General features: G+C 44.8%; 1 protein-coding gene across 6 annotated transcripts; it reads left to right on the plus strand.

Moving 5' to 3' along the window:
- Window positions 1-31,303: 31,303 nt before the first annotated feature.
- On the plus strand, window positions 31,304-169,965 carry LOC120980116 (dipeptidase 2-like). 6 transcript variants are annotated; one of them, XM_040408991.1, is made up of 11 exons: window positions 31,304-31,426; window positions 110,452-110,594; window positions 113,703-113,829; window positions 128,119-128,248; window positions 130,027-130,168; window positions 146,992-147,061; window positions 148,497-148,673; window positions 155,965-156,049; window positions 162,614-162,689; window positions 164,717-164,852; window positions 168,538-169,965. In XM_040408991.1, exons 2-11 carry the CDS (start codon window positions 110,473-110,475, stop codon window positions 168,718-168,720), a joined length of 1,248 nt encoding a protein of 415 aa, XP_040264925.1. In that variant the 5' UTR covers window positions 31,304-31,426; window positions 110,452-110,472; the 3' UTR covers window positions 168,721-169,965. The 6 variants fall into 6 exon arrangements, with proteins under 6 accessions (XP_040264925.1, XP_040264928.1, XP_040264924.1 ...); XM_040408994.1 differs by lacking the exon at window positions 31,304-31,426 and adding an exon at window positions 50,278-50,372; XM_040408990.1 differs by lacking the exon at window positions 31,304-31,426 and adding an exon at window positions 50,363-50,395.
- Window positions 169,966-288,358: the final 118,393 nt, after the last annotated feature.

The raw sequence follows: 288,358 nt of genomic DNA on the forward strand, positions 1-288,358 counted from the left end.
GAAGAGCCGCAGGTTGGCCATCCCTGGCCTAGATAAACGTGCAAGCAGAGGATCTGTGCATTAGCTAGTATAATGTGAGAAGCCCTGACCAGCCTAATTGACTCACCACCCCTTAACTGCAACACTAGTACTACACATGTATATTTGGCTACTTGTCTTATCTGCAATCTACAATATATAGGACAAACATTGGGTCCTTTAAAAGTGCAGGAAGGAATATGGACAATCGCAATACATTAGTAAGAGCCTTGTGTTAACTTCCCCTTTGAGAGATGTCCATATGGGAGATTTTACTAGTCTCTTTCCAGGGAATAGAGAGCGCATTTAGACCGTATTGAGGGGGTGATTATATTAGGAAATTATTAAATCGAGAAACCTATTATATTTTCCTATTACAGACTAGATACCCGGTAAGATGTTGTGCATTTTTATTAAAATAAATAAAATAAGAATCAGTATATATTAGTGCATATTCATGTATCTGAATATCCAACAGTGTTTAATTTATTCTTTGCTGAATGGGTTAATTCCTGGTTCCTATTGGTGAACCTTCTTTTCCTGGGGATTAGACCACATGATGTTAACACCTGAGGGTGTGTCGCCTCTTTAAACAGGGAAGAGGTTTCATTTTATTTGATGTCAGGAATAAGGACCAGGCTTAGTCCGAAACGCGTTGACCGATTGTGCGGGGGAATGTCCTACTGTGTTAAACTTGAACTGTTTTAACCACCTCCGGACCGCTGTACGCACAGACGCGTCCTGGAGGTGGTTGATTCATTCCTCCTGGACGCGCCGGCGCGTCCTCTCGCGAGACGCGAGATTTCCTGTGAACGCGCGCACACAGGCGCGCGCGCTCACAGGAACGGAAGGTAAGAGAGTTGATCTCCAGCCTGCCAGCGGCGATCGTTCGCTGGCAGGCTGGAGATGTGTTTTTTTTAACCCCTAACAGGTATATTAGACGCTGTTTTGATAACAGCGTCTAATATACCTGCTACCTGGTCCTCTGGTGGTCCCATTTGTTTGGATCGACCACCAGAGGACACAGGTAGCTCAGTAAAGTCCCACCAAGCACCACTACACTACACTACACCCCCCCCCGTCACTTATTAACCCCTTATTAGCCCCTGATCACCCCTAATCACCCCTGATCACCCCATATAGACTCCCTGATCACCCCCCTGTCATTGATTACCCCCCTGTCATTGATCAACCCCCTGTAAAGCTCCATTCAGATGTCCGCATGATTTTTACGGATCCACTGATAGATGGATCGGATCCGCAAAACGCATCCGGACGTCTGAATGAAGCCTTACAGGGGCATGATCAATGACTGTGGTTATCACCCCATATAGACTCCCTGATCACCCCCCTGTCATTGATCACCCCCCTGTCATTGATTACCCCCCTGTAAAGCTCCATTCAGACGTCCGCATGATTTTTACGGATCCACTGATAGATGGATCGGATCCGCAAAACGCATCCGGACGTCTGAATGAAGCCTTACAGGGGCATGATCAATGACTGTGGTGATCACCCCATATAGACTCCCTGATCACCCCCCTGTAAAGCTCCATTCAGATGTCCGCATGATTTTTACGGATCCACTGATAGATGGATCGGATCCGCAAAACGCATCCGGACGTCTGAATGAAGCCTTACAGGGGCATGATCAATGACTGTGGTGATCACCCCATATAGACTCCCTGATCACCCCCCTGTCATTGATTACCCCCCTGTCATTGATCACCCCCCTGTAAAGCTCCATTCAGACGTCCGCATGATTTTTACGGATCCACTGATAGATGGATCGGATCCGCAAAACGCATCCGGACGTCTGAATGAAGCCTTACAGGGGCATGATCAATGACTGTGGTGATCACCCCATATAGACTCCCTGATCACCCCCCTGTCATTGATTACCCCCCTGTAAAGCTCCATTCAGACGTCCGCATGATTTTTACGGATCCACTGATAGATGGATCGGATCCGCAAAACGCATCCGGACGTCTGAATGAAGCCTTACAGGGGCATGATCAATGACTGTGGTTATCACCCCATATAGACTCCCTGATCACCCCCCTGTCATTGATTACCCCCCTGTAAAGCTCCATTCAGACGTCCGCATGATTTTTACGGATCCACTGATAGATGGATCGGATCCGCAAAACGCATCCGGACGTCTGAATGAAGCCTTACAGGGGCATGATCAATGACTGTGGTGATCACCCCATATAGACTCCCTGATCACCCCCCTGTCATTGATTACCCCCCTGTCATTGATCACCCCCCTGTAAAGCTCCATTCAGACGTCCGCATGATTTTTACGGATCCACTGATAGATGGATCGGATCCGCAAAACGCATCCGGACGTCTGAATGAAGCCTTACACGGGCGTGATAAATGACTGTGGTTATCACCCCATATAGACTCCCTGATCACCCCCCTGTCATTGATCACCCCCCCTGTCATTGATCACCCCCCCCCCCCTGTCATTGATCACCCCCCCCCCCTGTCATTGATCACCCCCCCACCTGTCATTGATCACCCCCCCACCTGTCATTGATCACCCCCCTGTCATTGATCACCCCCCTGTCATTGATCACCCCCCTGTCATTGATCACCCCCCTGTCATTGATCACCCCCCTGTCATTGATCACCCTCTGTAAGGCTCCATTCAGACATTTTTTTGGCCCAAGTTAGCGGAATTATTATTTTTTTTTCTTACAAAGTCTCATATTCCACTAACTTGTGACAAAAAATTAAATCTCACATGAACTCACCATACCCCTCACGGAATCCAAATGCGTAAAATTTTTTAGACATTTATATTCCAGACTTCTTCTCACGCTTTAGGGCCCCTAGAATGCCAGGGCAGTATAAATACCCCACATGTGACCCCATTTCGGAAAGAAGACACCCCCAGGTATTCCGTGAGGGGCATATTGAGTCCATGAAAGATTGAAATTTTTGTCCCAAGTTAGCGGAACGGGAGACTTTGTGAGAAAAAAATAAAAAATATCAATTTCCGCTAACTTGTGCCAAAAAAAAAAAATTTCGATGAACTCGCCATGCCCCTCATTGAATACCTTGGGGTGTCTTCTTTCCAAAATGGGGTCACATGTGGGGTATTTATACTGCCCTGGCATTCTAGGGGCCCCAAAGCGTGAGAAGAAGTCTGGTATCCAAATGTCTAAAAATGCCCTCCTAAAAGGAATTTGGGCCCCTTTGCGCATCTAGGCTGCAAAAAAGTGTCACACATCTGGTATCGCCGTACTCAGGAGAAGTTGGGGAATGTGTTTTGGGGTGTCATTTTACATATACCCATGCTGGGTGAGATAAATATCTTGGTCAAATGCCAACTTTGTATAAAAAAATGGGAAAAGTTGTCTTTTGCCAAGATATTTCTCTCACCCAGCATGGGTATATATAAAAAGACACCCCAAAACACATTCCCCAACTTCTCCCGAGTACGGAGATACCAGATGTGTGACACTTTTTTGCAGCCTAGGTGGGCAAAGGGGCCCATATTCCAAAGAGCACCTTTAGGATTTCACTGGTCATTTACCTACTTACCACACATTAGGGCCCCTGGAAAATGCCAGGGCAGTATAACTACCCCACAAGTGACCCCATTTTGGAAAGAAGACACCCCAAGGTATTCCGTGAGGGGCATGGCGAGTTCCTAGAATTTTTTATTTTTTGTCACAAGTTAGTGGAAAATGATGATTTTTTTTTTTTTTTTTTTTTTCATACAAAGTCTCATATTCCACTAACTTGTGACAAAAAATAAAAACTTCCATGAACTCACTATGCCCATCAGCGAATACCTTGGGGTCTATTCTTTCCAAAATGGGGTCACTTGTGGGGTAGGTATAATGCCCTGGTATTTTAGGGGCCCAAATGTGTGGTAAGGAGTTTGAAATCAAATTCTGTAAAAAATGACGAGTGAAATCCGAAAGGTGCTCTTTGGAATATGGGCCCCTTTGCCCACCTAGGCTGCAAAAAAGTGTCACACATCTGGTATCTCCGTACTCAGGAGAAGGTGGGGAATGTGTTTTGGGGTGTCATTTTACATATACCCATGCTGGGTGAGATAAATATCTTGGTCAAATGCCAACTTTGTATAAAAAAATGGGAAAAGTTGTCTTTTGCCAAGATATTTCTCTCACCCAGCATGGGTATATGTAAAAAGACACCCCAAAACACATTCCCCAACTTCTCCTGAGTACGGAGATACCACATGTGTGGCACTTTTTTGCAGCCTAGGTGGGCAAAGGGGCCCATATTCCAAAGAGCACCTTTTGGATTTCACTGGTCATTTACCTACTTACCACACATTAGGGCCCCTGGAAAATGCCAGGGCAGTATAACTACCCCACAAGTGACCCCATTTTGGAAAGAAGACACCCCAAGGTATTCCGTGAGGGGCATGGCGAGTTCCTAGAATTTTTTATTTTTTGTCACAAGTTAGTGGAAAATGATGATTTTTTTTATATATATTTTTTTTTCATACAAAGTCTCATATTCCACTAACTTGTGACAAAAAATAAAAACTTCCATGAACTCACTATGCCCATCAGCGAATACCTTGGGGTCTCTTCTTTCCAAAATGGGGTCACTTGTGGGGTAGTTATACTGCCCTGGCATTCTAGGGGCCCAAATGTGTGGTAAGGAGTTTGAAATCAAATTCTGTAAAAAATGACGAGTGAAATCCGAAAGGTGCTCTTTGGAATATGGGCCCCTTTGCCCACCTAGGCTGCAAAAAAGTGTCACACATCTGGTATCTCCGTATTCAGGAGAAGTTGGGGAATGTGTTTTGGGGTGTCATTTTACATATACCCATGCTGGGTGAGAGAAATATCTTGGCAAAAGACAACTTTTCCCATTTTTTTATACAAAGTTGGCATTTGACCAAGATATTTATCTCACCCAGCATGGGTATATGTAAAATGACACCCCAAAACACATTCCCCAACTTCTACTGAATACGGAGATACCAGATGTGTGACACTTTTTTGCAGCCTGGGTGGGCAAAGGGGCCCACATTCCAAAGAGCACCTTTCGGATTTCACTGGTCAGTTTTTACAGAATTTGATTTCAAACTCCTTACCACACATTTGGGCCCCTAGAATGCCAGGGCAGTATAACTACCCCACAAGTGACCCCATTTTGGAAAGAAGAGACCCCAAGGTATTTCGTGATGGGCATAGTGAGTTCATGGAAGTTTTTATTTTTTGTCACAAGTTAGTGGAATATGAGACTTTGTAAGAAAAAAAAAAAAAAAAAAAAAAATCATCATTTTCCGCTAACTTGTGACAAAAAATAAAAAGTTCTATGAACTCACTATGCCCATCAGCGAATACCTTAGGGTGTGTACTTTCCGAAATGGGGTCATTTGTGGGGTGTTTGTACTGTCTGGGCATTGTAGAACCTCAGGAAACATGACAGGTGCTCAGAAAGTCAGAGCTGCTTCAAAAAGCGGAAATTCACATTTTTGTACCATAGTTTGTAAACGCTATAACTTTTACCCAAACCATTTTTTTTTTACCCAAACATTTTTTTTTTATCAAAGACATGTAGAACAATAAATTTAGAGCAAAATTTATATATGGATGTCATTTTTTTTGCAAAATTTTACAACTGAAAGTGAAAAATGTCATTTTTTTGCAAAAAAATCGTTAAATTTCGATTAATAACAAAAAAAGTAAAAATGTCAGCAGCAATGAAATACCACCAAATGAAAGCTCTATTAGTGAGAAGAAAAGGAGGTAAAATTCATTTGGGTGGTAAGTTGCATGACCGAGCAATAAATGGTGAAAGTAGTGTAGGTCAGAAGTGTAAAAAGTGGCCTGGTCTTTCAGGGTGTTTAAGCACTGGGGGCTGAGGTGGTTAATGGATGAAAATAAAGAAATATATTTTTTATTGCTAACCTTCAGGGCTGGAATCACATTGGTTTTCCCTTTATTCTATGTGTGGTCTGACTTGTATAGAGGCTTCAATGTCATGAGCATCTGTGCCTCTTGAGGCGTCTCCAGAATTCGGGTCCTCTTGTTCTCAGCTTGCGTCTGCTGTGAATTATGTGAGCTGCAAGAGGGGAGTCGAGGATTCCTGTTCTTGAGCCATTTATGTCATATCCTGTGTATAATTCCATAAATGTCGAGATGAGAACATGTCCCCAGGTCTTTTCCTGATTTCCTTTGATTAATGAAGTTGTTGTTGGAGGAGGAGACGGGTATCTTACCTAAAAACACGCCAGCACTGCAGGAGTGTATAGACACCGCCAAGAAATTCTCCTCCTCACCTGACTTTGTAAAAAAGGAAGCCATATTAAACCAGGGCATAGAGAGATTCACAGGGTATCTCAAAGAAAGAAAGCACCATCAGTTTATTAGAGATACCAAGGACCAGGACGGCAAGGTCTTTGACTATATCAAACCAAAGTCAAAGAATCAAGATAGTGGAACTGACCAGTCTTCAACAGAATCTGACACAGAGCCAGAGTCCACCACGGACATTGGATCCTGCGTGAAAAGAGGTGTAGGTAGAGGCAGAAGTAGATGATCAAACAGGAGCAGAGGATGTGGCAGAAGTGACAGAGGACAAAGAAGTGGGGGGGGGGGGGGGGGGGGTTTAGGACCAGTGTTGCCAACAATAGACTATCAGCTCAGGAACAGAAAGGACCCTTAGTATACAATAATTATACTGATCCACTTCAGATTATTAATATTTCGAAACGTCTGTTAACAATATCTGAGATGGAAGTACCCCGCAGGTGTTTATCTTTTATTCCTGACTGTAAATTCAACCCATTTAATTGGGTGAAAGATATCTATCTGTTTATTAGAAAACTCAAAAGGAGGACATTTTTTCCTCACGCACGATAAAGAACAGTGCGCACAATTGGGCATTGAAAGAAGAAGATGAATTAGAGGATGTGAAGCTACTCGCTGACCTCTTTGATGAGGGTCATAGAGACGCAGGCACGGGTCCTTTCACTGAACTTAGGTCCAAGTCCAAAAAGAATCCACCTCCCTCTGGTTATTCTGCCCTAGATGCCTTCCTCACGGCCACAACAGATAGGCTCAAGTCACTAAGATTGCATAACCAACCTACATCTAACCTCTCTCCTGGGGAATATACTGCTCTAGAGACACTACAGAATGACACAAGCATTATAATTAAACCCTCCGATAAAGGGGGTAATGTAGTAGTGTTGGACAGTGAGATATATAAGGAAATGTGTATGCGTATCCTAAGCGACGCCGCATGTTATGGGACACTTGAGTCCAACCCCATGGTACAGTACAAATGTGAACTGACTGGTCTCCTCAATTCGGCTATGAGACCACGGCTGATCAGCAAAGCCGATTTTGCATTTTTGTTACCTGAGCATTCAATCTTGCCAACCTTCTACAGTTTGCCCAAGATACACAAGGGCACCAACCCCTTGAAGGGTAGACCTATTGTGTCAGGGGTTGGTAGGCTTACGGAGAACATCAGTGTATATGTGGACAAAATACTGTGTAACTTTGTGGTCAGTTTACCATTCTTTGTAAGAGATACAATGAATGTGCTTAGACGTCTGAATGACGTAAACTGTGAGGAAGGCACACTTTTGGCGAGTCTGGATGTGGAAGCTCTGTACAGCTCAATCCCACATGATATGGAATGTGAGGCTGTCAGGGCTTTCCTCAAGGAAAGAGGCTTGCATCTCACGCAACACAATGAATTTGTGGTACAACTGTTGCAATTCATTCTGGATCTTTCTGTTTGACCGGCAGATCTACCACCAGCTTAGGGGAGTGGCAATGGGGAGCCCTTGTGCCCCAACTTTCGCCAATCTCTACCTGGGTTGGTGGGAACGAGAAGTGGTCTTCAGTGAAGCCATGGAATGATTGACCTCATCCATTTTATTATGGATGAGTTACATCAATGATGTGTTTATCCTCTGGAAGGGGACGAAGACCATGTTCAGCGAGTTTGTCTCAGCATTGAACATCAATGGTCTAGGTCTATTTTTCGCTAGCGAGATCAGTGACACCTGTTTGACCTTTCTAGATATTTCTGTGAGTATTGATTCATCACACAAATTGGTAACCAATATGTACAGAAAACCCACGGCTACCAATACGCTACTCGCTTGGGATAGTGGACATCCTTATGCCCTTAAAAAAGGAATTTCTAAAGGTCAGTACCTGAGAGCAAGGAGAAACTGCTCCGAATGATCTAACTTTAAATATGCAGCAGATGATCTCCACAGGAGGTTCTCACAGCGAGGATATCCACCATCGTGCCTCAAGAAAGCCTACCAGCATGCAACAGGGAAAATATTTTGCACCCCAAAAATCGGGATGAGGTAGATAATGCAAAGGTTTCGCATGATTGGCACTTTCGACCTGGCGCACAAAGAGGTGCGCCAGATTTTAACCCCTTCCCACATTATCACGTATATGTACGTGAGCGAATGCGGCTCCTTGCCGCATCCTCACGTGCATGTACATGATGGTATCGGGGATCCGCAGCACTGGCCCGGTTGTTACTGATAGCCGGGCCCCTGCTGCATCCGCCGGCATCGATGTGTGCGGTGATGCCAGCGGATTAACCCTTTCACATGAGGCGGTCAGCGCTGACCGTGGCACGTGCGGCTTATACAGAGTGAGGGGGCTCCCTCTGACTCCATCGCCCCCCTGCTCTGTGCTGGCAGGGGGTCAATGGTTGCCATGGCAGCCCCGATGCCTTACACAGGCATCGGAGCTGCCAGCCTACGGAAGCCCAGGAGATCCAGCCTGAGCGCTGGGTCTCCTAGGGCAACGGTCATCGTCTCACTGTGTGAGACGCTGACAGTTCAATTCAGTACAATACAGAATTGAAACCGGGATCAAACCCTGAAAAGATTAAGTCCCACAGTGGGACAAATATAAAAAGTAAAATAAAGTGAAAAAAAGGGATTTTTTTTTATAATAAAAAAATGAAAGTTTCAAGCGTCCTTTTTCTAAAATAAAGTAAAAAAAATTGTAAAAAATAGGAAAAAATAAAAAGTTTACATATTACGTATTGTCGCGTCTGTATAGACCGGCTCTATAAAAATATTAAATGATCTAACCCCTCAGGTGAACACTGTCAAAAAAGTAAAATAAAAACTGTGCTAAAAAAACATTTTTTTGTCTCCTTACATCACTAAAAGTGCAACACCAAGTGATCAAAATGGCGTATGCCCCCCAAAATAGTACCAATCTAACCGTCATCTCATCCTGCAAAAAATGAGAACCTACCTAAGACAATCACCCAAAAAATTAAAATACTATGGCTCTCAGAATATGGAGACGTTAAAACATGATTTTCTTTGTTTCAAAAATGCTGTTATTGTGTAAAACTTTAATAAATAAAAAAAAGTATACATATTAGGTATCGTAGCATCCGTAATCACCTGCTGTATAAAAATATAACATGACCTAACCCGTAAAAAAAAAAAAAAAAAAAGTGTATTCAGGGGGGTGTGGCCAGCTATGCAGGAGTGAGGACGTGTGTGCTACAAGCTCCTTCACAGCATCGGAGAAAAAACACCTCCAGCTACCCACCATCAATGGGCAAGGTGACCAAAAAGCCCCCCCTGACATCCTCACAAGGGGACTTACCAAGGCTCTTTGCCAGACAGCCTGTGACTTTGGGCCCCGACATGGTTGAGCGCGCCGAGCGCTTCCAAGATGGCGCCGCCTGCCCTGACGCGAATCCGCCTGCAACAACTTTAGCGGCACCAGGATCTCCCCACCACTCACCGGATCGGCGCAGATCCCGGTCCGCATCAGTGCCGACCCTGCGCAGCGATCCTGGTCAAGCCCAGACGCCCCATAGCCTGGAAAAAGGAGGCCCTGGACCGCGCCCTGAGCTCCCACCTCTGGCTCAGAGAGAAAGCCTGACAGCCGCCGCGTTGTCCCCGCGCCCTCCACCAACTCAGGTCAGTGCAGAGGACTTTCCCCCGTTACAGAGAGCTCCTCAGACAGCCTCTCACCCCATTACCCGGGGACATGGAACCTCCAGCCCATCAGCGGCCTCACTGTGCCCGGGGACAGGATCTCCTACTGGGTCCCCCTGGTTATGTGCTCCAGCCAGCCACATGGGACATTCCCTGATACAGGGTGAACCTTCTTACCGGGAGCAGCCCGGAGAGGCTGACAGGGAGGCCCCGAACTCACCGCGGATAATGGCCTCTCCCCCGTACCTGTTGCGGGAACCCCTCTCGCCCCACTCTCCTGGGCCATCCCTGGCGGCATCCCCGCACTGGTCCACAGGCTCATCATGGGACGGATCCCATGCACGCCACGATGGCGCTGCTTCACCAGGCACACAGACCCCGGCCGCCTTGGCACCGATAGCCCCCCAGGGCTTCTCACAATCATTCCAGAGACCCTCGTCCCCTGGTCCTCAGTTTGATGAGGACTCTCGGCCACCCACTATGGCGGACCTACGCAACCTGATGTGTTCGCTACCCACCAAGGCGGACCTCCCCAGCTTTGCAGCTAACATCTTACAAGAATGTAAAAGAGAATTCACACAAGTACGCTCGGAGATGGCCCTGATTGAAACAAAGGTGGACGCCGTTCAACAGGACCATGCTTCCTTGTCTGCAGATGTGCAAGCCTTGAAAGACAAAATACAGTCCCACGACGCGCAACTGCACACCTTGCAATATCACCTGGATGATGTTGAAAATAGAAGCCGTCACAACAATATTCGGATCAGAGGCCTTCCTGAGTCGATAACGCAGGCGGTACTTTTACCCACCATTGTGAAAATCTTCAATGATCTCCTGGGACGTCCACCAAGCTCCAACATCGAAATCGACAGAGCTCACAGGGCATTGAGGCCCCCCAACCCTGATCCCTCGAAGCCAAGGGACGTCATTTGCAGAGTCCACTTCTATGCTATCAAGGATCAGATCCTGCTCAAAGTCCGACAGATGTCGTCCCTGTCCTATGAAGGTGCCCCCTTTATTTTACTACAGGACCTATCCCGCCATACCCTAGCCCAGCGTGCTGCCCTGCGTCCACTCTTGAACCTCCTCAAAGAGCGCAATATTCCTTACCGCTGGGGCTTCCCTTTTGCTCTACTTGCAGGCCCCAAGGAACAAGTTGTCACCCTCCGGGACCCTACAGATCTTCCCCACTTTCTGCAGCAGCTGAACTTTCCACCGGTGGACTTGGGGCCCTAGCCGTCTCTTCTTCCGCCTGTTCCTGAGTCGTCGGGACGACGTCGTCCATCACCTGCTGACGGCGCTTCTAGATCCTCTGCACCGTCCTCAAGAGGACGACGCCAGAAAAGACCAGGCAGCCTGAGACACAGATCCCCACCCCACCTCACCACCTGAGGGGCTCCCTGCGTAACCTGCCTGGGACTACTAAGGCCTCTATATACTAAATGTTACATGTTGGTTCTTAGATACTTGCCTATCCTCTTTCCCTGCCTTCATGCTCTCAAACTGCTGGTGATCATAATTTTCTATCTGAATCTGCCGGTGTTGTGGTCGGTCAGCTCTTGTCTGTCTGCCACTTTCTCCCCCAAATAATTAGAGACTCTCCATGGGGGTGACGTAGCCCCGAATGATAGCCTCTTGGACCTTTTTGTCATTCAAACCACTTTACCTTTCTTTATCTGTCTTTCCCTATCCTTTTCTAACTCTTAATCGTTTCTTCTCTTTGTTTTTGTCGGTTGTCTCCCCTCTCCTCCCTTGTGTTTTTTTTTCTCCTCTCCCCACAGCAATGGGGTCATTGAAGATCGCATCATTCAACGCGAAGGGTCTCAACACTCCCAAAAAAAGGGCCCAGGTACTTCACCATTTTCATCGCCAAAAGGTACATGTTGTTTGCTTCCAGGAAACACACTTTAAGGAGGGTAGCGCCCCGAGCACACGACATCGACGCTACACAACCTGGCACTTTGCAAACAATCCGGTAAACAAGACAAAAGGAGTCGCCATAGCGATCCACAAGTCTTTACCTCATCAAGTGCTGGGATGTACTGCCAATCCAGATGCAAGATACCTGGTCCTTGCACTACTTATTGGGGGACAAGAACTAACCTTCCTTAACGTGTATGCTCCCAACCAAAATCAAGCTCCCTTCATCGTAAACCTAATTGACAAAATCATACCGTTGCTCCGGGGGACTGTTATACTATGTGGTGACTTCAACCTGACTCTTGACCCCACACTTGACAATTCGACCGGACGTGCTTCCCTCACATACTCCACTATTAAAAGGATCAAACGGCCGCTGCTTCAACTACAATTACGTGACCCCTGGCGTCTCCAACACCCAGCTGACAAAGATTACACCTTTTACTCTGCCCCTCATGACTCATATAGCCGCATTAACCATATTCTTATTCAGCAACCGGCCCTTTCCTGGCTTGATTCCACACAAATAGGAAACATCCTATGGTCGGAATACGCTCCCATATACTGTTCCCTGAATCTGCCCTTTCTTACCAGACTGGAGTGGACGTGGCGGTTGAATGAAAACCTCCTTCTTGACGCGGGATGTGCTGCTGACCTCACAAGCAGTATAACGAACTTCTTGACGGATCACAAGGAGAATACTACCCCATTACCGATCCAATGGGAGGCCTTGAAATGTGTTCTTCGAGGTGTTCTCATTAAACATGGCTCCCGTCTCAAGAAGGAGAAAGCCCACTCTCTTAAACTTGCTCTACAAAAAGTCACTTCCCTGGAACTTGCCCACAAACGAGCACTTACCCTGCAAACTCTCCATGATCTCCAGAATGCACGCATGGAAGCTAAACGCCTTCTAGAAGCATCCTATAAACGTATGATACAAATATGCAGGAGTAAATTCTACGAATATGGAAACAAAAGTGGCAGTATGTTGGCAAGGGCTCTAAGGGGAAGACTGGCATCCTCCCACATTCCCGCTATCAAAAACTCCCAAGACCGTATGGTACATACCACCACGGACATCGCGGCCGCTTTCCACTCCTTCTACTTGAAGCTCTACAACCTACCCCAAACATCCCCTCAAGCAGTGAGTAAATCTCCCGACCCTCCTCTCCTACTTCCCAAATTATCCACGCTTGACTCTTCCACTCTGGAGACCCCATTCACGGACACTGAACTTCAAATAGTTCTTAAGTCGCTCCCGGGTGGTAAGAGCCCTGGCCCCGATGGGTTTACAGCTAGGTTCTACAAATCCTTCACTTCCACCCTCTCCCCTATCCTGCTCCAGGTCTTCTATGGAGTGTCTCCTGGGCTCCCCTTCCCGGCGCAGACCACTGAGGCTCATATCAGTGTTATCCAGAAATCGGGAAAGGACCCGCACCTGTGTGCCAGCTACCGTCCTATCTCTCTTTTGAATGTAGATCTTAAGATTTTTGCCAAATTAATGGCAAATAGATTGAATACTTATCTACCTTCACTGATCTGCAATGACCAGGTCGGATTTGTGCCGGGGAGGGAGGCTCGGGATAACACCAGATTCCCTCCAGGCCGCTCACCCAGACCCTTTCTTCAGGGCACAAGAATCCGCCCGATCAGGTTCTACCATGTCCTTTTCGGTCCCACACTGAAACCTCTGTCCCAAATACTAGAAACTCCATTAACTCGTAATTCCTTCGAGTATCTGCAGCTTCAGCACTTTTATACCTCTATAAGCAAAACCCACACTCTAGCCCGAAAACTCACTGAGTTTGAGCAGATGTGTGTTTCCCCCTCAGCGGTCTTACACCCCATATCTTCTGTGTACAAGCTGCTGATACACCAGCGATCCTCATGCCTTCCTCCATATTGTCAAGCCTGGGAGCGGGATCTGGGAAACCACTATACCCCAGCCCAGTGGAACAGATGCTTCCTTCTATCGCACAAATCAACAATTTCGGCCAAAGCTCAAGAAACGAGCTACAAAATTGTATCTAGATGGTACATAGTACCAGCGTTACTCCACAAATGGTTCCCGACAGTATCGGACCGTTGCTGGATGTGTCTCACGGAGGAGGGCACGATGATCCACGTGTGGTGGAATTGTAGCGGCTTACGGCCTTTCTGGGACTTTGTTCACAAAACAATCAAGGAAGTCACAGGTGTCCCCATTCAAAATTCTCCAGAAGCCCTCTTGCTGTTCGACTGTGTCCTGAATGTCCCAGCATATAAGAAATCCCTCCTAAAATACATGGTACAGGCAGCGAAGGCGGTGATTCCCAGGCATTGGAAATCCACCTCTCCCCCTTCGCCTGAGGAGTGGTTTGATGAAATCGCCCTGTATCAGAGACTAGAAGACCTCATTAGTATTACACCCGCTGACACCTTACGATATGTGAAGACATGGAGCCCCTGGGAAGCCTTTCGCTCCTCAGCCTCATTTCGGGATGCGCAGGTCTAACCTCTTCAAAAGAAACTGCAACCCCTTTCCCTTCTCCCTCCTCCCTCCTTCCCTCCCCCTGCCCCCTTGTCTAATGTCTCGTCTGTTTGTCTACTATCATAATCTACATGTCCACTTGGGCATTTCTACCTCATATTGTTCCGTGGTTTATATTGTCTTATGTCGGGTTCTATATACCCATTACAGTTCTATAGACCTCATACTTGAAATGTTCATATTACGTGAATTTGCAACTGTTATTATATTGTTATATTGCAAAAACTCAATAAAACCTAAATGAAGAAAAAAAAGTGTAAAAAAAAAAGCTATTTTTGTCATCTTACATCACAAAAAGTGTAATACCAAGCGATCAAAAAGTTATACACACTCCAAAATTGTATCAATAAAACCGTCATCTCATCTCGCAAAAAATGAGACCCTACATAAGACAGTCGGTCGCCCAAAAAAAAAAAAAAACTATGGCTTTCAGAATATGGGGACACTAAAAGATTATTTTTTTCAAAAATGCTTTATTATGTAAAACTGAAACAAACAACCAAAAAAAGTCATATTTGGTATTTTCGCATCCGTAACAACCTTCTCTACAAAAAAAACACATGATCTAACCTGTCAGATGAACATTGTAAATAACAAAAAATGGTGCCAAAACAGCAATTTTTTGTTACCTTGCCTCACGAAAAGGGTAATATAGAGCAACCAAAAATCATATGTACCCTAAAATAGTACTAACAAAACTGCCACCATATCCCGTATTTTCCAAAATGGGGTCATTTTCTGGAGTTTCTACTCTAGGGGTGCATCAGGGGGTCTTCAAATGTGACATGGCCCTCCAAAAACCATATGGCATTCCTTTCCTTCTGCACCCTGCCATGTGCCCGTACAGCAGTTTACGATCACAATCGGGGTGTTTCTGTAATCTGCAGAATCAGTGTAATAAATATTGAGTTTTGTTTGGCTGTTAACCCTTGCTTTGTTACTGGAAAAAATGGATTAAAATAGAAAATCTGCCAAAAAAGTGAAATTCTAAAATTTTATCTCCATTTCCCTTTAATTCTTGTGGAACACCTAAAGGGTTAATAAAGTTTGTAAAATCAGTTTTGAATACCGTGAGGGGTGTAGTTTCTAAAATGGGGTCATTTTTGGGTGGTTTCTATTATGTAAGCCCCACAAAGAGACTTCAGACCTGAATTTTCTGAAAAATTTAAAGATTTGCTTCTAAACTTCTAAGCCCAAAACATAAAATGGCATTCACAAAATGATCCAAACATGAAGTAGACATATGGGGAATGTAAAGTAATAACTATTTTTGGAGGTATTACTGTCTATTATAAAAGTAGAGAAATTGAAATTTGCTAATTTTTTCCAAATTTTTGGTAAATTTGGTATTATTTTTATAAATACAAATTAAATGTTTTGACTCAATTTTACCACTGTCATGAAGTACAATATGTGACGAGAAAACAATCTCAGAATGGCCTGGAAAAGTAAAAGCGTTTGAAAGTTATTACCACATAAAATGACACATGTCAGATTTGCTAAAAATGGCCTGGTCCTGAAGGTAAAAACTAAGGTAAAAACTAGCTTGGTCTTGAAGGGGTTAACGGACTGTTTTACAGGGAATTTTACAATCAGATCCGGATGTGGGGCACCTTGTCGGTGATGGCCCCTCAATCACATACCGACGTGGTTGCAATATCCGTGATAAATTAGTACACAGTCTCTATGTGACACCTAGAAGTGAGACCTGGCTTACTGACAATAAGCCTAAAGGTACTTTTAAACGTGGTGGTTGCGTGGCTTGCCCTGCGTTCAGAAGAGGCGATGCTGTGACGTGTTCTGTTACTGGACGCAGTTACAGCATCCGCTCGTTCATTAATTGCAAAAAAATGTGAGTTGTCTACGTTGCCACTTGTGTTTGTAAAAAAAAATACGTGGGCAAAACGAAGCGTGAATTCAGGAGGCGGATTGGGGAACACCTCCGGGATATCACTAAATCATCTGACACTCCTATTCCAATACACGTACACCAACAGCATCCAGGCACTGTAAACTTTGTCACCTTTCGAGGCATTGAACATGTGAGACTGTCCCCCAGAGGAGTGGATATTGATAGTTTATTACTGCGCAAGGAAACCCAATGGATTTTCATGCTGCGGACTATAAAACCGCAGGGACTGAATGATTATATCTCCTATATTTGTTTCCTTTAAAACAGCCCCTCTAATCTTTTTAGAAAGTATTATAGTAAATTGCCAACATGCTACACTATATTTTTAGTCCATTGCAAATATATCCATGTAACTAGTGTTCTTCACGTGCGCTGCCCTTGCGCACACGGGTTACAGTAAGCGCTTATCCACTGCGCTACTGTGGCCATACGGGTCTCTTTTTAATACATTTTAGTAGCCTAATAGCGAGCATAGCTTGACCTCCGGACACCTATATCTAGGGCTAGGCTTGTCAAAAGAATATTAGGACCTGATCCCGAAGGGTCTGGGTCCAGGGTCGAGGACTATAGGCAGCGGCTGATCGTACATGTTGTAGCCACTGATATTAGTCCTCAATTGTATGCTAGTAGTACCTTGCCATTTGGTCTGCAATTGCATACCCTGGCAACTTAGTTTATTCCTCCAGCATTTGTATTAGCCTACACCTGAGCATTTTAGGCAAATGTCAATTGGGCATTGGTGTTTGGACTAGTATTGCGGAGAGCAGGATTTAAATATATAACCGTTCAGCCATATAGCCCACAGTACACTAATTGCATACTATCCCCAGGTCTTTGCAATAGTTTGCACATTAATTATCAGCTAAGTCCTTATCCACTATCAGGACTCAGCTTTATAAGATTGTGCTGTTTGGGGTGGCAACCAATAGGTATCTAGGTCATGTAAGGGGTTGTTCTCTCAAGCAGGGTGGCGGTGACAGATTTGTTTGCAGACAACAGGATTAAAGTCCAAATTGATGCTTTATTTTATGACACTCCGGCAGTTTACAGGCAAACCCAGTTATAATTCACTAAGTACGATGAAGTTCCAGCACCACAAAACAAAAGCCAAACAAAATAAACTCCTGCCCGTCTGGGCTCTAACTAATACAGGTTAGTTAGCTTAGCTAGCTCACCTATTGAACGCAGGTAACACACAGAGAATCCGGCGTCTCTAGCCAGCAAGGCAGCCAGCTTCCTAGACTTCTGCCAGGCATACCTCTCCCAGTCTGACAGCCTGGGATGTGCTTTTATTTCCCCCTAATGATCCCAGCTGGCTAGGGGAAATCCTGCCCTGGAATAGGGGTGGACTGGGGAGGTCCCATTACCAAACCTACCTTCCCAGTCCAAATCAAATCCAGACCTTGAACTTTAAAAAAAAACTGTCTCAGCAAGCTACACCTTGCTGAAACCACTTTAGCTTTTCTGGATTTTACTTACCTCACCCAGTTGAGGAACCTGGGTGAGATATACACCCCTTCCAAGACTTTTCCATACACTTTACCACAGTCATTATACTTTATCCTGACCAGGTCCTGGTTGACCCAACTCCTTGCCTGAATCGTCATTAAATGGATTTTTTATAATTAATAATAAAGGGATTTTAAGTCAGGCAGTTAACTCTTCTTATATTACAAATCGCAATATTCAGTATTGATTCTTTAGTAAACTTCTTTTCCTGTGGCTGTCTTAGGCCTCATGCAACATCCGTGTGGCGGATCCGTCCACACCGTAAAAAAATGGAACATGTTCGCATGTTCCATGATGCGGGGAGCACGCGGCCGGTGCCCGCATGTTGTAGACCCGCTGTTTGTGGGTCGCAATACGGCCCGTGTGCATAAAGGCCTTAGGCTGAGTTCACATAATGTTTTTGCCCTCTGTTTAATGTATACAAAAACATATACGTTAAATGGATGCCTCTGACGGATGCCATACAGTGCAGTCTGTCACCATAGAGTTCCATTGTAAAAAAAAAAGCATACGTTAACATACACATATTTTTACCAAACTCTGCAGGATGGAAAAGCGTAGTGTGCTATGCTTTTGTATTCCTTTTTTCCCCCCAATGTATACGGGTGGAAAAAACGTGATGTGAACCCGGCCTTACACAGTGTTTTAGTGTTTAAAAGGCTTCTGTCAGCAGATTTGTACCTATGAAAATGGCTGACCTGTTACATGTGCACTTGGCAGCTGAAGACATCTGTGTTGGTCCCATGTTCATATGTGTCCGCATTGCTGAGAAAAATTATGTTTTAATATATGCAAATGAGGCTCTAGGAGCAACGGGGGCGTTACCATTACACCTAGAGGATCTGCTGTCTCTGCAACTGCTGCATCCTCTGCATTTTGATTCACAGTGCCAGGCATGATGACATTTTTACAGTCTGGCCCGGGGGGGGAAGGGGGTAAAATGTTTGCAAGACACTGTAGATCCCTATGATGTTATTAGTGTTGGTCTTTAGATCCACCCCCTTCACACATGTTGGGAGTGTACGGGTGCATCTCAATAAATTAGAATATCATGGGAAAGTTAATTTATTTCAGTAATTCAATTCAAAAAGTGAAAAAGTATGTTTATTTATTTTAATGTTGATAATTATGGCTTACGGCTGATGAAAACCCAAGAGTCAGTATCCTAAAAAATTTGAATATTACATAAGATCAATTAAAAATTATTTTTAACACTGAAAAGTCTGTACAGTATATGCAGTCAATACTTGGTCGGGGCTCCTTTTGCATGAATTACTCCATCAATGTGGCCTGGCATGGAGGCGATCAGCCTGTGGCACTGCTGAGGTGTCATGGAAGCCCAGGTTGCTTTGATAACAGCCTTCAGTTCGTCTGCGTTGTTAGTAGGGTTGTCCCGATACCGATACTAGTATCGGTATCGGGACCGATTCCGAGTTTTCTCGGCGGTACTCAGCCGCCGATACCCCGCCCCGATACATAAATAGAATACTTTTTTTTTTTTTTTACATCAAGCGGGCTGGTGAGCGGTGCATAGAGGGGGCAGTGAACGGCAGCTGAGAAGGGGTGGAGAGAGCCGGCAACGATAATTATTGCTGGTATGTGACTGGGTATTACTTACTGCATGGGTGTCATGCGGCCCGCAATGAATATTTTTGCGGCCCGGCAAAGATGCAGCATCGGGAGAGAGGAGGGGCTGGAGTCCGTAACTAGGGGCGGGGCCCGGTGCAGTCACTGTACTCTTACACCGGGCCCCGCCGCTCACCAAAGTATTTATAAACGTGAATCCTTATCCTGTTATTAAGTTGAACTAACGCTGCCCTCTCCCATGTTCCCATGTTCCCCTGTATCCCCCTGTAAGCTTCAATAGCAGGCAGAGCAGACGGCAGCAGTAACGTCACTCACTGACGTAGAGCGCCTGCTCCGCCCACTTTATGAATGAAGCAGGCGGAGCAGACGCGCGACGTCAGTGAGTGACGTTACTGGTGCCGTCCGCTCTGCCTGCTATGGAAGCTTAAGTAAGTGCTGTGGGGATACAGGGGGATACAGGGGAACATGGGAGAGGGCAGCGTTAGTTCAACTTAATAACAGGATAAGGATTCACGTTTATAAATACTTCGGTGAGCGGCGGGGCCCGGTGTATTGGGGGACACTGTTATGAGGGGGATCTGTGGATGACATATAGCAGTGTCATCCACAGATCCTCCCCATAACAGCACCATCCACAGATCCCCCACCAAATAACAATGCCATCCTCAGATCCCCCCACCCCATAACAATGCCATCCACAGATATCCCACCCCATAGCAGTACCATCCACAGATCCCCATAACAGTGCCATCCACAAATCCCCATAACAGTGCCATCCACAGATCCCCCATAACAGTGCCATCCACAGATCCCCCATAACAGTGCCATCCACAGATCCCCCATAACAGTGCCATCCACAGATCCCCATAACAGTGCCATCCACAGATCCCCCATAACAGCACCATCCACAGATCCCCATAACAGTGCCATCCACAGATCCCCCATAACAGTGCCATCCACAGATCCCCCATAACAGTGCCATCCACAGATCCCCCATAACAGTGCCATCCACAGATCCCCCATAACAGTGCCATCCACAGATCCCCATAACAGTGCCATCCACAGATCCCCATAACAGTGCCATCCACAGATCCCCCATAACAGCACCATCCACAGATCCCCCATAACAGCACCATCCACAGATCCCCATAACAGTGCCATCCACAGATCCCCCATAACAGTGCCATCCACAGATCCCCCATAACAGTGCCATCCACAGATCCCCCATAACAGTGCCATCCACAGATCCCCCATAACAGTGCCATCCACAGATCCCCCATAACAGCGCCATCCACAGATCCCCCATAACAGTGCCATCCACAGATCCCCCATAACAGTGCCATCCACAGATCCCCCATAACAGTGCCATCCACAGATCCCCCATAACAGTGCAATCCACAGATCCCCCACATGACAGTGCGTCATCCACAGATCCACAGATCCCCCAAAACGGTCACATGACATTTAAAAAAAGTATCGGTATTCGGTATCGGTGACTACTTGAAAAAAAGTATCGGTACTTGTACTCGGTCCTAAAAAAGTGGTATCGGGACAACCCTAGTTGTTAGGTCTGGTGTCTCGCATCTTCCTCTTGACAGTATCTCATAGATTCTCTATGGGGTTTAGGCCAAGCAAGTTTGCTTGCCAATCAAGCACAGTAATACCGTATTAGTACTTTTGGCAGTGTGGGCAGGTGCAAAGTCCTGCTGGAAAATGAAATCAGTATCTTCATAAAGCTTGTCAGCATAGGGAAGCATAAAGTGCTCTAAAGTTTACTGGTAGATGGCTGCGCTGACTTTCGACTTGATATAACACAGTGGACCAACACGAGCAGCTGACATTGCTCCCAACCTATCACTGGCTGTGGAAACTTCACTCTGGACCTCAATCAGCTTGGATTGTGTGCCTCTCCACTCTTTCTCCAGACTCTGGGACCTTGATTTCCAAATGAAATGCAAACTTTACTATTATCTGAAAATAAGACTTTGGACCACTAAGCAACAGCCCTGTCCTTTTTCTCCTTATGCCGGGTAAGACGCTTTTGACATTGTCTCTGGATCATGAGTGGCTTGACACAAGGAATGTGACAGTTGTAGCCCATGTCCTGGATATGTCTGTGTGTGTTGGCTCTTGAAACACTGACTCCAGCCACAGTCCACTCCTTGTGAATGTCCCCCAAATTCTTGAATGGCCTTTTTTTTGGCAATCCTTTCAAGGCTGGGGTTATCCCTGTTGCTTGTGCACCTTTTTCTACCACACTTTTTCCTTCCACTCAACTTTCTATTAATATGCTTAGATACAGCACTCTGTGAACAGCCAGCTTCTTTAGGCTTCTTTAGCAATGACCTTTTGTGGCTTACCTTCCTTGTAGAGGGTGTCAGTGACTGTCTTCTGGACATGTCATGGTCTTACCTTCTTGCTGTTCTCCTTCGTTTGACATGTGCTGGCGGCCATCTTGGTTTCTTGCAGCCTTCCACCCTGCGGCTCCTCCTTCCCACTGGGAGGAGCTGGATGCCTAGCTCATATATATGGGAGGTCTGTGGCTTCAGTTCCTTGCTTGGTCCTCCTGTGTTCACATGCTTCTAAGACTGCTGCTGCTTCTGGTTCCTGATCCTGGTTTCGTCTGACTACCCTGCTGGTTCCTGATCCTGGCTTCGTCTGACTACCCTGCTGGTTCCTGATCCTGGCTTCGTCTGACTACCCTTCTGGTTCCTGATCTCTGGCCTCTCAAAGACTCTGCTTCGGTTTCACCATTCGTTTGGACTTTTGCTTTACAGCTTTATTTTCAATAAAGCCTTCTTATTTTCACTTATCTCTTGTTGTACGTCTGGTTCATGGTTCCGTGACATTAGGACCAAGCCATGAGTTCTGACGGTACAGGGCCATCCTCGCTACCCATCCTGGTTGCCAGACTTGATCAGCAGGATCACCTGTTGGGTCGGTTCGCTGTGGCGTTGCAAACCCTGCTTGAACGCACGGCTCATTTCGCTCCCGTTGCCGATGGGTCGGTTGTCGCTCCTACTGACGCTCCGGTTGTTGCGCCAGAGTCTACCCCGACACCTGTTGTTGCGCCTGCGGTGTTTCGGGGTATGACCGGTTCTGCCCCTCTTCCACAGCGCTTTGGGGGAGAGCCAACTCAGTGCCGAGGTTTCCTTAACCAGGTGGGCATTTATTTCGAGTTGCTGCCACATGCCTTTCCTACTGAGAGATCAAAGGTGGGCTTCTTGATCTCGCTGCTCTCGGACAAGGCCTTGGCCTGGGCCAGCCCTTTATGGGAGAACAACAATCCGGTGGTTGCCGAGTTTTCCGGTTTTGTTGCTTCTCTTCGGAAGGTATTCGATGTGCCGGCTCGTGCTGCCTCTGCTGCGAAGCTCCTTATGTCCATCAGACAGGGTTCACGATCCGTAGCTGAATACGCCATTGAGTTTCGTACCCTGGCAGCAGAGGTGGGCTGGAATAATGAGGCTCTGGTCGCTGCTTTCTCTCATGGCCTCTCGGATGCCTTGAAGGATGAGGTTGCAGCTAAGGACCTACCAGTGGAGCTCGAGTCTCTTATTTCTTTCCTGATTTTGATTGACACCAGACTCAGGGAGAGACCTTCCTTTAAGGAGAGCCTGCGGAGGTCTTCTAACAGATTGGCGCCTACGTTTGCTGTCCCACCCGTGCCTCCCTCTCCTCCCACGCCTCCTGGGGATGACTTGTCTGGGGGTGAACCCATGCAGCTGGGGTTTGCTCGCCTGTCCGAGGGGGAGAGGGTACTCCGGAGACGCGAGGGTCGATGCATGTACTGTGGTCTCGGTGGGCATTTTCGGTTGGCATGTCCGAACCGTCCGGGAAACGCTCGCACCTGAGATCCTGTCGGGGGCAGATCTTGGGTGGAGTCTCCTCGTCCCCGGTTTCCCGTGTTGACAAACCACTGATCACTGTTGTCCTCTCCTGGGTCGGGGGCTCGGTGACGACCCAGGCGTTGGTGGACTCGGGTGCTGGTGGTTTGTTCATTGATAGTGTGTTCGCTGCCGCCAATTCCATTCCTCTGCAGGCTCGAGGTTCCCCACTGGCTCTTGAGGCGATAGACGGCAGACCCCTTCTGTCGTCACACGTGACTCATGAGACCCTTCCAGTGGGGATAGCCATTGGTGCCGTTCACAGAGAGTCGGTCTGTCTCCAGGTTATTTCGTCTCCACACTACTCGGTGGTCTTGGGGTACCCCTGGCTCCAGAAGCATAATCCGACTTTCGATTGGAGATCGGCCGAGATCCTCTCGTGGTCACCGCAGTGTGGGACTAGTTGCATCCATGGGTCTGTCAAGTTGCTGTGTACTTCCTCGGACTCTCTGTTGCCTCCTGAATACGAGGAGTACCGGGATGTATTCGATAAGGTGCGCGCGGTTGCCCTACCTCCGCACCGCCCATACGATTGTGCCATAGAGTTACAACCTGGTGCCGTTCCTCCTCGTGGCAAGGTCTATCCACTGTCGGTAGCGGAGAATGAGGCCATGGAGGAGTACGTGAGGGAGGCGCTTTCACGCGGACACATTCGCAAACCCTCGTCCCCGGCAGGGGCTGGATTTTTCTTTGTGAAAAAGAAGGGTGGTGAGTTGAGGCCTTGCATCGATTACAGGGGTCTCAATCGCATCACGATCAAGAACGCTTACCCGATACCCTTGATTTCCAAGCTGTTCGATCGCCTTAAAGGGGCCACGGTCTTTACCAAACTCGACCTGAGGGCGGCATATAACCTGGTAAGGATCAAGGCGGGCGATGAGTGGAAGACCGCGTTTAACACCAGGACCGGTCATTATGAATCCTTGGTTATGCCCTTTGGGTTGTGCAATGCGCCCGCAGTCTTTCAGGAATTCATCAACGATGTTTTCCGTGACCTGTTGCAGCAGTGTGTGGTGGTCTATTTGGATGACATCTTGGTATATTCTGAATCCATGGAGGCCCACATTCTGGATGTCAGACGAGTGTTGCAACGGTTACGAGAGAACAAGCTGTTCGGTAAGCTTGAGAAATGCGAATTTCACCGATCCCAGGTAACCTTCTTAGGTTACATCATTTCCGCTGAGGGGTTCTCCATGGATCCTGAGAAGGTTTCGGCTGTCTTACAGTGGCCCCAGCCCAGTGGTCTTCGTTCCCTGCAGCGCTTTTTGGGCTTCGCCAATTATTATCGGAAGTTCATCAGGGACTTTTCCATGCTGGCCAAGCCTCTCACGGATCTGACCAGGAAGGGCAGTAATTCCCAGGTCTGGCCGCTCGAGGCCATCCGAGCTTTTGAGGCCCTAAAGTCCGCTTTTGTGTCGGCTCCGATTCTGTCGCATCCCAACCCTGGGTTGCCCTTTGTCCTCGAGGTGGACGCGTCTGAGACGGGAGTAGGAGCCCTTCTGTCTCAGCGTAGAACACCAGAGGGTCCTCTGCTTCCTTGTGGGTTTTACTCCCGGAAACTGTCTTCCGCGGAGTGCAACTATCAGATTGGTGACAGGGAGTTATTGGCCATCGTGCAGGCCCTTAAAGAATGGAGGCACTTGCTCGAGGGTTCGGTGGTTCCGGTTCTCATCCTGACGGACCATAAGAATCTGACCTACCTTTCTGAGGCTAAGAGATTGACACCACGTCAGGCCAGATGGGCTCTGTTCTTGTCACGTTTTAATTACGTGGTCTCCTACCTACCCGGTTCCAAGAACATCAGGGCGGATGCCCTATCACGGCAGTACTCCGAGCTGTCCAGGGAGGAGTCGATTCCGACTTCGGTCATACCTCCGAATCAGATCCTGGCCGCCATTCGCACCAGCCTGACCTCTCCCCTGGGTGAGCAGATTTTGGCGGCTCAATCTGGTGCTTCCTCTGGGAGACCCAACGGCAGATGTTTTGTGCCTGAGGAGTTGCGCACTCGGTTGTTGCAAACCTACCATAACTCCAAGACCGCGGGGCATCCTGGAAAGAATCAGCTGTCCTGGGCTGTTTCACGTCTGTTCTGGTGGCCTTCCCTACGTTCCGACATCGCCGCATATGTAGCGGCATGCTCCGTTTGTGCCCAGAGTAAGTCCCCTCGGCACCTTCCGTTGGGCCTTCTGCAACCCATAGCCACCGGGGAGCGCCCATGGTCACACCTGGGGATGGATTTCATTGTGGACCTCCCTGCATCTCGAGGCCATACGGTCATTCTCATGATTGTGGATCGGTTTTCCAAAATGTGCCACTGTGTTCCTCTCAAGAAGTTACCCTCTGCACAAGAGTTGGCCACGATTTTTGCCAGGGAGGTCTTCCGGTTGCACGGTTTGCCCAAGGAGATTGTGTCGGATCGGGGGAGTCAGTTTGTGTCCAGGTTCTGGCGCGCCTTTTGCTCCCAGTTGGGGATTCATCTCTCCTTCTCCTCGGCCTACCACCCTCAGTCCAATGGGGCCGCAGAACGATCCAATCAGGCCTTGGAGCAATTCCTTCGTTGCTATGTCTCCGATCACCAAGACAATTGGGTTGACCTTCTGCCTTGGGCTGAGTTTGCCAGGAACACGGCGGTGAACTCTTCCTCTGGGACGTCTCCCTTCATGGCCAATTATGGGTTCCAACCTGCCGTGTTACCGGAGGTATTCTCTCCCCAGGATATTCCGGCGGTGGAGGATCACCTTTCCGTCCTACGTGCTTCTTGGGTACAGATCCAGAAGTCCCTTGAGGCCTCTGCACAGCGCCAGAGACTCCAGGCTGATCGCAGACGAGCGCCTGCTCCTTCCTACCAGGTCGGAGACCGTGTATGGTTGTCCACCCGCAACCTCAACCTTCGAGTGCCCACTCCCAAGCTGGCGCCTCGCTTTGTTGGTCCCTTCCGAGTGCTTCGCAGGGTAAACCCGGTAGCCTATGCCCTTGCGCTTCCTCCTGGCATGCGGATCTCTAACGTGTTTCATGTCTCCCTGTTGAAGCCACTGGTGTGTAATCGTTTCACTTCCTCGGTTCCTCGGCCTCGTCCGGTCCGAGTGGGCAATCATGAGGAGTATGAGGTGAGCAATATCCTGGACTCACGCCTGGTCCGCGGTCGGGTGCAGTTTTTGGTCCATTGGCGTGGTTATGGTCCAGAGGAGCGTTCCTGGGTTCCCTCCGCAGATGTCCATGCTCCTGCCTTGCTCCGAGCCTTCCACGCACGCTTCCCTCAGAAACCGTTTTTTGCTCCGCGGAGGAGGGGCCCTTGAGGGGGAGGTACTGTCATGGTCTTACCTTCTTGCTGTTCTCCTTCGTTTGACATGTGCTGGCGGCCATCTTGGTTTCTGGGTTTCTTGCAGCCTTCCACCCTGCGGCTCCTCCTTCCCACTGGGAGGAGCTGGATGCCTAGCTCATATATATAGGAGGTCTGTGGCTTCAGTTCCTTGCTTGGTCCTCCTGTGTTCACATGCTTCTAAGACTGCTGCTGCTTCTGGTTCCTGATCCTGGTTTCGTCTGACTACCCTGCTGGTTCCTGATCCTGGCTTCGTCTGACTACCCTGCTGGTTCCTGATCCTGGCTTCGTCTGACTACCCTTCTGGTTCCTGATCTCTGGCCTCTCAAAGACTCTGCTTCGGTTTCACCATTCGTTTGGACTTTTGCTTTACAGCTTTATTTTCAATAAAGCCTTCTTATTTTCACTTATCTCTTGTTGTACGTCTGGTTCATGGTTCCGTGACAGGACAACTGTCAAGTCAGCAGTCTTCCCCATGATTGTGTAGCCTAATGAACCAGACCGAAGGACAGTTTAAAGGCTTAGGAGGTGTTTTGAATGATGACGTTTTCACAATATGCTAATTTTCTGAGATACTGACTTTTCATTAGCTGTAAGCCATAATCACCTACCTTAAAAGAAATAGACACTTGAAATAGTGTGTAATGGATATTACATATATTTGAGTTTCACTTTTTGAATTGAATTATTGAAATAAATTCACCTTTTCATGATATTCTAATTTATTGAGATGCAACTGTATGTCCCGAGAAGGCTCTCGGTGAGTACAGAGATGGAGCAGTTCTAGACTGTGTGATATCATGTCACAAAAGCTATTGAAAAAGGTTTATTGCCATTGTTTACTTAAAGGGGTTATCTGGGAATATAATATTGATGGACTTACCTCAGGATAGGTTATCAATATCAGATCTAGGCCAGTGATGTCATCGGTCACGTGGCCTAGGCTCATCTCATATTTATTCAAGTGAATGGTGCTTAGCTGCAATACCAAGCACAGCCGCTGTACAATGGATGGAGCTGGGTTTGATAAGCTGTGAAAAGACCGCAGCGTTCACGGGAGCTCAAGTGACCTCAGTGGCCTCAGCTGATCGGCTGGGGTGCCGGGAGTTGTACCCCACCTACCTGATATTGGCGACCTTTCCTGAGGATAGGCCATTAATATCAAATTCCTGGATAACCCCTTTAACTCATTAAGAATCAAAATGAGGATTGCTACATCCGTATGTCCTGGATTTCAACTGCAATCCCCATTTTCCCCAGCTATCAGTTTTCTGGCCTATCTCACTAAATGATAAAAAAAAAAAATGTTAAACTTAAATATAATTGGTATCCCTGTGGCTGAAAATGTCCAAAAGATTAAAGTATAAAAATAATTATTCTGCGTTGGTAACACGTAATGAAAAAAATGCCAGATTTGCAGTTTTTTTTAGTAATCTTGACCCCCTTGAATAACAAGTGACCAAAAGGTAGTATGTACCCTAAAATGGTGCTAATAAAAACTACAGTTCACCAAGCAGTACAAACATACAAACAAACCCTCACACAGCACTGTAGATGAAAATATTAAAAAAGATTGGTGTGATATGATATGTGATGTGTTGAAGGGTAGGATATGATAGGTGTGATGTGTGATAATGGGGGGATATGACAATGCAAAAAAAAAAATGTTTTTTACTTAACCCATTTTCACCTTAAGGACCAGGCCATTTTTTGCAAATCTGACCAGTGTCACTTTATGTGGTGATAACTTTAAAACGCTTTGACTTATCCAGGCCATTCTAAGACCGTTTTTTCATCACATATTGTACTTCATGACACTGGTAAAATGGAGTCCAAAAAATTCATTTTTATTTATAAAAAAAATACCAAATTTACCAAAAATGTTGAAAAATTTGCAGATTTCCAAGTTTCAATTTCTCTACTTCTATAATACATAGTAATACCTACAAAAATAGTTATTACTTTACATTCCCCATATGTCTACTTCATGTTTGGATCATTTGGGGAATGAAATTTTATTTTTTGGGGATGTTACAAGGCTTAGAAGTTTAGAAGCAAATCTTGAAATTTTTCAGAAATTTTCAAAAACCCACTTTTTAAGGACCAGTTCAGGTCTGAAGTCTTTTTGTGAGGCTTACATAATAGAAACCACCCAAAAATAGCCCCATTCTAGAAACTACACCCCTCAAGGTATTCAAAACTGATTTTACAAACTTTGTTAACCCTTTAGGTGTTCCACAAGAATTTATGGAAAATAGAGATAAAATTTCAAAATTTCACTTTTTTGGCAGATTTTCCATTTTGATAATTTTTTTCCAGTTACAAAGCAAGGGTTAACAGCCAAGCAAAACTCAATATTTATGGCCCTGATTCTGTAGTTTACAGAAACACCCCATATGTGGTCATAAAATGCTGTACGAGCACACAGCAGGGCACAGAAGGAAAGGAATGCCATACGGTTTTTGGAAGGCAGATTATGCTGGACTGTTTTTTTGACACCATGTCCCATTTGGAGTAGAAACCTTGTGAGTCAAGGCAACAAGAAATAGCTGTTTTGGCACTTTTCTTTTGTTATTTACAACATTCATCTGACAGGTTAGATCATGTGGTATTTTTATAGAGCAGGTTGTCACGGATACGGCGATACCTAATATGTAAACTATTTTTTATTTATGTAAGTTTTACACAATGATTTCATTGTTTAAACAAAAAAAATAATGTTTTAGTGTCTCCATAGTCTGAGAGCCATAATTTTTTCAGTTTTTGGGCGATTATCTTGGGTAGGCTATGATTTTTGCGGGATGAGATGATGGTTTGATTGGCACTATTTTGGGGTGCGTATGACTTTTTGATTGCTTGCTATTACACTTTTAGTGATGTAAGGTGACCAAAAATTGCTTCTTTTACACTGTTTTTTTTTTTTTTTTTACGGTGTTCACCTGAGGGGTTAGTTCATGTGATATGATTATAGAGTCCGTCAATATGGATGCGGCGATACCTAATATGTCTACTTTTTTTATTTATGTAAGTTTTACACAATGATTTCATTTTTGAAACAAAAAAATCATGTTTTAGTGTTTCCATGGTCTGAGAGACATAGTGTTTTCAGTTTTTAGGTGATTATCTTGGGTAGGGTATGATTTATGCTGGATGAGATGACAGTTTGATTGGCACTATTTTGGGGTGCGTATGACTTTTTGATCGCTTGCTATTACACTTTTTGTGATGTAAGGTGACAAAAAATTTTTTTACGGTGTTCACCTGAGGGGTTATGTCATGTGATATTTTTATAGAGCTGGTTGATACGGACGCGGCGATACCTAATATGTATACTTTTTTTTAATTTACTTACACAATAACAGCTTTTTTAAAACAAAAAAAATGATGTTTTAGTGTCTCCATATTCTGAGCCATAGTTTTTATTTTTTGGGCGATTGTCTTAGGTAGGGGCTCATTTTTTGAGGGATGAGGTGATGGTTAGATTGGTACTATTTTGGTGGGCATCTTGGGAACCTAGAGAAAATATTAACGCACCTCTTCTTCTGAAAAATTATTGTCCAGGACCAGGCCTGAGGAGAGGGGTGTAAGATGGGGGGTACTGTTAGCCCAGCGGTCCGTACCGGCGCTGCTGCCCCTAACTGTGGGCAGGGGCGCCGGGCTCTTTCTTTCCCTTCTGCGTGCCGTGCTGACAAACGCAGGCAGCAGGTAGCTTAACTATGCTATCTGTGCTCCATGCCAGAGTTTCCTTCCTGCTGGAGACTTGCACTGGTGTTTGAGCTTGCGTGGGTGTGTCTCTCTTCACCTATGAGGCAACACATACACGTCCTCTGTCTTACCACCCTATGGCTGGATTGCAGCAGGTATTTAAAGGGATTCTGTCACCTCTTTTTACCCTATAGATATGCGGACATGCATGGCTAGATCGCCGCTAGCATGTCCGCAATATACCTGTCCCATATCTCTGAGTGGTTTTATTGAGTGTAAAAAATTATTTTATATATTTGTAAATCAGCCTGGTAAAGAGCCCAAGGGGCTGTACTAACCGTTCTGGAGCCCAGCCACGCCCCCTGAGAAGGAGCCCAGCACCGCCTGTATCCAGCAATCTCCTCCTTGCTCACGAAGTCAGATCGCCGTAATCTCGCAGAGCACGAGCTTGCGCATGCGCAGTTTCTTCCCTGAGGCTGATACCAGCACAGCGAAGGAACACTATGCCGCTACTGCGCATGCACGAGCTCGTGCATTGCGAGATTACGGTGACCTGACTTCGTGAACAAGGAGGAGATTCGGAGGACGCAGGACGGTGCTGGGCTCCTTCACAGGGAACATGGCTGGGCTCCAGAACGGTTACTACAGCCCCTTGGGCTCCTTACCAGGCTGATTTACATATATATATAAAATCATTTTTTACACTCAATAAAACCACTCAGAGATATGGGACAGGTATATTGCAGACATGCTAGTGGCGATCTAGCCGTGCATGTCCGCATCTCTATAGGGTAAAAAGATATAGAGTCAGTCAGTGGCACAGTGGGTCCACACCCGCTTGCATAACAGCCAACCCCTTTAAAGGGTTAAGAAACCCTTTACGGTCTCTCTACTTGCAGATCTGCTGGTAAATAGGAACTACACAAGCTGCATACACTAGATAAAGGATTATCTGTAAGGATAAGCTGGTTGTTTTTCACGTTTCATTCCATTCCCAGAATCGGCTCGTTTATAGGATGAGTGACTGAAAAGCACAAACATCAGAATTTGGAAATAGCCTTTCAGTTTGGTTTTATCCAAATCACAGGTAAGCCAATTTAATTGAATGCAACTTTTTGTGTAATAAGTAACTCATGCTGCAAGATTTTTTTTTACTGTTGACTAAAAAAGTACAAACCTGTGTTACAATGACATTGCGCTAGTGCCACTGTACTCTGCGCTCCGGCGCTGGCTTGTTGTGGGGGTGATTTTGGGCCATTGTTTCTATGGTGGTTCATGTTGCCACTACTGTGTGCGTCCTGGGCGTGAATTAGTGGCAATGTCCTTGTATATCTCCTCAGTTCAGTATTGCGCCTAATAGTCACCTACCTGTAATTTATGACGAGGTGCGCACCTGGAGTAAAAACTACTGGAGTTGTTTTTACTCCTCTTTTCTGCCTGTTGTCAGGATAAAACTATAGTTAGCTAGCTGCCACCACTAGTGGTGAGGAAAGCATAAAAACACCCCTGTGACAAAATATTGTCACATGGGGGTTTTGAAAGTGCATAAAAAGCAAAAATGTTAGTAAATGACCCCCAGTGTTCCTTGATCCTTTGTCTGCATCTGTTTGACTAATGTATATTTATACTTGTAATGTATATTTATAATATAATTTATAATGTATATGTGTAATGTATATATGCATGATATTATGTATTTATAATATATATGTATATGTGCAGGGGCGTAACTACCATAGCGGCAGACCATGCGACTGCTATGGGGCCCAGGGCAAGAGGGGGTCCAGTTGGGATCATCCCCTCTTCTACTGAGGGTGAAAACTTGGTCAGGACCCTACCCTCTACCCCATGGGTCATTGAAACTGAGTTTAGGCGGAAACCCTTCTGTTCTGTGGGGGGGGCCTGGTTTGATCCTTGCTGGTGAATGCTCTGTACTCACTGCTTCCTGGTCCTCGGCTGTCGGCTGTGCAGTGGCTGCGCACAGCGTGAGGGCGCTCTATGACCTCACGCTGTGCGCGCCGGTTCACAGCAAAGCCGACAACAGGAAAAAGACAGAGAGCGGGCGGTGAGGAGCGGTGGTGTACAGGAGCAGGAGAGGTAAGTGGTTTATTTATTTTCTTAAACATAGGGCGCTGGTGCCAAAAATGAGAGGCAATAGGGGGCTACAGAGGGCTCCTATGAGGCAATGGGGGCAATATGAGAAGCAATGGGGGGCTACAGAGGGCTCATATGAGGCCATGGGGGCAATATGAGAGGCAGTGGGGGGCTACAGAGGGCTCACATGAGGCCATGGGGCAATATGAGAGGCAATGGGGGCTACAGAAGGCTCATATGAGGCAATATGAGAGGCAATGGGGGGCTACAGAGGGCTCATATGAGGCAATGGGGCTACAGAAGGCTGATATGATGCAATGGGGGCTGCTTGGGGCTAATATGAGAAGCAGTGGGGGCTGCTTGGGGCTGATATGAGGTCTGATTGGGCGTCATTCACATTGGGGTCTGAGCTGAGGCCTTGTTGGGGTCTTATTAACATTGAGGGTCTGATTGGGGCTCTTAGCTGAGGTCTGATCTGAGGTCTAATGAAAAATATTTTTTTATTATTGTCCTCCTCTAAAACCTAGGTGCGTCTTATGGGCGGGTGCGTCTTATAGGGCGGAAAATACGGTATATATTTATAATGTATATGTATATTTTTTTTCCATTTTAATCTTTATTAGTAAAAAAAATATACAAACCATTCAAAATTACATTATGAAATTATTATTATTTTCAATTCCCCATAATCACCCATTTCCCAGCCCACCCTACCCTTGCGATGCGTCTCAAAGACCCTCCATGATCCCACTCAGACAACAATAGTAGAAACATACAATTGGGGGCGAGGAGGATTATGGCTTCCAAGACTCCCATATCTTAGTCCACTTCTCCTGACTGTTTCTTTGCCTATATACTGTAGGACATTCTCATAGTTTTTAACCCTATTAACCAAATTTATCTTGTGAGAACCAAACTCGAGTGATCAGAAGTCTAGCTAAGGACAATATTCTATTCAAAAGAATCTTCCTATACTGGCAATTTACCTTAGAGAGATCACACAATATGCAACATTCAACCATAAATGGAAACGGGAGTCTCAATTTCTGATTAATAAAGTTATTAATCGCCAACCAGTATTCTTTTAATTCTGGACAGGACCAGAACATGTGTAGATGGTCAGCCCCAAAGAGGCCACACCGTGGAAACTTAGAACTATCTCTTAACCCACATTTATTGAGCCATAAAGGTGTGAGATATAATCTATGTAGAATATTAAATTGTATCACTACCTGATTAAAGTTATGTGATATTAAACTCAAATTCGCTAATATATTTCCCCATCCCTTTTAATTGGATGCTTGGGCAATCAACTCCCCAGGACCTTTGTCCTCGTGATTGTGTTTTATTTTTTAGTGCCTTGAGTAAAAATGTATACAAATGTGCAACCTTAACTTTGTGATCTAAATTCCCTAAAAAATCATTTAAGGAGGTAGAAATATCTATCTCCAACAGTGATTTATTTTTTACACTAGAAAGTGCCGAACATAGTTGAAAATATTTAAACCAGGACAGACCAACTATAGTCTCAGTTTGTGCTAACACTGAGAACGGAAGTATCTCTCCATTCTTCACTACTTGTGCTACATATAAAATATTATTTTTTTGCCAATACTGGTCCCCGGCTATTTTATCTAAAGCCTGTAATTGAAAATTATACCAGAGGTGAGTACACTGAAGTGATCCTGTTATTCCCAGCCATCTTCTAATAGTGTCCCATGCCTTAGATAGTAATATTTAAGCCTCTCTATACTCAAGTTGCATATTAATCAATTGCCCCGATTCCAATAATGTGAATATGTTGCTATACGGGGATCTCCTCACCAGAGTGGTACACAATACACTTTTTTTCCATTCACAGTATAGCCACAGTTGCCCAGCTATAAAATAGCCCTTAAACTAGGAAAGATTCAAACCTCCCTGATCCAAGGGCTTGTATAGATATTCCAGCTTAAGCCTTACCCTATTTCTTCCCCACAACAAATCATTAATAATTCTCTTGATAAGCTTAGAAAACGTATCATCTATCCAAATAGGTGAATTCCTAAGGATATAGAGGATCTAGGGCAAAATCACCATCTTGAATTAACTATATGGATGAGTCTTGGAAGAGTTGTATTAGTATGATCTATAAAAAAATAAGCCATCATCCCCATATAAGGAAATGCGGTCCTCCACCCCCCATGCTCCAAACCCTTCAATCTTGGAATCTTGCCTAACAGCCAGGGCTAAGGGCTCAATAAAAATATCGAATAACAATGGGGAGAGAGAACAGCCCTGGCGAGTACCCCTATTCAAAGCAAAGCTCATTGTCAAACTCCCATTACAGGGAGTGCAGAATTATTAGGCAAATGAGTATTTTGACCACATCATCCTCTTTATGCATGTTGTCTTACTCCAAGCTGTATAGGCTCGAAAGCCTACTACCAATTAAGCATATTAGGTGATGTGCATCTCTGTAATGAGAAGGGGTGTGGTCTAATGACATCAACACCCAGTCCCTCCATCTTCAGCTGGGGACTGAATCCTATGTCTTTCACTCTATCTATCTATCTATCTATCTATCTATCTATCTATCTATCTGTGCACTAGAGGTTTGGCTTAACACCAATTCAATTCAATAGACACTCAGAGCACTGTGAAAAAAAGGTGGAAACTGCAAAACTTCAGCAGTTTCTTAGAAAACATCTCCTTGGGTTTGTACAATATACACTGCGTGCAGAATTATTAGGCAAATGAGTATTTTGACCACATCATCCTCTTTATGCATGTTGTCTTACTCCAAGCTGTATAGGCTCGAAAGCCTACTACCAATTAAGCATATTAGGTGATGTGCATCTCTGTAATGAGAAGGGGTGTGGTCTAATGACATCAACACCCTATATTAGGTGTGCATAATTATTAGGCAACTTCTTTTCCAATGGCAAAATGGGTCAAAAGAAGGACTTGACAGGCTCAGAAAAGTCAAAAATAGTGAGATATCTTGCAGAGGGATGCAGCACTCTTAAAATTGCAAAGCTTCTGAAGCGTGATCATCGAACAATCAAGCGTTTCATTCAAAATAGTCAACAGGGTCGCAAGCAGCGTGTGGAAAAACCAAGGCACAAAATAACTGCCCATGAACTGAGAAAAGTCAAGCGTGCAGCTGCCAAGATGCCACTTGCCACCAGTTTGGCCATATTTCAGAGCTGCAACATCACTGGAGTGCCCAAAAGCACAAGGTGTGCAATACTCAGAGACATGGCCAAGGTAAGAAAGGCTGAAAGACGACCACCACTGAACAAGACACACAAGCTGAAACGTCAAGACTGGGCCAAGAAATATCTCAAGACTGATTTTTCTAAGGTTTTATGGACTGATGAAATGAGAGTGAGTCTTGATGGGCCAGATGGATGGGCCCGTGGCTGGATTGGTAAAGGGCAGAGAGCTCCAGTCCGACTCAGACGCCAGCAAGGTGGAGGTGGAGTACTGGTTTGGGCTGGTATCATCAAAGATGAGCTTGTGGGGCCTTTTCGGGTTGAGGATGGAGTCAAGCTCAACTCCCAGTCCTACTGCCAGTTTCTGGAAGACACCTTCTTCAAGCAGTGGTACAGGAAGAAGTCTGCATCCTTAAAGAAAAACATGATTTTCATGCAGGACAATGTTCCATCACACGCGTCCAAGTACTCCACAGCGTGGCTGGCAAGAAAGGGTATAAAAGAAGAAAATCTAATGACATGGCCTCCTTGTTCACCTGATTTGAACCCCATTGAGAACCTGTGGTCCATCATCAAATGTGAGATTTACAAGGAGGGAAAACAGTACACCTCTCTGAACAGTGTCTGGGAGGCTGTGGTTGCTGCTGCACGCAATGTTGATGGTGAACGGATCAAAACACTGACAGAATCCATGGATGGCAGGCTTTTGAGTGTCCTTGCAAAGAAAGGTGGCTATATTGGTCACTGATTTTGTTTTTGTTTTGTTTTTGAATGTCAGAAATGTATATTTGTGAATGTTGAGATGTTATATTGGTTTCACTGGTAAAAATAAATAATTGAAATGGGTATATATTTGTTTTTTGTTAAGTTGCCTAATAATTATGCACAGTAATAGTCACCTGCACACACAGATATCCCCCTAAAATAGCTAAAACTAAAAACAAACTAAAAACTATTTCCAAAAATATTCAGCTTTGATATTAATGAGTTTTTTGGGTTCATTGAGAACATGGTTGTTGTTCAATAATAAAATTAATCCTCAAAAATACAACCTGCCTAATAATTCTGCACTCCCTGTAATGTTTAATCTTGCCAGAGGAGATCTATACAACAATTTGATCATATCTATAAATCTGTCTCCAAACCCCATCCTACCCAAAACCTTCCAAAGGAATCTCCACCCTGTCAAAAGCCCTGGAAGCATCCAAGGACAGGATGGAGCGAGAGACCCTCCTGGGAGACTGAATGTTAGTAAACAGCCAATGGAGATTATAATGGGTACCCTTATTTGGAATAAACCCATTCTGGTCTGGATGTATAATTGAAGAAATGACCTAGAAAGTCTTGTAGTGAGAATCCTTGAAAGAAGCTGCACATCGGTATTCAGTAGGGCTATAGGTCTATATGACCCCAAATCCAAAGGATCCTTACCTTTGTTTAATATTAATATTATTACAGCTTCTGTCATTGATTCCGGTAAAGTCCCATCTTTTAATTAATCAACAAATACCTTCAGTAGACTAGGGAGAATAACCTCCCTATATCTACGATAGAATTAATCTGGAAATTCATCTGACCCAGGAAAGGAATTACCGGAGCATGCTTAAATTGCAGCCTCTACTTCTTGTAGGGAAAAATCTACCTCAGGCGATTCCCTCTGAATGTCTGTATAAACTGGAAAAGAAATAGCATCCAGATATACTGTAAATCCATAATTTCATCCGTAATATTGGTATCTGCTTTATATAAATCTGAAAAATGATTCAGAAAAATCCCCTTTATAGACTCTTGATCATTAACAATTCTACCATCTATTAGGTGGATGCTACCTATCTGTTTTTTATCATCTTGATTGGAAATCAACCTCGACGAGAGTTTTCCCGGGCGACCTGATAAAGTATTTCTGACCCTTGAAAAATAGCCTCTGCTGGGCCTTATCAAGCAAAAAAAATTGGAGTATGCTTAACTTGCATTCTGCATAGATTTTCTATTTACTTCTATCTTGTTACTAGAAAAGTCATTCATGGCTGATGTCTCTGCTTCTTTTAGAGCCTTCTCCTTAATACTATACCCTTTCCTTAAATTAAAGATGTTACTAACGAAAACCCCCCTCATAAAGGCCTTGAATGCATCCCATACTAGTTGGGTCTTAGAAGAAAAATGGATTGCGCTGCAGGAGAGTATGCTAGAAATAATCAAAGTCACAAAGTAATTTGTATTTTCTTCCTATGTAAATCTTCGGTCATATGGATTCATCCATGTACATCAAACACAAACTGGAATGTAGAGTTCTGAAATAGAATAGAAACCGCACGATGGTGTAGTAACTTCTAAAAGAGTGCAACCTAGATACAGGTTATACTCACAAAACTCAGATGGTAATAAGCGTAGAGGACCGGCTCAGCGCTGTCAAGGACCCAGGAGCTGCACACCTCAGATGCGGTTCACCAGACCAGACGGACGGATAGAATCTTGAATCGTTTCCACAAGCACAGGCCGGATCTCCAAGTGAGAACCACTTAGGCAGAATGTCAGACTTTACACTCCTCAAAGTCTCGGAAGAAAGATATCAACCAATGGTGAAGTACATACCACAAGGTTGAATAAAAAATGGATTTATTATACTCACAAACACCGCAAGTTTTGGAGCAAATTTAAAACAAGTAACATGTACTTGTTTTAAATTTGCTCCAAAACTTGCGGTGTTTGTGAGTATAATAAATCCATTTTTTATTCAACCTTGTGGTATGTACTTCACCATTGGTTGATATCTTTCTTCCGAGACTTTGAGGAGTGTAAAGTCTGACATTCTGCCTAAGTGGTTCTCACTTGGAGATCCGGCCTGTGCTTGTGGAAACGATTCAAGATTCTATCCGTCCGTCTGGTCTGGTGAACCGCATCTGAGGTGTGCAGCTCCTGGGTCCTTGACAGCGCTGAGCCGGTCCTCTACGCTTATTACCATCTGAGTTTTGTGAGTATAACCTGTATCTAGGTTGCACTCTTTTAGAAGTTACTACACCATCGTGCGGTTTCTATTCTATTTCAGAACTCTACATTCCAGTTTGTGTTTGATGTACATGGATGAATCCATATGACCAAAGATTTACATAGGAAGAAAATACAAATAACTTTGTGACTTTGATTATTTCTAGCATACTCTCCTGCAGCGCAATCCATTTTTCTTCTATTTTATTGTGTGGACTTTTGCTCACTTGTGTCCAGGATTTTGCAGCGCTAGAGGGTCAAATATTTGAACAGAAACTGTACCTTATTTTCTCTAGTTGGGTCTTAGCTGAATTATAATTAATCTCCCAAAACCGCACAATTTCCTGTTGAATTAGTAACATAGTAACATAGTACATAAGGCCGAAAAAAGACATTTGTCCATCCAGTTCGGCCTGTCATCCTACAAGTTGATCCAGAGGAAGGCAAAAAAAACCCTGTGAGGTAGAAGCCAATTTTCCTCACTTTAGGGGAATAAAAAATTCCTTCCCGACTCCAATCAGGCAATCAGAATAACTCCCTGGATCAACGACCCCTCTCTAGTAGCTATAGCCTGTAATATTATTACACTCCAGAAATACATCCAGGCCCCTCTTGAATTCCTTTATTGTACTCACCATCACCACCTCCTCAGGCAGAGAGTTCCATAGTCTCACTGCTCTTACCGTAAAGAACCCTTTTCTATGTTTGTGTACAAACCTTCTTTCCTCCAAACGCAGAGGATGTCCCCTTGTCACAGTCACAGTCCTGGGGATAAATAGATGATGGGATAGATCTCTGTACTGCCCCCTGATATATTTATACATAGTAATTAGATCTCCCCTCAGTCGTCTTTTTTCTAACGTGAATAACCCTAATTTTGATAATCTTTCAGGGTACTGTAGTTGCCCCATTCCAGTTATTACTTTAGTTGCCCTCCTCTGGACCCTCTCCAGCTCTGCTATGTCTGCCTTGTTTACAGGAGCCCAGAACTGTACACAGTACTCCATGTGTGGTCTGACCAGTGATTTGTAAAGTAGTAGGAATATGTTCTCATCACGGGCATCTATGCCCCTTTTGATGCAACCCATTATCTTATTGGCCTTGGCAGCCGCTGCCTGACACTGTTTTTTGCAGCTTAGTTTGCTGTTTATTAAAATTCCTAGATCCTTTTCCATGTCAGTGTTACCGAGTGTTTTACCATTTAGTATGTACGGGTGACTTGCATTATTCCTTCCCATGTGCATAACTTTACATTTCTCAGTGTTAAACCTCATCTGCCACTTATCTGCCCAAGCCTCCAATCTATCCAGATCCCTCTGTAGCAGTATACTGTCCTCTTCAGTGTTAATTACTTTACACAGTTTAGTGTCATCTGCGAAAATTGATATTTTACTATGCAAGCCTTCTACAAGATCATTAATAAATATATTGAAGAGAATAGGGCCCAATACTGACCCCTGAGGTACTCCACTAGTGACAGTGACCCAATCTGAGTATGTACCATGATTATCCATTACCGACATCCAGTAGGGATTTAATCTAAATGGGGGGTCTTACCATATCTTTGTCATCAGCCATGCATAACTCAAGGGAAAGAGGTATGTGGTCCGAGAGAGACCTGGCCTCATATTTCATCTGTTTTGCATATCTCATATATTTTTTATTTATTAAGGCCAGATCTATCCTGGACATAGATTTTCCAGATTTGCTTACGCAAGAGTAGGCTCTTCTTCCTTGCCCTAAGCATCCCCAAAAGTCCCCAAAGCCGGATTCCGGACAGAATCGGGCTAAGGGTGACCCCCGGAGAAAAGTATGGCAGTTCCTCCATAGAGATCCTATCTGTAGTAGGATTAATGACACAATTAAAGTCCCCAATAACTAACGAGAGACATTCAGGCCATTGCTCCATAAAAGTAAGCAAAGAGTTAAGTACATATAGGGAGAAGGGAGGTGGAATATAGACAAAGGCCAAAATACATAATTTTCCAGCAAGTTTACCATATAAAAAACATATCTCCCCTGCCTGTCAACAGAGGATGCCTCACAGACATAATCAATCGCCCTATGTATAAAAACTGTAAAAGTAGAATGATAAGTCTGGGTAGCCCATCCCATGTTGACACACTGAGAAGTCTCCTCAGTAAGATGGGTTTCCACCAAACAGACAATAGCTGGAAGATATCTCTGTACCAGATCAAAAATAGCTTGTCTCTTTAATTTATCACCCAGACCCCGAACGTTCCAAGTTAAGATTCTAACATTAAATCAACCAAAAGAGTCCCAAACCCTGAAAGCTTCCAATAGCCCCAACCCCTCTCTCCTTAGCCTATGAGCATCACAAGCCCCCCCCCATACCCTCTTTCCCCCCCACTCTCCCCAAAAAGTAAATTTAACCCCCCCAAATCCACCGCCACATTCTGCAACAGATCTCTCACCTAAGACCATCCCTCCCCCTCTCACTATCACCCAGCCCCACCACTGCTACCAATCAGTAAAAAAAGGAAAGTGAAGCCAATCAAATATTATTCCGGTCAAGCCAATTCATAACAAAGTCAGAAGAATCAAAAAAATTAGTTTCATTATTAAAGATCATCCGAAGTTTAACTGGATAAGCAAATGAATACTTAATATACTTTTCCTGTAAATGTTTTTTTAACCGCAGTAAAAGTACGCCTCTTTTCTTGAATCTCCTTGGAAAAGTCCGGAAAAAATGCCAATCTGTTCCCATTATATAAAATAGGAAAGCACTCCCTTGCTCTTCTCAATAACATTTTATTTTCCAAACTTCTCCAAGATCAACATTTGTCTCATTTGAGCAGGATTTTTTTCCTCAGGTAACCCCAGAATTCTCACGTTACATCTCCTTGACCTGTCCTTCAGATCTACAACTTTTTTTTTGAGCAGGTTAAAGTCTGTCTTTAGGGTAGAAATTTCAGTTTTTGATTTTTTAAGTTCATTCTGTAAAGCGCCCATGGACTTTTCTATGTTGTTAACTCTATCACGAATCTTCGATACATCATCCCTAATCAGGACTATATCAGACTGGATTGCCCCGAGCTGCCTTGAAATGCCCTGTATTAATTCCCCTTTTTTTTTTTTTTACTGACAGCAATATTTCTTTTATAGGGGAAGATTCAACATTTTTGTTCTGCTCTGGTATTGATCTTTGGAGAATTCAGAAACTGATCAATTTTTGCTGATTCCAAAGGTCTCTGGGCTGATTTTGCCACGGAAAAATCCGCTGAACGCCTATTTTGCTTAGGGCCCATTTCTTATATTTTTTTCCTTTTTTTTTCCTCCCCCTCTCTTTCATCTTTTACTTTTTCTCCTCTTTTTTCCCCCCTGTTTTCCCTTTTTTTTGGTCTTCTTCTCCCTTTTTCTTACTTTTTTTTCTCCGCTTTTTCCCTTTTTTCTTTCTTTCTCCTCCCTCCTCTTTCCCCCCTTTTCTTCAATTTCACTTTTTCCCTCTTTTTAAATAGTGTACTTATATGTCAATCTGTTTTAGAGGATACTACTTATATGTTAGTTTGTTAGAGAAGAATCCTTTAGCACCCCACAAAAAAACAAAAAAAAACAAAAGACAAGTCCAAAAAGGAAAAATCTCACCAATCAGCAGGATTCTTCAGCTCAGGAAGACGCAGCACAGAAAGCAGAGGAGAGGAGCAGGTATAGTAATCCACGTAGGAGGCAAGGGGGGTCGGAGGAGCAACAGCCGGAGCACAAGCCGTGGTACAATCTATAGGATCCGGGAGACAGAAATGGGCAAAGGGCAGGAGACCAGAGAAATCCCTAGGAAGGTCAGGTCCAGTCGGGCAAACCTTCATACAGGGTAGGCAGCAGGCGATAAGGAGACCTCGTTGTGATTGCGGGCAGCCAAACATTCATCAGATCCGTATTCAACGGGCAGGCAGGTGGCCTCCGCAGCGATCCGCCACGGTTAGACAGGAGAACTAGCAGAACAGGTCTTTAAGTGAATCCAGAGCCCGGGCGCAGCTCCAAACACCGGACACGCGAGGAATGGGAGGTGCTGTGGAACGTGGCAGGAGGAGAGGAGGAGGGCGTGAAGCACCCTATCTACGTCATCACGTCCCCGATGTATATGTATATTTGACTAATGTATATTTCCAGAACTATTTCCTTGTGTAACAGCAACCTCTGTGCAGCACTGTTCCCCCACTCATCACCGTGGTCCCGGGCGCCATGCTCATCTGTGATCTCTACTTCCAGCCTCTGTTGCAGCTCTGGACTCTGCCTGTGCAGTTGGCATTACCTATGTGGATTCCGCTCCACAACTTCCATTTAACCTGGACACTGCTTGTACTCGGCTGCTGATGTGGTAGTACGCATCACTCCCTTGGTGGGGTTGAGTCATGTCATGTGATCTCATTAAGCTACCTTGGTTCTCCTGCAGGTATTTAAGTGGCTCAGCCCTTTTTCCAGACGCCTCAGAGTCAAGTTCCAAATCTTGTGCTAAAGAGCTTGCGTACCACTCGTGTTCTTGACTTCATACTTCGTTCCTGGAATCCGTTTATCCTCTGATCCCTGCCTTCTTGCATCGCCTCTCCCGTTGCCGACCCAGATTGTCTGACCTTGTTCCTGTGCCGCCTACCCTGACCCATTGCTTGTTCTGACTACGTCTCTGCCTCTTCCTTCGGTTCCTGTCTTGTTGCTCCTGGTGTCTGACCACATCTGTACTATCAGTTCCTTTGCAGGTACCTTCTGGTCTGCCTGGACCAGCTGCTACTGACTGGTTTATGCTCTGGAGTAGCCCCTGGCAATTGCCGATGGTCAAGCCTATCCTCACCATCTGAGGCTCTAGTGAAATCCGGGTATCTGCTTAGTTACTCCCCTCCAAAGTATTTCTAGTCAGTGGCACAGTGGGTTCACAGCCGCTGATCTGTGACACCTGTTGGATTTTTGCGCGTTCTCTCTGTGTCTGAATTCTGTGAAGTTTGTTGACCTTCTGACTTTATCTGTTGTGCTGGTTCTGTTCACTGTGCTCTTGAGTCTGTTCTGTGTGTGGACTGTATTCTCTGTTCTAGTTCTGTTTGCCAATGATTTCCCAGTTCTAGGTCTTGTCTGATCTGTCTTACTAAGTTCCTGCTTCTGGACCTGTTGTGTCTGAACTATTTCCTAGTGTCCTGTCCCTGAACTGTGTCCTGATGTCTGTTCCATGGATTTTGCATGTTCTGTGTCTGTTTGTCCGAAGTCTGGTTCTGTTCGTGTTTTGCCTTGGATTCACTTGTGTTCTGCCTGTCAGTCCTTGCCTGGTTCTGTTTACGATCTTGCCTGTGCTTTTCATGTCTTGCACTGGTGGTTCTGACCTGTTGTGTCAGATGCCAACTACACCGGGACTGTTCGAAGAGGTAGCGGCGTGGTGGCTCCCCTGCAGCGAAGACCAGACCCTTGTATAGAGGGTAGTCTAGTTTTACATTTGCAGCAGAGCTGTCCACCAGGCAGTTCTGGCAGGGAACAGCCTGCCAGAGTTCTCTGGAACCGGCTTCGCCAGAAGTTATCGCAGTGCCACCGGCCCAATTTACTGTAATGGGGTCCGGTGGAGATCCGGCTGCTACCCAGCAAATATGCCGGTATTTGGCTAGACAAATATGCCGGTATTTGGCTACCCAGCAAATATGCAACTGTTTTTATCCGGCTGCTTCCCGGCGTTTTGTGCCAGAACAGCCTGCTGTAGAGCACAGCTGCACCTGTGAAAGAAGCATTAAAGTGTAACTGCTTTATTTTCTGTTAATTTTACCTTTCTGATGTCTGTATTCAGCCCTTAGCAACCCTATTTCATTGTTCCCCTATTTCAGCATCTTCCTAAGATGGCCTCTGCAGCTGCTCCCTCATTCTCCTCCACACTGACAGGGAGGGGCTGCTTTAGCTGCTCATATCTCTGGTTTGGTACGAGCTAGAGACAGCTTTGTATTTATACAGCAGGGTGTACTATACCATTAGGATATAAAAAAAATAAAACGGAAGTTACAATTTAAAGGGTAAAAACCAGGATAACGCCCTCAGATCTAGCCGGTTTCACGATTTGCTGGAAAACTAGAACATTTGCAGGGTTTACACAAAGTGGAGCTTTACCAGATTCGTCAACACAGGTACTCGATACACAACACAGACTCCCAGCAATCATGCAGCAATAGAGAGGAATAAAACAACTGTAAAATTTAGAAATTTGAACAAAAGTTTTGAAAAAGTTCTGATTCTATCAAACCCAAATTTTGTGTGAGTCCATAAGGGAAAATCAAAAGAGAGGGAGAGGGGCTTCTCCAGGTGATCAGAGCACTTTTAACTGGGTTCGAATTTATACAGAATCAAACTTGATTTTTGATTGAATTGGAACCAAATCAAATTTTAAGGCGGGGCCCTGTGTACAGCGCAGACAGTGTGCTGCTACAAGTCTAACTTAGAATTAATAGTCAACCTGAATCTACAGTATATTATTTTCTGTTTCTTCCTTTCTTACCTTCTTTCTTGATCTAGTCTGGAATCTTGGTGGCACCTTGCCCGTGTACAGAACAGGAAATAGCCGCCTATTATTCCCTCTCCCCCTTCTATCTTGTGTTTTCTTTTGCCTTTACTCTTAGTACAGACTGTACTGTATAGGACATGCACTGGCATGATACGGGGTCATTCATTTAGAAAAATAAAGTCAATTCAGATATTTACTTTCGCACCTGCAATGAGCCGGGGCATGGTACGGTGGCCAATTATGCAGTGGGTCAGGATATGTGTATAAAAGTCTATGATTTCTTCGTGACGCCAATTGCAGTTTGCGCAGGGTACTGTTGCAGGGCCCTTTAAGATGATATAACTCACGTACCAGGTGAGGAATGCCAGAGTGGGGTAATGTCTTTGTGTAGTGTCAAAGGTGTCTCTTACCTTGGTACAGCTGGACTCCTGGATCCTGGCTCACTTGCAATAAATTGAGTGTTGTTAGTAGGAGTAATTGAGGAACTTTGGTAGCAGTAAATGAGATCCAGACTGGTAACATAATCCAACTTGTCTTTACAGAATGGCAGCATAAATCCACATGAGATACAGCATTAGTCTTTAGGTCCCAGCAGGTATTTGGCAATGTATGGCAGGGATCAATATCTCTTCTGTTTCTATACTAAGTGCCTGGAAAATATGGCAGAAATCTGTTTTCTGCTCTATCTTCTGCTTGGTGTGGGCCTGACTAGCTGAGGAGGAATTTGGCTTCTCCTGGTCTCTGGATAAGTTACTCACAGTACTGCTCGCAGGGAATGTTTCGTCCTGGAGATCTGTATTTCTGGAGGTGCTGCTTGCTTGTCAACCAGCCGAGGCTGAAGGCTCAGTCTGGGGATGGGTGATCTTTGGTCTCAGCCGAGACAGATCCTGGGTTGGGATCCCTATTTCTGGGAGCTCCTACCAGCACAGCCTTCCCCAAGCAGGGGGGGCTGGTACACTAACTGAAACTTCCTTTCCTCCCCATGAGACAGGACATGGGCCAGCCCACTTCTGCTCACAGAGGGGGGCTAAACTGGAATGTACTATTCCAGCCTAGAAACATTAAACTGAACTAAGGCCTGCTGAATACATTGCTGCCACCTGCTGGTGTACATAAAAATTACAGCAAATATACATAACAGGCTGAGAATAATGCACATTGTTGGGAAAGTGATATAAATTACACAGGATGACATTATACATACACTTAACAGGATGTAGCGGGGAGAAAGAGTTTAGTAACATAACTCTGGGATGTTACACACCTATTGTGTGAAAAGAAATTACATCACTATTATGCTCAGCAGGAGCAGGAACATTGCATGTGCTGCCTGTGCAGCTGCACAGGGCCCTAAAAATGGAGGGGGGCAATTCTGGGAAGGAGGTTTTAAAACAAGTGCCCTGCTGTCAGGGTAATATCTGCAGCTCAGGGTGCTCTATGCACTGACATGAACACACACACAGAACACATCATGTGAAGCACTTTTGGAAACTTTGACCTCGCTTCCAGCCAAGATTGATATATCACTTGACCGCTTTCGCATTGACAAAACTGAACTGAATTCAGTATGGTAAAAATCCCTTATAAATAGAGGCCACAAGAAGACCAGCACAGCATGGCATAAACCTCTTTTGGCCCAAAGCCTAGGCAGTCTACAATGGTGGACACGACGATGCCAGGGTATAACATTAGCTAGCATCTGGTAATGCAAGGATCTGTATAGAATACTGGTTGAAAGAGGCAGGCAGCCTACCCTGTGGACTGCAAGGACAGCACCTGCCTCCACTCTATGTTCAGATCTGGCGCGGTGAGGTTGTCAAACAAACTAAGGGCTCTTTCACACTTGCGTTGTCCGGATCCGGCGTGCACTCCATTTGCCGGAGGTGCCCGCCGGATCCGGAAAAACGCAAGTGAACTGAAAGCATTTGAAGACGGATACGTCTTCAAAATGCGTTCAGTGTTACTATGGCACCCATGACGCTATTAAAGTCCTGGCTGCCATAGTAGGAGCGGGGGAGCAGTATACTTACAGTCCGGCTCCCCGGGCGCTCCAGAATGATGTCAGAGTGCCCCATGCGCATGGATCACGTGATCACATGGATCACGTCATCCATGCGCATGGGACGCTCTAACGTCACTCTGGAGCGCCCGGGGAGCCGCACGGACGGTAAGTACACTGCTCCCCAGCTCCCCACTACACTTTACCATGGCTTCCAGGACTTTAGCGTCCAGGACTTTACCATGGCAGCCATGGTAACCACTCTGAAAAAGCTAAACGTCGGATCCGGCAATGCGCCGAAACGACGTTTAGCTTAAGGCCGGATCCGGATCAATGCCTTTCAATGGGCATTAATTCCGGATCCGGCCTTGCGGCAAGTGTTCAGGATTTTTGACCGGAGCAAAAAGCGCAGCATGCTGCGGTATTTTCTCTGGCCAAAAAACGTTCCGTTCCGGAACTGAAGACATCCTGATGCATCCTGAACGGATTTCTCTCCATTCAGAATGCATTAGGATAAAACTGATCAGGATTCTTCCGGCATAGAGCCCCGACGACGGAACTCTATGCCGGAAGAAAAGAACGCAAGTGTGAAAGGGCCCTAAGATATATAATAGATATGGTTTTTTTTTTGTTTGTTTTTTTGTTTTTTTAACAGACACTGGCATACTGCACCCCTGCAAAGTGTACGGGCAGTCTAGTGGCTCAGTGGTTAACACTGTTTTCTTGCATCACAGGTACAGTTGCAAGAAAAAGTATGTGAACCCTTTGGAATGATATGGATTTCTGCACAAATTGGACTCATAAAATGTGATCTGATCTTCATCTAAGTCACAACAATAGACAATCACAGTCTGCTTAAACTAATAACACACAGAATTAAATGTTACCATGTTTTTATTGAACACACCATGTAAACATTCACAGTGCAGGTGGAAAAAGTATGTGAACCCTTGGATTTAATAACTGGTTGAACCTCCTTTGGCAGCAATAACTTCAACCAAACGTTTCCTGTAGTTGCAGATCAGACGTGCACAACGGTCAGGAGTAATTATTCACCATTCCTCTTTACAGAACTGTTTCAGTTCAGCAATATTCTTGGGATGTCTGGTGTGAATCGCTTTCTTGAGGTCATGCCACAGCATCTCAATGGGGTTGAGGTCAGGACTTTGACTGGGCCACTCCAGAAGGCGTATTTTCTTCTGTTTAAGCCATTCTGTTTTTGATTTACTTCTATGCTTTTGGTTGTTGTCCTGTTGCAACACCCATCTTCTGTTGAGCTTCAGCTGGTGGACAGATGGCCTTCATTGCCTCGTGGCCCTCCCTAGAGCAGAGCAAAAGGGGACCCACCGCAAGATCAATGAATGAATTAATCAGGAACTCCCATAGAAATTAATGGAATGGCCGCACACATGCATGACTGAACACTCTGTTCTTTTCAGGGGGCTGCAGGGGTATGGGGCCCCCATTCTCCCAATCTGATAGTTATCCCCTATCCTGTGGATTCTGTGCCTTCTGATGCACCATCACGTGAGCAACCACCATAGCACTGTGTGAAAGCTAAACAACCATGTGCTCCTCTGCACCCTCACAACAACTTAAAGGGGCTTTCCCATGAAAAATATTCTACAGTTCAACCAGCATCTGGATCTAAATACTTTTGTAATTGAATATATAAAAAAAATTTAGCATAGCCACTGAGTTATTCACTAAAATGTATCTATATAGCGCCACCTGCTGTTTGTTCTTTTTCTTATTTCTTTGTCCGCCTCCCTGAGATGGCCGCACATGCTCAGTTTAATCTTTTAGCCGCTTCCTGTGCTGTGATAGGTGGATCATGGACACGCCTCCTGAGCTGTGATAGGAAGAGCATGGACACGTCCCTTGAGCTTTCAGCTTCATATAAATCTAGCAGAGCAATGAATGTGGAGATCTCTGGATCCATGTGGGGTACAGGGCTGGTTCTGGCTTTGTTAGAAAGAGATTGTCATGTGCTGTATGCCTTAGTTTTACATTAATCATGGGATAACCGTTTAAGGTCACTTTTAGTTTTCAGGTTGCATCATCCTCGCATCCAATTGTTGCCATTGGTGCTTTGACCACTGTAACAATTGTGCAGATGCTGCTGCAAGGAAGAGGTCTACTCTTCCTCCGACTAGCCCTTGATGAGTCCAGAGATCTCTACATCAGTTTATCTCCAGCCATTGATCTAAATCTAAAGTTCACTTGGACAAAGCCTGTATTACACTGCCTGATTTTTTTTTATAGATAATCGCTATCATGCGTTCACATGAATGCTCTTTAGCGATGATCTGGCAGTGTAATATTACCGCTGATTGCTCGTTCATCAGGTAATCCAAATCTTTAGACATATTTGCCGGTGGCAGATCATGGTGTCTAAAAAGGATCTGCCGCCGGCAAACCACTATACACCATGGGGACGAGCGATGGCATAGCGATCGCTCCTCCCCATGCTGCGGAGGAGATCGCTGCATGTAATAGCAGTGGTGTCCTCCTCTAGAGAGCAAGTGATTGCTGGGAGAGAACTTCCTTCACACCTCTGAGGACACAGACATTGCCTCTTGGCCCTCCCAATTTCCCAGGCCTTTTTGTTATTTATAGGGGTTGGCCTGAATTAGAAGTGAATGGGATTCTATGAAGAATAGCAACCAACATTTTCAACCAAGCACATCCCTGTTCAATCAAGGGCTTTTCACACCAGTGTTTCCTCAGTGTCACTTCATCACGTATGTCTAAATCAGGCATGCTCAACCTGCGGCCCTCCAGCTGTTGTAAAACTACAGCTCCCACAATGCTCTGCTGTAGGCCGATAGCTGTAGGCTGTTCAGGCATGCTGGGAGTTGTAGTTTTGCAACAGTTGGAGGGCCGCAGGTTGAGCAAGCCTGGTCTAAATGCTGTGGTGTCTGTATCACACACATCCTCTGCTTCTAGTCAGGCAGAGGTACAGGAGAAGCTGATGCTAGATAGAGATATTGTTTAGAGAAAGTGATGACGAGGAGAAAAGAAGAAATGCTGTTGCATGCACTCGAAAAGTGCAGAGAGAAGGTTGTGACTGGGAGCGAGAGATAACAATTGCCTTAATAGGATGAACCAAATTCTAGAAACACAGGAAACAGACACAAGCGCGCTCCCTCGTGTAGTGTTCTCTGGTGATATGTCCGAAACACATGATAAGATTTACTACTACTACCATGTTCTTTGGTGCCCTCTGAAGCCCACAATTCCGCATCAGGGTTACCCACCTCTATACAAGCACCAGGTTGTATGTCTTGGTTACTCTTGGTAAGACCTGCTGAAGGCTTCAGTGTAGAATGAAGACCCAGCCATAGACATAAGTTAATTGTAATTTTCTTTTTCATAGCGAGCCCCTATAGGTGTCAGATGTCACTGTATGGAAAACTGTACGTTAAACAGAAGCTATACACATAATGTGAACAGAGCCTTAGCCTGTAGGGAGGCCCTTAGCAAGATGTGAATAATGTGAATCAATTGTCCAAGTTATTTTTTTGTTTTTTGTATGTTTCTAACTAAGCAAATGTAAGGGGTTCACAAGTCACTTACTTCATCTGCAGTGGCCCCCTTCATGTGCAGTCCCCGATTCACGGGCAGCATTCGTGTGGTTGCCGCAGATGGAGGCAGACTCATTCAACTTGAATGGATCCGTGATCCGTCCGCACCGCAAAAATTTTTTTCAAATTTTTGCAGTGTGGAGGCACGGAGATAAACCTCACGGAAGCACTCCGTAGTTCAAGTGAATGGGTCTGCAGCCGTGATACGGTGTGCACACAGCAGTTGCCCGTATATTGCGGACCAGCTGTTTGTAGGCCGCAATACGGGCACGGCCGGGCTACGGCCGTGTGCATGTGGCCTAAAGGATATAGAGCCAGTAAAACAATCCATGCACTAATTGAGAGGCTGTGGACATAAGTGTTCTCAATGTGCAGATCCAATAATTCTCGTTTGTTAAAGCTATGGGCACCTTTTGGGTTCATTTGCTTTATGATTGCATTGTGTTTATTACAAATGTTCAACTGTTTGTCCTCTGCAGCTTTCAGGTTTCACTGGTCCATAGCCTCCATGATGGCCTGATCCATAGCATCCATGATGGCCTGATCCATAGCCTCCATGATGGCCTGGTCCATAGCTTCCATGATGGCCTGGTCCATAGCCTCCATGATGGCCTGATCCATAGCCTCCATGATGGCCTGATCCATAGCCTCCATGATGGCCTGATCCATAGCCTCCATGATGGCCTGGTCCATAGCCTCCATGATGGCCTGGTCCATAGCCTCCATGATGGCCTGATCCATGATCAAAATTTAGCATTATTGAGTGTATCTGAGTTCTCAGGAGACTAATGATAAGGGCTATAGATCTTGTTTTTATATGGATTTCAGTGGGAAGGAGAAAGAACAGTTTGTACAATCAGTTAAACACGAAGGCTGCAGAGCATGGACGGTTGAAAATTGTTCAGACTAACATGCAATGCAATCATACAAAAATGCTTCCAAAGGTGTCTATTCCCTTTAAGTCAAGATAATTTTTTTGCTAACTCAGGGGTAGGCAACCTTCAGCATTCCAGCTGTTGTGAAACTACAACTACCAGCATGAATACTTGCTCCGCTCTTCCCATAGAAGTGAATTGAGCATGCTGGGAATTGTAGTTTCACAACAGCTGGAGTGCCGAAGGTTGCTGACCCCTGTGCTAACTACTGTACATTTTTGTGATTTGTTCAGTAAGGGTCGCTTCTATATTGTCCTTGTCTTTCAAGTGAAATAGTAAATAGTGTCTAAAAGTAGTGGAAATGTTTGCTTGTTTGTCCTCCTCCTCAGCATTGCCGTAGTACTTCCAACGTAAAGCAGTCCACATGTGAAGTCCATCAGGTACATTACAAATTTGGACTTGCAATTCATAAAGGTTTTTATTTTATGTGTTTCGCCTGTATTATTACACGTGAAATCATAATTGTGGTGTGTGATAATTTTGCAACATTTACATCTGGTTTTACTGCACTTGTTTGATCCTAATAGGTCAACTCTTAAAAATGTCCATCAAGTGGACAGAATTTTCCTGACCATGTTGTCCAAATTACTGTATCTGGTGACAGTGTTCTGACTTTTTTGAGGCAGAGTGAATTACATTTTTGGGATAACCCCTCATCCAAATATGTAGAATTCCATGTTATTCTCCTGAACTGACTGAAAGGTACTTTTTCAGAACTTTTTTGTAGCAAAGTGGCCTCCAATTTCTTGTAATATTTATTAGGCCTCATGCTGTCACGAGGGTGTCGAGGACCACGCCTGACTCCGTTATACCCGGGGTCAGGAAGTCGCAGCGGTTGGCTGCACGCTCTATTTAAGATAGGGCTGTTTTCCTTATGGTAGCTTTCTGGGTTTGCTTAGCAAACCCTTTTGGCTCACTCAGGGATCCGTAGCTCCTTCTCCTCAGCTGTTCCTTGTCCAGCACTCCCAGACCTCCTTATATTTCTCTCTCACACTTCTCTGGTTGCCAGAGATAGAGCTTCCTGCCTGGACATCTATTCTGACCTTCTGGAGCTGTGTTGCTGCGTTCGCTGGTAGTTGGTCCAGTACGCTACCCTCCAGATCCCTGTTGGACCTTTTTGGTTTATTGTGGTCGCCCACCTGGGTGTATGTGTTTGTATGTTTTGTCAGGGCAGTCAGGTGCCAGCCGCAAGGTGAGTTAGGGGTCACCACCTTTCCCTCTCCCTTGGGCAGGGCTTTCCCTTTTTTCCTCCCTGTGCGTGACGTCGGTCATTACATTATCTCTGGCCATTATTTTGTGTAGGTAAAAAAATAAATAATTTTTTTTTACCTACTTAGAATCCAGTATGGATCAAATTGCTGCTCTGTCCAAACAATTTCATGGCCTGTCTTTGGAGGTGGTAGGATTGAAGGCGTCGGTCCTCCAGCAACAGCAGCAATTACAACTGACTGCAAGCCCAGCGGTTGCTACTGGTAACCAGGTTGTTGCGGAACCCAAGGTCCCTCTCCCTGACAGATTTTCTGGGGGAAGGGACAAGTTTTTGACATTCCGTGAGGCCTGTAAGTTATATTTTAAACTGCGCCCTTACTCCTCTGGTAATGAAGATCAGCGGGTGGGGGTTGTTATTTCCCTGCTGCAGGGGGATCCGCAGTCCTGGGCGTTCTCTTTACCTACTGATTCCCAGGCTCTTCGGTCAGTGGATGAGTTTTTCGGGGCCTTGGGTCTCATATATAATGACCCTGACCGAGTCGCCCTGGCTGAATCAAGATTACGGAGACTCTTACAAGGAGAGCGGCCGGTAGAGGAGTATTGCTCTGAATTCCGTAGGTGGGCTACGGATACCCAATGGAACGACCCGGCTCTCAGGAGTCAGTTCTGCTCTGGGTTATCCGAAAGGGTTAAGGATGCGCTTGCATTATATGAGACCCCCTTTTCCCTTGATGCGGTTATGTCCCTTTCTATCCGAATAGATAGACGCCTTAGGGTCAGGTTGAAAAAACCGGAGCAATTGGTAACCCCTCCCAAGCAGCAGTTAGTCTGTACGGACTTAGACGAGCCTATGCAGCTAGGAGGAACTACTCGTCAGGTCCGTCCTCCTGAGGCTCGCCGTAGGCGTGGGGTTTGTTTTTTTTGTGGGGAGAGGGGTCATTTCATTAATGTCTGTCCTTCTTTCCTCAGAAACAAAAGACCGTCGGAAAAACTACTAACCCCCGGCTGTGTGGAGGATGTCAGCCGGGGGGTATACGTTTCCTCCATACGTACATCGCAATTTGTGTTGCCAGCGGTTATTATTTTTGGTGATAAGACGGAGACTATTTCTTTCTTTCTAGACAGTGGAGCAGGGGTAAATTTGATAGATGCCCATTTTGCCCGCACTTTGGGTTTGTCTCTCTGTACTTTACAGAGACCCATTCCCATATTCGCTATTGATTCTGCTCCCCTGTCTCAGAGAAACCTCACGCACATTGTTCATAATTTACACCTTCGGGTAGGGGACCACCATAACGAGATGCTTTCAGGTTATGTTCTGGAGTGAGCAGTGCAGAGAAAATTGCTTAAGTAGCAATTGCTTAGTCGCCTCCATAACTACCCTACCTACATTTATTTCGGACTTTGAGGATGTTTTTTCTGAAAAGGGTTGTCAGAAGTTACCACCTCATCGTCCTTATGATTGCCCGGTTAACCTTATTCCCGGCGCAAAATTACCCAAGACCAGGTTATATAATCCTTCGGGTCCAGAGAGACAAGCCATGAAAGATTATATCTCCGAGAGCTTGGCTAAGGGACACATCAGACCCTCTTCTTCACCCGTGGCTGCAGGGTTTTTCTTCGTTAAAAAGAAAGATGGGGGCCTGCGTCCTTGCTTAGATTTTCGCGAATTAAATCAAATAACCATCCGAGATCCATACCCTCTTCCTCTCATTCCTGACCTGTTTAATCAGATTGCGGGTGCTAGGTGGTTCTCCAAACTTGATCTTAGGGGTGCCTACAATCTGATTCGTATTAAGGAGGGGGATGAGTGGAAGACAGCGTTTAACACCCCTGAGGGGCATTATGAAAATCTAGTTATGCCTTTCGGTCTGACCAATGCTCCTGCCGTCTTTCAACATTTCGTTAATGACATTTTTAGTCATCTAATCGGCAGGTTTGTGGTAATATACCTAGATGATATTTTAATTTATTCGTCTGATCTGAAAACACATGAGGTGCATGTCAGACAAGTACTGCAGGTCCTACGGACGAATGAATTATATGCTAAAATTGAAAAATGTGTCTTCGCCGTTCAGGAGATACAATTCCTGGGTTATTTTTTATCTGCGTCAGGTTTCCGTATGGATCCTAGGAAGGTCCAGGCAATTTTAGATTGGGATCTTCCTGAGAACCTCAAAGCACTACAACGGTTCTTGGGCTTCGCAAATTTCTATAGGAAATTCATTAAAAATTATTCACTTATTGTAAAACCGCTTACTGACATGACTAGGAAGGGGACTGATTTTTCTAAATGGTCTGACGCCGCTAAAGTTGCTTTTTCCTCTCTAAAAGAGAGGTTTACCTCAGCACCTGTACTGGTCCAACCTGATGTCTCTCAGCCTTTTATTGTTGAAGTCGATGCGTCAGAGGTGGGAGTGGGGGCGGTGCTGTCTCAGGGTCCGTCTCCTGGCAAATGGCGTCCTTGTGCTTTCTTTTCTAAAAAACTATCTGCAGCAGAAAAGAACTACGATATTGGCAATAGGGAACTATTAGCTATTAAACTTGCGTTTGAGGAGTGGCGTCATTTCTTAGAGGGGGCAGTCCACCCCGTCACTGTGATTATGGACCACAAAAATCTTCTGTACCTCGAATCAGCTAAGCGTCTCACCCCTAGACAGGCTAGGTGGTCGCTATTTTTTACCAGGTTTAACTTTGTGATTACCTATCGTCCTGGGGCAAAGAACACCAAGGCTGATGCACTATCTCGTTGTTTTCCTGGAGGGGGTAATGTGAGTGATCCGGTACCCATTCTTCAAAGAGGAGTGGTTGTTTCTGCGGTACACTCTGTTTTGGAGGGGAAGGTGTTAGAGGCCCAGGGGGACGCCCCGGTCTCTTGCCCCTCAGAGAAATTATTTGTACCGTTGAACTTACGTTTCGAATTATTAAAGGAACATCATAATTCGGCACTTGCTGGGCACCCGGGTAGTAAAGCAACCTTGGAACTATTGTCTCGTCGTTTTTGGTGGCCAAGGTTGCGTCAGGATGTATTGGATTTTGTGTCTTCTTGTTCTACCTGTGCGCGCGCAAAAGTTTCACATACACGTCCTGCAGGGTCTCTGTTACCACTCGTCATTCCCAATAGACCGTGGACACATCTGTCAATGGATTTTATCACTGACTTACCTTTGTCTGCGGGTAAAACAGTTATTTTGGTAGTAGTGGACAGGTTTAGCAAAATGGTACACTTCATTGCGTTACCCGCACTACCTAATGCTAAGACTCTGCTCAGGTATTCGTCAGTGAAATCGTGAAGCTTCACGGGGTCCCCTCCGATGTTGTTTCGGATCGGGGTACCCAGTTTATTTCTAAATTTTGGAAAGCTTTTTGTTCCCGTTTGGGGGAACACTTGTCCTTTTCCTCTGCTTTCCATCCTCAGTCGAATGGACAGACTGAGCGTACCAACCAAAACCTTGAGACATATCTAAGATGTTTTGTGTCTGAAAACCAAGAGTTGTGGTCATCATATTTACCGTTAGCTGAGTTTGCCATAAATAATCGTCGTCAGGAATCCACTGGCAAGTCACCATTTCTTGGTGCATATGGTTTTCATCCCCAATTCTGTACTTTCAAAGAGGGGGGGTCTTCTGGGGTTCCCGAAGAGGAACGGTTTTCGTCATCTCTTTCATCGGTATGGCAGAAGGTGCAAGCTAACTTGAAAAATATGGGAGGTAAATACAAATGCATGGCTGATAAGAGACGGTCGCCAGGTCCGGACCTAGGAGTGAAGGACTATGTGTGGTTGTCTACTAGGAATATTAAATTGAAGGTTCCCTCTTGGAAACTGGGTCCTAGGTTTATTGGCCCTTACAAAATTGTAGCCATCATCAACCCCGTGGCTTTTCGCCTGGAGTTACCTCAGACTTTTAAAATTCATAATGTTTTTCATAAGTCGTTACTCAAAAAATATGTTCCACCTCTAGAACCATCACCGCTGCCACCCCCTCCTGTTGTCGTGGATGGTAACCTAGAATTTCAGATATCCAAAATTGTTAATTCTTGTCGGGTCCGTCGCTCTCTTCAATATCTGGTGCATTGGAGAGGTTACGGTCCCGAGGAAAGAATGTGGGTTCCTGCGTCTGAGGTAAACGCCGATAGGTTAGTTCGGGTTTTTCATGCCTCTCATCCTGAGAGACCTGGTCCTGAGTGTCCGGAGGCCCCTCGTAGAGAGGGGGGTACTGTCACGAGGGTGTCGAGGACCACGCCTGACTCCGTTATACCCGGGGTCAGGAAGTCGCAGCGGTTGGCTGCACGCTCTATTTAAGATAGGGCTGTTTTCCTTATGGTAGCTTTCTGGGTTTGCTTAGCAAACCCTTTTGGCTCACTCAGGGATCCGTAGCTCCTTCTCCTCAGCTGTTCCTTGTCCAGCACTCCCAGACCTCCTTATATTTCTCTCTCACACTTCTCTGGTTGCCAGAGATAGAGCTTCCTGCCTGGACATCTATTCTGACCTTCTGGAGCTGTGTTGCTGCGTTCGCTGGTAGTTGGTCCAGTACGCTACCCTCCAGATCCCTGTTGGACCTTTTTGGTTTATTGTGGTCGCCCACCTGGGTGTATGTGTTTGTATGTTTTGTCTGTCCTCTCCCTGGTGTTTCCCTCTTAGTGATAGTGGTGTGGACTAGCGATCCCACCGGCCTGTTCACTATCCAGGGCTCATATTAGGGAAAGCCAGGGTTTAGGCACGTGATCGCCGCACGGGTGAGGAACCCGTCTAGGGACGTCAGGGCAGTCAGGTGCCAGCCGCAAGGTGAGTTAGGGGTCACCACCTTTCCCTCTCCCTTGGGCAGGGCTTTCCCTGTTTTCCTCCCTGTGCGTGACGTCGGTCATTACACATGCACACGGCCATTGTTTTGGTCCGCATCGGAGCTGCAGTTTTGGCAGCTCGGATGCGGACCTATTCACTTCAATGGGGCTGCAAAAGATGGGGACAGCACTCAGTGTGCTGTCCGCATCCGTTGCTCCGTTCCGTGGTTTGCGGACAAGAATAGGCAGTTATATTAAAGGCTGTCTGTGCCGTTCCGCAAATTGCGGAACCCACACGGACGCCATCCGTGTTTTGCGGATCCGCGGTTTGCGGACCGCAAAACACACAATTGTCGTGTGCACGAGGCCTCACTGTGATTTTCTGTATTTGTTGGCCCTAAGGAGAATGTATAAGTATCTGTTTCGTTGTGGGTGAAGTGACGGTTCTTAGGTATTCTACAATTTTTTTTGCTCGTTCTGCCCTGCCTTTATGCATAAAAATCATCTATGTGTGTACAGTACATCAAAATCTGAGAGAAAAATGGCCATTCACTATTTAGATTTCTTCAAAGAGCCCCATGAATAAGTATGTGCCGCTGGGTGCAATTTGCCCCATCATGGTCTAGATATGTTGGATTAGAATGTGAAGAAATTATATTCCGGAATGAATCTAATCCATAAAGTACAGATATTTGTCATAGTTATTCGGAAATCCATTCAGAAGGTTTCAAGGTGTTTATGAGATCTGCAGAATCTCTGACGTTAGAGGGGAGGTTACTCACCAATTTGTGGTAGTGTACTGTATGTTTACATAGTGTGGTAAGTTGTTTTTTAGGGAATCTGTGCCGGAAATAATGGGTCTATCTGGTAAGTTACTGATATTGTTAGGAACTTTAGGTTATGGAATGAGTTTTTTTTTTGTTGTTGTTAGGTTCTCAGGGAAAGCTTCATTTGACGAGAATGTGAACTTTTTGCTTGTATTCAGGTCTGAAAATAAGGTTTTATGGTATTCATGGTCAGAGAGGTTTTTTATGGCCTCCTGGATGTAAACAGCTGTCCTGAACAACTACTCCTCACCCTTGTCTGCTGCTTGTCTTTGTATGTTAGATTGCTTGTTATGTGGTTGTAACGGTGCCCATATACCTTCAGTGGCTGTCAGCCAAAAGCTTGCACAGTTGACAGTTTTCAGTGAGGTGAGAGGAAGAAGCCACCTTTAGACACCTTTGAGCGTTGAAAAATGGCACATCTAGTGCTTGTCTTCTCCAACATCAGCTGTCTGTCAGCCAGCCCCACCAAAAAAGTTCAGCTGGCAATAATGTAATATGTATGGGGGCTTCACATATTTTGAAGCTTCTAAAGTCTATTATGACTAGAAATAGGAATTCCTCTACATGGTTTCCTACTGTGTTAGAAACAAATGATGATCTGCTGGGATTTGTTCTTCAGGAAATCCCAGATGTCAATTTAAAGTCATGTGGGATAACAGACAGACCGTTACTAAGGACTTGTATTTCAGAGGTATGTGTGGTATGTAGGTTGAGAGGTTGAAGATCCCTATCTTTATTACATTTTTTCACTCCCTCTGTTAGTTTCATCGTTTGGGCAGATATTATGGCATGATGTTATTGTTGGGCCTCTGAACATGTACTCCCATCGCACGTCATGTTTCCATTAAGCATGCTGGCAATGTAGGGGCCATCAAGTTCCAGGGTATTGAAGTTGTTAACAGGACCTTGAGAGGTGGCGATCATGATAAGAAATTGTTACAAAAGGAGGCAGAGTGGACATTCAGGCTGCGCACTGTGTGTCCTGAAGGCTTAAATGAACATATATCATATGTCTGTTTCTTGTAACTACACATTGGTCCCCATTTTTTTACAATACCCTGGCTATAAATATACTACTGTTCGAACACACTGTATTGCCCTCCCCTCCCTAGGTGTGTCTCAAGTGGACGTAGTTATTTATCACTCTTTAGTCTATATGTACGGTGAATATAGCCCTTATGGGGTTAATATATCCTATAGGGTTTTTTGATATATGTATATACAGCCGCCGGTATGTGTCATCTATATTTTTTTATGTGCGGTATTCTATGTATATAGCGCTATTCTCCTTTGTCCCATCTGTCTTTTTTCCTGACATTCCTAATCGCCGATTGTTCCCTGCATCATATCTATGAGTGTGTTGACACTCAGCGCAGGATCGCGGCATGGAGAGGGGCGGGTCTCACACACACCCCCCATCTCGTAACTCGCCAGCTGCCGCTTGATCCGCCCAGCAATGGGAGGGGTATCTCCCTATTTAAACTGCAGAGAGCGGCGGCCGTATTACGGCCATCATAGCGCTGAAGCTGTCGCCTCACCACCCGAGGCGTACAGTATGTTTGTCCTGTACTTGACCTAGCTCCTGATGAGCCTCTATATGGCGAACCGTTGAGCTCTACTATTAGGTTTAGGGTGCGGACATAGCGCATCCATATGTGGATTAGTCAGGACTTAGTCAGGACTTGCTGGATTAGTCAGGACTTTTTACTGACTGCTACAGGGGGACCATTTAGGGATCAACAATTAACCCGGGGTTCAGTCAATGAGGATTACCCATGTTAGGCTGATAGTTCCCTTCCCCCTGGCAATGTATAGTTCTAGACATGGTATACCCTTATTTTTTTGATATAGCGCACGTTAGCCTGTGATTATAGCACGTTACAGTAGTTGTTTCACAGGAGCTATATCCACGTTAGGGTACCATTTCTCACCCAGCATTTGTATACATGTTTGGTCACTAGTCGATGCAGCAAGTGCTTCCTCACCTTACGTACATAGTCTTATGTACTGGTGGGGTCTGACTGCATCTTACAAATGCCCAGTGACCACATACATTTTTTTGTTTGTATGTTTATTTAGGGACCTGCACACCTCTCCCTATTTTAGTGTACATCCAATAAATTATTTAAGTTTTATCTTATTCACAACGTTTCTTCTAGCTGTGACTCCTCTGAACATGTAGCTTGTGATTTCTTTTTCTTTCCTTTTCTTTTTTTTTCGCATTTACATTTTTTATAGAATTTTTTAGGAAATATAAAATTACAAACAGTATAGTAAGATTGCGATGGTCCGTCACATAAGGACCAAGCATTTAAACCTTGTAAAGTGAGAACAATAAAGGTGCAAAAGAAGAAAATGAACATCTCTCCATATCTATAAAGGTATCATATTCTTGCGAGTGTCCCAAAGTTGCCGGCATTTCAGGTAATTAGTCATCGCGGCCCACTGAAGTGCCCCCAAATATTCGAGTATAGAGTTCGGAACCTGAAGGCGGCGTAGAGCTTTTCCAGTGGAGTGCAATCAAACATTTAGCTGCAGTTAGCATGTGGAGGAGCAGCCTGGCGCCCCAAACTCTAATTGATGGCGGGACTACATTCAAGATGAGTGTTAGAGGGTCCCTAGGGATATGGATATCCAAAATGATTTGTATGAATCGTGTAATTCGTGTCCAGTACGACTTTATAATTGGGCAAGACCAGAAGATATGGAACAGAGAGGCTTTCAGTTGGGAGCACCGCCAGCAAAGGAGTCTATAGCGTGTAACACTTCCGGTGTATGGTACCAGAACGTTAGAATCTTCAGTTGGTTCTCCCTGTACGCCACTGAAGAGGAGCTAGAGTGTACTCTGTTCCATATGGTCCGCCAGGTTTCCGGAGGGAGCTCCCTCTGTAACCAGTCTTCCCATCTCCTCATGTATGTAGGTTTAAAACGTGCCGGGTAGTCTGAAACAGATAGGACCTGGTATATTATTATTGGCAAGTCTTTGGCGCTGTATTGTCGAAGCTCCAAATACTTTATTCTGCTTGTCATCTCGATGTAAAAGCATATTGTCATTGTATGATACATATGGTATATCATTATTCTTGCTCAATAAAAAGAAATTTGAAAGATAGGACCTGGGATATGTCTTTGGCCTTTGGAGGAAGGGCTCCAGGTGCAGACCCATTCAAACGGGGGAGGGCTGGGACCTCCAATGCCCCCAGCACCTTCTTACAATAGTGGAGTATTTTGTGATGTTGAAACCGCAGTGTGTCTGGTAGGGAAAAGTTAGCCTGCAGCTCCTCAAATGTCAAAAACCTAGCGGAGAGAGGGTCTTTCAGGTCGACAATTCTGTAGAGCCCTGCAGCCCTCCACGGTCCAACCATCGCAACCCCCGAACTCTCCAGTAGATGGGGGTGAAAAGGAAAGTAGTAAGAGGGGAGCACAGGGTGGCTAAGTTATATCTAATCCTGTTCTGGAACCAGACCTCCCTTGTGAACAGCATGGGGCCCAATACCTTAGAGGTGGAGATAGCAGGAGGGGAACCCCAGATCATGGTACCCGGGTGGATCGGTGCCAGCCACAGCCGCTCAACTTCAGTCCATTGATTATATGAATGAAGCGTAGACCAGGAGGTGATATGCCTCAGGTGCGTTGCCAGATAATGCGAGGCTATGTTAGGAAGGACCATACTCCATTAGAAGCAGGGGCCACCAAAATCCAGTTGGAGAACCTATGGCGTTTATAATTCCATACAAAATTGGTAAAAGCAGACTGTATAGAGCGCAGGACTGCAGCAGGCACCCTCACCGGGAGGGTCATGAACAAGTACAGAAACTTAGGGAATATGGACATTTTTATGGCCACTATACGAACTAGGAGGGAAAACGGGACTGTTTTCCATTTAGTAAAAAGGGCATTTATTTCCATTAGTAGCGACGAGAAATTAGATTTATAGAGAGAAGAGTAACTGGGTGTGAGTTAGATCCCTAAATATTTAATAGAGTGGGTACGCCTTGTGTAATCAAACCTGCTATGAAGAAGGCTCAGTCTGTCAGGGGAGAGATTGGTAAGGCTACTTTCACACTTGCGGCAGAGTGATCCGGCAAGCAGTTTTGTCGCCGGAACTGCCTGCCAGATCCGGTAAAACGTATGCCAACTGATGGCATTAGTAAGACTGATCAGGATCCTGATCAGTCTTACTAATGCCTGATCAGTCAGAAAAATGCATTGAAATGCCGGATCTGTCTTTCCGGTGTCATCCGGCAAAACGGATCCGGCATTCATTTTTTTCACCTTTTTTTCGGTCTGCGCATGCGCACGCATTCCAGTATTTTGAATGCCAGATCCAGCACTAATACATTCCTATGGAAAAAAAATGCCGGATTCGGCATTCAGGCAAGTCTTCAGTTTTTTCTGCCGGAGATAAAACCATAGCATGCTGCGATTTTATCTTTTGCCTGATTAGTCAAAATTACTGAACTGAAGACATCCTGATGCATCCTGAACGGATTACTCTCCATTCAGAATGCATGGGGATAATCCTGATCAGTTCTTTTCCGGCATTGAGCCCTTTTGACAGAACGCTAGTGTGAAAGTACCCTATGGCTTCGGACTTATAACGTGCTATCTGGCTATAAGATTAATACTTCTATCGTATCGGTCCAACACCGCATGAAGGTTAGGGAGGGAGATAAAAAGATTGGTAAGGGTCAGTAAGACGTCATCAGCGAAGAGGGAGATAGAAAATGACTTATCTCTGACCGGTATACCTTGGATGTTGGGGCTATCATGTATTAGGTTTGATGCTGAGAACGTATAAGAGGGGGGAGAGGGGGCACCCTTGTCTTGTCCCGTTGTAGATTGGGAGAGAGGGGGAATGGGCATGCGGCAACCAAATTACCGCTTTTGGGGAGGAGTACAGGCCCATCAGGGCAGCCATGAATGGGCCCTTAAATCCAAAATGATGCAGCGTTCGGAACATAAAGTTCCAGTTCAGGCGGTCAAATGCCTTTTCTGCATCTAAGATGAGCAGTAGTGCCTTCATCCCTCCCTCGTCAGCTATATCTATCAGGTCAATGGCCCGTCTGGTGTGTCACCTGCCTGGCGGAAGCGAACAAAGCCAACCTGGTCTTTATGGACCAAGTGGGGAAGCCAGCAATTCAGCCGGTTTGCTAGCAATTTTGAAAATATCTTCAGGTCTGAGTTCAATAAGCTAATGGGTCTGTAGCTGGAGCAATCTGCGGGGTCCTTACCAGGTTTGGGAATCACCGTTATATAGGAACCCAGCATGGTGTTGAGTATTTTTTCACCCTTTAGAAATCTGTTAAATAGTTTGGCCATATGAGGTATTAATAAGTCTCCAAACATCTTAAAATATTTATAAGAAAGTCTGTCGTGGCCAGGTGACATCCCACTGGGTAAATCAGATATAGTCTCCTTAATCTCCTCAATGGTGATAGCTTGGTTAAGATGAATCAGGGCCTCTGTAGTTAGAGTAGGTAGATGACATTCAGACCGAAACTAATAGTGCGTTTCGGGTTGTTTCATCTGCAGGGAGAGTAGAAGGAAGGCAGTATATAGCTGAGTAATATGTGTGGAACAGGTTAGCTATCTATGATCTCGAATAGTGTGCGGGGTAGTAGCGGCAGTGCGTTCTTTAAGTTGTCGAGCCAGAAGGGTGTGTGGTTTATTCCCATAGGCAAAGAAGCACTGTCTAGTGAAACAAATCAGCATTCGGTTGATGACAAAGCCAGGGACCTGAGGGTCTGCAGATCAACTATTTGTCTCAGTGTTCGTGTCGTGGGGTGAGAAGCCAGAGACTGTTCTGCAGCTCGAAGAGAACGCAAACATTCTCGGTATTGCACCTCTCTGTCTTTTTTCAATCGAGAAGAAAGTAAAATGCATTCTCCCCGAAATACCGCTTTGTGCGCTTCCCACAGGTTTCCCGCTGAGGGTGCAGTTGGGCCAATGGACGCGTGAACCAGGGATCTTAGGGCCATGACATTGCCAAATAAATAGTCTATCCTGGTATAAGTAACATGAGGAGGAGAGTAAAAAGTGTATTGGTGTGCAGTAGGGTTATCTACTCTCCAGAGGTCGTAAAGAGAGTGTGTGCGAATGAGCCTTCGGAAGCCTCTGGAGAGACGTTTACATTGGCTAGATGGGGATGTCGGGGGTGGTGAGTCTGTCAAAACAGTCTGAGAAGGAGACATTAAAGTCTCCCCCATCAGCTGTACCGAGCCTCGAACAGTAGAGAGGGTGGAGAGAAGAGAAGAAAGGAAAGTGAGTTGACCAGAGTTAGGAGCATAGACTGTGCAGAGCTGCAGACTCACCCCATGTAAGGTGCCCTGAAGGATGAGGAACCATCCCAGGGGGTCAGCGTGCACTTGGATGGGGCAAGATCTGGATATCAGTATAGCGACTCCCGCCGACTTGGAGCTAGCAGAAGCCGAATATGTTCTGGCGGACCAGTGCTTGGCGAATGCAAAAGAGCCATCGGAGGTCAGGTGTGTCTGCTGTAATAAAACAATGTCAGCTTTGGATCTATGGATTTTCCTCAGGTAATATGTCTCTTAAGGTTGGAGTTGAGACCCTTTACATTTAAGGACATAATCTTAGCCATGGGGAAGAAGTGAAGAGGGGCCACACTGGTTATAGCTAAAGGAGGCAAAAAAGTGGGCCCTAAGATCATGTGCCAGGCTACTCCTCACAATATCCCTTGGAGCACAACGTTGGTAGGGGACAGTCACAAAGAAGAAACATGGAGAGAGAGGTAGAGGTGGAGAAGCTATGTAGAGACTATTGAGAATAGTATGAAAACAATGAAAACAACAATTCAAGAAAATAATTTGCGACAATAAAGGCATAGTACAAATAAAACCCTTATGTCCGTGGACTTCAGCTGGGAAGAGGCGGACAGAGCCACAAGTACAGCCAACCGAAGGTTGCTGAGCCAAGTACAATGAATCCACCGGGGGAAGAGTAGCTTGGACCGCTCAGCCACGACTTAAAGAGTTTTTGTCACCAGAATTAACCCTATTAAACTAGCTGACATTAGCGATGTGCTAATGTCAGCTGAACCTAACTAGTCTATTCCTACTTTATCTATGCCCCCGTTACTCCAGGAATATAACTTTTATAATATGCTAATTAGCCTGTAGGAGCAGGGGGGGGGGGCGTTGCTCCTGCTCCTAGAGGCTCCGTTCTCCCACCTCTGGCCATGCCCTGCTACACTAGATTGACAGGGCCAGGCATCGTTGGTCTCCTACTGCCGGCCCTGTCTGCTGTGTGAATCTTGCGCCTGCGCCGTCCCGTTCAGTATTCGGTGCAGGCGCAGTGAGTGAAGGGCGCTCGCCGGCTGCCAGCTTCCTCACTGCGCCTGCACCGAATACTGAACGGCACGAGATTTCCCCGGCGCACAGGGCCGGCAGTTGGAGGTGAAGGCTGTCTGGCCCTGTCAATCTAGTGTAGCAGGGCGTGGCCAGAGGTGGGAGACCGGAGCCTCTAGGAGCAGGGGCAACGCCCCCCCTGCACCTAGAGGCTAATTAGCATATCACAAAAGTTATACTTCTGGAGTTACAGGGCATAGATAAAAGTAGGAATAGGCTAGTTAAAGGGGTTATCCCACTTAGCAGTTTCATACTTACCTGCTGCCACCGCGCGTTCACTTCCTGGATTCTGGCTGGGGGCGGGCTTCATCTTGATTGAAGTCTTCTCCCGGCCGGGCCGCGCGCTGGACTGAACGCGCACGCTGCCGCGCATGCGCAATGTGACTTATTTCTGGCCAGTATAGTACAGAGCCGGCGTGCGCGTTCGCAGCTCTGTACTATTCTGGCCGGGAAGAAGTCACCGTCGCGCATGCGCGGCAGCGTGCGCGTTCAGGACAGCGAGTGGCCCGGCCGGGAGAAAAGAAGAAGTCTTCTGGGCAAGCGCGACCATCGGGATTTTGCGGAAGAGCGGTGGTCGTAACCAGGGGAGACCGAGTCACAACAATGAGGTAAGTGGGGATGAATTTTCTCCTAATCGGTGGGAATTTGTTAATAAAGTATATTTACAAAAATGATCACTGTCAAATCATTAACAGATTTAACAGTGATCATTATGATGGGATAACCCCTTTAAGTTCAGCTGACATTAGCTAATATACCTTTTTTTCATTTATTTCACTTTAACACAATAATTGCATATTTGAAACAAAAAAGTTTTTTTTTATTTTATGTAGGGGCTAATTTTTTGCGGGATGAGGTGATGGTTTTATTGGTACCATTCTGTGGGACATAAGCCTTTTTGATCGCTTGGCGTTGCACTTTTTGTGATGTAAAGTGACAAAAATTGCTTTTTTTGACACAGTTAACCTTCAGGTGTTGCTATTGTGTTCATTTAACTTTCCCTATTTATAGTTGTTTTTCCCACAATGCTGTGCGGTTTATAGCTTCAGTTGGACCTGTGGATAGCTGATGTTTGGATCTCGGCTGAGCTCCTGGTGCTGCCATAGCTTCTTGGAAGTCAAGTGTTACCTTTCCCTTTGTATTTTGGCTTTTCTGTGTGTTGCATTTCTTTGTTGTTTTGTATTAGACCTTAGGGAGACTCCTGTTCATCCTTCCTATTGGAGAAACAGGATGTCTCTTTCCTGTCATTAGTACCAGGGTCCTTTAGGGTTAGATAGGACTTTAGGTATTCCTGTGTATGAACTCACCTACCTCTGGGGTCTGTTCATACTGGTAGTCAGTCAGAGCTTTGATTAGGGTTTTTCACTAGGAGGTGTCCATCTTCCTTCCCTAGTTTTCAGGCCTTATTTCCTTTTCCCTTTCCCTCCTATGTTTGGTGTGGGGTTTCCCTCCCACACTAGAGCATGACAGAGGTCTTCTGGAGGTAGGAGTCCAGCGTATGGGGTGAGAGGTTCCTGCAGCCACGGGCACCGCTTTAGTGACCTTCCGCACTTTTCTTCCCCCCATATCGCCGCGGGGTGATAGCTTATTCAGCTGGTCTGGAGCCTGGGAACAGCAGAGCTCAGCTCTCACGCTGGCTTCTGACCCCCCCCCCCCCCCCCCCCCCTCTCTTACATTTTTTAATCACTTTAGTCTAGAAAAAACTAGGAGAAAACTAATAGGTGATTGTTTTCTTCAGGCTGGCCAGTCTCATGTATACTAGAGTCATGGATTGTTGTGTTAGTAGCCCCTTAAAAAAAGAGCTGTTAAGAAAATGGAAACACCTCCTGATTCTCAAGTGGGAGTTGGGAACTCCCAATAAACATTAGCTTGTTGTCCTGTCCCCCTAAAAATGTCTGGTCCGTCCAACAATGGAACCCAGAGACTGGGGAACAAAACAGCTGGATACAATAGATTGAGGTTCAAAACTTCTGTACACCAAAGACGGTGGCAAAAAAAAAACAAGTTTGAACTGGAATACAGGCACTGACATTATAATGACTGTGGCCTCTGATGCCTGGTGCACAATTGCACCTAACTGGGAGATGGTTTGCTTCCAGTGAACTCTGTATTGATGAGCCCAGCACTAGACCAGTTGCAGTCTGGTCCGGTGGAGGTATAGGAGGCCCAGTGTTTGCCCTCCTTATGTGTGGAAATCTTTGATGAATCAATGTTAGGTTTGTTTTTCGTCTATCCCGTGTCTCAACAGTGCAGTCTGTCTGGCCCCGTAAAGCAAGTGCCAGCAGGCAGCAGCAAGTACCGTAAATAATTCACTCTTTATTTCTCACCTCAGAAGTTCAGCGTCATTCATGTAAGCTGCAAGCTAAAGGCAAAGTGAGCCTTAGTAAATATATACGCTGGGTGGGGGGTGTTGATTTGGTATATCAGCCTGCTAAAGTGATAGAGGGGCTGTGTGCATGTGTGCTACCTTGCTTAAGTGAGATGGGTGTCCTTCAGGATTTTGGTGATTGGGTTCCACTTATGTCCCCATTCATTGTCTATGGGACTGACAGAAATGGCCACATACTGTCTCCATCAGTCCAATAGACAATGAGTGGAATGGTAGGGCATGGTGAACATAGCTTCTTTCTAAAGGGGATTGATGGTTGTCCCAGCGGTGGATCTATCAAACATTTGTTGTTTATCCTGTTGTTGTTTTTGGGTCAACAACTTGAGGAGTTAAAAATTGATGTGAGCATGGACTAGCTCATGTCTAGATAGAGGTTTATCAATTTAGTTATGTAAGTGTTGCATAGTTTTTATAGCCATATTTGTATTATTTTACTGAGTTACCTGTCAAAAGTACGGTATGTAAAAAACAGTACCATTCTAGAAATCTTTTACCTATTCATCAAAGCATATGCACTCCCTTCTCTAGCAGAGACGTAACACCAGACGAGAAAGGGATACGTTTACTATATGCAATACAAACATCAAGTCATCTTTAGTGTAGTGCGTTAGCTCAGTATTTCTTATATAACTGGAAAATGACCCACTTAAAGGGGTTTGTCCCACCATTACGTGTCATATTCATTGTATAGATCATAAAAAATGAAGCATATTTACCATTTACATGCTGTTAGACATTTAGTCCAGTAAAGAATTATGATATTTACTTACATAGTGTGGCGCCACCTGGTGTTCATATTATATAGCAATAGGCACGTCCATCTACTTAGCTGAGTGCTGCTGGTCACACATGCTCAGTCCCCACAGCATAGTGATCCTCTGTTCAGTGCACCGCTGCCAATAGATTTAGCTTTCTGCAGGGAAGGAATCAATTTCTATTGACTGCTTTGCAATTTACCAGAGAATCACTATGCAGAGACCCGGCTGTGGGGAGAGCGACTGTGCATGCCTAACCAGCAGAACACGGCATGGTAGATGGAGGAGCACATTGCTATACACTTTGAACACCAGGTGGCGCTACACTATAAAAGTAAATGTCATAATTCTACACTGGAAAAACTAGAAAAGACGGCTGGCACTCGCTACGTGGTTGCACATCAAACAACAGTTTATTAATAATTACCCGCTAGTTCAATCATATACATTAGCAGAAATATATACACTTTAACATTAAAATACCTATGTTAAAAGAACCCCTAAAAAATAAATAATAAAAATTCAATGGCACTGGACTGATAGTGTCATGAACCGCACCAAAATGAAATTGTTTGAGACAGTGTAATGTTTCTTTGTCAATTGGCAATAGGTGTCCAATCCGGTGTACTGTCTCTGTAATTGAGGAAATATAGCCAAGTCCGCAAGTTGTTTTAGTTGTTGGGGGATATCAACTCCCTCTCTAGATTTATCATCAATAATTCTTGTATTGCTGGATAATGCAGCCTTCAGTAGTTGGATATATGGTAAATTCACATAGAAATAATATCTTACCAACATACACGCCACTCTGGCCGTCTGATTCAGCCGCGTTGTTCCACTGCTCGCTCTCGGCGTCTCCGCTCTCTGGCGTCTGTCACGTGGTACCCCAGAGATATCGCGGGACTTGGGAGTTTGAGTATGATAGTCTTAGTCCGATACTCCTGTGAGAGCTGTAGGTCGGATGAAGAAATGGAGCGCTCCACTTTGTAAAAAATACTTCAACTTTCATCCATCGTCTCCAGAAACTTGATTTTGACAGGGATATAACGCTAAACGCGTTTCGAGGACTTCAGTCCTCTTCCTCAGTAGCTATATCCCTGTTCTTGAGTCCCCTCCTTTTATACCCTCATGGGTAATCTATAAAAACTGGGCTGGAATCACTTCTTCTTAGCATGCGATTTTTGGTGCGTTTTTGGTGCGGTTTAAAAAACGCATCTGCGTTTATTATGGCATTGAGACCGCCACCTCTCAATTAGTATTAGTATGTCCAGACCATGATCCAAATCATATGTGTCATGTCATAAAATCAATAAACAACAATATATAAAATTTAATATAAAATACCATAAGATAAGCCAGGAGATCAGTAATATATAAATAGATAAGAACCAAATAATGCTATAATTAATAAAGACTACTATATATCCAAGGGCCTCATCCTCTACATATTATACTGATATCTGTCCTCCAATCGTGGTGTTTGTACTGGAGGAGGTTGTAGGTAGCGGCGTGCCTGTCGGCAAGGGGGGACCCCTGCACCGATAAACGGCCAAGCATGGGATCCCCTGTTGACAGAGAGGCACACCGCCTAATCTATAGGAAGCCAAAGATTTCCAGTTCGGCATTTAAGCCAACTGGCATCAGGCTCCCAAAGTTGTAGATTTGCTTGGTTTCTGCCCTAGACATCCGCTCGATATGGTTTCCACCTCTCCAGTGTCTATCGATTTTTTCTAAAGCTACAAAGGACAGACCTGTAGGGTCTTGTCCATGAGCCTCTTTAAAGTGCCTTGAGAGTGAGTGTTTCTCATAACCTTTTTTGATATTGGAAATATGTTCCGATATCCTCACTCACAAGGTCCTTTTAGTCCGTCCAATGTATTGTCTTGAGCACGGGCATTGTACTAAATAAATAACACTCGCAGAATTGCATGTGAGAAATTGATCAATCTCCCACACAAAAGCATTTTGTGTGGAAGACACCCTCTTAGTATTCCTTGGAATTTTTGTGATTTTGCAGCAAATACAATGTCCACATTTAAAAAAGCCTTTCAAATTAGTGAGTCTACCAGTATTTGATGTCACTATCTTTTTAGTTTTAATCGATGGGGCTACTTTTATCCCTAAATTGGCCGCCCTTGTATATATGATTTGTGGTCTGGCTGGTATTAGCCTGCCCATTATTTTATCCTGTAGTAAATGGTGCCAATGCCGTTTAATTATTTCTTCCACCTTCCTTCTCTGTGTCGTATAAGGAAGGATAATCCTGAACTGGGAGTCTGTGTCACTTTGTTCAGCTGTTTTTACAGTTAATAATGAGTTCCTCGGTAATTCTCTCACTTTTTCCAGTGATCCTTCTAATATATTAGTCGGGTACTGTTTGGCCAGGAATTTATCTCTCAGGTGCATTGCTTCTAATTCAAACTGCGCCTCTTCCGTACAGTTCCGTTTTAATCTGCGGAACTGTCCGAAGGGTACATTCAATAACCAATTTGGCAAATGGCAACTCGAATGCAAAATAAATGCATTCCGGGCTGAAGGCTTTTGATATGTCTTACATATATATTTATTTGCTGCTCTCATAATCGACAAATCTAAAAATTCTATTTCTGTCGTATTGGTGCTCTGAGTAAAAACCAAATTCAAGTTATTTGCATTAAGATCTATTATAAAATTATTAAGACTGTCTTGATCTCCTTTCCAAATTACGAGAACGTCGTCAATATAACGACGCCAGAGCACCAGGTTGCCCCCTCTATGTTGATCAATAGTTACCCGTTCCCATTGTGCTAGGAACAGGTTTGCATAGCTGGGGGCAAACCTGGTGCCCATGGCTGTTCCTCTAATCTGTAAGTAAAAACATCCCTCAAAATAAAAATAATTATGTTGCAAGATGTGTTTAATACCTTCTAAAATGAAATCTGATTGTTGTTTCTTTATTGTCTTGTCGCTTTCCAGATGGGCTCTAATGGCTCTTATTCCAGCTTCATGGTCTATTACCGTGTAGAGGGACTTGATATCGAGTGTAGTCATAATCCAGTCCTCTCCCACGTTTAATCCTTCTAATACCTGGATAATTTGTGTGGTATCTCTCAGGTATGATATAGTTGTTTTTACCATGGGTTGTAACCAGGTATCTATATATCTTGATAGATTTGATGTTAGAGAGCCAATGCCCGATACTATAGGGCGGCCCGGAGGACTCTCCATGTCCTTATGTACCTTAGGAAGGCAGTAAAAGACCGGGAGTCTTCCGGGCGTCCCCATAATATACTCTGATTCTTTTTGGGACAAAATACCAATCTGGACCCCTTTCTGACAATATTCTTCTAATTTCTCACTAAATTTCGTTGTAGGATCTGTGTCCAATTTTTTATATGTCAGTTTATCAGATAATTGTCTGTCACATTCCTGTATATATTTTGCGGTATCCAAAATCACGATCGCCCCCCCTTTATCTGCGGGGCGAATCGTGATTTTCTAATTTTTTTGTAATTCTTTAATTGCGGACACTTCTCCATTTGTTAAATTTTTTCTATATACTTGTTTCTCTTTTATTTTTCTGAGATCGGCTTCAACATTTTTCTGGAAGCTACCCATTTCTGGGCCAATTTCATTTCTGGGAAACTTTTTTGACTTTTTCTTTAAGTTCGTATGTTTAAACCTATCTTCTGTTTGTATAGTTGTAGAAATAGGATTTTTGATAAAATATTTTTTTAGGCATATATTCCTCATAAATTTTTGGATCCCGATGTAGGTGTCAAATTTATTTAGTTGTGCGCTAGGTGCAAATTTTAATCCTTTATTTAGAAGAGAACTCTGTGCTGGTGTAAGTGTCATATTGCTCAAATTAATAATGTTGTCCTGTTCAGTGCTATGTGAGTTTACCTGTGAGTCCTTCTTTTTCCTCCCCCTTCGTGTCTTATTGTTTCTGATTGGTGATTGTGATACGTTTGTTGATTTTCCCTCTGAGTGTATGTCGGTGGTGTTCTCTGGTGATCTCTTTGTCCTGGTGGTCGTGTTTGGTGTGGTGTATAATAGGACTCTTCCTGTCTGTGATGGTTGTGATGCCTCAAATTGTATTGGTGTTTCTGTGGTGTTTGTGCCCTCCTGTTGTGCTCCGGTGTCCGTAGGTGTCTGGATTTTACTCTTGGTGAGTGGTGAGGTGGAGTCCCATCTAAAAAAGGCTGCTGCGCCAATGTTTCAAACCTATTTCTAGTTGGTATTGTAGGTTTAATTTGTTCTACAGGGGGTCTATCTCTATTGTCCAATTTGTTATGGTCTTTATATACTGTTTTGGGGACAGAATTGTGTTTTTTACTCTTTTTTATAATAATTTTGGATTCTATTTTATCCAAATTTTTACATATTCTGTCTTGCCATAGATTCATAATGCTATCTTTAGGTAGTGAATCTATTTTTATTTTCATCCTATTGATTTCATCAGTAATATTTCCCAACATTTGTACTCTCCTTTTTATAATTAATTCAACTAATGCCCTTGATTGTATATGTAGGTACAATCAAACACCACGATTGGAGGACAGATATCAGTATAATATGTAGAGGATGAGGCCCTTGGATATATAGTAGTCTTTATTAATTATAGCATTATTTGGTTCTTATCTATTTATATATTACTGATCTCCTGGCTTATCTTATGGTATTTTATATTAAATTTTATATATTGTTGTTTATTGATTTTATGACATGACACATATGATTTGGATCATGGTCTGGACATACTAATACTAATTGAGAGGTGGCGGTCTCAATGCCATAATAAACGCAGATGCGTTTTTTAAACCGCACCAAAAACGCACCAAAAATCGCATGCTAAGAAGAAGTGATTCCAGCCCAGTTTTTATAGATTACCCATGAGGGTATAAAAGGAGGGGACTCAAGAACAGGGATATAGCTACTGAGGAAGAGGACTGAAGTCCTCGAAACGCGTTTAGCGTTATATCCCTGTCAAAATCAAGTTTCTGGAGACGATGGATGAAAGTTGAAGTATTTTTTACAAAGTGGAGCGCTCCATTTCTTCATCCGACCTACAGCTCTCACAGGAGTATCGGACTAAGACTATCATACTCAAACTCCCAAGTCCCGCGATATCTCTGGGGTACCACGTGACAGACGCCAGAGAGCGGAGACGCCGAGAGCGAGCAGTGGAACAACGCGGCTGAATCAGACGGCCAGAGTGGCGTGTATGTTGGTAAGATATTATTTCTATGTGAATTTACCATATATCCAACTACTGAAGGCTGCATTATCCAGCAATACAAGAATTATTGATGATAAATCTAGAGAGGGAGTTGATATCCCCCAACAACTAAAACAACTTGCGGACTTGGCTATATTTCCTCAATTACAGAGACAGTACACCGGATTGGACACCTATTGCCAATTGACAAAGAAACATTACACTGTCTCAAACAATTTCATTTTGGTGCGGTTCATGACACTATCAGTCCAGTGCCATTGAATTTTTATTATTTATTTTTTAGGGGTTCTTTTAACATAGGTATTTTAATGTTAAAGTGTATATATTTCTGCTAATGTATATGATTGAACTAGCGGGTAATTATTAATAAACTGTTGTTTGATGTGCAACCACGTAGCGAGTGCCAGCCGTCTTTTCTAGTTTATGCATATTTCTTGTACTGACTGAGTGAGCAGTCCATCGGCTAGAGCACCCCTACCATACTGAGGAGGGTGGTGAGCTATCCACATATTTTCTATATTTCTATTTTTCTTATCACTCATTTGTGGATTTAGCTCCCACCATACTCAGAATGGATATGTGGAACCACATCGAACTAAAAAAACAAAAAGTGGACACTTTTCTATTCGAAGTTTCACCTATGGATAATACAGAGACCAAATCCGTACATGATATATTTAGAGAATTGGAACATTTGGTTATTAAACAACTGAAACATAACTGGGAGATTAGATCCTTACGTCAATATCTAGACCAAGATAGGATCCCAAAAGGCCTGCAATTGCTGAAAACTCCAGCACAGGATTTATATGGAGAGGAGTTTAACCTTGAATGGGATAAACTCCTACATATACAATCAAGGGCATTAGTTGAATTAATTATAAAAAGGAGAGTACAAATGTTGGGAAATATTACTGATGAAATCAATAGGATGAAAATAAAAATAGATTCACTACCTAAAGATAGCATTATGAATCTATGGCAAGACAGAATATGTAAAAATTTGGATAAAATAGAATCCGAAATTATTATAAAAAAGAGTAAAAAACACAATTCTGTCCCCAAAACAGTATATAAAGACCATAACAAATTGGACAATAGAGATAGACCCCCTGTAGAACAAATTAAACCTACAATACCAACTAGAAATAGGTTTGAAACATTGGCGCAGCAGCCTTTTTTAGATGGGACTCCACCTCACCACTCACCAAGAGTAAAATCCAGACACCTACGGACACCGGAGCACAACAGGAGGGCACAAACACCACAGAAACACCAATACAATTTGAGGCATCACAACCATCACAGACAGGAAGAGTCCTATTATACACCACACCAAACACGACCACCAGGACAAAGAGATCACCAGAGAACACCACCGACATACACTCAGAGGGAAAATCAACAAACGTATCACAATCACCAATCAGAAACAATAAGACACGAAGGGGGAGGAAAAAGAAGGACTCACAGGTAAACTCACATAGCACTGAACAGGACAACATTATTAATTTGAGCAATATGACACTTACACCAGCACAGAGTTCTCTTCTAAATAAAGGATTAAAATTTGCACCTAGCGCACAACTAAATAAATTTGACACCTACATCGGGATCCAAAAATTTATGAGGAATATATGCCTAAAAAAATATTTTATCAAAAATCCTATTTCTACAACTATACAAACAGAAGATAGGTTTAAACATACGAACTTAAAGAAAAAGTCAAAAAAGTTTCCCAGAAATGAAATTGGCCCAGAAATGGGTAGCTTCCAGAAAAATGTTGAAGCCGATCTCAGAAAAATAAAAGAGAAACAAGTATATAGAAAAAATTTAACAAATGGAGAAGTGTCCACAATTAAAGAATTACAAAAAAATGAGAAAATCACGATTCGCCCCGCAGATAAAGGGGGGGCGATCGTGATTTTGGATACCGCAAAATATATACAGGAATGTGACAGACAATTATCTGATAAACTGACATATAAAAAATTGGACACAGATCCTACAACGAAATTTAGTGAGAAATTAGAAGAATATTGTCAGAAAGGGGTCCAGATTGGTATTTTGTCCCAAAAAGAATCAGAGTATATTATGGGGACGCCCGGAAGACTCCCGGTCTTTTACTGCCTTCCTAAGGTACATAAGGACATGGAGAGTCCTCCGGGCCGCCCCATAGTATCGGGCATTGGCTCTCTAACATCAAATCTATCAAGATATATAGATACCTGGTTACAACCCATGGTAAAAACAACTATATCATACCTGAGAGATACCACACAAATTATCCAGGTATTAGAAGGATTAAACGTGGGAGAGGACTGGATTAGGACTACACTCGATATCAAGTCCCTCTACACGGTAATAGACCATGAAGCTGGAATAAGAGCCATTAGAGCCCATCTGGAAAGCGACAAGACAATGAAGAAACAACAATCAGATTTCATTTTAGAAGGTATTAAACACATCTTGCAACATAATTATTTTTATTTTGAGGGATGTTTTTACTTACAGATTAGAGGAACAGCCATGGGCACCAGGTTTGCCCCCAGCTATGCAAACCTGTTCCTAGCACAATGGGAACGGGTAACTATTGATCAACATAGAGGGGGCAACCTGGTGCTCTGGCGTCGTTATATTGACGACGTTCTCGTAATTTGGAAAGGAGATCAAGACAGTCTTAATAATTTTATAATAGATCTTAATGCAAATAACTTGAATTTGGTTTTTACTCAGAGCACCAATACGACAGAAATAGAATTTTTAGATTTGTCGATTATGAGATCAGCAAATAAATATATATGTAAGACATATCAAAAGCCTTCAGCCCGGAATGCATTTATTTTGCATTCGAGTTGCCATTTGCCAAATTGGTTATTGAATGTACCCTTCGGACAGTTCCGCAGATTAAAACGGAACTGTACGGAAGAGGCGCAGTTTGAATTAGAAGCAATGCACCTGAGAGATAAATTCCTGGCCAAACAGTACCCGACTAATATATTAGAAGGATCACTGGAAAAAGTGAGAGAATTACCGAGGAACTCATTATTAACTGTAAAAACAGCTGAACAAAGTGACACAGACTCCCAGTTCAGGATTATCCTTCCTTATACGACACAGAGAAGGAAGGTGGAAGAAATAATTAAACGGCATTGGCACCATTTACTACAGGATAAAATAATGGGCAGGCTAATACCAGCCAGACCACAAATCATATATACAAGGGCGGCCAATTTAGGGATAAAAGTAGCCCCATCGATTAAAACTAAAAAGATAGTGACATCAAATACTGGTAGACTCACTAATTTGAAAGGCTTTTTTAAATGTGGACATTGTATTTGCTGCAAAATCACAAAAATTCCAAGGAATACTAAGAGGGTGTCTTCCACACAAAATGCTTTTGTGTGGGAGATTGATCAATTTCTCACATGCAATTCTGCGAGTGTTATTTATTTAGTACAATGCCCGTGCTCAAGACAATACATTGGACGGACTAAAAGGACCTTGTGAGTGAGGATATCGGAACATATTTCCAATATCAAAAAAGGTTATGAGAAACACTCACTCTCAAGGCACTTTAAAGAGGCTCATGGACAAGACCCTACAGGTCTGTCCTTTGTAGCTTTAGAAAAAATCGATAGACACTGGAGAGGTGGAAACCATATCGAGCGGATGTCTAGGGCAGAAACCAAGCAAATCTACAACTTTGGGAGCCTGATGCCAGTTGGCTTAAATGCCGAACTGGAAATCTTTGGCTTCCTATAGATTAGGCGGTGTGCCTCTCTGTCAACAGGGGATCCCATGCTTGGCCGTTTATCGGTGCAGGGGTCCCCCCTTGCCGACAGGCACGCCGCTATCTACAACCTCCTCCAGTACAAACACCACGATTGGAGGACAGATATCAGTATAATATGTAGAGGATGAGGCCCTTGGATATATAGTAGTCTTTATTAATTATAGCATTATTTGGTTCTTATCTATTTATATATTACTGATCTCCTGGCTTATCTTATGGTATTTTATATTAAATTTTATATATTGTTGTTTATTGATTTTATGACATGACACATATGATTTGGATCATGGTCTGGACATACTAATACTAATTGAGAGGTGGCGGTCTCAATGCCATAATAAACGCAGATGCGTTTTTTAAACCGCACCAAAAACGCACCAAAAATCGCATGCTAAGAAGAAGTGATTCCAGCCCAGTTTTTATAGATTACCCATGAGGGTATAAAAGGAGGGGACTCAAGAACAGGGATATAGCTACTGAGGAAGAGGACTGAAGTCCTCGAAACGCGTTTAGCGTTATATCCCTGTCAAAATCAAGTTTCTGGAGACGATGGATGAAAGTTGAAGTATTTTTTACAAAGTGGAGTGCTCCATTTCTTCATCCGACCTACAGCTCTCACAGGAGTATCGGACTAAGACTATCATACTCAAACTCCCAAGTCCCGCGATATCTCTGGGGTACCACGTGACAGACGCCAGAGAGCGGAGACGCCGAGAGCGAGCAGTGGAACAACGCGGCTGAATCAGACGGCCAGAGTGGCGTGTATGTTGGTAAGATATTATTTCTATGTGAATTTACCATATATCCAACTACTGAAGGCTGCATTATCCAGCAATACAAGAATTATTGATGATAAATCTAGAGAGGGAGTTGATATCCCCCAACAACTAAAACAACTTGCGGACTTGGCTATATTTCCTCAATTACAGAGACAGTACACCGGATTGGACACCTATTGCCAATTGACAAAGAAACATTACACTGTCTCAAACAATTTCATTTTGGTGCGGTTCATGACACTATCAGTCCAGTGCCATTGAATTTTTATTATTTATTTTTTAGGGGTTCTTTTAACATAGGTATTTTAATGTTAAAGTGTATATATTTCTGCTAATGTATATGATTGAACTAGCGGGTAATTATTAATAAACTGTTGTTTGATGTGCAACCACGTAGCGAGTGCCAGCCGTCTTTTCTAGTTTATGCATATTTCTTGTACTGACTGAGTGAGCAGTCCATCGGCTAGAGCACCCCTACCATACTGAGGAGGGTGGTGAGCTATCCACATATTTTCTATAATTCTACACTGGATTTAAAAAACAAAACAAAAACCGCATAAATGGCAAATTCCCATAGGAATAAATGGAGGGCGGCGGCGCATGCGTGGTGCACCCTCTGTCCCCTTGCGGGCTCCATTCTAAGTAGAGGTATCCTAGTGATATATCCCTAATGTCTAAGATGGGAATATCCCTTTCACCCTGTAGAACAAAAACTGCGGACATTTTTTAATAAAGACAAATTAAAAAAGTGGAGACTTGATGAATCGTATACCGCACGAACCGGCTGCTTGCCCTTACGGCGTCTTGTTACTTGGATTTTAACTGAGAGCATAAGATGAAGATTTCATATTGGTGAGTGCCGCTATCGCTGTACATTTTCTCCATTATACATTAGACTTTATATTGCTGAGAACCACCAAAATAATTATCTGGACTCTCTGTGGTTTCCTATACTTCATTCACGGCAGTGACCCGATCCAGCAGCGTCAGTCAGTTTGTGCTTCTTTTTATTACCAAATTGAAAAAGTAAATGTTTAGCCCAAATTAGTAGTATGCTATCCTAAAGAATTGGCCCACAAAGGTGTGCATTGCCTTTAAACCTTCTATTGTAATCGTTCTTCTGTCTGTACTAGTTTAAGGGTCTATTTTGACGTCCGTAGTTCAGGGTCCGCATCCGTTCCACAATTTTGCGGAAAGGGTGCGGACCCATATATTTCAACGTTACGCGCCCCCCGCAAAAAAGATAGAGCATGTCCTATTCTTGCCTGCAATCGCGGTCAAGAATAGGTATTTCTATCACAGGGCCGGCCATGTGCGGTCCGCAAAACACTTGCGGACGTGTAAATGGACCCTAAAATAGAGGATACAACATTGTGGCCCTCAGTCCAAAAGCAGCTGACATCCTGTAGTAATATCATCTTCTACTCTGGTTGTAAATTGAGTATAAATCACACCCCAACAGAGTCCGCACAGACAACTTGCTGCCACCACCTGCTAAGGTCTATGTCTAAGGCCTCGTGCACATGACCGTATGTATTTGGTGGTCCCCAAAACACTGATCCGCAAAAAATATGGATGGCGTCCGTGTGACATCCGTATTGCATCCGTTTTTTGGGGGATCCATTGTTTACATCACATTTTATGCCTCTGTTTGACGTATACGTTACAAAAAATTGTATAAGTTTTTTCTTACAATGGAACTCTATGGTGATCGAATGGCACTGTATGGCATCATTCTGAGGCGTCTGTTTAACGTATACGTTTTTTGTATACGTTAAAAGGATGGGAAAAACGTGATGTGAACCCACCCTAACAATGCCTATTCTTGTCCGCAAAACGGACAAGAATAGGACATGCTCTATCTTTTTTGCGGAACAGCTATGCAGGCATATGGAAACAGAATTTTTTTGTGGACCCTTTGAAGTGAATGGTTCCGCATACAGGCCAGAAAAAAAAAAGGAACGGACCCGGAAACAAAATACGTTTTGTGTGCATGAGCCATAATGGGCACAGATGATAAAAATGACGGACGGGCCTTTTAAATAATAAAAACAAAAGGATATTGGGGGAGATTTATCAAACTAATGTAAAGTAGAACTAACTTAGTTGCCCATAGCAACCAATCAGATTCTACCTTTCATTTTTTTAGAGCTCCTTTGGAAAATGAAAGGTAGAATCAGATTGGTTGCTATGGGCAACTAAGCCAATTCTACTTTACACCAGTTTGATAAATCTCTCCCATCTTGTCTTCTGGCAAAAAACATATTGGGAGAGATTTATCCAAACTGGTGCAAAGGAAGACAGGCTCACTTGTCCATAGCAACCAATCAGATTCCACCTTTCATTTTTCACAGCTCCTTTGGAAAATGAAAGGATCAATCTGATTGGTTGCTATGGGCTGCACCAGGAAATCTACTGTTAAACCAGGCGCGATGTCTTGTAGGCCTAGCTCAGCTGAATGTAAGGATGCCTTTCACTTAGTGACCCATAGCTTCATTGTGGAGAAAGTGTATTTTTTATCCAAATGCAAATGAGCAGTTAAGTGCACCATGGGCGGGTCCAAGCCACTGTGTGCATCCTGCTCCTCCTGCTTCCTCAGCCAGCCCTTTCCCCTCCTTCATTGACAGGGCCTGGCTAGATCACTGTGCAGGAACCTAGCCCCGTCAATGGAGGATAGGGAGGGTCTGGCAGAAGAGGCAACTGGAGCAAGGATGGACAGAGGGGCTTGGACCCGCCCTGGGTGCACTTAACCGCTCATTTGCATATGCATTAAAAATACATTTTTAAAAAAAAGCTATGGATCACTAAATAAAAAAGGGATCACTGCATTCATCTGAGCTAGCCCTGCAAGACATTGTGCCTGGTTTAACAGTAAATTTCCCGGTGACAGACTCCCTTTAAAAGTTTTAGTCACACCATGGAAACATGTAACTAGAGGACAAAATTTTTTACTATTCATTCCTTACGGCTTCTAAAGTGTCAGGTTTTATAATATTTGACAAAGGTTTATAGGGTTAACAATTCTAAATATTTTCCTACCATGGGGTGTGTATTTCTTCCTGAAGCATCAAGGCTTTTACTTTAGAAAGAGCTTCTCAATGTGCAGTCCAGCCTCTGTGCAATGCAATTGTTTTTACCGGAAAAGGAGGAACAGATGGATTCTGCAACCAGTCTGGCAGTATAGTTCCCTGCCCCCGTACAGAGAGAGTCCCATTCTGACGTGTAGCCAGGTACAGCTTTTTATGCCTGTTTGATTGATTTGATAAATGCTCTCTTCTCTGCCTCTATAAAGTGTGATTTTAGGCTAGTGTGAATGTGTGTCCCAGTGTTACAGGACTTTGTGCACACTATTTGTGCCCTTTTATGCTTCTGAAAGAGTGCTTGGGACATTCTGACAGTTGCATCTATCATTAGTCGCTGAGTATACATTAGCCATTCAGGAAAATTAAATAAAAAAAGAAAAACAGATCTGTCTTTTGTCCACTGTACTCTATAGACAGTGATTTTCTTCAGAGCTAAATTAGGACAAATTCTTTTTTTTTTGTTAAAAGCGACATTGTGTAGTCTGGCAATAGCTAATAGCATCAGGCATGATGGAGAAGAGACCTTAAACGCCTGCCTGTCGGATCTGCCCAATTTAAAACAATGCTTTATTTATTTATTTATTTTTTAAATAATATTGTATTGTAAATATTTATGTTCATTCTATCATGCTGTCAATCAGCTTCTTGCCATTATTGCATCAGTTTTCTTTTAAAATCTCTTCCTATTGTAGCAGAAGGAACCATAGAATACAATACAGGGCTCATGCACACGACCATGTGTATATTGCGGTCCGCAAAACACGGATCTGCAAAAAATATGGATGACGACCGTGTGCATTCTGTATTTTGCGGAACGGAACAGCTGGCCCCTAATAGCACAGTCCCGTCCTTGTCCGTTATGCAGACATGTTCTATTTTTTTGAAGAATGGACATAACGGAAATGGAATGCCCACGGAGTAACTATGGTCCGCAAAAAAAACAAAAACGGAATGGACACGGAAAGAAAATACGATCTTGTGCATGAGCCCTTATAATGCACAGTTGACATAATAAAGTTGACAGAGGGCGTTAAAAAAAAAAAAAAAAAGGGAATGCCAGGGTACAGATATTACAGGCATGACAGTGTGACACTTGTAGTTACCGGCTTCTGATTGTCAAGACATAGCAGCATATTTCAGCCTCTAGCATTATTTCTTTTTTAGGAAAATTGTAAATTAAGGCATAGATTGCTTTCCTATTTTTCTTCTCTACTTTTAGTATACCTTCATGTTAATATAGAATAGCAGCATTTAAGCATTTTGTGTTTTAATAAAGAATATAGAATATATAGAATAATTATTACTATATAATAGACATTAAACCATTAAACCATAACTACAGTGCAGTAGTTAAATGTTTATACAAATTCCGGTAACCGTCATACTCTACAATTAAAAAAATAGCTTGATTTCAAGAATGCTTCATGCGAATAATTGGAAATTGACAACCACGTTCTGAATAAGTAAGCAGGATAGAGAGATAAGATTAAAATAGAAAGGGGAAGCAGCAGAGTGTGATTAGAGAAGTTCAAAAACTCACACTCGGAAAATTCACACAGTGAAGGTCTATATAGCTATCTCTATGCTCTTTGCAATGGGCAGGACATTGCTCCAGTCCTTACCCACTGCTGTGCACTACAACTCCTCTCAGCTCACTTTGTTCTCTACACAATGGCCCAGATATACTGTATGAATCCTATAGATAGCATAAGCTTAGACCGACTGTCTAGACCTGCACCCTACTGTATCTATCAAAGGGGCTCAGGCTGGATGATAAATGTGTCGCAGGGATAGACACTTTTCTCTGACTTTATTCTAACCGTTGGTTTTGTTTACTGTGAGTTTTAAGGCAAAATTGCGCCAAAATGTTGGCACAATGTGGTGCACTTTTGACGCCATCCCTTTCCCGTAGAGATCTGCCCGCTTTCTGCTAACCCCTACCCCCTAATTAAGCATGTTGGAACGTGTAGAAACCCTAGATGCGCTAATTTGTGCCACTTTTTTGGGCAGATTTTTGGTGCAGACATAAACTTGGGCCAATGTCTGTTTGCCTGCTGCACTGTGCTGAAGGGGCAGAATTGGGGGTCAGTGGTGGCCTCAGTGCTCATCAAGATATGGCCTATCTGACTATAGTGAGAACACCACTTCAGGTTTTTATACAGTTTTTGAGCCAAATCCAGAAGTAAATGCAGCAAGATCCTTTCATATTATTTTTGATTCCACTCATGGCTTTGTCCCAAAACTACACATGACGATGTGCTGCCAAAAAATTTGGATTTTCGGTGTCATGTGAAAGAGTCGGACTAACTCACTCGTTTGTCAGTTGATGGGCAGCTCCTTTACTTGGGCCAGCTAATGGGTACGAGCGTTCGTAGGAACGTTCATTCCCAATAATTGTCGCAATCCTCGGCTTGTTTGAAGGCCCCTTAAGCTCCGCACCCCAGTATTGCCAATATTAAATTGATGAGAAATGTAAAAGCTGTTGCAGGATAGATGATAATTATTTGACTGATACTGAGGATACTAGACCTACCTAAGTCCCCCTGTTCCTTTGATTAATAGGGGTCCCGGGCTCTGGATAAAATGGTAAAAAAATTTTTTATTGTACAGCACTCTACACTTAGAACCATCCAGAGAGAGTATTACCTTAAGATAGTATTTAATAATCCACCTCTACATACATAATAAATAAAAATCTGAAAATTAAAATCACGCCTTATAATAAGCAAAATGACATAAAAAAATATGTACAGTATATGGAAAAAATAAATATGAAAATTTTTAGAATAAGAAAATGTAACATATAGTGGCAATATTTGAATAGGAGCTGCATGTAAATCCACTATCATATGTTGATGCCATCAATAACCAACATTTCTACAGCTACAAAAAACTGAAAATTGCCACGATAGGTATCACATTTACATATGCTGATAATGAGTTATAAATGGTAACACATTTGCATATGGTGCTATTTGGTTATAAATAATAACGTCCTTTGTTTCTAATTGCACCGACAATAATTCTATTGGTTATAGAGGGAATCAACATATGATAGCGGATTTACATACGGCTCCTATTGAAATATTGCCACTGTATGTTACATTTTCTTATTCTAAAATCTCTTTTAATATTTTACATTTATTTTTCCATATACATATTTTATGTCATTTTGCTTATTATAAGGTGTGATTTTAATTATGTTCTAGAACAGATTTTTATTTACTATGTATGTAGAGGTAGATTATTAAATACTATCTTAAGGTACCTGTAATACCCTCTCTGGATGGTTCTAAGTGTAGAGTGCCTGTCCTGGGTATGTACATTAATTGATCACTTTGACGGGATGAGTCAAATTGACAAGTGACAAGAGAGTGAGCCGCTATATTATCTTGACTTGTACTCTTTTTTTTATTACTGCAAGTTATAAACCAGTAGGGCAGATATACTAAGACTGACATTACAAATGCTAGTCCTAGAATAAAGTCCAGTGGTGCATCTCCAGGCAGTCTCTGTGCCAGGAAATTCATGTCATAGCTAGTGTAGATTTCAACTATCATTCACGCCAGTTTCCGATAGTAAATCCGTTGGGCTATGGAAGGCGACGCCCCTTGCCTACGCCCCTCCCACTTTTCTAGAAAAGTAGCAAGAGAAGTGAACAGTTGCAAATTATGGCACAAATATGGCATGCACCATAATAAAAACGTTTTTCTTTTACGCCACAATAGTAACATAAAACATTTGATGTGTCCCTCATGGAATCGAATTTTTGGGGCAAATGTGAAAAGCTGCAGTGGGAAAAAATACTAAAAGTCAGTGATTGTATTAAGTTCCATCTCACGTCTTTTCATGTGTGAACCCTGTGTGAGTTACAACAGGGTATGAAAATGTAATTAACAGCAGGTCAGACATTTCCTGGTGCTGAAAAAAACATTGTTATGGGAATAACATTCAGTATTGTAGGAAACATACTATAAAACAATCACCGCTACATTGTAAAACATACTTATTAATACTTCTAAATTACATTTTTAGCTTTACTTTTTCTGTTGAACTTCCCCTCATCTCTGCGCAGAGTCACACTGTGCGTGGGCAGAATATAGACACTTGATTTCAGTTTAGTGGTTTCCTACTATTCCCACAGCACTTTGCATGATTCTCTGCTCTACAGCGTTATTGTGTCCTTCCTCTATTGTTTATAGTCCTTACGTATTGAAAAATATAGTGTGGTACTGTGTTAGCCAGAAATATCTATGTGATGTTAAATACTTTTGTGTTAAAAAGGGCAACAGTATTATAGCAGTGATACCTTTATTGGCTAACCAGAATATTTCTGTTTGCAGGACAGAGACACCTTCTTCAGGTCATATACAAATGAATAACGCTACTTTCACACTAGCATTTTTACTGGATCCGGCAGGGTTCAGCAAAAACGCTTCCGTTACTGATAATACAACCATCTGCATCCGTTATGAACGGATCCATTTGTATTATCTTTAACATAGCCATGACGAATCCGTCATGAACTACAGTACAGACCAAAAGTTTGGACACACCTTCTCATTCAAAGAGTTTTCTTTATTTTCATGACTATGAAAATTGTAGATTCACACTGAAGGCATCAAAACTATGAATTAACACATGTGGAATTATATACATAACAAACAAGTGTGAAACAACTGAAAAAATGTCATATTCTAGGTTCTTCAAAGTAGCCACCTTTTGCTTTGATTACTGCTTTGCACACTCTTGGCATTCTCTTGGTGAGCTTCAAGAGGTAGTCCCCTGAAATGGTCTTCCAACAGTCTTGAAGGAGTTCCCAGAGATGCTTAGCACTTGTTGGCCCTTTTGCCTTCACTCTGCGGTCCAGCTCACCCCAAACCATCTCGATTGGGTTCAGGTCCGGTGACTGTAGAGGCCAGGTCATCTGACAGTTAGGCTACTTTCACACTAGCATTTTAGTTTTCCGGTATCAAAGTGTTTTTTTTTCCGGTATTGAGCCCCTATGACGGATCTCGATACCGGAAAACTAAAATGCTAGTGTGAAAGTAGCCTAACTGTGAGAATAGCACATTTAAAAGGGGTTCTCTCACTTCGGCAAATGGTATTTATCATGTAGAGAAAGTTAATACAAGGCACTTACTAATGTATTGTGATTCTCCATGGTGGCTTATGTGAGCTCCCATGGTCCCGACCACCAGAGGCCGGAACTTTTTCCTATAGTGTGCAGGCACGTCCACCACTGCTGGATTGCAGGGTGGTCATAACCCCTGGAAACAAGCAGTGTATAATGCGATGAACAAGGAGGCAATATGGAGAATCACAATACATTAGTAAGTGCTTTGTATTAACTTTTTCTACATGATAAATGTCACTTACTGAAGTGAGACAACCCCGCAAGATATTACAGGCATTTGTACATGGGGTGATATCAGGGGTGTCGTTAGGTCAAAACATTCGGGGCTGGAGCACCAGATGTTTTGTCCAGTGCCCTAAATGCAGGATCGGCGGGGGCCCGCGGCGCCGCCTCCTAGCTAATTTATTCACTTCACTTGCCTCTGTGTAATCTCACACAGGGGCACTGGCAGAGACATCGTCGAGCGAAGTGCGCATGCGCCGTCTTCCAGCACACTTCGTTCGACGATGCCTCTGCCAGTGCGCCTGTGCGAGATTACACAGAGGCAAGTGAAGTGAATAAATTAGCCAGGAGGCGGCGCTGGGCGGGGAGGGGATCTGTGGATGACATTTATGGGGATCTGTGGTGGATGACACTTAGGGGGATCTGTGGATGACACTTATGGAGGATCTGTGGATGACACTGATGGGGATCTGTGGATGACACTGATGGGCATCTGTGGATGACACTGATGGGGATCTGTGGATGACACTGATGGTGATCTGTGGATGACACTGATGGTGATCTGTGGATGACACTTATGGGGATCTGTGGATGACACTTATGGGGATCTGTGGATGATACTTATGGGGGATCTGTGGATGACACTTATGGGGGATCTGTGGATGACACTTATGGGGGATCTGTGGATGACATTTATGGGGGATCTGTGGATGACACTAATGGGGATCTGTGGATGACACTTATGGGGGATCTGTGGATGACACTGATGGGGATCTGTGGATGACACTCATGGGAATCTGTGGATGACACTGATGGGAATCTGTGGATGACACTGATGGGAATCTGTGGATGACACTGATGGGAATCTGTGGATGACACTGATGGGAATCTGTGGATGACACTTATGGGGATCTGTGGATGGCACTTATGGGGATCTGTGGATGGCACTGTTATGGATGATCTGTGGGGTTGCCCAGACGGCTAGGCCCTTCACTGTAGTTATTAACCCCATTCAGCAGTCCCCCATTCACTGAAGGGGGGACTGCTGAAAGGGGTTAATAACTACTGTGAAGCCCCCCCCCCGGTGGTGATGAGGACGTGGCTTCATGGGGTGGGGGCGTGGCTTCACATGGGCTTGTGCCCCGGATCTTTTCAGACTCTAGCAACGCCCCTGGGTGATATAGCATTAAGATAATATAGACTTACAGAGCAATAAAACTAAAATTACATATGGACAGGCAATAGGGGTTAAGCACAAGCAACCACCGGTGTCTATCGGCTGAAAATATCAGTCCATCTTACCTGTGGCTTTGGCACTTTATACACTCTTGAAAAGACCCCAGAAATTTCCCGGGAAAGAGGTCAAGATTTTCCTGTGAAGTCCTGAAACAACCACCATATGAGGCTTTGTGAAGGGTTGACCATTTTGCCTTGGGGCGGGGGCGGAGGGGGGGACAACTTCTTTAACCTGAGGGAGTGACCTGGGTACAAGATTCTATCCAGGAGTCTGACATAATCTTTGCCCAGTTTGTGAAAAGGTTCTGTAATCCCACCGGAGCCTGGTGTCCTAAATTTGATGTTTCCCTGTTCCAAATTTCTAGTGATTGGAATACCTGAACACTTAGAACTTACTCTTCTCTATCTGTTCCTTCTGAGCCCCTCCTAGGTAATCTTTGGACGGTGCAGTTTCTAGGTGAAATTTCTCTCAGGGCGAGTGTAAAAAAAACTCCCCCCCCCTCCCGTCAAAACTGCTCGATGAAATCATATCAGAAGAGTACTTGCAACCGTCTCACCATATATATATATATTTTTATGCTTAAAGGGAACCTGTCACCGGGATTTTGTGTATAGAGCTGAGGACATGGGTTGCTAGATGGCCGCTAGCACATCCGCAATACCCAGTCCTCGTAGCTCTGTGTGCTTTTATTGTGTAAAAAAAACGATTTGATACATATGCAAATTAACCTGAGATGAGTCCTGTCCCTGACTCATCTCATATACAGGACACATCTCAGGTTAATTTGCATATGTATCAAATAGTTTTATTTTACACAATAAAAGCACACAGAGCTTTGGGGACTGGGTATTACGGATGTGCTAGCGGCCATCTAGAAACCCATGTCTGACTCCTCAGCTCTATACACAAAATCCCGGTGACAGGTTCCCTTTAACACAAGATTTATTGAGAGCAAAAGAAAATCATAAATTACTGCTAAAACTGCTAAAAGTCGCAGGCAGAGTGGTACAGGAGAACTGCAGTATAAAGGAAGTCATGAAATACAATCATTAATAATGTGCAAAACTAAAAAACTGTCATGTTAGCATTTAATAACTAACTAAAACCCAATCACAGCAGGTCTCAACTAGCATACGCAAGTAAATGTACAAAAACCAAGTAACATATAAAACCAGATTCAAAGCATAGATGGCAAGGCGGATTACTGTATACTGTACATAAAATGTATGGAGGTTACACCATGCCAGACAATATAACCTCTGTGCCATGCTGTACAATAAACAGTATAACCCCTGCACAGTGTAGAGGTATACTGTATATTGTGTGGCACATTGTAGAGCTATACTGTATATTGTGTAGCACAGTGTAGAGGTATACTGTATATTGTGTGGCACAGTGTAGAGGTATACTGTATATTGTGTAGCACAGTGTAGAGGTATACTGTATATTGTGTGGCACAGTGTAGAGGTATACTGTATATTGTGTGGCACAGTGTAGAGGTATACTGTATATTGTGTGGCACAGTGTAGAGGTATAATGTATATTGTGGGGCACAGTGTATGCTATATGTGTATAACATAAACATACTCCACATGAAAACTTACAGTTACTTGGCTTGGCCCTTGGGGATCTCGGACACCACTTCAACACTTGGCTGGGGGGCTCGGCGGAGCTGATGTTGTGCTTTATCCTAATGAGAAGGATTTCATAATAAGGATTTGGAGAAGGGGCAGAGGGATAGCAGAGCAGGGAGAGGCTGGTGCTGCTACTAGGGGGTCATACCATGGGGGAGTAATAAAGCCCACCATAATGCCCCCCCAGTAGTAATAATTCTCCTTATAATGTGCAAAACATACCCCCTTGTAATGCCCCCAGTTGAGCTAATGTTCCCATAATGTGCCAATATAAAATACCCCTTCTCAGTGCCCCCGTAGATGACCAAATAGTACTCCTCTCCCCCTTCCCCATAGTATCCACTATAATGTGTCCCAGTATAAAATGCCCCTATACAGAGCCCCCCATATAAAATACCCCTTCTTTTTAGCTTCTGTAGATGCCCCTATAGTGCCACCCAATAATGTGCCAGTAATAAGTGCCCCAATAGATGCCCCCCAATCATGTGCCAGTAAGATGTGCCTCCATAGATGCCCCCTAATCATGTGCCATTAAGATGTGCCCCAATCATGTGCCAGTAATAAGAGCTCCCATAGATTCCCCAAATCATGTGCCAGTAATAAGAGCCCCCCACCATCATGTGCCAGTAGCCAGAGTGCCCCCCCCTATCATGTGCCAGTAGCCCCCCTATCATGTGCCAGTAGCCCCCCTATCAAGTGCCAGTAGCCCCCCTATCAAGTGCCAGTAGCCCCCCCTTATGTGCCAGTAGCCTCCTATCATGTGCCAGTAGCCCCCCTTATGTGCCAGAAGCCCCCCTTATGTGCCAGCAGCCCCCCTTATGTCTGTGCAAGCAGCCCCCTTATGTCTGTGCCAGTAGCCCCCCTTATGTGCCAGCAGCCCCCCTTATGTCTGTGCCAGCAGCCCCCCTTATGTCTGTGCCAGTAGCCCCCCTTTATGTGCAAGTAGCCCCCCTTTATGTGCAAGTAGCCCCTCTTTATGTGCCAGTAGCCCCCCTTATATGCCAGTAGCCCCCCTTATGTGCCAGCAGCCCCCCTTATGTCTGTGCCAGCAGCCCCCCTTATGTCTGTGCCAGCAGCCCCCCTTATGTCTGTGCCAGCAGCCCCCCTTATGTCTGTGCCAGGCTCCAGCAGCCCCCCTTATGTGCCAGCAGCCCCCCTTATGTCTGTGCCAGCAGCCCCCCTTATGTGCCAGTATTGTAATTTCTACATATAAAAAAAAAATAAACTTATACTTGCCTCCTCCAGGATGCGATGCAGGCCTCTTCCGGCCTGTGTCCCTCGCTGGCTCAGGCGGCGTGATGACGTAATCGCGCCGCCTGCACCGGCCTCTTATTGGCTGCCAGCCTAGTGCTGGCAGCCTATCAGAGGAACAGAAGGGGACACACCTTGCCCTGCCGCATTACAGACATTTGTATCGCCGTCCTGAGGACGGCGATACAGATGAGATGACTCTGGAGATGAGTGAGCGCTTCCACAATGGAAGCGCAGTGCTCATCTGCCGCCCCCCTTCTGACAGCGCCCCGGGCGGCCGCCCGGCCCGTCCGGTCCAAGAAACGGCCCTGTCTTTGGAATGAAAATGACAAGAATGAAACTAGACCTAGAGGTATATTGTGGAAAGGAGACCCCTCTGTAACAACGATTGATTCTAAATAGAATTAATTTGGTGAGGAAAAAAATGGCGCTAACAGAATGTCCCTCTGCACAGAGTGTCTATGGGGATCACATGAACTGAGAGGGACATTCAGGGCCCATTTACATGAAAGAATGTTTTCATTCCGGCACATCCCGCAATTTGCAGATCCCATGCGGACCCATTATTACAATGGGACTGTGAGACACGGACAGCACACAGTGTGCAGTCCACATCCGCACATCTATTTCGCGGCCCTGAAAAAGATTGAAAACGTCCCACCCTTTTCCATATTGTGGACAAGAATGGGCATTACCATACAGGGCAGGAAGTTCTGAACCACAAATGCAGAATGTACACAGCGGATCCTTGTCTTATGGATCCGCAACTTGTGGTCCGCAAAATCGGATATGGTTCTATGAATGGACCCCCAATTTTAGTGACTAAGTGAGACTTAGCAATCAATATGACACTAGAAAACTGAAGACAAAGAAGCTTTTCTCTCCGCCATAGACAAGGAATTACTATTAGTGTTGATCAAGCATGCTCGGCCGAACACCAGTTCAGCTCGAGCATCGCGATGCTTGGCTGAATATCGCGTGTGCTCGAGTCAGTGTATTTAAATCTAATTTAGCCTCTATTTCTGAAAAGTTTCTGGTGGGATTTGAACTCTAACCCCTTATATACTTATGTCCATATATGGAGTCAGTGCTTTGGAACACCCAGTGTATTTAAATCTAATTTAGCCTCTATTTCTGAAAAGTTTATTTTTTATTTTTATTTTTTTAAGTAACTGGCCATGCAGCTCTATAGTGTAGTGGTTAAGATTCTTGGCTGTAATGTTGTGAGTTTGAATCCCGCCAGAAACTTTTCAGAAATAGAGGCTAATTTAGATTAAAATACATTGGGTGTCCCCAAGCACTGACTCCATATATGGACATAGCTATATATGGAGTCAGAGCAGGGACTCCTAAGCCAAACTAGAGTCCCGACACCCTCCCCTCTTCAGAGCAGGGGGTGCCTGGTTTAATGCTCGGGTTCTCCCATTGACTTCCATTGTAGAGCACTTTGGTGCTTGACCAACTACTGTGTTTCAGAAGAAAACAATCTTTCTGACCATAGGGATAACCTGACCGGCAGAAAAAAGTCTTCCCAGGCCGGCCACTGGAATATTACCCCACTGAACTGAGACTGCAGGATCTGTAAGACACCGCTATATTCTAGCTCCCACATAATGTTACCAGTCTGGCTGGAACCACACTCCTGCCATACTTTTTTCCCCCCTCCATTTTGGATTTATGGGTGCAACCATTTCAAGGTGAGCTAACACAGCTTTTAATAATGAAGGTAAATTAAGGTACGCCATCATGAAACAAAGATCTTGCAAATCTTGCAAATCCTCCTGATCACAGAGACAGAGGCCACATCCAGGTGAGATGAGGCAGGAGATAAGGCAAAGGAGTTGTAGATAAGCAAAGTCTTATAGATATACAGTATAAGCAGAAAGGACCAGAGAGTAAAAGCTTTTGACCGCTGAGAAGTAAACCATTCCACAATCTCTGCACTTTAGACCTTTAGCTGGGAGGCAATGGTGCCTACAGGGGCGTACATAAAAATCACTGGGCCCCATCGCAGGAATCTAAATTGGGCCCCCATTCCCCTTTTATAGCCCCTCCTTTTGTTCCATGAACTATTCTTGCTGCTGCGTTTTATAATTTATGCCATCAGGGCCGGATTGGGATTACAAAACAGCCCTGGCACACAAAAGAGGTATAATAGATGCAGATGTATATTATATACAGCAGTGTACAGTTATGTGAGGTACGCGGTATAATATATGCAGTGTGTACAGGTATATAGTATATTCCCTAGTGTTCTGATATGTGAGGTACAGGGTATAATATATGCAGTGTGTACAGGTATATAGTATATACAGCAGTGTACTGATATGTGAGGTACGGGGTATAATATATGCAGTGTATACAGGTATACAGTAGTGTAATATGTGAGGTACGAGGTATAATAGATGCAGTGTGTACAGGTATATAGTAAATACAGCAGTGTAATATGTGAGGTACGGGGTATAATATATGCAATGTATACAGGTATACAGTATATACAGTAGTGTAATATGTGAGGTACGAGGTATAATAGATGCAGTGTGTACAGGTATATAGTAAATACAGCAGTGTATTGACACCTCGTACCTCACATATCAGTACACTGCTGTATATACTATATATCTGTAGACACTGCATCTATTATACCTTGTACCTCACATATCAGTGCACTGCGGTATATACTATATATCTGTACATATTGCATGTATAATACTGTGTAATATATGCAATGTGTATATATATATATATTAGGGATCGACCGATTATCGGTTTTACCGATATTATCGGCCGATATTCAGTATTTTGACCGTTATCGGTATCGGCATCTATTTTGCCGATATTCCGATAACGTATGGGGAACACAGATCGCGCTGCTGACAGCGCTCTCCGCGTTCCCTCAGCAGCACAGGGGAGAAGGAAGCAGTGTCTCCCTCCCCCTGTGCTGCCGCTGCAGCCAGTGAGAGGAAGGAGGACAAGAGAAGGGGAGGGGCTGTGGCCGCTGCGCCACCAATGAAGAGAAATCTCTCATTAATTCATATACAGGAGGCGGGAGCTGGCTGCAGAATCACATAGCCGGCTCCCGACCTCTATGAGCGGTAGCTGCGATCTGCGGTAGTTAACCCCTTAGGTGCCGCGGATCGCAGCTACCGCTCATAGAGGTCGGGAGCCGGCTATGTGATTCTGCAGCCAGCTCCCGCCTCCTGTATATGAATTAATGAGAGACTTCTCTTCATTGGTGGCGCAGTGCGCCCCCCCAAGCCACCCAGTATTAATCATTGGTGGCGCAGTGCGCCCCCCCCAAGTATTAATCATTGGTGGCGCAGTGCGCCCCCACCCCAGTATTAAAAACATTAGTGGCGCAGTGCGCTTTCCCCCCAGTATTAATCATTGGTGGCAGTGGCCACAGGATCCCCTCTCCCCTCCTCCTCCGATCGGAGCCCCAGCGGTGTAATCCTGGGGCTCCGATCAGTTACCATGGCAGCCAGGTTGCTATTGAAGCCCTGGCTGCCATGGTAAGCTCCATGCTGCTGTGTGCACAAAGCACAGAGCAGCAGGAACAGTGTGAGAGCCTATTCACCCTGATAGAGATCTATCAGGGTGAATAGGACAAGGGTTCTAGTCCCTAAGGGGGCTAAAAGTTAGTAAAGAAAAAAAAAAACAAAACACCAAAATATTAAGTATAAATGAAAGAAAGATTTTTAAAAAAATTAAATAAATACACGTTAACAATAAACATATTAATTTTCAGCAGATTTGTGTAGGATTTTTTTTTTTTAAGAATGAAAATTACCAGAATATCGGTATAAATTATCGGCTATCGGCCTGAAAGTTCACAAATTATCGGTATCGGCCCTAAAAATCAATATCGGTCGATCCCTAATATATATATACACTCAATTTCACATGCTGTTGTGCAAATGGGATAGACAACAGGTGGAAATTATAGGGAATTAGCAAGACACCCCCAATAAAGGAGTGGTTCTGCAGGTGGTGACCACAGATCACTTCTCAGTTCCTATGCTTCCTGGCTGATGTTTTGGTCACTTTTGAATGCTGACGGTGCTTTCACTCTAGTGGTAGCATGAGACGGAGTCTACAACCCACACAAGTGGCTCAGGTAGTGCAGCTTATCCAGGATGGCACATCAATGCGAGCTGTGGCAAGAAGGTTTGCTGTGTCTGTCAGCGTAGTGTCCAGAGCATGGAGGCGCTACCAGGAGACAGGCCAGTACATCAGGAGACGTGGAGGAGGCCGTAGGAGGGCAACAACCCAGCAGCAGGACCGCTACCTCCGCCTTTGTGCAAGGAGGAACAGGAGGAGCACTGCCAGAGCCCTGCAAAATGACCTCCAGCAGGCCACAAATGTGCATGTGTCTGCTCAAACGGTCAGAAACAGACTCCATGAGGGTGATATGAGGGCCCGACGTCCACAGGTGGGGGTTGTGCTTACAGCCCAACACCGTGCAGGACGTTTGGCATTTTCCAGAGAACACCAATATTGGCAAATTCGCCACTGGCGCCCTGTGCTCTTCACAGATGAAAGCAGGTTCACACTGAGCACATGTGACAGACGTGACAGAGTCTTGAGACGCCGTGGAGAACGTTCTGTTGCCTGCAACATCCTCCAGCATGACCGGTTTGGCATTGGGTCAGTAATGGTGTGGGTGGCATTTCTTTGGAGGGCCGCACAGCCCTCCATGTGCTCGCCAGAGGTAGCCTGACTGCCATTACGTACCGAGATGAGATCCTCAGACCCCTTGTGAGACCATATGCTGGTGCGGTTGGCCCTGGGTTCCTCCTAATGCAAGACAATGCTAGACCTCATGTGGCTGGAGTGTGTCAGAAGTTCCTGCAAGACGAAGGCATTGATGCTATGGACTGGCCCGCCTGTTCCCCAGACCTGAATCCAATTGAGCACATCTGGGACATCATGTGTCGCTCTATCCACCAACGTCACGTTGCACCACAGACTGTCCAGGAGTTGGCAGATGCTTTAGTCCAGGTCTGGAAAGAGATCCCTCAGGAGACCGTCCGCCACCTCATCAGGAGCATGCACAGGCGTTGTAGGGAGGTCATACAGGCATGTGGAGGCCACACACACTACTGAGCCTCATTTTGACTTGTTTTAAGGACATTACATCAAAGTTGGATCAGCCTGTAGTGTGTTTTTCCACTTTAATTTTGAGGGTGACTCCAAATCCAGACCTCCATGGGTTGAAAAATTTGATTTCCATTTTTTTATTTTTGTGTGATTTTGTTGTCAGCACATTCAACTATGTAAAGAACCAAGTACTTCAGAAGAATATTTAATTAATTCAGATCTAGGATGTGTTATTTTTGTGTTCCCTTTATTTTTTTGAGCAGTGTATATATATATATATATATATATACACACACACAGAGCAGTGTATTGATGTGAGACATAGAAAGTATAATACTGTAGATGCAGTGTTTACAGAAATATGTGGTCAGTTATACATTATGGTCACTGTGTGTGTGAGGTACATGAGGTAGTGGTCACTGTAACTGTCTGAAGTATTATACATGAGTGAGCAATGAGTAAAAACAGGGCATGGAGGGGGGGGGGGGTAAATGATGAAAAGTGGAGGACCTCCTCTTACCGCTCCATTCCAGTCTGTATGGATCAATGCAGAGCTGCTTGTGAACTTCTAATACTTGCTGTTAGGGGTTGAAGGACCTGTGATGATGTCATCACAGGTCCTGGCAGATATACCTTTGAAACCTAGGAACTACACCATTTTTGGTGTAGTTCCTTTGCGCTAGATTCTGCAGGACCTGTGATGTTGAAGATGATGTCATCACAGGTCCTGGCAGATGCACTGTTCTAACTTGGGAACTACACTTTACACTGTGCAGTTCCCTTACAGGACCTCTGATGACATCATCAAAGGTCCTTTAGCTTTAGAAAGATAAACAGGAGCAATTAGGGGGCGGGGCCTCTCCTCCACTTCGGGCCCCTCTTTCTCACGGGCCCCATAGCAGCTGCGTGGTCTGCCTATATGGTATGGTAGGTACCCCACTCGGTGCAGACATCTCCTACATTGTCCACAGTTGGTGCAGACATCTCCTACATTGTCCACAGTTTGTGCAGACATCTCCTACATTGTCCACACTTGGTGCAGACATCTCCTACATTATCCACACTTGGTGCAGACATCTCTTACATTGTCCACAGTTGGTGCACAAACTAACATTTATGGCTTTATGGGATTCTTTGCAGAGTTCTGTAATGGTAACATAATTCGCTCACACATACATAAAAGCTACATATGAGCCATTCCAAGACCCAGGATCCTTAGAGCTGCTGTGATTCTGCTGCTGCAGTAATATCTCACACTGTGCAGAGCCACAGATGTAGCTGAGCTAAAAGCAACTCTGACAACACATGGCACAGAGTTATTTATTACCATTTTGATAAACTATTGAAATAAATTGAAAGAGTTAATTCATCTCTTAACCATTTTTTACTTAACATGTTAGGGTACTTTCACACTTCCGTCGCCGGAACTGCCTGCCAGATCCGGAAATCCGTGTGCAAACGGATAGCATTTGTTAGACGGATCCGGATGCGGATCCGTCTAACAAATGCATTAAAACACGTGATCTGTCTCTCCGGTGTCATCCGGAAAAATGGATCCAGTATTTTTTTTTGCATTTTTAAAGGTCTGCGCATGCGTAGATCGGAAAACCGGATCTGTTTTCCCGGAACACTTGGAAGCACTTCATTAGTACCGGAGGACCAGGAATCGGTGAAGGCTCTGAACTCACCGCCTCCTAGTCCTTGGCTGTCGGCTGTGCAGGGCTGCGAACAGCGCGAGGGCGCACTGTGACCTCACCCTGTGCGCAATATGAGAGGCAGTGGGGGCTGATATAAGGCATATGGCTTTTATCTGAGGCCTGATTGGGGGTCAATCACATTGGGGTCTGAGCTGAGGTCTTGTTGGGGTCTAATTAACATTGGGGGTCTGATTGGGGCTGTTAGCTGAGGTCTGATTAACATTGGGGTCTGATTGGTGGTCTGACCTGATGTCTAATTAAATATATTTTTTTCTTATTGTCCTCCTCTAAAACCTAGGTGTGTCTTATAGGGCGAAAAATACGGTAAATGATCAGCCTCAGGTGACTTACACCATGGACAGTTAGAAGTGTTTATCAAACCACATTTATTAAGCCATAAACGTAAATTCTGCGTAACATATTAAATTGAACCAATATATGATTAACATTATGAGAAACTAATCCCACATTCACCAATATTTTATCTTAATCATCCAATTGAATCATTGGGCAATCCCTTCTCCAGGCCTTTTGCCCAGGAGAATACGTATTAGTAAATCGTGCTTTATGTAAATGTTTATAACATTGAGAAATCTTAACCCTCTGTGCTGGCTTGACTATTAAATCATGCAAAAATGTGGAGGAATCTATATAAAAAAAGGGATTTGTCTTTTATACTAGCTAGTGCCAGGCTATCACGGTCGGCGTGACTATCACATACGTGACACAGAGGGAGGGAACAAGGAAGGCCCTGCTCAAGTGAGAGGGAAGGTGGTGACCCCTGACTCACCTAGCGGCTGGCACCTGGCTGCCCTGACGTCCCTAGACGGGTTCCTCACCCGTACGCCGATCACGTGCCTAAAGCCCTGGCTTTCCCTAAGCTGAGCCCTAGATAGTGAACAGGGCGGTGGGAACACTAGTCCGCACCACTAGCTCTAAAGGAAAACACCAAGGGAAGGACAGACAATACAAACTCAACATATAATCCCAGGTGGGCGACAACAGGAGACAACAAGAAGCCCAACAGGGATCCGGAGGGAAGCACTCTGGAACGACAACCAGTATTCACAACTCCAGTGGGTCAGTATAGATGTCCAGGCAGGAAGCTCTATAACTGGCAACTAGAGAAGAGTGAGTGGAGAATATAAGGAGGTTGGGAGTGGCAGACAAGAAACAGCTGAGGAGGAGAAGCTACGGATCCCTGATTGAGACAAAAAGGATAGCAAGGCAAACACAGAAAACAATCACTAAGAAACAACGTGATCTTTAGATATAGAGCGCGCAGCCACCCGCTGCGACCTCCTGACCCCGGGTATAACGGAGTCAGACGTGGCTCTTGATACCCTCGTGACAGTACCCCCCCTTTCACGAGGGGCCTCCGGACACTCAGGACCAGGTCTCTCCGGATGAGAGGCATGGAAAGCCTGAATTAACTTGTTGGCGTTTACCTCTGACGCTGGAACCCACATTCTTTCCTCGGGACCGTAACCCCTCCAATGCACCAGATACTGAAGAGAGCGGCGGACCCGACGAGAATCAACAATTCTGGCTATTTGAAACTCCAGATTACCATCCACAATAACAGGAGGAGGTGGCGGCGGTGATGGTTCTAGAGGTGGAACATACTTCTTAAGTAACGATTTATGGAAGACGTTATGGATCTTAAAAGTCTGAGGTAGCTCCAGGCGAAAAGCCACAGGGTTAATGACGGCTACTATTTTATAAGGACCAATGAACCTAGGGCCCAGTTTCAAAGAGGGAACCTTCAACTTAATATTCCTAGTAGACAACCACACATAGTCATTCACCCCTAGGTCCGGACCTGGTGACCGTTTCTTATCAGCCTTGCATTTATATTTACCACTCATCTTTTTCAAGTTAACTGGCACCTTCTGCCATACCGAAGAAAGAGATGAAGAAAACCTTTCCTCTTCGGGAACCCCAGAAGACCCCCCCTCTTTGAAAGTACAAAATTGGGGATGAAAACCGTATGCACCAAGGAATGGTGACTTGCCAGTGGACTCCTGATAATGATTATTTATGGCAAACTCAGCTAACGGTAAATATGATGACCACAACTCTTGGTTTTCAGACACAAAACACCTTAAATATGTTTCTAGGTTTTGGTTGGTACGCTCAGTCTGTCCATTCGACTGAGGATGGAAAGCTGAGGAAAAGGACAAGTGTACCCCCAAACGGGAACAAAAAGCTTTCCAAAACTTAGAAATAAACTGGGTTCCCCGATCCGAAACCACATCGGAAGGGACCCCGTGAAGCTTCACGATTTCACTGATAAACACCTGAGCAAGAGTTTTAGCATTAGGAAGTGCGGGTAGCGCAATAAAGTGTACCATTTTGCTAAACCTGTCCACTACTACCAAAATAACTGTTTTACCCGCAGACAACGGTAAGTCAGTGATGAAATCCATAGACAGATGTGTCCATGGCCTTTTGGGGATAAAAAGAGGCAATAAAGACCCTGCTGGACGTGTATGAGAGACTTTCGCGCGTGCACAAGTAGAGCAAGTAGACACGAAATCTATTACATCCTGACGCAACCTTGGCCACCAAAAACGACGAGATAATAGCTCCAAGGTTGCTTTACTACCCGGGTGCCCAGCAAGTGCCGAATTATGATGTTCTTTTAATAATTCAAGACGCAGGTTTAACGGTACAAACAATTTCTCTGAGGGGCAAGAGGCCGGGGCGTCCCCCTGGGCCTCTAACACCTTTCCCTCTAGAACAGAGTGTACAGCAGAGACAACCACTCCTCTTTGTAAAATAGGTACCGGATCACTAGCATTACCCCCTCCAGGGAAACTACGAGATAACGCGTCTGCCTTGGTATTTTTTGCCCCAGGACGATAGGTGATTACAAAGTTAAATCTGGTAAAGAATAGCGACCACCTAGCTTGTCTAGGGGTGAGACGCTTAGCCGATTCTAGGTACAGAAGGTTTTTGTGATCCGTAATCACCGTGACGGGGTGGATTGCTCCCTCTAAGAAGTGACGCCACTCTTCAAGCGGCAGCTTAATCGCCAACAGTTCCCTATTTCCAACATCATAGTTCTTCTCTGCAGAAGATAATTTTTTGGAAAAGAAAGCGCAAGGGCGCCATTTGCCAGGAGACGGACCCTGAGATAATACAGCCCCCACTCCCACCTCTGACGCATCTACCTCAACAATAAAAGGCTGGGAGACATCAGGTTGAATTAGAACAGGTGCCGAGGTAAACCTCTCCTTTAGAGAGGAAAATGCATTTTTAGCGGCGTCAGACCATTTAGAAAAATCAGTCCCCTTCCTAGTCATGTCGGTAAGGGGTTTAACGATCACTGAATAATTTTTAATGAACTTTCTATAGAAATTTGCGAAACCCAAAAACCGTTGTAGGGCTTTAAGGTTCTCAGGAAGATCCCAATCTAAAATTGCCTGGACCTTCCCAGGATCCATACGGAAACCTGAAGCAGATAATAGATATCCCAGGAACTGTATTTCCTGAACGGCGAAGACACATTTTTCAATTTTCGCATATAATTTATTCGTCCGTAGAACCTGCAGTACTTGCCTGACATGCACCTCATGTGATTTCAGATCAGCCGAATAAATTAAGATATCATCTAGGTATATGACTACAAACCTGCCGATGAGATGACTAAAAATATCATTAACGAAATGTTGGAAGACAGCGGGGGCATTGGTCAGACCGAAAGGCATAACTAGATTTTCATAATGCCCCTCAGGGGTGTTAAAAGCTGTCTTCCACTCATCCCCTTCCCTGATACGAATCAGATTGTAGGCCCCCCTAAGATCAAGTTTGGAGAACCACTTAGCACCCGCAATCTGATTAAAAAGGTCAGGAATGAGAGGAAGAGGGTATGGGTCTCGGATGGTTATCTGGTTTAGCTCACGGAAATCTAGGCAAGGACGCAGGCCCCCGTCTTTCTTTTTAACAAAGAAAAACCCTGCAGCCACGGGTGAAGAAGAGGGTCTGATGTGTCCCTTAGCCAGACTCTCGGAGATATACACTGCGTGCAGAATTATTAAGCAAATGAGTATTTTGACCACATCATCCTCTTTATGCATGTTGTCTTACTCCAAGCTGTATAGGCTCGAAAGCCTACTACCAATTAAGCATATTAGGTGATGTGTATCTCTGTAATGAGAAGGGGTGTGGTCTAATGACATCAACACCCTATATTAGGTGTGCATAATTATTAGGCAACTTCCTTTCCTTTGGCAAAATGGGTCAAAAGAAGGACTTGACAGGCTCAGAAAAGTCATAAATAGTGAGATATCTTGCAGAGGGATGCAGCACTCTTAAAATTGCAAAGCTTCTGAAGCGTGATCATCGAACAATCAAGCGTTTCATTCAAAATAGTCAACAGGGTCGCAAGAAGCGTGTGGAAAAACCAAGGCGCAAAATAACTGCCCATGAACTGAGAAAAGTTAAGCGTGCAGCTGCCAAGATGCCACTTGCCACCAGTTTGGCCATATTTCAGAGCTGCAACATCACTGGAGTGCCCAAAAGCACAAGGTGTGCAATACTCAGAGACATGGCCAAGGTAAGAAAGGCTGAAAGACGACCACCACTGAACAAGACACAAGCTGAAACATCAAGACTGGGCCAAGAAATATCTCAAGACTGATTTTTCTAAGGTTTTATGGACTGATGAAATGAGAGTGAGTCTTGATGGGCCAGATGGATGGGCCCGTGGCTGGATTGGTAAAGGGCAGAGAGCTCCAGTCCGACTCAGACGCCAGCAAGGTGGAGGTGGAGTACTGGTTTGGGCTGGTATCATCAAAGATGAGCTTGTGGGGCCTTTTCGGGTTGAGGATGGAGTCAAGCTCAACTCCCAGTCCTACTGCCAGTTTCTGGAAGACACCTTCTTCAAGCAGTGGTACAGGAAGAAGTCTGCATCCTTCAAGAAAAACATGATTTTCATGCAGGACAATGCTCCATCACACGCGTCCAAGTACTTCACAGCGTGGCTGGCAAGAAAGGGTATAAAAGAAGAAAATCTAATGACATGGCCTCCTTGTTCACCTGATCTGAACCCCATTGAGAACCTGTGGTCCATCATCAAATGTGAGATTTACAAGGAGGGAAAACAGTACACCTCTCTGAACAGTGTCTGGGAGGCTGTGGTTGCTGCTGCACGCAATGTTGATGGTGAACAGATCAAAACACTGACAGAATCCATGGATGGCAGGCTTTTGAGTGTCCTTGCAAAGAAAGGTGGCTATATTGGTCACTGATTTGTTTTTGTTTTGTTTTTGAATGTCAGAAATGTATATTTGTGAATGTTGAGATGTTATATTGGTTTCACTGGTAAAAATAAATAATTGAAATGGGTATATATTTGTTTTTTGTTAAGTTGCCTAATAATTATGCACAGTAATAGTCACCTGCACACGCAGATATCCCCCTAAAATAGCTAAAACTAAAAACAAACTAAAAACTACTTCCAAAAATATTCAGCTTTGATATTAATGAGTTTTTTGGGTTCATTGAGAACATGGTTGTTGTTCAATAATAAAATTAATCCTCAAAAATACAACTTGCCTAATAATTCTGCACTCCCTGTAATCTTTCATGGCTTGTCTCTCGGGACCCGAAAGATTATACAACCTGGACTTGGGTAATTTTGCACCGGGAATCAGGTTAACCGGGCAATCATATGGACGATGAGGTGGTAGCTTCTGACAACCCTTTTCAGAAAAAACGTCCTCAAAGTCCGAAATAAATGTAGGTAGGGAAGCTATGGAGGCGATTAAGCAATTGTTATTTAAGCAATTCTCTCTGCAATGCTCACTCCACTCCAATATCTCCCTGGCCTGCCAATCCACCACTGGATTGTGCGCTACCAACCAGGGAAGACCCAATACCACAGGAGAGGGAAGGCCCTCCAGAACGTAACATGAAAGACACTCATTATGGTGGTCCCCTACCCGAAGGTGTAAATTATGAACAATGTGGGTGAGGTTTCTCTGAGACAGAGGAGCCGAATCTATAGCGAATACGGGAATAGGTCTCTGCAGCGTACAGAGAGACAAACCCATAGTGCGGGCAAAATGGGCATCTATCAAATTTACCCCTGCTCCACTGTCTAGAAAAAAAGAAATAGACTCCGTCTTAACACCAAAAACAATAACCGCTGGTAACACAAATTGAGATGTTCGTATGGAGGAAACGTATACCCCCCGGCTGACATCCTCCGCACAGCCTGGGGTTAGTAGTTTTCCGACGGTCTTTTGTTTTTGAGAAAGGAGGGACAGACATTAATGAAATGACCCTTCCCCCCACAGAAAAAACAAGCCCCCCCCCTACGGCGAACCTCAGGAGGACGGACCTGACGAGAAGTTCCGCCTAGCTGCATAAGCTCATCTAAGTCAGTACAGACTAATTGTTGCTTGGGAGAGGTAACCAATTGCTCAGGAATTTTCGATCTCTCCCTAAGACGCCTATCTATTCTGATAGAGAGGGACATAACAGCATCAAGGGAAAGGGGGGTCTCATACAGCGCCAGTGCATCCTTAACCCTTTCAGATAACCCAGAGCAGAACGGACTCCTGAGAGCCAGGTCGTTCCACTGAGTATCCGTAGCCCACCTACGGAACTCTGAGCAATATTCCTCTGCTGACCGATCTCCCTGTAGGAGTCTCCATAACTTCGACTCAGCCAGGGCGACTCGGTCAGGGTCATCATATATGAGACCCAAAGCCCCAAAAAATCCCTCCACTGACCGGAGAGCCTGGGAACCAGGGGGTAACGAGAACGCCCAGGATTGTGGGTCCCCCTGAAGCAGGGAAATGACAATCCCAACCCGCTGTTCTTCATTACCTGAGGAGTAAGGGCGCAACTTAAAGTATAATTTGCAGGCCTCACGGAACGTCGCAAATTTGTCCCTTCCCCCAGAAAATCTGTCAGGAAGAACAACCTTGGGTTCTGTAACAACCTGGTTACCCATAGCAACCGCTGGGGGTGCGGTCTGCTGTATTTGCTGCTGTTGTTGGAGGACAGACGCCTTCAATCCTGCCACCTCAAAAGACAGGCCTTGAAGCTGTTTTGCCAAGGCAGCAATAGGATCCATATTGGATTCTAAGTAGAGAAAAAAAAAACAACAAAAATAAAAAAAAAATATTTATTTTTTTCTCAAAAAGTAATGGCCAGTTATAATATCACGGTCGGCGTGACTATCACATACGTGACACAGAGGGAGGGAACAAGGAAGGCCCTGCCCAAGTGAGAGGGAAGGTGGTGACCCCTGACTCACCTAGCGGCTGGCACCTGGCTGCCCTGACGTCCCTAGACGGGTTCCTCACCCGTACGCCGATCACGTGCCTAAAGCCCTGGCTTTCCCTAAGCTGAGCCCTAGATAGTGAACAGGGCGGTGGGAACACTAGTCCGCACCACTAGCTCTAAAGGAAAACACCAAGGGAAGGACAGACAATACAAACTCAACATATAATCCCAGGTGGGCGACAACAGGAGACAACAAGAAGCCCAACAGGGATCCGGAGGGAAGCACTCTGGAACGACAACCAGGATTCACAACTCCAGTGGGTCAGTATAGATGTCCAGGCAGGAAGCTCTATAACTGGCAACTAGAGAAGAGTGAGTGGAGAATATAAGGAGGTTGGGAGTGGCAGACAAGAAACAGCTGAGGAGGAGAAGCTACGGATCCCTGATTGAGACAAAAAGGATAGCAAGGCAAACACAGAAAACAATCACTAAGAAACAACGTGATCTTTAGATATAGAGCGCGCAGCCACCCGCTGCGACCTCCTGACCCCGGGTATAACGGAGTCAGACGTGGCTCTTGATACCCTCGTGACACAGGCGTAACTGAAAATAACAAAACCAAGATAGATTAATTATATTTTCTCTTTGTGCTAACTCCAAAATAGAAAAAATATGCCCATTCCCAACCACCTGTGCAAGGTAACAAATATTGTTCGTTTGCCAATACTGATCCCCAATCAATTCGTCTAGGGCGTGTAGATAAAGGTTATACCAAAGAGGCGTACAACAAAGGGATCCCTTTATTCCTAACCAGTCTCTAATAGTACTCCAGGACTTAGGCCTCATGCACACCACAGTATTTTTTCACGGTCCGCAAAACGGGGTTCCGTTGTTCCGTGATCCGTTTCCGTTTTTTTGTCCGTGTGTCTTCCTTGATTTTTGGAGGATCACCAGACATGAAAAGTGAAAAAAAAATCAAAGTCAAGTTTGCCTTGAAAATGATAGGAAAAAAACGGACGCGGGTGACAATCTTGTGTGCCTCCGTGTTTTTTCACGGACCCATTGACTTGAATGGGTCCGCGAACCGTTGTCCGTGAAAAAAATAGGACAGGTCATATTTTTTTAACGGACTGGAAACACGGATCACGGACGCGGATGACAAACGGTGCATTTTCCGATTTTTCCACTGACCCATTGAAAGTCAATGGGTCCGCAGAAAAACACGGAACAACGGACGCGGATGCACACAACGGTCGTGTGCATGAGACCTTAGTAAGTAACTTGGCGGCAATTCTATATTCCTGTTGGGGATTAATTAATTGGCCGGATTCCAATAAGGCAAAGATATTATCATGTGAAGAATTCTTCACCAGAGTTCTACAAAGTGGGCTCTTCTTCCATTCATAATACAGCCATAGCTGTGATGCTATAAAATAACCCTTTAAACAGGCAAGATTTAATCCTCCCTGTTCCATCAGTTTATAGAAATGCTCCAATTTAAGCCTAACTCGCTTTCTCCCCCAAAGTAGATCATTAACCCCTTAAGGACACGGCCATATTTCACCTTAAGGACCAGGCAATTTTTTGCAAATCTGACCAGTGTCACTTTATGTGTGAATAACTTTAAAACGCTTTTACTTATCCAGGCCATTATGAGATTGTTTTTTCATAACATATTGTACTTCATGACACTGGTAAAATGGAGTAAGAAAATGCATTTTATTTATAAATAAAAATACAAAATTTACAAAAAAAATTGAAAAATTTGCAAATTTCCAAGTTTCAATTTCTCTACTTCTATAATACATAGTAATACCTACAAAAATAGTTATTACTTTACATTCCCCATATGTCTACTTCATGTTTGGATAATTTTGGGAATGTAATTTTATTTTTTAGGGATGTTACAAGGCTTAGAAGTTTAGAAGCAAATCTTGAAATTTTTCAGAAATTTTCAAAAACCTACTTTTTAAGGACAAAGTCACTTTGTGAGGCTTACATAATAGAAACCACCCAAAAAAAACCATTCTAGAAACTACACCCCTCAAGGTATTCAAAACTGATATTACAAACGTCATTAATCCTTTAGGTGTTCCACAAGAGTTAATGACAAATGGAGATAAAATTTCTGAATTTCGATTTTTAATTTTTGGCAACTTTTCCATTTTAATCCATTTTTTCCAGTAACAAAGCAAGGGTTAACAGCCAAACAAAACTCAATATTTATGGCCCTGATTCTGTAGTTTTTAGAAACACCCCATATGTGGTCGTAAACTACTGTAGAGGGAAAGGAGCGCTGTGTCGTTTTTGGAAGGCAGATTTTGCTGGACTGGTTTATTTACACCATGTCCCATTTGAAGCCCCCCTGATGCACCCCTAGAGTAGAAACTCCATAAAAGTGACCCCATCTAAGAAACTACACCTCTCAAGGTATTCAAAACAGATTTTACAAACTTTGTTAACCCTTTATGTGCTCCACAAGAGTTATTGGCAAATGGAGATGAAATTTAAGAATGAAAATTTTTGGGCAAATTTTCCATTTTAATCCATTTTTTCCAGTAACAAAGCAAGGGTTAACAGCCAAACAAAACTCAATATTTATTGCCCTGATTCTGTAGTTTGCAGAAACACCCCATGGCATGGGCATTATATGGCTTGAGGACTTGATCAGAGAGATCAACTTCTCCCATATACCGATTGTAGTCGACAATACAATCGGGCTTGAGGACCATTGCCGCGGTACCTCGCATAGGGACAGGGATGATGCCGTTACCATGAACTTTAGACAGTACAAGGACATCCCTCTTGTCCTTATATCTGACCAGCAACAGGTTTCCACTGGTAAGGGCACGGGTCTCACCCCTGGGGATAGGTACCTGGAGGGGGAGGGTAGGGAGGCCGCGTTGATTTTTCTGCACAGTCCCACAAGCGGACATAGATCTGGCGGCAAGGGGCTGGAACAAGGGGATACTAGTATAAAAGTTATCCACGTACAGGTGGTAACCCTTATCTAGCAATGGATGCATAAGGTCCCACACAAGTTTCCCACTAACACCCAGAGTGGGGGGACATTCTGGGGGTTTAATACGGGGATCTCGCCCCTTGTACATACGAAACTTGTAAGTGTACCCTGAGGTACTCTCACAAAGTTTGTACAGCTTCACGCCATACCTCGCCCGCTTAGAGGGAACATACTGGCCGAAAAGGAGTGTGTCATGGCCGTACTGTAAAGTGGGGTCTGGTAGAGGACGTCCCCACTCCACAGTTTTTTTTTTACTAGGCCCATGTGCAGCACGAGGCCCCAAAACATCCTCATCTTGGCTGCACTGACCGAAGTCCAGCCACCGGCCCTAGCCAAAAAGGAGCCTGTTGAGCAATGAACTGTTGGGCGTACAGGTTCGTTTGCTCCACCATCAGATTCACAAAGTAGTCACTGAAAAAAAGATTAAAATAGTCATATTCAGTGAAGCCCACTGTGCGAATCTGGATTCCTGGTTGGCCAACAAAATCTGAAATCACAGGCTCAAAATCCTCTGGGGTACACCATGCAAGTTCACTGGTAGGGGGCTCAGGTGGACTTATCTGGTGGGCCGGAAAACTAGTACGTGCCCCAGAGCTGCTCGTACTAGTGTGGGCCACAGGGTCCCTGGCATGGCGGTCCCCTTGCTGTGCCTGGCGGCGTCTCCGCCACCTTGTGGGCTCATCATCATCGCTAGATGATGAGGAGGATGCAGATAACAAGAGGAAAGTGGGGTCATCACAGGATCTAAGGATGGTGATTGGTGGTGTATTATCACACCACCGATCGCCATCCTATTCCGGGTTATCGGGTCACAAGAGACCTGAATAACCCGGAAACGCAGCAAACCGCAGGTCTAAATTGACCTGCGGTTTGCTGCGATCGCCAATACGGGGGGGTCACAGGACCCCCCTCAGCATTGTCACAGAGTGCCTGCCGAATGATTTCAGCAGGCACTCTGTTCCGATCACCGCGCGCCGTGCGGCGGTGATCGTAATTACACATGACATACCGGTACGTCATGTGTCCTTAAGTACCAGGGCATCATGACGTACTCAATATTCCAATAGTCAACTGACTATAATTTCCTGTTTCTGGTCTTATAATTAAAATATAACCTTTATTTTCCTTTTATTAAACAATATATCCCACAAAAAACAGAAAGTGAATTATTAAAAATACATATGGAGGGCTTGGACCTGTGGGTACAGTACTCTGCTATTGTGGTAGATAAGAGGAACACTATATCGCTGTAAACCCCGTGCAGGCTATTTGTATTTGACCTGTGTAATTACACTTTAGTGCCTATAGTGTCGGCCGACACCAGGCATTTAATCATCTAAGCCGAACTTTATTGGCTAAGCGCTCTGTCCAGGACGCCTGCCTTGGTTAATACTGTCCCTCACTGAAAATCTCTCAGTAGCTATACTACTTATGTACTTCTATCTAGACTGGCCCACATGGAGGTTTGGCGTCTGCAGATCGCCTTCCCCTAATCCATTCTTTGCCCTGCCATAATTTGTCCCCAACAGGTTATTGATACTCTCTATCAGTTTAAAAAATGTATCATAAATCCACACTGGGGAGTTCCTGAGTACAGTAGTTGGGGCAAAATCACTATTTTCACCAAATATATTTTATCGGCTCTAGATAAGGGGAGTCGGAGCCATGTCTTTATTTTAGATCTCAATTTAGTTATCAATGGGATCAAATTAAGCTGTAAAAAATCTTAGAAGAAATATTAATACCCAAATATTCCAGTGAAACACATACAAACACACATAATTAATCAGCTACCCAATGTGGAGGTAAACATTTCATACCAATTAATAATAATGGTGAAAATAAACAGAATAGAACAAAATAATTTATGTGATGAAAACATGAACGATACATAGTTAATTATATAATAAGTTGTGATTCTAAAATATAAGTTTTATATAGTATAGTAGTATAGTAGTATATATAAGTTATATCCACTTTGATGTAGTGCCGATTTGGAGCAATATTAGCTAATAAAGTAGTGTCGGTACGGTTACATCTGATTAACATTGTAAGAGCTCTGATGTTTCTGCTTATTACAGGAGTCTCATCGCCTGCATATTATGGAGCGGATTAAGAAAATGACTTTGTTGGCTACGTTTTTACTCTGCTTCTTTATTCAAATGACTTCATGTTCAACTCAGAAGACACAGAATCTCATGAAGTCACACCCGCTAATAGATGGGTGAGTATATCCAATACTTCCAACAGTTTCCACAGCAGTGTACACACGGTGGGACAGAGCTTGCCATAAAACCAGGTTACATGCTATTAAAGGGAATCTGTCAGCAGCGACCTCCCTATCCAACTTTTTTGCATAGCCGTGATTCACCTGATTGAAATGCTGGTTTTATTTTGTTGAACTAAGGCTTTGTTCCCGATTTATGATACTTTTTCTTATAATGCGAATTGAGCCTTTGGAGCAATGAGGGTGTACTATTGATCTTGTTGCACCCAAGCTCTACTTCTTTCTGTGGCCAGTCTCTCTCTGGCTGATTTGATTGATAGAGTTGGCAGTGGCAAAGCAGTAATGGCTGGCCATAGAAAGGAATGGAGCTTTGGTGCAACAAAGGCAATGGTGACGCCCTCATTGCACCACAGGCCAATTTGCATATTAAGAAAAATTATAATTCTGGAACGGAGCCTCAGATCAACAATAGAAAAACCACGTTTTAATCAGGTGAACCCCAGCTATGTGTCTATGCAAATAGTTGTATAGGGAGGTCGCAGGTGACAGATTCCCTTTAATGGGGTTGTGCAAGAATAGGGGATTTTGGCAACTTCCCCCCCCCACTTGGCTGGACCTGTAAAGGGAAGCTTACCTACTTGTCTCCCGGCGCTGGTTTCCAGTTTCTTGCCCTCTTGGGCTGCGATGCTCCGCTGGGCTCCCTTGCTGAAAACATCCAGTTTGACACCACTGGCCGTGGTGGTGACTGGATCCTCTTGTGTCATGTGACCATTTGTCATGATGTAAAGGGATCTGGTCAATGCCGTGGCCAGCGATTGGCTGCAGGCGATGTCAAACCAGATGTTCACAGCGAGGGAGCCCAACGGAGCATCGCAGGCTGGGAGAAGTAAGAGCGAGGAGCCAGGGCGAGGAAGCAGGTAAGTAAGCTTTCCTTTACAGATCTGGTCAAGTCTGTGTATTGAGGGGGGGGACGGGGGGACCCCTTATTCTTGCACAACCACTTTAAAGTCTTATTCATACCTGCATATTTTGGATCTGTATGGTGGGGTCAATACAGTATACCAAGTCAGTGTAAAAGGGTTGTCCACAGATTGTGTGTGGTATTGCAGCTCAGCCCCATTGACTTCAATGGAGCTGAGCTGTAATACCAGACACAACCCATGGACAGGTGTGGCGCTGTTTCTGGAAGAAAGCAGCCATTTTTTTGTAATCTTTGACAACCCCTTTAAATCTTTTCAGGTATGCATACTTGTGCTTGATGATGTGAACATGTGGTCAACATAAGTCACTAACAGTTTGGTCAGATGCAAGTCACTGAGACCTGATTCCTCAGTCTCTCGAAAACTCAATAAAAATGATCTGATTCAGAATAGAGAGAGATGCATGCGTGCAAGACTGCTTCTCCACTGCATCTCAGGAAGCCAGGAGACCGCACTCTAGAGATGCCACCTATCAGACATTTCTGGCATATAGGTACTGTGGGTGGAGATGCTATAAATGTCTCAGAAGGGAGTGCCCCTTTAATATTAAAACCCATACATTGTGTAATGGTAGGGTCTGAGAGGGGTGGAGCTAAATGTATTTTCTCTACTTCTCCAAATTGTTTTAATCCCAGGATTTTACATGCATGGAAGAAACAGCACTAACACCAGGCAAGGGTCAAAGCAGTTCTCCTTTATTCAAGGAAGTTAAGCAGTTTTTATATACATCAGAGGGGGCATCCCCCCTGAGGCTCGTGGCATTGTTCTATTGGCTAGAATGCAAAAATAAGAAAAAAGATAACACTTGGCATCTGCGCATTGTGCATTGTTGTACTAACTTTGGTATGTAAACTATGTAAACATCTAGGTGCCAGCAGTACAGCATACGTCATATATGACACATCGGGGAGGAGGGTCCTCTTGGAACTTGAGTGAATAAAGCGTTATCTGAGAGATGGAGGATATGGGGGCCTTCTTACGTAATCAAGAATGATATCCACATCTCTATCAAAAGAGCACTACAGACAGAATATCTGTCATTCATTATTAGGCTATGTGTAATGTCCCGGAGTGCCATTACCACTTCCGCACCCTGTTACTGTCTCCTATGGTCTATTATAATGTCATCCTATGTATTTATTTCAGGTCCAAACAATGTGCATTCTCTGTTTTGGAAAATGTTATTGTTCATGTAATATACCTGGTTCACCAGAAGGTGGCAGCAAGCATGGCAGAGCTACATTTATAGGGAATGGAACCCATCTTTCCATTCTAACCCTCTCTCTAAGGAAGGGAGGAGACTAGTTAGTGAGAAGTCAGTTCAGTTTACCCCCTCCTAGGGGTTAGGTATGCAGCAGGTACACATCCCTGTTGGACGTGCTATGCCCAGGCCAGCTAGAGTACCTTCAGCTCTGCTGGATGTGGAGGCCACAGCTTGGAGCTTCTGAAGGCAGGAGGAAAAGTTCCCTGGATTAAGGTAGAGTCAGACTACAAAGAGAGAAGTTGCAGCATACAGCTAAAGCAAAGTTATACAGCTACCCTGTCAGCACAGCAGAGCCAGAGAGCAACCGATGTAGCAGAGTTGATTTTGTTTGCCTGCCAGAGTTGATGCTAAAGCCTGCTGGGAAACAAGACAAAGTCTGTAAGTCGTAGAAACGTTTATTGAAAGTAAAGCTGCTTTTCAACTTCATCACTAGGTCTGGACTCCAACATGCAATAACATTAAGGGATATTTAGGCCGCCCTATACCACTCAGCCATTCCTATACCTGGGTACCATCCGCAGTATCACTAAAAGGTGCCCTGTGCCCTTGTTGCTTCATTGCAACTGGCGTCCCAAAACAAGTACTAGTCCCCTGAAGCGCCCTGGGGGGAGGCGCCCACTGCATATGCACTAGCAGAACACAGCAGCAGATCTGTCCAGATAAATTCTTGCTATGTCTTTCAGAACTATTGGGCTGTGACGAGCATGTTTGTGGTTTGATGTCCCACACGTGGCAAGTTGTGCACCCCTGGTGTAAAGCATAACTATTTGATATTTTAACAATCCCAGTTCATCAGATGACTCATTTAAAATGTTACAAAATACTATGAAAGTACCTCAATTTATATTTTCTTTATCACAGGCACAATGACCTTGCCCTACAGCTCAGGAGGTTGTACAGAAACAAGTTATCAAAAATTAACTTGGAGACTATTAATACCACAAGGACCAATTTGCATAAGCTGAAAACTGGTCACGTTGGAGCTCAGGTACCTTATTGTTATACAGTAATGGAGAGTATGATTTACATACATGTTTGCATATTCAGTCTTATAGAAAAAATAAAAGTTTTTCAGAATCAGTCTAGGTCTGTCATATTACCATTATGTAATAATCCCATTGACACATTCACATCAAATCCTTTACACACCACGCTCAGAATTTATTCAAGCTCTGTTTAAAGGGGTTTTCTGGTAGTTCAGCATTGATATGGTAAATGGGTGTGGGCTGCAATACCAAAAACAGCTGCGCCATGCCTGGTATGCTGGGAGGAGGCCGTGGCGCCCACAAGGGCTCCACAAAGTCTTCAAACAGCTGATCTGCAGGTCTGCCGGGAGTCTAATCCTCTGCTGATCTGATAATGATGACCTATCCCGAGGATTGGTCATCAGTTTTAAACTCCTGGAAAAACCCTCTAAAGGGGTTATCCAGGAAATTGGGACTGAGTTGCAACTTGGCCATGTAACCAATGTGCTATGACATCACATGACCAAGGGAGAGACTGCAGCGCTCAGTGAGCGTCCGGCCTCTTCTAACAGCTGATCGGCAGAGGTGTCAGATGTCGGACCCCCCACCGATCTGATATTGATGACCAATCCTGAGGATAGGTGGCCATCAATATAATTCACCGGATAACCCCTTTAAGAGTTTTACATCAGTATATGACTACAAAGTATTGAAAACAGAAACTCCAAAACTCCCCATACAATCTAATATATGCTGACCAACATTGTTTATTGATGCTAGATGAAATTGTCTGCTGTCAGAAGTGCATCATACCGCAATGTATCTCCCTGTTCCCCATGAAATTAACATGAAAATCTTGCATGTTTGTGTTGAGGTCAGAGGAGATTTACTGAGGCAGCACGAAGGCAATGTGCTTCCCTGCCCCTGGACAAAAAAGTACTGAGGGGATGAGGGCCCAAGCTGAACTTTTGCACCAGGGCCCATTAGCCTTTAGCTATGCCACTGACCACAAGGGACGCTTTTTGAAGTTTTTACATAATTTAAATGGGGTTTCCAGGTACAAGACTTTTATACTGTTCCTACAAGGGTCCCAGTCCTGCTGCTCTCCACTTCCTGTCCCTGATTGATATATCGGAAAAGCACACTCAGGCAATCCATGGTTGAGGTGGATCAGTTCTGTGGCCAGAGACTGGATGAGTGGGTCTGTCTTGCTTTTTCCAGTATGTTGGGATGAGACACTGGTCTCTGTGAACCTGTGTCTCTCCCTCCTTCTCTTCTTGCTCCACCTCCATTATTTGTGCAGATGTTAAAACCGCATCTTACAGTAAAGCTGAAAATCCATATTTTTCTAACATGATACAATGCTTTTGTAAAGTCTTCAGACTTTCGCTTTTTCACATTGTTAAGTTGCGACGCTGTGCTAAAATATAAAAAAAAGATTCAAGTTTTCCTTTATCATGCGGCACTCAGTACCCCAAGATGACTATACAGGGAGTGCAGAATTATTAGGCAAGTTGTATTTTTGAGGATTAATTTTATTATTGAACAACAACCATGTTCTCAATGAACCCAAAAAACTCATTAATATCAAAGCTGAATATTTTTGGAAGTAGTTTTTAGTTTGTTTTTAGTTTTAGCTATTTTAGGGGGATATCTGTGTGTGCAGGTGACTATTACTGTGCATAATTATTAGGCAACTTAACAAAAAACAAATATATACCCATTTCAATTATTTATTTTTACCAGTGAAACCAATATAACATCTCAACATTCACAAATATACATTTCTGACATTCAAAAACAAAACAAAAACAAATCAGTGACCAATATAGCCACCTTTCTTTGCAAGGACACTCAAAAGCCTGCCATCCATGGATTCTGTCAGTGTTTTGATCTGTTCACCATCAACATTGCGTGCAGCAGCAACCACAGCCTCCCAGACACTGTTCAGAGAGGTGTACTGTTTTCCCGCCTTGTAAATCTCACATTTGATGATGGACCACAGGTTCTCAATGGGGTTCAGATCAGGTGAACAAGGAGGCCATGTCATTAGATTTTCTTCTTTTATACCCTTTCTTGCCAGCCACGCTGTGGAGTACTTGGACGCGTATGATGGAGCATTGTCCTGCATGAAAATCATGTTTTTCTTGAAGGATACAGACTTCTTCCTGTACCACTTCTTGAAGAAGGTGTCTTCCAGAAACTGGCAGTAGGACTGGGAGTTGAGCTTGACTCCATCCTCAACCCGAAAAGGCCCCACAAGCTCATCTTTGATGATACCAGCCCAAACCAGTACTCCACCTCCACCTTGCTGGCGTCTGAGTCGGACTGGAGCTCTCTGCCCTTTACCAATCCAGCCACGGGCCCATCCATCTGGCCCATCAAGACTCACTCTCATTTCATCAGTCCATAAAACCTTAGAAAAATCAGTCTTGAGATATTTCTTGGCCCAGTCTTGACTTTTCAGCTTGTGTGTCTTGTTCAGTGGTGGTCGTCTTTCAGCCTTTCTTACCTTGGCCATGTCTCTGAGTATTGCACACCTTGTGCTTTTGGGCACTCCAGTGATGTTGCAGCTCTGAAATATGGCCAAACTGGTGGCAAGTGGCATCTTGGCAGCTGCACGCTTGACTTTTCTCAGTTCATGGGCAGTTATTTTGCGCCTTGGTTTTTCCACACACTTCTTGCGACCCTGTGACTATTTTGAATGAAACGCTTGATTGTTCGATGATCACGCTTCAGAAGCTTTGCAATTTTAAGAGTGCTGCATCCCTCTGCAAGATATCTCACTATTTTTGACTTTTCTGAGCCTGTCAAGTCCTTCTTTTGACCCATTTTGCCAAAGGAAAGGAAGTTGCCTAATAATTATGCACACCTAATATAGGGTGTTGATGTCATTAGACCACACCCCTTCTCATTACAGAGATGCACATCACCTAATATGCTTAATTGGTAGTAGGCTTTCGAGCCTATACAGCTTGGAGTAAGACAACATGCATAAAGAGGATGATGTGGTCAAAATACTCATTTGCCTAATAATTCTGCACGCAGTGTAGTGTTGATTGAGCACCAAAGTGCTCGGGTGCTCAGGTCGCACACCTCGGGATGCTTGGGTGCTCTACCGAGCACTAGAGCACAATGGAAGTCAATGGGAGAACCCGAGCATTAAACCAGGCACCCCCTGCTCTGAAGAGGGGAGGGTGTCTGGTTCACATGAATGGTCAGAAATTGATGGAAACACCACTGAAATGGTTTCGGGAACAGCATGGGGAGGATGTCTGGATGCATCTTGGACACCCAGGTCGCTGCTGGAAACGATGTTGTCCGAGTAGTACGCCACTTTTACAGACTGACAATAATATGCACTAAACCAAAGAGAAAATCGATTTTAGAGGAAAAATTGTTAGGAAACATTCTTTCCTGTATATTTACTTGTATATAAAGTGCAAGTGCTGCCAAAAATTAAAAGGAAGAGGCACTCCGATACAACCTGTATATTACATAATGGAGGGCCTCATTCACATAGTGGTACAATTGTTCAGGTAGTGGGACTCCTACACTCATAAAGTCTATGCACTAAATGAAAGGGCTGCCAAAAATGACAAGGAACCGACACTCCAAAACACCCTTTATTACACATAAAGGAGGGCATCATACACACCCTTGAAAAATTATGATTGATGGCCTGCTGGTGACCCTCAAAAACATTAGGAGCAAGGGCCTGCTGGTGACCATCTTAAACATTAGGGGTGAGGGCCTGCTGCTGATCCTACCATCTAAAATATTAGGGGTGAGGGTCTTCTGCTGAGCTGACCATCTAAAACATTAGGGGTGAGGGTCTGCTGCTGATCTGACCATCTAAAACATTAGGGGTGAGGGCCTGCTGCTGAGCTGACCATCTAAAACATTAGGGGCGAGGGCCTGCTGCTGAGCTGACCATCAAAAACATTAGGGGCAAGGACCTGCTGCTGATCTTACTATGGAAAAAATTATGGGCGAGGGCCCGCTGCTGATCTGACCATCTAAAACATTATGGGTGAGGGCCTGCTGCCGAGCTGACCATCTAAAACATTATGGGCGAGGGCCCGCTGCTGATCTGACCATCTAAAACATTATGGGTGAGGGCCTGCTGCCGAGCTGACCATCTAAAACATTATGGGCGAGGGCCCGCTGCTGATCTGACCATCTAAAACATTATGGGCGAGGGCCTGCTGCCGAGCTGACCATCTAAAACATTATTGCCGAGTGCCTGCTGCTGATCTGACCATGGAAAAAATGAAGGTTGAGGGCCTGCTGTTGAGCTGACCATCAAAAAAATTATGGTTGAGGGTCTGCTGGTAATCTGACTCTCTAAAACATTAGGGGCGAGGGCCTGCTGCCGAGCTGACCATCGTAAAAAATTATGGTTGAGGGCCTGCTGCTGAGCTGACCCTCTAAAACATTAGGAGTGAGGGCAGCCTAATAAGCATGTTGATATGATGGAGGAGGAGGACGAGAAATGGAAGATTGAACCGTATACCCTTTTTTGTGGTGGAAGGGGTGCATGGCAATACAGTGTATTCAATACACCATAAAAGCCACATTTAAAGTGCCTTTATGTTCAGCCGCTTTCCTCTGGTGGAGTAAAGTCAAGGGCAATCCAGGCCTTGTTCATTTTGATAAGAGTCAACCTGTCAGCATTTTCAGTTGACAGGCGTATGCGCTTATCAGTTATTATGCCCCCAGCAGCACTAAATACCCTCTCTGACAAAACGCTGGCGGCAGGGCAGGCCAGCACCTCCAAGGCGTAGAGCGCCAGTTCGTGCCACGTGTCCAGCTTGGACACCCAATAGTTGTAAGGCACAGAGAGATAATTGAGGACGCTGACATGGCCTGCTATGTACTCCTTCACCATCTTCCAAAACTTTTCTCTCCTTGTGACACTAGGCCGTGCATCAGGTTGAGGTTGCTGGCGGGGTGTCATGAAACTGTCCCAGGCCTTAGAGAGTGTTACCTTGCCTCTGTTGGAACTGCTGTGTGTTCCCCTCGCCTCCCCTCCTCGGTTGCCCAAGGAACTACGTACTCTGCTGCCAGCGTTGTCAGCTGGAAATCTTTGGAGCAATTTGTCCACAAGGACCTTCTGGTATTGCTCGTCCTCTCCACCACAGGAATGAGAAGTTCTCTTTGTAGCGGGGGTCGAGAAGGGTGAACAACCAGTAATCGGTGTTGGCCTAAATGCACATAACGCGAGGGTCACGGGAAAGGCAGCATATCATAAAGTCAGCCATGTGTGCCAGAGTCCCAACAGACAAGACTTCGCTGTCCTCATCAGGAAGATGACTCTCAATCTCCTCATCCTCTTCCTCCTCTTCGGCCCATCCACGCTAAACAGATGGAATAAACCTGCTGTGGGTACTACCCTCTGTGGCGGAGGCAACCGTCTCCTGCTCCTCCTCCTCATCATCCAATTCGCGCTGAGAAGACGAACGGAGGGTGGTCTGGCTATCACCCTGTGTACTGTCCTCCCTCATTTCCACCTCTTCCACATGCAAAGCGTCCGCCTTCATTGTGAGCAGTGAGCGTTTCAGTAGACACAGAAGTGGGATGGTTACACTAATAATAGCGGCATCGCCGCTCACGATCTGTGTTGATTCCTCAAAGTTGCGTAAAACCTCACAGAGGTCATACATCCATGCCCACTTGTCGCTTGTGACGAGCGGAAGCTAACTGGAAATGCGACAACCATGTTGCAGCCTTCCACTACTGCCCTCTGCTGCTCACAAAGCCTGGCCAACATGTGGAATGTGGAGTTCCAGTGCATGCTCACGTCGCACAACAGTCGGTGAGCTGGCAATTGCAAGGGCTGCTGCAGCGTTGCCAGAACGGCGGCAGGTGTAGATGACTTTCGGAAATGGGTACACACACGGCGCACCTTCACCAGTAGCTCAGGTAAATTGGGGTAGGTTTTGAGAAACTGCTGAACCACTAAGTTGAACACGTGGGCAAGGTATGGTATGTGTGTGAGCTTGCCGAGCTCCAAAGCCGCCACCAAGTTACGGCCATTATCAGACACCACCATGCCTGGTTCTAGGTTGAGTGGCGAGAGCCACAGCTCAGTCTGGTCTCTTATCCCCTGCCACAGCTCTGCGGCGGTGTGCTGCTTGTCACCTAAGATCGGCTTAAGCATGGCCTGTTGACGCTTCCCCACTGCAGTGCTACACTGCTTCCGGCTACTGACTGGTGCTGCAAGAGGATAATTCTGAGGTGGAAGTGGAGGAGGAGAAGTGGGGGTTGGAGCCACTAATGTAAGTGGTGGCGGAAACCCTGATGGAATTAGGGCCCGCAATCCTTGGCGTCGGAAGCACCTGTGCCATCCCAGGGTACGACTCGCTCCCGGCCTCCACAACGTTCACCCAGTGTGCTGTCGGGGAAATGTAGCATCTCTGGCCGAAAGCACTTGTCCATGTGTCAGTGGTTAAATGGACCTTCCCAGTAACTGCGTTGGTCAGGGCACGGGTGATGTTACGGGACACATGCTGGTGTAAGGCGGGCACGGCACACCGTGAAAAATAGTGGTCGCTGGGGACTGCGTAACGAGGGACGGCCGCCAACATCAGGCAAGCCTAAATGGCAACATTTCCAGGGCCAGTAATTTGGAAAGTTGCGCATTTAGTTCTATGGCCTGTGGGTGGGTGGCTGGGTTTTTGCGCTTGCGGGCCTGTTTGGTGTGGCCCGCCTTCTCCCTTTTGCCACCCCACTGCCTCCTCCAGCCTCCGGTGCTGTGGATCCCTTCCCCTCTCTACTGCTGTCCTCGCTCGGCTTGCCACCTTCCCAGGTTGGGTCAGTGATTTCATCTTCCACCACCTCCTCTTCCACTTCCTCACTCTGGTCATCCTCCCGACTTGTTGACCTGATAACAACCTCACTTATTGACAACTGTGTCTCATCCTCATTATCAACCTCTTGAGACACTAATTGCCATTGACTTATTGGCAACTGTGTCTCATCATCATCATCCACCTCGTGAAACACTAATTGCCGTTCCCCACTGTCATCTTCTTGTAACTGTGGTTGCTCAAGAGTTTGGGAATTAGTGCACACGATCTCCACATGTCCCTCTTCAATCAGGCTTGGCGAGAGGCCCAAATCAAGGAATGGCGATGAAAAGAGCTCCTTATAATATCTGTGTGGGATCACTTGTTTGGCAAGACTCTCCATGGTGGGAGGAAGGATGATCAGGGTGAGGATTCTGTTGACCAGACTCTTGGCTACTGAGACTGGACTTTGTGGAAGACAGGGTGGTGCTTAACCGACTGGAAGCATTATCTGCTGCAATCCAACCGACCACCTGGTCGCACTGGTCTGACTTCAGGATTAATGTCCTGCGCCGCCCTGCAAACTGGGACATGAAGCTAGGTATCGTGGACGAGTGTGTTTCTTGTGCTCTGGCAGCAGGCACAGTTTCACCACACCCAGGGCCACGGCCTCTGCGTGCACCATCAACAGCACGGCAACTTCCCCGTCCCTTACTGTTCGCCTTCTGCATATTAAATGGTATATATGATTGCAAGTATGTCACACATACAGTAGCGCAGGTTTTGTAAGTGTATGCGCAAATAAATTACACTGAATGTCTGTAACGGGGTTCGAAGGTGCACTCTGTCCCCCATTAGCCGCAGACCTGCTGCTTAGCTTTGGGAGTGAGGATCTGTGTTTGACCTCGTTCCCAGGGCGGCTTTACTAGCTGGGTGGCTCCCTGCTCCTAAGTCTGCCTTGAGCGCCGAGCTGATCACTCGGTGCTCGACTGGTTGGTCTGTCGGTCATGTGATGCTGGCCATGTCACGTGACCCTCACTCCCCACTATAAATATAGGCAGCCTGCTGGCCACAGGTTGCCTGTTAATTTAGGTTCCACCTGTGATTTTGTCTTTCCTGGCGTACTTACCTCCTGCTGAATTCCTGACCATCCTCTGCCTGCTCCTTGTGTACTTTGCTGCTCTCCTGGTAATCTGACCCCGGCCTCCTCCTGACGACCCTCTGCTGACTCCTTTGGTACTTCACGTCTCTCCTGGTATTTATTACCCCGGCTTCTCCTGACTATTCTCTGCATGCTCCATTTGTACTTTGTAGCTTTCCTGGTATTGACTCGGTCCGTTCATGTTCTGTTGTTTGTCTGTCTGTCATCCCTGCACATATTCTAAGCTAGGGATTGCCGTCCAGTTGTCCCCTGTCATTAGGACTTGCGAGGCAAGTAGGCAGGGCCAGGGGTAATGGTGGAGCGCAGTGGTCACTTCCCTCCCCCCTGTGTGTGTGTGTGTGTACGCGACCGTTACAATGTCACAGATATTTAAGATGTGCAAACATTATACAGGAGATGTAGCGCAGGTAATGTCGCTGTCACCAGCGGCTAATAAAAAATTACAGGGAATGTCACAGCTATTTGGGATGTGCAAACGTTATTCAGGAGATGTAGTGCAGGTAAAGTCGCTGCTGTCACCAGCAGCTAATAAAAAATTGCAGGGAATTTCACTGCTATTTGGGATGCGCAAACGTTATACAGGAGATGTAGCGCAGGTAATGTCGCTGCTGTCACCAGCGACTAACGTTATACAGAAGATGTAGCGCAGGTAATGTCGCTGCTGTCACCAGCGGCTAACGTTATACAGAAGATGTAGCACAGGTAATGTCACTGCTGTCACTACTGGCTAAGAAAAAATTACAATGTCAATGATATTTGGGATGCGGAAACGTTACACAGGATAGGTACCACAGGTAATGGCGCTGCTGTCACTAGCGTCTAAGAAAAAATTACAGTCAATGTCACAGATATTTGGGATGCGGAAACGTTATACAGGAGATGTAGCGCAGGTAATGTCACTGTCCGCAGCATCTACGGAAAAAGTACACTGGATGTCACAGATATTTTTAGCATGCGCAATCGTTATACAGGAGATGTAGCGCAGGTAATGTAACTGTCCACAGTGGACACTGTCTACGGAAAAAGTACACTGGCTGACACAGATATTTTAAGGCCCCTTTCACACGGGCGAGTTTTCCGCGCAGGTATAATACGTGAGGTGAACACATTGCACCCGCACTGAATTCACGTCAATGGGCTGTGCAGATGAGCAGTGATTTTCACGCATCACTTGTGCGTTGCGTGAAAATCGCAGCATGTTCTATATTCTGCTTTTTTCACGCAACGCAGGCCCCATAGAAATGAATGGGGCTGCGTGAAAATCGCAAGCATCCGCAAGCAAGTGTGGATTTTGGTGCGATTTTCACGCATGGTTGCTAGGAGATGATAGGGATGAGCAACCCCGAACCCCATTAAAGTAAATTCACTGCATTATTTTCCATGTTATAAGGGAAAATAATAGCATTCTTAATACAGAATGCTTACTAAAATGTCGATTGAGGGGTTAAAAAAAATATATAAATTAACTCACCTCATCCACTTGATCGCGCAGCCGGCATCGTCTTCTTTCTTCTTCTTTCAGGACCTGCCAAAGTACCTTAGATGATGTAATCGCGCTCACTACGTGGTGAGCTTTGTGACGTCAGCACAGGTCCTGCTGAATGAAGATAGAAGGATCTTCAAAAGGATCTTAAAATAACTTTTGGGTGTCTAACAATTACACGCAATTTAGTGCAGGTTGCGCTAATATACACTCACCTAAAGAATTATTAGAAACACCTGTTCTATTTCTCATTAATGCAATTATCTAGTCAACCAATCACATGGCAGTTGCTTCAATGCATTTAGGGGGGTGGTCCTGGTCAAGACAATCTCCTGAACTCCAAACTAAATGTCAGAATGGGAAAGAAAGGTGATTTAAGCAATTTTGAGCGTGGCATGGTTGTTGGTGCCAGACGGGCCGGTCTGAGTATTTCACAATCTGCTCAGTTACTGGGATTTTCACGCAAACCATTTCTAGGGTTTACAAAGAATGGTGTGAAAAGGGAAAAACATCCAGTATGTGGCAGTCCTGTGGGCAATAATGCCTTGTGGATGCTAGAGGTCAGAGGAGAATGGGCCGACTGATTCAAGCTGATAGAAGAGCAACGTTGACTGAAATAACCACTCGTTACAACCGAGGTATGCAGCAAAGCATTTGTGAAGCCACAACACGCACAACCTTGAGGCGGATGGGCTACAACAGCAGAAGACCCCACCGGGTACCACTCATCTCCACTACAAATGGGAAAAAGAGGCTACAATTTGCACAAGATCACCAAAATTGGACTGTTGAAGACTGGAAAAATGTTGTCTGGTCTGATGAGTCTCGATTTCTGTTGAGACATTCAAATGGTAGAGTCCGAATTTGGCGTAAACAGAAAGAGAACATGTATCCATCCTCTGATGGCTACTTCCAGCAGGATAATGCATCATGTCACAAAGCTCGAATCATTTCAAATTGGTTTCTTGAACATGACAATGAGTTCACTGTACTAAAATGGCCCCCACAGTCACCAGATCTCAACCTAATAGAGCATATTTGGGATGTGGTGGAACAGGAGCTTCGTGCCCTGGATGTGCATCCCTCAAATCTCCATCAACTGCAAGATGCTATCCTATCAATATGGGCCAACATTTCTAAAGAATGCTATCAGCACCTTGTGGAATCAATGCCACGTAGAATTAAGGCAGCTCTGAAGGCAAAAGGGGGTCCAACACCGTATTAGTATGGTGTTCCTAATAATTCTTTAGGTGAGTGTATATTGCTGCCAGATACAACAATAGTCCTTAAATGGACTTTTGGGTCTCTAACACCAACCCTGCCTAACAAAAAAAATTAAATTAAAGGGAATCTGTCACCTGCTTTTACCGTTTTAAGCTGTCACCATCGCCATGTTCACTAAAGTACCTTATTTCCAGCAGTCTTCTTCTTACTTTATTTCGTTTTGTCCTTTTGATAAAAAAGCCCTTTTTATGATATGCTAATGAGGCTCCAAGGTGCCCAGAGGGGCGTTTTTTTCCCCCTCTCCGGTGCCCAGTGACGCCCCCCTGCAGTCCCCAGCCCACCTTAATTTGAATCCCAAGAACGCCTCCTGATCCTGAAATAACCTCCCACACCCCGGCAAACGGTTCCGCCCCCTCCCCACGTCATCGTCTACCTTATAGAAATGCCCCGTCCTTCTTCCTGTCGGCGGCCAGAAAACCCGCGCAGGCGCAGTACCGCCTGCGGCCTGCGCGATCATCAACCTCCTCAGGGCAACAGCGCTCAGATTACATCACTGGGCTCGGCGCATGCCCAGTGAGATATTTGAGGCTGTTGCCCTGAGGAGGTTGATGATCGTGCAGGCGCAGGCCGCAGGCGGTACTGCGCCTGCGCGGGTTTTCTGGCCGCCGACAGGAAGAAGGACGGGGCATTTCTAGAAGGTAGACGATGACGTGGGGAGGGGGCGGAACCGTTTGCCGGGGTGTGGGAGGTTATTTCAGGATCAGGAGGCGTTCTTGGGATTCAAATTAAGGTGGGCTGGGCACTGCAGGGGGGCGTCACTGGGCACCGGAGAGGGAAAAAAAACGCCCCTCTGGGCACCTTGGAGCCTAATTAGCATATCATAAAAAGGGCTTTTTTTATCAAAAGGACAAAATGAAATAAAGTAAGAAGAAGACTGCTGGAAATAAGGTACTTTAGTGAACATGGCGATGGTGACAGCTTAAAATGGTAAAAGCAGGTGACAGATTCCCTTAAAATTCCCTACACTATCTGTCCCTTCTACAGCACAGCTCTACCTGACTAAGACTGAGCCGAACCAATGGTCAGCGGGTGCTTTATAGCACCCGATCCTTGAGTAGTTTAGCCAGAGACCTCACTTGAACCCAATCGAATATCTCTGGAGAGACCTGAAAATGGCTGTCCACCAATGGTCCACATCCAACCTGACAGATCCTGAAAGGATCGGCAGAGAAGAATGGCAGAAAATCCCCAAATTCAGTTGTGCAAAGCCTGTGGTATCATACCCAGGAAGACTGGAGGCTGTAATCGCTGCCAATACTTATGTATGCAAGATTTTACTTTTCCATTTTCAATAAAGTTGCAAATATTAAAAAAAAATTGCTTTCACATAGTCATTAGTGTTGATTGAGCATGCTCGGCCGAACACCATTTCGGCTTGAGCATCACGATGCTCGGCACATAGCAGTGTATAGCACTGTATACTCATGTGTACAGCCCCATAGAAATGAATGGGTCTGGATTCAGTGCGGGTGCAATGCGTTCACCTCACGCATTGCACCCGACCGGAAATCTCGCCCGTGTGAAAGAGGCCTAAGAGTCCATTAGGTGCTTTTTTTTTCCAAACTCCGGACAGGCTTTCACGTGTCTTTTACTGAGGAGAGGCTTCTTTATGGCCACTCTTATATAAAGCCCAGATTGGTGGAGTTCTGCAATGATGGTTGATCATCACTGTACACAGGATCTTTGGAGCCCAGAGTGACCATTGGGTTCTTGGTCACATCTCTTACCAAGGCTCTTCTCACCTGAAAACTTACTTTGATGAAGTGGCCAGTTTAAGTAAGGCCTTTTGCACACGAACATATTTTGTTTCCGTGTCCGTTCCGTTTTTTTTGCGGATAGCATGCTGACCCATTCATTTCAATGGGTCCACAAAAAATGCGGACTGCACTCCGTGTGCTATCCGCATCTGTATGTCCGTTCCATAGCCCCACAAAAAAAAAAAAGAACATGTCCTATTCTTGTCCGTTTTAGGCATTGTTACAATGGATCCGCAAAAAAAACTGATGGCATACGACCGCAAAACACATACGGTCCTGTGCATTTAGCCTAAGAGTCCTAGTTTTCTTCCATTTAAGAATTATGTAGGCCACTGCTCTCTTGGAAACTTTCAGTACAGCAAACATATTTTTGGATGCTTCTTCAGATCTGCCTTCACACAATCCTATCTCTGAGCTCCACAGGCAGTTCTTTCCTCCTCATGGCTTGGTTTTTGCTCTGATATGCATTGTCAGCCATGAGACATTATATACACAGGACTGCGTCTTTCCAAATCATATCCAGTCAACTGAATTTACCACAGGTGGACTCACATCAAGGTGTAGAAACATCTCAAAGGTGATCAAGAGAAATGGGAGGCCCCAGAGCTAAATTTAAGGTGTCATAGCAAAGGGTCTGAATACCTATGTCCATGCGAAATTTTTGTTTTTCCTTTTCCTGTCGGTGCAGTGACAGTCGTATTGTAGCATTCAGATTGGTGCAGTCATATTGTAGCACTCAGATCAGTACAATTGGAATGTAACGTCATATGCTTACGCAAGTTCAGCATTATATTGTTTAAAATATTCATATGATAAATAGGCAGTAATAGACAATATTTGGACTTTGTTTAACATTTTGTATATCCCTGCACAAATATTTAGAAGGAATGGAGTGTGCGACAGAGAATTGGTAGGGAGGATGCCGAGAAACAGATGGCTCAATGTTTTGAATTAATGGCATGTTCCACTTTTTTTTAAAGAGTTTCCATGTAAAATTTCAGTTCATCAACATGTTTCTTTTGTAGAAAACACATAGGCAGCGTTTTTTTACAGTATGTTCAGTGGGGAACATGTCTCAAAACCATATTCTCATGCTACAATTTTACAAATACAAATTATGCAATTGCAAATCTAAATTAGAATAGTAAATAATGTGAAATATGGTGGCTGGGGTTCTATCAGTACAAAATAAGATTCATAAAAACTTTGCTTCAACTGAAACTGCTTTTTCATCTGCCAAAAGTTTAAAAACCTTACGCAATAATTTAGATATGATGTTGGCACTGTATACTGTACAAGCCAAATTTGCATACACATCTGTTTTACAGTGGGTTTAAAGATGCGAGAATAAATACTGTAGTTTCATGCACACATAGCAAAGTTAATATAGCATGTACACCTTGGACATGTCAGTATGAATTGCAGACACAATGTGTGTATGGGCACAGGATCCGTTCAGAGAAGTCGCAGTAACCAATGTACAGCTTCATGGTACACTCCAATAGGCGGAGCGGTATGCCATTGTTTATTTGTCCACTGTGCGCTGGTTTGTGCATCTGGTGTTCATCAGTGAATTTGGCTCCATTTTTGACAATAGTATGCAAAAAGCTAAATTATATTTTTATACACATACATCATCTTTGTAAATCAGTTTATTGAAAACAGTTAATTTTGTAAAGTGGGAAATAGCGATAGATTACTGGTTTCACCACTGTACGTACTTTTTCTGGGTAATCCAGATCTATGCAACAGTTCCAAGAGGCATACAGTACTTGATATGCAAACGTATAAGTTACATTGAAGATGACATACTCTAAAAATTGTGTTTCATCTAGTTCTGGTCAGCTTATGTTTTGTGCGGTGCTCAGGATAAAGATGCGGTAAGGCTGGCCTTGGAACAGATTGATGTTATCAAGAGGATGTGTAATGAATATGAAGAATTGGAGTTTGTTACTTCATCCCAAGGTGAGTGTTTCAGGTAACTGTTATGGTCTCAAAAATGATCAGAAGGTCACTACCTAAGGCCTCATGCACACGACCGTATGTATTTTAGAGATTGCAAAATACGGATCCGCAAAAAATACAGATGGAGTCCGTGTGTATTCCGTATTTTGTGAAACAGAACAGCTGGCCCCTAATTGAACAGTCCTATCCTCGTCCGTTATGCGGACAATAATAGGACATTTTCAATTTTTTGGAGGAAATATGGACATACGGAATGCACACTGAGTAACTTCCATGTTTTTTTTGTTGCAGATCCATTGAAATGAATGGTTCTGCATATGGTCCTCAAAAAAATGGAACAGACACAGAAAGAAAATACGTTCATGTGCATGAGCCCTTTAGGGGATACTTACCTACTATTAGAGCTGAGCCGTGATCTGGGACTATCGCTTAGTTACACTGCCCACAAGGAGTCTGATGTAGTCACACCTCCTATCTTATCATTGGTTCAGGCCACTGCTTTATCCCTCCTACCTACAACTCTGCCTCCTCTGATTGGCTGCTGTATATAAACACAAGTGTATCACATGCTCACCAGGAAGTGATTGTATTACAAGGTCAGAAGGATTATAAAGTATAGATTGCTAAACTGGGGCCGTCAATTTCCACTTTATATTCTCAAAAATTCTAACATGGTACATCTGTAAGTCGAGTAGATCAATTTGGTCCCTGTAGTAAATTATCTTATTAGATGTAGGTCACATACATTTTTGCAACAAATCTTTATCATGTAAAGATGAGCCTAAAATTTCAGTAAGCCTGAAATTATACCTTATGTGTGACATTTTAACGGGTTCATCTGGTTTAAAAAAAAAAAACTGTTTCAAAATCCTTTTTCAGTTCTTCAAAATCTCCATCAATCAACTGAACAGAGATCAGCAAAAAGATATGTCTGTCCCCCTCTGGAAGATCCAGCATGTCTATGTTCTACATAGACAGCCCATCTATTTAATGATTTACAGTATGTTGTGGTGGCTCCAGACTGGAATAGATTTTTCAAGACATTTCCAGGAGCATACATGCCTTGGTGACATTTGACCACATCTTTGTGAATAGCCCTCAGCCCCTCCCTGGTGGGCAGTATCCACTGCCTCTATAATCAATGGGCATGCGACTCAATCCTGACTAAATAAAGTATTCAGTCTATGGCTATCTAGTAGAAAATTATATTTTCTCCCTGGTGCCCAGTAGAAAGTTTACTGGTTTTACCCACACTGTGACTTTTGATCTGTACAGTTTCCTTCTGCTTTGACTGGAGGGAGGAGATTTATCATCTTCTTATGCCACTTTTTTGGTGTAAAAAAGTTGTAAACCACGTGTTTGCCACTTTTTAAACAACACTTGCAACAAAATTGGTAGCAAGTAGCATTTCTTGCCACCTTCGCCACTTCGCCGAAAAGTGATGTGGGAAAAGGGCATGGCCATCGGGCCCCGCACATTTATCTTCATTTGTGACAGTTTTCTGGTGCAAATGAAGACAGACGCTCTAAGCTGCCAAAGATTTCATTCTGGCACATGGACTGCCGGAGGATGCACCTAATTTATCATAAGGACTGCGCCTCATCATAAATTGGTTGTATCCTTTGGCAGCGCAGGGGATTTCAAAGACCAGCTTAAGACACCAGTGCAAGCTAAATCTCCTCCTTGATGTTTTCTGCTTGCTATTTTTCTCTGAGCAATATTTTTTTAGTCTAAAAGTTTGTTTCTGAATATATAATTCTTGTTTTTCCCCCTATTAGGTATTAAAAACACCGAAAAGATTGCCTGTCTAATTGGTTTGGAAGGAGGGCACATCATAGACAGCAGCTTGGCAGCTCTTAGGATGTTCTATGACCTTGGAGCCAGATATATGACCCTCACTCACACATGCAATACTCCATGGTAATGTATAATATAAATGGGTAAAACTAAAATAATGGGCGAGCACACTTCATTTGTATCATAGAGTGCATAAAATTTAATTAAATCCAATAAATCAACACGTGTATAAACATAAAATCAAGTCATGCAATACAATAAAATACAATAAAATGGACCGGATCACATACCTGTAACAAAAGCACCTCCACGTCCACAAGCATGGCCATGCTGTGAAATTGAATCGAAGGACTTTTCCAATAACTAGAAACATATTGGCGATTCACTGTACCCTCTCTTTCGTGCCGGACGAAATCCCGTTTGGAAATCCCGTGAGACTTCGGGTAAGTCAGCTGCAGCTGAACGTAGTCAGACGCCGGCAGTGTCCCGCGCTGCCCGACTCACGCTGGAAACAGCCCGTCCACCACGAGGGAGGTAAGAAGCTTTTACACACAAGCTGCAATATTTACAGTGATTACGGGACTTTGTAACACTATCCAGCAAACTGGTGTACAAAACCAGCACCCAAGGTTTGGGGAATATATAAGAGACTGAAATAGGTGACCCTTACATTTTCTATTTACATTGGAGCTACTACCAGCATATATCTTTGGCGCTATATCTGTGCAATAGACCTGCAATTGGAGATCTCCTGGACAGGAGAATTCAAGATATCTCACTAAATTAGCGGACTTCCATTTGATACCAATGGGTATATGACATTCTGGTCCAAATACCAGCAATTGGATCTCAGTACACTGTGCAAACCATCCCATTCACCTGTGGTATTTTCAAGTGTATCATTCCAAGTACATAAGTTTTATGGCATTTTATTGTATTTTATTGTATTGCATGACTTGATTTTATGTTTATACACGTGTTGATTTATTGGATTTAATTAAATTTTATGCACTCTATGATACAAATGAAGTGTGCTCGCCCATTATTTTAGTTTTACCCATTTACCTTTCTGAGGATGGGTGTCCCTCATATTTGGGCTAGCAGCACCTGCTCCACATTTCCGTCCAGAGTGAGCCACCGCCCTATTGTTTGCTCAATGTATAATATAAAACTGTGTTTCTCTCTTCCAATTCTGTTTTACATGTTGTGCAAGTCCATTTAGATGAACTAAATGTGCAACTATATCCATACAGGAGGTAGAAACAACAGACAAAGGCAATTTTCTGTTCTGTACCAATGTAAATGTGCTTTAGTAAATGCCAGTGTCATGAAGACTACCTCTGGAGTTTAACTGGGACAACTAATCCAAAAACCACCTGGTTTGTTTGAAAATCCCCAATTTATATTTCACACTCACTATTAGGGCATGACCACACGATGGGCTGCAGCAGGCTCGAAATAAACTAATTAGGACTGCGCTTGTTTATGACCGAACCTGCAATATTGTGGGGCCATTAGCAATAGACACCAACTAAACAGCGAGGTTCTAATTAGTTTAATTAGAACCTGTTACAGCTCGCAGTGCTCATACGTAGCACGGCCGCGTCTCAACTGCGATATGACTGTGTCATGTGTACGTACACCTAATTGCCTGAAAGTGCCACCACTATGGTTTGTCTCAAGAGCTTGCACACTAGATGTGTACCTAGTATGAATAGGAAGTATGTAACTTTACCTAAATCTGAGAATTGGGTAACACTTCAGAAAACTATAGAACTAACTTATAGTGCTATAAAGTATCAAACAAAATAATTATTTAATAAAGGGTTTGTGCTATTAACTACTTAAGTTTATCTTCATCAATAACTCTAGCTCCCATTCCTCCTTTTAAATTTACCACTTTTGCAGTTTGCTCTTATCCCCCATGCTTGACTCCCACTTCCTGGTTTCTTATGAGTAGTGAGCACTCCTCACTGCCTATCTCGTGGGGAGCTGATGGGATGAGAATCCCCATATATGCGGCGGTCAACAGGCATAGATAAGGGGGCACTAGTCCTAAAGAAGATTAAGTCAACCAGATATTTGCAGGACAGAACAGTCAGAAGCACAGGCTAGGCAGCAGGCTACTACTGAGAAAAATGTGTGTTAGGGATTTGTGAAGGGAGGTCTAGTAATATTTGAATGTAGCTGTACAGTGGGGACACAAACTTAATTTCAAGTTTGCCCAAGGCACGCCACTTCAACATTAGATAGGTGATTTGCAGAGATAAGCAAATTTCACAAAATTTGTTTCAAGTCCAATTTGAGTGAATTGTCTGTCAGATTCGATTTGGTCCCAATAAGCTTGACCCAAACCGAAAGTGCCCATATTGTCCTGAAAAGTCATGTATGAAACTAGGAGGTCTCCTAGGAGTCAGGGGCGGATATACCGCCTGTGCAGCCGGTTCAGCTGCACAGGGGCCCAGTGCGGGAGGAGGGTCCGTTTACCGGCGGCAGGGCAGCAGAAGTAATGATGAGCGCTTCCATTGTGGATGCGCTCATCTCTATATTCATCTGTCTCACCGTCCTCAGGACAACGATACAGATGAATGGTGCAGCAGGGCAGGGGAGAGGCGTCTCCCTTGCCTGTTCCTCTGATAGGCTGCAGGACTATTGCCTGTAGCATATTAGAGGACGGGGAAGGCGGTGCGATGATGTCATTGCACTGCCTGAGTTGTACAGCGTGGGACATAGGCCGGAAGAGGCCTGCGTCACATCACTTAAAGCAGCATGGAGGTAAGTATGCAAGTTTATTGTTTTCCTTATTTTTTGTATAGTATGGCAAGAAGGGGGATGGGGGGCCCTATAAACTGGCACATAATGGGGGGGCACTATGGGGACATCTACTGGGGCCATATATACTGGCACACATTATGGGGCGCACTATGGAGAAGTGGGGGGGAACACTATGGGGGCATCTACTAGGGGCCCTATGCACCAGCACACATTATGGGGGGCACTATGGAGAAGTGGGGGGGGGGGAGTACTATGGGGGCACCTACTGGGGTCCCTATATAGTGTAACACATTATGGGGGGACTATGGAGAAGTGGGGGGAGCACTATGGGAGCATCTATTGGGGGCCCTATATACTGGCACGCATTATGGGGGGCACTATGGAGAAGTGGGGGGGGGGAAGAGCACTATGGGGGCATTATATAGGGGCATTTAATACTGGCACCCATTTTGGTGCCATTATGGGAAAGGGGGGATAGGAGCATTATGGGGGCTTCTATGTGGGACAGTCTATAGGGGCATTTTATACTGACACATTATGGAGGAGCACTATATACTCAATTAGACTTGCTTTCATGTATCAATACGGTGTCAGAAATGGTAAATGTCCTTTTTGTATAGCAACACAGTTAGTTAATGGTTAATCCTTCAATGTTATTACTGAGTGTTACTTGTTGTTATCTGCAGATTGATGGTTAGTATGGCTCAAATAAATGGTTACATTACCAGTCTGTTTCCATGACCAGGGAGCTTTGCATGCAGAGTGTAAGCTTATTGCTTCAGCCGCTGTACTTTGATTGCTTTGCTCCTTCAGCGTCCCACATGTTGCGGTGTTGCCGGTCCGTCCTCCTACTGGTTACCGGCTCGATGGAGATTGCGGAGCACTCCGTTTGCTATAAGGGAACTTTGTAAAACTAAGTCCATTAATTTACATAGTACATAACATAGTAACATAGTACATAAGGCCGAAAAAAGACACTTGTCCATCCAGTTCGGCCTGTTATCCTGCAAGTTGATCCAGAGGAAGGCAAAAAAAAACTGTGAGGTAGAAGCCAATTTTCCTCACTTTAGGTGAATAAAAAATTCCTTCCCGACTCCATTCAGGCAATCAGAATAACTCCCTGGATCAACGACCCCTCTCTAGTAGCTATAGCCTGTAATATTATTACACTCCAGAAATACATCCAGGCCCCTCTTGAATTCCTTTATTGTACTCACCATCACCACCTCCTCAGGCAGAGAGTTCCATAGTCTCACTGCTCTTACCGTAAAGAATCCTCTTCTATGTTTGTGTACAAACCCTCTTTCCTCTAGACGCAGAGGATGTCCCCTCGTCACAGTCACAGTCCTGGGGATAAATTGATGATGGGAAAGATCTCTGTACTGACCCCTGATATATTTATACATAGTAATTAGATCTCCCCTCAGTCGTCTTTTTTCTAACGTAAATAACCCTAATTTTGATAATCTTTCAGGGTACTGTAGTTGCCCCATTCCAGTTATTACTTTAGTTGCCCTCCTCTGGACCCTCTCCAGCTCTGCTATGTCTGCCTTGTTCACAGGAGCCCAGAACTGTACACAGTACTCCATGTGTGGTCTGACTAATGACTAAATGTTTTACCATTTAGTATGTACGGGTGACTTGCATTATTCCTTCCCATGTGCATAACTTTACATTTGTCAGTGTTAAACCTCATCTGCCCAAGCCTCCAATCTATCCAGATCCCTCTGTAGTAGTATACTGTCCTCTTCAGTGTTAATTACTTTACACAGTTTAGTGTCATCTACGAAAATTGATATTTTACTATGCAAGCCTTCTACAAGATCATTAATAAATATATTGAAGAGAATAGGGCCCAATACTGACCCCTGAGGTACTCCACTAGTAACAGTGACCCAATCTGAGTGTGTACCGTTAATAACCACCCTCTGTTTTCTATCATTGAGCCAGTTAATTACCCACATACAGACGTTTTCTCCCAGTCCGAGCATTCTCATTTTATATACTAGCCTTTTATGTGGTACAGTGTCAAATGCTTTGGAGAAGTCCAGATATAATACATCCATTGATTCGCCGCTGTCAAGTCTAGAACTTACCTCCTCATAGAAACTGATTAAATTAGTTTGACATGACCGATCCCTCACGAAGCCATGCTGATATGGCGTTATTTGCTTATTTCCGTTAAGGTGCTCTAACATAGCATCTCTCAGAAAACCTTCAAACAGTTTACCCACAACAGATGTTAAACTTACCGGCCTATAGTTTCCAGGCTCTGTTTTTGGACCCTTTTTGAATATTGGCACCACATTTGCCATGCGCCAATCCTGTGGGACATTCCCTGTCAGTATAGAGTCTGCAAATATCAGAAATAAGGGTCTGTCTATGACATTACTTAATTCCCTTAGGATACGGGGGTGTATGCCATCCGGTCCTGGCGATTTGTCTATTTTAATCTTTTTAAGTCGCTGTTGTACTTCTTCCTGGGTCAGACAGGACACTTTTAATGGGGAATTTATTTCAACATTCAGCATTTCATCTGACAGTTTATTTTCCTCAGTGAATACATTGTAGAAAAAAATATTTAACAGCTTTGCTTTCTCCTCGTCGCTCTCTGCGACTCCCCCCTCATTACTCTTTAAAGGGCCGACACCTTTAGATTTATACTTTTTAACATTTATTTAATTGAAGAAGATTTTAGGGTTAGTTTTACTCTCTTTGGCAATTAATCTCTCGGTCTCTAGTTTGGCCGCTTTTATTTGTTTTTTACATGTTCTATTTTTTTCCTTATAGTTTTTCAGTGCTTCCGTGCTACCCTCCTGTTTTAGTGATTTATATGCTTTCTTTTTGTCATTTATTGCTTTCTTTACAGTTCTGTTTATCCACATTGGTTTCTTTTTGTTCCTTAACCTTTTATTCCCATACGGTATGTACCTCTCACAATGAGCTTTTAGGATGCTTTTAAAGATATCCCATTGTGTGTCTGTATTTTTATTTGTGAGGACTTTATCCCATTTAGTTAGGCCTATGGCCTCTCTTAGTTGGCTAAATTTAGCTTTTTTGAAGTTTGGTATTTTTGTTCCTCCCTGTGGATACGCTCTTTTGAATGATAATTGGAAGGTTATTACTTTATGGTCACTATTTCCCAGGTGTCCCCCAACCTGCACGTCTGTTGTTCTGTCAGGTCTATTGGTTAATACTAAGTCCAGTATGGCCGTCCCTCTAGTCGGGTCCTGAACTAGTTGGGAGAGGTAATTGTCTTTGGTTATTGCCAAGAACCTGTTTCCTTTATGAGATATACAGGTTTCAGTTTCTCAGTCTATATCTGGGTAGTTGAAGTCCCCCATAATAACCACCTCATTATGATTTGCCGCCTTGTCTATCTCATTTAGTTTTCATTTATTTTCTTATTGTATATGGTTTTTATAACTATTTTGATTTTATTACTGTCATATATTGAATAAATATTTACATTACTATATATATGGTACGTTTCCTTGCAACAGCCAGATATCTGAGTGCCTTCCACACTATTTGCTTTTTTCAATACTGATATTTGTACCGCCAGGGAGAGTGCACCTATTCTGTGGGTTCGGGCCGGCAGAGCCACTGCAACTAGCTATTAATAATTTTTTTTACTGCCACACAACGGGGCATTTTTTCTACTGTCACACATTATAAAGAGAATTATTACTACCAGGGGTATTATGGTGGGCTTTATTACCACTGGGGGACTATGTGAGCATTATTACTTCTGGGACACAATTACTGTTGGGGGCACTGTAGGAGCACTATTACTACTAAGTGCACTCTGGCACTGTATTATTGCTATTGTTGTGATTTTGTGGAGTACTTATTACTGTGGGGGCACCTTGGCACAGTATCAACTTAGCACAGTTATTTTTGGGGGAACATGATGGTTACACTATTAGTTTCAGCGGCACTATTTGCTGGGTGCAGTTATTTTTTAGAGCAGTGGGAGGATGATGGAAAAGTAGGAAACTAAGATGTCTGTCAAACTCTGCAGAGACAAGAGATGGCTTAAAGAAATCATCATGGTGGTCTGGTCTGATAGGAGAAGATGAAGAAAGAGAACATCTACATAAAACTGTATTAGGCTACCTTCACATCTGTGTTAGTGATTCTGGCAGGCTGTTTCAGCTGTGAACAGCCTGCCGGAATTCACTGGATCTGGCACTGCTGGATGCAGACGGAATGCCCGAAGACCCCATTAACTATAATGGGGTACAGCAGAGATCCGGCCACAATCTGGCAAAAATGCAGAGAATCAGCGGGACACAAACCCCTGCATGCTGTGGTTTGTGTCCGGTCGATACCTTGCATTGTCTGCCGGATTAGGTGGCCGGAGCGTAGTGCCGCAGGTGTGAAAGTAGCCTTACCCTGTATGTTTTGTATTGCTGTATATAATTTTAGGATGGAATAGGTTAGGTTGAGAATTTGGCATAGGGGTGGGGATGGGGGGGGGGGGGGCAGGCACATTCTTTGCACAGGGCCCTCTGCTGTCTGTGTCCGCCCCTGCTAGGACTGTATCCTTGAGGTGTTGAATGAATTACGATCTATTACATATTTCCTTGCAACAAACTCAATACACTGAACTATTCAAATGATTCGCACATATGTATGTGACTAGGAGGGTGGGATGCCGCTATTTAGAAGTTCCCTGATTTCTGTATTTTCAAGATAACTTAAAGAAAGGGAACAGCACATTTTGATGTAGCTGGGCCCCCCGATCACCAGGATTAAGCTGAGTATTTGATGTGTCAGGTCTTATGGAAAATAGTATAGGTCCTGAGGATAATCCACATATCTTCTCTGAAGCCAAAGACATCTGTGTGCCAAGGTGTAACTTCTTAAGAATGGAACTTAATAGTGACACGAAAAACACAGTCCACACAGTAATCTTCCCAAGTAGATACCATCAATTCTATTTTTGAGGAACTAGGTAGGACCAAGTTGATATTAATATATGGTTGTCCTATCTTAACATTTATGACATATTGCTAGGGCCGTGGTGGCGAACCTATGGCATGGGTGCCAGAGGCGGCACTCAGAGCCCTCTCTGTGGGCACCCAAACCCTGGAAAAAGTCTATGGTGTACCAATATGCCTTAGACTTTTCCTGCCATTCATTCAGTTTGGGCACTCGGTCTCTAAAAGGTTCATCATCACTGGCCTAGTATATGCCAAAAATTTCAGATGGGTAGGGATTCCACCTCTGGGATCCGCTCCTATCTCCAGAACGGAGTACCCGAAGTGAAGGGAGAGCAGCCATGCATGTGCGGTCACTCTCCATTCACCACTATTGGAATTCCCAACACATCCAAGCTGGCTTAGCTATTTTTGACAATTGCATAGCAGTGAATGGGAAAATGTGCTTTCCTTCACTTCAGGGGTCTCGTTCTGGACATAGGAGCTGGTCCCAGAGGAGGGATCTGCACCCATGTGATATACAGTACAGACCAAAAGTTTGGACACACCTTCTCATTCAAAGAGTTTTCTTTATTTGCATGACTATGAAAATTGTAGATTCACACTGAAGGCATCAAAACTATGAATTAACACATGTGGAATTATATACATAACAAACAAGTGTGAAACAACTGAAAATATGTCATATTCTATGTTCTTCAAAGAAGCCACCTTTTGCTTTGATTACTGCTTTGCACACTCTTGGCATTCTCTTGATGAGCTTCAAGAGGTAGTCCCCTGAAATGGTTTTCACTTCACAGGTGTGCCCTGTCAGGTTTAATAAGTGGGATTTCTTGCCTTATAAATGGGGTTGGGACCATCAGTGGCGTTGAGGAGAAGTCAGGTGGATACATAGCTGATAGTCCTACTGAATAGACTGTTAGAATTTGTATTATGGCAAGAAAAAAACAGCTAAGTAAAGAAAAACGAGTGGCCATCATTACTTTAAAGGGCTTCTGTCACCCCACTAAAGTGTTTTTTTTTTTTTGGGCTAGTTAAATTAGTTATATTGCGATATATGAAAATATAATGGTGTTACTTACTTTGATCCAGCAGTTTCTTCCAAAAACTAAGTTTTATAATATGTAAATTAGGTCTCTACCAGCAAGTAGGGCGGCTACTTGCTGGTAGCTGCTGCAGAAAACCGCCCCCTCGTCATGTTGATTGACAGGGCCAGCCGGGATCTCCTCCTCCGGCCAGCCCTGTCGGCATTTCAAAAATCGCGCGCCTGTGTTCATTCGGCGCAGGCGCTCTGAGATGAGGAGGCTCGTCTCCTCAGCACTCCCTCAGTGCGCCTGCGCCGATAAAGGTCAGTCAGTCAGCTGAAAAATTGGGAAAACTTTGAAAGTAAGGGCTATTTGACCATGAAGGAGAGTGATGGGGTGCTGCGCCAGATGACCTGGCCTCCACAGTCACCGGACCTGAACCCAATCGAGATGGTTTGGGGTGAGCTGGACCGCAGAGTGAAGGCAAAAGGGCCAACAAGTGCTAAACATCTCTGGGAACTCCTTCAAGACTGTTGGAAGACCATTTCAGGGGACTACCTCTTGAAGCTCATCAAGAGATCGCCAAGAGTGTGCAAAGCAGTAATCAAAGCAAAAGGTGGCTACTTTGAAGAACCTAGAATATGACATATTTTCAGTTGTTTCACACTTGTTTGTTATGTATATAATTCCACATGTGTTAATTCATAGTTTTGATGCCTTCATAGTCATGAAAATAAAGAAAACTCTTTGAATGAGAAGGTGTGTCCAAACTTTTGGTCTGTACTGTATGTGGCATATCCTAGCCATATGCCATAATTATTGATATGGGACAACCCGTGTAACTCCTGACGACAGTCAACATTTGAAGTCTGAGCATATATATTCTGTTTTGTCGGTTAGAGTGGATACAGACTGAGGCGGTCGAACAGAAAGGCATTCTGGCCTCATGAAACATACCTCAAACAAATACAATTAATTTATTTAAATTAATGGCATATGTTTCTCCAGATAAAGTACAGAAAAACAAATGATGGAACCACAATGTTACCCTTAACTGTAATCCTGCCCAATGCTAATGCGATGATTGCTAACCCTGTCCATGTGTACACTGCACAAGCTGTATAGTATTACTAACAAAATAGGAAATGTTAGCTCTGTTCACATCTGTTCTGTGTAATCCATACCAGTGAAAACCACAATGTAGCACTGGATTTGTCATGCAACAGACACTTGGTGACTGATGGACTCAAAATAGAGCAGGTTTGCTTCCACTGAAGTTTCCATCATCCTGACTTGAAACATATCACTGCATGCAATGCTATTTTTATCGTCAAAAACATTGAACAGAAACATGCAGATATGAATAGAGTCGTACTCAAGAGCACAGGATGAAATCTTCATTGTTTAATTATTTTTTTTAGACTTACATTTTTCAAAATTTGTATAACAAAAAAACATAACAATAGGCCGTTTCTGACGCTAGAAACCATTCAATTCTCGTCATAAATAAGGACTTAAAGCGTCACTAACTTTTCACATAACTATTGATATGTCATACAGACATATCAAAAGGTGTGATCGATGGGGGTCTGAGTGCTGAGGCACCCACCGCGCTCTCTCTCCTCACTGGTGGTAACGGGATCAGGAAGGGCCCAAGACTTCTATGGAGCCCGTCTTGTGCAACGAGGTGAGAGAACTTGATATACAATGACTTCTCTCCCCTTCATAAATTTGATCAGATTTTCATGCAAGTCCTAAATGTAGAAAAAGTTAACCTAATCAAACAAGTGAGTGAAAAAATATTAGACTAGTAATTTATTTGTTGAGGAAAATGATCTAATATCTGTGAGTGGCAAAACCTATGTGAACCTTTGCTTCAGTATCTGGTGTGACCCCCTTGTGCAGCAATAACTGCCACTAAACATTTATGTTAACTGTTGATTGGTCCTACACATCGGCTTGGAGAAATTTTTGCCCATTTCTTGCTTGATTTCCTCCCTTGAAATGCTCACTTCAGGTCCTTACACATTTCTATTGAATTAAGGTCGGGATTTTGACTTGGCCATTCCAAATCTTTAATTGTATTCTTCTTTAACCATTCTTTATTAGAATACTTGTGTGCTTAGGACTGTATTACACTGGCCGAGGCCAGATAATCACTAACAAGCAATTGTAGGAACGCTCGTTAGCGATGGTCTGCCTTTGTATAGGTGCCGCCGATTGCCTGATGAGCGAGCAAATGCTCAATCATCAAATAATCGCATCTTTTATGCAGTCACAAAAATACTTTGCAGGCAGCAGATTGTGCTCCCTAATCACGCTCTACTGCTGGCAAATAATGATTTTGTATGGGGGCGAGCGATGGCATTAGCGATTGCTTTTCCTCATACTGTGGAGGAGATCGCTGCATGGACGAGCAGGCAATTGTCAGGAAGAAACGCTTCCTGATTTGATGGATTGGTAGAGTCCAAACTCTTCAGAAATGGTTTTGTAATCTTTTCCAGCCTGATGAGCTTTAACAACTCTTCTTTGTTCCTGCCATGATAAACTACCCCAAACATGTGTTGTGAAGATCAGACTTTGATAGATCCCTGATGTTTAAATTAAAGGGGTTGTCCAGGTTCAGAGCTGAACCTGGACATACCCATTATTTCACCCAGGCAGCCCCCCCTGACTTGAGCATTGGAGCAGTTCATGCTCCGATGCTCTCCCTTAACCTGCGCAGGATCGTGCAGGGCAAGGGCTCTTTTATTTACTATAACACACTGTCGAGCGGAAGCTTCTGCCCATCAGTGTGTTCGGTGACGTCACCGGCTCTGATGGGCGGGCTTTAGCGCTGCCCCAGCCGTTTTACAGGCTAGGGCAGCGCTAAAGCCCGCCCATCAGTACCAGTGACATCACCAGGCTCACTGCTAGGTGGAAGCCTCCGCCTGGCAGCCTGAAGAAGAGCCCAGTACATCACCGGAACTCCACAAAATGCCTTTGCCCTGCCCGATTCAGTGATGGGCAAAGGAGAGCATCAGAGCATGAACTGCTCTGATGCTCTTGTCAGGGGGGCTGCCTGGGTGAAATTCTGGGTATGTCCTGGTTCAGCTCTGAACCCGGACAACTCCTTTTAAACAGGTCACCTACTCACACCAGATTGTCAACCCATTGATTGAAAACACCTTCAAATTAGCTGCAAATCCTAAAGCTAATTTCAGACGAGTGTGTCTACTTTGGGAAACGCGCTTCGTGATTTCCTGTTATGGACACTGCTCCTGTGACAGGACCGCACGGCATTACATACAAATCATTACAGTTGAGGTCAGGCAGAGACCCACAGCGTTATAAATCATTATAATGCCCTGTGGCACGTGCACCTACAGTCATGTGAAAAAATTAGGACACCCTTTGAAAGCATGTGGTTTTTTGTAACATTTTTAATAAATGGTTATTTCATCTCCGTTTCAACAATACAGAGAGATTAAAGTAATCCAACTAAACAAAGAAAACTGAAGAAAAGTCTTTTCAAGATCTTCTGTAAATGTCATTCTACAAAAATGCCTATTCTAACTGAGGAAAAAGATAGGACACCCTCACATGTATTCCCTCTTAAATTGGCTCAGATCTCACACAGGTATATCACACCAGGTGCACATAATTAGTAGATCGTTACTCTGCATGTTGAATGAGGCTTGCCCTATTTAAACCTCAGACATTTAGTTTGGTGTGCTCCTGACTGTTGAAGTGAGAGTGAGCACCATGGTGAGAGCAAAAGAGCTGTCAGAGGACTTCAGAAAAAAGATTGTAGCAGCCTATGAGTCTGGGAAGGGATTTAAAAAGATCTCAAAAGATTTTGAAATCAGCCATTCCACTGTCCGGAAGATAGTCTACAAGTGGAGGGCTTTCAAAACAACTGCCAACATGCCCAGGACTGGTCGCCCCAGCAAGTTCACCCCAAGAGCAGACCGCAAGATGCTAAAAGAGGTATCCAAAAACCCTAAAGTGTCATCTCGAGAACTACAGCAGGCTCTGGCTACTGTTGATGTAGAAGTACATGCCTCTACAATCAGAAAGAGACTGTACAAGTTTAACTTGCATGGGAGGTGTGCAAGGAGGAAACCTTTGCTTTCCAAGAGAAACATCGAGGCCAGACTGACATTTGCCAGCGATAAAGTTGACAAAGACCAGGACTTCTGGAATAATGTTCTTTGGACAGATGAGTCCAAAATTGAATTATTTGGACACAACAGCAGAGGACATGTTTGGCGTAAACCAAACACAGCATTCCAAGAAAAGAACCTCATACCAACTGTGAAGCATGGAGGTGGAAGTGTCATGGTTTGGGGCTGCTTTGCTGCAGCAGGACCTGGTCAGCTCACCATCATAGAATCCACGATGAATTCTACTGTGTATCAGAAGGTGCTTGAAGAACATGTGAGACCATCAGTTAGAAAATTAAAGCTGAAGCGGAACTGGACCATGCAACATGACAATGACCCAAAACATACTAGTAAATCAACCAAAGATTGGCTGAAAAAGAAGAAATGGAGAGTCCTGGAATGGCCAAGTCAAAGTCCAGATTTGAATCCCATTGAGATGCTGTGGGGTGACTTGAAAAGGGCTGTACGTGCAAGAAACCCCTCAAACATCTCACAGCTGAAAAAGTTCTGCATTGAGGAGTGGGGTAAAATTTCCTCAGACCGATGTCGAAGACTGGTAGATGGCTACAAGAACCGTCTCACTGCAGTTATTTCAGCCAAAGGAGGTAACACTCGCTATTAGGGGCAAGGGTGTCCTATCTTTTTCCTCAGTTAGAATAGGCATTTTTGTAGAATGACATTTACAGAAGATCTTGAAAAGACTTTTCTTCAGTTTTCTTTGTTTAGTCGGATTACTTTAATCTCTCTGTATTGTTGAAACGGAGATGAAATAACCATTTATTAAAAATGTTACAAAAAACCACATGCTTTCAAAGGGTGTCCTAATTTTTTCACATGACTGTATGTCACAGGAGCAGCGTCCATAACGGTAAATCACGCTTCCATGGGGAGCGTGTTTCCACAGTAGACACACTTGTCGGAAATTATTTTGCGGCTCATAGACATGTGATATTTGATCGTTTTCCTCAATAAATAAATGACTAAGTCTAATATTTTCGACTCATTAGATTTTGTTATCTTTAACTACTTTAAGGACTTGTGTGAAAATCTGATGTAGTTTAAAGTTAAATTTATGCATAAATATAGAACATTCTAAAAGGTTCACAAACTTTCAAATACATCCGTTCATAACCACCTTCCTGATTCTGATAGATACATATGTTCATAACCACCTTCCCAACTCCGACAGATACATCCATTTAAACCATCTTCCCAACTTTGATAGATACGCCTGTTCAAAACAATCTTCGCAACTCCAATAGATACATCTATTCATAAACATCTTCCCAACTCTGATTAGTGCATTCATGCAACAAATGTTTTCTGCATTAGGCCACGCCTCTAATGCCACCCAAAACATAATTAAACACCTAATCCCACCCAGTCACCTAAATGCCCCACATAGTAATTATTCCCCCTTTATGCAACCACACAGTAGTTATGCCAGCATTGTGCCTCATTCACAGTAGTTATGCCCAGATATGTGCTCCCTCATAGTAGATATGCCCGGATAACAGTAGTTATGCCCATATATGTGCCCCCTCATAGTACTTATGCCCACATATGGGACCCTCACAGTAGCGATGCCCAGATATGTGCCCCCTCACAGTAGTAATGCCAGATATGTGCCCCCTCACAGTAGCGATGCCCAGATATGTGTCCTCTCAGTAACGATGCCCAGATATGTGCCCCCTCACAGTAGCGATGCCCAGATATGTGCCCTCTCACAGTAACATTCCCAGCTGTGCCCCCTTCAAGTAATTTGCCCAGTTGTGCACCCTCACAGTAATTTGCCCAGTTGTGCCCCCTCATAGTAATTTGCCCAGTTGTGCCCCCTCACAGTAATTTGCCCAGTTGTACCCCCTCACAGTAATATACCCAGCTAGTTATGCCCACATATGTGCCCCCTCACAGTATTATGCCCAGATATGTGCCCAATCACAGTAATATTCCCAGCTGTGCCCCACTCAAGTAATTTGCCCAGTTGTGCCCCCTCACAGTAATTTGCCCAGTTGCACCCCCTTACAGTAATATGCCCAGCTGTGCCCCCTCACAGTTATATGCCCAGCTGTGTGCCCTCACAATAATTTGCCCAGCTGTGCCCCCTCACTGTAATTTGCCCAGCTGTGCCCCCTCACTGTAATTTGCCCAGCTGTGCCCCCTCACAGTAATATGCCCAATTGTGCCCCCCTCACAGTAATATGCCCAGGACTGTGACCCGCTTCACAGGCAGTAAAAATAATAAACTCCACATACTCACCTCGTTCCCCGGCAGCAGCAGCAGGATACACGGAGCTGCTGGTCGGCACCACCCCTGCCCAGACCAGCAGTGTGGAGTGCCGACAGGGGGGAGGAATGATGGAGCAGGGAGGCGACAGACAGCTCTTGCTTCATCATTACAGGCAGCTGTCCTAGCTTCCTAAGGAAGCAGGGACAGCTGCCTAAAACAGGACATGCCTCCCCCATGCCGGGACCAAGGGACAGCCATTGAAATCCGGGACTGTCCCTGCAGATCTGGGACGGTTGGGAGGTATGCACAATATGCAAGAACTAGCAGTCAGACAAGCTGGTCAGACTCAGGAAATCACATAAATACAAACTGGAAAATCCTCAGGAGATTCATCACAGTGCTGATAACCAAGCACAGAAATGTTGGAGCATTCCCCCACATAGCAGCACGAAGAGGCTCCCGCCGCCATCCTGTTTGAAGATCCTGCACAAAATCTTGTGCGCGGTGACTTTGACGTCACCACACTGGCCCCACGCAAGTTTTTGTGCTGGATCTTCGAGCAAGATCGCCGTGGCGGCCTCTTGGAGCTCAAATGGATAAGGTAAGTACAATTCAATTTTTCTAAATTAAATGATTAATCCCTTAAAGGCCTTAATATTAATCTCAGTTTCCACGATCAGCATCTGAGGGGTTCAATGATGGGGGGTGGCGCAATCGCCGTTCCCCTTCATTGCACCCGCTACTTACAAACAAATACTCTTCGATTCGGCGAAGCAGACAAATTTAATTTTTAAGAACTTCGCTCATCTATAGCCATAACCACTTTTCTGCATCCATAGAATATTTTTTGCAAAAAGTGGAATTAAAGCTATTTCACAAGTTAAAAAAACATCCAGAATAAGTGCAAGTGTTTTTTTTTTGCCACCTGTTTTGTGGAATTTTTTGCACACGGTGAGGGGCCGCTTATCAAAGAACATAGTCTTACCTCTGCGTTTGATATCCGCTGCTCTGCCAGAAGATGTGCCTAATATATGATAAGGCATAGGCCTAGTCATAAATTAGGCAAATCCTCCAGCACTCCATGTGCCTAGATTGAAATCCAGCTAAGGGCTGGAATAGATTTCAGTCGTCATTTACACCTCCCCCACCGCTCCCCAGTGGCATGGGTGGTGTAGGAACACAACATGCGCCTAAATTCTAGGCGCGCAGGCATTCAAAATGTCTAAAACTGGAGGGTGTCAACTTTTTTACGTCAGTTTCTGGTGTAGAGGGTCATAATAAATGACCCCCAGTGTGTCTCGTCAGTAGCTTCATTCCAGAAATTCCAGAAATTAACCAGGGATAAAATTTAATGTTGATAAGTGCAAGATAATGCACCTGGGGCGTAAAAAACCCAAGAAAAACTGCTACAAGAGGATATAGTTTTAAATTAGAGGGGCAAAGGTTTAAAAGTAATATCAGGAAGTATTACTTTACTGAGAGAGTAGTGGATGCATGGAATAGCCTTCCTGCAGAAGTGGAATTTTCAAATACAGTGAAGGAGTTTAAGCATGCATGGGATAGGCATAAGGCCATCCTTCATATAAGATAGGGCCAGGGGCTATTCATAGTATTCAGTATATTGGGCAGACTAGATGGGCCAAATGGTTCTTATCTGCCGACACATTCTATGTTTCTATGTAATACAGTAGATGACAGAATCTGGTAAGAATGAGTAGAGTGGGTTGAAATAACTCTGTGAAGAAAGGAACGACAGAAAGTGAGACAGGTGATTGAGATACTTCACTTGACAAAATTACCCAAAGTCCTTTGTTTCTATCTGCAGGGCACAAACATCTGGTGGAGGTCCACATAAAGTCTACCAAGGAACGAAAGGCTTGACAGAGTTTGGCAAGGTAGAAAGAGGGGGTCTGCAGTCTAAAACTGGAAGCACAGTGGGGTAATCTACAAAGGATTGACACCTGTCTTCACTTGTCCTTATCTCTGAGGAGAAGCAGTGACCAATAGCTGTCCATTCTTCTGCACTGCATTGCAAAGGGGGAAATCCATGATGGATATCTGCAGCATAAATTGACATACTTCAGATTCTAAATCAATTTAAGGGGTTTGAAAGGGGTTTTCCGATCAATGGGGGTCTGACACCCAGGACTCCAGCCGATCAGCTGTTTGGGAAGGCACCAACGATCGCAGTATCGCCACAGCCTTCTTGCAGCTTTGCTTAGGCTATGTGACAGCATGTTCATTTGTCATATGGCCTAGGAGGTGCAGCTCAGCTCCATTGACGTGAATAGAGCTGAGCTGCGATGTCAACCACAACCGCTATACAATGTGTGGCCCTGAGCTTGGTTTGCAGAGAGAAGGCCAGGGCGCTCAAATAGCTAATCGACGAAGGTCCTGGGTGTCGGACCCCAACCGATTAGATACTAATGGCCTATCCAGAGGATAAGTCATCAGTTAAAAATTATTTGAAAACCCCTTTAAATAAAATTGACTTGGAGTTTTATGGCATGGATCGACTTGGAGCTCCAAGACAAATTTCAAATGAGGTGACCATCACTGCGATGTCTCCATAAAACTTAAACTTTAGTATAGCAGGGGTAAAAATACCATCAACACTGGCGCGTTTCGGGCTACACTAGCCTTGCTTTGAGAAATGGGCTAGTGTAACTCAAAACTTGACAGCATTACTTGTGTTTTAACCCCGCTATAATAAAGTTTATGTTTTATGGAGACATCGCAGTGATGGACACCTTATTTTAAAAAAATTAAAACAAAGTTGCATTTCATTTTTTTCTGCAAAATACCACAGATGCCTATATTTTTTTTCGAGACCTCTGATACATTAAGTAAATATTCACATTTGGCAGATTTGTTGCAGAAACCGCTGCACCCGAGTGGGGTTTGTTATGGTGGCAAGAACATTTTCTAAGCTCCAGCCAGATGGCAGTCATGACATTTCTGCAACAAATCTGCCGTGTGTGTAGCTACCCTTAAAGATTTTTCCCATTATAGAATGCTATGGCTGTGCTGCAGTTTCCTGCATAGTGGGTAGCCTCAAGGGTTATTGTGCTGGGAAACACTACACAGCAGCTATGAGCCATGCATCTGATAAGTTTTCAGTGATTGGAATTTACATAAGATTTCTGTTCATTTACTGCAAATAGAGATCTTAAAACTGTGGGGAAAGGAAAGGTTAAGTATGTTAGAAAGTCGCATATCTTTGAATCAATGAATTTCGTCACGTAAATTCCTATACCCTTTTCATACTACAAAATAGATGGCTATCTCTAAATAGAAAATTAGGACAAAAGTTCTCTTTTTATCTTTTAGGAAGTGGTAAAGGAAATGAACAGAATAGGTATGATCATTGATCTATCTCATACCTCATTCGACACATCTCGGGAAGTCCTAGCAATATCTCAAGCACCGGTTATATTCAGTCACTCAGCAGCCTATGCTTTATGTGGGATAGAGCGTAATGTCCCCAATGACATTCTGATAAAGATTGTAAGTAATATATTATTATTATTATTAATTCCATGGTCCTGAACATCTAAGAAGGGGTATACATACATAATATAAAAGTACAATGAACGTGAACAGAGGGAGAGAGGACACTGCTGCCCGCGAGAGCTTACAATCTACAAGGTATAAATAAACTAAAGTGTCTTGTTGAACCTTAGGACATCTGTGTCCCACATTGCACTTCATTAAATAGTCACTAACTTTTCACACAATTTTGCATGTCAATAGTACAAGTGACTTTAAGAAACATTGTAATATATCTTATCAGAGAAAATGCCTTGTTCTACAGTTATCAGCTGTTTCTTCCCCACCCCTCTCCTTTTCTAAAAATTAACTTTTCTGGCATAAAATAGTCACAAACCATGTGTTTATGATTTTTTAACTGGCACTGCACAAAATTTTGTTGCAGGTGCCGTTTTTACCCCACCCATTCTGAAAAAGGGGCATGGTGAGGGTGGGGAGGGGGCGGAACACTGGACCCGGTACATTTATATTCATTGACGCCAGTTTGACATTAATGAAGCCAGTAATCTATGGCAGTGCTGAGCTGCTGTAGATTTGTGGTTCGACGCATGGATTTCAGGAGGATGCGCCTAATATATAACAAGGCTGTTCCTTGTCATAAATTAGGCGCAACCTCCAGCAGCATGAGAGATATAAAAAACTGGTTTAAAATGCCAGTCTATGATAAATCTCCTTCTGATCATCTTGGTGAGAACAGGACAGCTGTCTGCTCACTGAAGGATCAAATAACATCATCCTATACAAGGAGGAGGGGCAGGAGTGAGCATGAGATGAGTGAGACATGACTTCAGGAGAGACACCAAAGAGACCGCTGCAGCTAAATAAACAGTTTCTATCTCAGCCCATATACTTTATTCCCATGCATACAGGTCAGTACTTCTCTGTACTGTCCTCCATGATCCTAGGGCTGCTTCTTAAGGAGTGTGAGACAGTTAGGCAGCAGATTCTCCTCTACTTTCTGAGTGCAGTGGATTGGTGCTAATCTCCAACCAACAGGTCTGGGAGAACTAAAAACTAAAGCTGTAGCAAAGAAATGAGAAAACTGTTAAGAAAGCTATAAAATGGCCAGAAATAATGATATGCCTCATGTACACACACAGTGTACTATTGATTAATGCAAAGTTTGTTGAAAGGTTAGGTATACCATAAGAGAAAACGGATAAGGTATAGTTTCCATGCAGAAGTTTATGTACAGTATATTAATACACAATAGTAAGATTATTAAAAAAAAATATTAAAACTTGAATGACCTAAAAGACCATTATACAATAGCTTTGTTACATGGATTCCACAGCCCATTATAAAATCAAAGTGCTGGTTGAATCTCCATTGGCAAATTACAGCATTCATGTCACCTTTCCCGGCAAGTCCCTTCCTGCTAGGCCCAAACTCAAGAGGCGGTGTGGTGTGTTTCTTCTCTGGCCTGCTTTTTTAAAGGGTTTTTATTGTGCAAAAGTAGTAAAAAACTTTAAGAAAACTATGTGTATTTGGTGTCACTGTGATCTTACTGAGAATAAAGTTATGTTATATTTGCCGAGAAATGAACACAGCAAAATTTACAGACTTGTAATATAAACATTACAAACATACAATACTCAATGGAGGTATTGCTGTTTTTTCCCCATTTCCACCAGAAAAAAAGTTAATAAAAGTTAATCAGTAAGTTATGTGTTCCCAAAAATAGTGCCATTGAATACTACATTTTCCACAAAATCAAGCCCCCATTTGGCTACATAGACAGAAAAATAAATAAAAGTTAGAGCTATTAGAATGAAACGTGACTATTAAAAAAATCGCCTGGCCACTAAGGGGTTAAGTAATATATTCGATTAAATTATATATTAGATTTTCGAAAGCTCTTATGAAATACCCCAGGACAGCCTCTGTTCTTAAAAACTATTTTTTTATTTGGGACAATGGTGTTAAAGTCCTAACTATTTTTAATTGTACTGTTAAATATTTTGGCCAATTGTTTTGCCTGTTTAAAAAATAATAATTAACATTTTTATTTTAACCCCTTCCTCATGGAGCGATTTTCAGTTTTTGCGTTTTCGTTTTTTACTCCCTGCCTTCTTGGAGACATAACTTTTTTTATTTTTCCATTCACATAGCTGTATGCGGGCTTCTTTTTTTTGGAACAAGTTCCACTTTCTAATGGAACCATTTAATATTGCATAGGATTTTGTGGGAAGCTTTTGAAAAATTTTAAATGGGGATGGAATTGGAAAAAATAACGCAATTCCGACAGTTTTATGGGGTTTTTTTTTCCGACGTTCACTATGCGGTAAAACTGACTGATCGTTCCTTCAACCACTATATTCAATCATTTGCCCGCTCATCCCGCCTACACCTCAGAAACATTTCCAGAATCTACCTTTCGTTGCACTGGAAACTCTCATTGTTGCCCTGATCCATTCTCGTCTTGATTACTGTAACTCATTACTAATCAGTCGTGCCCTCACTGAACTCTCCCCTCTCCAATCAATCCAACCAGGCTCATCTATCTGTTCAACTGCTATTCCGATGCCTCCACCCTGTGCACTGCACATATTGCCCACACAGTATAGGATTCAATTTAAACTCTTCACTCTCACCCACAAAGATCTCCACTGCATTCCCCTACATGTCCTCACTCATCTCCGTCTACCACCCTACCCGTGCCCCGTTCTGATTTATCACTAACATCATCCACAATCCAAACCTCTAACTCTCCAAGACGAGCTGCACAAGTTCTTTGAAATGCTCTACCTCAGACAAGCAGATAAATTCTCAACAACTACAGTTTTAGGTGTTATCTCAAAACACATCTTTTTAGGGTAGCTCTTGTCCATTTAACGCTAACTCTTCTCCATTTGCCCCTCCAACATTATTCCTCATGATTGCCTGATCTAACATTATCCACCACACCCCATTCACAAAAAAACACTACAGATATTGGTTGGTGACAGCTCATGCGGGTCTATATGTTCTTCCCTATTTACTGTAGTTACGATGGCTGGACCGTTATACTAAACAAGCACTTTTTACCTCTCATGTCACTCACAGTTTCTTATAGATTGTAAGCTCGGGTGGGCAGGGCCCTCACTACTCTTGTTTTAATTGTGAATTAGTTTGTTACTATGTAATGTATGATTTTGTTTGTACATGTACCGTCTGATTGTAAAGCACTGCGGAATATGTTGGCGCTATATAAATAAATATTATTATTATGTACGCCAGCTTTATTTAGACAGTTACATCTTCTGTTTACAAATATTCTTCTTCTCATTAACAGTTAAATGGGTTATCCAACACCTATAAATGCCCCCAAAAATGCCCGGGCACCTCATACAGGTTATACTCACCCCCCTCCCCGGCACCCGGGTTGCTCCTGATGCCCGCACGGCCGCCGCTGTATCTGCCTGTCGTGCAGATCAAAACATCTGGCAATGGGGGGCGGAGGGACGAGCCTCCCTAGCATCGCTGGTAATGATTTTTTGATCCGTGCAATGGTGAGGTGCTGTGCAAGCATCAGGAGTGATGCAGGTTCTGGGGAGCGGGGTAAATGCAGTATAACCTGTATGAGGTGCCCGGGCATTTGGGGGCATTATAGGGGTTGGATAACCCCTTTAACCTTAAATGTGACAGTTTTTTCACACTAGAATGCTGGATGAAATGCTGGCATCCCATGTGACTTACCGCTGCCTATCCTGTCCACTGCATCTCATGCGATCATTTCCTCCTTCTCTGTGCAGTGTCCCACTATGTGCTATATGTGGGCAGTTTAAACTTTTGGTGCTGTCATATGTATTGTATTTCCTAATATCAGGCTGAGATTGTCATTACATTTATTCGCCCCTAGGTGGTGCTGGCGCCACATAATATATGGCTTGGGGTTTGCTGACTCAGTGTCCTCCTCATTGCTCCAATGCTAAAATTAGCATACCAGGCGGGAGAATACAACGGGGGCCACAGCGGGTGAACGGAGCGGCGCCCAGGAGAAATAGTAAGTGCAGTTAGATCCCTGCACTATGCCCTACGTATCCTGATACTTAGTCTATAATGTTTGGACCCATGAAAGGTCCTCTTTAAAGAGGACCTTTCACTGGATTTTATTAATTGAGATAGGTACCTGTACTTGCAGGGTACCCCCGCTGATGCTGCCACCCTTCCTGTTTTGTTAAAATAGCGTTCCTACACAGCGCTGTGCCCCCGGTATTTTTTCCACCAGTATGCTAATACTGAGCTTTGGAGCAATGGGGAGGAGACGCAGTCTTTCTCTGTGGGTCGTCTCCTTCTCCCCTGGCTGTGACAATCTCCGATGCGATTGGACAGCGCTACAGCCAGGGGAGAAGGAGACGCCCACAGAGAAAGACTGTGTCTCCTCCCCATTGCTCCAAAGCTCAGTATTAGCATACTGAGCGGGGAAAATACCGGGGGGCACAGCGCGGTGTAGAAGCGCTATTTTAACAAAACAGGCAGGGTGGCAGCATCAGCGGGGGGTACCCCGCAAGTACAGGGACCTATCTCAATTAATAAAATCCAGTGAAAGGTCCTCTTTAAAGAGGACCTTTCATGGGTCCAAACATTATAGACGAAGTATCAGGATACGTAGGGCATAGTGCAGGGATCTAACTGCACTTACTATTTTTCTGGGCACAGCTCCGTTCGCCCGCTGTGGCCCCCGTTGTATTCTCCCGCCTGGTATACTAATTTTAGCATTGGAGCAATGAGGAGGAGACTGAGTCTTTCTCCGCGAGCATCTCCTTCTCCCTGGCTGTAGCGCTGTCCAATCGCAGCGGAGAGAGTCACAGCCAGGGAGAAGGTGAGTGGTTTTTTTCTCCCTGGCTGTGACGCTCTTTGCTGCGATTGGACAGCTCACAGCCTCCTCATCATTGCTCCGATGCTAAAATTAGCATACCAGGCCGGAGAATACAACAGGAACCACAGCGGGCGAACGGAGCGGCGCCCAGAAAAAATAGTAAGTGCAGTTAGATCCCTGCACTATGCCCTATGTATCCTGATACTTAGTTTATAATGTCTGGACCCATGAAAGGTCCTCTTTAAGGGAGAGTAGGAGGAAGTAGTTGGAGTTGGAGTAGTGTTGAGAGAGGAGAAGGAAGTTAATGGAGGAGGAGAGCCGGCTCAGTCCAAGATGTAGCTGCCTTTCTTTCCTCTGGGCCCTTATCAAGCCTGGAAAAAACAAACCAAGAGTTTACTGTAGCGCAGCACAAGACTAAGTAAGTAAGTAAGTCTAAGTATGAATATGAAGCAAGACTATTGAAGATTAGAGCTGAGTTTAGCCAAGGGACTTCACAAGCACCAGTGACCAGGAGGAAGTTAAAGGTACCTGGACACGATTGGATGATTAGTGTGCAGAATTATCCATTTTCACTAAATGCCTTCTAGGAACGTGGTGAACCTGAATATTTCAGCAGAGCATCCTGCATCAAATAATGTAGCAGAGAGTTTGCTTGCCATGAGGGAGAACACCCCTATTGTATTGCTCAAGATAAATAAGAAATCATTATATTCAGTACTTGAGTGCTAGAAAGTGGACTTAGTTCAAATGTACCCATTCTTTGCCTGTAAAGTAACAGCATTAGAGAACTCCTCAGCTGACAATTGCCAGATCTGTTATAAGGAATTCCAGCTAAATGAACATCCGGATTATTACCTTTGATATATAAATAAATTGTACCAACTGTTCTGAGACCATTGATTCAGTAAAAGTTCAACTGTGTTTTACTACAACTGACTCCTCATCCTTCCTACCAACTTCATTTGCACCTAACGGTGCTGGCGTCACAAACACAGGGGCCCAGCCACCAAAACACCTTAAAAACCTATACCATCAAGGGCACCTCAATTTCCATCTGGCTGGTGTTCCCTGCAATAGAGAGTGCCCCGGAGGATTTAGTGCTGTCCTTCCCTCCACTGCACTGCCGGCCCAGGGAGGCTCTGCTAACCGTGAGTACAGACAACTACTACACCCATCGGCCCACCGTAGCCTCACGTGTTGCCCCTGCGGTCCGGCTCGTTGCATCTGGAAGACATGTTTGTTCCCATGTTTCACTGTGGCATACAATATGACCTGCTTATTTGATCACTTCCTACTTTGGTGGATTGCAAATTCCGGTGCCCCTATGTGACCCATCACTGCCACTTACGTCTCAGTTCCTGTTCTAATTAATTCTCTTTCCTGTAAGTCGTTGCCCACTCCCCCGAGTATGGTGGGGGTGGAAGCTTATGGACTCTATGACTTTTCTCATGAGGCCAACACCTGATTTTTTAGCACAGCTGTAGTATTTAAAAGGCCATTGGCTAGCACCCTATGAAATATTCAACATTACATCAGTCATTCATTACCCGCTTGAAAGAAGCAAACAACAAAATGTATGTCAGGGTGAGACTGTCTTCTTGGTCCATATCTATACTATGTGTATAGTCATTGCAGCTTACCAAGCACAGCCCCGTCCGGGAAAGACTGGACATAGACCCTACAGGGAAATTTCCTGGTGGATCGATGCCCAACGGGCCACCTGAGCCCTGTTCATGGCCGCTGGCTGGGTACATAACATTCTCATGTTCTCAGCACTAATTAATGCTAGTAGGTACTTATACACCTGACCAATGACCACAGGTGCCACCATGAACCCAACTATATCACTGTCCTCAGGACGGTGATACAGTTGCATACTGTGGAGCAGGTGGCAATATTTAGTGCTGCACTGTTGTATTTGGTTCTGCAGGGGTGGTATTTTGTTCTGCACTCCAGTATTTCTTCTGTTGTCCTTGCCTACTTGTGTTGCCCAACCCTCTGCCAATTTGGACCCACCTACAATATGGGACCACTTTTAGTTTTTTCTTCCAGGGCCACTTTAAGTTCCCAGTCCACCCCTCACCCCGTCCATTTTATAGAGGCTGTGCTTGGTATCGCAGCTCACTCCCATTCACTTGAATGGGAGTGAGCTGCGCCTAGGCCTCCTGACTGATCACGTCACATGGCCTATGAAGAGGCCACGGTGCTTCATACAGCTAATTGGCAGGGGTCCCAGGTGTTTGGATCTCCGCCGATTGATGACCTATCCTGAGAATAGATCCTCAATCTTAAAATCCCGGAAAACCACTTTTAAAGCATAATATGGGACTGACTGAGCAGCTGCAGGTGCTTAAAAGCCCCACTGACAACAGATTCAGCTACATTTGGAATTTGTTATAAAACTTTGTAGGAATACTTAAATTACTTATTTTTCTGTCTTGATTTCAGAAAGAGAATAATGGAATGGTGATGGTGAATTTTCATACTGCGTTTATAGCATGTGGGAAAACAGCAAACATATCTACATTGGCAGGTTTGAATGTCCATGTCATGTTTTTTCAATGCTTTCCTCTGGATTGTCTTGAATGAGCCGGTATTCCAAGAAAATTCCTTTGTGTTGAGCCCAGAAAAGGAAGTTAAGAGCAGTGATGGTAAATCTTTGCAGTTAGGTCCCAACTGTGGTGCAGGCTCCGTAGCTTTGCATTTCTGCACATGTGCAGTACAGCGCTATTTTTCACCGAGCCGAAATCATGTGTACTGTGCATGCACTGATATGTGAAGCTACCGTCCATGTGTGAAAACACAGGGTCAGGAGTGATTACATTGTCACTGCCTGGTCCTGGTGATTAAACCAGGGAGGAAGGAGCTGGGCACAGAATAAAAAGGATCTTGGTGCAATTAGAGGAACCATGGTGCCTTTGTTGCACCTAATGGCTTATTTGCAGATTATGAAGAATGCTACTATAACTTGAGAACAGAGCAGATAAGAATATTTTACTCGGGTGACCTAATGCTATCTATCTGTGCTCTTGGTTTGAAAGGAATGTCGCTTGTGACAGACACCCTTTAAGATGTGTTTGCCACAAAGTACCGTGAAAAGATAACTCTTCAATGATACACACTAAATTATAAAGATTAATTTAAACAGAGTGGCAAATCCTTGCTCTTAATTTCCACCAGTCTCAATGACTCCCAGGAAAGGGGTCATGGTACAAGGAGGTGGACTTAGGTGCCTTTACTTGGATCTGCAACATACAGGTGGAACGTGCAAAAGTCCATATATTTCAGGAATGCAAATTAATAGGAATTGCATTAATGCAGCTTAAAATTAGAATTTTGTGAAAAGGTTCAATATTCTAGGCTCAAAGTGTCACACTGTAGTCAGCTAATTAATCCCTATCCCCTGAGCAAAGGGTACCTCAAAATTGTGACTTTGGGGTTTCATAAGCTATAAGCCATAATCATCCAAATTATAACAAATAAAGGCTTGAAATATCTCGCTCTGCATGTAATGAGTCTATCTCATGTGTTAGTTTCACCTTTTAAGTTGCATTACTGAAATAAATGAACTTTGCACGATATTCTAATTTTTTTGAGTTTCACCTGTATATGATAGAGAATGAGTCCTGTTGCAGCCAGCATAATACTAGTGTTATAGACTTACCTGACCTTGATCCAGTAGTGTCTGCCCCTCCGCCCACCATCCGCCTCTCCGGTTCTTGCTATGGTGCTAGTAATTTGGAGTGTCGCGGGCAATTGTTGCACGGGGGTGAAAAGTGATGGCGCGTGCGACACATGGCCTTTCCTGTAAGGTGGCTATGCCAATTAGTCAAGCTCTGGCTGGTCAGTCAGTCGACCAGAGATGTAGGTGAGAGATTTAAACCAGGCACTGACACCAATCAGGACCTATGATCGGTATTGTTTCCTTTGTTTGTGTTTCTGTGCCTGAACTCTATACCTGCTAGTTACAATCTATGTGGGTAATTTATTATCAGATATACGATTTTGGCATATATCTCTCGCAAATTTAGTCGCAAAGGTCAATTGCACCATAGTCTGCAACTTTTCCCCCTTATGCCAGGTCTAAAAAAGGCAGCCGGTTATCCTTTTCTACTCTTGTTTTAGGCATAGAAAATGTTAAAAATCTACGCCAGCAAGGGAGCTGGACAGGCGGTGGATACGCCAGCACCGCTACATAACTTAGGCGCAGCCACTGCCAGCGCAAAGGGGTATTAACTAACTATTTGTGAAAAGGAGTGCTTCAGGGTATGTTCACACAGTTAAAAATCTGCCACTTAGGCTACATTCACACGACCGTATGTGTTTTGCGGTCCGCAATTGCGGATTCGTAAAAAAAACAGATGACGTTCTGAATGGCATCAGTTTTTTTTGCGGATCCATTGTAACAATGCCTATCTTAGTCCGCAAAATGGACAAGAATAGGACATGTTCTATTTTTTTGCGGGGCTACGGAACGGACATACGGATGCAGATAGTACACAGTGTGTTATCCAAATTTTTTGCGGACCCATTGAAATGAATGGGTCTGCATCTTATCTGCAAAAAAAAAAACGGAACGGACACAGAAACAAAATACATTTGTGCGAATGTAGCCTTATTCAGCAGCAGAAAAATGGTGTTTTCCACTGCTGAATACACGTTTTAAGCTCTGTCAACAGTTTCCCATTGACTTCAATGTAAAAAATTCAACCATGTGTACATCTTGTAAAGGCTACATGCACACGACCGTGCCGTTTTTGCGGTCCGCTAACCGCGGATCCGCAAAAAACGGAAGCCGCCCGTGTGCCTTCCGCAATTTGCGGAACGGAACAGGCGGCCCATTGTAGAAATGCCTATTCTTGTCCGCAAAATGGACAAGAATAGGACATGCTATATTTTTTTTGCGGGGCCAGGGAACGGTGCAACGGATGTGGACAGCACATCAGTTGTGCAAAAAATGCGGCTCGGATGCGGACCACAAAAGCGGTCGTGTGCATGAGGCCAAAAACTGTATTTTTTTTTCAGTAGCTGATTTGAAAACGCTTGAGAAGTTACGTGACCCTTCTTTGAAGCAGATTTGATTGTGGATTCCATATAATTCAGTAGGGATCTTAACCAAAAATACTGAAAAAAATAAACTGAAAAAAAACACCAATAAATAAAAAATCATTCAGTGTGCCTCTCTCTGCTCTAGCACACCCACTAACTACTGCCACAAAGTATTCTAAGCAACCTCAGTATATAACTTCTGTTCCTCTTACAGATTTGCATGGGGCCGTGATTAGGGTATGTTCACATGGCTAAAATCCACAGCAAAAAACTTAGTAGCTGAAAGCAGGTTGTTTTTGATGGCAGATTTGTAATTTGCTGGTGGTCCTAGAGGAGTTTTTTCCAAGAGTTTTAACAGAGTTTTTGAGTGAGTTTTTCTACCTCTTCATTGACTTCTAAGGAAAGCCACAATCAAATCTGCTTTAACAAGATTCAGCAGGGGGAAGGACTTCCAACCTCCTATTAGGTAGACATTATCTGGCGCAAACACAACCAAAATGTCTATGTCAGGAGAACTTCATTATTGATAAAATGCAGTTTCAGTGTTAATGTACTCCTTTTTTAAGTCTATGGGTATCAGAATGAGGACATGTCAAGATGCTTGGAGGAGGCTTTGGATTCCTAGGAGTGACACCGAAACGTGTTATCATAGGGCATTTTTTTAGTAAAGAAGTTCTCTTGACATAGATGTTTGGGTCGTGTTTGTGTTGTGTCTACCTAATAGGCGCTTGGAAGCCCTTTGCGCTGCTGAATCTTGTTTATCTCAACCTCCTGAGGGTTGGCCCCACAGGAATCTGAACACATTGGCAGCACCGTCCCCCAGTGATCACATTAATGCCCACAGTAGTGATGTGTCTACTCTTGCACAACAGGAGAAGGTGAGTGGTATTCTCTCACCCATTGATCACTTACCAAAGTTATTTAGCCTATGACCACCTGTCTCTGAGTTTTCTTGTTTGCCAAATCTGCCTTAAAGGGAACCTCAAAATCGCATATAAAACCACCAGCATTACCTTATAGTAGCCCCCAGTCTGTTATTAAGGATGTGTTTGATCCAGTAATTTGATGCTCCATACATGACAAAAACGATGTTTTAATCGCCATCAGCTCTACCTCGCCAGTCAGTCTGAAGTCAAGGGGGGCAGAGGCCTCCTCGCTTCAAGTCAAGATAAGCCTGCCCCCTAACCGTCCCCTCTTCTGTGTGAGACTAACGCGATCCCAGGCCGCACTGCAGGGTGTCAACCACACAGAAGAGGGGACAGTTAGGGGGCAGGCTTATCTTGACCTGAAGCAAGGAGGCCACTGCCCCCTTGACTTCAGACTGACCGGCGAGATAGCGCTGATGGTGATTAAAACATAGTTTTTGTCATGTATGGAGCATCAAATAAATTACCAGATCAAACACATAATTAATAGCAGACTGGGCGCTACTATAAGGTAATGCTGGCGGTTTTATATGCGATTTTGAGGTGACAGGTTCCCTTTAAAGAAGTAACATGCCACTTCTCAAACATTTTTTAAATCAGCTACTGAAAAAAAACTTAGTTCTACAAGGTGTGCACATGGTTCTTACACTGAAGTCAATGGGAAACTATTTATGGAGTACTGAATGTGGATTCAGGAGTGGAAAATGCCTGTTTTCCACTGCTGAATCAGTGGTAAATTTTAGCTTTGTGAACATACCCTCTGTAACTTAATGTGAATTCAAAAGATTTGAGAATGAAAAACTTACCCAGGCTAAGGGAATAAATATATATATACGATAACACAAACAAATCACATACAGAATAATAAAAAGTAAATAAACATCACTAGCCTAAATATGGGGTAGGGTTCCACCATGGCTGTCTATCACGTTATAAGACATGACCAACACCCTAGGGTGTACAATAGATAGGGCAAATTAATACTTACATCCTACCTAGGATGAAGTGCCTGGTGGAATCCCAATTAATTGTTAGTGCAGACCACAGTTGCTCCCATCAGCCCCTCCTCCAGTGTGGAGCATGTATGTCTCATGTCTCTGAGATCACTCAAGAATGTGGTCTTATCAGCACAATGGGGGATGGGCACTACATTACAAGGCACATCATTACACAGAATGGTAAGAATTAAAGGAACAGAATTAAAGGGACAGAACCAATCTGTACTTTAAAAAATACCCTTATAATACACTCTCATGTGACATGTGACCAAACTCTGTGTGCAAAGGTGCATCCCATCTTAGTAGAAACTCCTGCAGAGATTGAGATCCGCATGTGTAAGTACCGCCTTGAAAGGTTGTGCCACTTTCTGTAAACTGCAGGATCCTTAAAATACGGATACTGGCCGCATTCAGTCCACTATTTTCTCACTCCCTTCATCAGTAGATTTGCCTATATATTAAAGTAGAAAAATCCACACCGATGTTCTTTTAATCCATTTATTGTAGTACAAAAAGTGCATCGGGAAAATTAGCATTGGGGAAGGTGGCAACCGGCCTACGGCCTTGAGAAGTGTCAGCAGAAGCGACCCGGCCGTAGGCCACCTTCCCCAATGCTAATTTTCTTGATGCAGCATTCACTTTTTGTACTACAATAAATGGATTAAAAAATAGGTGAGTGTCGTGGGTTATTCTACTTTAGTATATGGATATTGTTTTTACTTTGGTACCGCTAAGCACCACCAAGGATCTATAGCTCATTGACCCATTGGTGTCCGGACGACTGATGAGGTAGTGCCGATCGCATATGCTCTTTGTGGTTCAATAGAATTGCCTATTCTTGTCCACAAAATGGACAGGGATAGGACATTTTCTATCATTTGTGTATCGACCATACAGATGTGGACAGCACATGGATGACATCTGTGTGCTGTCCACATCATTTGTGGACCCACAGAAATGAATCGGTGCTCGTGCAATCTGCAAAAAATGCTAATTGTATGCAGGCCAAAACTATGGTCGTGTGCATGAGTCCTTACAGATAACTGCCTGCTGACTTGACATGTGGTCATGCAACACTTCAGGGCCTTTTTTCTCTGGAGTAACATCCAAGTCATGTATTCAGTGGCGATCATGACATATGATCAGATTATAGTTTTTAAATGTTTTTTTTTGCATTTATTTCATTTTTTTCACATTTGTTGTAAGACTCATAGGCTAAGACTCTGATTTGGTGTGTATTCTCCACTCGTGGAAATAAACTGCATGGTACTCTATATCTGTTGTTTTTGAAATCCCTTCAGCCAATGCCTATATATCCTCAGTGCCCTTATTTAGGAAATTTGGGGAAAATGTACTAATATGATTGCGTTTAGACCTTATTATAAAGTGTGCCAAAATTTGGTGTGTTTCTGGTATAGAATGTTGGAGCAAAGTTAGAGAAAAGCGTCTAGCCAAGCACCATGCAATACTTATCGAATGCAAACCCCACCCATGCATTTCTTGCTTAATGCAAACTCTACCCATGCAGTACTCACTTTATCCTTCATATCATCCTTTATGCTCACTTTCAGATTACATACATATAATTGGACACCACCCCCTCATTCAGCCATGCATATGATGTCATTTTGTTCTTCAAATCCCAACAACTCTAGATCAGAATTTTACTTGTGTTTGTAAACATTAGGAGGAATTTATCATCCCTCCTACGCCAGTTTTCTGGTGTAAAAAAGTCACAAACCACCAACTTTTTAACCACCATTATACCTAAATCTAGACACAAGTGGCTTATCTATGCCGTCCTTGCCACGTTCTAAAAAGGGGGCATGTTGGGGTCTAGGTGGGGCCATCAACCCTGACAGATTCATCATCATCTCTGCCTTTTTTCTGGTGTAAATAATGACTAAAATCTAGGCTAGATATGGGCTGGTGTAGATTTCAGTTAGACACTGGTGGCGCAGGGGATATGAAAGACCGGCTTAAAACACAGGTCTTTGATCAATATCCCCCATAAACTTTAATGTTGTGTTAGATGTTTTTTTTATTGAAATAAATTGTAGTGAAAGGTAATGAAAATAAATAAACCTTTCTAATGACTATGTTCATAACTTTTTTCCCCTTTAGACCATTTTCACTACATAAAGACGATAATTGGAGCCGAATATATTGGATTTGGAGGAGATTATGATGGAGTAACAGGGTAGGTCATTCTGTTTAGAACTGATTATTGAAAAGTGTGGCTGTGTCTGTACCATGTGGTGGTCATAGGAACAAGTGCAAGAGACTGAGAAAATTGGGAGAGATCTATCAATGTCACTGTATCAGGAAAGTTACAAAGTCCAATAGGTCGGCATTGCTGGTTAGGTAGTTTGTGGTGCTCGCGTCCTAGGATTGGCATCCCATAAAGCAAGAACAGAAAGGAGCGGCACTCACTGAAGTCGTCTGCAAAACTCTTGTTTATTGTCACATAATCCTATATCCTGTGACGTGTATCAAAAAGCTGTTTGACAAAGACACCTGCGAGTGTCGAAACGCATCACAGGATGTAGGATTATGTGACAATAAACAAGAGTTTTGCAGACGACTTCAGTGAGTGCCGGTCCTTTCTGTTCTGTCTTGTATCAGGAAAGTGTCTTGATTTGCCCCAGAATTTGTGTTGCATACTTGGCACTTATTGACAAAAATAAATAATGCACCAAGAAGGAATTGTAGGAATGAAACATCCTCTGCGTAACTGTAATGATAATATATGTAAGTGATTAAAATATTAGTGGGAAAGAAGTTTATTGGGAAAAAAGGCCTCTAGCCTGGATACAAGATGAGGTACGGCCTCTAGCTTGGATACAAGATGTGATACGTCCTTAAGCCTGGATAAAAGATGAGATACGGCCTCTAGCCTGGATACAAGATGAGATATGGCCTCTAGCCTGGATACAAGATGTGATACAGCCTCTAGCCTGGATACAAGATAAGATACGGCCTCTAGTCTGGATACAAGAGGTGATACAGCCTCTAGCCTGGATACAAGATGAGATACGACCTCTAGCCTGGATACAAGATGAGATATGGCCTCTAGCCTGGATACAAGATGAGATACGGCCTCTAGCCTGGATACAAGATGTGATATGGCCTCTAGCCTGGATACAAGATGAGATACGGCCTCTAGCCTGGATACAAGTTGAGGTACGGCCACTAGCCTGAATACAAGATGAGGTACGGCCACTAGCCTGGATACAAGATGAGGTACGGCCTCTAGCCTAGATACAAGAGGAGGTAAGGCCTCTAGCTTGGATACAAGATATGATATGTCCTTAAGCCTGGATAAAAGATGAGATACGGCCTCTAGCCTGGATACAAGATGAGATATGGCCTCTAGCCTGGATACAAGATGTGATACAGCCTCTAGCCTGGATACAAGATAAGATACGGCCTCTAGCCTGGATACAAGAGGTGATATTGCCTCTAGCCTGGATACAAGATGAGATACGGCCTCTAGCCTGGATACAAGATGAGATACGGCCTCTAGCCTGGATACAACATGAGATACGGCCTCTAGCCTGGATACAAGATGTGAAATGGCCTCTAGCCTGGATACAAGATGAGATACAGTTGAACATGGAGGCATACAGGTTCTGTATGGCATCCTGCAGCATATTTGCCCACAGTTGTTGTAGCACTCATAGGTTGCTGAAGCTGGTGTCCCAGCTGGCCCCAAAAATGCTCAATTGATGATAAATATGGCAACTGTGCAGGCCAAAGAAGTGCTGCAATCTGTCAAAGTCTGTACTATACCGCTGGCATTATCACTGTGGGAGTGCCACAGTCCTGTAGTGACGGAGCCAACTGCGCACATTCAGTATATATATTGAGGTTGATGCATGCCGTATGTGCTGTGGCGTACAGGCCCAGGTAGACCGTGGAGAGGCGAGATCCCCAGCAGAGGGCATCAGTGACGCTGCAGGAGTTATTGGGCTCATTGAATAAGTGACGCTGCAGGCGGGATTGGGCTCATTGAATAGGTGGGATTGAGCTCTTTGGAAGGTTGAAAATTCCCTTTGTGGCTCATTTGCATATAGAACTTGCAATTTTGGTATCCTTCTTGCAATCACAAATGCACAGAAGAATACCAAAGGTTTTAAACCATGTTTAAGTAACAAAACCAGCAACTTTTTATACAGGTGAACTATTGCTGACAGATTCCCTTTAACATATATTTAACATTCATAGTTTTCCTGAAGGCCTGGAGGATGTATCAAAATATCCACTGCTGGTTGAGGAACTGCTGAGACGTGGGTGGCAAGATTCAGAAATTAAAGCTATTTTAAGGGAAAATTTCTTGAGAGTTTTTGGCAAGGTCGAGCAAGTAAGTGACAAAGTAGTTCCATTACTCCTGAATGAAAAATATGTGCAAGAAAGGAAAAGTGGGGTTTTTTGTATTATTTTTATGCATTGCGATTAGAGATGAGCGAATTTCCAGAAATGTATTTCTATTCCAATTTGAATAAATTTAAAGGCGTTATCCGAGGCTGGAAATGCCCCCCATACCCCCGGGCCCCTCACACTGATTCTACTTACCTGGCTCCCCGTGCCGCTCCTGGTCCCCACACGGCCGCTGCTGCTACTCCCCGTGCGTAGATGAAAACATCCGGTGTCGGGGAAGGGGGGGGGGGGTTTCGGGCAGGCAGCGACGGGGGCGAGCTAGGAAGGCTTGTCTCTGTCACCGCAGCGATGCTTATGATGTTTATTTTTTAAATGGTTTATGTATTTTTATTTTGGGGAAAGGGGACAATTTTGAATTTTTTTTTCTCTTTATATTTTTAAAAACTTTTTTCTTTTTTTACACATTTTAATACTTCCTCTAGGTATCTTGAACAAGCAAACATAGGATTGCTTCTCTCATAGATTCCAAAGCATCAGCATTAGAAACACACTATGGGGGAGATTTATCAAACTGGTGTAATGTAAAACTGGCTTGGTTGCCCATAGCAACCAATCAGATTCCACCTTTCACAGATCTTTTGGAAATTGAGAACATTATCAATGCACAGCGACAAAGGACCTGAAATAAATACACAGATGACATTGTGGTTAGCAATTAAAGAGAGTAGTAGGGTATAGGAATGGTAATACCACTCTCGGGTATTACATAAGTGAGCAGGTTTAATTATGGTCTGTTGTATATTGATAAGGTAAGATACTCTTACCACTGTCCTACTATACCTCTGTTCTTGCCTGTACTTAGGCTAGGTTTTAAATTTAAAATAAGTTTTTTTTGTTCCTCTAAGGCCTCATGCACACGAACGTTTTTTTTCACGGTCCGCAAAAACAGGGTCCGTAGGTCCGTGATCCGTGACCGTTTTTTCGTCCGTGGGTCTTCCTTGATTTTTGGCGGATCCACGGTCATGAAAAAAAAGTCATTTTGGTGTCCGCCTGGCCGTGCGGAGCCAAACGGATCCGTCCTGAATTACAATGCAAGTCAATGGGGACGGATCCGTTTGACGTTGACACAATATGGTGCCATTTCAAACGGATCCGTCCCCATTGACTTTCAATGTAAAGTCCGGAGTCCCTTTTATACCATCAGATCGGAGTTTTCTCCAATCCGATGGTATATTTTAACTTGAAGCGTCCCCATCACCATGGGAACGCCTCTATGTTAGAATATACTGTCGGATATGAGTTAGATCGTGAAACCTCATTTCCGACAGTATATTCTAACACAGAGGCGTTCCCATGGTGATGGGGACGCTTCTAGTTAGAATATACTACAAACTGTGTACATGACTGCCCCCTGCTGCCTAGCAGCATCCGATCTCTTACAGGGGGCCGTGATCAGCACAATTAACCCCTCAGGTGCCGCACCTGAAGGGGTTAATTGTACTATCATATCCCCCTGTAAGAGATCAGGGCTGCCAGGCAGCAGGGGGCAGACCCCCCCCCCCCCCCCCCTCCCCAGTTTGAATATCATTGGTGGCCAGTGCGGCCCCCCCCCCCTTCCTCCATTGTAATAAATCGTTGGTGGCACAGTGTGCGCCCCCCCCCCTTCCTCCCTCTATTGTAATAATTCGTTGGTGGCACAGTGTGGCCCCCCCCCCCCCGCCCCCTTCCTCCCTCTATTGTAATAAATCGTTGGTGGCAATCATTGGCCCCCCTCCCTCTATAGCATTAACAACATTGGTGGCCAGTGTGCGGCCTCCCATCTTGCGCCCCCCCCCCCCCCCCCGATCATTGGTGGCAGCGGGTTACTAGCAATAGTACAAGATTCATACTTACCTGGGAGCTGTGATGTTCGTGTCCGGCCGGGAGCTCCTCCTACTGGTAAGTGACGGTTCATTTAGCAATGCGCCGCACAGACCTGTCACTGTCACTTACCAGTAGGTGGAGCTCCCGGCCGGACACGAACATCGCAGCAGCAGGTAAGTATTAATCTTCTACTATTGTACTATTGCTAAGTAACCATGGCAACGAGGACTGTAGTAGCGTCCTGGTTGCCATGGTTACCGATCGGAGCCCCAGCGATTAAACTGGGACTCCGATCAGAACTCCGCTGCCACCAATGATGATGGGGGGGAGGGGGGGGGGAGATGGGAGGCTGCACACTGGCCACCAACGTTATTAATGCTATAGAGGGGGGGGGGGGGGGGGGGGGGGGGCGCACACTGTGCCACCAACGATTTATTACAATAGAGGGAGGAAGGGGGGGGGGGCGCACACTGTGCCACCAACGAATTATTACAATAGAGGGAGGGGGGGGGTGCCGCACTGGCCACCAATGATATTCAAACTGGGGAGGGGGGGGGGTCTGCCCCCTGCTGCCTGGCAGCCCTGATCTCTTACAGGGGGATATGATAGTACAATTAACCCTTTCAGGTGCCGCACCTGAAGGGGTTAATTGTGCTGATCACGGCCCCCTGTAAGAGATCGGGTGCTGCCAGGCAGCAGGGGGCAGTCTTGTACACAGTTTGTAGTGTATTCTAACTAGAAGCGTCCCCATCACCATGGGAACGCTTCTGTGTTAGAATATACTGTCGGTTCTGAGTTTTCACGAAGTGAAAACTCAGCTTTGAAAAAGCTTTATGCAGACGGATCTTCGGATCCGTCTGTATAAAAACTAACCTACGGCCACGGATCACGGACACGGATGCCAATCTTGTGTGCATCCGTGTTCTTTCACGGACCCATTGACTTGAATGGGTCCGTGAACCGTTGGCCGTGAAAAAAATAGGACAGGTCATATTTTTTTCACGGCCAGGAAACACGGATCACGGATGCGGCTGCAAAACGGTGCATTTTCCGATTTTTCCACGGACCCATTGAAAGTCAATGGGTCCGCGAAAAAAAACGGAAAACGGCACAACGGCCACGGGTGCACACAACGGTCGTGTGCATGAGGCCTAATAGTAGTATAGCAAGGCTACAGCATTTTTCTTTCATTTTTTTTCATCTCTGCATTTCAAAAATCATAACATTTTTATTTTTCCAGCTCCCGACACCCCTACTGATCAGAACAGCTTCCCCTTGAAAGTTTCCTGTGTGTTGTCTCCCAGGCAGTGCAGAGTAATTATAACTGCTCGTTCCGGTCTCATTCGGAAGGACAGGTCATCAATATTAAGCCACTGCGCAACCCCTTTATATTTTTAAAAACTTAACTGGCTTTTTATTTTATTTTTTTACATTTTTTAAGTCCCCATAGGGAAGTTGAACATTCGATCTTTTGATCCTTTGTACTATACACTGTACTAGACACAGCAGAATGTAACAGAGATTGGAACATGGCCTAGGCCTGGAGGCCATCAACTCCACTAAAAAAGGATAATTGAAAATAAACTGTTGGTCCAAAAATTTCCAAAATATTAAATTATCACCTTATTCATGTTGCACAGTAAATGCCGTAAAAAAAATTCCAAATGCAAGAATTATAAATATTTTGGTCAACTTGCTTCCCAAATAAATTCAGTAGAAGGTTATCAAAATTCATACATACCCTAAAATGGTATAAATCAGGCCTTTTATATATTTGTGTCTTCTTTTTTCTTCCAAATGTGCAGGTTAGAGATGAGATGCTGAACGTGAGACCTTCAGAAGCAGAGATTTCAGAGGATAAGCTGAACTACTCTTGCCGTTTAGATCTGCGGAAAATTCAAAGTATAAATGCATCCGGCATTCAAGAAATCAGCGCTGCTTTCACTCTAGCAACATGTATATTGTCCTGTATATATGTATTTTGGTAACTGTGTTATTCATTGATGATATTTGTTCTTTAAAAAAAAAAGCAGGTGCAAGTGCAGAGACCCCCTCTGTGCAGTACCTCAGAGCAGGGGTATCTGCACAAGTCTTAAGCAAAAATATTCTTCAGGTCTGCATATATAGTAGACTATATCTATTTCTAGCTAAGGTACTAAGGTAAGAGAAGGGCTCTATTACATTGCACAGTGTTCGGAAAGGACTAGTGCTGATCGGCGATAAACGCGTTGATCGGCGCTTGGTTGCATCGTCTACTACACAGGCTGATGCAAAATGAATGGGGGAGGCAAGATTGCTACCACGTTCATTCCTCCCTCAGTCAGTTCTATTATCAGCAGCACATCCCTGATTACACAAGGAGATGTGCTGCCGATATTCCTGCATCTTCTATTCTTATGAAAGATGTAAATCGTCCGACAAACTTTTTTATGGGCGGCATCAGTATATAGGACAATTATTGGGAATGAGTGTTTCTGTGAATGCTCATTCCCAATAATTGGCATAAAAATTGTACAGTCTCATAGGCGCATAAGTTGCAGATAGACTGCAGGGTCAGTTGTAGGCTATAATGTTATAGACAAAGCCCTGTTTACACAAAACTAGGATATATCGATTTTTTAATTATGACTACTTAGAAATGTGCTTCATTTTGCTTGAGAGGCGCTGCAGCAGAGGTTGGAATAGCGCCTCTAGCCTTTGCATCCTAATTATTTCCTTTGCTTTGGATTGTAAGTAAAGGGTTGTCTCATCTTAGACATTGGCATATCACTTGGATGTGCCACAAATGTCAGAGCCGCCTTCCATTCATTTCTATTGCACTGCTGAAAATAGCCGAGCACTATGTGTGGTCTCCACATTTTTTGTGGACCCTTAGAAATGAATGGGTACAAGTGCAATCTGCAAAAAATGGGGATGGGACGCAGACCCAAAATCCAGTCATGTGTATGAGCCCTAACAAGTATTGGTCATTGAACCCAAAAGAGAAAAACACCGTGAACAGTGCGACTTTATTATATGTACAATTATTCACTTGTCAGACAAGGTAACAATGACTTAAGATTTTTCTTCCTTTTTTCATTGTCGCCTTCCAAGGACTATAACTTTTTTCCATCTATGTAGCTGTAAGGGGGCTTAAATTTTTGCGGGACAATTTGTAGTTTTTAATGGTGCCATTTTGGGGTACATGTGACCTTCTGATTAACTTTTATTAACTCTTTCTGGGAGGGAGATGGGAAAAAACAGCAATACTGCAACTGAGTTTTTACATTATAAATTTTGCGGCGTTCATTCTTCGGCATAAATAACATAATATTTTTATTCTCTGGGTCAGTACGATTACAGCGATACCAAATACATATAGTTTTTTTTTTACGTTTTCCTACTTTTGTTCAATAAAAGCCACATCCCAAGACCCATAACTTTTTTATTTTTCTTTCTATGGAGTTGTGTGAAGGCTTAAAGGATAACTGTCATATATATATATTTTTTGGAGTATTGGATTGTGGTGATTAATATCTCCTTGGTCGCCCTATTTAAACTTTTCACTGTGTACTCAATTACCCCTTAATTCCACAGTTTTGTTCCCTGTACTGCCTATTTTTACCTGTGCTTAAAATCAGGTTGCTATGCAGGGTCCGTCTATCTGTTGAAGGATGGAGGACGCAGAAGCACGCAGCCTGCAAGGTCAGACAGCCAGGGACTGTAAATAACTGATTAAAGCCAGGTCCTCCCCAGCAGCTGATAACAGTGCCTGGGCTTTGTGCACTTCTCCCTGTCCCTGCGCTTGGCAGACGCTCCCTCACTCAGCAGAGCTGGAGAATGCAGAGTTGGAGCAGCGCAGACCAGGGAAGGGAGATCTGCCGTCTGCTCAGTGTATAAATGAAAGCAACATGTGGTAAGAGGACCCCTTTGTGCTGCAGGAGATTAACCCTTTAGGGGGAGGGCTCTGGTTACTGACACTTTTGGGGGGCTATTGTTACTGGCTAGTGAGGGCAGGTGGGATTAGCCTCAGGGTGAGGGCAGTGGCGGCCATCTTAACTGAATAGTGAAATCGCAGTTTTATGCAGACTGGTTGCTAAGGGCTGAATCTTATTAAATATGGGGTAAAGTCAGTCTAATAGTAACTGATTCTGGAATATCATGTTATTAGTAACTACATATATGAAAATTGAAATTAGGGTCTAAATGTGACAGTTATCCTTTAATTTTGTAAGACGACTTATAGTTTTCATTGGTATTATTTTGGGGTAAATAACACTTTTTGATCGCTTGTTATGAAGTTTTTTTGGTGGAGACTAAGAATAAATTAGCAATTCCTGAATTATTATAATTTTTTATGACATTCACCGTAGAGGTTAATTTACATGATATTTGTGTAGTGCAGGTCGTTACAGATACGGCGATACCCGGATCGGCACTCCTGCTGATCAAATTCTGTCTTAAACAAAACCAGCTAATAGTTGGTATACCTGTTTGAGGTTGGCATGCAGACGTCTCTGGGGATCATTCTACATGGCGGTTTTGTCGTATTTTGTAGTGATTTTCAACCAATCTGTGATCTAAAATATTACACAGTTTTTTTTTTATATATATTTTTTAATTGATGCATCATCAGGTAAAAAAGATTCCATACGTTTTCAGAATCATATATAAAGATACAGGATACATTTTGTTTTTAAGTATAAAAATAATTGAATACATGACATATTCAAAATAAAGAACAATATTCCCACCCTCCCTATCCCTTCAAAACTTCCCAAAAGGATATCTGCTCAAGTTCCTCCCTCCCCAATTTTTGAATCGTATATAAATAACATTACGATGAAGATACCATTGGACAAGAACTCAAAGTCCTCATTTCTAATTTTCCCAAGTTCCCTTTCAACACAGCCTTGGAGTACCATTCTGTATATTGGAAAGCTGACATGAGCCTATTGATGTCTGTCCGTGTAACATGTTTTTCAATAAAGGTCTTTCATTCACGAAAGAAGCCTTTTGTTTTTTTTCCTTCTGGAGTTCCGTATCTAGTTTATCAATGCATAAAGTGAGACATCTGGGATATTAAATCCTGTAGTTGTGGGATATTTGGTTTTAGCCAGTTATTTAGAAGGCCACGGAGAGACACCAATAAAGACACATCTATTATCAGTTTTGGTTTAGATGACTCATCAAATATATGGAACAATATTGTTTCCGGATTGTGATTTAATGTGTCTCCCCATGTATCTTTGATCCATTTGATGACTGTTTTCCAGAATGTCTGGATATGGACACAAGACCATACGCAATGTGTCAAATCTGCCTTATCTGACCCACATTTTGGACATGTTTTAAGGTATTCTGTCGCTCTCGACTTTCTCGAGAAATTGAATGCATAAATTGCTGTGTATAAGGCGAAAATGTGATTCCCTCCACTTTTCACACGGCACTGCTTTACATACTCTCATCCAGCCCTGCAATACGTCATCAACTGGTAATGTAACTTGTAGTTTTTCCCCCCATTTTTTAAACAGATTTGCTTCTGTTTTTTTGTCTCCTGTATCCCTAAGACATGATATATGTGAGAGATAGAGTATTTGAAATCCCTATGAATTAGTGAAAATGCCAATGATTAAGTTTTGCACTCACTAGATACATCTAGTAATCTTTGCATGCAAAAGTGAGTGATTTGTTGATATGCCAGAGACTGGGTCTCCCTCAAATTATATTTAGTGCAGATTTCCAGAAACATGAGATATCTGTTTTCAGAAACCTGCAATAGATCAATGAAGGTATTCACCCCTTGAAGTCTCCACGCTGTGAACATCTTATTTTGTATTCCCTGAGGGAACTCTGGGTATCGCCATAATTCCATATCTCTTGAGATTAAGAATGGCCTCTTTGCTAGTTTGCCCACTTCCTTCTAGGTCGCTATCGTGTCTCTCACAACGAGTAATTGTTTTAGGTGAAGTGGTAGTGCCTGTCTCCTGGAATGCAATAGGTTTATTAATGGCCACTTGTTGGACAGTTGTTGTTCTAGGAGGTAATTTGAGTAGTATTGGGTCCTGTGTACCCAGTCCATACAGTGTCTGAAGAGGCAAGCAAGATTGTAAAGTCGCAGATTTGGTATATTAAGACCTCCACGATGTCTGGGTAACATTAGTTTAGATAAGGCTATACTTGGTTTCCTACCTGACCAGAGAAATGACGTGAAAATGGATTGAAGATCTCTTATGTCTGAATGTTTTAAAAGTAGTGGTAATGTCTGAAGGGGATAAAGAAGTTTTGGGAAACAAATCATCTTTAAAAGATGACTCCTGCCCATTATAGATAGTGGTAAAGTCTTCCATCTCTCCAGATCTTTTTTAATGTATATAGTTTAACTTATACAGCGTTTCTGGTGTTTTCCCTATTTTAATCCCTAAATACTTAATATATGTGTCAGATATCGTGATTTGGTGACAGGATTCTGGTAGTTTGGATTTGAATGCAGAAGTGCTCAGCGGCAATAACATACACTTGTCAAGGTTTATTCTAAAGCCAGTGGCGTCTCTAGCTTTCAAATTTTGGGGGGGGGGGGGGGGCCCCCGGGGGGCAAGGACAAAAGTAGGGGGGGGGGGCAGCTATAACAATGATACATTTACACAAGTACGCTTAGAAATGCTGCGATACTTTACCCAATACCTAAAACTGCAACAGGGAAGAAAAGTCCTGCTGTCTGTGGATGACACTTTTATAGAGAGGGGGATCTGTGGATGACACTTCTATGGGGGGATCCACCCCATGACAGTGTCATGCCCATTTCCCCCTCCATAACAGTGTCATCCACAGATCTCCCTCCTCGCCTCTCACAGGAGTGTACATTTGACATTTCTAAACTGTAATCCATATCCTGCAGTAACTTTAAATCAGGATTAAGCGGCCGCTCATCTCTATTAGTACCTTAACCTTACACCACTCGGCTAGCTTTGGTAACAGGGCCAGGCTACAGCCTACAGGTACTGCCTGTTAGTTGTTATCGAGCGAGTGCTGATTTCTGCAGGTCAGAGCATACGGATTACAGTTTAGAAGAAATGTACACTCCTGTGAGCGGTCCAGACCAGTGGCGGATCAAGAGCCTGGTCTCGGGAGGGGCACTTCCAGATTATTTTCTGTCCGCCGCCACAGAACAAGGGTGCTTATAGAACAGACTACACAGTGTAGAGGTATACTGTACATTGTGGGGCACAGTATAGAGGTATACTTTATATTGTGTGGCACAGTGTAGAGGTATACTGTATATTGTGTGGCACAGTGTAGAGGTATACTGTACATTGTGGGGCACAGTGTAGAGGTATACTGTATAATGTGTGGCACAGTGTAGCGGTATACTGTATATTGTGTGGCACAGTGTATGCTATATGTCTATAACATAAACATATTTCACATGAAAACTTACTGTTACTTGGCTTGGCCCTTGGGGATCTCGGACACAACTTCAACACTTGGCTGGGGGGCTCGGTGGAGCTGATGTTGTGTTTTATTCTAATGAGAGAGATTTCATAATAAGGATTTGGAGAAGGGGCTGAGGGATAGCAGAGCAGGGAGAGGCTGGTGCTGCTACTAGGGGGTCATACCATGGGGGAGTAATAAAGCCCACCATAATGCCCCCCAGTAGAAATAATTCTCCTTATAATGTGACAATGCAAAAAATACCCCCTTATGCCCCCAGTTGAGCTAATGTCCCCCATAATGTGCCAGTATAAAATACCCCTATATAGGGCCCCAGTAAATGCCCCCATAGTGCTCCTCTCCCCCTTCCTCCTAGTGCCCCCCATAATGTACCAGTATAAAATGCCCCATATATCGTGCCCCAGTAGATGCCCTCAGTGTCCCCCATAATTTGCAAGTATAAAATACCCCTTCTTAGTGCCCCCCGTAGATGACTCCATAGTACTCTTCTCCCCCCTTCCCCATAGTACCCACCATAATGTGTCCCAGTATAAAATGCTACTGTACAGAGCCCCCCATATAAAATACCCCTTCTTTGTGGCCTCAGTAGATGCCCCTATAGTGCCCACCAATAATGTACCAGTAATAAGTGCCCTCAATAACGTGCCACTGCCAGTAATAAGTGCCCACCATCACATGCCAGTAACAAGAGTCCCCCAATGTGCCAGTAATAAGTGCCCCCATCACGTGCCAGTAACAAGAGCCCCCCAATGTGCCAGTAATAAGCCCCCATCACGTGCCAGTAATAAGCCCCCATCACGTGCCAGTAATAAGCCCCCCATCACGTGCCAGTAATAAGCCCCCATCACGTGCCAGTAATAAGCCCCCATCACGTGCCAGTAATAAGCCCCCATCACGTGCCAGTAATAAGCCCCCATCACGTGCCAGCAATAAGCCCCCCCCATCACGTGCCAGCAATAAGCCCCCCCATCACGTGCCAGTAATAAGCCCCCCCATTACGTGCCAGTAATAAGCCCCCCATTACGTGCCAGTAATAAGCCCCCCATTACGTGCCAGTAATAAGCCCCCATTACGTGCCCGTAATAAGCCCCCATTACGTGCCCGTAATAAGCCCCCATTACGTGCCAGTAATAAGCCCCCCATTACGTGCCCGTAATAAGCCCCCCATTACGTGCCAGTAATAAGCCTCCCATTACGTGCCAGTAATAAGCCCCCCCATTACGTGCCAGTAATAAGCCCCCCCCATTACGTGCCAGTAATAAGCCCCCCCATTACGTGCCAGTAATAAGCCCCCCATTACCTGCCAGTAATAAGCCCCCCCATTACGTGCCAGTAATAAGCCCCCCCATTACGTGCCAGTAATAAGCCCCCCCATTACGTGCCAGTAATAAGCCCCCCATTACGTGCCAGTAATAAGCCCCCCCATTACGTGCCAGTAATAAGCCCCCCCATTACGTGCCAGTAATAAGCCCCCCATTACGTGCCAGTAATAAGCCCCCCATTACGTGCCCGTAATAAGCCCCCATTACGTGCCAGTAATAAGCCCCCCATAATGTGCCAGTAATAAGCCCCCCCATCATGTGCCAGTATTAAGCCCCCCCATCATGTGCCAGTATTAAGCCCCCCCATCATGTGCCAGTATTAAGCCCCCCCCATCATGTGCCAGTATTAAGCCCCCCCATCATGTGCCAGTATTGTAATAAGCCCCCCAATGTGGCAGTAACACTATTGTAATAAAATAAAATAATTATACTTACCTCAGTGTCAGCGATGCGATGCAGGCCTCTTCCGGCCTGTGTCCCGCGCTGTATGGCTCAGGCGGCGCGATGACGTCATCGCGCCGCCTGCGCCGGCCTCTGATAGGCTGCAGGCACTAGGCCGGCAGCCTATCAGAGGAAGGGGAAGGGACACGCCTCTCCCTCCCCTGCACCGCCGCAGCACGGGCAGATTACTATGGAGATGAGCGCAAAGGAAGCGCTCATCTCCCTGTGCCCTGGGGCTCACTTGGGGGGGGCATTTTAGTTGGGGGGGCACAGCATGATGTAGGGGGGAGACGCCACTTTCTAAAGCCAGATACTGGGCCAAAAGCATTCAAGAGCTGTAGCACCTTTTCTAGATCTTCCACCGAATCCGCTAAAAAGAGGAGAAGATCATCAGCAAAGAGTGATGTTCTTACCTCCTGGTTGCCTATCTTGATGCCACAGAAGATATCCCTCTCCTGCAGAAGTCGTATAAGTGCTTCTAAAGCCAGGTTGAGCAAAAGTGGCGAGAGGGGACATCCCTGACATGTTCCTTTAGCCAATGTGAGGGGTGTTGATAAAAATTCAGGAATCGAAATTCTAGCTTTGGGGGCGCTATACAGTGCAGATATAAAAACTCTGAAGGGGCCAAAAATTTGCATCCGATCTAATACTTTCTCCAACCAATCCCATCTAACATTATCAAATGCCTTCTCCACATCAAAGGCCACCAGTGAGGGTGCTATAAAATTACCAATTTTCCAGTGAACTGCATCAAGTACAGTCAATACTTTACGGATATTTGATACCGCAGATCTGCCCTTGATGAATCCCGACTGGGAGGGAGACACTAAATTGGGCATAATGGAAGATAGCCTATCAGCCATTATTTTTGCTACCAGTTTTAGATAGACATTGATCAGTGAGATGGGACGGTAAGAGGAAGGTTGCAGTATGTCTTCCCCAGATTTAGGAATCAGTTTGATATAGGCTACATTGTCCATCGAGGACAGAGGTGTTCCTGTTAGGAGGCCATTAAAGACTTTCGTGAGAGGTTCTGCTTTTTCCCCTACCAGGAGTTTGTAGAATTCGCTTGTATACCTATCTGGGCCTGGGGCTTTATGTAAGTTCAAATTCTTTATGGCACTGATCGTTTCTGACTCCGTGATCGGGGTATTTAAACTCTCTAGTTCAGCTTGTGAAGGAGATGGAAGAGAGGTACACTTTAGAAAGAACTCTGACATAGGGTCTCCCGGGCCCGGGTCGCTATATAGCGTGGCAAAAAAGTCTCGCAATACAGATACTATTTTCTCTGGGTTTCTGTGTATTCCTCCCTGGGAGTCTGCTATGCTTGTTATGTTAGGATTCATGAGTCGCCATACATCTGTCAGAGCCGTGTCAATTGAAAACGGGGCTAGAACCCTTTCCCCTGTATGAGGCCGGTTTGCATGTAGGCGTGAGCTCTTCCTATCTTCATTCAAGGCAACCACAGTGTTAAAGTCTCCCCCCACTATCTTGTTCGTTGAGGTGTCTCCAGCTATTAAGACCGCTAGTTCTGCGAAAAAGTATCTATTGTCACCATTGGGTCCATAGACGTTATACAGTGTGATTTCACCCGCACCTGTCATTATGCGCAAGGAGCACCATCTTCCATTTTCATTTGCCCAATCTAAAATATTGTAAGCTAGGTTTTTATGTAATAATATCATTACCCCCGCTTTGCGGTGCACCGCAGTTGAACCCAATGCTTTCCCCACCCACGATTTCTCCATTCTGACAAAGTCCTCCTTTTGCAAGTGAGTTTCCTGTAAGAGGGCTATGTCAGCACGGAGGTGTTTTAAGTGCCTGAGGACCTTATTGCGCTTCTGAGGGGAGCGCAAACCTTTAGTATTCCAGGATACTATCTTCATAGTGGTTTTCCCTGAACTGATACCTAATTGTAAAGGCGAGTATTGGCAGACATCCAAATAATAACTGCAAGAACAAATTCCTCTGAGACTGAAATCTCAACATTATCAAACAATAAAAACAATATAAAGTTAACAATTGAGCTCTAGGCACTTCAGATAGCTCTAGTGACCATAATTGAGCTCTATGTGACTTCACTTTTTTCCGCATGTAAAGGAGAGTAATAGTAGAACAAAATTCACTGCTCTCCCCAGCTGCCTCAGATGCAGTGATAGAGTGGAACAGATTACCGCCATTACAGTATATCATAACATTGAATTAGACTCACCATCTAGGTCTGGGAAGCCAGGGCCCCGGGGAGTTAAAGAAGTATGTTATTCTGCTTATTAAACCGTCATCCCCTGCAGGAGCAATATCGCCCCTAGCCTCCCAGGTCCAGACGGCAACATCCACATTATGCAAATATTCACTGCTTGCAGTCCAAGGTGTTATCCGGACTCGTGCAGGAGGTTTTCTTAATTTTCAGTCCTGGAATTTCAACGGACCCCGTTCTGCAGTCCTGAACTATCTGGATCCCCGGAGGGTTCTTCTTGTGTCCCTGGTGATACAGGTTTTCCCGCGTTTCCTCTGTCTCTCGGGCTACGGTTTTGTGGCGATCCTCCTGGCCTCTGTGGTGATAGGTTGCCTTCAAGTGTTCCAGACGCTTCCTCTGGAGAATGGTACAATGACGATGAGTCATCTGAGTGAAAAACTCTGAGGGATGCCGGATAGATCAAGGCAAATCTGATGTTTCTGCGATGTAGCTGTGTGCAGATTGGTGAAAAGGCTTTTTGCCTCTTGGTAACCTCCGCAGAGTAGTCCCCAAAGATTAGTATTTTTGTCCCTCTTAGCGTGACAGGACCTTTGCGTGCTTTGAAGGCTCTGAAAATAGCTTCTTTGTCAGTATAGTCCAGGAACCTCATTATGACCTGTCTAGGTCTGTCTGTCTGACGGTTATCGCCACGACGTTTAGGTCCCACTCTGTGCGCGCGCTCAACTTTGCAATGGCGCGAAATCCCTAATGCATAGGGTAGCTCTTGTTCGCAAATGCTCAGCAGATCTCCTGTTTGTATCGATTCTTGTAGACTGACTAGTCTCAGGTTGTTACGCCTGGATCGGTTCTCTAAATCTTCCAGCCTGTCCCATAGTCGCTTGTTTTCGGATAGGACACTCTGCATTTTGTATAAGATAGATTCCGTGGTGTCCTCCACCACCTGTATCCGAGATTCTGCTATCTCCAATCGGGAGTCATGCTGCTGCACTGTTTCTTGCAGCTGCTGCATAACGTTTGTGACAGAGGATGCCAAAGTCTCCCGGAGGTCCGGGGCTAAGTGTGCGGCTACTTCTACCGCCAATGCTTTATAATCAATATAGTTGACCAGGGAGTTTGGTTTAGGGTTTTGTATCCCCATTGTGTCTGCTACTTGTTCTGACGGGTCTAGAGACAGTGCACTCTCCGTCGTCCCTGGATTTGGCGCCATGTTGGAAGGCATAGTGTCCTCCTGCAGCAGTGATGATATCACTCTGCTCTTGAGTTTTTTGCCCATGCTAACGAGGTACCGGTCCATACACCGCTCCCGATTCAGCTATTCCCCCTTACTTATCCGGAGGAGAGTAGGAGAGTATGCACGGGCAATGTGTCACGCTAAGTGCTTGGCAGCCAAGAAGCTCGCTCTCTGTGTGTCTTTACATGTCGGCCTCGGAACCGGAAGTCCCAAATATTAAACAGTTAAAGTAGTTCATTATAGCCTTCACTCTAAGTTCCAAATTAAAGAAGAAATCTAGTATACCGGAAAGAATCAATAGAGACATATGTAGATTCAAACGTCTCAGGGAAGTTCTCTGCCCCGGATGGCCCTAGAAAAGCATTTAACAAATTAGAGATACATACATTATTGTGGCTTCCTTTATGTAAGGAGCCAATTAGCCAATCATTGTATAGTATCATTTAAACATTCTTTAGACTAAACGGATGTATCTTGACCTTTACAAGTGGCAGTAATCATAGGCAACCACAATGAGCCACCATGGTCAACATTTTCCATAAATGGATAAAACTTGACCTTAATTACTGCAGAACTGGTTAGTAGAACCTATCCTTTGCATTAGCAAGTAAGTGTGGTTTCATATCTACATCAGAAGAAGTGAAATCTTATGGATAATTTTACTGTAGACATACAGTGGCATGCAAAAATTTGGCCAAAATTACTATTACTATGAACAGTTAAGCAAGATGAATTGTTTTCTGAAAGGCAGAAACTTAAAGCCGACACATGCCCTTTACAGTTTAAGCAAAAACTACTCTTTTTTATTTACTTCTTTTACATAAAAAAATATATAAATAAATAAAAAGGGAAAGGGCCCTTTTGGACACCCTGCATGGTTAGTACCTAGTAAAACCCCTTTGACAAGTATCACAGCTTGTAAACGCTTCTTTCAATTCTTGTTTGAGGGAATTTTATCCATTCCTTGCAAAAGTCTTCTAGTTCTGTGAGATTCCTGGGCAATCTTGCATGTACTGCTCCTTTAAATTCAATCCACAGATTTTCAATGATCATGGGGCTGTGAGGGCCATGGTAAAACCTTCAGCTTGTGCCTTTTCAGGTAACATAGTAACATAGTACATAAGGCCGAAAAAAAACATTTGTCCATTCAGTTCGGCCTGTCATCCTGCAAGTTGATCCAGAGGAAGGCAAAAAAAAACAAAAAAACCCCCTGTGAGGTAGAAGCCAATTTTCCTCACTTTAAGGGAATAAAAAATTCCTTCCGGACTCCAATCAGGCAATCAGAATAACTCCCTGGATCAACGACCCCTCTCTAGTAGCTATAGCCTGTAATATTATTACACTCCAGAAATACATCCAGGCCCCTCTTGAATTCCTTTATTGTACTCACCATCACCACCTCCTGAGGCAGAGAGTTCCTTAGTCTCACTGCTCTTACCGTAAAGAATCCTCTTCTATGTTTGTGTACAAACCTTCTTTCCTCCAGACGGAGAGGATGTCCCCTCGTCACAGTCACAGTCCTGGGGATAAATAGATGGGAGAGATCTCTGTACTGACCCCTGATATATTTATACATAGTAATTAGATCTCCCCTCAGTTGTCTTTTTTCTAAAGTGAATAACCCTAATTTTGATAATCTTTCAGGGTACTGTAGTTGCCCCATTCCAGTTATTACTTTAGTTGCCCTCCTCTGGACCCTCTCCAGCTCTGCTATGTGTACATTGTTCACAGGAGTGTACACAGTACTCCATGTGTGGTCTGACTAGCAATTTGTAAAGTGGTAGGACTATGTTCTTATCACGGGCATCTATGCCCCTTTTGATGCAACCCATTATCTTATTGGCCTTGGCAGCAGCTGCCTGACACTTGTTTTTGAAGCTTAGTTTGCTGTTTATTAAAATTCCTAGATCCTTTTCTATGTCAGTGTTACCGAGTGTTTTACCATTTAGTATGTACGGGTGACTTGCATTATTCCTTCCCATGTGCATAACTTTACATTTGTCAGTGTTAAACCTTATCTGCCACTTATCTGCCCAAGCCTCCAATCTATCCAGATCCCTCTGTAGTAGTATACTGTCCTCCTCAGTGTTAAATACTTTACACAGTTTAGTGTCATCTGCGAAAATTGATATTTTACTGTGCAAGCCTTCTACAAGATCATTAATAAATATATTGAAGAGAATAGGGCCCAATACTGACCTCTGAGGTACTCCACTAGTAACAGTGACCAAGTCTGAGTGTGTACCATTAATAACCACCCTCTGTTTTCTATCACTGAGCCAGTTACTTACCCACTTACAGACGTTTTCTCCCAGTCCGAGCATTCTCATTTTATATACTAACCTTTTATGTGGTTCAGTGTCATATGCTTTGGAGAATTCCAGATATACGACATCCATTGATTCGCCGCTGTCAAGTCTAGAACTCACCTCCTCATAGAAACTGATTAAATTAGTTTGGCATGACCGATCCTCATAAAGCCATGCTGATATGGGGTTATTTGCCTATTTCCGTTGAGATGCTCTAAGATAGCATCTCTTAGAAAACCTTCAAACAGTTTACCCACAACAGATGTTAAACTTACCGGCCTATAGTTTCCAGGCTCTGTTTTTGGACCCTTTTTGAATATTGGCACCACATTTGCCATGCGCCAATCCTGTGGGACATTCCCTGTTAGTATAGAGTCCGCAAATATCGGGTCTGACTATGACATTACTTAATTCCCTTCGGATGCGGGGCTGTATGCCATCCGGTCCTGGCGATTTGTCTATTTTCCTCTTTTTAAGTCGCTGTTGTACTTCTTCCTGGGTCAGACAGGACACTTTTAATGGGGAATTTATTTTTACATTTAGCATTTCATCTGACAGTTTATTTTCCTCAGTGAATACATTGGAGAAAAAATATTTAACAGCTTTGCTTTCTCCTCGTCGCTCTCTGCGACTCCCCCCTCATTACTCTTTAAAGGGCCGACACCTTCAGATTTATACTTTTTAAGGCTACTTTCACACTAGCGTTCGGAGCGGATCCGTCTGATGTTTCATCAGACGGATCCGCTCCGATAATGCAGACGTTCGCATCCGTTCAGAACGGATGCGTCTGCATTAAAACTTAGAAAATTTTCTAAGTGTGAAAGTTGTCTGAGCGGATCCGTTCAGACTTTACATTGAAAGTCAATGGGGAACGGATCCGCTTGAAGATTGAGCCATATTGTGTCATCTTCAAGCGGATCCGTCCCCATTGACTTACATTGTAAGTCTGGACGGATCCGCTCGCCTCCGCACGGCCAGGCGGACACCCGAACGCTGCAAGCAGCGTTCAGGTGTCCGCTCACTGAGCGGAGCGGAGGCTGAACGCTGGCAGGCGGATGCATTCTCAGTGGATCCGCCTCCACTGAGAATGCATTGGGGCCAGACGGATGCGTTCGGGGCCGCTCGTGAGCCCCTTCAAACGGTGCGCACGAGCGGACACCCGAACGCTAGTGTGAAAGTAGCCTAACATTTATATAATTGAAGAACATTTTAGGGTTAGTTTTACTCTCTTTGGCAATTAATCTCTCGATCTCTAGTTTGGCCGCTTTTATTTGTTTTTTTTACATGTTCTATTTTTTATAGTTTTTCAGTGCTACCCTCCTGTTTTAGTGATTTATATGCTTTATTTTTGTCATTTATTGCTTTCTTTTCAGTTCTATTTATCCACATTGGTTTCTTTTTGTTCCTTAACCTTTTATTCCCATACGGTATGTACCTCTCACAATGAGATTTTAGGATGCTTTTAAAGATATCCCATTTTGTCGCTGTATTTTTATTTTTGAGGACTTTGTCCCAGTTAGTTGGGCCTGTGGCCTCTCTTAGTTGGCTAAATTTTGCTTTTTTGAAGTTTGTTATTTTTGTTCCTCCCTGTAGAAATGCTCTTTTGAATGATAATTGGAAGGTTATTACTTTATGGTCACTATTTCCCAGGTGTCCCCCAACATGCACGTCTGTTGTTCTGTCAGGCCCATTAGTTAATACTAAGTCCAGTATGGCCATCCCTCTAGTCGGGTCCTGAACCAGTTGGGAGAGGTAATTGTCTTTGGTTATTGCCAAGAACCTGTTTACTTTATGAGATATACAAGTTTCAGTTTCCCAGTCTATATCTGGGTAGTTGAAGTCCCCCATAATAACCACCTCATTATGATTTGCCGCCTCGTCTATCTCGTTTAGTAGTAGATTTTCTGTATACTCTGGTATATTAGGTGGTTTATAATAAACTCCTATTAGTAATTTATTATTGTTTTTAGCTCCATGTGTTTCTACCCACAGTGACTCCACATGTTCATGTCGCTCACTTATATCTTCTCGGAGTGTGGGCTTTAGACAGGACTTTACATAAAGGCAGACCCCTCCCTCTCTCCGGTTTTGACGATCCTTTCTAAACAGACTGTAACCTTGTACATTAACTGCCCAGTCATAGCTATCATCCAGCCATGTCTCAGTTATTCCCACTATGTCATAGTCCTCCTCACACATCACTAATTCCAGTTCCCCAGTTTTATTAGTCAGGCTTCTGGCATTAGTATACATACATTTGAGAGGTTTATGTATATTTTTTACCCTACACCTTTCCTTCTGAACTGTTCTAGTCCTTCCTCCCATTCCTCCCCCAGTTCCACTACCTTGCCCCCGATCTCTATCTGCACTTCATATAAGTAGCAGCAGCCGTGCAGAAGCGGAGCAGTTGCCGGGGAGTGGGGTAAGTATAACCTATATGAGGGGCCTGGGCATTGGGGGAGGGGGGGGGGGGAGGTCATTATAGGGGTTGGATAACCCCTTAAACTTTTTCTACATGAGAAAATTGCATATCTGTACATTTTTTAAAATAAATTATGAATATATTAAAATGAAAATACAGTAAATACTGCAACGTACCACTTCTATTGGTGCTATTATAATTCCTAATACTTTTGTATGATACAGTATGTACTATAGTTTGAAACCTGGGACGGGATGATTGCTGACTGCCACTAGATTTTAAAGGCTTCTAGAATCTTTCTGGGTGGTGCACCATATTACTTTCTGTAAGTACATAGGGGGAGATTTATCAAAACTGGTGCACAGGATAACTGGCTTAGTTGCCCATAGCAACCAGATTCCACCTTTCATTTTCCAAAGAAAGGTGGAATCTGATTAGTTGCTATGGGTAACAAATACTTTTTTCCTTTACACCACTTTAGATAAATGTGAGAAATCCACCCGACATGTTTGTACATTATATTATGCTTCGTTCAAAGGATAGGGAATAGGGATCTATATCATGAATGTACGCGAGTACAAATAATTTCTATTTATAATCTACACGACATTAAAGTTCCCCTTTTAGTAAACTCATAAAATACAATAAGTTGCTTTTGTGCATGACAGACTCCTTAGGATTCATGAATTAAGCATGCCCTCTGATATAGACTGAATAGATTCTGTTTTCAGGTATTTTCTTCATTCTCTTTGTGTGTGATTTCAATATACAGTAATCAGCCTTTTCACCATGAGGCATTACAGAAGTATTTACAGTATATTCTTCTGTGTGATCATCTATAAACCCATATATTTAGGAGATTGATCAAAACTGGTGTAAAGGAAAACTGGCAACCAATCAGATTCCACCTTTCATTTTTGAGAGCTCCTTTGGAAAATCAAAGGTGGAATCTGATTGGTTGCTATGGGCAACTAAGCCTGTTTTCCTTTATGCGAGTTTTGATAAATATCCCCCATAGTGTTAGTGAATTAGAAGAAGATAGAGATATGTATTTATATTATAATTTAGTATTTTTTTGTTTGCAAAAGATAATATATACAAGCTTTGATGATAAATATTCCTGTACTACCACTTTATATAATGTGAATATTTTTCAGATTCCTGAAAGAGATTATACAACATGAAAATATTATCCTAACGTCCTTGTCGTCAGCTAACTACAATTTACAATTTAATTAAGTACATTAGCCTATTGAAATGGAAATACCATGTGTGTATAGCAAATCAAGAATTTATTCAAAATAAATCTTTGTAATTGTCCAGTTTATCTTCTTATTGTGTTTCTTCTGTTGTCCTCTGAATCGTAGGTGCCTATACACTGTCACTTTTGTTTATTAACCAGTTTATCTTTCCACGCTCACAGTATTTGATGCAGTGATATGCCACTTCGCAAATATTGATATACCGTAGACTGAATTTGGTGTATGTTTTACATACAGACAAAATGTCACCCTCAACTGAGCAGCCTGGCCCTTAAATATAGCCTATAAAATGACATTTTGAGACTGAAAAGGACGGCAACTGTTCCATGTTAAATGGGTTACCCAGGAATTTAATATTGATGGCCTATCCTCAGGACAAGTCATTAATATCAGATCGGAGAGGGTTTGACTCCTGGCAACCCTGCCCAGTGTCAGACTGGAGTGCCAAGGGCCCACCCTATAGTTTCATGCAAATATTGACACTTAAAGGGGTTTTCTAGTTTGCATCAACATCCTTCAAAAAAATCCTTTATATAGGTTGGTGTAGTGTAATAAGACACATGACCGCTGAAGCTAAGTGATTGGTTACAGCAGTCATTTACGGCACCAAGCTGGGTGTATAGATACAGTAACAGAACCAAGCTGTGTGTGCAGATGCAGTAAAAGAACCAAGCTGTATGTATAGATAGAATAACAGAACCAAGCAGTATCCATAGATGCAGTACCAGAACATACCTGCGTGCAAAGATACAGTAACAGAACAAAGCTGCATGCATAGATACAGTACCAGAACCAAGCAGTGTGTATAGATACAGTAACAGAACCAAGCAGTGTGTATAGATACAGTAACAGAATCAAGCAGTGTGTATAGATACAGTAACAGAACCAAGCTGTGTGTATAGATACAGTAACAGAACCAAGCAGTGTGTATAGATACAGTAACAGAACCAAGCAGTGTGTATAGATACAGTAACAGAACCAAGCTGTGTGTATAGATACAGTAACAGAACCAAGCAGTGTGTATAGATACAGTAACAGAACCAAGCAGTGTGTATAGATACAGTAACAGAACCAAGCTGTGTGCGTAGATGCAGTAAAAGAACCAAGCTGTATGCATAGTGTGAACTAATATTTCAATAGTCAAATGACTATAATTCCTGTTTCTGGCATCATAATTAAAATATAACTTTTATTTCTATCTTTAGTAACAATATACCACAAAAAAACATAAATGTGTCAAAAATGCATGGAGGGCTAGTCTTTGAGAGGCAGTACTACTATTTAGGGACAAAGAAACTATGTTCCACTAGAAGCCAAGTGCAGGCTATTTGTATCCATCTATATTGATGACCTGTATTGATACACCTTTAGTTACTAGTGTCAGCCGACACTGAACTTGATTCGTCTAAGCCGCACCTCTATTGGCTAATCGTTTCCCTAAGGATTCCCTAAATAGCATAAATATATATATCTTTGATAGTGATTCCTCTATCTTAGTCCTACTAGTACTGTCCTATTTCACTGACCCTCAATGAGTTCGGCGCCTGCAGGTCACCTAACCCTAGACCTTTTTAGCCCTTCCATATTGCTTTAAAATAAGACGTTGGAAACACAGCTCCCCCAACATGTTTCACCGCTATGCGGCTTCTTCAGGGGAATGGAGCTTACTGTCAACACGAGTGCTTCCTATTCTGAAAGCTTTATTCTAGAGAGGTGGTCTCTCTTTGTAATTCACCTATCATTCTACTTCCCCGTGTTGATTGACGTCCAGTTAGGTCCTATCACATCCATTTACCTGCGGGGAGAGACTGCGTCGGTGTCCGGTTCCATGAGAGGGCTTCCGGGTTGGAGGATTCAATGCGCATGTTCCAGGACTTAGATTATTTTACTGGTCAATTATCCCAGCATAATACGCATGCGTCAAGACTTGGCGGTTATCAAGCTTCACCCTGTCTATGTCCGTGTCCTATGTCTGCGCATGCTCGGGAACTTAAGTTATTTCACAGCTCCCTTATCCTGATGAGGTACGCATGCTCAGGGACTTAAGTTATTTTACAGGTCCGTTATCCCGATGAGATGCGCATGCTCAGGGACTTAAGTTATTTTACAGCTCCGTTGTCCAAGTAGAGTGCGCATGCCCAGGAACTTAAGTTATTTTACAGCTCCATTGTCCCAATAAGGTACGCATGCGCCGGAACTTAGAGCCGGGAGGCCTTCATGCTTCTCCCAGTCTCCGTCACCTCAGCCATAATCGTATATACTGGGGCTTGTAACCAAAAGGCCATCTGTGACTTAGGCCAGCTTTATCACTATAACGGTCCAGTGGATGGATATCGGTAATTATATCCACAGATTAAATCAGATCTTCTCATTTTCATATGAGCTATGTCCCCTATGGGACTCTTTGCCTCCTTTCTATATTTAACGCGTTATACCATTAGACCAATCTATATCAGATATTTATGTATATATATATTGGTACTTTTTAAATCCAGTACCCACTCAGAGATGGTGTTCCTCTATACTCCACTATGGGATACAGATTAATAACGCTTCAAATTGTCTTTAAAAGATGACTAGGGGCATAGCTCTATTAAATTACATTTTCCAGGCACATTTATTCAAATTAGGGACCTTTTTGCCCTCCTATTTGGTCCATACTATCCCTTCCAGGATATCCCATATACACAGATTAGTACCTCCAATACTCCTCACTCCTCCCAGATGGTTAATCACCGAACATTCCAAGACTATTTATATTTCTCATTCATATTTATTTTATGTTTTTGTTTCACATATACGGCATTTATATGATACCCTGAAATAAAATAATAATAACATTTTTAGAGAGTCCAATGAAGCTCCATGATAAATATTTAGGAGTCTTCTCTCTATTACCTTAAATATTATAACAATAAAATAAATGAATAAATATGTCCAATAAACATGGATCGTGACACATCCAGGGAATGTAATACATGGATTTCCGTCAAAGAATACATATTATAAATCCTGATAACGCGAGAGGAGAGCTGAAAATGATAAAAAAACATAAAATAAATATGAATGAGAAATATAAATAGTCTTGGAATGTTCGGTGATTAACCATCTGGGAGGAGTGAGGAGTATTGGAGGTACTAATCTGTGTATATGGGATATCCTGGAAGGGATAGTATGGACCAAATAGGAGGGCAAAAAGGTCCCTAATTTGAATAAATGTGTCCGGAAAATGTAATTTAATAGAGCTATGCCCCTAGTCATCTTTTAAAGACAATTTGAAGCGTTATTAATCTGTATCCCATAGTGGAGTATAGAGGAACACCATCTCTGAGTGGGAACTGGATTTAAAAAGTACCAATATATATATACATAAATATCTGATATAGATTGGTCTAATGGTATAACGCGTTAAATATAGAAAGGAGGCAAAGAGTCCCATAGGGGACATAGCTCATATGAAAATGAGAAGATCTGATTTAATCTGTGGATATAATTACCGATATCCATCCACTGGACCGTTATAGTGATAAAGCTGGCCTAAGTCACAGATGGCCTTTTGGTTACAAGCCCCAGTATATACGATTATGGCTGAGGTGACGGAGACTGGGAGAAGCATGAAGGCCTCCCGGCTCTAAGTTCCGGCGCATGCGTACCTTATTGGGACAATGGAGCTGTAAAATAACTTAAGTTCCTGGGCATGCGCACTCTACTTGGACAACGGAGCTGTAAAATAACTTAAGTCCCTGAGCATGCGCATCTCATCGGGATAACGGACCTGTAAAATAACTTAAGTCCCTGAGCATGCGTACCTCATCAGGATAAGGGAGCTGTGAAATAACTTAAGTTCCCGAGCATGCGCAGACATAGGACACGGACATAGACAGGGTGAAGCTTGATAACCGCCAAGTCTTGACGCATGCGTATTATGCTGGGATAATTGACCAGTAAAATAATCTAAGTCCTGGAACATGCGCATTGAATCCTCCAACCCGGAAGCCCTCTCATGGAACCGGACACCGACGCAGTCTCTCCCCGCAGGTAAATGGATGTGATAGGACCTAACTGGACGTCAATCAACAAGGGGAAGTAGAATGATAGGTGAATTACAAAGAGAGACCACCTCTCTAGAATAAAGCTTTCAGAATAGGAAGCACTCGTGTTGACAGTAAGCTCCATTCCCCTGAAGAAGCCGCATAGCGGTGAAACATGTTGGGGGAGCTGTGTTTCTAACGTCTTATTTTAAAGCAATATGGAAGGGCTAAAAAGGTCTAGGGTTAGGTGACCTGCAGGCGCCGAACTCATTGAGGGTCAGTGAAATAGGACAGTACTAGTAGGACTAAGATAGAGGAATCACTATCAAAGATATATATATTTATGCTATTTAGGGAATCCTTAGGGAAACGATTAGCCAATAGAGGTGCGGCTTAGACGAATCAAGTTCAGTGTCGGCTGACACTAGTAACTAAAGGTGTATCAATACAGGTCATCAATATAGATGGATACAAATAGCCTGCACTTGGCTTCTAGTGGAACATAGTTTCTTTGTCCCTAAATAGTAGTACTGCCTCTCAAAGACTAGCCCTCCATGCATTTTTAATAACACATTTATGTTTTTTTGTGGTATATTGTTACTAAAGATAGAAATAAAAGTTATATTTTAATTATGATGCCAGAAACAGGAATTATAGTCATTTGACTATTGAAATATTCGTCTTGAACTCCTGGGTTAGTGGGTCATTTGTAACTAGCATAGTGTGAACTGTTACGCCCTCCTGCAGGGTTGTTTTGGGCAGAAGCAGGAATACTGACACCTTTGTAGCTTGTCCGTCAGACTGTTGCTAGTTTATTTTGTAAGTTGCTCAAAATAACAAACAAAACCAAAACAAACAATAGCCATCTGGCTCCTGCCTCTCTCAGGCTACTTTCACAACTGCGTTTAGGTGCGGATCCGTCTGGTATCTGCACAGACGGATCCGCACCTATATTCAGAACGGATCCGTTTGCTGCAAGCTGCGTTCGGGTGTCCGCCTGCTGAGCGGAGGACAAACGGTGCCAGACTGATGCATTCTGAGCGGATCCGCATCCACTCAGAATGCATTAGGGCTGGACGGATCCGTTCGGGGCCGCTTGTGAGAGCCTTCAAACGGAACTCACAAGCGGAGCCCCGAATGCTAGTGTGAAAGTAGCCTCACTCGGCAGCACTAGCTAACTCATAACACAAAACACAAAGAGCATTTTTTCAAGGTGAAAACAGAGCAACTTACAGTTCAGTAGTTAGATAGAAAAGCGACCGCTCTCAGAGCTCCTAGGCTTGCAGCTTCTCAAACAGCCTGCCCACACTCCCAGAGAGAGAGCTCTTGTGTCAGGTCTGCTGACCTAATTAGTACATCTGTGTGAGCAGTCCCCCCAGGCAGGAAAAACCCGGACTGGCTCCGGGTGGTCAGGGAACCCAGCCAACTCTTCCCTGACCGGCTCCAGGACCTTAAACTGGCTTTTCTTTTTTTCCCTAACGCCTCCACAACGGCACTTATTGGAGGAGTGTCCCCGCCTCGGACAGGAAACAACGACGTAGAAGCAGAAGATTTAAGAACCTCCTCCCCTTTACCTAGTCAGTCGTTGTTTCCTGTCGAACGGAAGACGTGGAAGCCGCTCCTGTAGCAGGAGTAACTTTTCTTCTGCCCAGCCTCACCTCGATCCTGGGGTTCTCCCCACTTCAGGTGGGAGGGCTGGAGCAGGGAACGGGCCCGCGGGGACGCATGGCCTCCCTTCCCGTTCCTTGGAGTAAGTCCTGGTTGCAGGCATCCCCGGGCGCATGCGCGGTAGTTGCCAAACTATCGCGGGATACGATGTCCGGCGTGTGACGTCAGCAGGTGAGATTCTCCTTGGGCAAGAGAATCTCGCGAGAAGGCGGAGCTCCAGCGGCGCGGATTTTAAAAAGAGTTTCTCAGACACAGCGTCCTCGTGCTACGAGGACGATGCAAAGCCCTGGAGATATGGACACCGCTAGAAAACCAGTGGATCCTTCAGCCTCTGCCCTCAGCCCGGTAAGTCTCCTCCCAGAGGAGAGATATGCTTAATAGCGTGTGTTTCTGTTCTTACCTAAGAGTATGTACACACTTGGTGCTTGCTGCTTTCCACCACCGGCGAAGGGTCTGGCCTCTTAAACAATTTCTAAAGCCACTGGTCTAAGTATGCCCCATTCTTTTGTGTAATTGATCTTAGGCCAGAGAGACCGCGACCCTGAAACCGCCTGGTGGAGATTTGGCACGGAAAAAATGTGGCATTTGTCGCAAAGCACTCTCCTCCAAGTCAAAAAAACCTCTGTGCCCCCAGTGCACAGAAAAAATTGTCTCAGAGGAATCCCCTTCCCTGCTCGAGTCCATGAGGTCAATAATTAAGGAAGAAGTGAATGCGGCAGTAGACCTAAGAATGCCGTCATCCCCAAGACCATCCACCTCTCAAAGATCACTAACCTCTGACGCCGGGTTTGAATGGGATGAAGGGGAAATCTTTTCTGAGGTAGTCTCCTCCTCTGAAGACGACTTAGGTAAACCCCTCTTTCTGCCGGAAGAGACAGATGGATTCTTAAAAATCATCCGAGCAACTATGAACATCGAGGAGGTGAAGGAGGCTCACTCTGTACAAGACCGAATGTACCAGGGGTTAGGGGAAAGGAAGAAAAGAACCTTCCCCATTCACAATAACGTCAAGTCCCTCATTGCTAGGGAATGGAAAGATCCAGAAAGAAGGGTTGTTATATCGGGTGCCTTTAAACGAACATACCCCTTTGATGATGCTGATTCTAACCTGTGGGAAAAAACCCCAAAGGTAGATGCACCAGTAGCCCGGATCTCTAAAAGAACCTCGCTACCCTTTGAGGATACTGGCCTCCTCAGAGACCCCATGGACAAAAAGTGTGAGAGCCTCCTAAAGAAATCATGGGAGACTAACACAGCTATGCTGCAACCAAGTATAGCTTCCACCTGTACTGCAAGAACACTCTCAGTATGGCTGAACCAGCTAGAGGATCATCTGGCGGCGGGTACCCCGCGAGAAGAAATCCTAGCTTCCCTACCAGCTCTAAAGAAGGCGTCTAATTTTCTTGCCGATGCATCTGCAGATTTAGTAAAGTTTTCTGCCCGGTCAGCAGCCTTATCGAATGCCACAAGAAGAGCTGTCTGGCTCCGCACCTGGTCAGCGGACGCAAGCTCAAAGAATCGCCTATGCTCCATCCCGTGTGAAGGCGATAGACTATTTTGGTCCACCTTGGATGATATTCTAGATCAAGCTGCGGACAAGAAGAAGGGCTTCCCTATAGAGAACAGCTATTTCCATCAGAGGCGCTCCTTTCGGAATCAAAGAAAGCCCAAAGGAGATCCTAAGAAAAAAGAAAGTTCAAAGAGGTGGCAGCCCTCCAGAGGTAGGGGTAGAGGGTTTCTCTTTAACCCCGAGAATGCTTCATCCTCAAAACAATGAAGCTAGACATCAAGTGGGGGCAGACTAATCTACTTTGCTGCCGTCTGGGAAAATATAGGAGCATCTCCCTGGGTAGTGGACACCCTAAGTCATGGCCTAAAGTTAGAGTTTCTGTCAATACCCACAGATCATTTCATGATCAACAAAATCTTACCTCATCAAGAAAAACAATCCTGCCTAGAGTCAGAAATTACGTCACTCATTCAGAAAGGAGTAATCTGTCAGGTTCCTGCGGAAGAACAGGGAAAAGGGTTTTACTCCCCTGTCTTCTTAATCCAAAAACCCAACAAGACCTATCGACTAATAATTAACTTAAAAGGTTTAAACAAGTTTATCGTTTACAAACGCTTCAAGATGGAGTCAGTGAGATCCACCATAAATGTCCTGCCCCAAGACTGCTTCATGGCGACCATGGACCTTCAGGACGCCTATTACCACGTCCCGATTGCTGTGGCCCATCAAAAGTATTTGAGAATCGCTATCTATATAAATAACCGGCTCTGTCATTTTCAGTTCATAGCCCTTCCCTTTGGGCTTTCCTCAGCCCCAAGGGTGTTTTCAAAAGTTATGTCTGATGTCGTCAAAGCCCTTCACCTAAGAGGCATCCAAATTATACTGTACCTGGACGACTTCCTGGTAGTTGCTCCCTGTGAAGAGACCCTTCTGTCGCACCTAGCAGACGTTCAGAAATTTTTTACCACCCTAGGGTGGATAATAAATTTCAAAAAGTCAGACTTAAATCCAGCACAAAGCAAAACCTTTTTAGGGGTAACATTAGATTCCCATCGATTAATGTCTTTTCTTCCACAGATCAAACAGATCGAGCTCCAGGAAAAAGTCTCGCTTTTCTGCAGTCAAAAATCCACAACGATAAGGAACCTCATGACCATTCTAGGTATCCTTACGTCCACGATCCAGTCAGTAAGGTGGGCCCAACACCACACAAGACCACTTCAGGCGTTCCTCCTATCTTCCTGGGATGGCACCTCCTCGGCCCTAGAAAGGCGAGTATTGATTCCGAAATCTGTAAAAACATCTCTTCTGTGGTGGAGAATCAGAAAACACCTTCAGACGGGTGTTTCCTGGAGACAAGGAGATCAAATGATCATAACCACAGATGCCAGCATCGGCTGGGGGGGTCACTCAGGCGGGAAAGTGGTCCAAGGCACTTGGGGAGCGGATCTACTACAAGCCTCCTCCAACTTAAAAGAACTCTCAGCGGTATACAAAGTCATGGTCGCTCTCTTTACGCCTACATCACCAAGAAGTATAAAAGTCTTCTCAGACAACACTATCGCTGTCACTACCAGAGCTTTGGGACGTTCTCACAGCTCTGTTTCTCCACCCCTGTGATGATGTCACTACTAGAGCGGGGAGGGGTTTTCTGTTTCCTTCCTCCCAGCTGCGTTTGATTTCCCTGCCTTTATATTCCCCCTCCTCCTATTGTAGGTGTGGATTATATTTCTCATTTGGGTTGTAGCTCTTGCTTGAGTATCTTCCCTTGCATGCTATCCGTTCACTGGACCTGTGTTCTGCTGCAGCAAGTACTCCGGATATTGCCAGCCTGTCTTTGGATCCGTCTTCACTTCGGCTGCAGCCCCTTCAGCTAAGTGTGCAGACATTGTTGTGTATCTGTGTGTTTTCTGACTGGATCCGAGGCGACCACGGTTCCCTCCATATACTGAGCAGGGCACCGGTGGCCGTGCCCCTTCCACTATTGTAGGGGTTACAGTGCTCATCAGTCTTAGGTACGCGGGCATGCCTCCTTCCACCATTTGGATCCGGGCATGGGCTTAGCAGCATAGGGAGAGCTTTCGAGGGTCTGACAGGGGTAACCTTTATCCTCCCTAGTTTGGGTCCGGTCAGTAGCTCTATTTTCTGTGCATGCTCTGGTTGCTCACATACAGCCGTGACATTATAATCCACCAAAACCATCTTTTTTGACATGGATCCGCTTTCTGGCCTGGTTGACCGCATGCAGGGTCTTTCTTTGGAGGTAGCGGATCTCCGTCAATCTATGACTCAGCTTCAAGCATTGGGCTCTGCTCCGGCCCATGGAGTCTGTTGCGAGCCAAAGGTCTCACTTCCGGAAACGTTCTCCGGGGGCAGTGAGAGTTTTGTTCGCTTCAGAGAGGCATGCAAACTCCATTTTTGCTTGTGTCCACATTCCTCTGGTAATCAGGAGCAGAGGGTGAGGATTGTCATCTCCCTGCTCAGGGGTAATGCTCAGACTTGGGCTTTTTCGCTGCCATCAGGGGATCCCTCCCTTCGATCCGTGGAAGGATTTTTTGTGGCCCTGGGGCAGATATATGATGACCCGGATCGTGTTGCTCTGGCCGAATCTAACTTACGTTTTTTAAGCCAGAGCAAACTGTCTGCGGAGCTTTATTGTTCTGAATTTCGGAGATGGGCAGCTGATTCAGGTTGGAATGATGCTGCACTCCGGAGTCAGTTCTGTCATGGTCTCTCAGAGAGATTGAAAGATGCGTTTGCTTTCCATGAGAGACCAACGTCCTTAGAGTCTGCCATGTCATTGGCGGTACGCCTTGACAGGCGTCTAAGAGAAAGAAACGAGACCTCTCTGTCCAGCCATTGTCAGTCTAGGGGCAGTGGTGCGGACTCATTCAGTGTGCAGGGGCCTCATCCTGTCTCGCTCCCCTTTGAGGAGGAGCCCATGCAGCTAGGTCGACTTGCCCCTGATAAAAGAGGATTTAGTCCTCAGAGTATGGTGTGTTTTTGTTGTGGGGGCATAGGTCATTTGGCAAATGTTTGTCCGTCTAGGAGATTCTTGAACTGTACTAAGAGCGATAATAAGAGAAAAACCTCAAAAGGTAAATCATCAAACTCTGCTTCATCTGCTACTTTGGGCAAAGTTGATGTAGGAATTGATGCTTTTCCTCTGACCTGCAGTTCCCGTTTTCTCCTGTCTGCCAGGGTGGCGCTAGAGAGCAAAGTCATTTCTTGTGAGATTTTTGTTGATAGTGGAGCGGCCGTCAATCTTATTGATACTCAATTTGTAGCCATGCATGGTTTTCAGGTTTGCACATTAGAAAAGGATATACCTGTTTTTGCTATTGACTCTGCTCCACTCTCACAGAGATCTCTGAAGGGCATTGTTCACAATATCCGGTTAGCTGTAGGTGACACTCATGTGGAGGATATATCTTGTTTTGTCCTTAACGGATTGCCTTCTCCTCTAGTTTTGGGGTTACCCTGGCTCACTAGACATAACCCCACTATTGATTGGCAAGGAAGGCAAATAAATGAGTGGAGTGACTTTTGTAGAGAGAATTGTCTTACAGCGACTTTTGCAGAGGTGTCTACTAAAACGGTGCCATCATTTCTCTCTGATTTCTCGGACGTGTTTTCCGAGAGCGGTGTTCAGGAGCTACCTCCTCACCGGGAGTTTGACTGTCCCATTAACCTCATTCCCGGCGCCAAGCTGCCAAAAGCTCGCCTCTTCAATCTCTCACAACCGGAAAGAATCGCAATGCAAACCTATATCTCTGAGAGTCTCGATAAGGGGCATATTCGTCCCTCAAAATCACCTGTTGCCGCTGGTTTTTTTTTTGTTAAAAAAAAAGATGGCTCTCTGAGACCTTGCCTAGATTTTAGGGAGCTGAACCGTATCACGATTCGCGATCCCTATCCCCTTCCTCTGATCCCGGACCTCTTCAATCAAATTGTTGGGGCCAAGGTTTTTTCCAAATTGGATTTGAGAGGCGCGTACAACCTGGTCAGGGTCAGAGAGGGGGATGAATGGAAAACGGCCTTTAAAGAGGACCTTTCACCTGTATAAACTATGGTAACTAAGTATGCTGCCATATAGAGCGGCGCCCGGGGATCTCACTGCACTTACTATTATCCCCGGGCGCCGCTCCGTTCTCCAGTTATAGGCTCCGGTACCTTTGCTTCTTAAGTTATAGTAGGCGGTGTCTTCCCTTGTCCTGTGGGCGTCTCCTTCTCCTAGGCTGCAGCGCTGGCCAATCGCAGCGCACAGCTCACAGCCTGGGAGAAAAAAACCTCCCAGGCTGTGAGCTGTGCGCTGCGATTGGCCAGCGCTGCAGCCTAGGAGAAGGAGACGCCCACAGGACAAGGGAAGACCCGCCTACTATAACTTAAGAAGCAAAGGTACCGGAGCCTATAACGGGAGAACGGAGCGGCGCCCGGGGATAATAGTAAGTGCAGTGAGATCCCCGGGCGCCGCTCTACATGTCAGCATACTCAGTTACCATAGTTTATACAGGTGAAAGGTCCTCTTTAATACCCCTAACGGGCATTTCGAGAATCTCGTTATGCCTTTCGGCCTGATGAATGCTCCGGCCGTGTTTCAGCATTTTGTTAACAGTATTTTCTACCATTTAATGGGGAGATTTGTATTGGTGTATCTTGATGATATTTAGATTTTTTCCCCTGATGTTCAGACCCATCAGGATCATCTTTTTCAGGTTCTGCAGATTCTGCGGGAAAATAAATTGTACGCCAAGCTGGAGAAATGTGTTTTTATGGTATCGGAGATTCAATTTCTGGGTTTTCTCCTCTCTGCTTCTGGTTTTCGCATGGATCCGGAGAAGGTCCGTGCTGTACTTGAGTGGGAGCTTCCTGAGAATCAGAAGGCATTGATGCGCTTTCTGGGTTTTGCGAACTATTACAGAAAGTTCATTTTGAATTATTCCTCTGTTGTCAAACCCCTCACTGACATGACAAAAAAGGGGGCGGATTTTTCCTCTTGGTCGGAGGAGGCGCTTGCAGCTTTTTCTAAGATTAAAGAGAGTTTTGCATCTGCTCCCGTCTTGGTGCATCCCGATGTTTCCTTACCTTTTATTGTTGAGGTGGATGCTCACGAGGTGGGTGTGGGTGCGGTTTTGTCCCAGGGCCCTTCTCCTGCCAAATGGCGACCCTGTGCATTTTTCTCTAAAAAACTCTCCCCGGCAGAGAAAAACTATGATGTGGGAGATAGGGAGTTGTTCGCCATCAAGTTGGCTTTCGAGGAATGGCGCCATTGGTTGGAGGGGGCCAGGCACCCTATCACCGTTTTTACCGACCATAAGAATCTGGCATACTTGGAGTCGGCCAGGCGTATGAATCCGAGACAGGCCAGATGGTCTCTGTTCTTCTCCAGATTCAATTTTGTCGTCACATTCCGCCCTGGGATCAAAAATGTGAAGGCTGATGCTCTCTCTCGCTGTTTTCCGGGAGGAGGAAACTCCGAGGACCCGGGTCCCATTTTGGCGGAGGGGGTAGTTGTTTCTGCTCTATATTCGGATTTGGAGGCCAAGGTCCAGGCTGCCCAGACTGAGGCACCTGCCCGTTGTCCTTCTGGGAAGTTGTTTGTGCCTCCTGAGCTACGTCACAAACTCTTCAAGGAGCATCATGATACTGTTCTTGCTGGTCACCCCGGGAGTAGAGCCACGGTAGATCTCATTGCTCAGAGATTTTGGTGGCCGGCTCTTCGTAAGTCGGTGGAGGGTTTTGTGGCTGCTTGTGAGACGTGCGCTCGCGCTAAGGTCCCTCGTTCACGGCCTTCAGGTTCCCTTCTCCCGTTACCCATACCTTCTCGTCCTTGGACACACCTGTCCATGGACTTTATCACGGATCTTCCTCGTTCCTCAGGGAAGTCGGTGATCCTGGTGGTGGTGGACCGTTTTAGCAAGATGGCTCATTTCGTACCTTTCCCTGGTTTACCCAATGCTAAAACGTTGGCGCAAGCTTTTGTCGACCATATTGTTAAATTGCATGGCATTCCCTCTGATATTCTTTCCGATAGAGGCACGCAGTTTGTGTCCAGGTTCTGGAAGGCTTTCTGTTCTCGCCTGGGGGTTCGGCTGTCCTTCTCTTCTGCTTTTCACCCGCAGTCGAATGGTCAGACTGAGCGCCTCAATCAGAATCTGGAGACATATTTGCGCTGTTTCGTGGCAGAGAACCAGGAGGATTGGTGTTCATTTCTCCCTCTTGCTGAGTTTGCTCTGAACAACCGTCGTCAGGAATCTTCTGATAAGTCGCCATTCTTTGGTGCATATGGGTTCCATCCGTAGTTTGGGACATTCTCGGGAGGGGCTCTTTCTGGTTTACCTGAGGAGGAGAGATTTTCCTCGTCTTTGTCTACCATTTGGCAAAAGATTCAGAGTAATCTTAGAAAGATGAGTGAGAAGTATAAGCGTGTGGCTGATAAGAGACGTGTGCCTGGTCCGGACCTGAGTGTGGGTGATCTGGTGTGGTTGTCTACAAGAAATATTAAACTGAAGGTTCCCTCCTGGAAATTGGGTCCCAAGTTTATTGGGCCTTATAAAATCTTGTCAGTCATCAATCCTGTTGCCTTCTGTCTTGATCTTCCACGGGTTTGGAAGATACATAATGTATTTCACAGATCTCTCTTAAAACCATATGTCCAACCCACGGTACCCTCCTCTTTGCCTCCTCCTCCGAAGGTGGGTCCTGGGTGAGGAGAGGATGTGGGTTCCGGTGTCGGACATTAAAGCCACTCGCCTCATCAGGGCATTTCATAGGGCTCATCCTGAGAAGGTGGGTCCTGGGTGTCCGGAGTCCACCCGTAGAGGGGGGGGTACTGTCACTACCAGAGCTTTGGGACGTTCTCACAGCTCTGTTTCTCCACCCCTGTGATGATGTCACTACTAGAGCGGGGAGGAGTTTTCTGTTTCCTTCCTCCCAGCTGCGTTTGATTTCCCTGCCTTTATATTCCCCCTCCTCCTATTGTAGGTGTGGATTATATTTCTCATTTGGGTTGTAGCTCTTGCTTGAGTATCTTCCTTTGCATGCTATCCTTTCACTGGACCTGTGTTCTGCTGCAGCAAGTACTCCGGATATTGCCAGCCTGTCTTTGGATCCGTCTTCACTTCGGCTGCAGCCCCTTCAGCTAAGTGTGCAGACATTGTTGTGTATCTGTGTGTTTTCTGACTGGATCCGAGGCGACCACGGTTCCCTCCATATACTGAGCAGGGCACCGGTGGCCGTGCCCCTTCCACTATTGTAGGGGTTACATGCTCATCAGTCTTAGGTACGCGGGCATGCCTCCTTCCACCATTTGGATCCGGGCATGGGCTTAGCAGCATAGGGAGAGCTTTCGAGGGTCTGACAGGGGTAACCTTTATCCTCCCTAGTTTGGGTCCGGTCAGTAGCTCTATTTTCTGTGCATGCTCTGGTTGCTCACATACAGCCGTGACAATCGCGGTCGCCTATTTAAACAAACAGGGAGGAACCAGGAGTTGCTCCCTAGCAGCCGTGAGCGAAAAAATCTTCTCCTGGGCAGAGAGCAACCTGATTTCTCTTACAGCCTTACATGTCAGAGGAGAAGAAAATACTTTGGCCGACTTCCTCAGCCGTCAAACTCTGAAAGAAGGAGAGTGGTCCCTAAATCCACAAATATTTCACCAATTGTGTCTCAAATGGGGGACTCCAGAAATAGATCTGTTTGCGACAAAGTCCAACAAACAGACCAAACAGTTCTGTTCCCTCTCCCAAAGGGACCAGCCATTATGGATAGATGCCCTATCCCGACGATGGCCAAACTGCCTTCTCTATGCCTTTCCTCCCTTCAGCCTAATATCGAAGACTCTGATAAAGGTACAGGAAGAGAAGGCCAAGGTAATCTTTATAGCCCCTCACTGGCCGAGAAGATCCTGGTTCCCCTTACTACTTCACCTTTCAGCAGGGGAATCCTGAGTCCTCCCATCCATTCCGGATCTCCTTCAGCAAGGCCCAGTAGATCACCCAAGCGTCAAAAACTTGAATCTGAGGGCCTGGAGACTGAACGCAACACGTTAAGAAAGAAGGGACTCTCGGATTCAGTTATCTCTACTCTCATGCTCAGCCGAAAACCCATAACATCCAGAATTTATATGCGGACCTGGAAAGCCTTTCAGAAATTTGCGGGTGACGCGGGTTTGCCCAACATTCCTCAAATTCTGCAGTTCCTTCAAGCCGGACTTGACAAAGGCCTCAGGCCAGCAACCCTTAGAGTGCAGCCCTTAGTGTGTTTTTGGACGTCAAGTTGTCAGAATCCTCTTTAATAGAGCGTTTTCTCAAGGGTGCAACGAGAAAGACTCCTGTAGCCCGTCCTACCATTGCTCCCTGGGATCTTAATTTAGTACTGTCTGTACTAATGTCTCCCTCATTTAAACCTATAGAAGATATATCCCTGAGACTTCTAACGTTGAAGACAGTATTCCTTACGGCCATTACAACGGCTAGAAGAGTCGGGGAGATCCAAGCCTTTTCATATAAATCTCCTTATCTGGCAATCTTCGATGATCGCATAATTCTGAAACATTGCCCAGCCTTCCTACCTAAGGTAGTGTCTAGATTTCACTGCGAACAAGAAATATCGCTGCCCTCGTTCTGTCCTTCACCAACCTCGGAAAAGGAGAAGAATTACCACAACTTGGATGTAAGAAGGGTGGTAATCTGCTACCTCAACAGAACTTCATCGTTCAGGCACTCAGACCAACTGTTCTTACAGTACCAAGGGCCCAACAAAGGTCACGGGGCAAGCAAACCTACGATATCCAGATGGATAAAAAATATGATCCAGTTAGCTTACCTGCAGAAAGACCTCCAACCCCCGGTTGGAATAAGGGCTCACTCCACCAGAGCAGTATCATCCTCATGGGCGGAGGCAGCATCAGTATCATAAGAACAGATATGTAGAGCCGCAACCTGGGCCAATCCTATGACTTTTTTCAATCACTATAGGCTGGATATCCTTAAGAACCAGGACTTATCATTTGGGCGCAGGGTACTTTCTGCTGCTGTCCCTCCCCAAATCCTATTACTCTGTTAATCCTCCAATAAGTGCCGTTGTAGAGGCGTTAGGGAAAATAAATAATTACTCTTACCGGTAATTGGTTTTTCCAATAGCCTCCACAACGGCACTGGGATTCCCTCCCTAAAATATTATTACATGGGTCTAAGTTTGTAAAGACTTATTGTTTTCCTTCTAATGATGTAATTGTCCTTGGTTATTAATACATGATTTATCTTAGCATCACTTCCGTGTCCTCTCTTATTGACTGACTAGGTAAAGGGGAGGAGGTTCTTAAATCTTCTGCTTCTACGTCGTTGTTTCCTGTCCGAGGCGGGGACACTCCTCCAATAAGTGCCGTTGTGGAGGCTATTGGAAAAACCAATTACCGGTAAGAGTAATTATTTATTTCCCAGGAAGATTCTAGAAACAAAGAAAACCAAACCTTCCTGGATCCTTTTAACACATGAAGTGCCGGAAATTTGGTGCAATGTACACACCATCCAGCACTTTCTCTGCCAAACGTGACACCCTGTCACATACCCCCTCCCTCTGTTCGAACCCGTGCGTACGGACACTTTCCATGAACATACAATGAGTTCGGGACAGAGCATCAGCCTGCAGCTTTCCTGGTCTGTGCTCCACTGATAAATTATAGTCCTGTAGTGACAGGAACCAGCGAGTCGCCCGTGACATCCAGGTAAGAGGGGAGTGATCTGTCACCAACTGAAATAGACGGCCGAGCAGATAGTATTGCATAGTCTCCAAAGCCCATTTGATGGCCAAACACTCGCGCTCCACAATACTATAGTTTTTCTCAGCCGGGGTTAGCTTCCTACTCAAATATATCACTGGGTGTTCTTCTCCATGCACCAATTGTGACAACACGGCCCCTAGGCCCACATTGGAAGCATCTGTTTGAACAACAAACTTTTTTTTTAAATCAGGAGCGATCAAAACTGGCCTACTGCATAACACCTCCTTGAGTTTACAGAACGCAACCTCAGCATCTTTGTTCCAAGAAATTCCCCCTGAGCTTTTGCCTTTGATTAGGTCCGTAAGTGGAGCAGCTATGGTGGCAAAATCTGGAATAAACCTCTGGTAATACCCTACCATGCCCAGAAACGTCCTCACCTGTTTTTTGTGCAAGGTTGAGGCCACTCCTTAATTGCCTGTACCTTTTGAGCCTGAGGCTTGATGAGGCCTTTACCAATAATGTACCCTAGGTATCGTGCCTCTTCAAGGCCCAGGGCACATTTCTTGGGATTGGCCATCAGACCAGCCTGCCTAATTGAGTTTACCACCGCTTGGACCTTAGGAAGATGACTTTCCCAATCCGAGCTGAATATCACCACGTCATCAAGGTACGCCGAAGCGAAGTGCCGGTGTGGCCTGAGGACTTCATCCATCAACCTCTGAAAGGTGGCAGGGGCCCCATGAAGCCGAAATGGCATTCTCACATACTGGAACAGGCCCTGTGGAGTAGAAAACAGTGTCTTTTCCCTAGCCGTTGAAGTAAGTGGAATCTGCCAATAACCTCTGGTTAGATCTAGAGTGGTGATGTACATGGCTGGACCTAACCTTTCTATCAACTCATCCACCCGTGGCATGGGATAAGCGTCAAACTTTGAGATCTCATTTAATTTGCAAAAGTCGTTGCAAAACCGCAAGGATCCATCCGGTTTTGGTACTAACACCACAGGGCTACTCCAATCACTGTCTGCGGGCTTCAGGAATGCGATATGGCTTCAAGCGAACCCGAGCTTGTGGATCTGTAACAATATCATGCTTAATTACATGAGTGCAACCTGGCCACTTTGAAAACACATCAGCATTCCTAAGGAGGAATTCCTTTACCTCTTGGGCTTGTGCCCTTCACAGAGTCTTCGAGACCTTCACCTCAGTAACTCCCCCATGAAGTGTAGGACTGAGACGCTCAGCCGCCATAGAAACTAAAGGTTCCTTCCAGGCCTTTATTAAATTGACATTATAGATTTGCATTTTTTTCCGCTTGTCGGGTTGGTGGACTTTATAATTCACATCCCCTATTTTCTCTACAACCTCATAGGGCCCTTGCCATTTTGCCAGGAATTTACTTTACGCAGTGGGAACCAGAACCAGGACCCGGTCACCCGGCTGAAAAACCCTGAGTCTGGCTCCCCAATTGTATATGCGACTTTGGGCCTCTTGAGCCTGTCTCATATGCTCTTGTACTATGGGCATTACAGCTGTAATGCGGTCCTACATCTGTAGAACATGTTTTACCACAGAGCGGTGGGGAGAGGGCTCCTCTTCCCACGACTACTTTGCAATATCCAAAAGCCCCCGGGGGTGTCGCCCATACAAAAGCTCAAACAGGGAAAACCCAGTAGACGACTGAGGCACCTCACGAACAGCAAACATCAAGTAGGGGAGCAGGCAATCCCAATCTCTCCCGTCTGCCTCAACGACCCTTTTTAACATTCTCTTGAGGGTTTTGTTGAAGCGCCCCGCCAACCCATCAGTTTGAGGGTGATAGACTGTGGTCCTTAACTGTTTCATACCCAGCAGCTTACACAAACCTTTCATTACGTTGGACATAAAAGGTGTTTCTTGATCAGTCATGATCTCTTTGGGAATGCCTGTTCTAGCTAACATATGAAACAGCTCCTGGGCAATTTTTTTAGCTGACGTGTTCCGCAGAGGAACCGCCTCTGGCTACCTAGTGGCATAGTCTAAAACCACAAGAATGTATTGATGTCCCTTTGCAGACTTCACCAGGGGCCCCACCAAATCCATCGCAATCCGGTGAAAAGGTATCTCAATGATGGGTAACGGTACCAAGGGTCCCCGGTAATGAGGTGCAGGGGCCGTCAACTGACATTCTGGGCAAGACACACAGAATCGTTTGATTTCTGCAAACACTCCAGACCAAAAAAAAACTCTGGAGTACCCGTTGCTGAGTTTTCTCAGCTGCCAGGTGTCCTCCCATGGGGTTTTTATGAGCCAGGTCAAGTACCACTTTCCTGTGCGATTTGGGAACAACTAGTTGCTCGACGACTTCACCCCTTATATTATCAACACGATAAAGAAGATCGTGGTTGACAGCAAAGTGAGGATACACCTTCTCCAGGCCCGTACTGTGGGCAACCCCATTAATCACAGCAACATTTTCCCAAGCATGAGCTAACGTTGGCTCCCTCAGTTGGGATGTGCCAAAGTTATCCTGAGAACCGTTTATTTCTGGCATAGGTAACTCTTCCACAGGGGAACTGGTCAGGCTCAACTGGGGCCAGTCTACCGGCTGAGACTTCAGAACCGGAATCCCCAAAGTCAGGCAGGCTAGCCGGAGTTTCATCCCAGACACTTAGGGAAACTTGAGGTGGAAACTCGATCATCCACAGGTTCCAGAACAAAGGAAAGTCCCGTCCTAGTATGACACTATGCATCAGGTATTTAGATACTCCAACCTCATGGTACGTCACACCAAACTGAGTCTCAATGGGGACCACCGCTGTACCATAACTCTTTGCATCACCATGGATACACAAAACACCCATGCACTGTTTTTTCAGCTGGTCTAGAGCTACCAGGTCTGAATGTTCAAGCGTAAAGAGGCTCCCAGAATCCAGCAAGGCCTGGACACTCCTTCCACCCACTTTGACCTGTGCCACGTGAGCCAGCGCAGATGTCAGACACGCTGTATGAGCGAAGAAGGAAATGCGCCGAGCTGCTCCACACTCCATAGGTTCTGGGACGACAGGACATTTGGCAGCCACATGCCCCCGGGCTTTGCACCTCCAGCACTGGACACCGGACCCTGGTATGGTCTCTTTCAGCAGCCTAGTATCCATGTTGGTCTTCACCCACGTTTTCAAACCAGCATCAGCATTTAAGGTTGCGGCGCCTCTCCCCGCCACTGCGGGCAGACGCCGCTTTACAGGCAAGTTCTCGGGGTCAGACCCCCCTGCCAAAAACCCCTCTGCCGCCAGGTAGCGTTCAACCATCTCAACTAACTCATTGGCGGACTTTGGATCAGCGTGACTGACCCATTTTCTTAACTCATACGGCAGCGCTGTCAGTAAGCGATCCATTGTGACCCTTTCGACAATCTGGGGTGCCGTGAGTATCTCAGGTTGCAACCATTTTCGTACCAGATAAATTTAGTCATGCATCTGTGACCTGGGAGACTTATTAGGTTGGTAATTCCAGCGGTGACCTCGTTGGGCCTGCACAGCAGGAGTGACACCCAAACGGCGGAGAATTTCTAGCTTTAGCTTCTCATAGTCCTGGGCATCCTCGGCAGACAAATCAAAATACGCTTTCTGAGAGTCACCCGTTAGAAACGGAGCAACTAACCCCGCCCACTGAGTCTTAGGCCACGCCTCCCGGTCTGCGGTATGTTCAAACGTATTCAGAAACGCTTCCACGTCATCGTGTGGGGTCATTTTCTGAAGAAAATGGCTTGCTTTGACCAACCCACTATTGCTAGGTCGATCCTGGCGCGTATTCGCCAGCTGCTGCAGAACCTCTGTAAGAGTTTCTCTGTCTTTCCGAGCAGCTTCAGCTTGCATTTGCCTGTCTCTTTCCGCGGCCTCAGCTAGTGCTGTCACCTGAGCACTCAACAGACGTACAATTTCCTGCTGCGCCTCCTGCTGGGCAGCCAAAGCCTTTTTATGCCTGGCATTAGTCTCTCGCTGGACTGCATTTGTGTCTTGCTGGGTTGCACAGGCTTGTGCCAACCTCAACACCAGGTCTTCCATCGTATTGGATGATAAGAGGCAATGCAAGTAAAGTTGCTAGGTGGATGGTATCTGGCAGGGATCCGTCTGCCCGCATCTGACACCAATTTGTGAACTGTTACGCCCTCCTGCGGGGTTGTTTTGAGCAGAAACAGGAATACTGACAACCTTTGCAGATTGTGCGTCAGACTGTTGCTAGTTTATTTTGTAAGTTGCTCAAAATAACAAAACCAAAACAAACAATAGCCGTCTGGCTCCTGCCTATCTCACTCGGCAGCTCTAGCTAAACTCATAACACAAAACACAAAGAGCAACTTAGGGTACTTTCACACTTGCGGCAGAGAGATCCGGCAAGCAGTTCCGTCACCGGAACTGCCTGCCGGATCAGGCAAAACGTATGCCAACTGATGGCATTAGTAAGGGCTCTTTCACACTTGCGTTGTTTTGTTCCGGCATAGAGTTCCGTCGTCGGGGCTCTATGCCGGAAGAATCCTGATCAAGATTATCCCCATGCATTCTGAATGGAGAGAAATCCATTCAGGATGCATCAGGATGTCTTCAGTTCCGGACCGGAACGTTTTTTGGCCGGAGAAAATACTGCAGCATGCTGCGCTTTTTGCTCCGGCCAAAAATCCTGAACACTTGCCGCAAGGCCGGATCCGGAATTAATGTCCATTGAAAGGCATTAATCCGGATCCGGCCTTAAGCTAAACGTCGTTTCGGCGCATTACCGGATCCGATGTTTAGCTTTTTCTGAATGGTTACCATGGCTGCAAGGACGCTAAAGTCCTGTTTGCCATGGTAAAGTGTAGTGGGGAGCGGGGGAGCAGTATACTTACCGTCTGTGCGGCTCCCAGGGCGCTTCAGAGTGACGTCAGGGCGCCCCACGCGCATGGATGACGTGATCGCATGGATCACGTCATCCAACTCTATGGGAACAGATAGGGCAATCTGTCACAAAGACCGGGATCGTCGAACAATGTGTTGTCTTCCTGGTGCTCGAGTTCAACACATCGCGGATCGGGTTGACAGATTTCTGGCAGGAGCTGGAGAAGATCCAGCGGTCATGGTCCATATCAGAACCAATGACAAAGTTAGAGGTAGGTGGAGCGTCCTTAAAAATGATTTTAGGGATTTAGGTCAAAAGCTTAGGGAAAGGACCTCAAAGGTAGTGTTTTACGAAATACTACCGGTACCACGAGTCACACAAGAAAGGCAGCGGTAGATTAGGGAGGTTAACAAGTGGCTCAAAAACTGGTGTAGGAAGGAGCGGTTTGGGTTCCTGGAGAACTGGGCCAACTTCTCTGTTGGATACAGGCTCTATCGTAGGGATGGGCTGCACCTCAATGGGAAAGAGCCAGCTTTGTTGGGGGAGAAGATGGCTAGAAGGTTGGAGGAGTGTTTAAACTAGGGACTGGGGGAGGGTAATTAAGTTATAGGATGGGAAGTGCAGATAGAGACCGGGCAAGGTAATGGGACAGGGAGGAATGGAAGGAAGGACTAGAACATCTCAGAAGGAAAAGTATAGGGTAAAAAATATACATAAACCTCTTAAATGTATGTATACTAATGCCAGAAGCCTGACTAATAAAACTGGGGAACTGGAATTAGTGATGTGTGAGGAGGACTATGACATAGTGGGAATAACTGAGACATGGCTGGATGATAGCTATGACTGGGCAGTTAATGTACAGGGTTACAGTCTGTTTAGAAAGGATCGCCAAAACCGGAGAGGGGAGGGGTCTGCCTTTATGTAAAGTCCTGTCTAAAGCCCACAGTCCGGGAAGATATAAGTGAGGGACATGAACATGTGGAGTCACTGTGGATAGAAATACATGGAGGCAAAAACAATAATAAATTACTAATAGGAGTTTATTATAAACCACCTAATATACCAGAGTCCACAGAAAATCTACTACTAAACGAGATAGACGAGGCGGCAAATCATAATGAGGTGGTTATTATGGGGGACTTCAACTGCCCAGATATAGACTGGGAAACTGAAACCTGTACATCTCATAAAGGAAACATGTTCTTGGCAATAACCAAAGACAATTACATTTCCCAACTGGTTCAGGACCCAACTAGAGGGACAGCCATACTGGACTTAGTATTAACCAATAGACCTGACAGAAGAACAGATGTGCATGTCGAGGCCCTAACTAACTGGGACAAAGTCCTCAAAAATAAAAATACAGCCACAAAATGGGATATTTTTGAAAGCATCCTAAAATGTAATTGTGAGAGGTACATATACCTTATGGTAATAAAAGGTTAAGGAACAAGAAAAAAAACAATGTGGATAAATAGAACTGTAAAGAAAGCAATAAATGAAAAAAAGAAAGCATTTAAAATAACTAAAACAGGAGGGTTGTGAGGAAGCACTGAAAAACTATAAGGAAAAAAACAGAATATGTAAAAAACAAATAAAATCAGCCAACCTAGAGACCGAGAGATTTATTGCCAAAGAGAGCAAAACTAACCCTAAAATGTTTTTCAATTATATAAATAGTAAGAAGAATAAATCTGAAGGTGTCGGCCCTCTACGGAGTAATGAGGGGGGAGTTGCAGAGAGTGATGAGGAGAAAGCAAAGCTACTGTATTAAATATTTTTTTCTCCACTGTATTCACTGAAGAAAATAAATTGTCAGATGAAATGCAGAATGTAAAAGTTAATTCCCCATTGAAAGTGCCCTGTCTGATCCAGGAAGAAGTACAGCGGCATCTTAAAAAGATTAAAATAGACAAATCGTCAGGACCAGATGGCATACACCCCCGTATCCTAAGAGAATTAAAGGGGTATTCTCATCTTAATGATCATACCTTATTTCATTAAGTATGTGCCAATGATCATTTTTGGCAATATAAACTATTATAAAATTTCTACCTTTCTAGGTCAAATATTGTGGATTGTACCCCAGTGTTTGATTTTGGTCTCCCCTAGAAACATCCACCTCCTCTGGAGCGAGTCCATGGGCCGCGCTTGCGCATAAGGTCCTCTTCTTTTTTTTGCCTGCCGCTCAGTCATCACATGAGCGCGCACGCCGCCCAATGCCGCGCATGCCCAGAGCGTTGCCGCTTCACAAACAGCCGCGCATGCTCTGTATGCAGCGGCCATAGAGGGAGAGAATGGTGGAGGAGGAGGGGAGCTTTCAGCAGCGCAGCCCCGATCAGTGAATGGTGAGGAGAACTTGGCTGCGCTGCTGTGTGTAACTGTGCCGACCCCCCCCCCTTTCAGGTGGTGGAGGAGGAGGAGGAGGAGGAGGGGAGGCTGTCAGCGTTCAGCGTTCAGTGTCACTGCCTGCCCTGTGAGAGATCTGAGAAGATCGGATAGACTTGCAGCATGTGAGTCTATCTGACAGGTCTTTCTGTGTTTCCTTTCTGTTTGTTGTCGAGGGACATGAACATGTGAGTCACTGTGGATAGAAATACATGGAGGCAAAAACAATAATAAAATTACTAATAGGAGTTTATTATAAACCACCTAATATACCAGAGTCCACAGAAAATCTACTACTAAACGAGATAGACGAGGCGGCAAATCATAATGAGGTGGTTATTATGGGGACTTCAACTGCCCAGATATAGACTGGGAAACTGAAACCTGTACATTCATAAAGGAAACATGTTCTTGGCAATAACCAAAGACAATTACATTTCCCAACTGGTTCAGGACCCAAACTAGAGGGACAGCCATACTGGACTTAGTATTAACCAATAGACCTGACAGAAGAACAGATGTGCATGTCGAGGCCTAACTAACTGGACAAAGTCCTCAAAAATAAAAATACAGCCACAAAATGGGATATTTTTTGAAAGCATCCTAAAATGTAATTGTGAGAGGTACATATACCTTATGGTAATAAAAGGTTAAGGACAAGAAAAAAAAACAATGTGGATAAATAGAACTGTAAAGAAAGCAATAAATGAAAAAAAAGAAAGCATTTAAATAACTAAAAACAGGAGGGTTGTGAGGAAGCACTGAAAAACTATAAGGAAAAAAAACAGAATATGTAAAAAACAAATAAAATCAAGCCACCTAGAGGACGAGAGATTTATTGCCAAAGAGAACAAAAACTAACCCTAAAATGTTTTTTCAATTATATAAATAGTAAGAAGAATAAATCTGAAGGTGTCGGCCCTCTACGGAGTAATGAGGGAGGGAGTTGCAGAGAGTGATGAGGAGAAAGCAAAGCTACTGTATTAAATATTTTTTTCTCCACTGTATTCACTGAAGAAAATAAATTGTCAGATGAAATGCAGAATGTAAAAGTTAATTCCCCATTGAAAGTGCCCTGTCTGATCCAGGAAGAAGTACAGCGGCATCTTAAAAAGATTAAAATAGACAAATCGTCAGGACCAGATGGCATACACCCCCGTATCTAAGAGAATTAAAGGGGTATTCTCATCTTAATGATCATAACCTTATTTCATTAAGTATGTGCCCAATGATCATTTTTGGCAATATAAACTATTATAAAATTTCTACCTTTCTAGGTCAAATATTGTGGATTGTACCCCAGTGTTTGATTTTGGTCTCCCCTAGAAACATCCACCTCCTCTGGAGCGAGTCCCTGGGCCGCGCTTGCGCCATAAGGTCCTCTTCTTTTTTTTTGCATGCCGCTCAGTCATCACATGAGCGCGCACGCCGCCCAATGCCGCGCATGCCAGAGCGTTGCCGCTTCACAAACAGCCGCGCTGCATGCTCTGTATGCAGCGGCCATAGAGGGAGAGAATGGTGGAGGAGGAGGGGAGCTTTCAGCACGCGCAGCCCCGATCAGTGAATGGTGAGGAGAACTTGGCTGCGCTGCTGTGTGTAACTGTGCCGACCCCCCCCTTTTCAGGTGGTGGAGGAGGAGGAGGAGGAGGGGAGCTGTCAGCGTTCAGCGTTCAGTGTTCACTGCCTGCCCTGTGAGAGATCTGAGAAGATCGGATAGACTTGCAGCATGTGAGTCTATCTGACAGGTCTTTCTGTGTTTCCTTTCTGTTTGTTGTCGAGGGACATGAACATGTGGAGTCACTGTGGATAGAAATACATGGAGGCAAAAACAATAATAAATTACTAATAGGAGTTTATTATAAACCACCTAATATACCAGAGTCCACAGAAAATCTACTACTAAACGAGATAGACGAGGCGGCAAATCATAATGAGGTGGTTATTATGGGGGACTTCAACTGCCCAGATATAGACTGGGAAACTGAAACCTGTACATCTCATAAAGGAAACATGTTCTTGGCAATAACCAAAGACAATTACATTTCCCAACTGGTTCAGGACCCAACTAGAGGGACAGCCATACTGGACTTAGTATTAACCAATAGACCTGACAGAAGAACAGATGTGCATGTCGAGGCCCTAACTAACTGGGACAAAGTCCTCAAAAATAAAAATACAGCCACAAAATGGGATATTTTTGAAAGCATCCTAAAATGTAATTGTGAGAGGTACATATACCTTATGGTAATAAAAGGTTAAGGAACAAGAAAAAAAACAATGTGGATAAATAGAACTGTAAAGAAAGCAATAAATGAAAAAAAGAAAGCATTTAAATAACTAAAACAGGAGGGTTGTGAGGAAGCACTGAAAAACTATAAGGAAAAAAACAGAATATGTAAAAAACAAATAAAATCAGCCAACCTAGAGACCGAGAGATTTATTGCCAAAGAGAGCAAAACTAACCCTAAAATGTTTTTCAATTATATAAATAGTAAGAAGAATAAATCTGAAGGTGTCGGCCCTCTACGGAGTAATGAGGGGGGAGTTGCAGAGAGTGATGAGGAGAAAGCAAAGCTACTGTATTAAATATTTTTTTCTCCACTGTATTCACTGAAGAAAATAAATTGTCAGATGAAATGCAGAATGTAAAAGTTAATTCCCCATTGAAAGTGCCCTGTCTGATCCAGGAAGAAGTACAGCGGCATCTTAAAAAGATTAAAATAGACAAATCGTCAGGACCAGATGGCATACACCCCCGTATCCTAAGAGAATTAAAGGGGTATTCTCATCTTAATGATCATACCTTATTTCATTAAGTATGTGCCAATGATCATTTTTGGCAATATAAACTATTATAAAATTTCTACCTTTCTAGGTCAAATATTGTGGATTGTACCCCAGTGTTTGATTTTGGTCTCCCCTAGAAACATCCACCTCCTCTGGAGCGAGTCCCTGGGCCGCGCTTGCGCATAAGGTCCTCTTCTTTTTTTTGCCTGCCGCTCAGTCATCACATGAGCGCGCACGCCGCCCAATGCCGCGCATGCCCAGAGCGTTGCCGCTTCACAAACAGCCGCGCATGCTCTGTATGCAGCGGCCATAGAGGGAGAGAATGGTGGAGGAGGAGGGGAGCTTTCAGCAGCGCAGCCCCGATCAGTGAATGGTGAGGAGAACTTGGCTGCGCTGCTGTGTGTAACTGTGCCGACCCCCCCTTTCAGGTGGTGGAGGAGGAGGAGGAGGAGGAGGGGAGCTGTCAGCGTTCAGCAGCGCAGCCAGGGTCAGTGAATGGTGAGAACGGGCTGCGCTGCTCTGAGTAACTGACACAGTGCTGGATGGAATAGAGAAACACACTGATGTAGCAGAGCTGAATATGCGTCAGTTCAGACAAAGTATTGTTGGAATAGAGAAACACAACTGATGTAGCAGTGCTGAATATGCCGCAGATCTGACACAGTGCTGGATGGAATAGAGAAACACACTGATGTAGCAGAGCTGTATATGCCGCAGATCTGACACAGTGCTGGATGGAATAGAGAAACACACTGATGTAGCAGAGCTGAATATGCCGCAGATCTGACACAGTGCTGGTTGGGGAGGAGAAGATAGATGTAGCAGAGCTATATATGCATCTATACTGATAAAAGGTCTATGGTTTATACACAAATGTAGTAGAGCTGTATTGGAAAAAATCTGCATCAGTGCTGGTCGGTGGGGGATGGTCATGTTTTATGGGAGTCAAAAGAACAAATCATATGGCTACTGGCTGACATGCTTGTGGGCTAATGTATAGTAGTGAATTATGGTTTTGCTGCACAGAATGGGTTTGTAAAAGATAAGACAGGTTCTATGTGTTAAACTGTATTATAGTGATGATTCCCCAGCAGGGGGGAGGGGCCTCACACTCTGCTACACTGATGACTCATACATTTCACATGAACGAGCACATAGGATTGAGCTCTCAGTGTGATGTCATAAGGAGGCGTGGCTGGCCTTCACTTGAACTGGCTAAGCCCACCCAGCCTTAGAAGCTGGGAAGCAGGAAGTGAATGCTGAGCTGCCTGCAGGTGAGGATGAAATAGCAAGATGAGAATACCCCTTTAAGTAATGTCATAGCCAGACCCTTATTTCTGATATTTAAGGACTCTATACTGACAAGGAGTGTTCCACAAGATTGGCGTATAGCTAATGTAGTGCCAATATCCAAAAACAGAGCCCGGAAACTATAGGCTGGTAAGTTTAACATCTGTCATGGGTAAATAGTTTGAAGGTTTTCTAAGAGATGCTATCTTGGAGTACCTCAATGAAAATAAGCAAATAACGCCATATCAGCATGGCTTTATGAGGGATCGGTCATGTCAAACTAATTTAATCAGTTTCTATGAGGAGGTAAGTTCTAGACTTAACAGCGGCGAATCAATGGATGTGATATATCTGGAATTCTCCAAAGCATTTGACACTGTACCGCATAAAAGGTTAGTACTGTATATAAAATGAGAATGCTTGGACTGGGAGAAAATGTCTGTATGTGGGTAAGTAACTGGCTCAGTGATAGAAAACAGAGGGTCGTTATTAACGGTACACACTCAGATTGGGTCACTAGTGGAGTACCTCAGGGGTCCGTATTGGGCCCTATTCTCTTCAATATATTTATTAATGATCTTGTAGAAGGCTTGAACAGTAAAATATACATTTTTGCAGAGGACACTAAACTGTGTAAAGTAATTGACACAGAAGAGGACAGTATACTGCTACGGATGGATCTGGATAGATTGGAGGCTTGGGCAGATAAGTGGCAGATGAGGTTTAACACTGACAAATGTAAGGTTATGCACATGGGAAGGAATAATGCAAGTCACCCGTACATACTGACATGGAAAAGGACCTAGGAATTTTAGTGAACAGCAAACTAAGCTGTAAAAACCAGTGTCAGGCAGTGTCACTGCCTGCCCTGTGAGAGATCTGAGAAGATCGGATAGACTTGCAGCATGTGAGTCTATCTGACAGGTCTTTCTGTGTTTCCTTTCTGTTTGTTGTCGTGGGCAGGATCCCACCTCTCCACAGGTTCTGCTCGTTAGCTGTTTAAGAGGCTCTATTTAAGTCTGCCTCTTACTGCTGACTTTGCGGTTGATATTTTCCTTCTGAAGTTCTATACTGGTTGTTTGTGGATCCCCTCTACTTCCCGCTCGTCTCAAGCTGTCCTCCTGTTTTCTTCTTTGTGTGTGTGTTGCTGCTAGGTCTCAGGGAGACGCTGGTCCCTTCACAGTGGAAGGTACTAGCTGTCTCATTCCCCTCTCCCTAAGTTAGGGTTTGCTACAGGGCTTAGGTTCCTGCGTATGAGTTTGTTCACCATCAGGATTTGCTCATACTGTCAGCAGTCAGGGAGAGGCTCAGGGATTGTTAGGAGGTTACCATTCCCTCCTCCCTAGCTCTTTGGGGCCTAGTCTGTTTACCTGTTGCTTGTTTTCTTGGTGTTCCTGTTATCCGCACTTGCCGTGACATTATCAACCGCCCCTACCTTCATTATTTTCCTTCCTTTGTACAGATATGGATACTGTTGAAGCACTGGTGGATCGCATGCAGCAATCAGGGGCGGACTGAGCGATCGGGCACTTTGGATGTGGTCCGAGGGCCCGGCCGGGAAGGGGGCCCGGCTGACGCCGCCCAGTACAGAAATTTATTTCACCGTCCGTTGTCTCTGAGGCTCAGAGACATCGGGCGGGTCTGGGTGAAATAATTTTCTGTACGCATACTACGCAACATACTGTACATCAGGCAGGCAGGCTATGGGGCCCGGCGGCCGGAGCTACTTACGTCACGTAAGTTACATGGGAGGAGGGGCCTGGCGGCCGGAGCTACTTACGTCACGTAAGTTACGTGGGAGGAGGGGCCCGGCGGCCGGAGCTACTCAGAGGCTCTTCTCACTGTCTTCTATGTCACGCCCCCACCTATGTGATGGACAGGACAGGCAGTCCCTGAAGTCACACGGAATCACGTTCTGTACATAGAAACATAGAAACATAGAATGTGTCAGCAGATAAGAACCATTTGGTCCATCTAGTCTGCCCAATATACGGAATACTATGAATAGCCCCTGGCCCTATCTTATATAAAGGATAGCCTTATGCCTATCCCATGCATGCTTAAACTCCTTCACTGTATTTGCAGCTACCACTTCTGCAGGAAGGCTATTCCATGCATCCACTACTCTCTCAGTAAAGTAATACTTCCTGATATTACTTTTAAACCTTTGTCCCTCTAATTTAAAACTATGTCCTCTTGTAGCAGTTTTTCTTCTTTTAAATATTCTCTCCTCTTTTACCTTGTTGATTCCCTTTATGTATTTAAAAGTTTCTCTCATATCCCCTCTGTCTCGTCTTTCTTCCAAGCTATACATGTTAAGGTCCTTTAATCTTTCCTGGTAAGTTTTATCCTGCAATCCATGTAGCAGTTTAGTAGCTCTTCTCTGAACTCTCACCAAAGTATCAATATCCTTCTGGAGATATGGTCTCTAGTACTGCGCACAATACTCCACATGAGGTCTCACTAGTGCTCTGTAGAGCGGCATGAGCACCTCCCTCTTTCTACTGGTAATGCCTCTCCCTATACACCCAAGCATTCTGCTAGCATTCCCTGCTGCTCTATGACATTGTCTGCCTACCTTTAAGTCTTCTGAAATAATGATCCCTAAATCCCTTTCCTCAGATACTGAGGTTAGGACTGTATCACTGATTTTATATTCTGCTCTTGGGTTTTTACGCCCCAGGTGCATTATCTTGCACCTATCAACATTACATTTTAGTTGCCAGATTTTTGACCATTCCTCTAGTTTTCCTAAATCCTTTTCCATTTGGTGTATCCCTCCAGGAACATCAACTCTGTGTGACAGGACCAGGGGGAAAGTGGTAGAAGGAGTCTACATTTCACCTAGGTTCAGGTCCTATACGTTCTAGGAATTGACAGCAAGGAAAACTAGGTTTTCTCTTTGCAAGGGTTTTGTTAAAACCTGGTTAGAAGGGCCTGGCTGCTTGGAGCAGGGAGAGTTGGTTGTGTCCTTGCTCCAATTAGCCACTCCAGGTATTCAGGGTAACTGTGGCTAATCACCTTGGAACCTGAGTGTGCTATAAAAGGGCAAACAGCTCACTAGCTGATCTCTCTGATCCTGGGAAGAACCCTGCTGGGTGAGTGGAAAACAACAGTGTGTTTGGTTGATGGAGCTGGGCACAAGGCTCAGTTTCATGTAGTTAGGGACTACTGCCTGTTTAGACGTAGTGGCCAGACGGCCAGGTATTCCATTTGTTTTGAACTGTTTTGTTTAATATTTATTTTTCTGCAAAAGTCAATAAAACTGGCTGAGGCAAGTTGCACCATACTTGCTTGGACTGGAATGTGTTTTATGTGCCTATAGCGCCCGTCTATCCCAGGAGACGGCGGTCCCGTGAGCTAACCCCGCTACACCTGTTACAAATCTTTGTGTCATCAGCAAAAAGACAAACTTTACCATCGAGGCCGTCTGCAATTTCGCTGATAAAGATATTAAACAATATGGGTCCCAGAACAGATCCCTGAGGTAAAGATGCCCTTTAAATCACTCTTTAGGGAAAATCTTAGATCATATCTTCCCTCGTGCTTACTGAATATAAGATACCTACTGGGCTCAATTACTCTATATAAGTTTTAGACTTGGCTGAGTAGTTGAGGACAATGGGAGTTGTAGGTGAAGTCACAATGTTATAAGGCACAAACCTGAACAAACTGAGCTGCCAACTCCCAAAGTGGTATTACACCATCAGATCTTCTCCTTGTCATCAGCTCGAAAAGGACGTCCATCAGAAGGTCTCAGGCAGCAAATATGGGATAATGCTAGATGTGCATCTTCTATTGTCAGGCACAGGCCATCCGTCTAGTTTGGGGTCTGTATTTACTTAGGAGGGGTGTGTATTTATTTGGAGGATTCTGGGGTCTGTATTTGTTTAGGGGCTCAGGTTTGGCATCTGTATTTATTGAGGGGGTCTGGTCTGGGGTCTGTATTTGTGTACAGCTTTAGTCTGGCATCTGTATTTATTGAGGGGGTTTGGTCTGGGGTCTGTATTTGTTTAGGGCTCTGGTCTGGCATCTGTATTTATTCAAGGAGTCTGGTCTGGGGTTTGTATTTATTCAGGGGGTCTGGTGTCTGTATTTGTTTAAGGCTTTAGTCTGGCATCAGTATTTATTTATGGGGTCTGGTCTGGGGTATGTATTTATTCAGGGAGTCTGGTCTGTTGTCTGTATTTATTCGACGTGCGATGTCTCCACGGGCTGCGCTGAGGCCTGATTTTTTTCCAGCTGCGCCTGCACTGCAAACAGTGTGCAGAATGTGGATGGATTATCTCTGCACACTGCCTGAACAAGTGACAACTAAGTAAAAGGCAAGAAATTGGGCTCGGGCTCGAGCCGCTCGGCCACATATTTGAGCCAGGCCCAGAGCCAGCCCCAGGCGGCATGCCCAGAGTCAGCCAGCCCCAGGCCAGGCCCAGAGCCAGATAAAATAAAAAGGCAAAAATAGGTAACCACAGGCGCCAGTCTATCTATAAGAAATACTATCCGTATTCAGGCTATTAGGTTTGCCCGTATGGACTACTCAATGTTTTTATACGTATATCAGTATATAGACATGTAATAAACGTGCTTCAGTAGTTAGACACAAGGACCGATATACCTGTAGACAACATGACCATAGGAGCGTGTAGAGGTCAGTGTGGTCCCCCTTACGTCTTTCGGGTGTCGGTGACCAATAGTTGGCCCACAGTAGAAACTTTGGAAGAAACAGCAGAGGGACTGCTGTTTTTTCCAAAGATTGTACAAGCGACCAAGGCGAGGGAGGAAGTTTTGTGGGTGTCTTGAGCTTTATCCCACAAATCTCCTCCCTGGTGAAGTGAGTAGTGTTCCTTTTTAAGTTTCTTTTAATTACCTTGTCTACTATGGGCCAACTGTTGGTCACCAGCACCCCAAAGACGTAAGGGGGAACACACTGACCTCTACACGCTCCTATGGTCATGGTGTATATTGGTCCTTGTGTCTAACCACTGAAGCACGTTTATATACTATATTACATGTCTATATACTGATATACGTATAAAAACATTGAGTAGTCCATACAGGCAAACCTAATAGCCTGAATATGGATAATATTTCTTATAGATAGACTGGCGCCAACAGTGTGGTTACCTATTTTTTACTTTTTTCTTTCATCTGACTATCACCTATGTGGCGGTCGTCCGCACATATGTAACCACCATCGGCAGCCTCTCTAGACTTCCATTGCTTTATCATAGCTGTCCAACCTATCACTCTGAACAATCTCTAAAATATCCACCCTTTGGCGCCCTGCCTGTTACTCTCTGACCTCCCTGAATTTTGTTCAGGGAAGTTTTGGATTAACCCTCTATCTTTTTTTCTTTTCCCAGCCCCAGAGCCAGCCAGGCCCAGGCCAGCCCCAGAGCCAGCCAGGCCCAGGCCAGGCCCAGGCCAGCCCCAGAGCCAGCCAGGCCAGCCCCAGAGCCAGCCAGGCCCAGGCCAGCCCCAGAGCCATCCAGGCCCAGGCCAGCCCCAGAGCCAGCCAGGCCCAGGCCAGCCCCAGAGCCAGCCAGGCCCAGGCCAGCCCCAGAGCCAGCCAGGCCCAGGCCAGCCCCAGAGCCAGCCAGGCCCAGGCCAGCCCCAGAGCCAGCCAGGCCCAGGCCAGCCCCAGAGCCAGCCAGGCCCAGGCCAGCCCCAGAGCCAGCCAGGCCCAGGCCAGCCCCAGAGCCAGCCAGGCCCAGGCCAGGCCCAGAGCCAGCCAGGCCCAGGCCAGGCCCAGAGCCAGCCAGGCCCAGGCCAGGCCCAGAGCCAGCCAGGCCCAGGCCAGGCCCAGAGCCAGCCACCCCAAGGCCCACAGCCATCCAGCCACAGGCCTACAGCCAGCAAGCCCACAGCCTGCCAACCAGTAGGCCATAGCCAGCGAGCCCACAGCCGTCCAGTCAGCAAGCCCACAGCCTGCCAATCAGCAAGCCACAGCCTGCCAGCCACCAACCGTAATTAAGGTAGGAGCCAACTTGACTTAGGTATCAGAGAGCTATGTTCTGTTGTTATATTGTGAATAAGAACCATAGTGTTGGAGAGACCCCCCTCCAGGACCCATTAGACTCCATTTTAGTCTCTAATGTGACCTGGAGGGGACTCTTTCTAACACACTCTCTAAATGACACTAAGATGTCCTCTGCCAGAAAGGTCGCCCTCAATGGCCCATTAGAAAGAGTCCCCTCCATTGTCGTCTCTAATGGGGCCTGGAGGGGATTCTTTCTAACACACTCTCTAATGGACACTTAGATGGCCTCTGTTAGAAAGACCCCCCTCCAAACCTATTAGACTGACTCCATTGTAGTCTCTAATGGGGCCTGGAGGGGACTCTTTCTAACACACTCTCTAAAGGACACTGAGATAGTCTCTGCCAGAAAGGCCGCCCTCGATGGCGCATTAGAAATATTCCCCTCCATTGTAGTCTCTAATGGGGCCTGGAGGGGATTTATTCTAACACACTCTCTAATGGACACTTCGAGGGACTCTGTTAGAAATACCCCTCTTCAGGCTGGAGGTGGGATATGGGTGTGGCTGGAGGCGAAACATGGGCGTGGCTGAAGGCGGAACATGGGTGGGGCCTGGAAGGGGGCCCTTGATTTATTTTGCCTGGGGGCCCTGAGGGTTCTCAGTCCGCCCCTGGCAGGGATTATCTTTGGAGGTAGCTGACCTCCGTAATTCAGTTGCACAGTTTCAGAATTTTCAGGCGTCTTCTTCCGTCAGTGGGAACCAGGGCAGCCTTGAACCTAAAGTCTCCCTCCCAGATAGGTTTTCTGGGAGGGATAATTTTGTTCGGTTCAGAGAATCACTAGAATAAAAAATCTAAACTAACTATACAGACATGGAGAGCGGTGCCCAGGGATCCCTCTGCACCTACTGTTATCCCTGGGCGCCGCTCCGTTCTCCCGGTATAGGCTCCGGTATCTTCATATGTTAGGCTCCACCCAGTGGAACCTGCCGGCGTCCCCTTCTCCCATGCTGTAGCGCTGGCCAATCGCAGCGCTCAGCTCATAGCCTGAGAGTTTTTTTTTTCTCTCAGGCTATGAGCTGAGCGCCCAGGGATAATAAGTGCAGGGGATCCCTGGGCGCCGCTCTCCATGTCTGTATAGTTAGTTTAGATTTTTTATTCTAGTGAAAGGTCCTCTTTAAGTGTTGCAGCTGTTGTGGTGCGCCACTGCCCTCTTGTGTTATTTTTTTGTACTGACTGAGCAGTTAATTTAGAGAATGCAGCTGCCACATGCTGCAAGCCGGGATCCCTAGCTGGTGCAGAGGTGGATAGGTGTTCTGGAAGGCAAACTGGGGGTGCCTGTGGGAGCTTCCATGGCAAAACGCAGGGTTGCACCCTGGGATTTAAGGTCAAGACGGAGTTATTTATTTGGCCCACCCGCAGTGTTGGGGGCGCAGCCAGGTCAGGAATTAGTGGCTCAGGTTCTGGATAGGCTTGTTCCCTGAATCGCAACTTGCCATCTGGGGTTTCCTGTAAACATCTGACCCTCCCTGCAGAGCCTGCGTCTTCCTGCCAGGTCTCAAGGGTAAATTCAGGGGATAGTGGTTTGGCCAGGAGGGTCACTCCTGCGGCAAAGTGGCCTTGAATTGACCGCATTGGAGTGTATTCATCCTGGTCGCCCACATACAGATTGTGCCGGGCCTGAGGCAGGTAAGTGCGCTTGACAGAGCGGCGGCCCACAAATAGTTCCTCCCAACTGTAATTATCCTGAAGGAACCCGACACCTCTCTCCACTAAGAACCAGAGTACTGTTCCAGTGCGTCTGGTAAGTTTGGGGTCCCCTGGCTGGGGGTCCTCCAGTACCTGTTTCACCCATTCCTCAACGGCTGCCTTATACTCTCACTGGCTTTGGGCATGACAGGTGATCTCCATTGGGACTTCTGGATTTAGGTGACTGGACCTGGGTTCAGTCCAGCTGGGCGGCGGAGTGGAAACTCCGGCCGCCTCCACCACACCAGCGGGTATGCGGAGTGGGGCCTCTCTGGGCCTAGTAGTAGTGTCAGGGACCACCAGGCGTGGTGCTGGGGCAGATACAGGCTGGACCGGGGCCTCAGGGAGTGGGGGTGCTACAACCTGTCGTTGCAGCTGGGTGGCCGGTTCCGGTGCCTCCTGCTGGTGCTCGGCGGTGGTCGCAGCTGTCTCTGTAGCTGGGACGTCGGTCGCTGGAGGCGTAGATGCAGAGGCCTCCGGGGCCTGGACAGCTTTGCTGGCGGTGGTTTCCGCAGGAGCAGGCTTGTTGGCGGCGACCATCTTGGGGGACATCTGGTCTGTGTGTTTAGCCGTCGCAGAGGGATCCACAGCCTCAGGGGAAACTCCGAAGGTACTGGGTCCAGCCCTCCTCACTAGTTGGGAGACTCGGATCTCCGGTGGGTGAGTCGCATAAACTGGTTCTCCTTGCACAGTCATTTGGTCCCACTTGGGTTACAGGAGCGCCATCTTCCTCTGCTGCTTGGTCAGGATCAATGCAGGAAGTGATGGTGGAGCCCATGGGGAGGAGTCTTCACTCCCTTGGCTCACATCGCAGAGTTCTTGGTGGGCAGTCTTCAGTTTTCCCGCTTCCAGGGGGCATAGTCATCATTTTCGCGCTCCTGAGAGGGCGTTCTTGAGCTTTCCCGCTTCCAAAAGGCATGAAGAAGCGGAGCCATTACAAAAATATGGCGAATTAACCCTTAGAGTGCTGGTGCGCACGGTTTAGCGCTGACTGGCACCGCAATAAAAGCAATAAAGTAAATTTTTGGGGTTTTAACACAATTCTTAGGCCTTGTAGGCATGGTAGGCACACAATGCGATCCTGTTCATGACGCCAAAAATGCCAGAGTGGTGTAATGGCCGATAATGTCTCTATAGGGTGGTGATAATTGTGTCAACGGTGTCTCCTACCTGGGTACGGCTGGACTCCTGGCTCCTGGCTCACTTGCAATAAATTTGAGTGTAGTGATAGTAGGAGTAATAGAGAAATTTTGCAGCAGAAATGATGTCCAGACCTTTAGGTGAAGTTCAAACTTTTCTTTACTGAAGATAACTTGTATCCAAGCAGTATACAGTTTGGTCTCTGGTCCCAGCAGGTTTTGGCAATCATTGGCAGGAATAAATGCTTCTGCTTGATATGCGTGGAGCTTGCAGGATAGGACGTCTGCTTGATAACTCTGTAACTGTGGCAGGAATTAATCTTTTGCACTTTTCTGGACCTTCTGCTTTGTGGGGATAGACTAGCTGATGAGGAATAGCTTCTCCTAGGTCTCTGGACTTAACTCACAGATGATTTCTCAGGGGATGCTTTCTTCCTGGAACTCTGGAGGTTGTAGTTTCTGTTGTTTTCATCCAACTGAGGCTGAAGTTGCTCAGGCTGGGTATATGATCAGGTCCCAGCCGAGACAAGATCCTTGCTGTCTTCCCTATGCAGGGGATTTCCTACACACTCCCTACCCCAAGCAGGGGGTGGGCTACACTAACTCCAACTTCCTTCTCCACCCATGCTGCAGGATGTGGGAACAGCCCACTTCGCTCACAGAGGGGGAGCTAAGCTGGAATAATCCATTCCAGCTTAGATTCAACTAAACTGTGACTAGTACCTTGCCAATGGAGTTGCTGGCACCTGCTGGTGAACCTGGAAAATTCAAGAAACAATTGTGTTTAACATGGTTTTAGATGCACATTTGTGAAGACATTATATAAATTACATCAGATAACAATGTACAGGAGATAGTAGCGGGGTAGAGGCATGTAGTAACACAACTCTGGGGTGTTACAATTTGTTGTTATTTACCTCGATGACATACTAATTTACTCGCCCGATATGGAAACTCATCAGGATCATTTAAGACAAGTATTACTGATCCTCCGGGAGAATAAGTTATATGCTAAGTTAGAAAAATGTGTGTTTGCTGTTCAGGAGCTGCAGTTCCTGGGTTACCTGCTTTCTTTCTCAGATTTTCGTATGGATCCCAAAAAGGTCCATGCAGTATTGGACTGGGATCGACCTGAGAATCAGAACGCGCTGATGCAGTTTTTGGGGTTTACTAATTACTACAGAAAATGTATCTTGAATTTATCTACTGTTGTCAAGCCTTTGACCGATATAATCAAGGAAGGTGTGAATTTCTCAGTCTGGTCTGAAGAGGCATTACATGCTTTTTCTGCTATAAAGAAATGTTTTGTTTCTGCTCCCATTCTGGTGCAACCTTATGTGTCTCAGCCTTTCATTGTGGACTTTGACGTGTCAGAAGTGGGAGTTGGAGCAGTTTTGTCGCAGGGTCCTTCTCCTGGCAAATGGCACCCTTGTGCTTTTTTTTCCAAAAAAACTCTCTTCTGCCGAAAGTAATTATGATGTTGGTAATAGAGAGTTGCTGGCCATTAAATTGGCCTTTAAAGAATGGCATCATTGGTTAAAAGGAGCGATTCATCCCATTACGGTAATTACCGTTGTGCCTTTTCATAGGTAAATGCATTGATATCCAATTCATTCTAGTCAAGATGGATGATCATTACCTTTAAGAGCCATGCTCGACTGTAGTTGCAATTTTGTATGTCTTGAGTAGGCCAAAGTAAGGTCATACAAAGGTTTCTGCTCTTTAATGTTATTCTTCTCATGAATGTACCAGTCTGAGAAGAGGCCTCCTTGTCTACTTTTAAATTTATGACGGGAGATAAAGATAAGCTCTATGCAGCTGGTGATAATTACCTATACATTTAGGCATTTATTAATGAAGCAAAATATATAATATTCATGTATTCATTTAATGAGCCTTAGTTAGTCCTTAGCATAAGACAATCAGTAGGACATATATATACAGGGCTCGAGTCATGGCAGGAACGCCGTTCCCAAAGTTTCAGGGCAAAAGGACTAGGAAGGAAGCGGTGAATGCTTTGTACTCACCGCTTCCTGGTCCTCGGCTGTCGGCTCTGCAGGCTGCGCAGTGCGCACAGGAGTGAGTCGCTCTGTGACGCCATGCTGTGCGCAGCCTTCACAGCACAGCCGACAGCAGGAGAAGAGGAACGTCTGCGTCCAGGAGAGGTAAGTGTTTTTTTCCCCCCATATATTATTGTGGGCTGATGAGAGGCACTGGGGGGGGGGGGGGCTGATGGAGAGGCACTGGGGGGGGGGCTGATGGAGAGGCACTGGGGGGGGGCTGATGGAGAGGCACTGGGGGGGGGCTAATGGAGAGGCACTGGGGGGGGTGATGGAGAGGCACTGGGGGGGCTGATGGAGAGGCACTGGGGGGGCTGATGGAGAGGCACTGGAGGGGCTGATGGAGAGGCACTGGGGGGCTGATGGAGAGGCACTGGGGGGGGCTGATGGAGAGGCACTGGGGGGGCTGATGGAGAGGCACTGGGGGGGGCTGATGGAGAGGCACTGGGGGGGGGCTGATGGAGAGGCACTGGGGGGGGTAATGGAGAGGCACTGGGGGGGCTGATGGAGAGGCACGGGGGGGGCTGATGGAGAGGCACAGGGGGGGGGGCTGATGGAGAGGCACTGGGGGGGGGCTGATGGAGAGGCAAGGGGCTATTATCTGAGGTCTGATTGTTGGTCATTCATATTGAGATCTGATCTGAGGTCTTATTGGGGATCTTATTGGGGCTGTTAGCTGAGGTCTGATTAACATTGGGGGTCTGATTGGTGGTCTGACCTGAGGTGTAATGAAATATATTTTTTTTCTTATTGTCCCCCTCTAAAACCTAGGTGCGTCTTATGGGCCGGTGCGTCTAATAGGGCAAAAAATACAGTACTTGCTTGCTCCAGCCGACCTCCCCTGCCCTTTGCGAACGCCGTGACATCACGCGGAGGCACTTGGGTGAGTTCCCACACTTTTTTTCCCAGGACTGGACCCCTGTATATATATATATATATATATATATATGTATCTATATATTAGTTTATATTATATTGTTATATGTTACGAAGACAACATGTATCCAGTATATTGTATATATTTCTCATTAGGAGAATATCTGTCTCTAAAAGAGTGTCTGTGAAGATGTGTGTTTTATAACAATTATTCACATCTTTGGCATGACAGGAGGTACTGATATCTCTGTGAGAAAACAAAGCCATTCAAGTTATTTATGATCCATAAATCAACAGTGTGAGAAACATTCAGGGAGACGCCTAGAGGTCTGTCTCTAATTGCTACAAGTGTCAGAATTAATCCCTATAGCTTTGAATTAAAGCTTCTAAGGTCATTCTGACTTACATAAATTAACCCTTTATACTATGATGCAAATAGCTTATACAGCAGTGCCATCTAGGTATCAGTAGGTGACATTACAGCAAAAGTGCATTCTGGGTAGGGTTATGATGTCACATTTTTATCAATGGTCACGCCCATCCGACAATGATTGGAAAGTTCCAAACTAGGAAGGTGTGTCTAACTGATAAGTTTGTGATCATAAACCATACACAGAGGGTAAAAGAAAGGGAAGAGAAAAAGAGAGCAAAGGAAAGAGAGAAGAGAAGTGGAGCCATCTAGAGGGGTCTATCAAGATGAAAGCCATGGTGAGATGTGCTATGATGGACCACCCAGCTTTCCTAGGAGCAGAAGTGAGATTCCTACTAGGACTTGGTAAGAGACACAGAAAATGATATTTCATTTTATTAAGACTAATTTGATAGTGTGGGTGAAATTATACCATCTAGATTGGCGAATAAATAAATAATTAAATTAATTGATCATCTCCATATTGAGATGTAATCTTAGGATATTGTGAGGCTTCATTCTACCTGCAGAAGAATTTAGACTCATAATCTAGCAAAGCATTAAATAATTGCATATATATATATATATATATATATATATATATATGTTGATAGAACATTCTTCGCTAAGCTAAGTGATGGATTCCCACAGGAAAGACTTGTTTCAAGTCCTTCCCATTTAAGATCCTAGATCCCTGTTATTTGTCTTAATAGTCTTACCAAAGTTATATATGTGAAAATAGTCCAGGATGGGGCGGAAGGATACAGTTATCTCTTCTAAGTTATATCCTTGGATGGAAGTGCCCATCTTGAAGTCATGTGATGTGTAGTTGGTTAGAGGGGGGTGGAATGTATTTAGCATTCTATATTGATGTCTAGGATTAGACATGCCCATCCTGATATAATGAGGTTTTCTCTGAACAGAAGTAATGTATATAACTTATGTTCCTACTTTGATATCCTAACCTAATAATAGCTTGGTTATAATGTGACAAGTTATTTCCACTCACATGTATTGTTAAGCTTGTAATGCTTTATATTAACGCTACATATATTCATTTGCATGTATCATTGTGTTTATTTACTTATATATGTATATAACCTTGTAACCAATAAATCTGCATATTTTTATAATACCTGCGTATTATTGTATAGTGCAGAGCTACATTTTATCATTAACGTCATCTCACGTCAAAAAGAACTTATGTATCTGAGGAAATAGTCGGACTCAGATGTGAATTGTATCAATTAGGTTGTCTACAATTCACCAAGTCATGATTATAAGAATTTATGACAAATTTGATAAATTTTATTTTTTATGGTTAATTATTTTTATGACCATAATTAATAATTCTTAATTGAATTATTACCCCCCGACATTACTGATCATAAGAATCTGGCTTACCTGCAATCGGCGAAGCGTCTGAACCCAAGGCAGACCAGATGGTCATTGTTTTTTGGCAGAATAAATTTTGTGGTCACTTATCCCCCTTGGGTCAAAAACGTCAAGGCGGATGCTTTGTCGCGCAGCTTTCCTGGGGCGGGGGGGGGGGGATTCAGAGGATCCTGCTCCGATTTTGGCTGATGGGGTGGTGGTTTCTGCCCTTTATCCCAAACATGAGGCGAGGTGTTGAAGCTCAAGGTGAGGTACCTGATTTCTGTCCTCCAGGGAGGTTGTTTGTTCCTTCTGGGCTTCAACATAAGGTGTTCAAGGAACATGACGATACTGTCCTTGCTGGACACCCTGGAAGCAGATCCACTGTGGATCTTATTTCCCGGAGATTCTGGTGGTCAGGTTTACGTAAAGGTGTGGAGGGTTATGTGGCAGCCTGTGAGACCTGTGCACGTGCCAAGGTGACTCATACTCGGTCTTCAGGATCTCTTCTTCCTTTGTCCACCCAGTCTGTCCTTGGACTCATTTGTCCATGGACTTCATCACTGATTTGCCTAGTTCCTCTGGGAAGACTATGATTTTGGTGGAGGTGGACCGCTTCAGTAAGATGGCGCACTTTATACCATTATCAGGTTTGCCCAATGCCAAAACTCTCGCTCAAGTGTTTATTGATAACATCGTGAAATTAAACGACATTCTCTCTGATGTGGTGTCTGATAGGTGGACGCAATTTGTTTCCAAGTTTTTGAGGGCATTCTGTACTCGTCTGGGAGTTCAGTTGTCCTTCTCTTCGGCTTTCCACCCTCAGTCGAACAGACAAACTGAGCGCACTAACCAGAATCTGGAAACTTATTTGAGGTGTTTTGTCTCCGAGAATCAGGAAGAGTGGTCTTCATTTTTGTCTTTGGCTGAGTTTGCCTTAAATAACCGTAGACAGGAGTCCACTGATAAGTCACCATTTTTTGGTGACTGATGTCAGTACTACTCGCTTTCTGAAGGCTTTTCACAGGGTGCACCCGGATAAGGTTGGTCCTGGGTGCCCAGAGGTCACCCATAGAAGGGGGGTACTGTTACTGCCTGTCCTTTGAGAGATCTGAGAAGATCGGATAGACTTGCAGCACGTGAGTCTATCTGACAGGTCTTTCTGTGTTTCCTTTCTGTTTGTTGTTGTGGGCTAGATCCCACCTCTCCACAGGTTTTGCTCGTTAGCTGTTAAGAGGCTCTATTTAAGTCCGCCTCTTACTGCTGACTTTGCGGTTGATATTTTCCTTCTGGAGTTCTATATGGTTGTTGATCCTCTACTTCCCGCTCATCTCAAACAAAGTCCTCCTCTTTTCTCCTTTGTGCGTGTGTTGCTGCTATGTCTCAGGGAGACGTTGGTCCGTTCACGGTGGAAGGTACCGGCTGTCTCATTCCCCTCTCCCTAAGTTAGGGTTTGCTACAGTGTCAGCTGGGCTTAGGTTCCAGCGTATGAGTTCGTTCACCATCAGGACTTGCTCATACTGTCAGCAGTCAGGGAGAGGCTCAGGAATTGTTAGGAGGTTACCATTCCCTCCTCCCAAAGTTTGGGGCCTAGCCTGTTTACCTGTTGTTATTTGTTTTCTTGGTGTTCCTCTTATCCCCACTTGCCGTGACAGGCAGATGCTGCCAAGGCCAATAAGATAATGGGTTGCATCAAAAGGGGCATAGATGCCCGTGATGAGAACATAGTCAGTCCTACCACTTAAAAAATTACTAGTCAGACCACACATGGAGTACTGTGTACAGTTCTGGGCTCCTGTGAACAAGGCAGACATAGCAGAGCTGGAGAGGGTACAGAAAAGGGCAACTAAAAGTAATAACTGGAATGGGTGGACTACAGTACCCTGAAAGATTATCAACATTAGGGTTATTTACTTTAGAAAAAAGACGACACAACAAAAAAGGAGTGCATGACACACCAATGTAGAAAAATGCAAATAAATTTTATTAACCGCCTCCGGACCGCCGAACGCAGCGACACGTCCTGGAGGCGGTCGATTCATTCCTCCTGGACGCATATACGCGTCCTCTCGCGAGACGCGAGATTTCGGTCAGAGCCGGCCCGCGCATGCGCATCGCGGGCCGGCAATAGTTCGAGGAGTATTTCGTCAGCAACCTGCCAGCCAATGACCGTCGCTGGCAGGTTGCTGATTTTTTAAAAATCGAATCACAAGCCATCTAACATCACCCCCATCATCCCAATTAACCCCTTGATCGCCCCTGTCAATCACCTAGTGAAAGGAAAAAAAGTGATCAGTGTAAACTGTCACTTTTTTTTTTTCACTGGTATTGACTGTTAGGTTTAGGTTAGTTTAGGTCCCTTGGTTAGGTAGTTAGCGTCAGTTAGCGCCCAGCCCACCGCACCGCAGTCACTTAATCGCTAATCAGCATTTGTACTTTTATAGTATCTGTAAGTGATCAAAACTGATCACAGTCAGATCTATAATAGTATTAGTGTCACCTTAGCTCGCCCTCCACCCAAAACGCAGTGTTTGCCCGATCAGGCAATTATAGCAAAATTTTGGCCCAGATTGAGACTAGATGGATATTCAGACTTAAGACCCTGACCCCCAAAGGATTAAATGAAAGCTTTGGTTTCGGCTCCTTTCTTTAAGCAGTGGCATTATTTTAGGGGTAATGGGGGTATAGCCCATTTTTTTGTATTGGGTTGTATTTGATGTTCATACATGTATAGTAATACGTTTTTTCTATTTTCTAGTGTGCTGACTTACCTTGAGTGTCTGATATTTTCTTTGAATTCCCGACATCAGGAATTTTACTATCACCTATTGGATCAGCCTGTCTGATCATATGTGGGGGTTCCCAACAATTGTATTTGGTGTCTGTATGTTTAAAATAGGGTAAAAAATTATTTATGAATAAGTATGCACTATTATGTATTCTTATCTCTAATGCATTTACTGTATCCTTGCGCTATTGCACTTTAATACCATGCATTTGTATGTAAGAGATTTAATCATGAATATATGTTTTCTCTTTTTTTATGTTATAATCACTGTATTCATTATTAATAAATGTATTTAATTATGTTAAAGTATTTCACATATTGTACATTGTATTATGACACTTGCATTGCACTTTATTACACTTTGTTAATAACAGATATGTTATTTATTATTAATATTTACTTGAATTATGTGTATAGCACGGGACTCCCATAATATATTCATAGAGTGTTTTTATATGACGCATTGAGATATAATCAGTATTGATTCACCATGATAGTATATCAATTGTTTCCATTCATTTGGGTCATACGTGCGCATGACTGCTCGGTCTGTGCGTCCGCTTCTGCCCCTTCTCTTATACATAGGGTGGTGGTGGCGATCAGCATCATATGATGTTTGACTGCCCTCTCCCCCGCTGGCCTCAGGGGAAGGGCGGAAGTCGTCTGACGTGACGGGCGCAGACTGGTCATGCGCCGCCGTGATGACGTGGAGTCATGTGTTTTATCACATGACGTAGAAATGGACACTTGATTGGTAGGCGGCACTTTATTAGTTTGTTCCCCTCACCCTGGTCTTTAACTCCTCCTGAGGAAGCGAACAACACGCGAAACGCGTGTCGAGGAGTGCCATTGCCCTGGTGTCAGTCCTAGCTTTATCGGTATGTAACCTCATTTCTTCATGCATTTCCTGGCATTTAGACCTGGTGTCCTTGATCCAGATAGTATTGCTGACTAGTTATTTGAGGCACTTATACTGTTAAAATAGATCTCTTGTTTTCACGGCATTATATCCATTCGGATATTTGGCCATTTGTTTGTACTACGCATAGAGATATTAGCATTGCAATATCCGGGCTGACAGCAGGGCGATGTAGGATTGTGGTAGTCCCTGCTCATTTACCTACATGTATTATGCATCATGTACATCTTTTATTAATACATTAATAAAATTGATTTGCATTTTTCTACATTGGTGTGTCATGCGCTCCTTTTTTGTTGTGTCATTTTGTAAGCTGCGGGAGTGTACCGTTTACATTTGAGACCTTAGGTGATTTAGAAAAAAGACGACTGAAGGGAGATCTAATTACTATGTATAAATATATCAGGGGTCAGTACAGAGATCTCTCCCATCATCTATTTATCCCCAAGGATTGTGACGAGGGGACATCCTCTGCGTTCGGAGGAAAGAAGGTTTGTACACAAACATAGAAGAGGATTCTTTACGGTAAGAGCAGTGAGACTATGGAACTCTCTGCCTGAGGAGGTGGTGATGGCGAGTTCACTAAAAGAGTTCAAGAGGGGCCTGGATGTATTTCTGGAGTGTATCGTATTTTTCGCCCCATAAGACGCACTTTTTCCTCCCCAAAAATGGGAGGAAAATGCCCCTGCGTATTATGGGGCGAATGCTGACAGTTTAACATCGCTGGATGCGATGTACGGAGTGGGGGCCGGGGGAGGGACTGGGAGGAGGAGCTGGGGGCCGGCAATAGCGGCCGGGCGGTGCAGTCACTGTACTATAGCCCCGCCCCACCACTCCGGTATTCTAATATAAAATGTATTATTGAATTAAAAGTTATTAAACATGCCCCCCTCACTCCGAATAGTACCGTATATCCTAATTGCTTCTGTATAATGCCGGCAGGCAGGCCGGGCGGGCGGCAGTGTAACTCCCTGATGTCACGTGCCTGCGCCGCCTACTTTATGAATGAAGCAGGCGGCGCAGGCAAGTGACGTCAGTGAGGGATGCGCCGGCCGCCCGGCCCGCCTGCCTGCATTATACAGAAGCAATTAGGATATACGGTACTATTAGGAGTGAGGGGGCATGTTTAATAACTTTTAATTTAATAATACATTTTATATTTGTATACTGGGTGGGGGGGGGGGGGGCGGCGGGGGGCTTCACACGGAATCTGTGGATGGCACAGTTAAGGGGTGGTTGGTCTGTGGATGGCACTATTATGGGCTGGGGGGGTCTGTGGATGGCACTGTTATGGGGTGGGGGGTCTGTGGATGGCACATATATAACAGTGCCATCCACAGATCCCCCCCCCTGTAACAGTGCCAGCCAAAGATCCCCCCCCTGTAACAGTGTCCGTCATCCACAGATCCCCCCATAAGTGTCCGTCATCCACAGATCCCCCCATAAGTGTCCGTCATCCACAGATCCCCCCATAAGTGTCTGTCATCCACAGATCCCCCCATAAGTGTCTGTCATCCACAGATCCCCCCATAAGTGTCTGTCATCCACAGATCCCCCCATAAGTGTCTGTCATCCACAGATCCCCCCATAAGTGTCTGTCATCCACAGATCCCCCCATAAGTGTCTGTCATCCACAGATCCCCCCATAAGTGTCTGTCATCCACAGATCCCCCCATAAGTGTCTGTCATCCACAGATCCCCCCATAAGTGTCTGTCATCCACAGATCCCCCCATAAGTGTCTGTCATCCACAGATCCCCCCATAAGTGTCTGTCATCCACAGATCCCCCCATAAGTGTCTGTCATCCACAGATCCCCCCCATAAGTGTCTGTCATCCACAGATCCCCCCATAAGTGTCTGTCATCCACAGATCCCCCCATAAGTGTCTGTCATCCACAGATCCCCCCATAAGTGTCTGTCATCCACAGATCCCCCCATAAGTGTCTGTCATCCACAGATCCCCCCATAAGTGTCTGTCATCCACAGATCCCCCCATAAGTGTCTGTCATCCACAGATCCCCCCATAAGTGTCTGTCATCCACAGATCCCCCCATAGGTGTCTGTCATCCACAGATCCCCCCATAAGTGTCTGTCATCCACAGATCCCCCCATAAGTGTCTGTCATCCACAGATCCCCCCATAAGTGTCTGTCATCCACAGATCCCCCCATAAGTGTCTGTCATCCACAGATCCCCCCATAAGTGTCCGTCATTCACAGATCCCCCCATAAGTGTCCGTCATCCACAGATCCCCCCATAACAGTGTCCGTCATCCACAGATCCCCCCTATAACAGTGTCCGTCATCCACAGATCCCCCATAACAGTGTCCGTCATCCACAGATCCCCCCCATAACAGTGTCCGTCATCCACAGATCCCCCCCATAACAGTGTCCGTCATCCACAGATCCCCCCCATAACAGTGTCCGTCATCCACAGATCCCCCCATAACAGTGTCCGTCATCCACAGATCCCCCCATAACAGTGTCCGTCATCCACAGATCCCCCCCATAACAGTGTCCGTCATCCACAGATCCCCCCCATAACAGTGTCCGTCATCCACAGATCCCCCCCATAACAGTGTCCGTCATCCACAGATCCCCCCATAACAGTGTCCGTCATCCACAGATCCCCCCATAACAGTGTCCGTCATCCACAGATCCCCCCCATAACAGTGTCCGTCATCCACAGATCCCCCCATAACAGTGTCCGTCATCCACAGATCCCCCCATAACAGTGTCCGTCATCCACAGATCCCCCCATAAGTGTCCGTCATCCACAGATCCCCCCCCCCATAACAGTGTCCGTCATCCACAGATCCCCCCCATAACAGTGTCCGTCATCCACAGGTCCCCCCATAACAGTGTCCGTCATCCACAGATCCCCCCATAACAGTGTCCGTCATCCACAGATCCCCCCCATAACAGTGTCCGTCATCCACAGATCCCCCCCATAACAGTGTCCGTCATCCACAGATCCCCCCCATAACAGTGTCCGTCATCCACAGATCCCCCCCATAACAGTGTCTGTCATCCACAGACCACCATTAGTTCCAAACCCACCAAAAGCACACCTTTTGGTTAAAAACATTTTTTTCCCTTATCTTCCTCCTCAAAAACCTAGGTGCGTCTTATGGGCCGGTGCGTCTTATAGGGCGAAAAATACGGGTAATAATATTACAGGGTATAGCTACTAGAGATGGGTCGTTGATCCAGGTAGTTATTCTGATTGGAGTCAGGAAGGAATTGGGAAGGAATTTTAAGAGGCCGAACTGGATGGACAAATGTCTTTTTTCGGATATATATATATATACACACACACACAGTGGATATAAAAAGTCTACACACCGCTGTTAAAATGTCAGGTTTCTGTGATGTAAAAAAATGAGACAAAAATAAATCATTTCAGAACTTTTTCCACCTTTAATGTGACCTATAAACTGTACCACTCAATTGAAAAACAAACTGAAATCTTTTAGGTGGAGGGAAGAAAAAAAAACAACTAAAATAATGTGGTTACATAAGTGTGCACACCCTCTTATAACTGGGGATGTACAGTCGTGGCCAAAAGTTTCGAGAATTACATAAATATTGGAAATTGGAAAAGTTGCTGCTTAAAGGGGTTCTGCACTTTCATTTAACTGATGATCTATTCTCTGGATAGCTCATCAGCTTCTGATCAGCAGGGGTCCGACACCCAGGACCCCCGCCGATCAGCTGTTTGAGAAGGCAGCGGCGCTCCAGCAGCGCCGCGGCCTTCTCACTGTTTACCACCGGGCCGCCGGCCCACTGACGTCACGACTAGTATCAACTAGCGTGGGCGGGGCTAAGTCCATTCAAGTGAACAGAGCTTAGCCCCGCCCACGCTAGTTGATACTAGTCGTGGCGTCAGTGGGCCGGCGGTAAACAGTGAGAAGGCCGCGGCACTGCTGGAGCGCCGCTGCCTTCTCAAACAGCTGATCGGCGGGGGTCCTGGGTGTCGGACCCCCGCTGATCAGAAGCTGATGATCTATCCAGAGGATAGATCATCAGTTAAATGAAAGTGCAGAACCCCTTTAAGTTTTTATAATAGCAATTTGCATATACTCCAGAATGTTATGAAGAGTGATCAGATGAATTGCATAGTCCTTCTTTGTCATGAAAATTAACTTAATCCCAAAAAAAACTTTCCACTGGATTTCATTGCTGTCATTAAAGGACCTGCTGAGATCATTTCAGTAATCGTCTTGTTAACTCAGGTGAGAATGTTGACGAGCACAAGGCTGGAGATCATTATGTCAGGCTGATTGGGTTAAAATGGCAGACTTGACATGTTAAAAGGAGGGTGATGCTTGAAATCATTGTTCTTCCATTGTTAACCATGGTGACCTGCAAAGAAACGCGTGCAGCCATCATTGCGTTGCATAAAAATGGCTTCACAGGACTTCCGGTTCCGGCGCCGCCATGTGAGGACGCAGCGCTCAGAGCTCCTGCATACCGCCGAACATCTTTGTCATTTTGCAGCGCAGGGGTTTGCTTTTTAGCCCTGAAGGACGTCCGACTGACACCACTTACCTGCATCAAGGAGCTGATGGAAAGATATCTCCTCCGGAGCGGGCAGAAAATCACAGGTGCGCAGCTGGCAGCCTCACAAAGCGCGGCAAAAATGGCGGACACTCAGCCACTAGTATTCAGGGAGGAGGGTTCACAGAGTTCCCAGGGAGAGGGGTCCCCTCTCGGTGGCCCGGCTACAATAGATTATAAACAGCTAGCCATTGAGGTGGCAATGCGCATAATGCCGGACATCCAGAAAACACTGGAAATGACAATACTGGCCTCTTTTAACTCCCTGAGGGAAGAGGTAAACCAGACCAGCATACAAGTAGGGGCCCTGGAGAAAGAGCTGCGTTCCTTGCAGCAGCAAGCAGGGGACACTGAGTCTGTTTTAAAATCCCAGCAGCATGCCCTGGATTACCTACGGTTTAAAGTTGATGACCTGGAAAACAGGTCACGCCGCAACAACTTAAGGGTGGTCGGTTTGCCTGAGTCCATTAAACAACTGGACCTCTTAGATATATGTGAAAAAGAATTGCCAGAGGCCCTGGGCCTAAAGTTTTTCTGTCGAGTGGAGAGGGCCCACAGAATTGGTCCGGAAAGAGGCGTCACCAAGGACTCTAATACGGAGTCTCCCCGCAGTGGAGATGGGAGACCTCGCCAAGTTATTTTTAAACTGCTGGATTTCAATGATAAGGTGGCTTTACTTCGCAGTTTTCGTAAGAGGCGGCATCAGATAACCATAAGGGGCCACAAAATCCTACTGTTTGAGGACTTCTCGGCTGAGGTGGTGAAGAAACGCAAGGCTTTCAGCCCAGTCTGCACTGCACTCTACCAAAGGGACATTAGATTTCAGCTTCTTTTCCCGGCGGTTCTAAAGATTCACAGAGCACATGGAGGGACTATCACTTTTAGATCCCCCACTGAGGCAGAGGAGGCCCTGGATGAGATTATCGATTCAGAGCAGCATGATGTAACTCTCTCTCCCCAGAGGTCTAATTTTAAGGACTCATTGGATCCAGCTGTTCGACGAGGGAATGACCGATTGCGCAACGGCCCAGAAAGGCCCTCCAGAAGAGGACGTTGATATTCCTCAATTTAAAATGTGGTTGAGACTCAACCCTGAGGGGTAGTATCTTGTTAATGCTGTTAAGCTGTTCCAGATTAAGGATGTTCTGTTATCTTGCTTTATGCTCCATACTAGGGCCTTTATTGTTCAGTCGTACAGATTGTCATTGTTTAGGCCAGGTATGTGAGAGCTCTGCCATGGCGGAAAAAAGGAAAGTCTATAATTAGATTTAGTGACGGCTGACACCATCTAGCCGTACCCGGTCCAGTGGATCGATACCTGCTGCCACGCACTTGGGCAGTGCTATTTGATTGTACTTATATTGGTTTTTGCTTTGTGCTTTTTGTTCTCTTTCCCTCCCTCCTCTTTCCTTCCTCCCTCCCTTCTCCCTTGGCCTTTTCTGTGCGGGGATCCATACATACCGGAGCTGAAATGAAAATTATCTCCTGGAACGTCAAGGGTTTACGCTCCCCACAGAAGCGGTCAAAGATTTTACGCCACCTGAAGCGTCTTCAACCTGATGTAGTTCTCCTGCAAGAGACGCACTTGGAGGATAAAGATTTCTTCCGTATGAAAAAATTCTGGGTAGGTTCTGTGTGCGGATCCTCGGCCAGAGAGCGCAAAGCTGGAGTACTCACATTATTACATAGAAATTTCTCAGGGAAAATACTTTCGGAATCTCATGATAGTGAGGGCAGATGGCATAGGTTAGTGGTAGAGGTAGGAGGGGTTTCTTATAGCTTTCATAATGTGTACGCCCCAAACGAAAACAATTCCCCCTTTTACGCTCTTCTGGAAAACAGACTGCATATGGATGGAACCCACAACAGAATTGTGGGTGGTGATTTTAACTCTTAATTTTAAGTCGTGTCTGTTCTGGAAGACCGGAAGAGGGATGAGGGGATGGTTAGACAGCAAAGACTCTCTGACAAGGTGATACCTTCCTTTCTAACTTCTACAGGTTTATATGATACATGGCGCTCTCTACATCCAGATGATAGGGAATATACACATTTTTCGCATGCACATAATGTATGGTCTCGTATTGACTATCTTTTTCTTCCCTTGCATATGTCATCTAGGGTGGTTTCCGCTGAAATTCATGACTTACTTATTTCTGACCACTCACCTATCTCCATTTCCTTGCAGGATACCTACCCTAGAGGAAATGATTTTATATGGCGCTTTCCTTCTTTTCTTGCCAAGGACGACAATTTTAAAGATACACTACAAGGTTGGTGGTGGGAGTTTCAAGGTGACAATCCCCGTGATGCATCAGATGTTTCAACCCATTGGGAAACTGCTAAAGTGGTCCTAAGGGGTCGAATTATCAGTTATGTCAGTAATTTACGCAAAGTGGTCGCTAGACAATATCAGGAGGCTAGCTCGGCCCTCAGACAGGCATACACTCAATTCCTTCAGGTGGCCACCACTCAGTATAAGGAGGCCTGGATTGCAGCTAGGAATACCTTTGAAGTATGGGTAGATAAAAGGGAGGCAATGTATAGGTCAGAATTCCAGACGGATTTGTTCAGATTCGGGAATAAATCAGGCAAAATGTTGGCTAACTTAGCTCGGGGCAGGAGGGCTCCTACAGTCATCACAGCTCTGAAAGGGGAGGGGGGAGTGGTCCAAACAAATCCAAAATTGATAAATGATTTGCTGGGAAAATACTATGAGCGACTCTACAGTGACACCCCAGAAGACCCTGAAAAGGGCAGGAGATTTTTGTCAGACGTCAAATTACCCTCTCTGACGGAGGAACAACAGGGATCTATAAATGCGGAGATAACGGCGGAGGAAGTGCTACATATAATACGTTCCCTACATAACGGAAAGGCGCCAGGCCCTGATGGATTCTCAGGAGAATTTTATAAAGTGTTACAGGAAAATCTTGCCCCCACCCTGACGGAATATTTTAACCACCTTTTACAACACAGGTAGTTTTCCTGCTCATGTTAATGTTGCCCACATTAAATTGATACTTAAACCAAATAAGGACCCACAAGATCCAGGTTCGTACCGACCGATCTCGCTTATTAATCAGGATCTCAAGATATTGACAAAAATATTGGCTGACAGACTGAGCTTATTAATGCCTACCTTAGTAGGGCCCTCTCAGGTGGGCTTCATTAAAGGGAGGTCGGGAGTGGCAAATATTAGGAAGGTATTGGCAACCTTGGATTGGGTTAGGCGCCGCCCTCAGCCAGCCGGGACCCCTATTCTGCTGGCTTTAGATGCGGAAAAAGCTTTTGACTCATTGCGTTGGGACTGGCTGGGGGCGGTGCTCGATAAATTCAAGATTTCGGGAGATATCCGTACATTTTTGAAGGGTCTTTATTCCAGCCCAGCGGCGCGCATCCATACGGGAGGTTTCCTGTCTAGGATGTTTCCCCTACAGAGAGGGACTAGACAGGGTTGTCCGCTTTCCCCCCTCCTTTTTGACCTAGCCATCGAGCCCTTAGCTAGATTTCTAGAGGATTCTGACTTATATACGGGAATTACCATAGGCAAGAAAGAGGTCAAACTGACTTTGTATGCGGATGATCTTTTGATTTTCATGGCCACCCCACAGCGACACTTAGGCCCCTTAATGGAGTTCCTGAGCTCTTTTGGGTCCTTCTCAGGATATAAAATAAATTCGTCTAAAAGTGAGATTCTAGAGCTAAACGCTACTAACCCACCGCAGATATGGCGGCATATAGGTCTCTCCTTATCTACTGTCAAGAAACATATCACGTACTTAGGAGTTAAAATTGGTAGGCTCCCGGGGTCACTATACTCACTAAATTATCCTCCCCTCATAGCGAAAATAATATCGGAACTACAGAAATGGCAATCACTTCCCTTATCTCTGTTGGGAAGGTGCCAGCTCATTAAGATGATGAGTTTCTCTAAATTGCTCTACCCCCTCCAAACGCTTCCGATTCTACTGAAACATACCGACGTCAATGCTCTAAACAAAGCTTTTACCACGTTCTTATGGTCAGGCAGACGCCCTCGTATCTCTCTTTCAAAGCTTATGTTATGGAAACCAGAAGGAGGAGTGAAATTTCCGAATGTACGGGGTTACAATCTGGCATGTCTTATGCGTCATGTATCGGATTGGGTGCACAATACTGATCTTTTCTCTAATAGGGAAGTGGAACAAAACTTGGTAGCTCCATGGAATTTGGTATCGTGTCTCCACTCTAACTTGGCCGCATTACCTGGGGAGATTAAATCCTCGCTTTTATTGAGAGATACGATAGCAACCTGGAAGGCGGTTAGGAAGGTAGTAAATCTGCCTCATGCAATCTCTAAATGGATGCCACTATGGGGTCATCCAAAGTTTGAGACCTTCTGAGCTGTGGGTATCTAGGGGTCTGACTAGGGCAGAACATCTGATGCATCAAGGGGAAAAACGTTGGCTAACTCCTAAAGAACTGAAGGAAAAATACGCCCTACCGGACTCCCATTTCTTGCAAATAATGCAGATTGTGGGGTTCTGCTCACATAGATTGCGTGATCTATCGAGGGAAGTGATCAAAAACTCCTTTGATGAGATCCTTAGTTTCTCCCCCCAAACAGTTTCTCTCTCTAGGTTGTATAGGGCCTTCTCAGGAAATTTCACGAAAGCCAAGGTTTCCACTCTCTTTAAGAAATGGGAGCACATTACCATGGATGATGAGATTGGGATAAAGATCCTGGAAGGTTGGAGTAAGGTACGCCAATGCGTGATAGGTGAGACTTGGCGTGAAACGTTTTTTAGAATGATGCATCGGGCAATCTATGGTTTTAACTTTCCAGCCTCTCCCCAGTTTCCAGACCGTATCACACATTGTCCTAATTGTAAATTGGCTGCCACGGATTTCTGGCATGGCATCTGGACATGTCCTCAGGTAGTCAAATTTTGGGCCGCTGTGATTGAATATATCAAGACTAACTGGTTGGTGGAATTGCCTATGGAACCCCAAACCCTGGTTTTTCATTATATCCGTCCGGAGAACCCAACTCAGATACCGATTTTATTACATTCGGTCTTGTTAGTAGCCAAAAGGGCTTTGCTCCAAAGGTGGCTCACAGATGTCATGCCAGACATTCCTGCTGTGATCTCTGAATTGAAAGTTCTTTTGGGATACGAAAGGATTGAAGCATCTAGGCATAAAGAAAATTCAGCTTCTAAATTCTTTAATAAGTGGCGCACCTTTGTTATTGCACACTTTAGTACGGGAGAGATTAGAGAAATGGTCAAACCCTTTCAGTACACCTCATGGTATCTTAGAGCATCTCTAGGTAATTCTCTGGGACCCCTGGCAGTATAGTCCTGCCTCCCCCCCCCCCCCCCCCTCCTCCCTATATCTCTCTCCCTTCCCCCTCTTCCCTTCCTTTTCTTTATTATTTCTGTTCCTACTGCTTTTAAATTAAAATAAAAAATGCAGTCAGATTCATGTATATTAAATTCATGTTCCTCATGATACTGTATGTGACTCCCTGACTTCCTCCAGAGGACAGGTGGGGAAATTATGTATAAATGTATAATATGTGGGTTCATGACCCTTGCCTTGTTTCTTGTGAATCTGCTCCAAATAAACAGAATTTAAAAAAAAAAATGGCTTCACAGGCAAGGATATTGTGGCTACTAAGATTGCACCTCAATCAACAATTTATAGGATCATCAAGAACTTCAAGGAAAGAGGTTCAATTCTTGTTAAGAAGGGTTCAGGGCGTCCAAGAAAGTCCAGCAAGCGCCAGGATCGTCTCCTAAAGAGGATTCAGCTGCGGGATCAGAGTGCCACCAGTGCAGAGCTTGCTCAGGAATGGCAGCAGGCAGGTGTGAGCGCATCTGCATGCACAGTGAGGTGAAGACTTTTGGAAGATGGCCTGGTGTCAAGAAGGGCAGCAAAGAAGCCACTTTTCTCCAAAAAAAACATCAGGGACAGATTGATCTTCTGCAGAAAGTATGGTGAATGGACTGCTGAGGACTGGGGCAAAGTCATATTCTCCGATGAAGCCTCTTTCCGATTGTTTGGGGCATCTGGAAAAAGGCTTGTCCGGAGAAGAAAAGGTGAGCGCTACCATCAGTCCTGTGTCATGCCAACAGTAAAGCATCCTGAGACCATTCATGTGTGGGGTTGCTTCTCATCCAAGGGAGTGGGCTCACTGACAATTTTGCCCAAAAACACAGCCATGAATAAAGAATGGTACCAAAACACCCTCCAACAGCAACTTCTTCCAACAATCCAACAACAGTTTGGTGAAGAACAATGCATTTTCCAGCAGGATGGAGCACCGTTCCATAAGGCAAAAGTGATAACTAAGTGGCTCGGGGACCAAAACGTTGACATTTTGGGTCCATGGCCTGGAAACTCCCCAGATCTTAATCCCATTGAGAACTTGTGGTCAATCCTCAAGAGGCGGGTGGACAAACAAAAGCCCACTAATTCTGACAAACTCCAAGAAGTGATTATGAAAGAATGGGTTGCTATCAGTCAGGAATTGGCCCAGAAGTTGGTTGAAAGCATGCCCAGTCGAATTGCAGAGGTCCTGAAAAAGAAGGGCCAACACTGCAAATACTGACTCTTTACATAAATGTAATGTAATTGTCGATAAAAGCCTTTGAAACTTATGAAGTGCGTGTAATTATATTTCACTACATCACAGAAACAACTGAAACAAAGATCTAAAATCAGTTTAGCAGCAAACTTTGTGAAAACTAATATTTGTGTCATTCTCAAAACTTTTGGCCACGACTGTACAGTTTAGTCTCTGGTCCCAGCAGGTTTTGGCAATCATTGGCAGGAATAAATGCTTCTGCTTGATATGCGTGGAGCTTGCAGGATAGGACGTCTGCTTGATAGCTCTGTAACTGTGGCATGAATTAATCTTTTGCACTTTTCTGGACCTTCTGCTTTGTGGGGATAGACTAGCTGATGAGGAATAGCTTCTCCTAGGTCTCTGGACTTAACTCACAGATGATTTCTCAGGGGATGCTTTCTTCCTGGAACTCTGGAGGTTGTAGTTTCTGTTGTTTTCATCCAGCTGAGGCTGAAGTTGCTCAGGCTGGGTATATGATCAGGTCCCAGCCGAGACAAGATCCTTGCTGTCTTCCCTATGCAGGGGATTTCCTACACACTCCCTACCCCAAGCAGGGGGTGGGCTACACTAACTCCAACTTCCTTCTCCACCCATGCTGCAGGATGTGGGAACAGCCCACTTTGCTCACAGAGGGGGAGCTAAGCTGGAATAATCCATTCCAGCTTAGATTCAACTAAACTGGGACTAGTACCTTGCCAATGGAGTTGCTGGCACCTGCTGGTGAACCTGGAAAATTCAAGAAACAATTGTGTTTAACATGGTTTTAGATGCACATTTGTGAAGACATTATATAAATTACATCAGATGACAATGTACAGGCTCTTAGAAGATAGTAGCTGGGTAGAGGCATGTAGTAACACAACTCTGGGGTGTTACAGTTTGTTGTTATTTACCTCGATGACATACTAATTTACTCGCCCGATATGGAAACTCATCAGGATCATTTAAGACAAGTATTACTGATCCTCCGGGAGAATAAGTTATATGCTAAGTTAGAAAAATGTGTGTTTGCTGTTCAGGAGCTGCAGTTCCTGGGTTACCTGCTTTCTTTCTCAGATTTTCGTATGGATCCCAAAAAGATCCATGCAGTATTGGACTGGGATCGACCTGAGAATCAGAAAGCGCTGATGCGGTTTTTGGGGATTACTAATTACTACAGAAAATGTATCTTGAATTATTCTACTGTTGTCAAGCCTTTGACCGATATGATCAAGGAAGGTGTGAATTTCTCAGTCTGGTCTGAAGAGGCATTACATGCTTTTTCTGCTATAAAGAAATGTTTTGTTTCTGCTCCCATTCTGGCGCAACCTTATGTGTCTCAGCCTTTCATTGTGGAGTTTGACGTGTCAGAAGTGGGAGTTGGAGCAGTTTTGTCGCAGGGTCCTTCTCCTGGCAAATGGCGCCCTTGTGCTTTTTTTTCAAAAAAACTCTCTTCTGCCGAAAGTAATTATGATGTTGGTAATAGAGAGTTGCTGGCCATTAAATTGGCCTTTGAAGAATGGCATCATTGGTTAAAAGGAGCGATTCATCCCATTACGGCAATTACTGTTTTTCATAGGTAAATGCATTGATATCCAATTCATTCTAGTCAAGATGGATGTTCATTACCTTTAAGAGCCATGCTCGACTATAGTTGCAATTTTGTATGTCTTGAGTAGGCCAAAGTAAGGTCATACAAAGGTTTCTGCTCTTTAATGTTATTCTTCTCATGAATGTACCAGTCTGAGAAGAGGCCTCCTTATCTACTTTTAAATTTATGACGGGAGATAAAGATAAGCTCTATGCAGCTGGTGATAATTACCTATACAATTAGGCCTTTATTAATGAAGCAAAATATATAATATTCATGTATTCATTTAATGAGCCTTAGTTAGTCTTTAGCATAAGACAATCAGTAGGACATATATATATATATATATATATATATATTTGTTTATATTATATTGTTATATGTTACGAAGACAACATGTATCCAGTATATTGTATATACACTGCTCAAAAAAATAAAGGGAACACAAAAATAACACATCCTAGATCTGAATTAATTAAATATTCTTCTGAAATACTTTGTTCTTTACATAGTTGAATGTGCTGACAACAAAATCACACAAAAAAAAAAAATGGAAATCAAATTTTTTAACCTATGGAGGTCTGGATTTGGAGTCACACTCAAAATTAAAGTGGAAATACACACTACAGGCTGATCCGACTTTGATGTAATGTCCTTAAAACAAGTCAAAATGAGGCTCAGTAGTGTGTGTGGCCTCCACGTGCCTGTATGACCTCCCTACAATGCCTGTGCATGCTCCTGATGAGGTGGCGGACGGTCTCCTGAGGGATCTCCTCCCAGACCTGGACTAAAGCATCTGCCAACTACTGGACAGTCTGTGGTGCAACGTGACATTGGTAGATAGAGCGAGACATGATGTCCCAGATGTGCTCAATTGGATTCAGGTCTGGGGAACGGGCGGGCTGGTCCATAGCATCAATGCCCTCGTCTTGCAGGAACTGCTGACACACTCCAGCCACATGAGGTCTAGCATTGTCTTGCATTAGGAGGAACCCAGGGCCAACCGCATCAGCATATGGTCTCACAAGGGGTCTGAGGATCTCATCTCGGTACCTAATGGCAGTCAGGCTACCTCTGGCGAGCACATGGAGGGCTGTGCAGCCCTCCAAAGAAATGCCACCCCACACCATTACTGACCCAATGCCAAACCGGTCATGCTGGAGGATGTTGCAGGCAGCAGAACGTTCTCCACGGCGTCTCCAGACTCTGTCACATCTGTCACATGTGCTCAGTGTGAACCTGCTTACATCTGTGAAGAGCACAGGGCGCAAGTGGCGAATTTGCCAATCTTGGTGTTCTCTGGCAAATGCCAAACGTCCTGCACGGTGTTGGGCTGTAAGAACAACCCCCACCTGTGGACGTCGGGCCCTCATATCACCCTCATGGAGTCTGTTTCTGACCGTTTGAGCAGACACATGCACATTTGTGGCCTGCTGGAGGTCATTTTGCAGGGCTCTGGCAGTGCTCCTCCTGTTCCTCCTTGCACAAAGGCGGAGGTAGCGGTCCTGCTGCTGGGTTGTTGCCCTCCTACGGCCTCCTCCACGTCTCCTGATGTACTGGCCTGTCTCCTGGTAGTGCCTCCATGCTCTGGACACTACGCTGACAGAAACAGCAAACCTTCTTGCCACAGCTCGCATTGATGTGCCATCCTGGATAAGCTGCACTACCTGAGCCACTTGTGTGGGTTGTAGACTCCGTCTCATGCTACCACTAGAGTGAAAGCACCGCCAGCATTCAAAAGTGACCAAAACATCAGCCAGGAAGCATAGGAACTGAGAAGTGGTCTGTGGTCACCACCTGCAGAATGACTCTTTTATTGGGGGTGTCTTGCTAATTGCCTATAATTTCCACCTGTTGTCTATCCCATTTGCACAACAGCATGTGAAATTGATTGTCACTCAGTGTTGCTTCCTAAGTGGACAGTTTGATTTCACAGAAGTGTGATTGACTTGGAGTTACATTGTGTTGTTTAAGTGTTCCCTTTATTTTTTTGAGCAGTGTATTTCTCATTAGGAGAATATCTGTCTCTAAAAGAGTGTCTGTGAAGATGTGTGTTTTATAACAATTATTCACATCTTTGGCATGACAGGAGGTACTGATATCTCTGTGAGAAAACAAAGCCATTCAAGTTATTTATGATCCATAAATCAACAGTGTGAGACACATTCAGAGAGACGCCTAGAGGTCTGTCTCTAATTGCTACAAGTGTCAGAATTAATCCCTATAGCTTTAAATTAAAGCTTCTAAGGTCATTCTGACTTACATAAGTTAACCCTTTATACTATGATGCAAATAGCTTATACAGCAGTGCCATCTAGGTATCAGTAGGTGACATTACAACAGTAGCAAAAGTGCATTCTGGGTAGGGTTATGGTGTCACATTTTTATCAATGGTCACGCCCATCCGACAATGATTGGAAAGTTCCAAACTAGGAAGGTGTGTCTAACTGATAAGTTTGTGATCATAAACCATACACAGAGGGTAAAAGAAAGGGAAGAGAAAAAGAGAGAAAAGGAAAGAGAGAAGAGAAGTGGAGCTCTCTAGAGGGGTCTATCAAGATGAAAGCCATGGTGAGATGTGCTATGATGGACCACCCAGCTTTCCTAGGAGCAGAAGTGAGATTCCTAATAGGACTTGGTAAGAGACACAGAAAATGATATTTCATTTTATTAAGACTAATTTGATAGTGTGGGTGAAATTATACCATCTAGATTGGCGAATAAATAAATAATTAAATTAATTGATCCATCTCCATATTGAGATGTAATCTTAGGATATTGTGAGGCTTCATTCTACCTGCAGAAGAATCTAGACTCATAATCTAGCAAAGCATTAAATAATTGCTTTTTTATATATATATATATATATATATATATATATATATATATATATATATATATATATATATATAGAGAAGAAAAAATCCAGTGGGAGCACCAGCCAGCATGTGGGTGCAAGGTCCAACGTAGGGTAACGGCAATCCCCAATGGTATAGAAAACAAAGAAGTAGGACTGCACTCCAAGATAGTGATAAAATCAGCAAGTGGTTTATTCACCCATAATATGGCAAGTCTTGCGACGTTTCGGCTCACAAGAGCCTTCCTCAAGCGATCACCACCTGACACTCTTGAAGAAAAGAGAGTTACGCTGGATATATGATCTGGATAGCCTGCATCCCAGGGGTCTCAATATTGAGTTCAGGTGAGAGACCTAGGATCTGTGGCTGACCCCCGGTCCCTTGGCATGTTTGCGCTTTGTCTTTCTCATTTTTGTATATTGGTGCTTGATAACCGTGAAAGATTTATCTACAATTATGAAAAAGATCTATTTTGAAACTAAAATATTTTTTCTCTGCTTTTTAGGATTTTATATTTTCACTAAATTGGATGTGGATCCTAGAATCAGACCCTTTGGAAGCTATGCGACCCGAGGTGGACATCAGCGTTCTTTTATCAATGCGTTACTCCAGATATGTCATTATATTTTAACAAGATAAGGTTGTTGGTACAATTGAGGGATCATCCCTCTACGACTGCTATTTTTTTGGCAATTGTGCTTGTAGTGGCGCTTTGGTCAGGTGTCCCGCCCATTTGGACGGGACCCCTGTCCATTTGCTGATATATGTAGGAGATCCCTGCAGCGGTCGGAGATATGATTGTTCCGTGTGGACAACAGTTAAATAGATAACCTGTACGTAACCTTTAGGTGTCTTTCCCTTATGTAAAATGGCGCTCTCATGTCGACCCAGGCAGAGCGCGAGCGCTTGACCTTTACACTGTGATGCATCGGATGATGTCAGTGTGGTCATGCGCAATGAGGACCTGGAGACGCACAAAGAACGCCATGGTATGTGCGGTCCCCATTGCTTCCTACGGTTTGACTTCTGTGATCCACCTTCATCATATTATCACCTATATAATTGTGATTTTAGCTTAGATGAAGTATCACATACATTTTAATACACTTTGTAGGGATGGCATCCCTTAGTCATGAATTGTATACCACTGCTCACTTTATGCACATGCACTTTATTTGTATTGCTATGCATCGTATGTTTGCAATTGTAATTGATTGTAACCACACCCTTATGGGTTGGACACTTTGTAAATGCCTTTATAATGCTCTCACTTTCACTGTTACCATGCTTGAGGAAGGCTCTTGTGAGCCGAAACGTCGCAAGACTTGCCATATTATGGGTGAATAAACCACTTGCTGATTTTATCACTATCTTGGAGTGCAGTCCTACTTCTTTGTTCTCTATATATATATATATATATATAAAAAAAGAAAACAGATGGCAGCACCGTCACAGAAAAAAGGGAATGGAGGGTGCAAAAAGCCCAATGTGGATAAAAGCCAATCCAATAATGCAGACGTAGAAAAAGGGCAGCACTCCAATAGATAAAATAGCAAAAAACTTTATTTACCCATAAGGCTGTAGCGACGTTTCGGCTCTAACACAGGAGCCTTCCTCAAGCCTCAAGGCTTGAGGAAGGCTCCTGTGTTAGAGCCGAAACGTCGCTACAGCCTTATGGGTAAATAAAGTTTTTTGCTATTTTATCTATTGGAGTGCTGCCCTTTTTCTACGTCTATATATATATATATATATATATATATATTGATAGAACATTCTTCGCCAAGCTAAGTGATGGATTCCCACAGGAAAGACTTGTTTCAAGTCCTTCCCATTTAAGATCCTAGATCCCTGTTATTTGTCTTAATAGTCTTACCAAAGTTATATATGTGAAAATAGTCCAGGATGGGGCGGAAGGATACAGTTATCTCTTCTAAGTTATATCCTTGGATGGAAGTGCCCATCTTGAAGTCATGTGATGTGTAGTTGGTTAGAGGGGGGTGGAATGTATTTAGCATTCTATATTGATGTCTAGGATTAGACATGCCCATCCTGATATCATGAGGTTTTCTCTAAACAGAAGTAATGTATGTAACTTATGTTCATATTTTGATATCCTAACCTAATAATAGCTTGGTTATAATGTGACAAGTTATTTCCACTCACATGTATTGTTAAGCTTGTAATGCTTTATATTAACGCTACATATATTCATTTGCATGTATCATTGTGTTTATTTACTTATATATGTATATAACCTTGTAACCAATAAATCTGCATATTTTTATAATACCTGCGTATTATTGTATAGTGCAGAGCTACATTTTATCATTAACGTCATCTCACGTCAAAAAGAACTTATGTATCTGAGGAAATAGTCGGGCTCAGATGTGAATTGTATCAATTAGGTTGTCTACAATTCACCAAGTCATGATTTTAAGAATTTATGACAAATTTTATACATTTTATTTTTTATGGTTAATTATTTTTATGACCATAATTAATAATTCTTAATTTAATTATTACCCCCCGACATTACTGATCATAAGAATCTGGCTTACCTGCAATCGGCGAAGCATCTGAACCCAAGGCAGGCCAGATGGTCATTGTTTTTTGCCAGAATAAATTTTGTGGTCACTTATCCCCCTGGGGTCAAAAACGTCAAGGCGGATGCTTTGTCGCGCAGCTTTCCTGGGGCGGGGGGGGGGGGGAGATTCAGAGGATCCTGCTCCGATTTTGGCTGATGGGGTGGTGGTTTCTGCCCTTTATCCCAAACTTGAGGCGGAGGTGTTGAAGCTCAAGGTGAGGTACCTGATTCCTGTCCTCCAGGGAGGTTGTTTGTTTCCTTCTGGGCTTCAACACAAGGTGTTCAAGGAACATGACGATACTGTCCTTGCTGGACACCCTGGAAGCAGATCCACTGTGGATCTTATTTCCCGGAGATTCTGGTGGCCAGGTTTACGTAAAGGTGTGGAGGGTTATGTGGCAGCCTGTGAGACCTGTGCACGTGCCAAGGTGACTCATACTCGGTCTTCAGGATCTCTTCTTCCTTTGTCCATCCCAGTCTGTCCTTGGACTCATTTGTCCATGGACTTCATCACTGATTTGCCTAGTTCCTCTGGGAAGACTGTGATTTTGGTGGTGGTGGGCCGCTTCAGTAAGATGGCGCACTTTATACCATTATCAGGTTTGCCCAATGCCAAAACTCTCGCTCAAGTGTTTATTGATAACATCGTGAAATTACACGACATTCCCTCTGATGTGGTGTCTGATAGGTGGACGCAATTTGTTTCCAAGTTCTTGAGGGCATTCTGTACTCGTCTGGGACTTCACTTGTCCTTCTCTTCGGCTTTCCACCCTCAGTCGAACAGACAAACTGAGCGCACTAACCAGAATCTGGAAACTTATTTGAGGTGTTTTGTCTCCGAGAATCAGGAAGAGTGGTCTTCATTTTTGTCTTTGGATGAGTTTGCCTTAAATAACCGTAGACAGGAGTCCACTGATAAGTCACCATTTTTTGGTGACTGATGTCAGTACTAGTCACCTTCTGAAGGCTTTTCACAGGGTGCACCCGGATAAGGTTGGTCCTGGGTGCCCAGAGGTCACCCATAGAAGGGGGATACTGTCACTGCCTGTCCTTTGAGAGATCTGAGAAGATCGGATAGACTTGCAGCATGTGAGTCTATCTGACAGGTCTTTCTGTGTTTCCTTTCTGTTTGTTGTTGTGGGCTAGATCCCACCTCTCCACAGGTTTTGCTCGTTAGCTGTTTAAGAGGCTCTATTTAAGTCCGCCTCTTACTGCTGACTTTGCGGTTGATATTTTCCTTCTGGAGTTCTATATGGTTGTTTGTGGATCCTCTACTTCCCGCTCATCTCAAACAAAGTCCTCCTCTTTTCTCCTTTGTGCGTGTGTTGCTGCTAGGTCTCAGGGAGACGTTGGTCCGTTCACGGTGGAAGGTACCGGCTGTCTCATTCCCCTCTCCCTAAGTTATGGTTTGCTACAGTGTCAGCAGGGCTTAGGTTCCAGCGTATGAGTTCGTTCACCATCAGGACTTGCTCATACTGTCAGCAGTCAGGGAGAGGCTCAGGGATTGTTAGGAGGTTACCATTCCCTCCTCCCAAACTTTGGGGCCTAGTCTGTTTACCTGTTGTTGTTTGTTTTCTTGGTGTTCCTCTTATCCCCACTTGCCGTGACAGGCAGATGCTGCCAAGGCCAATAAGATAATGGGTTGCATCAAAAGGGGCATATATTGCCCGTGATGAGAACATAGTCAGTCCTACCACTTAAAAAATTACTAGTCAGACCACACATGGAGTACTGTGTACAGTTCTGGGCTCCTGTGAACAAGGCAGACATAGCAGAGCTGGAGAGGGTACAGAGAAGGGCAACTAAAAGTAATAACTGAAATGGGTGGACTACAGTACCCTGAAAGATTATCAACATTAGGGTTATTTACTTTAGAAAAAAGACGACTGAAGGGAGATCTAATTACTATGTATAAATATATCAGGGGTCAGTACAGAGATCTTTCCCATCATCTATTTATCCCCAAGGATTGTGACGAGGTGACATCCTCTGCGTTCGGAGGATAGAAGATTTGTACACAAACATAGGATTCTTTATGGTAAGAGCAGTGAGACTATTGAACTCTCTGCCTGAGGAGGTGGTGATGGCGAGTTCACTAAAAGAGTTCAAGAGGGGCCTGAATGTATTTCTGGAGTGTACTGTATTTTTCGCCCCATAAGACACACTTTTTCCTCCCCAAAAATGGGAGGAAAATGCCCCTGCGTCTTATGGGGCGAATGCTGACAGTTTAACATCGCTGGATGCGATGTACAGAGCGGGGGGCCGGGGGAGGGACTGGGAGGAGGAGCTGGGGGCCGGCAATAGCGGCGGGGCGGTGCAGTCACTGTACTATAGCCCCACCGCTCCGGTATTCTAATATAAAATGTATTATTGAATTAAAAGTTATTAAACATGCCCCCCTCACTCCTAATAGTACCGTATATCCTAATTGCTTCTGTATAATGCCAGCAGGCAGGCCGGGCGGGCGGCAGTGTAACTCCCTGATGTCACGTGCCTGCGCCGCCTACTTTATGAATGAAGCAGGCGGCGCAGGCAAGTGACGTCAGTGAGGGACGCGCCGGCCGCCCGGCCCGCCTGCCGGCATTATACAGGAGCAATTAGGATATACGGTACTATTAGGAGTGAGGGGGGCATGTTTAATAACTTTTAATTCAATAATACATTTTATATTTGTATACTGGGGGGTGGCGGCGGTGGGGGGGGGCACACGGAATCTGTGGATGGCACAGTTAAGGGGTGGGGGTCTGTGGATGGCACAGTTAAGGGGTGGGGGTCTGTGGATGGCACTGTTATGGGCTGGGGGGGGGTCTGTGGATGGCACTGTTATGGGCTGGGGGGGTCTGTGGATGGCACTGTTATGGGGTGGGGAGTCTGTGGATGGCACATATATAACAGTGCCAGCCACAGATCCCCCCTCTAACAGTGTCCGTCATCCACAGATCCCCCCATAAGTGTCCGTCATCCACAGATCCCCCCATAAGTGTCCGTCATCCACAGATCCCCCCATAAGTGTCCGTCATCCACAGATCCCCCCATAAGTGTCCGTCATCCACAGATCCCCCCATAAGTGTCCGTCATCCACAGATCCCCCCATGTCCGTCATCCACAGATCCCCCCATAACAGTGTCCGTCATCCACAGATCCCCCCATAACAGTGTCCGTCATCCACAGATCCCCCCATAACAGTGTCCGTCATCCACAGATCCCCCCATAACAGTGTCTGTCATCCACAGATCCCCCCCATAACAGTGTCCGTCATCCACAGATCCTCCCATAACAGTGTCTGTCATCCACAGATCCCCCCATAACAGTGTCCATCATCCACAGACCACCATTAGTTCCAAACCCACCAAAAGCACACCTTTTGGTTAAAACATTTTTTTTTCTTATTTTCCTCCCCAAAAACCTAGGTGCGTCTTATGGGCCGGTGCGTCTTATAGGGCGAAAAATACGGTAATAATATTACAGGGTATAGCTACTAGAGATGGGTCGTTGATCCAGGGAGTTATTCTGATTGCCTGATTGGAGTCAGGAAGGAATTGGGAAGGAATTTTAAGAGGCCGAACTGGATGGACAAATGTTTTTTTCCGGCTATATATATATATAACTGTACCACTCAATTGAAAAACAAACTGAAATCTTTTAGGTGGAGGGAAGAAAAAAAAACCAACTAAAATAATGTGGTTACATAAGTGTGCACACCCTCTTATAACTGGGGATGTACAGTCGTGACCAAAAGTTTCGAGAATTACATAAATATTGGAAATTAGAAAAGTTGCTGTTTAAAGGGGTTCTGCACTTTCATTTAACTGATGATCTATCCTCTGGATAGATCATCAGATTCTGATCGGCGGGGGTCCGACACCCAGGACCCCCGCCGATCAGCTGTTTGAGAAGGCAGTTAAATGAAAGTGCAGAACCCCTTTAAGTTTTTATAATAGCAATTTGCATATACTCCAGAATGTTATGAAGAGTGATCAGATGAATTGCATAGTCCTTCTTTGCCATGAAAATTAACTTAATCCCAAAAAAAACTTTCCACTGGATTTCATTGCTGTCATTAAAGGACCTGCTGAGATCATTTCAGTAATCGTCTTGTTAACTCAGGTGAGAATGTTGACGAGCACAAGGCTGGAGATCATTATGTCAGGCTGATTGGGTTAAAATGGCAGACTTGACATGTTAAAAGGAGGGTGATGCTTGAAATCTCTGTTCTTCCATTGTTAACCATGGTGACCTGCAAGAAACGCGTGCAGCCATCATTGCGTTGCATAAAAATGGCTTCACAGGCAAGGATATTGTGGCTACTAAGATTGCACCTCAATCAACAATTTATAGGATCATCAAGAACTTCAAGGATAGAGGTTCAATTCTTGTTAAGAAGGCTTCAGGGCGTCCAAGAAAGTCCAGCAAGCGCCAGGATCGTCTCCTAAAGAGGATTCAGCTGCGGGATCGGAGTGCCACCAGTGCAGAGCTTTCTCAGGAATGGCAGCAGGCAGGTGTGAGCGCATCTGCACGCACAGTGAGGCGAAGACTTTTGGAAGATGGCCTGGTGTCAAGAAGGGCAGCAAAGAAGCCACTTCTCTCCAAAAAAAACATCAGGGACAGATTGATCTTCTGCAGAAAGTATTGTGAATGGACTGCTGAGGACTGGGGCAAAGTCATATTCTCCGATGAAGCCTCTTTCCGATTGTTTGGGGCATCTGGAAAAAGGCTTGTCCGGAGAAGAAAAGGTGAGCGCTACCATCAGTCCTGTGTCATGCCAACAGTAAAGCATCCTGAGACCATTCATGTGTGGGGTTGCTTCTCATCCAAGGGAGTGGGCTCACTCACAATTTTGCCCAAAAACACAGCCATGAATAAAGAATGGTACCAAAACACCCTCCAACAGCAACTTCTTCTAACTATCCAACAACAGTTTGGTGAAGAACAATGCATTTTCCAGCACGATGGAGCACCGTGCCATAAGGCAAAAGTGATAACTAAGTGGCTCGGGGACCAAAACGTTGACATTTTGGGTCCATGGCCTGGAAACTCCCCAGATCTTATTCCCATTGAGAACTTGTGGTCAATCCTCAAGAGGCGGGTGGACAAACAAAAACCCACTAATTCTGACAAACTCCAAGAAGTTATTATGAAAGAATGGGTTGCTATCAGTCAGGAATTGGCCCAGAAGTTGATTGAGAGCATGCCCAGTCAAATTGCAGAGGTCCTGAAAAAGAAGGGCCAACACTGCAAATACTGACTCTTTGCATAAATGTCATGTAATTGTCGATAAAAGCCTTTAAAACGTATGAAGTGCGTGTAATTATATTTCACTACATCACAGAAACAACTGAAACAAAGATCTAAAAGCAGTTTAGCAGCAAACTTTGTGAAAACTAATATTTGTGTCATTCTCAAAACTTTTGGCCACGACTGTATATCTTAGGTTCTGTCTAGAGTCCTGAACACATTCGGTATCGCTGTCAGTGCCGTGATAACACAGCTCTCTATTCTGCTGCTCTCTCTCTGAACTCACTACACAAAATGGACTCCCGCATCCAGTTTATATAGACTCTGACAGGTTGCCTAGGAAACCAACAACTCTTACTGAAATGGCTGCAGTCTGGTGCCATTTCAGTTATTTCTAACAGAAAATTAGCAGCATCAGAAACTGTTTAAAACTCTCAAGGGGCAAGTGAAATGCGGCTGACTTTAAATGGCTGTGTGTGTGTGTGTCAGCAAAACCTCACGGCGCTGTGCTATATTGTTTACTATGTTAATACACCACTATCATCACACTCTTTATTACTAATTTAAAATGATGGGCCTCTAGGATTGCAGTGGTTGTTAACAGTCTGTCTGCAACAAGTAGTCTTCATGTCATGGAGGGAAGGCAGATTTGCTGCGAGGCTGATAAATGCCATCTGGTTTTCTAAAATCACAACATACCCATTGTCCTTCCCGGCACTGATGCCAAGAAGTCCTTTGATAGATTGGCCTTGGACTAAATCAGGGCTGTTCTTGAGAAATTCGGCTTCCCAGCAACCTTTATTTCTGCAATATTCTCATATCTGGAATGAGCCTCTAGGAGCCACGGGGGCATTTCCATTACTCCTAGAGGCTCTGTTCTCTCTGCAGCTGCCGCGCCCTCTCCACTTTGATTGACAGGACCAGATGTGATGACATTTTCACTGCCTGGCCCTGTCAATTAAAGTGCAGGAGGCGTGTCAGTTGCAGAGAGAACAGAGCCTCTAGGAGTAATGGCAACGCCCTAGAGACTCATTTGTATATAATAAAACATAATTTTTCTCAGCAATGCGGGCACATATGAACATGGGACCAACACAGATGTCTTCAGCTGCCAAGCGCACATGTAACAGGTCAGCCAGTGTCATAGGTACAAAACTGCTGACAGATGCCCTTTAAAATCTATTTGCTTATCTCTATTACTAAGCGTAACAGGGATTGCTTGCACGTAAGATTGACTTTCTTGTTGCCTTGACCTTGGATAGATCGTGCAAATGGGCTTACACATCCCATTCTCAGAATTTATCCCGAATTTCTGAAAGTAGATATCATGTGGAGGGATTTTTATTTCATAATTTATATATTTTTTATTTTATTTTTTGTTAAAATGACATCCACGGAAAAAGGCGGATAATCTGCTTGCTTTTTTAAGTTAAATTTTATAGAATTATTATTTATACTATTTGTTAGTCCCACAAGAGGACTCTGATATGTGATTGATCACTTTCATAATATACTGCACTATTTATGTAGTGCAGTGTACTGTGGTGTCAGTAGAAAATTGACAAGCGATATTAGACCCCCTGCTATCATGTAAAAGCAGCACCCCGCCATTGCATTCCTAGGGCACCATTAGGGGGTGGCTACTGACTGCAATATCTGAGGGTACAGCCACACGTTTAGCTTTCCTGATGGAAGTCAAAACTAGGACTGAAAAAAAAAGGAAAGCTGTATATGTCCTTATTACTCTCGTTATGATACACTCTTGATTTTGGCTTCCAAAACTACATAAAAAACCTGACCATTAGCCGTACCCTAAGGGGTTAAACAGTCTGAACTGGTGTTTTTTCCAATCCAGGTCTTTTGAGCAGGAGCACCTCTGTCAGAAGACATCTGAGCACCCGCTCCTCCTTGCATGAGAGACCATGCAACACTTAGACTAGACCACTGTAAAGGGGGAATATTAATTACTAATATTTATGCAAATATCAATAATTAATATTCATAAATAGGAGGAGCCGTCTATTGATGACTCCGCCTATTTATACCTTTATATTAATAATACAATACTTTCACTATACTTTGCCTTACACTACTCTAGCTGCGTGCGCCTTACTGAACTAACTATCGCTAATAACCACACGCTACAGATAGTTATAAACAAAACCCAGCATTTATTAATACCGACAATACGCACGCAATACACTAACAATACAGCACTATAAATACAGCACTAAACTACACTACACGGTCCCCAAATTCCACCCACAAAGCTGTCTAATACAGTACACACACACATATATTAACAGACCACCCCACCTGGTACTAATCTTATCCCTAAGGGAATAACGAAGGGTTAACGGTGAGAGTAAATACAGTCAGGGGTGAATAGGGGGTGAATGGGGAGCAGGGAAGCTCCTACAGCGTTTGGGTAGGGGGATGGTGGTAAGGGTTGGGATACAACAATGTAAGGGTTAATACCCTGCAAGTGATAGGAGTACAGAGAGGGGGTGAATATGGGTAGGTTGTGGGCAGGGGTACAGCAGGTGGCGGAACAAGGGGTATAGGGAATCGTTGGTGGGACAGGGTAGGTAAGGGTTAATCAGGAGATCGTTGGTGGGATAGTGGTAGGGGTTAATCAGGCAGGGGAATCGTTGGTGGGATAGTGGTAGGGGTTAATCAGGCAGGGGAAATCGTTGGTGGGGTAGCGGTAAATCGGGGGTGTAGGGGTTAATCAGGGGGAGATACTCAGCGCTTTGTTGCTCGTTCGTCTAGGGGGTGCTCGTTGTCCAGGGAGATCCTCTTCAGGGGGGCGGCTTGGCTTTTTACTCCTTCAGTGCAGGGGCCGCTGGATATTTATGTCCGGCGGCCCGCACTGCCGCACCGCCCACACGGTGGCGCGCGCCACCATCAGGGACACGTGGGCTGGCGCAGTGAGATGACGTCACTGTGCCAGCCCGCGCGTCCCCAAACGAGCACGTCGGGGCCGCGCCATATGCTAACAGGCGGGAGAAGCCTTTGATCTCCCGCCTGTAGCATTTTGCATTCCGGGCAGCACGATGGTAATCGCGCTGCCGAAATGCGCATAATAAAAGGAGGGGAGGTTTCTCCCTCCCTTCTATCATGCATAATAATCTCCAGCAGCGCTGGAGATAATTACAACAAAGGAGTCAGATTCTGTTGAATCTGAGTTCTTTGTAGTCATCAGGATGACCAGACCTTTGTCCGGTCATTCTGATGCAATCAACCAGATTGCATCAGTGTGAATGCTTGGGGCACATTCACACTGATGCACCTGGTTTCAGGTATATGGGGGATATCTATCACATAAGGGGACGCAGATCTCTTATAAGGGGGCACATATCTCTTATAAGGGGGCACAGATCTCTTACAAGGGGACACAGATATACATAAGGGAGCACAGATATACAGTACATAAGGGTGCATAGATATACATAAGGGGGCACAGATGTATACATATAACAAGGGACCTATAAGGGGGCACATATTTCCCACAGGGGCCACCATGAGCCCCTGTGGGCCACTAAGGGCAGATGTGCGCAGATGCTGGGCACATCTGCGCACCTCATCCCATGATATGGCAGTCAATGTATGCATATATACCATACATGCATGCACGTGTTTGCATGCATGTATGGATATATATGCATACGTCTCAACCCTTCCTCAACAACGACCATAAACAATCAGTGGAATAGCTTCTAAGGGTTTTCTGAGATTTTTTTAACTGATGACTTATCGTCTGGATAGGTCATCAGTATGTGATCGGTGGGCATCTGACACCTGGGACCCCCACCGCTGCCTTCTCGCAACTTACTAATCACAGCACCATACATTGTATAGCGGCTGTGCTTGATATCGCAGCTCAGCCGCATTTACTGCCATGTGAATGATGAACGTGTCGTCATTGGCTTAGGAAAACCAGACAGAAGGCCATGGCGCACAATGGAGCACCGCTGCCTTCTCAAACCGCTGATCGGCGGGGTCTTGGGTATCGGACACCCACCGATCAGATACTGATGACTAGAGATGGGACGGGGGATTCGTCGAATCCATGAATCCCTCGAATCTTGCTGGATTCGTGGGATTCGTGGACTCGAATCCCGACGTAATTTGCCTGAAACGAATCCCGGTGGGAGGGACTGGGAGGCGGAGCTGGGGGCCGGAGCGTTCACTGTGCTCCGGCCCCTCTGCTCCAGTACAGTTATTAAATGTGTAATTCTGATTAATAATCATGCTGCCCCCTCTGTCTGTAGTATAACATTCAATGACTCTTACTCACAGGGCTACTGTTATCGTAATACAGGCCGGCCGGGCAGACTAGCGGCAGCGTCACTGACTGACGTCACCTGCCTGCACCGCCTGCTTTATGAATGAGGCGCAGGCAGGTGACGTCAGTCAGTGACGCTGCCGCTCGTCTGCCCGGCCGGCCTGTATTACGATAGCAGTAGCCCTGTGAGTAAGAGTCATGGAATGTTATACTACAGACAGAGGGGGCAGCATGATTATTAATCAGAATTACACATTTTATAACTGTACTGGAGCGGCAATGGGGGGGTCTGTGGATAGCACTGTTATAGGATGGGGGGGTCTGTGGATGGCACTGTTATAGGATGGGGGGTCTGTGGATGGCACTGTTATGGGGTGGGGGGGGTCTGTGGATGGCACTGTTATGGGGTGGGGGGGTCTGTGGATGGCACTGTTATGGGGTGGGGGGGTCTGTGGATGGCACTGTTATGGGGTGGGGGGGGTCTGTGGATGGCACTGTTATGGGGTGGGGGGGTCTGTGGATGGCACTGTTATGGGGTGGGGGGTCTGTGGATGGCGCTGTTATGCGGTGAGGGGGGGTCTGTGGATGGCGCTGTTATGGGGTGGGGGGGTCTGTGGATGGCGCTGTTATGGGGTGGGGGGTCTGTGGATGGCACTGTTATAGGATGGGGGGGTCTGTGGATGGCACTGTTATAGGGTGGGGGGGTCTGTGGATGGCACTGTTATGGGGTGGGGGGGGGTCTGTGGATGACACTGTTATGGGGTGGGGGGGTCTGTGGATGGCACTGTTATAGGATGGGGGGGTCTGTGGATGGCACTGTTATAGGATGGGGGGGTCTGTGGATGGCACTGTTATAGGATGGGGGGGTCTGTGGATGGCACTGTTATAGGATGGGGGGGGTCTGTGGATGGCACTGTTATAGGATGGGGGGGTCTGTGGATGGCACTGTTATGGGGTGGGGGGTCTGTGGATGGCAACGTTATGGGGTGGGGGGGTCTGTGGATGGCACTGTTATAGTGTGGGGGGGTCTGTGGATGGCACTGTTATGGGGTGGGGGGGGTCTGTGGATGACACTGTTATGGGGTGGGGGGGTCTGTGGATGGCACTGTTATAGGATGGGGGGGGGTCTGTGGATGGCACTGTTATAGGATGGGGGGGTCTGTGGATGGCACTGTTATGGGGTGGGGGGGTCTGTGGATGGCACTGTTATGGGGTGGGGGGGGGGTCTGTGGATGGCACTGTTATGGGGTGGGGGGGTCTGTGGATGGCACTGTTATGGGGTGGGGGGGTCTGTGGATGGCACTGTTATGGGGTGGGGGGGTCTGTGGATGGCACTGTTATGGGGTGTGGGGGTCTGTGGATGGCACTGTTATGGGGTGGGGGGGTCTGTGGATGGCACTGTTATCGGGTGGGGGGGGGTCTGTGGATGGCACTGTTATGGGGTGGGGGGGTCTGTGGATGGCACTGTTATAGGATGGGGGGGTCTGTGGATGGCACTGTTATAGGATGGGGGGGGTCTGTGGATGGCACTGTTATAGGATGGGGGGGTCTGTGGATGGCACTGTTATGGGGTGGGGGGGTCTGTGGATGGCACTGTTATGGGGTGGGGGGGTCTGTGGATGGCACTGTTATGGGGTGGGGGGGTCTGTGGATGGCACTGTTATGGGGTGGGGGGGGTCTGTGGATGGCACTGTTATTGGGTGGGGGGGTCTGTGGATGGCACTGTTATGGGGTGTGGGGGTCTGTGGATGGCACTGTTATGGGGTGGGGTGGGGGTCTGTGGATGGCACTGTTATCGGGTGGGGGGGGGGGTCTGTGGATGGCACTGTTATGGGGTGGGGGGGGTCTGTGGATGGCACTGTTATGGGGTGGGGGGGTCTGTGGATGACACTGTTATGGGGTGGGGGGGGTCTGTGGATGGCACTGTTATAGGATGGGGGGTCTGTGGATGGCACTGTTATAGGATGGGGGATCTGTGGATGCCAGGGGGAGAGGTGAGAGGCACTATGATACTACTGGCACATTGGGGGGGAGGCACTATGATACTGCCACATTATGGGGGGAGATGGCACTATGATACGGGCACATTATGGGGGGAGGTGGCACTATGATACTGGCACATTGGGGGGGAGATGGCACTATGATACCGGCACATGGGGGGGAGGAGAGAGGCACTCCGCACTTGATACTGGCACATGATTAGGGGGGCATCTATGGGGACACTTACTGGCACATTATTGGGTGGCACCGTGGGGCCACTTCTTATTGGCACATTATTGGGGGGCACTATGGGGGCATCTACTTAGTCCACAAAGAAGGGGTATTTTATATGGGGGGGGGCTCTGTGTGGTACTAGTATTATCAGGGGTATTATCTGTTTCTGCAGTATAGTATTGGGGAGCACAGCGGAACAGTATTGGGGGTGTTAGGATGATTTGTCCAGAAGATGGGAGGATGATGGAAAAGTAGTAAACTAAGATTTTTTTTTTTGTCAAGCTGCAGAGATGAAAAATGGCTGAAAAATGGTGGTCTGGTCTGAAGGTCTGAAAGGAAAGAGAACATCTACAAGAGACGTCACTGAATGTAAGAGGTATGGGGCTGTATTACCCTGTATGTTCTGTAGTGATAGGAGCAGGGGTCATAGCAGGGGTCATCGCGGTCATATAGGGTGCGACCGTGACTGGGAGGTGGAGGTTCAGACAAACTGATGCGGTCTGACTTTGTTTCTTACACCGTGCGTGCACACAATTATGTACAGGATTCGTAGGATTCGAGATTCGAAAGATTCAATATATTCGAGAACCTTTTCGTATTCGGATTAGAAAAAAATTGGATTCGTCCCACCTCTACTGATGACCTATCCTGAGGATAGGTCATCAGTTAAAGAATCTTGGAAAACCCCTTTAAGTTCCTTAGAGACCGGCGTAAAAGAGTGTATTGGTGGTCACTTGGTTTAAGTCTAATGCACACAACCTTATTTAAATATTTCATTGTTTGTGAGGGCGTTTATTGTTCTTGGCTTCAAAAACTGCATTAAAGGGGGGCGGAGTCTGGCAGCCGAGCTGAATGCACGCTGATCCGTGAGCTCCGCTGCAGGCCTTTCTAAAGCGGGCAAATTACAGCAGTTTTCAAAGCAGCCATGGGCAAAACCACGAGAGAAAGGAGCAAGGAGACTCCTAGCAGACCGAAAATATCGACAAACCAAAGCGATATGGACAGATTTGTTAAAAGAACAGAGTCCAGGGGAGAAAACAACATGGCGACGGCGAGGCATACAGTCCGCAGAGCAGGAAGGGAAGCCGATTAAGAAGATGGCGACAGAGACATCGAAAGAGAAGACACTCAATTCACAGAGGACTTACCGGTCTCCAGAGAATTCATGAAGAGTCTGCAGGACATGCGTCAGCTAGGCACCCGAGTAGATGCACTGGAAGACGCTCAGAGGGCTAATGCAGAGTTTGGTGAGCAAGTATCACATAACCTTAATAATGCACAAGCTCATATTAATTTTCTATACTCTCTAATTGAAGATGAGGACAACAGGGGGAGAGACGTAATAACATAAGGCTTATAAGGGTCCCTGAGGCTGTGAGCCCAGACATGCTGCGCACAACAATTACGCAGTTTTTTAAACGCCTACTCCCCTGTGAAACCCAGGAGGCCTTTAGCATGGACAGGGTACATCGCACTCTCCGCTCTGTGCCAAAACCCCAGGAGTCCCCTAGGGATGTGGCATGTCACTTGACAAGCTTCCTGAGCAAAGAAAAAATAATGGCGGCATCCCGGTCCCACAAGACCTTAGAGATCGAGGGGTCGGTAATAACAGTTTTTCAAGATATCTCCCCGATGACCCTGAACAAAAGGAAAATGCTAAAACCACTTTTAGAAGTCCTCCAAAAGCGCCAAATGGCTTACAGATGGCTACACCCTTTTGGCCTTCTAATTAATACACCTAACCGCGATCCGAGCCCACACCGACTTAAAAAAGGCTTGTGAAGCACTGGACATTCCATTCCAGTCAGGATTGATGAGAAATCTCATTGAATCTCTTGCTTATAGCACTGTTCTTTTTTATTATGTTAAGTTTTCCCTCTACCTCTTTCCTAGTCTTTCCTCCCCACACCCCTTGATGTTGCAATGCAGGAAAAGTCACAGCTATAGAGTGCAGTGTTTTTCTGATCATCTCGATGGCTAGCCTATAGGTATGTACATTTAATATTAGGGGACTCAATTTCCCATCAAAACGAAGCCAGGTATGCCATTTTCTTCACAAAAAGAGAGTAGATGTAGCTTTGATGCAGGAGACCCATTTCCGCGTCAGCCATATCCACAAATTGTCCCACCAGTTATATAACCAATGGTTTCATAGCCCCTCCCCACGCACTGCTTCGAAAACGGTTAGTATTGCCTTTTTTTTTTATAGGAAAACCCCCTTTGTACATCACGCAACTATGGCTGATGGGGAAGGCAGGTATATCTTCATCAAAGGTATTATAGGCCCTCAGATGTACACATTTGGAAACATTTACGCACCAAACACTGCACGAGCTCCCTGGCTCTGCCAAGCCATTGCAAAATTTGGTGACTTTGCTGAAGGAATAATTATGCTGGGTGGGGACTTCAATGTGGCTTTGGTCCCAGGTCTAGATTGTTCAACCAGGTCTTCAGCCATGTCTGTCATCCCTACGCAAGATCAAAAACGCTCTTTTTTCCCAGGGCCTGGTAGTTGCATGGCATACTTTGCATTCGAATGAAAAATATTATACATACTTCTCAGCAGCTCACCGTTCATACCAAAGGCTGGATTACATTTTTTTCCCAGCACGTTACCTTCAACGCTGTATTTCACCTCAAATTGGTAGTATTCTCCTATCAGATCATGCTCCGTTTTTTTTCATTATGGTAATACCGAGAATGCAAAATACAGAGTTTAGATGGAGATTAAATGAAATGCTGTTAGGTGGTTCTCACACCACCAAAATGACTGAACTTTTGGAGGAATACTTCCTGTTAAATGAATCCCCTGACATTTCAGCTTCAATGTTGTGGGACGCCCATAAATCTGTTATGAGAGGTCACTTAATCGCCTTAGGTGCCTTTGTAAAAAAACAGAGGCAGGCAAAATTACAGGACCTCTCTAGCAGCAGATTTGTTGGCGCACTTGGTCACACTGAGATCGGAGCTAAAAATCATGCTAAACTCCCGTACTGCTAAATTATTCTTAACCACGCAATATAAATATTACGCCCACGGTAATAAAGATACAAAAAGACTGCTATCCCAAATAAAGAAAAGGGAAGCAGCCTCCTTTATCTCTCTTATTAAATCCCCCTGCTCTTAAGAATACTGTAAAACAGACCTAATAGCTAAACAGTTCTGCGACTACTACAGCAAACTATATCATTTACATATTCCATTGTCCCCTATACAAAGAGAAGACAGAATTCAGCAAATCAATAATTGGCTCAACACATTAAATCTTCCCTCACTAAAAGCAGAACAAGCCCAAAAACTAGAACGTTCTTTCTCCCTAGCAGAACTGCAAACAGCCCTAAAAGAGTCACCTAAAAATAAAAGCCCAGGCCTTGATGGTCTACCTATATATTACTACAATTCTTTTAAAAGCATACTCCTGCCTCATTAACTGGCAGTCTGCAACGCTGCCCAGCAAGGCAAGGAACTCTCTGGTGCTATGTTGTCAGCTCAGATAACCATCATCCCAAAACCGCATAAGGATGACTCGTTGTGCTCCAACTTCGCTCCTTAACAGCGACCTTAAGTTGTACGCCAAAATGCTAGCAAACAGATTGAAGGTGTGTTGGCTTGACTTCATATCACCAGAACAAGTGGGCTTCGTCCCAGGTAGGGAGGGGAAGAACAATATTACAAGGATGATACAACTTATACAACTTGCAAAGAGTTCTAAAATGCCTCTAACTCTATTAAGTATGGATGCCGAAAAGGCATTTGATAGAGTTGATTGGCTATTCATGTCCCAGGTTCTACAAAAATTTGGAATCCCCACCCCTTCCATAGAAGGAGTAATGGCCATGTATAAAAAGCCTACCGCAAGGGTTCTGGTTAACGGAACCCTCTCCCCATCGTTTGATATCACTAACGGGACACGCCAGGGATGCCCGCTTTCCGTTACTCTTCATCCTTGTTATTGAGCCTTTACTGCAGGCTTTTCTGCTATCAGAGGAGATTAGGGGTGTACAAGCAGGATCCCGAACACATCAACTAGCCGCTTTCGCAGATGATGTTCTTTTATTTGTCGCGAATCCGGATAAGGCTTTCCCGGCCATTATGTTGTTTCTCCAGGTCTTTAGTGATATATCCAATTTCTCAATAAACTTCTCTAAATCGATAGTCTTAAATGTTTCATTAACGACACACTGGCAAAAGAGATTACAAAAAAACACCCCATTTCAATGGACCACCCAGTCAATAACATTTCTAGGAATAAAAATCACCCCAGATTTTGCATCACTGTTTGCAGAAAACTTTCAAGGAATGCCTGGGATTCTGGAGGATCTGTTGAGATCTTGGGAAATCCCCTTTGTGTCCTGGTTTGCTCAAAAAAATCTCCATAAAACAATCCTATTGCCTAAGGCTACTTTCACACTGGAGTTTCTCGATCCGCTTGTGAGGTCTGTTTGAGGGCTCTCACAAGCGGCCCAAAACGGATCAGTTAAGCCCCAATGCATTCTGAATAGATAAGGATCTGTTCAGAATGCATCAATTTGGCTGTGTTTATTCTCTGCTGCGTTTTTTTAGACGGTCACTAAAACGCAGCTTGCAGCGTTTTGGTGACCGCCTGACTATGCGAAGCCAAACGGATCCGTCTAGACTTACAATGTAAGTCAATGGGGACAGATCCGTTTTTCACTGACACAATATTGTGCAATTGAAAACGGATCGGTCCCCCATTGACTTTCAATGTTTTGACTTTTTGAATGAATAATGCAAATGGATCCGTTATTAACGGATACAAGCGTTTGCATTATTGGTGCAGATCCGTTTGTGCAAATACAAGACGGATCCGCACAAAACGCGAGTGTGAAAGTAGCCTAAAGTGCTCTACTATTTACAATCCCTTCCAATCCCAATCCCACGTGCATTCTTTAAATGCCTACAAAGTATATTCACGTCCTTCCTATGGGGAGGGAGCAGACCCAGGCTACCGCACAAATATCTAATCCAACAACCCAAGAAAGGAGGTCTGGGTATCCCTGATCTCTATACTTACCATAGAGCAATAATGTGCGCTAGATGTCTGGACTGGCTCTGCTCCCCTGAAGAACGCATCAATATATCTATAGAGAACGCCATGTTGAATATTCCTTTGCGCTCTCTCTTATTCCTAGACCGTTCCCTAATTCACACAAAGCTACGCACGTCTAATGACTTGACTCATTACGCACTCACAATATGGACCATCTCTAAGTTACTTAACAGCTTAGCTCCCCACCACTTACTCTTTATGCAAGTGCGAGATGTGCTCTGTACCTCATTGCCAGCTTTCTGGGCAACATTAACAGAAACAGCAAGATCACTAAACACTCCTTTGTTATCCCTCTGTCCAGATGACACTCCATCATATACTAGCTTAAGGAAAATCCTACATTGGCATGCCTATCCACCTTCCAGCTAGGTCATATTCTACACTTCATCAAAAAACACCAAACAATCTTATCATATAACTCAGAACTCTCGATCTTTGAGACGTTAGCACTGCAAAACAAAGAACCCAAGAAGAAGATTTCTAAACTATATAACTTTTTAGTTAGTCTTCTCTGCTCAAAGGAATATTCCTTTATCACCTCCTAGGAAAGAGAACTGAATATTAGGTTCACAGACCAAGAGTTGACTTCCTTGCTAGCAGGATTCTCTAGGGTGTCAAGGTGCGTCAAACTACAAGAGAATAGTTACAAACTATTGACACAATGGTATTACACACCACAGCGTCTTCATCAAATTTTCCCTGATACAAGTCCTGTCAGTTGGCGATGCAATAAAGAAAAAGGCACTTATGCTCACATTTGGTGGTCTTGTTCAAAAATTATGGCCTTTTGGACAGAGATATGCGCAATACTGTCTAACCTCAGTAAAATGAAGGTAATAGCTTCACCAAAAATTTGCCTATTTGGTATATTTACCAATTTCCAATGTTCAAAACATAAACAAATGATATGTGGCACCTTACTTGCCTTGGCCAGGCTGTTGGTAGCCACCTGCTGGAAACAAACTACTCCTCCCTCGATTCAGCAGTGGATCGACAGAGGTGATATCAATTATATTGCCTTGAACAGCTGGCGCATTGGGAACTTCGTACACCACAAATATTCAACTTGATATGGCAAGCTTGGAAAGTATTCCGGGGCTTCGCGGCCTCTTGAATTAATATCTTAAGTGAATCTCAAGTGCATTATTGGGTCTACTTTATGATCTCAAACTGCCACCAACAATCATTGACATCTCTTCTGGTTACACTTGAGAAGCAACATCACTACATCAACAACCCCCATCCACCTTTTCCTTCCTTCTTCCTCTACCCTATCCCCTTTTGTTACGTTCTTAATTTTCATGTGTACTTTCATGTATACTTACTGAACATGCAAACTTAATGAACATGTCGGTTTTTGGTTGTAAAAGATTTACTTGTACTTATAACCCAATAAAAACTATTTTTAAAATAAAATAAAAACTGTATTAAGAAACCTGACCGTGTGCCCATCTCTTTAGGCGTGGATCAATGTAATGCAACCCTTAGCAATACTACAGCTCATGCAATTTCATTTGGTTACTTCACTTGTGCATTCATGTGAATTGAAATACTATATATCGCATGTTACACACTTTCATGTGACAGGGTGATATTTTTAAACCTGCATAGTCATGACTACAACAATGGTTTGCCTAGATTGCAGGTGCTGCACCCATATAACTGGTCTTAACTAGTGTAACACTGCACACATTAACCAGACCGCAATTCACATGACACTAACTGAAGAGAAACACTGAAAATACTGCTGAACTGAGCTTGGAGACGTTATGTCATTACTATAGTAATTAATGAACTATAATTGTAAATGGAATACTATACTGTATGCTACAGGGTATTGTGGTAATTATATAGTATAAGGATGATCAAATCAATTCTAATGGTTTGGAATTCGCCCAGAATTTTCCAAAAAGTTTGGATTCTAACTTTTTGGTCATTCGCTGAGAGAGAGATCAATTTTACCTTCAGTTTTTGGTGGTAGCCTCAAACTGTTCAATCAGTGCTTTTTTATAATAAGATTTTTATCTATTATTGTGCTTGCTTCTCCACATAATGCTTCTATGGAAAAGAGACATGCAAGATAGTCTCCTTCCCAGAAGGAAAGGAAAACTGTCTCATACCAGGAATCCAGCTCCTTCTGGGTAACTACCCTTTAACAGATAAGAAAGAAAGGCGGTTATACAGTGCTGTTCCAGGTATAGCCTGGGAGCACTGGCGGGGCGCCAGAGGGCCAGAGAGCCAGACACCGGTCTGCAGTATTCAATTATCGCCAAAGCCAGAATGGTGAACAAAATTAACGCTTAATAGAGTAGTAAGGTAAAAGTGTACCAGGAAGTGAAAAAAAAGTCTCTAAGTGACATAGACAGTATAAAATTAGTAGTTGTAGTATAAAATCATATATAAAAATCCATTATAGGATACCTGGAACAGCACTGTATAACCGCCTTTCTTTCTTATCTCTTATCATTCCAGCAGTTCACTGGTGTGCACTGATTTCCATGGTTTGGGGAGCTGCCTTATTCCCTTTGAGTCATCACATCTAGACCTTTCACTACCATTCATTGCAAATATCCATTGGCGCCTCATATCCTATTCCCTCCTTTGCCGTCCTACATCCCTGTTCACCCGACTCCTTTTTGTTTTATTCTATCTTTCATATACCCTTTAACAGAGCTGGGTAAAGAAACTTTTTGCTTGGCTGCCTGGGAGGCTTTGGTTGGAGTACTATTTCTTCTTTTGGAGGGTGCAGAGTATCCAAGAGGAGTATCATAAGCAGTCAATGTTCTGGGTTTCTGGTAAAATATATGAAAATTAGCACATCTTACATCTGCTGGCTAATTTGAATATTTTTACCAGAAACCCAGAGGGCCATTGCCTGGGCTACCAAACTCTGCACATGTACTATGTATACTAGGCACTCTCTATAATGAGAAAGAGTACCCCCTAGAAAACACATATACAGTATATTAGTGAGAAACACAGCATAGCATACTGGTCTCTCGCTCTCGAATATTTAGAAAAATTAGGCAAACCTAAAAGAAACCGAATCTCGACAGGTTCGCTCATCTCTGATACAGTACATATTGTCTACTTAGGGTAGTTGGGTACATTGTAAATAGATGTGCGCTGAAAAAATGACAACTGTTTTTGTAAACCAGAAGTATGCCAAGTACTGTTGTCAGTATTTAATTTAAAAAAATAACACAATATTTATATATTAAAGGGAATCTGTCACCATGTTTTGGAGTATTATCTGCTGCACTGCACGAGTAATACTGAAGATAATGACTCCAGCTTGTGCTGATGAGTCCTCTTCATTGTATGCTCTAGTTCAGTAATCCAGACTGTGTATTTCAAAATAGCTTTCAGGGATGACAGCAGGGGAACGGGGGGTGGGGAGCAGTTTGAAAAATAAAAATCAAATATAAATACCTCAGATGGGGGCAGCTACGGATTTTAGTGGACTCCACAGTCTTTAAATGTTTCTCCTTCTCCTGTGCCAAATCCCTCACCTCTTAGGAAAGAGCGCTGGTAAAGATATTGCCGATTGGGCTGACCGATCCATGGAGAAGGTGTAGAGGAAGCGGGCATTGTATCTTTGAAAGTCATGGAGAAAAGAGGAGAATATAACATTTAGTGGGACTGGTGAGGTCAGCACCATAAGTGTGGACTGTGTAATCATACCGTGGCAGGATAGCTGCAAGTAGACCCTGCTACCCTCTGGTCACTGAGTGGTGATCTGACTATTCATATAGTGACCGTTTCTATGAAACTATTTATTGCTTTCATAGACTTCTATGTTTTAATTGGACTGGGGGTGTTTTAGTTTTGTTTTTGGCTGTGTTCCTAGGAATTTATATATTTTGATGTGTATTTTTAATTTAAGTTTTAAACTCTATAGAGGTTTTCTGTCAATTAGCTCCGAGGTATTTCTATTTGATTTTACTCTGCGTTTAGTATTTGTTAATCGTGGTGTTTCCGTGAGCTCTGCTACCTGAATATTTTATATTAAAATGAAAAATACAGATCTGCAGTATATTACCACAGGTGGACATGGTTCAGTCCAAATGCATAAGATGCATCAAAGCTGCTACGAAAAAAACCTTGCCTTATAATGGTTGCTTCAGACCAGGGCCGGCCTTTGGGGTGTGCGGGCTGTGCGGCCGCACAGGGCGCCATAGTAACAGGGGCGCTGGGCGGCCGACAGCTCGCAATGTAATATGCGGCAGGCGAGGCTGAACTTGTGTTCTCCCTCGGGGCGCCCCCTCCATCTAGCCCTCCCCTGTCTGACCTGATTCCTCCTCCCCTGTGTCTGACCTGCCTGCTGCCCCCGCCGCTGCCAATAAGAAGAGAGGCAGGAGGAGGAGGGGAGGGGCTGTGGCCACTGCGCCACCAATGAAGATAACTGACCTGAAATACAAATACAGGAGGCGGGTGCCGGAATCAAATAGCCGACACCCGACCTCTGTGACAGGGAGCTGCGATCAGCTGCAGTTGAGTTAACCCTTCAGGTGCGGTACCTGAGGGGTTAACTGCCGCTGATCGCAGCTCCCTGTCACAGAGGTCGGGTGTCGGCTATTTGATTCCGGCACCCGCCTCCTGTATTTGTATAAGAAACGTTGGTGGCACAGTGCGCCCCCCCCCCCAGTATAAGAAACGGTGGCACAGTGCGGCCCCTCCCCCCAACACCCCAGTATAAGAAACGGTGGCACAGTGCGGCCCCCCCCCCCCAACACCCCAGTATAAGAAACGGTGGCACAGTGCGGCCCCCCCCCCCCCCAACACCCCAGTATAAGAAACGGTGGCACAGTGCGCCCCCCCCCCCCCAACACCCCAGTATAAGAAACATTGGTGGCACAGTGGGAAGTGCCAGTGAGGGTTAAAAAATAATAAATAAAAAATTAACTCACCTCCTCCAGTTGATCGCATAGCTGCCGGTCTCCTGTTTTCTTCAGGACCTGTGGTGACGTCACTGAGCTCATCACATGACCCATTACCATGGTGATGGATCATGTGATGAGCACAGTGATGTCACCACAGGTCCTTTGACAGGTCATGAAGAAAGAACAGAAGACGATCAATTGGAGGAGGTGAGTTAATTATTTTTTAACCCTCATTGGCACTGCCCACTGCGCCACCAATGTTTATTATATTGAGGGGGGGCGCACTGCGCCACCAATGTTTATTATATTGGGGGGGGGGCGCACTGCGCCACCAATGTTTATTATACTGGGGTGTTGGGGGGGGCGCACTGCGCCACCAATGTTTATTATACTGGGGTGTTGGGGGGGGCGCACTGCACCACCAATGTTTATTATACTGGGGTGTTGGGGGGGGCGCACTGCGCCACCAATGTTTACTATACTGGGGTGTTGGGGGGGCGCACTGCGCCACCAATGTTTATTATATTGGGGGGGCGCACTGCGCCAATGTTTATTATATTGGGGGGGCGCACTGCGCACAACGATGGGTTAGGGAAATTTCACAGCAGAGTGCACATGCGCTGGGAGCCTCGCCGGCGGTTAGGGTAGGGAAAAAATATGGGCCAGTGCACAGGTGCGGTGATCGGATGGATGTTCTCAGCTGGACACCGGCCGACACTGCGCATGCGCTGGGAGCCTCACCAGCGGTTAGGGTAGGGAAAAAGCACTGGCCCGTACGTAATTTTTCCCTTCCCTAACCGCTGGTTAGGCTCCCGGTGCATGCGCAGTGTCGGCCGGTATCCAGCTGAGAACATCCATCCGATCACTGCGCCTGCGCACTGGCCCATAGTTTTTCCCTTCCCTAACCGCTGGTGAGGCTCCTGGCGCATGCACACTCTGCTGTGAAACTTCCCTAACCTGTCGTTGTGCGCCTGCGCGGCGCTACATACATCCTCACGTCATGTCCGGTGCGACCGAAAGTGACGAGGGTAGGGAAATCTCACGAAGTAGGGAAGTATAACATTACACCGGCCTTTGGGGTGTGTGGGCTGGTAACTACTTGGTTGGATAGTCAGCCAGCCTATGCCATGATGCCAGCAACAAGCAGTGTTTTTTTTTTTTTTTTTTGGGGGGGGGGCGCCACAAGGTTAGCTCGCACAGGGCGCCTGAACACCTAAGGCCGGCCCTGCTTCAGACTCTAGTAAGTCTGTGTCTGAGCCACTTGTATCCTCAGAAGTCTGTGGCTACTGCATCAGCTTTTTAGTCAAAGGCACTTCAGTCTGTTAGGGGTGCAGTGGTATTCCCTTTACTGTCCACACCAAGTTGAGAGATTTCGCCAATTTTCATCTTTCTCCATTGGGAGTTGTACCAAAAAAAGAACCCAATGCTTTTCGTTTAATTCATCATTTATCTTTTCCTTATGGTGCATCCTTGAATGATGAAATTGATAAAGCATTGTGTTCGGTTAAGTATGCCACGTTTGATTCAGCAATAGACCTAATACGTAGTTTTGGTAAAGGTGCTTTGATGGGAAAGGCGGACGTTCAGTCCGCCTTTCGCCTGTTACTGTACATCCTTCTTGTTTTATTGGTTTTTATTTTCAGGGTTTATTTTATTTTGATAAATGTATTCCAATGGGTTGTTCTTTGTCATGTTTTTATTTTGAAGTTTTTTCCTCGTTTATTGAATGGGTAGTAGCAGTCAGGTGTATGCAGGGTGCATTGACGCACTATCTGGACGATTTTCTGTTCATTGGTCCAGTGGATTCTTCAGCATGTTCAGAGAGTTTGGAATCCTTTTTTGCAGTTTGTTCTGAGTTTGGTGTTCCGTTAGCTGAGGATAAGACAGTTTACCCTACTAATTGTTTAGAATATTTGGGGATTGTCATAGATTCTGTGAAAGGTGAATTTTGTCTTCCGTCACAAAAGGTGTCCAAAATTTGCATGGCGATTTCTTTATTGCTAAGGAAGCGTATAGCTACGGTAAAAGAGATTTAGTCAGTTTTGGGTATGTTATCTTTTGCTAGTAGGGTTATGGTGTAGGAAAATGCTTGAAGGAATTGGGTTTGGATGGTGTCCGGATTACGCTGCATTCTTTCCGGATTGGAGCCGCCACGGCGGCGGCTCGGTCGGGTTTGAGTGCGTCTGTGATTAAACGGATTGGAAGATGGTGGTCTAATCATTTTAAACTGTGTGTTCGTCCTGATATTTCTGTGATCTGATGATTCTTTATGTTATAGTTTTCACAGGTCTCACCGTATGGATTATCGGCCTTTCTTTCATATATTGGGCCCATCGCAGAGCTTTAGAAAGGTGACAACCTCTCTTGGTCTACAGATTCTGTTCGAATATACTGGAATGGAGTCAGGGGTCTTCATTGGGAAGGTTTGATGGATGTACTGTTAGAAATGTGTTCTCTGTACCCTGATCCTGATATAATAATTTTTCATGCAGGGGCCAATGATGTGGGCAAATTCGGTACCATTGAGTGGGCTTTTTGTATGAAGCGTACTATGGTAAGGGCAAGGCGATTGTTCCCTGACGCCCGTTTAGTTTTTTTCTGAGATGATTCTGCGTTTGCTTTGGTTATCCTGTTCTAATTTTAAATATTTGGGTAAGATTAGGATACGCTTGAATAGAATTATGGCTCGTTTTATGCCATTAATCTAAGGGTTTTCCTTTAGGCACGTGGACCTTGAAGGTGGTTTGCCCGGCCTTTATTTTTCAGACAAGATTCATTTGTCAGAGATTGGCTTGGACATTTTCAATTTGGACATGCAAGCTATAATTGAGATAGTTATGGGTGGGGTGGGGCCCACGCCACCTCTGAAGCCGGCATGGTCCAGTGGGTGTAAAGTCGCTCACTGAAGAAGTGAGCGGACGAGTTAAGTCTGAAGTTTAGGCCGAGCTTATGGCTGGTCTAATCATTGTTTATGAAGTTATTGGTATATTGATACAGTTTAATTTTGGAAGTTAATCTTTAATAAAGCTGACCGTGGCCTAATTTATTCCACCTAAATACTTGTGTCCACGGGTTTTATTATTTATAGAGTTGAATATGTGTAAGTAATCTTATGGTACATTCATATGATTTATAATCCCATGGACTTACTGCATACTTACAGTGGTAAAGCATAAGGGACAGATGAACAACCAGAATGGCCTGGTCTAACCTTTACGCCCAGGTTAGCGGAGCACCCACCCTGAAAAGTGTGACCCCTTTATAATCTAACTAGGATACCCTATATACAGCGCTAAAGCAGATGGTACCAGCTCTGTTCGATTAGAATGTTAGGAGGTAAACAAAGTAGACGTTCCAACACGTTTCCGCTATGGTGCCTAGTCTCGTCAGGGGACCAATAGCTGTGCTAACCAGGGTAATGCCTCATTCACACGTCAGTGTTTTGGTCAGTGATTTCCATCAGTGATTGCGATCCAAAACAGTTGCGGCTCTAAACACAGAACAGGTGCAGATCTTTCCTTTATACCTTATCTCTGTGGAGGCTCCAATCCTGGTTTTGGCTCACAATCACTGACGTGTGAATGAGGCTTAATATTCAGCAAATTTTAAATTATGTATCACTAGGAAGATTCTAAAGAACCTAGCTGGCAAAATGTCACCTCAGAAATCTACAATATGGTTCTATGGTACTAGGAAGATTCTAAAGAACCTAGCTGGCAAAAGTCACCTCAGAAATCTACAATATGGTTCTATGGTACTTACTCCACAGATGTAACCTAAGTCCCTAACAGTTAGTCTCACCCAGTTTTGCGGCAGGCCCTGGTGAACACCTCGGGGTAGCCTTAGATCTACTAACTTTAGTGATTAAGGAAGATTGTTAGCAGATTTAGTGTTTGCTGGTGGTTGTCTCAGATAGTGACAATGTATTTCTTTCTTACCACTGCATTCTTACACATACAAAGGAGACTCAGGCACAGTTTTGGATGTCCAGGTTGAGAAGCATGATTCTGTAACCCCAGTCAGGATTGATGTGTAGCCCTATTCATAACTAGGAAGGGGTAAAGATTGTTCTTGTGTTATGTGAGTCATCTGCACTTTTCCCCTATTGGCAATCCGTCTACTTGGCATGCCATTGTTTATTCCTTTAAGTGGTTTTAGTCATTTCTTCTAATGCTGCATACCTTCAGGACAGTTCTTTTTCCAAGGCAACTATAAAAGAAGAGGAAGACTCCTTTGCATTTCAGCTGAGCTACTACCAAGATTTTGGTGGAATCACTGCCCCGTTGTAAGGTGAGAACTGCAAGACACCCTACTTAAAGAGTTTGGCACATAAGGATGTTACACATTCAGCAATTTTCATAGACTCTGGTGTTGTATAGCAATTAAATGTACATGCAATGGAAGACAGCTGTTTAAGATACACAGGCAATATACAACCACATGGATTTAGGTTTAAACAGGGCCGGTGCAAGGATTTTTGCCAACACAAGCGAAGCTAAATTTTGCCCCCCCCCCCCCCCCCCCCTTTACAGCTCACCTGGCCCTGGTTCCGTCTGCAGCAGCTGGTGTCTCCTCTGTGTGGTCCTGGTATCTTCTCTCTGCTTCAGAAAATCGCTGGTTTGAGGACCGTATTTTTCGCCCTATAAGACGCACTGGCCCATAAGACGCACCTAGGTTTTAGAGGAGGATAATAAGAAAGAAATATTTTCCATTACACCTCAGGTCAGACCACCAATCAGACCCCAAATGTTAACCAGACCTCAGATCAGACCCCCAATGCCTCAGATAAGCCCCCCATCCATCAGCCCCCAATGTCAGCCATCATGCCCCCATGTCAGCCACCATGCCATGTCAGCCATTGGCCCCTATGTCAGCCATTAGCCCCCCATGTCAGCCATCATGCCCTCATGTCAGCCATCATGCCCCCCATGTCAGCCATCATGCCCCCCATGTCAGCCATCATGCCCTCATGTCAGCCATCATGCCCCCCATGTCAGCCATCATGCCCCCCATGTCAGCCATCATGCCCCCCATGTCAGCCATCATGCCGCCCATGTCACTTTTGTGACCCCTATTGTGTCACACTTCTCCCCCCCTTCCATTGCACACCATCCCCCCCATGGCACATTTCTCCACCTCCACGGCACTGCCACTGGCGCTCACCTACCACTCCAGTCGGCAGTCTGGCTGTGTGTGACTCACAGCATGAGTCACCACCAGCTCCCTCCAGTCCCTGCTGCTGCCCGCCGCCGCGAGCCACGCCAGTCACACCCCCTGACCGGCTGTGCTCACTCACATGCTGCTCTGTGAGTGAGCTGCCGCCGGGGCCGCACACATCGCAGCTGCGCAGGCTGGGGCGGGCGCCAAGCGACGCTGCGGTGAAGTGAATTGATTTATTTAAAAAAGAAAAAAAAAGGTTAATTTTTTTCCGCCCACCCCTTCTCTGTGCCGGGTGCGCCCTAAGGCAGCCGCTTGTGTAACACCCCAGAGTTGTATTACTCTACGCCGCTACTATCTGTTAAGAGCCTTTACATTGCCATCTGATATGCTTTTGCTCATGTCTTCACAACTGTGCATTTAAAACCTATGTTAAATGTAAATTTCCTTGTAATTTTCCATGTTCACCAGCAGGTGGCAGCAATGGATTGGTAAGGAACTAGTTACAGTTTAGTGCAGGCATGTCCAAAGTCCGGCCCGCGGGCCAATTGTGGCCCGCAGTCCGGAGTAAAACGGCCCCCCAGAGGTTTGATTAAATCATGGGTATTCCGGCCCCCGGCCCCTCTCACCAGTCACCGCCAGCTACTCATCGGGAGCCCACAGCTTCACAGGAAGAGGCTGCATCAGCAAAGGCCAAATCTCGCGGCAACGTCCGAGATCACGCGGGATTTGGTCTTTGCCTTCACAGAGAAGGAAAGCCGAGATCTCACAACGTCCGAGATCTCGCGGGATTTGGGCTCAGGGAGAAGGAAAGCCCAAATCTCAGATGTCACGAGATCTCTGACGTCACAAGATCTCGGACATCTCGAGATCTCGGCTTTTCTTCTCTTGTAAGGCCAGAATATCGGCCCAAATTATCTTACTGCACATAAAACATAATTGTGATCGGTTAAGTAGCAGTTTGTTGAGGTCTCCTACCTCCACGGATCAAATTACCCCCAGAGGACATTTATTCAGTGTGAAGGTCACAAATGTATTAGAAAAAATTTATTAAAACGTTTCTGGCTGAGTTCCAAGTCCAAACATCATAATCAAAGTCATCACCAATTAACGTCGCCTTTCCTTCTCCCTGCGCCTCCACACTTACAGCCACAAGGCCAGGGCGACCATAAGGGCTATTGAGCCTATTTGAGTCTATTGAGGAAAAAAAACACACACTTGCAGGCTGGGCTGTGAACTAAAGCAGAAAAGGGGGCAATCCGAATCAGTGGTAGCAAGCTGTCATACCCTTCATTAACCCCTCACTGTACGTCACTGGGCTAGAATCTGATTGTGCTCCTAGTACTCTCTACAAATAACTTCTCGCCATCTGGCCAATTTTAATAATGGCAACTACAAATAAGAAACGAAAAGTTGACAGTGAGGGACGCCGCTTCCAGGACAGGTGGAAAGCGGAATATTTTTTCACTGAAATACGGAATCACTGTGTTTGTCTAATATGCCAAGAGACTGTGGCTGTTAATAAGGAATTTAATGTCAAAAGACACTACCAGTCGAGACACAGCACATACGTTAAGCTAACAGGGCGCGACCGCAGTGACAAGGTGCAGCAACTTGAAGCTGTTTTAATGTCACAACAGCGATTTTTTTTACAAGAGCACGTGAGTCAAATGAAAATGCCACAAGGGCTAGCTATGAGGTAGCAACGTTAATTGCTAAAAATTGCAAATCTTTTGCGTTATGAAAATGGTGCAGAATATCTGTCCCGAGAAGAAGTCAGAGTTTTCCAACATTTGCCTGGCTCGTAACACTGTAGCACGGAGAGTAGAAGAAATTTCATCAGATATTAAGAGACAGTTAACGTCAAAAGGAGTTGATTTTGACTTCTTTTCAATAGCCTGTGATGAAAGCACGGACCTCTCCGACACAGCTCAGTTGCTGATTTTTCTGAGAGGGGTGGACGATGAAATGAATGTGACTGAAGAGCTACTTGACCTCCAGAGCCTTAAGGACCAAACAAGAAGAACAGATTTATTTGTTTCTGTTAGTTCTGCCATAGATGACATGAAACTGCCTTGGAACAAAGTTACTGGGATAATTACTGATGGGGCACCTGCCATGGCTGGTGAACGAAGTGGATTATCAACCCTAATCTGTAACAAGGTGATCAAAGAAGGAGGCAAAGCTATTAAACTGCATTGTATCATTCATGAACAAGCTAAACATCTCAAATATGACCATGTTATGAAACCGGTGTTAAAGACCATTAATTTTATTCGCTCTAGAGCCCTGTGCCACCGCCAGTTTAAACAGTTTCTACTGGATATCCAGGCTGAATACGAAGATGTTTTATATCATAACGATGTAAGATGGCTCAGACGAGGGTCTGCACTGCAGCGTTTCTACTCTCTCAGAAAAGAAATTGGAGAATTCTTTGAAACAAAGGGACAACCGATGCGAGAACTATCTGATCCCATTTGGCTGGCTGATTTAGGGCTGTTTCACACGAGCGGATGCCGTGCGTGACATCCGCTCCGTGAATGACAGCCAAGACCCGATGCAGACTGCAGAAGCACGGAGCATTAAACATGATTGATAATGCTCCGTGCCTCTCTGTGATCTCTTTACTAAGAAATCACAGTGAGATAAAGTTGTCACTGTGATTTCGTAGTAAAGACATCACAGAGAGGCACGGAGCATTATCAATCATGTTACTGCTCCGTGCTTCTGCAGTCTGCATCGGGTCTTGGCTGTCATTCATGGAGCGGATGTCACGCACGGCATCCGCTCGTGTGAAACAGCCCTTAGGGTTTCTAGTCGACATAACAAAGCATCTGAATGTACTGAACACGAGTCTTCAGGGCAAAGATGCAGCGGTGAACCAGCTTTAGTCACACCTCAAAGCCTTTGGAACAAAGCTGCAACTTTTCCAAAAGCATTTGTCACAAACACCGCCCAATACCATTCATTTTTCAGCGTTGCAGGAAATAATGAACAGTTTTCCACAGGATGATATCAGTGCACAAGCGAGCAGGTATGCAGCAGACATCGTATCTCTTGCTGGGGAGTTTAGACGGCGCTTTCAAGATTTTGCAGCTATTGAAAAGGAGATCACCCTTTTCTCCTCTCCATTCTCTGTTGACCCCGACAATGCTCCAGATCAGCTGCAGCTCGAGCTCATTGACCTGCATTGTGACAGTGAGCTACGCAGTCGGCACCAACAGCTCTCTCTTGTGAAGTTTTACAGCCAACTGGATAAGAGCCGTTTTAAAGAGATTCGAACATTGGCAAAGAAAATGCTGAGCTTGTTTGGCTCAACATATTTGTGTGAGAAGACATTCTCTGTTATGAACCTTAACAAGAATCGCATGCGGACAAGACTAAGTGAGTCTCACTTGCGTGATATTTTGTGCATCAAAACCACAGCCTTTGAACCAGATCTAGCCTATCTGCTGCAGTCCAGATCTCAGTTCCACCCTTCACATTAGTGCAGGCAAGATTTTTTTCAGTTGAGATGAATACGTTGTAAAATCTCAGTTAAAGGGAACCTGTCATCAACTTTATGCTAATCTCACTGAGGGCAGCATAAATTAGTGACAGAAATGCTGATTTCAGCGGTGTGCCCCTCATGAGCTACAAGTAAGTGGTTGCTGAGAACCACCATCATAATCATTGCAGACTGAGCCTGGAAAAGAGTCAAATCTACCTGAGAAGAGTCCTGGTTATTCATATTGTCCTGCTCTCTCACCCATCTGCTGATGATTGGCAGTTCTCTCCTAGAGAAAAAGGGAACTAGGTAGAAGCCTGTCAGTCATCAGCAGGAGAGCAGGAATCTATTAATAACCAGGACTTTTCTCAGGTGGCCGGGACTCTTCTCCAGGCCCAGGCTGCAATGATTGTGATGTTGGTTCTCGGCAACCACTTACTTTTAACTTATAAATGACAGACCGCTGAAATCAACTCACCTGTCTCTGCTTTATTCTGCCTTTAGTATAGTATGGGCGGAATAAAGTTGATGACAGGTTCCCTTTAATGTCAGTTGGTCAATCAGTTATAAATATATTTGAACATATGTGTATACTTGGTGTTATGTTCCTGTTCACATTTTTGGAATTTAAAAGTAAACAGACAACCTTGTAATGTACTGTTTCCGACATATTTCTGCCTCCTGTTTTTTATATTGAAGGCAGAGTGATTTAACACCTGTTTAGATTTGTCATCCAAGTCACAAAATGAAAGGTATGCCGTTTGCAATAAAATTTGCATAAAATAGTTAATTTGCATGTAATTTTAATGGTTCAAAGACTGTTGGGCAAAATGGTCGGCCCTCGCACATGTTCACTTCATCAAATCTGGCCCTCCTCGAAAAAAGTTTGGACACCCCTGGTTTAGTGTATCTAGGCTGAAATGGTTCATTCCAGCTTAGCTCCCTCTCTGTGAAGGTGTGGACTGTTTCCAAATCCGGCACTTGGGTGGAGAAGGAAGTTAGATTCAGTGTGCCAGCCACCCCTGTTGGGGAAGGCTGTGTGATAGAGTTCAGGAGTCCCCCTGCATAGGGGAGAAAGCCAGGATCTTGTCTCGGCTGAGACATTGATCAAATACCCAGCCTGAGCCCTGCAGCCTCAGCTGGATGACATAAAAAGCAGACAATCTCCAGAGTTCCAGGACAAAAGCATTCCCTGAGAGCCTATCTGTGAGTAGTCCAGAGACCTGGGAGAAGCCATATTCCTCCTCAGCTAGTCAGTCCCCATACAGCAGAAGACAAAGAGAAATGCAGAAGCTAAATTCCTGCCACAGTTTCAGAGCTACTAAGCAGATGTCTTTTCCTGCAAGCTCCTGATTGATAGTGCAGAAGATTTATTCCTGCCAACCATTGCCAAAACCTGCTGGGACCAAAGACCAAAGCTGTATTCTGCTTGGATGAAAGTTATCTTCAGTATTACTGAAGTAAAGACAACTTTGAATTTCACCTAAAGGTCTGGACATCAATTTCTGCTGCAAAATCCCTCTATTATTCCTACTATCACTACACTCAATGTATTGCAAGTGAGCCAGGAGTCCAGCCATACCCAGATAGGAGACACCGTTAACACATTATCATCACCATACAGAGACATTATAGGCAATCACACCACTCTGGTATTCCTAACCTGGGACGTGCGTTATAACACCTTGGGAGGGCCCTGTGATAGTACCCTGCGCCTGCTGCAATTCACGAACAAACTACAAACTATTATCTACCCATATCCTGACCCACTGCATAAGTGGCATCAACGTACCCATTCCTGGTGACTGCACTTGGTCTGCCTTATGGTAGCGCCGGGCCTGGGTTTAAATAACCAATGTATGGTGATTTATGGAATAATACTGTATAATAGGTACAGCACTTCTAAATTAATTGTTAAAGGCTATGGACACATTTGCACTGAGATTTTTATTGTTCATTTGCCTCTATGGGACACCAGAAGCAATATCTACCACCACTGTGTCCGTAAGGTTCAGTCATGGGAGGAGGTGGAATGGGATCTGCAACCAAACAAGTGGGAGAACACCAACAAAGCCCAGTGTCAAAAATTGGGTAAGTTCCTACACTGGCATATGTGTATGTGAACCTACTATTGAATGGCATCATACTGCAACCCCCAACTGCACAATATTGCAAGCACATTGGTTAATGTACCACCACATACTGTAACTCCCCAGTGCAGGATATTGCATGTAGATTGCTTATTGCACCACATACTGTAACTCCCCAGTGCAGGATATTGCATGTAGATTGCTTATTGCACCACATACTGTAACCCCCTTGTCACGAGTCATTGGGTGTGAACCCACTGTGCCACTGACTGGCTATACTGTGGAGGGGCGTGTCTAAACAACTACCTGGTTTTGACTATAGCCTAAGGTGGTGAGGATAGACTTGAGCCGTTAGGGTAGTTGCCAGGGGCTACTCCAGAGCAATCCCCGAGTCAGTGGTAGCTGGTCCAGGCGGACCAGGAGATACCTGGGTAGGCACCAGAAGTACACGCGTAGTCAGGCAGGCGGGGTCATTACCAGGAGCAACAGTGCAGTAACGAAGGATGAGGCAGAGGCGTAGTTAGGTCAGGGCAGGCGGCACAGGACAGGTCAGGCAATCCGGATCGGCAACAGGAGAGACAAGGAAAGCAGGCAGGGATCAGATGATAAGCAGAGTCCAGGAACGAATTATAAATCAGGAGCACACGAGAGTATCAGGAACCAGCAAACTCAAGGACGTTGACATTGAGGCATCTGGGAAGAGGGCTGAGCCGCTTAAATACCTGCAGGAGAGCCAGGGTTGGACAGCGAGGTCACCTGACCTAACCCACACATCCCAGGGAGTGATGCGCTCCGCCCCTTAGAGCAGTGTAACATGAAACCAGCCGACCTCATGCTGTGTTCGGGGCTGAGTGGAAGCTGTGGAGCGGAATCCTCAAAAGCAATACCACCTACAGACACAGAGCCCAGGACCGCAGCGGTGAAATGGGAAGCACCGACCACAGGCCACCGCTGAGCGCGGCGCCCGGGACCGCAGCGATAAGCGGCGTACAGCAGACGCTGTTACACCCCTAGAGCAGGATATTGCATGCTGATTGCATATTGCTCCACATTGTACTTTAACCTCTTAGTGCATCATATAGTCCAATAAACCTATATTGCACAATCATGTATGCAGACTTCCTATTGCATCATAAACTATGTTTATCTCCTATTCCACGCTAATGTATGTTAGCTATCTATTGCACCATAAGCTATGATAACCCTGTATTTTAATTCAAAGTAAGTGAATACATTACTAACGGTTGCAATTATTTATAATTTTTTTCTCTTGGCAGTAATGCAAGTAAACACCCGCTGGAACTATTCAAGAGATCGGTTCCACCATGAACTTAACCAGCAAAGCTGGACTGGAGATGCCCCATCCAAAAAATGTGCTTACACCCAGCAGCTACAGTTTTCATAAAACGTGATGAAACTGTGACCAAAACTACTTTCTTTTTTTCTTTATATAAAATAAATTGTGATTTTACAAAACTGGTGCAATGGTAAAATGGCTTATATGTCCATAGAAATCGTTCGGAGTCAACCTCTCTTTTTAAAGAGCTCACTGTGAAAATGACAGGATCAATCACATTGGTTGCTATGGGCAACTAAAATAGGTTACTTTGGACTAATATTGTAAAATCTCACCCACTGTATAATTTTTATGTTATGATATGTCAGAAACACATCCACGCTCGGTCCTATAGACGAAGGCTGCATTTCCCGTACTGTGCTCAGTTTTCTTGACCCAAATACTGACCGTTTACAGTGATTCATTAAATAGTGGCATCCTATCAGAATGTTGCACTATTGTACTGTGCTCACATTGATGATGCAAACTCAATACAAAAGAAGCATAATCAGATAGGATCACACAGTGTCAGACATTACTGAGATGCGTAGTAAGAGAACAAGACCGGTACTCATTTAAAGATGTTCTCCTGGAATTAAGAAAATGAAAATACTTAACCACTTAAGGATCCCCGCCCAGTGGCGTAGAGTGGTGGTGGTGGGGGGCATTGCCCCGGGCGCAAAACTGCAGGGGGCGCTAGCAGGGGGGCACTGCCAATTAGGCGAGGTGAGGCGATCACCTCAGGCGGCACAGCCCTGGTGACAAGTGGGGGGCGGCAGCAGGGCACAGGGAGATGAGCGCTTCCATTGTGGAAGCGCTTATCTGCATAGTCATCTGTATCGCCGTCCTCAGGACAGCAATACAGATGGATGTACTCCGGCGGTGGAAAGGCGTCTCCCTTCCCCGTTCCTCTGATAGGCTGCGGGCAGTAGGCCGTCATCATGCTGCCTGAGCCGTGCAGCGCAGGACACAGGCCGGAAGAGGCCTGCATCGCCTCGCTGCCAGCCTGATGGAGGTAAGTATAAGTGTTTATTTTTTTATATGGTACAATACGGAGAGGAGCGCTATGGGGGCACTTGTTACTGGCACATGATTGGGGGGGGGGCATCTATGGGGGGCACTTTCTACTGGCACATGATTGGGGGGGCACTTGGTACTGGCACATGATTGGGGGGCATCTATGGGGGCACTTATTACTGGCACATTGTTGGGGGGCATCTATGGGGGCACTTACTGGCACATTATTGGGGGGCACTATGGGGGCATCTACTGAGGCCACAAAGAAGGGGTATTTTATATGGGGGGCACTATGGGGGGAGAGGAACACTATGGGGCAGTGGCATACACACAATCCATGGGGCCCCTGTGCAAAACTGATCTATAGGGGCACTTCTTATTGGCACATTATTGCGGCCACTATGGGGGCACTTCTTACTGGCACATTATTGGTGGGCACTATGGGGGCACTTATTACTGGCACATTATTAGGTGGCACTATGGGGGCATCTACTGAGGCCACAAAGAAGGGGTATTTTATATGGGGGGCACTATGGGGGGAGAGGAACACTATGGGGCAGTGGCATACACACAATCCATGGGGCCCCTGTGCAAAACTGATCTATGGGGCCCCCTCCCCGTCCCCCCCCCCCCCAACCTGCCTCCAAGCCCCCCCCCACTACCTCCCCTACTAATGTTGTAACTATAGTGTTATGGGCCACAGTGCAAACATTTTTACAAAGAACCGGCAGATTTTCTTACTAAGGGCTCTTTCCATGCGGCTAATCCGCTGCGTGAATGAGTGCCAAGCCTCATCCTGGACAGCAGAGAGACAGAGCAGTAACATGATTGACTGTGATATTTTTACTACAAAATCACGGTGACAACTTTATGTCTCTGTGATTTTGTAGTAAAAAGATCACAGAGAGGCACAGAGCATTACCAATCATGTTAATGCTCCGTGTCTCTGCTGTCCGGAACGGGGCTTGGCTGTCTTTCACGCAGTGGATTACCCACACGGGATCCGCTCCTGTTAAAGAGCCCTAAGCCCAATGCATGGCTACACTCACCCAGTCCTAATAAAATCTGGTCCTACCTCATCCAGGGTGTCACTGGTATCGGCGTGATGTCCGCTGGATCCAGAACAAGGTCCCTGTGGTGAGAAAAAAAGAATAATCACATAAGGAAGGGATGGTGACGCTCATTACAGATGATCTGGCAGTGTAATACTGCAGCCGATTACCCAATGAACGAGCAAACGCTTATTCATCAGGCAATCCCAATCTTTAAACAGATTTAAAAATCATTGTTTGCAGGCGGCAGATCGTGCTGTCTAATCCCAATCTGTTGCCAGCAAACAATGATTTAGTATGAGGAGAAGCAATGAAATTAGCGATCACTCCTCCCCATACTGAGGAGGATATCGGTGCATGTAATAGTAGTGGTCTCATCCGCTGATGAGCAGGCGATTTCCGGGAAAGAACGCTTTCTTCCTGACAATCGCCTGCTTAACCTGCAGGTCTAATACAGCTTTATGGCTATGCCTACTCCCTTTAAAGATCTCCCTTGCAGAGGAGAGCAGTAACTCGACTCCAATGGCCTTGAGATGTGTAGTGTACGGGAACTGTAATACCCGTCACTACCAAAGTGTCACTTGGTGTGCTGTCGTCCCTCCTAATTATGGAGAAGTTGGTATATGTCAGTTTCACAAAATGTCATGTAATGCAATGCTATGTGTTTCCCTGTTACTGTGAAACTTGCATGTACAGGCCTGCAGGGGTGTCATTCCAGCTTCTAGTCGCTAGAGGGAGCTAGAGAGCCCTAGTTTATATAAGGCCCAGTCAGGGAAGTGCAAGGCAGACGGAGTCTAGTGTCTGTAATCTACAGTTGGAGATTAGACAATGTCTGAGACAAGTCCAGGCCTGAAGCCTGCTGTCCAGGAGAAGATTCCCTCCTGAATTCCCATATGCAGAAACAGGAATATGTTAGATCAAGAACCTGAGGAAGTTTCCAGCAGCTGAGAGAGACAGAGGCAAAGATCAGGAAAGCCAGAGGTACTCAGAAAGACAGAGGAGGTACTTATAGAAGCCATAGCCAAGGACATAAAGCCAGAATTAGGTTAATGGGCCTTGGTGAAGAATTGCTGTATTCCAGGATCAGACAGAATTAGAGTGCAAGCTCCTGTGCTGCAAGTCCTGTGTTCAACACTCTGTAATTACCCTGCTATAACTGAATTGCCTGCATCGACCGAATTGCAAAATCGACTGTATGCTTAGGAACTGCATTTCCAATATTGTCTCTGCTTGCAAAACTACTAAAGTTGGAGTTCTGTTTTAAGACCACGTTTCCTCGATTTATTCCTGCATCCGCAAACGGCGTGCCACTGTTTACTTGGCACTGGCGTCACAAACTATTTCTACCTATACCTGCCCTTGCAGAGAGTCAGCTGTACCAGGTTAGTGTATATTGCACTACATCACCCAGAAACACCTATTGCACACAACTTGAGTACGCTGCACCTTCTCTTTTGGCGTCACGAACAGGATACGCACGCTTTCTAGTGCAAGGAGCGTGAACTTTGTGCCTTATACAGTTGCCCTGTGACCAAAGTGACAAATTGCCTGTTTATTTAAGTGGACTTTGTGGACTGAAAATCATACCCAAAGTGTACCAAAAAACTCTAAAAAGCGCTGTGCAGTGTTGCGCTACACAGAGGAAGAAAATCGCCGCATTGGAGTGTGGTTTTGTGGACTTTTTACAATCCTGCTTGCTGTCAGTGAATAGACAGCGTTTATACCCAAAGATGGCTGCTGGGCTTGCTGAATTTACTGCTGCGTCACCTTCATCCCGAAAAGGCGGGAAAAATTGGCGCCTTTCTGAGGAAAAAGCGGGAAGAAGGTCAAGGGCAGGCGCCACGGCTTATCTGGACATTTGCATGTCTGCCAGCATGGACACCGCCTTCCATATACTGGAATACCTGGGGGGCGGCCTCCCAGAGCAGTGGGAGGAGCTGGCTACTCTAATTGACGCGACCCTATCGCTCTCCTCAGAAGGATCGAGCATGTTGGATAGTGAGCAGAGTGTTACTGTAGCGTCCGCACCTGAAATTGCAAAGATGACTGATATCGGTGTAGAGCCAGAAGAGGCTCCACCAGCCTACGCTCCGGGACCGGAGCAACCCGCCTGCCGCCCAAGGGAGAAAGAACCCGAGCCCTACTATGGCTCGTGGAGGGACTTTTTCCAACCATCTTTCAAATGGTCCTCCCTGATGGCGGAGATCCGAGAGGCCGCTATCAAGCGGAATACAAAGACCAAAATCATTTATGAGGAACTAACCAAGACCATACATGAGAAGCATACGCACACCCAACCCCGCCTGGAAAGGAGAAAGGGAGTGGTGCTGTCATTTGACAAACCCCGTGGCTACGGGTTTATTCAGGACTATCTAACTGGCAGAGACCTCTATGTTAATCGAAGGTCTGTCAAAAGAGACTACCTCCCTTCGTACCAGCACAGCCTCCGCGAGGGAGAGGAAGTGGAGTACACCCCTGCCGAGAGCCTACGAGGCCCTTATGCAACTGCCGTGACCCGTCCCAAGCGAGCTCCTGAGGACTGGGAGGCAGAAGAAGGAGAAGACTACTCTGGCTGCGAGCGGGAACCGGAACGCTCTCCAGAGCCGGCCCATCACGCCTTTCAGGAGCGGAGCTCCTTCATTGGGCCTAATGTCTTCTGGCAGCCAACCGTGTTGGAGAAATGGGTGAGCCCCTATCCTTCCCCCGAGCTGCCTCGTCGGGAGAAGACAATATCGGAGCTGGAGCAGTTAAAAGGACTTAGTGCTACCTTTCAGAACATCCGGATGCGACGGAGACCAGACGCATCGCCAGAATCTGCAGAGGCCGAGTCCGCGTCATCGGTGACTGTACCTGCGCCGGCGGCGCCAGCAGATGACAGCGACTCCGACACAGAGAGCATCGGTGAGCAGATCGTCCGGCTGGAGGAGAAGTTGCGGGAGTTGCGCAAGACATACACCGCCAGGATCCAGACACCGCCGAGGAAGGATGAGGTAAGGGTGCCTGTCACCACCCATAGACCGCTTTCTGTTGCCACCGCTCCGTCAGTGCCCCAGACCGGACCCGCGATTGCCGTAAACTGCTGCACCCAGAGCACCGGACCGCTTGCTGCGGCGGTGCCAAGCGCATTACACCCTGCAGTGATCATGCAAGGACCGGCACGGTCCACCAGAGGGTTCACCCCTAGGCCTAATGGGCCAATACCTATTAGGGGCCCCTTTACCCTACAGCTGCCCCCTGACACAGTTATGTGGGCACACCCTCCTGTAGAAGAATACTATAGACGATACCTGCCAGCGGAGCCAAGTGGATATGATATGCCACTGTAATCAGCCTGCTAGGCCTTTGATTTATTTCACTGCAGAAGTTTGATGTTAACCCTTCCAGGACAGGAGTCCTATGTTTCTGGTCCTTTGTTGCGGCTGCCAGTTTGTCCACGGCTCAGTGGTAGGTG

This window comes from Bufo bufo, chromosome 10 (assembly GCF_905171765.1).
Source record: "Bufo bufo chromosome 10, aBufBuf1.1, whole genome shotgun sequence".
Taxonomy (NCBI): Eukaryota; Metazoa; Chordata; class Amphibia; order Anura; family Bufonidae; genus Bufo; species Bufo bufo.

Excerpts from the sequence above, each read along its gene's own strand:
- LOC120980116 (XM_040408990.1), top strand. Across the intron at positions 113,830-128,118 it reads CTGGTCACGTTGGAGCTCAG|TTCTGGTCAGCTTATGTTTT; the intron begins GTACCTTATTGT and ends TGTTTCATCTAG. Across the intron at positions 128,249-130,026 it reads GTTTGTTACTTCATCCCAAG|GTATTAAAAACACCGAAAAG; the intron begins GTGAGTGTTTCA and ends TCCCCCTATTAG.